General features: G+C 34.4%; 1 protein-coding gene across 1 annotated transcript; it reads right to left on the bottom strand.

Moving 5' to 3' along the window:
• Positions 1 to 55,477: 55,477 nt before the first annotated feature.
• ELO1 (Paxneb protein-like protein) lies at positions 55,478 to 191,047 on the bottom strand. Its single transcript, XM_089818893.1, has 9 exons — positions 190,886 to 191,047; positions 190,385 to 190,560; positions 189,426 to 189,662; positions 189,190 to 189,322; positions 110,985 to 111,141; positions 94,822 to 94,900; positions 56,271 to 56,430; positions 55,993 to 56,084; positions 55,478 to 55,876 (listed from the first exon to the last, which is right to left on the bottom strand). Exons 2-9 carry the CDS (start codon positions 190,505 to 190,507, stop codon positions 55,700 to 55,702), a joined length of 1,158 nt encoding a protein of 385 aa, XP_089675019.1. The 5' UTR covers positions 190,508 to 190,560; positions 190,886 to 191,047; the 3' UTR covers positions 55,478 to 55,699.
• Positions 191,048 to 244,835: the final 53,788 nt, after the last annotated feature.

Raw genomic sequence — 244,835 nt, 5'->3', positions numbered from 1 at the left:
TAGCTTTGGGTTATTTTGAAATATATTCACTCCTACATTTTCTAGTGAATCATCAAAGTGATTAACAAATATTATTCGAAGGGGATTTTCACCAAAGCATTGGAAAAAATCATACTTTCACAATGCAAATGACAAAATTGTTATGCAAAGGATAATATTTTTTTAGTAACATAATATTTACGCCAAATTATAAATTAGTTTTAGTTTATTTGTTTTGTTTGTTTTTGACAAAATGCAACAATGATATAATTGCCCAAAATATAAATGTGAGAGTACACTAAGATTTTAGTATTTACAAGGACACCTAATTGCAATATAGGTAGCACATTGAAAGTGTTCTCTTCTCAAGGTTGAAGTGCAATCTTGATTTTGGAAAGTATTGGCTCTACGCTTGGAAAGGCGGTGGAAATTCCTTTAGACATAAGTGTTGAGTTTGTAGTAAGAGAGATCTTTTACTCTTTAAAGGCGGACCTATTGTTATGCTTCTGAGATAAAAACTTAAGCTTTAGCTTGGTAAAAGTATGATGATTTCTTTAGCAATCAACTATCCCTTGAGTTAGAAGGATTTTGGTTTTATCCTCTTTGTTCTACTATTTTCACCATTAGGGATTTTTCTAGAAGCATTAATGAAATCTCTACATTCAAGACTATAAGGTTTTGTAACTTGAAATTCTATGGTGAATCCTACTCCTATGGCTATTTTGTGATATTTATGATTTGGATACCATTGGAATTATATCACTATAATATTTAGCACTTCTATCAAACATGCATTTGATAATTGAGTCATTGGTCTTCAAAGATGAGATTGTTTAGAGTTTTTAAATGTAATTCTATTTTATTGATGACTTATTTTGGTTATTGAGCAAAAGAGCACCTATCCACAGGACATGAATCTACTAACAATGAGAGGTGTGTGTGTGTGTGTGTGTGTGTGTGTGTGTGTGTGTGTGTGTGTGTGTTTCTTGTTTGTTTATATGGTAAAAGTTTTCCTTCATTGTTGCACTCCAACCCCAATGCAAACCCTCTATCTAACACATTTCTTGCACACAATGCCAACACAAACACCACCACCAAAAACCCAACAAAAGCCCCAATTAGAAGCCAAAACCCTCCATTATGGTGTGTAGAACACATGACCTTCACCAACTTCATCATAACCATTTCTAAACTCAAAGCTTTATTTTTTAGATGACGCAACAAATGAGTATAAAATTATAAACTGAAAGGTAAATCTTACCAATGAAGAAAGGGAGGTTTGAAAATAATTTTAATTTTAAAACTTTTCGATATTAAAATTTAAAAGAAAAACTCTATGAACTCAACATATTAACATTTCAACAAGTTTTAGAATATTTGATTGTATAATAATATTTATGTGTAATATTAATTAAAAATAATATTTAATATGTAATTTAGTGTTTTAAAAATATATTTTATGAAAATTGTAGTAATAATATTATTTAGCTTCTATAAATATACATAAAGTTCATAAAAGAAAATTTTGATATATAAATTTATCAATATGTACTTTTTGTTTAAAATGTTAACAATATTCTTATCATATTTTAGAATCATAATTAGTTAAGAATTAATTGTGTATTGTTGTGTTTAACTATTTTTAATTCTTATAATAAAAAATTAAAAAGACATTTTATCAAATTTAAAAAGATTTTAAATAAAAATACTAAATTAATGAAAAATATTATTACTGATGAGAAAAAAGGAACACATTGCAATATCTAGTCACTATTATCAAGACATAATTTAAACTAACAATAATTTATCTATAAATAATAAATTGACATATTATGATTTAGCTCCTTATATTTGAATTGAAGTGAATATGAATAATCAAATAAAATAAAATTTAATAAAAAGAAGAATTAATAAGTACCAAAAAAATAAAGATTTTAAAATATCCCTAAAATTATATTTTTATATCTTAAAAATAAATTTAATCATGATGTAAATATGATTTGACTTAAAACCAATCATTTAACTATCTTTTAAAAAGAAATTAAGTAGACAGAAAGAATGAGGTAAATTTTTCCTAAATCCATATGTTATCTTTTTTAATTATGAATACATTTGTGTAATGTTTAATACACTATAATGATTATAAAAATTATTTTCCAAACTAAAAATTTAGAAGAATGATTTCATAATTTTAATAATGTTCGAAAATCAATTATTTGTTTATTTATTTAAAAATATTAAAAATTTAAGTACTTTCAATAATGGTTAGAAATAAGATCTAACAAACATTTTTGAAAACTTAAAATTACCTTCTATAATATCTATAAGGCCTCTCCATAGTAAAATTTTCTTCAATCTTTATTTTCTATGTTAGTAAAATTATATATAATTCCAAGATTGAATGAAAATATTTATATTCTAAATTTTTTTATCTTATTTTTTTAATTTATTTTTATCAATAAATGACCGAAGTCTTGTATTATAATTTAATAAAAATAAAAAATTGCATGGATTCTCCGTTCAAATGGGCACTAGTAGGAAAGAACGGAGTAAGAAAACCTCTAGTCTTGCTCGGGACCGAAGTCCTATATAATACAAATTAAAAGGAGCATACCCCAGTTTACATCATCCCATTTAATTTATACGCAAGTATTTTAATCAAAATACTCTCTTGAGAATATAAGAAACAAGGAAACTCTACCCCATGGCTACATTTTTACTTACTAGATTTCAAGATTAGGCTAGAAGCTACATTCAAAACACTACTAATTTCCACATAAGGTTAGAAGTCAGCCTATAAAACTATATAAATAAACAGGTCTATAATTTCTATACTTTATAATGTTTAAAAGTACTCTATACTTCTAAGTATTAAGTGATCTGACATGTCTTTTAAAAATAGTGTTCTCCATTATAATTTACAAGTTCCTATCTTTTGTCAGACTAAGAGTTTGCTTCCTTAATAAAGATGCTTCTACCCATTCTAAGATGATGCATATCAGATATTCTAAATATTTATTATCCATAAGTATTTCTACTCAATAATAATATTATTATTCTAAATATTCTGATGACTATAATAAAAAAATTAAAAATTATACATATAAACAGTTAAATACTATTGATATATTAATTTATTGAAAAAATCATATCCTAGTTCATAAAATATATTGTCAAGGTATGTGGATCATAGAATGGCACGAATGGCCATTCAACCATATCATTCAGGGCAACATCTATGCAGCCGACAAAATTTTCTGCATAAATTATTTTATCTCACTTAATAATTATTTCTAAAATTATTTAACAATGGTTTTTACATTTTCATTTATTATAAAAATTGATAAGAAAGGAGATTTTGTCGGCTAGTTAGCCACTGGCATCATGCAGCGAATACTTTTACAAAATAACCATTTAAATGATTTACCAGGCTAGTAGATTTGCCCTAATCTTAGAATATGTGTGAAAAAAAGGAAATGGAAATAACACTAGAAAGAAACAAAAAATGACACAATTCTCCAACTGATGATGCATTGATTTTGGGTCCTGCAAAATGACACATTATGCACTAAGTCAAGCTGAGTGTGTGCTATTTAAGTCCCATTATGAAAAAGCAATGGGTGAGACATAACAAAACACAAGCAACCAAACATGACAGTAAAAACGGATGGCATCATTGAAAATTCAGACAAACTTGTTTGAATGACGACGATCGATTTTATGGTTGTTGAAGGCCTCTTTGCTAGATTACACTATTGATTGTAAAAATTAGCCCATATTCTTTCATATGGAAATGTCTACAGCATAAAAATAAACTAGCAATCATACCTTAGTGTGCAATAAGTACATCGCAGTTAGGTGTAAATATTTCTCTTACCAAATGCCTCTATAAGTAATAGAAACGAGACATTTTATTTATTATTCACATTTCAATATGTGTTTTTTTGGTATTGTTTGTCCCATTTAATATAACTTATATTTGCTAATGAACAAGCACCTTGACAATTTGATGGGAGAGTTAAAGGAACAACAATTGATGTGCAAGCATGTTCCATGCCAAAGAAGAGCACCATTGTATTTTCAAATCCCGTAAATATGAAAATAAGTTGTTGTAAATTCCTAGTCCATCCTATGGAAAGTTTTCTTTATAGTATTGTAATGTGTGTGGTACTTTTTTTGTGTGTATGTAAGGTCATTTAAACTTGTGTGGATTATAAATTTTTAATTAAAAAAGATTTTATATTAATCAACTTTGAATTGTAATCTTCTAATATGTATTGTATGTATCTAATAAATAATTGAAGCTTACATGTACTGGTTGTTCCAAATTTGGTATTGTTGAAGGAGTTGTATTTGATAATGTTTGAAGGCACATCTCCTCTTCTTTTCGTCATGAAACAAATGGGTTTTTTTTCATTCGTGCATATCTTTGAAATGTGAATGAGGGTTGAATGTGGAGGTCTACAAGTTCACGTGCTCTTGATATAGCTATAAATGTTAGCCCTTGGTGATTAGTGTTGCCAATGTCGATTGTTGTTTTTTGTAGTGTAAGCCCTTGAGACTTGTGTATTGTTAAGGCCCATGCCATTTTCAAAGGTATTTGTCTGTGAATGCTATGACTTATTGATACCATTGTAATATTTTATGGATTTTTATTGTCCCACGATTGCCCAATGTAGCTTTTAAAGTCAACAATTACAAATAAAGGGAGTTGAGGTGGCTTTTCACCATCATTATATTTATTTTTTTTGACTTGTTGAAGTGCACCATTAAGTCCAGTTTCCACCCATAATTTTGCACAGAGCATGACCTTTTGATCAATGCATAAGAGGATCTTTGATTGAAGTTGATCTTTATCTAGATTTGAACATGGTAAACCTTTTAGTTTCTCTGCATCTAATAGGGCAACTGGTTTTGCTAAAGAGTGTAGCATACATTTGTTATGTAGCAATACCATTTCATTTGTGGAGAAAAGATGTATGGATGATAAAAAGAGTGTGCTCTCTTCCGAGCTTATTGTGGAGCCTGATCTTGACATTAGAAGCCTCAAATCTGCAATTGTTGGTGTTGCATATCATAAATTTGATAGGAGTTTATGAAACTAAAATTGAACAATACTGTTTCCACTTTGTTAGAATATTATGTCTAATGTAACAAGTTTGGAAGCTGCCCCATAGTGTGCCAACATAGGAGCTAGATGCATGCATTGGTATTTCTTGGACTAGTGGTAGCTGTCCCAAGTCACCAAATAGAACAATTGAGCATACTCTGAAGGGATTGTGATTCACAGTAGGGAATGCTTGTCGTAACCTCGTGCCAATTTTTTCGGGTAACTTTGGTCCAATAAAACTGATTTCATCTATTTGAACATAGCGAATGAAGTATATGATCTCTTGGAAGGTTGCAAGTGCTTGTCCCAACACGGGTGCCATTTCCTTGATTGGTATTCAAAGAGAAAAATGAATTGTTGATGCTTGAATGTTGAATGTTGTTATGCTTGTAGGTGCTAGTAATAGCATTGGTTGTTGTCCATGTGGCATTGAGATGACCATTATGTAACTAATTCTTTTTAAGAGGTGTGACTTTCATGTGCCTCATGTTCCTTGAACAATAATCTTTAAAGGTAATTGTTGAGTGTTGGAATATAGATGTGCTACAATATCATGTGCCTTCTTTTGCACTATTGATAGTACATTTTGTTTTAAGGGAATAACTATTTGAGGGGCATGAAATGCTAGGAGGTTAGATTGTATGAATATTGTAGCTATTTTTTTTTTGGATAATACTCAATTCTTGATCTTCCTAGTTATTGTTCAAATTAAATTCATGGCTTCCTAGCATGTCTAGGTCATTTAGGTGGATAGGCAAGCTTGGGTACAACACTACCAAGACCTACCACTCATTAGTGATACTATCTGGCATGTTGTTTTCATTATCTTTTGGGCTAGCAGCATCATTTTCTTTTGTTAGTTTATAACTATTTCTGTGTACATGCCAAGGTTTTTATTTTGTTGCATAACTTCCCCAAGTTGTTACGATTTTCTTAGTTGATGCACCTATATATGTTTGAATCTTGTTTAATGGTTTGTATAGCAGTAATCCAGTCCAACAAAAGGATTCATAATTCTTATCTTCCTTTACAAGAATGGCTATGTAGCATGGACTGACATAGACAATAGCATTGGTGGGATGCTCTCTCCACTGTATTTTTGTTTTACTATTCTTGAAGGTCCATTTTTGAGTTACTTCAATAAATGAAGTATTCTCTAGATGTATAGGTCGTGATATCTAAGCTTCAATTTTGTTTGGGTATGTTGGTTTTCTGAGGGGTGCAATTGGTACATGTTGGTGTTGGATACAATTGTTCAATTATGTGTTGTCTTTGATGTCACACAAATGTCATATCAGTCATCGGACAGAGTCTACCGAGCTCAGATGGTCAGCAAGGAAAAGGACAGAGTCTATCGAGCTTAGATGGTCAGCAAGGCAAAGGATAGAGTCTACCGAGCTCAAATGGTCAGCAAGGCAAAGGACAGAGTCTACCGAGCTCAAATGGTCAGCAAGGCAAAAGACAACATCTACCGAGCCTAAAAGGTTAGTAAAGAAAATTTGCAGTATCTACCAAGTAGACAATTGTTATCAAGCTTTCAAGTTTAAACAAAGAAATTTAGTTGTTACCGAGCTCACTCGGTCATCAAAGGGAAATATGGAAGAAATAGTTCTTACCGAGCTCTCACGGACAAAGAAGGAATTTAGTTCTTACCGAGTCAACTCGGTAGCCAAAGGATTTTGTAGAAGTTGTAATGTTAACCAAGTTAAGATGGTTAACTCGGGAAATTTTTGGAAGCAATATTTATTGAGCAGGGTTAGCCAGTGAAGGATTTCATTGATTTTTGAAATAACGTCTATTTGTTTAAAGTAATATTTGTAGCCGACTGATGTATGGATTATTGGTAAATGTAACATGAGAATGAGCCGACTTGATAATCTGAATGGTATAAATAAGAGGTCAAGTTGTGAATTCTAAGTGTGAAAGTAGAATTGATGTGATATGAGGACTGATTATTGTGGAAGCGAATTTGAAGGATGATCGGAGATCATTAAGGAGTAGCAAAGCCATATTTGATCAAGGAGGATCTAATGATGCAGAACAGAGACCTATAATCAGCAAATTCAATTGCATCTTGTTCAGGTCAACTCATTGTTACTTTCTAATCATTGTAGCAGTGATTTCAAATCTCTTAACAGAGTTGGTTTAACAGCCATTTTGTAAATCCTCTAACAAGGTGACAGTTCAGTTGAATTGTTCTAAAGACCTCTAGCAAGGCCACTCCTAACAAAATCCTCTAACAGGGTCACACCTAACAATGTGTATTGTAACCTTTAACAGGGTTGGCTCCTAACAGGGCTCACTTCAGAAGAGTGAAAATTGGTAACTAATTACTTGGTGGTTTTTCCCATATTGGGTTTCCACATTAAATCTGATGTCTCTTGTGTTCATTTTGTTTTCAATTGCATGCATGCTTGCTTGAAGATAAGTAACAATTTAATTTATCGAGTTACAACATTTTTGTTATGTTTACCGAGTATCAGCAGTAACTAGATCTTTAAGACATCTAAGGGATCTAAGGATTAATTTTTGTTAGTAACTGATTCACCCCCCTCTCAGTTACTCTATCTTTAATACCAACAATTGGAGGTTTTGTTGGTTGACATTTAAAGATACCAAAATCCTGCTACATATGGAGAGTGGTAATTTAAGCAAGAGATGGCTAGTTTCTTGGACACCGATATCGCGATCCACAAGGTTTTCCATTAGCATTTTTTGAAAAGCAATTGGGGCTGGTTTTTTCGAGTTTAGTTTGGTTGAGATGCGGGTCAACATAGAGTGATACATTTCTGACTTGTTCTCAACCTTAGCTGCATATATTGCAATGTATTTGAGTATTGTATCAATTCAAAGGATGGGTTGGAAATCTACATTGGCCCTCCAGATGGATAGTATTTGTGGATTGTGTAGGTTTAGACAGTCATCATTACAAGCAGGGTTGTGGGTTGGGTGTCCATTTGTGGCAACATAAAGTTCTAAATTTTCTTGTGTACTCCAAGGGGCTTTATATCGACATGTAGGAATAGAACCTTTCATCCTAAGACATGTTTGGAGGGTACATTTAGTGTGATGTTGCACACAATTTACTAATTCAATGTAGTCTATTATTGGGTTTGCATTATTGATCATTGTTGTATCTAACAAGCAAGGGTCATCAAGAAGAGATTGGTGTATTTTTTGGTTGCACAAATATAGAATTTGTGGGTTCAATGCATATACATATGTATCAATGAAATCAAGTGCATTTTGTATGGATTGGCTATCATTCCATTGTAAGCTACTAATGTTTGGTGCTTGGTGTAGCCAGATGAACCTGTGGATATGTGTAAATCCCTTGTGTTGCTATTCATACTTGATAATTTATAACATTCTGAGGAACTACAAGGGCCTAACAAAATTATTGAAAGTGGAAGTGTAGTAGAGCTATACCTATACCAGTGATTTGTTGGATGGAGAATCTTGTCTAAGACATCCTCACAAAATGTTGTAAATCTATGGTGCATATAGATTGTTGCAAGATGTGGATTTTGAATAATGTTTTGTAGCCTCCACCTTGTTGCTACATTAGGGTCAGTGTGTTAGTTTAGTGGATGGCATGGTCTTGTGCAAGTCTGACCATTTGGTGCTTGTGGCACTAAGATTGAAAAAGAGAGTTGGATAACCTATTTGAATGACCATATCAATAAGCTCCCCTTTTTGTTGACTCTAGAATGGGTGTGTGCCATGAATTGTTGAGATGAATCACATTATTTGGTTTGTAAGCTTGTCATCAAGCAAGGTTGTTAATCTTTGGTGCAGGGCTACAACTAATACTGGCATTGAACCGTTAAGTTGCTTATGAACAAATATTGATGTTGTTGTTTGGCTTCAATGGTGCATAAGGATATTAAGTATGAAGTACCTAAAATGAGGATGCTGACCAAACCTATTTTCATGGTATCAGATGAGGTGGTTAGCATATTCATGTAGCTTGACTTCTTTTATAGGATGTTGTTTGAATGCAGTCTTCCTTGTAGAAATAAATATGGGAATGTTATTCCAAATAATCCTTCAGTTGTGTATTCTTTGATGGGAGATGTAGAAACATTTGGCCATTGTATGGTTGGACTTGATCGTCCTTCTCCTAATTGTAGTAAAGATATGACTTCTTCCATTTCTCTACATGATTTGGTGAATTGTTGTGCATGATTTCCACTATTGGATCTTCTTTTGTTTCTTCACTCTCAATTGTAGATCTTTCATTATGGAGTGGAGTTAGAGTTGTTAAGTATAGAAGGTTTGAAATGTCAATGAATTGAATGAGCAAAGATGCCAATGCGGACCCATATACCTATACATCTTTGTAATATGGATCATTGCATATTTTGTAGTTTAGTGTTGCATAAACATGTACTTACCATGAAATCGTACTATTGCTGGTCAATATTTTATTTGTTCACAATAATTATGTTCAAGTCAACTATCGTCCTTGGCAATAGTGTTGCAAATGTAGAAATATCTTGAGGAAAACATATAGTATGACCATTGTATTTTAGCTACCCACATCTTGCACAAGTAACTTGAAGGATAGGGCTTATTCTTGCTATCAACATTTCCTCAACTTGAGTTAGCATTTGTAAACAATGTGGCTAGTCATCAGGGTTCATATTATTCCATTATGAGAATTGATTGTCATTTCTTTTAGATGTGCATCTATAGAAAGTGGTTGATCCATTCAATTTCTTTATTTTTATCCCTGGGTATCTTTCCATGTAGACCAAGCCTGTAGAAATTTTGGAAAGGTTACCCAATTTGCTATGAAAATTATCTGTAGTTGTGTAATAATTCTTAGAGAAATTGGGCAAGTTTTCTTTCTCGAGTTGATTGAGTTGAGTAGCATTTTGTAACTGATTATTGCATTCTTGTATATGGTATGGCATGGGTTGGGTGTAACTGGGTGTTCCATCAGAAAGCTTGTTGTGACTTCCTCTTATTCTCTTGTTGATTGTGTCCTTAGTTGCTTGGTACCTTAATTCTATGCCACCAGCTCATCATAGTTATCTTCCACGTGCTTTACACAATTTAAGAAAACAAAATAGTTGACTCAGATTTGTCAAATCTTCAATTTAACATTGTTTATGGTTACTCGACAACTATATTGTTCAGTCACTCGGCCAACACTAGTTTACTCGGCAAACACTAAATTTTACTGATGCTCGACACCAACTAAACTTTACTTGACATATACTAACAATCACTTGGCTTGCATTATTTTTCATCTTTTCTCGACACCTCTTATTTTTCACTCGACTTCCATTGATTTCTACTCAGCTTGCATTGACTGCTCGACAAGGCTTGGCAAACACTTTTCTTACTTAACCTTCTTCTAATCTTAACTTGAGTAATCTTTCATTTCAGACTTTAAGTAGATAAGCAACACACTATAGTATCAATGTCTTACTTGGTATTAGTGCTTCTTTTACATACCAAATAACTCAACCTTTCTCTAGGTGCTATTGTTATCTCCTCTTTTCAAATCCTCTTTTTCAATCAATTGAACGATACTTTCAAACCAAAAAGCAATTGTCTCACCTGTAGGTAGCAGGTTTGACATCATTGACAAAATAATAATTGTTCCATTACAAGTTCTTCTCTTCAAAACTGTTTGATTTTAATGATAGGACATAGGTAGTGTTGAGTTTGTTGACTTCATAATAATCTTCTTTTGTTGAGTCTTTCCATTTGAATAATATTGTTGTTCATAGAAGTAAAATTATGCTTGTGAGACTTCCACACACTTTACCCCACTGCTAATCATATCATCATCCAACCTGATGGCCTCTCTTTGTGCATCTTGCAATCTTTTCACTTTTAGACACTTTAACAAGAATCAAATTTTAGTTAACATGGCAGAAATGAAGACATAGAACTGATTCTTCTTGTTTGATTGAAAAGTTCAAGGAATCTTATCAACACATATATTGAACCTATCTAGAAAATTCCTCATAGTTTTATCCTTCTTCATTTGGATTTGAAATCAATTTAATAATAACTTTCCAACATCAACTGCAAGCTTAAATCTTTGAATAAATTTTACCTCAAGATCATTCCAACAAGTGATAAAACCATCTTGCAAATTTTGAAAGACATTCTCTTCTTGCACACCAAGAATACCACAAGCAAGTGCAATTGCTTTGAAGTGGTAATTTGGATAACATATTTTGCCTCCATCAAATTTGGGGATGATTTCTCTTGACCCCTTAGGTAAATATGAACACTAACACAAAGTGAAAGGCCCAATATGAGCCTCCCATGACTATGTTGCAATAGAGCCATAACACACTAGACTTATTTAACCAAATAAAATCAGAGTCTCCAACCTCCATCCTTAGGGAGACAGCTTCATATTTTTGAAAAAAGAAAGCATTGGAGCTTCACTTCCTTTCCCTAGTGGAGTCACCAAAAATATGTTAGTGAACAAATTTGTCCTTTTAAAAATGTTCAAGAACTGATTTAAAATTGTTCAAATACAAGGCACAATATGTGTCTAACAATTGAGTCACTTGTAATGACCATGTGCAAGTGCTCTATGAGTTTTGATATGAAGGCTCAACTCCCTTCTAAAAGATATATAATGAATTAAATGACTGGATATGTCTTTTACTAGAAGACACTAAGGCTTACTAACATCAACCCATAAACATGGAGTGAATGTCGTTATTAGATTTATAAATGGAATAATGAGAGAAAGACCAATAAACAACCACAAGACCACTTATTGAGCCTTTCAGATTACAGAGGAAATGAAAAGAATCAAATGTCTCATTCTAAAAACTATGAGCTTGTGAATTGATAGAATTGTATCTAAAATAGGAAAGAAAAGACCACATGATCAATTTCAACCAGAAAAATAAATATTCAGACCTCAAGATCTAGTACATGCATATATTCTCTTTTATTTCAAAAAGATAACAAGATAACTATTGGAAATTACAATTGGAATAATTGTTATGTTGTCATTGATGTCAAACCTATTAGAGATACATTTACTACTAGTGTAGAGTATCATATTAGTTGATTGATGGAGATGATTTCAAAAGAGAGATAACTAGATGAACTAGTGAAGTAATTGAGTAACGAGGAGCAAGTATGTTGGGATTACAATGGGCACTTGATCAGTTAGTCTTTGACAAGATAATATTTTGTTTAATCATCATATGAAGTGAAGAAGATAGTTGAGTTGATGAGTAGAAGAGAAAACAAGAAGTTGAATAAAATACTAAGCTTGACCGAGTGACAGTTTCACTAGGCCAATGAAGGAGTTGAAGCAGAAGATTAAGGAACTTAAGAGTTGGCCAAGTAAATAGTATTAGTAGTGATTGAGTTTAGTGAAGAATGAGAGAGCCAGTAAAAGCCGAGTGAGACATGTTAGTAGTGACTGAGCTACACAGTGTTGACCAAGCAAAAGAACCCAATGATGACCGAGTGTCAACAACATTATAGTTTGTGAAAGAATCAAGTTTGAGGCTGACATAGTTCAATTTTTGGATTAGTCAAAACACATGGATGATAAGGATTGATGAGTTGGCATATTTAATGCACAAATTGAGTTTGTTATGCAATCAAAGAAAACCATTTAAAGAGAAGTTTCTAGAAGTATCATGAAAGGAGAAGAAGGACAAAATGATAGATAGATTCATTAAATATAACCAAACCCTTAGATCTATGGTGATGTTTAAGCGAAAAAAGATCATAGCTACCTATTTAAAAAGGCATAAGAGATGTTTTCTAAGGTTGGTTTGTCATTGATTGATTTTTTTTAGAACTTGTGAAGAAAAGAGTAGCAAAGAAAAAGTGAGAAGATTGGTGAAGTGTAATTTCTTAAAGGGTTGCCAAGAACATTAGTGAAGGACGTGATAATGAAGTCTAATTAATGAACCAACAAATGAGCTGAATTGAGATCTAAATTTTCAAAGTGAGTTGTGTCTTTACAGATCAAATTTGTCATTACTTTCTAACCATCATGGTAGTCAAAATCTTTTAATCAAGGTCGATCTAACAATCATTTTGTGAATCCTTTAATCAAGGTGAAATTCTAATGAAATGATCCATAGTCCTCTAACCAAGCCACTCCTAATAGGGTGATTAAATCCTTTAATAGGGTCGCACCTAACAGTGTATTTCACAACCTTTAACAAGTTTGGCTCTTAACCGAGCTCAAATCAAAAGAGTGAAAAGTTGTAGCATGTCACTTGGTAGTTTTTCCCAAATTGGGTTCCCATGTTAAATCCTAGTGTCATATATGTGTGATGCATGCTATCTACTATTGTTTATTTATTGTTAGTCAACATATTCTAAACAAAGAGTTAAGTGATGAATGAATATGCTAAGTTGTTGATGAGTTTTTATATGAACTGATTGGCTTTATGAGATTGACTAAGTTGTTTGAAGTTAGTAAAAGTTGAATTGGTACATCCCCCCACCTCTCAATTATTTTGAGTATTCTAACAATTGGTATTAGAGCTTTCATACTTGTAAGGAAAGTTTGAAGAACTTCTAAAGATAAAGATGCACAAGAGATAGGTACTTAAGTTGAACAAGGAGAACTTCCCAACATGGTAATGACTGATGAAACTGCATCTATCTAGAGTTAGAGATTGTGCATTGTATTACCTAGAAAATCAATACATTGAAGTTCCTAGACCTGTGACTTTTAAACAAACAAAGGAGAAGTAGGATCATAATCAAATGATGATAGATCTGACATCTTCCCTGTGTTATGCTGAATTTGATGATGTGAAGGAGTGTAATACTGCAAAGAAAATGTGGGAAAAATTGGCACAAATCCATGGAGGAGACAAAAATGTGTTAAGAGCTAAAGATGATAGCTTGTGAGGCAAATTTGATGACATTAGAATGAAAGAAGGAGAAAATATTGCATGGTATTGTGGTCGAATCAAGGAGGTTGTGAATGCAATTAGAGGAGCTGGAGGTATCATACTTGATGAGACTGTGATAAGTAAGGTATTGATGACTTTACTTCCTATCTATGCAATCAGAGTATTTGCAATTCAAGAACTGATATGTACACTTGGTAACGATTTGACCTTGGAGAGTCTAATTGGTACTCACCGTAGTTGAATTGTCAAATTTTGATAACTATACTCCATCTAGTGTTGAATGTGCTTTCAATTCTCAAATAACCCTTGATATATCGAAGAGAAAGAAGAAGAGAAAACATGTGGATAGTGATAGTGAATTAGATGATGATCTTGATGATGTAGAGGCATTATTGGCAAGAAGGCTACCAAGAGGAAAAAACACATACAAAGGTAAACTTCCTATTATCTATTTTACATGTAACAAAGTTGGTCATATTGCTACAAGATGTCCAGATAGAGATGAGAAAGAAGAAAGAAAGGACAAAAATTACCAAGGAGAGACAATTGAGACAACTAAGGTAACAAAGGCTACAAAGGAAAATGTAAGAAATCCTATTACATTGTTGAAAAAGATGAATCTGATAGTGATATTGATGAAAATAATGAATAAGTTATTTATGTTGCAATCCAAGATGAATCTAACAAAGATGAGAAAAATTTATTGATTTCAAATGTGAATAACAATTGTAAGAATTTGGCTTAGGGCAGAATTCACCCAAGACCAAGGAACTCAAACACAAGCACATTAGTAGACCAAATAGAGAGTATGATTAGAATGTTGATATATTCATTCAATATGTCATATGAAAGTACACTAGGAGTGCCTGTATATAAAGGCCTCTAGGAGCTTCTAGAATGCATAGAAGTCAGCATCATGATAAGTCATACAACCAGGCACATGTCCACCAGACATGGGTTATCCTCCATTAGGCACGGAAGTAAGTGCAATGATGTGAGGATATGCCTACAATGGTTTAACATGCAAATTAGTGTTGTAGACAACATGTGCTAAAAGGGAGTGCAAATAACTGTGTTGTCAACATGACAATTCAGTGAATGATGCAAACTCTAGTGTTGTAGACACCATGTGCTGAAATAGAGTTGTGTACTTCCATGTTGTCAACATGACAACTCATGAGAGTACGCAAACTCCTAAGTGTCTCACCTAAATAAATAATAAAATAATGCATTAACCTAAGTAAACTTAAGTAAGTGTAAATAGTAAATACTTATTTACACCAACACCCCCCCTTAAGTGCAACTTAGGGGAATGCCCGTAAGCTTACAAAATCTAGGATGAAATGCATGATGGGTCCTGGCTACTAGGCTATGTTATGTACCCATGTACATAATGATATACAATCTCTCATAAAGTGGAGAAAGAGGGAAAATATCATGGGAAAAACCCTCCCCCAAAAAGAGAGATGAAAAACACATACGATGTATAAATAGATGGAGTAATCAAGACCCCCCCATTATGACATACATCTAGTATATACATAAGAGAATGATGAGAAGAGGAAGAGAGATAGAATAGGCTCCCCACCCCCCACCCCCCAAAGAAGAATGCCTACCAATGACTGCTCTGATGAAGAAGTTGATCCAAGACTACATAATGGTGTTCCTCCCCTTAGGAAGAAACAAGACCAAAGGTACAAATGAGATGCTTTCAATGTGTGTGGAAAGAATCCCATGGATAAGTGATGTCTCTGAAACCTGCTCGACTGGCTGAAGAACCTATCTCAAAGAACTGTTTGTCTTCTTAGCTAATGAAGAACCCTTCTGCAACTGCTGATCATAAGTATCCACAATTACTTCAACCTATGACGATCGATCATGTAGAGAATGAACAAGAGGGTCAGATGGAGCCCTTATGACAACTAAGGCAGATCAGCAATATTGTCCCCCAAATTTGTCATTGATGATGAACCTGGAAGACTGGATGTACCTTGTTGTGTTGGACCTATCATTGTGGCAATATAAGCATGTGGACTATACTAATATAATGACCTCTTACTGCAACTTTCGATAGAACCCCACGTGTCTGAATCTGTTGAAGCATTATCACTAGTGTCACTATTAGTTTCCACACTGTATGATGTGCGGAGAGGATTAGAGGACAAGCTTGGTGAACTTTCCTCAAAGTGTACATCCTTCTCCACAAAGATCTGATGGGTCTTTGGAGTAAATAGTCTGTATGCCTTCACATTGTCTTCATAACCAATGAAGGTACAAGGCCAAGGTGACTGTGTTTTGCATCCCTTGGAAGATATCTTTGCCCATGTAGGACAACTGAAGACTCTGAAGTTTGTCACAATAGGTTTTCTACTACACCATGCCTCAAAAGGAGTCTTTCCATCTAAGGCTGGATGAGGAGATCAATTAAGAATGTGAGTGGCACTACTAATTGCTTCGACTTCTAATGATGGATCTAGAGACTTGGCTTGTATAATGCAACTTGTCATAGACTTAAGAGTGTGGATCCTCAATGCTGCAACATCTGTCTTATGCGGACTAAGTGCTGGTGGAGTCTGAAGATCAATTCCCTCAAGTTTGCAAAAGTCTTTTAGTCTTCTATTCACATACATGCTTCCATTGTCCATTCTTAGAACTTTGATGGCTTTCCTCAATTTATGTTCTACATGAGTCTTGAAGGCTAGAAACTTGTCCAACACTTCATTCTTACTATGAAGAAAGTAGACCCAAGTGTACCTTGAAAAGTCATCAACAAAAGTAAGCATATAGTGACCGTGGTTGACTGCAAAAGGTCATGCTAATACCATGTGAACCATTTGTAGAATACTTGGTGCTCTTCAAGACTTCCCTTTCTATAACTTCCCCTCTAGATACATATCCACTGAATTTGTTGAACATTCACCATGGGAAAAGTTGATTTGAGGTAGACCTTTGACCATTTTGTTTGTGCAAAGTTGCTGAAGGTGGCGGAAGTCTAGATGACCAAACCGTTAATGCCATAATTGCATTTGAGAATTTGATTGTGATAACAAGGCCTTTGAAGGAGACTTGGGCACAAAATGGGAGAAAGAGTACAACCTTTTGTTATGATTCACTTTCCCCACTGCAACCAATGAGTAATCTTTTAAATTGTGCACCTGTACTATTGTGGAAGGAACTCAACTCTATGTCCATCTCCAAAATGAGTGATTTGGTAGATTGATAGGAGATTTAAACTTAGGTTTGGAACATAGAGAACATCTTCAAACTCTCCATTTTCCATCTTCACATTTCATTTCCCTTCAACTTCCATTTTGGTATCATCTTCAATGAAGATGTGTGGTACCTTTGACTGCTTCATTGAAGAAAAATCCTCCTTCGAAGAACCCATGTGATAGGAGGCACCTGAGTCAAGAATCCATTCCTTTAAAGAATTTGAATTTTCTATGAGTCTTGTCCTTTTCCCTTAGAATGCGAAGAAGATCCTTTCTCCTTGTAAGCATTAGGCAGTGGAACATTATGTTTCTTCATGATGTTGGTCAACTCATCAATCTTCTTAAGATAACACTCATGACCTATTTTATGGCAATAGGCACACTTTTTCTTCTCCTTATTATTGTGCCCCTTCTTGTTCGAATTTGAGGAAGACTTGCCTTGTTGATTAGATTGTGGTGTTGTCTTTTCTACATCCTTTGATTTGTCCTTCTTCCATTTCTTATTCTTACCCTTTCCTTTATTTGAAGACTATCTAGCTGAATTTTGAGAACCCTCTTTGTTGGCCACCAATGCTTTAAACTGAGGTGATTTGAGAATGCTCATTGATTTCAACTTCTTTTCTTCTGTATCCAACAGATCAACATATTTATCAAATGAGACTTTCTTATAGGCAGACCCTAAGGTAGTCTTTGAGGTGTTAAGGGCCCATTTGCTTGCTAGAATACCACAGGAATAGATTTTGAAAATTAGAATACGTTTTTAATTCTTTGTTTGGTTCGCAGAATTGGAATGGAGAATAGGATTACATATTCTCATTATAGCCCAAAATGAGCTTTTATCAAATCCCAAAAATACTTGTAATTGGAATGCCCCTTCCTATTCTCATTCTCACTTAATCAAATTTTATGATTTCGTCAGGTCCAAGGTCTTTGTCTTCCATTTCTCTGCTACTCAGTAATGATTTCCTGCTGGTACTGGTTAATAGCTTTTGTTTTTTTGTTAATGATTTCTGGCTATAAGATTATTTTCATAGATGAAAGACAACACTAAGTTTGGCTATGACGGCTTCAACGAAATCAATGCAAAGAGGATGTAAATGCCTTGCAGCCAAGAAAGCATTTTAGTGAGACACTTTGAACAAGTAAAGCACAACAATCAGATCTCTTAGATGACGCAGACGAAACAGAATTAGTGCTGAAATTGGGTTCATATGGACTTGCTGGGTCTTTTCCAAACAAGAATGGGATTGGTCTTTTCCATTCCCATTCTTCATTTCTATTCCTATTCAAAATTTCCATTATAATTCTCTATTCCTACGCCTGCAACCAAACAGGCCCTAAAAGAAGAAACAAATGTGGAATACTCTGATGGTAGCTTGTTATGTATGAGATAAATCAATCTGTCATCTTTGATAGAGCTCCCACAATTAGTAAGCTTTTTCCTTAGTTCATTCACCTTAATGATGAAATCATGTATAGAATCAAATGACTTAGGATCTAAGGAGACAAGCTCATCTTCAAATTTGAAAATATCCTCTTCAGACACTTTACCATATAGGTTTTTGAGGGTATCCCAAGCTTCCTTGGATGTAGAACACTTCTTAATTTGATAAATGATCTTGTCATCAACCCCCAAACAAATATCACCTAGGGCTTTCCTACCCATTGCTACCCAAGCTAAAATATCACTTGTTGATACTTTATTACCTGCTAATTTAGGAAGAGTACCATCTACATATATAGAAACTCCATTATGCATTAAGTGATACCACATTTTGAGGGACCATGTAGCATAGTTATGTGGAGTTAATTTTGGAAACTTAAAATTTTTCATAATGCAAAAAAAGAAAGAAAAGTGCAAAAAAGAGAGAACACAACACCAATAACATCCCCCCTTTTTCACTAAATCAAGCAACCCCCCCTGCAAATAGATTCTTTTAGCACTTTATAAGTAGTGCGATTACAATGGCCACTTGCCAATTTTGGCCTTCATGGAATTCTAATTTTGCTTGTTACAACCTCTATATGAAATACAAATCTAAAATTTTACAGTGTGATATAATTCTAAAGTAATACAAAGCAAAGAAAGGCTCTATTTTTGAAAGTGACACTTTTTTTCCACACAACCCTATAATCTAATTGCAAATCTGAAAAGTAGACAAAAAATAACGCATTGTAAAAAAAATGGAACCTATTTTTGACTCTAGATGTGCCTGTACGGAGCATTTGAAGTTACAAAATGCAGGATTATGTAGGTACAATTGCCAAAAGATGCAATTTCTGACAAATCTAAGGACCAAAACTAGAAAAGAGCTACACCATTGAAAAATTTAAGAAATTATACCCAATTTCAAAAAAAATTGCAGCTGATTTGGAGTCTGGATGAATGAGATATGGCCTCCCAAAGTCAAACTGCAAAATAAAAAATCAATTTGGAGAGGGGTTGCTTCAACAAAAGACGGGGTTAAATTTGACGATCATACGACCATCGTAGTAGTTCAAATTGGCCTTGTAATGATGGTCAAATAACCATCAAATTTAGGCTACTAAAATGATGATGTTAGTGACTCCAAGCCTTATGATGATGTTAGCATTATATAGATTTGTATGGATGACCACATGTCACGTACGGATTGGGTGAGGTGGCAAGGTACGATGCTGACATGTCTACCAAGTCACATGTATGATTGGCTGATTGTGCAGGATGAGTCAGCAATAACGTGTCTGATGTGGTGCTGAGTCAGCAGCTTACTTGCAATATGATCAATGTTGACTATTCGATTGATTTAGACCCACGTGGGTACAGGCATGGTTGTTGAGTAACTACTGACTCGATGCAGGAATGCCACATGTTGGGCACAAAGTAGTGCATGTGGTTTGGGTGGGTGAGAGGACATGCCCCACATGGCAAGTTTAATGGATGCCGCATGGCGTTGGGTGTTTTGCATGGGTTTTCTTCTTGCCAGAACCTTTTCAAACTCTCATCTGAGAATTTACTGTGTTCTTTACAAACAATGCTGGATTTTCATGGGTGCCGATATTTTAAAAATAGCGCCGAATTTTGGAAACAAAATCCCACATTGGTAGTGGGTAAGTGCTATGCGCTTTTTAAAAGGAACCTTCCGCAGGTAAGAAAATAAAAGGCTCGCTGGAGGGAGCTTGTCTAACCGTCGGTGGTTAGGACAGGCCCAATTTAGGATCGTTGATGGATCTTTGCATGGTCGAAATCATGGAGTACAGTTGGAATTTGTAGAGGCCAAAAAATTATATAATATGCCTGTTGATGATTTCTTGCAAAATTAATTAACATAATATTCCTTTGAAATTCCAGAGCCAAGGTGTGAAATTTTCTTTGCGACTAGCACGACTGGGCAAAATAATTTTCCAAAAATAAAATATGAAAAAGCAGAGAATTAAAATTAAATTCAGATCTAAAAAATAATTAAGTAGATTCGAAAATGACCATACCCAATTTGCAAATTGGTGCCTTCAGGTGCCGGTTTGCATAAACATTTTGACTCATGATCAAGTTTAGCCCAACATAGGAAAATTTATAGTTGATCTTCACCAAATCGACATTTTGGATGCAATGGCGAGGTCAAATCTGGCTCTAGACGCTCCCAATTTCTACAGATTCTTTGGATTTGGGTCAAGGTGTTGAAGCATGAATGGTCTCGAATGGCTATGTGTAGAGAATCTCCCCGAGCTCTGATACCATGTAAGAATTTGGCTTAGGGAAGAATTCACCCAAGACCAAGGAACTCAAACACAAGCACATTAGTAGACCAAAGAGAGAGTATGATTAGAATGGCGATATATTCATTCAATATGGCATATGAAAGTACACAAGGAGTGTTTGTATATAAAGGCCTCTAGAGAGCTTCTAGAATGCATAAAATTCAGCATCATGATAAGTCATACAACCAGACACATATCCACTAGATATGGATTATCCTCCATTAAGCACAGAAGTAAGTGTGATGATGTGAGGATAAGCCTACAATAGTGTAGCACACAAATTAGTGTTGTAGACAACATGTGCTAAAGGGAGTGCGAATAACTGTGTTGTCAACATGACAACTCAATGAATAATGCAAACTCTAGTTTTGTAGACACCATGTGCTAAAATAGAGTTGCGTACTTCTGTGTTGTCAACATGACAACTCATGAGAGTACACAAACTCTTAAGTGTCTCACCTAAATAAATAATAAAATAATGCATTAACCTAAGTAAACTTAAGTGTAAATAGTAAATACTTATTTACACCAACAAGAATGACAGATGGATAATTGATAGTGGTCACTCACATCATATACTAGTGATACAAGTAAGTTTGAAAAGCTAGAACATTATAATGGAAGTAGTTGAATTCCAAAATGGGAAGACAATAATTTATGATGCTACTAGTGAACTAATTAGAAGTGGTGATTAAACAATAGGTAACTTGTTCTATCTAGAACTATTTGAATATACTTGTATATTTGCACAATTTGAAGATGTTTGGTTATGACATAAGAGGCTATGTAATGTTAACTTTGATAATTTGGTAAGCATTAGTAAGATGAAAAGAGTAAGAGGATTACCAAGATTGAGAAAACTTGATAAGGTGATGTGCAAACAATGCCAAATGGGAAAAATGACAAAGTCTAGTTTCAAGAAAAAAAATCTATTGTTTTAATGATATTCTAGAGTTGGTTCATATTGATTTATGTGGTCCTATTGGAGTGCAAAGCTATTACTGTGACAAATACTTTATTCTATTTGTTGATGATTTTTCTAGATTGATGATTGTGATGTTTCTTATAGCAAAATTTGATGCATTTCAAATGTTTAAGTGGTATTTGGCTAGAGTTGAAAAAGAAATAGAAAAGAGTCTGAAGTGTTTGAGATCAGATAGAGGAGGTTAATTTATATCAGATGAGTTCAACATATTCTACAATGTCAAAGAAATCAAGAGACAAATGAGTGCATCAAGGAATCCACCACAAAATGTGATAGCTGAAAGAAGGAATAGATCAATTATGGACTGTGCTAGAACACTAATGATGGAGAATGTTTTTCAAAAAATATTTGGAGAGAATTTGTAACTACTATAGTCTATATTTTGAACCAAGTTTAAGAAAGGTACAAAAAAACACCTTTTGAACTTTGGTATGGCTATGCACCTAATATCAATTATTTCAAAGTTTTTGAAAGAAAGTGTTACATATTGAAAGATGAAAGGAAAGGAAAACTTGATGCAAAGAGTGATGAAGGTATATTCCTAGGATAGGATATTCCACTAAAAACAAAGCATATAAGTGTTTGGATTCTAACACTAACAAAATTGTGAAAAGTGCAAATGTTAGAGTTGATGAATTTACAAAAAATAATGAAGAGGAATACAAGAAAGAACCTATAGATTACAAAATTTTTTGTCTACATCTATGAAGGATAACCTAGTACTTTACCTAAACCAAAGAAAGAGGTGTGTACATAAAATGTATCACACTTCTATAGACTATTATACTCAAGAATACCCATGAAAGAGGGCATCTCAAGAGGTGGCTTATAGCTCCTTATCTATGAAGTGCAAAGTCTGTAAGATGGTGGATCTCAAATGAACCCAAGTATGGAACCCTTGCGAGGTACACCATAGAATGAGAGATTCAAAGAGTAGAGGCAATGAGTGCCAATATCCAAGAATCCTTGAATAGGTATGCAATGCAAATGCAAATATGATCTATATGAACTGCAAGATGCAAAATAACTAGCAAGATGAGAGTATTAAAAATCCTTCCTACTTAAGCTATGTGAGCTAAACTATGAGCACAAAGAAAGACTAAGCTAAAATGCCAAAATGCAAGAATGCTCCAAGTCTTCAAAGATCCAAAAGAACCTAGAAATCCTGCACCATAGTGTTAGCATGATCTAAGATTAGAGAATGAGAGAGAGACCTTCATTTTAAAGAAAAATGGATTGTAAAGATTAATAAGCAAAATAAGCATAATCAAGGGAGGAGAATGGATTTTGAGTGATCCATGTACATAAGCATCTCAACGAATAAGAAACAATGGTTGACTTTTGAGAGAGAAATAAATGTGTGGAGGAGAATTAAAGTTATTTTTAAAATAGAAGATTCCTCTCACATAGAAAATTGTGCATTCATGTGTTGACAAAAATGTCTTTTACTCTTATTTTTAAAATAGGAATAATGCTTTATGTGTGCACACTTAGGATAAGTGAGAAGTGGGGTTTTTTTATTTATTTAAAAGGGAGCAAGTTCTTTAATTAAATATTTGACTTCGAATAAAGTGGTCAAACCATAGGTTATAATCGAATAAATAAATTTTTGAGGATTTGATCAAGAACAAGTGATTAATAAATTAAGAAAAAATGCTAGAAATGAGGCCTAATAGTCTAGATGACCATGTTTGGGTGATTACATTTGCCCCTCTTTGACTAATGTATGATCGATTTGGGAACACATTACATCAAAGAATGAAGAAGCCAAGCAAGCAACAAAGAAATCTGACTTTGAAGAATGAAGTACAAAGAGAGATAGCAAATACTAAATGCACAACCTATTAGTGGTAGTATTGAACATTAGGAGAGAGATAGAGAACATCAATAGTCGAGACAAGAACTAATATGTCAAACCAAGTAGCCAAAGCAAGTAGATAGATCAAGTGCAAATGGAAAGGTCAAACATATTTTTCTGAGAAAAAGATAGCCATAGAAAAAAAAAATTGCAGCAATGATAGAATATTATTGCCCCCTTGGGATCAAAATCAAAATGAGATAAAGGAGATGTATAAATGAGCTAGATTTGATCAAATTGAGATAAATAAAAGTTAGTGATGATGGATAAGCGATTAAAACCAAAGAGTGACCACCAAGCAATGAAGATATGACCCAACACAACTGATTTTAACCAAGAAAGATAAAGCATTAGAATTAGGTCAAAGCAAGAAGAATATTGAAATGAAATAGAATGGAATGAAAGAGAACATTGGAAGAGAGAAGAAATGATGAAGAAAGGGAGAAATGATGAATGCTTCAACTAGATTTAAAGCATAATTTTGACCATCAAGATGAACCTAAATCTTTATTTTGATCTTGAAAATGGATCTAGAGCGTCAAAGTTATATAAGAGGTTCAAAAGGGTAGATAACTGTGATGATAAGATTAACCCTTTTGATGACAAGATAGCTAAGAGGTGAATGAAAGCCAAGAGAAGATAAAAAGATATGATTGAGAAGAAGCGAGAGAAGATGAATGCAATTAGCTGACATGTCCATGAAAGATAAAGAAGACTTTCTCAACATTCAAATGTGAAGCTCAGTTAAAATGAACCCTAAAATGCAAGCTAGTATGCAAAAGGTGCAATTGCAAGAGTTATATAGATAGGTCCTAGTTTTTATCATCAAGCCTTATTAGGGACATTGGAAGATCATACAATCATCACTAGCATAAACTATGAGGATATGAATATGATCTATACCAAATAGAAATGTGGGATCCCAACCTATGCATCAAAGACATAAAGGTCAAGATGACTAGTTTAGTTAGATTCCCTAGGTTTAGTGTAGCAAGATTATGCTTGCATCGAGACACAAAATGTCAAGATGACCATAAGCATGCACTTGAAAAAATAGACAAGGATGATACATTGAAGATCCTAAATGTCAAGTGAGACAAGCAAGATGCTCAAGATACCTAAGGTTGACAAGATATACCCACAAGTAGAAAGAAAAAGAAAACATGCCCATTCCACATCCTCGATAGACTATTTAGAGAGGGAACACCCAACAAAGAAATAATCAAAGACATCACACAAAGAGAAATAAAGCCAACAAGTCTTGGTCAATCTAAGAGTTTAAGTGTGTGTGTGGAATTCATATGACTTTCTCTTTAGGACTCAATTTTGCCAATGACAAGTATCGCGACATCTTAGACTATAGCTAAAGCATTCAATAAGTGTTGAAAAACACTTGATGTCAAGGGGAAGTGTTGAAAAAAATTGTTTGAGAGAGCTGCTAAAGAAACACCAATGCAATAAGGAGACCTAATAAGCTATGCAGTTCATGCTCGCTAGACCTAGAAAAGAGTAAATTCCAATCTTGGCAAGGAAAAGCAAGATGAATGGTGTATGAGCACAAATCAAGATAAATATAGACATAAGTGAAAGGGTCTCAAGTAGTATCTATTTCTAGGTTTTCACCACTTGGCAAATTTTTTTTTTTTTAAATCAGGACTTTTTAATAATTTTTGTGTATTTTTGATATATTTGATTTTTTTGTGATACATCAAAGTGCCTATTGCTAGGTTTTCACCAAGATGATCATTTTTTAGGATAATTTATGCTTTTAAGGATTTTTTCAACATCATATATGATTTTTTAGAATGATTTAGAGATCACTAGTTCTTAAGAAAGATCACATCATTTGTCCCATGTATAGCAACATGCAAGGCATGATGGAGTAGCAAGTTGGTGAATAAGTAGAGATGGATGGGAAACAAATATGAAGCAAGTGAAAATGATCCTCAAGGACTAGCTCCTCAAGAGTACCCAAGATTGGGAAAGAGTAAAATAGTTATATGATGCAGCTTTTGGATAAGCCAAGAAAGGAGATATCATGTAGGATAAGTAGTTAAATCCAATAAGTGAGATAGCATATGGGATAAGAAATAGAAGCCAATAAGAAAGATATCATGAAAAGTCTGTAGTCCAAAAGAGTTGGCATGTCAAGAGACCTATGAGAACCATATTTTTTCTTTATGTGATCAAGACCAAGGGGTTAATTAGATAGGATAAAAATGGAGTAGAAGGATAAGAATGAAGCTTAATATGGAGGCTATGAGTGAGTGAGAAAGACAATGATAGGGAAGTTGATGGATAAGATATCTAATACACAATATTAGCTCAACATTGTCAAGATCAAAGAGAGAAGAGGGTATAGATGGAAGATGGAAGAATTATGCATGATGCTTTTTTTGTAGGTTTTCATCATCATACTTATCCAAGGTGCCACAAGTAGTGTTTTTCACCATAGGACAAATTTATTTCTCTTTACTTTTGCTACCAAAGAGCCTATTCACCAGGTTTTCACCAAAGCACTTTTTTTTTTCTTTTTTTCTTTTTTTAATTCTTTTTTGGATTTTCAGAAATAGGTCAAGATTTTTCAAGTTAGATAGTGCTCCTATAGGAAAGATAGGTCATGATAAGCCAAGACCATAGATAAGCATTCTCAAAGATGTTGATAGGTTGATGGAAGGGAGGTGATAGCAGAAACAATATATGGAGGATAAGAATTCATGCCTTAGAAGGCTAGAAAGAGGATGGATAATATGTGTAAACTTGAAAATATTGCATAAGGGTAGGCGAGAAAATGGTAAAGATCAACATTGACACACAACTTGAAGGGTTGTGGAATGATGAAGGGATTAGGGAGAAAATAGATTGAGGTTTAGATGTTTAGAAGAAGATGAAGTGGAATCCTTTGGAAACTTGAATGTCAACTTTGATTTATGTTCAATATTCAAGTCTTTCAAGAGAGACTTTGGAATCCATATAGCTTTAAATTTTCCTTTGGATACTTTAGAACACATTTCTTCAATAATTGGTTTAGGAACCCATATTTTCTTTGATATAGCTTTTTGCATTAGGGCATGATGGAGGAATCATGGAGGAAATAACTTGAGGTTTAGATGTATGAGGTGTTAGGAGAATTTTAAAAGAAGATGGAGTAGAAGCCTTCAGAAGCTTTTGATGAGAATGTTTGGAAGAAAATGGAGTGGAAGTCTTTGGAAGCTTGAATGTCAACTTAGATTTATGTTCAATATTCAAATCCTTCAAGAGAGACTTGGGGATCATGTAGATTTAGGTTTTCCTTTGGATACTTTAGAACTAATTTCTTCAATAATGGGTTTAGGAACCCATATTTTCTTTGATTTATCTCTTTTGGTAGTGGACCTTTGTGGTCTCTTGAATGATTTTTCTTTATTTGCATTCGCATGTCGATTAGATAGGACATAGCAATCTTCGTCAGTAAATGGATTCTTATGTTTGTTCTTAAGTTGATCATCCAAATCGATTCAAAGACTTGGGATTTGTGGATGAATATGGTTGTACGAATGGTTTATAAGGATAGATAGATGGAAATTTGTCAATGATGAGTATCTTTGTTGATCTTGAGGTAAGATAGGAGCACTAGGGGATGAACTAGGAGTGAAAGTAGGAGATGAAGGAACATATGGTCCCAATACGGATGGAAGGTTGGAAGGCTTTAACTTAGATGGATAATGACCAAGGATAGATTTGAGAGATGCAAATGGATAGTTAGTAGGGATATCAACATCTTTAGAGTGAGCATCATGACCGAGGCCATCAATAGAATCATGAGTAACTTTGATAGGATAAAAAAATTTGATAGGAGCATTTGAAGCCTAAGAACAATTTTGAAGTGGATATGGAGAAGTAGAACAAGAAGGAGTACTTTGATTTTGACAAGTTTATTTAGATAGCAAAGGCATAATGAGTTTTTCTTAATTTTCAGTAAGCTCAAGGGAGATAGTGGAGGTGGTATCTTCATCATACTTAAGAGATGAATAAGACAAAGGATATGTAGGGGTGACATCTTGAAGTAATGAAAGGGTGCTTGATCTTGATCTTTTCTGACATTTATAGCTTTACCTTTTTGAGAGTCCTATTGACATGGAGACACTTCTAAGGACAAGGGAGAATGAAAAGCGAATGAAGTAGTTCTTGGATTAGGCATAGTATCGCATGGAGGTTGAGGATCTTTAGTCTTAGTAGCATGGAAAAGGTTTGCAACCAAGTATAGATCAGTTTGAGTTTCATTTAGAGGTAGCCCTTGAGGATATACATAGTCATTGCGGAAAGCATTAGGCTCTTTATTTGATAGAGGCATTGGCCAGTCAACTTAATACCTTAGTAACAAAGGATTGGATATCCTTTCACAGTGATTCTATGATCATATAACATCATGCGTTCTACTTAAAATAGTATACTGGCTTCATTTAATTTGCCAACCTGGGAGCATAAACTTGAAATGGTGACTGCAAAGTATATGCTCTAATTCTTCTTTAAGTCATTACAAATAAAGCAAAGGCAATGCTAAAGGAAAGCTATGCTAGAAACTGAAATGACAACTTAACTTAAGGATTATGGTAATGATGCAAACAATAAACCTATCTATGCACCTATGCTGCAAGAACAATTCACTGATTCTATTATCAATGGCTACAAGAGCAACATAATTTTACCTTAGAATTACAATCTATTCTAATGGAACAGTTCACTCACCAAGTGGCCCCCCTTGGATGAATGAATAGAAAATACAATCAAGATAAGAGATATGAACTTGAACCATGCATTCTATTCATTCATGGTGAAAGATTACACTTTGAAAAACGGTATCACACTCTATTGTTATGAAAATCAACTTATTCTATTCTTCTTCCAAAATTGTGCTCAAAGCTACACTAGTCATTATTTAAAGGAAACTACAACTAATTCCTAAATCTAAAATCACTCCATTAATGAGGATCAATTACAGACTCATAAATTTTGAAATAGAAACGTCATTAACCACAAATAAATCCTCCAGAAATATAGCAAGTTGTGGAAGCTACATTTGTGTGCTGCAACAACAGAAAGCAATAAATGATTTACTCCACTTGCGAAGATTTAACAATCCGGTTGGCTTTGGCTTCCTTAGCACTAAAATGTTGACCTTTGAATATTAGCAACAAATACCTATAAAACAATCAATGCACACACAACCTCCATATACATATATTTATTTTCATCATCAATATTAGAGAAGAGGTGTAAAGTTCAAATTACCACTCTTGGAAAGCCTATGGCTATAGGAGGAAAACTACCCAAAACATAGCATAGATGGGGAAACATTTATCAACATGTAACATTACTTCATTATAGCATTTATGTCCATAGATTCAAGTAAATATAGCATAATTAAACTATCCATACTTCTACTTCATGTCTTAACATATAAATAACATATACATAAAAACATAAGTTCATCTACTTAAAACCATACAATCATGACTGTTTTTGCAAGATAACTATTTGAAAACAAGATAAAAATATCTTAGAATGATGGCCTTTCGGAGGCCCATCAGGCATGTTATAAAGCTTTGAAGTTCTGGGAAGTTAACGCATGTTGGAAGAAGTGAAGGTGTGAGGAAGACCATTACTAGACATAGGTTCATCAATATGATCTTTCTCAAGAGAAGTGTCCTCATCACATGAGTCATTAGAGGTATCAACAATCCCATCATCAATAAGATCTTGAATTTTATGTTTTAGGTCAATGCAATCTTTGATTTTATGACCTTTGTTTCTATGATAATTACAAGAGTGATCATCTCTCCACCATGGAGGTTTGATTTTAGGTTCATAAGGTCTAGAGTTGACTGGTAATGCGATGAACTCATTATCAAGAAGTATTTACAAGATGGCATCATAAGAATCTTCCAAGCGAGTAAAGGTTCTCTCAAGAGTATGTTTAGGATCTTGTTGTTTTTCATTAAGTGAATAGCATGCATGCATGTCTTCATCATAGTGGTCAAAGATAGGCTTGTCATGAAAGTTTGGCATATGATTCAAGGAGGTTTTACTTGCTATCTTTCTAAAGAGGTCTTTGTATCCAATAGATTGAGACAATTTATGCTTTGGAGTAGAGCATGTAGACCTAGAAGAAGATAACCCATGTGTATATTGGGAGCTTAAAGGAAGCTCATGCGATGATTCCATTCTTTCCTCTAACCTTTTCTCAATTTGTGACTTTATTTCTATCACGTGCCTAGTGAGATGAAGGTAAGCAAGATCATCTATCTCTTCTAGTTGTTTGTAATGCATGTATAGGTCTTGAAACTCTTTAGTGGCATGGAAGAACTCATGATCATATAGACTTGGCTGAGGTTTGGTAGCACAAGGTGTGAAGCCCATAGCAGTAGATAGAAAATCAAGCATTAAAGAGACCAGAAGAAGCTAATAAGGTGAGACAAGATAATTTGATGTCCAAACTAGAGAGGTATAGTGTTCACTTGCCAAAGAGAGGTAGCAATGAGCGAGTGACTTGTCAAGCAAAGTGTCCAAGAAGATTACGAAACTAGTGACTCAAGTCAAGAGCTAGGCAAGAAGACCAAATAGAAAAGTAGATAAAGTATGAGAGATGAAAAGTGAACAATTTTCTCAATCAACAATTGTAGTCAAGAGATCAAGGTAACCATTTCAACAAAAAATTCTTACTATGCTCGCATATACCATGAGGATAGAAAATACCAAGAGCACTAAGACCAAAGAGCCACTTTAAGCATGTTCAAGAACTAGAGACACATAAAATCAAACTTAGTTGATGAAACTACCCATAGAAAGAAACACAAGACAAATGTATAGACTTGATGTTTTGACTTGTTTGACAATAGTTGATAGCATAGCAATTTTGATGTTCAAAATCAAATTTTTTTTCAAGAAAGATAGTGACCCATGGAGTAGTCTTCAAAGATACAAGCAAGGGACAAAGCAACTTTGCATGATACAAGTGTATGTGAGGTCTAAAAAGGAAAGCCCAAGAACTAACTTCATGTGTATGTTAAAAAAAATTTCACAGGTCTAGCACATTCGAGAACACATCAAGCAATAGCTACATAAAGGACATGATTCATTACTTAATACCTTGGCCCAAAACTTGATGCTCCTTTTCCTCACACAAAGTGGTTGCCCATAATAGATATTGGCTTTGTCATAGATGGGTTGCCCACATCTAGATTAACACATATGGTGAGTCAACTATTAGGGTGATCCAGGAAGTCCACTAGGATTGATCCTTGCACCAAGATATTGAGCGAAAATAGGGGTAGCCTCTATCCTAGATTAGTAAGGGCTTCCATTCATAGCACTCCTCTTGCTCCTAATATGGGACACCTTATCATATGATAAGTAACGGACCTCACGATCACAAGAGTATCTTAAGCACTCTTACCTAGTGATTTCCTCATGGTCACAGTTCCACAAGTACTTCCAATAGATTAAGAAATGTACTATGTCTACCAAGGTTTTGTGTCCTTGATATCCTTGAGTTTATAGTGGGTTGGAAGAGCTAAGTTCACTTGTCCCCACTTGAGTCGTTCCTCTTTATCTCTCAAGGGCAGACCTACTAAAGGATTCTAGACTAAATAAAGACAAGTGACACCAAGAACCAAGGTTACAAGGGTTTGCACCAATGCAGTTCAAGTTCCTAATGCTTCCTCAATACACGCCAATCAAGTTCATGTACCCCTTATTCCACCTTGGCATATCAAATGGGTCAAGATTTCTGATTCACCTAAAGGTGAAGAGCATACTCTCCTACCAAGTGACAAGCTTTAGTAAAGAAAGTAATTATGTGCCTATGAAAAAATGAAATCTAGCTTAAACTAGGCAAGCACAATAGACACATGAAAGCTTGAAATGAAAAAAATGAATTTAAAAAAAAAAAAAAATTTAGCCAAGGCAGCCCTACAAACATATTAGTAGCCATTTTCTCTTTGACAAGCATTCTTTTGTTTTGTTTTGGAAAGAAAGTGTGAAACCCATACAAAACAATAAGGTTGAGGTATAAAAAAAAGTAAGACCTACAACACAAAGTGGTTAGTTGCCTCAAAAATCCAAGTTGTCTTCCAATCAAGCATATGCCAAAATGGTACAAACTAATCACAAATGCTCTCTTTTTTACTTTTTGCTTTTGACCTAGTCAACAAGATCTGATTTGTCTGCTATTATTTTGACTCCAAAAATAGAAATGCAAAGAAGAAAACCCTACTAAAAACTAGAGATCTTTTTAAAAATGTAAGAAATTTAGCAATATCTCTTCATTTGTGCCATAAGGACTCATTTTGTCAAAACATACTAATTTTATCAAATTGAGTTACCAATCCCTAATATAACTTCCAAATTAAAAACACAAAGAACCAACCGCCTGTAGAATTTAAATATCTTTCTAAAAATGTATTTTTTTCTAAAAAAATCATTGATTTGCGACAAAAAATGATGTTTTATGAAAAATAAAGAAAAAATCATAACTAATGCAAGTCAACTCAAAATGATCTAAAAATTGAACTGTGACACCTTAGATGAATCCACAACCTACAAAACAAAATTTAGATCCAAACTCCAAGCGGTTGGAAAGATATGGACAAATATTTCAAAATCTAGGGTTTGGCTTCCAAACAAATTTACACAAGAGTTAGCCTTAAAACTAAAGTGAAAAACCTGCAAAACCACTTGATTAGATCCAATAAGTTGCTATAAACAACTAGAAATAATAATGCAACTAAAATTCAAGAAGTAAAATGGAGCTAAAAACTTGGTAAAAGCCCCACAATGGGCGCCAAAAATATGTGCATAAAATGTATCACACTTTTATAAACCATTATACTAAAAAATACCCATAAAAGAGGGCATCTCGAGAGGCAGATTATAGCTCTCTATTTATGAAGTGAAAAGGCTATGAGATGGTGGATCTCAAACTAACCAAGCTATGCAACTCTTGCAAGGTGCACCATAAAATGAGAGATTCAAAGAGTAGAGGCAATGAGTGCCAATATCTAAGAATCCTCAAATAGGTATGCAATGCAAATGCAAATCTAAGCTATATGAAATGCAAGATGAAAACTAAACTAGCAAGATGAGAGTATTACAAATCCTTCCTACTTAAACTATGTGAGCTAAACTATGAGCATAAAGAAAGACTAAGCTAAAATGCCATAATGCAAATAGAATGAGAGCGAAGCTAAAATGCCAAAATACAAGAATGGTCCAAGTCTTAAAAGCTCCAAAAGCACTTAGAAATCTTGCAGCATAATGTTAGCATGAAAATCTAAGATTAAAGAATGAGGAGAGAGCCCTCCCTTTCATATAAAAATGAACAATAGAAATTAAGAGGCAAAAGAGGCAAAATCAAGGGAGGAGAATGCATCTTGAGTGATCCATGTGCACAAGCATCTCAACCAATAGGAAACAATGGTTGACTTTTGAGAGGAAAAGAAATGTGTGGGGGAGAATTAAAGTTATTTAAAAAATAGAAGATTTCTCTCACATAGAAAATTGTGCATTCAAGTATAGACAAAGATGTCTTTTCCTTTTATTTTTAAAATATGAATAATGTTTTATGTGTGCACACTTTGGATAAGTGAAAAATGATTTTTATTTAATTAAAAGGGGGCAAGTTCTTTTAATTAAATAGATGACTTAGGATAAAGTGGTAAAACCATAGGTTATAATCAAATAAATAGATTTTTGAGGATTTGATCAAGAATAAGTGATTAATAAATTAAACAAAAAATCTTGAAAGGGGGCCTATAGTCTAGATGACCATTTTTGGGTGATTACACTAGGCATTGCCGAGTTTTAGTAGAAAAGTTGTGTTGAGCATTACCAGGCTACCGAGAATCAGGCTGTAGGAGTTGAGTCACAAACAAAAGAAGTCTAACATCAGAGAGGGGAAACTAAACACTAGACAGACCATGTCAAGTTGTAGCCAGAGATACTTGATAGAGACGAGAAAGTAGAACTAGGTGAAATTCATGAAGAGGAAAGAAGACATGAACCTATCTTAGCAAAGTATGTAAGGAGGAACCATACATATAACCAAATCATTGGAAGAAAAGATTCAAGAGTCATGAAAAGAAGTAAGTTGAAGAATGCTATATGTTTGTTATGTGAGGTTGAACCTAATTTAGTTAAAGACGATTTGGAGATTGAAGATTGGATAAAGGCAATGGACGAGAAAATTGATCAAATAGAGAAGAATAAGACATGTACATTGGTATCAAGGAAAAAGGACAAGAATATGATTGCAACCAATTGGGTATTCAGAAACAAGCTGAATGAGTAAGGTGAAGTCACAAGGAACAAGGCTAGACTAGTTTGTAAGGGATATGCACAAGAAGAAGGAGTTCATTATGGAGAGAAATTTTCCCTAGTTGCAAGGCTGGAAGGGGTGAGAACTTTGCTTGCATATGCTTCTTACAAAGGATTCAAGATATACCAAATGGATGTCAAATCTGCATTCTTGAATGGAATCTTAGAAGAAGAAGTCTACATTGTTGAACCTAAAGAATTTTTTGACCCTAGCAAGAAGAATATGGTATGAAAATTGCACAAAGCATTATATGGTTTGAAGCAAGCCCCTAGAGCTTGGTATGAAAGGTTACACAATTATATGGTGATTTTTTTTTTCCCAATAGCTAATGACAATAACAACCTCTACTTGAAAAGTGAATTTGAGAACAAGATATTGCTAGCTGAAATTTTTGTTGATGATATCATATTTGGAGGAAATGATTTATTTTGTAAATCATTTGCTAATGAGATGAAGAAAGAAGTTGAGATGTTAATGCTTGAAGAGATTAAGTTCTTTGTTAGTTTGCAAGTTTATTAGATGAAGAAGGGTATTTACATTGCTCAATCAAAGTATATCAATGAGATATTGAAAACCTTTGGAATGGAAGACTCAAGACTAATTGGAACACCTATGGTTATTGCTCATAAAATTTCAAAAAATAATGATTTTGTTAAAAAGAATCAAACATTATACAAGTCTATGATTGGAAAATTACAATATGTTGTAAATAGAAGACCTAGCATTGCATTAGCATTTGGTATGTTGCTATATTTTTTGCTAATTCTAGAGAAAATCACATGATGGCTGTGAAAATGAAATTGAGATATTAGAAAGGAACTAAAGACTATGGATTATGGTACAACAAGAGTGACAAGTTTGAGTTAAAGGTGTACATAGATGTTGATTGGGCATGAAACATTGATGACAAAAGAGTACAAGTTGAGGCACTTTCTTTCTAGGTTAGAGACTAATTTCATGGACAAGAAAGAAGAAAATTTGTATTTTTTAATCCACAATAGAGGCTGAGTATGTTGTTGTAGCAATTAATTGTTCAAATATTGTGTAGATCAAGTAATTGTTGAATGGTGTAAAGGAAGATATCAATGAACCTATTGTGATATGTTGTGATAACACAAGTGCTATACATATATCAAAGAATCATGTGATGCACACAAATACTAAACATATTGCTATCAAGTAACATTACTTGAGAGAGTTCGTACAAGACAAAGAAGTCATATTGGAGTATTTGAACACAAAGGAGCAAATATATGATATATTCACTAAGGCATTACCTAAGGATACATTTGAGTATTTAAGAGGTAAGTTAGGGGTCATTCTCCTATCTGAAGCAAGATGAAAAGAGATATTGCATTGTATCAAATGTTATGATCATAATATCTTACACATTGGTGAAGAAGGTCACACTTTAGGAGTTGCCTAAAGATTGTGAAAAGATGGACTAAAGCATGAGAAGATGAAACTGCAAAGAGTCAAGTCAAACATGAAAGAGAAAGTCATCTTGAAATATCAATCAGATAATGACATAGAGAGGATGTTATGTATGTAAATAGATGATGTCTTTGGCATTGTTGTCAGAGAGGGAGAATATATGCAGTTACCATACAAGTGACGCATAAAGAGGGAGAAGTTGACTCACAAGAAGAGATATGACAGAGGGAGTCAATATAGTTGTCAATACAATTGGTGTTCGCATTGATGAATATAAAATTAGTATCATAGAGGGAGAAGTGTAAGTGAGTGTAAGATGAGAATCATAATGAAACTAAAGATATTAATGAAGACCTACATCAAATCATAGGATTTGTTAATGATAATTCAAGTGAAGTATTTTGCATTTGCATGGTAACTAGGGGCGTTTCCATCAATGCCAAAAAAGGAGATTGTTGGAAACTACAATTGTTATGTTGTCATTGACATCAAACCTACTAGAGAAACATTTACTAACAATTTAGAGTGCCATATCAGTTGATTGATGAAGATGATTTGAAAAAAGAGATAACTAGATGAACTAGTGAAGTTGTTGAGTACCGAGGAGAAACTATGTTGGAATTACAATGGGCACTTGATCAATTAGTCTTTGACAAGATAATATATTGTTTAATCATCATATGAAGTGAAGAAGACAATTGAGTTGATGTGTAGAAGAGAAAACAAGAAGTTGTATAAAATACTAAGCTTGATCGAGTGTCAATTTCACTAGGTCAATGAAGGAGTTGATGCAAAAGATTAAGGAACTTAAGAGTTGGTTGAGTAAAAAATATCAGCCGAGTGTTAGTTATGGTTGAGCAAGATAAAGAAGAAAATGTAGTAGCAATTGAGCATAGTGAAGACCGAGCGAGCCAGTAGTGACTGAGATACACAATGTTGACCGAGAAGAAGACCCCAGTGATGATCGAGTGTCAGCAAAATTATAGTTTGTGAAAGAATCAAGTTTGAGGCCAACATAGTTGAACTTTTGGATTAGTCAAAATGTGTAGATGATAAGGATTGATGAGCTAGCGTATTTAGTGCACAAATTGAGTTTGTTATGCGATCGAAGGTGAGGATTTAAAGAGAAGTTTCTAGAAGTATCAAGAAATGAGTGAAGGACACAATGATGGATAGATTCATTAATTCTCACCAAACCCTAAGATCTATGGTGATGTTTAAGTGGAGAAAAAATAATAGCTACCTATTTAAGGAGGCATAAGAGATGTGTTCTATAATGCCTCGCTTAAAGATCCTTGGAACAAGGATAAATAAAAGCCAAGATATATTTTTTTTAAAGGTATGGATGCACATGACAATCAACATACAAAGATCACAAAGATCGCAATGGAAGACTAAACAAATATCTAGACACCAACAGATCTCCAAACACCACTACTGAACAATAATGACAACTACGAAAGACGAGAACCAAAGACAACAAAAAAACATAAAATCTTTGAACTGTCAAAGCTTGGAAAAAAAAGCAAACCTAAAGGGCACCAAAATGCGTTCCCCGAAAAATAGCAGAGATACCCCCTATTTTTTGTGTGATAAAAGACATCCACAATCTCGTGTGAGTAAGTACACCTTCACATGAGAAAGTGCACCAGGCCGCACGAGGAAACACTAGGGAACAATCAACAATTCTCTCCACTCTACTACTGAGATTCATGTGAGAGAATGCCAACATGTGCATGAGGAAATGCCAAGTCTCATGCGAGAGAGAGTACAATCTCGTGCAAGCTTCCTCTGCACTTCACGTGAAAGAATGTTTTCTGGCACGAGAGATCACATTCTCATGCAAGAAAAAACTTCTTTGATGTGAGGAAGTATTATAGCAATTAGGGAAAATGAAAGATGAACAAGTAGGAAAAAAATTCCTCCACACCGGGGAGTACCAGATCCACAAATCGAGGCTTGGACACTCGAACACAAGAGCAACAAGATGAAATAAGCATAAAACCAACTAAATTATAGTAGTATAGGGATGTAGTAAAAGTAACATCGCAATGTACAAAAACAACTAAACTCTTGTGTGGTTCCTACCAACTATAATAGCATCATGAGACCTTGATGGTCCTACCCATCCCCTGTGCATAACATCCCAAACTACCAATCCGATAGTTGGAGTTGTCTTATGATCGTGTCACTATTAAAATGTAATAAAATCATAAGAACAAAAAAATTTAACATGCTAATCCAGTAAAGCAATAGATACTCCAACTAAGTTAATCACACCATCTAACCACATGCTAAACATCATAACATAGGAATGCATCAAATAAACTAGCATCATCTAAACATGATATCCAAGCATTCCAATGAAAGCATAAATCACATGGAAACATACTTTGGAATCCTAAATATACCAAGTGAAACATCAAGCACCAGTCATACTAGAATAGAAGACCATCTTTGTACATTAGTCCCCAGCAGTGGTAAAGATAGCTATGCCTCCCAACCATGTGGAACCCATAGGTCCACTCCTGTCATGTTGATGGAGATAATGATCCAACCACAAACACACATAAAGTAAATGTCCATGGCCAACACTCAGACCAAACAATAAAGAGGACAGCAACCAAGATCATGAGACAATGCAAGTGGATCAAGTCCTGGTCAGATACTCTATGGGTCACTATATAGGGGCTTGTTGGAGGGTAAATAGCTTGGCATCAGATAGCCCAAGCTAGTGTATTGCGGACTCAACTCTCGAGGAAGGCTCTCACATTGTGTCCTCAGACTAAACCAAGAGCTCACATAACATTTTATTAGGTTACATTTATTACCCAATTCATTTTATTAAATTATCACCTATTTAGAACTTCTTCACACCAACCCTCTGGCAATAGTCACTAGGTTGCGAGAGAGAAGCCTCCTCCATGCTACCCTACATACCCATGCTCATCACATGATGAGTACCCATAGGCATGCATATTCCTAACCCACCCCCGAATGAATGTACTCACTGAAATGCAACCGAGAGTTCAGGCCTCGCAAGTCACCCAACTAATGTATGTGCACATGCTCGTGTATGGCGCACCACCATCACAAAGATCATAAAACAAGGGTTGGATGAGAACACAAGCAAAATAACTCTCAACTCCAATATAAAGGTGCAATAGTGGTTTGATTGACATCCTATGGATAATCCAAGTCCACAACCAACACCATGCCAAGAAAACTCGAGAAAATGGGGCAACACACAAATCGAGGTAAAAACCTCAAAAATAGAAAACTTTGAAATTAAAATCCATTTGGTCTTAGGGCACAAAAGTCACGAAAATCCAATAAAAAATTTCTTCGAACATTGTATGCGAAAATGACTAGCATAATGGTGTGGAATCCTAAACCCTCATCCCAAAAAGCAGGGAAACATTCATACCCTTCCAACTAGGCAGAACTAACAATCAGGAATGGAGGGAAACACTAGTTCTCGGCCTCCTTACATACAACTACCAAAAACAAAAACAACAATGGAGCTAAAGCATAAAAATGAGAGAGCCCTACCTGACAGCCAAAAGGGCTAAACGAGAATCAGCCAGATAAAATAAATATCCCGTGGAAGCTATTGAAAGTCATGGCAAACCAAGGTCTCCCCGAGTTAGATCCAACGAGACTGATCTCGCGAAGATCCCACACCCATAACTCTCATAATGAACAGAAACACAATCGTCCAGAAGAGGATTTTGGAAAAACCTCTCAAATTTCTAATTTCCAAAGGTGAGAAGTGAGGAATAAATTTCCTCTTTGGATACTTATTCACTTTTCGAGTGAATAATCGATTAGGGTAAATAACCTGGTAACCTAGTTAAGCCCTGAATCAACCCAAATGAAAATAGGCTATCCAAGTAATTGGAAGTTATCTATGGCAAAGTTGCCAAAAATTAAAATCAATTAAAATAAAGTCTAAAAACCCCTTAAACCAAAATCATAGAAAACCTTACAAACTTTTGCGACAAATGTGAACCTCTAAATGCACAAACACATTCATAGGTCTAAACACATAATGCAAATGAGTCTAGATTTAATCAAGTCACTAGAAGGTTTACTTTAAACAATCATATAAGATATGTTGACCACACAGGGACACCCTTGGTAAAATATGAATCACTAACTCCATGTGCCACTGCCAAGGATATAAATCTTGCACACTAAAACACATGATCAAGTGCAATTGCATATAATAACATAGCCGACGCAATAAATGCATTATAAATCCTAATTAAACCATTTATTTAATTATACTGAAATAATCCATTTACATCACTCACATTCACATAAAACATAACAAAGTAAGAATGAAGTAAATTACCATAGCATTAAATCCAACATATAACATAATCAAAGATATGTCTAAATATCAGATAACCAGATATCATCATAAAATATATTATCATCTCAAAATGTCACCATCATGCAAATATGATCAACTGAACAACATAGTAATCTAGCATCTATGATACTGGAAAACAAAGTATAACATCTAATCCTCAAGTTATCTCAAATGTATAAATAACATGAGTAACAAGTATCTCTCGGATCAAAATATAATAACAAGGGACAGACTGCAAACATGAGAGGCACTACATTTTCTAAGGTTGGTTCATTGTTGATTGACGATTTTTGAGAACCAATGAAGAAAAGAGTAGTAGAGAAAAAGTGAGAAGATTGGTGAAGTGTGATTGCTTAACGGGTTTCCAAGTAGATCAATGAAGGAGATGATAATGAAGTCTAGTCAATGAACCAACAAATGAGCCAAATAGATATCTAAATTTTCAAAGTGAGTTGTATCTTTACAGATCAAACCTGTCATTACTTTCTAACCATTGTGGTAGCCAAAATCCTTTAATCAAGGTTGACAAAACATTCATTTAGTAAATCCTTTAATCAAGGTGACATTTTAGTGGAATGATCCAAAGTCCACTAACCACACCAGTCCTAATAGGATCACACCTAATAGTGTGTTTGGTAACCTTTAATAGGGTTGGCTCTTAATCGAGCTCACTTCAGAAGAGTGAAAAGTGGTAGCATAATACTTGGTGGTTTTTCCCAAATTGGGTTTCCATGTTAAATAATGGTATCATATATGTGTGATGCATCCTATTTACAATTGTTTATTTACTCATAGTCAACATATATTGAACAAAGAGTTTACAAACCTCATTTTGAATGGAAAAAGATGTAGAGGATAAATACTATTTTATATTAACCACTATTAAAATGCTCTATATTTTCCAATTGTTGGGTTGACTTATTTGCAACACCAAGAGCCTTATTTATGTAATGAAATCAGTTTGTATCTTTTCAAGTATTGATTCACCTAAGGAATCTTTGACTTGTAGGTAATTGTTTAAAGATTTATTCTTGGGATATGTTGACCAACTCTCTTTTAGCGACCCCCCTTTGATGAATCCACTTTATGTATTCCTATCTTTAGGTTTTCCATGGTGAGTTATATGATACACTTTGTTTGCATATTTTCCACAATTGTAATACTCACTCTGTTTGAAATGACTTTTTTGTATCATTGCACGCAAAAATGATTGGGCTATATAACCATCAATGGCTCGACATTTGGTTTAATAGTTTATTGTTTCCCTCTATACTGCAACCTCGTTATTGGGAACTCGTGATATTTGGTATGTAGGAATCCCATCAAACAATCTGTGCTTTTCCTTAATACGCACAACTCATATTGAAAATTCGAAGCTCATTTTGATGAACCATCATTATAAGCTCTGAATTGATAACTTTTTGGAATCACAAATTTTGAGTGATTACTTCAAGGTCTTTCTTGATTCATATAGTGTTTATGTGTCCCAGTAATGGCTTTTCCATGTGAACATGTCTACCCTTACTCTGGTCTCTATGCCTGTATGTCTTTTTAAAAACTCAAGCTTGAGCTCTGCTCTTAGAAGTGTGTCTTGGTTGAGCAAAGTACTTAAGATCTACTATGCAAGCCAAAAATGTCTATATTGGGCTTTGATAAAACATATACACAAGATAATGCTGACCCAATCCCAACCATGAAGTTTTCCTAATGACTTGTCTCAGCCTTTGGACCTCTATACATCAATATTTCGCATACAAACTTGTTTCAACCAATAGGTTTAGGTTTTACCTGTTACTTTGACATCCTATTGTTACAAGAAATTCCAGCACTAAACCAAGATATTGAAACATTAGCTAGACAATTTTGATGTACAATTGATATGAGTAGCACCCATTTATGTTATCACATACCTCATACTAGATCCAAATGTATTATCAAACCAAATCCAAAGAACCACTTTTAAGGCTTCTATTAGTTTTCAGATGAACTTTCCCTGAGCTTGTTATTATTCCATTTGCACATATATTGGTGGCTATGCAACTTGATAAAAATTTAGGATGCCTTTGTATCTTTGATATAGAGAGAGATGAGGCAAGTTCCTAATTTGAACTTTGAACATAGAGCTATGCATTTGCATTTCTAAACTTTGAAAGTGAAAACCTACACTCCCAAATTGATGAATCCACATTTTGAACTTGGTTCTTGAGACTTTAACTCATCCTTTTGAACTTTTCTATAAATCTCAATGTATTGGTTCAATAGTTCAAAAGTTCGCGAAAGCTTTTCTTTTACAACATTCCCTTTTGCAAAATGGTTATTACCAAAGCTGATGTGGATATGAAAAACATTGAGTGGAGTCTCTCTTTGGGCTTTCTTTTGAAATTTTAAAACCTGGGTGCCAAAGGGAAGGCAACAACATGTTACTTTATATGTATGTGATATATTTTCTAGCAAAAATGTTTGTTTTAGCATATCTCTCTTGTTACAAATTACGTTGATTGAAGTTTTGTGTCTATTATATGATAATTATCATTTAAGTTTAATTATATTTTATCTTGCCTTTACATTGGGGAAAGATTGCATGTACATTCATCATCTATTTTGTCGAAGTATCTACTTTCCTTAATATAGTGGCATTTGTTTATCGCGTGAAATTATTTTTATTATAAGGAATTATTGTTTTGATTAGGATTCTAACTTATACAACATGTGTAAATCCTTGATCATTACCTCTTATTTATTTGCAACACTATATTATATAAACATTTTCCCTTACCTTATAATTCAATGTTACCATCCTTCATCAAGAATCCCAATTTGACCTAGCGATAAGGGGCTAAATGGGTGCATTCTTGTTCTCTTCCCCCTCTTTTGTCCTAAAGATATTATCTTTGCTTAGATAATCCTCTTGAAGCTAGATGTCTTATAAACAAGATCTCTTACTTTCAAGGATCTCTTATTACAAGCAACACATCCTTTCACAATTATCTATTTTCTTAGCATATAAAAGTTAACACTCCTAGCTAATATTATGGCATAAATTGGTGTTTTAAGGATATATCCTTGTTGATATAAGTAGGTAGCCTTGATTTTCTTACTTATAATGCGTACTTTGTATCTATCTTAAGGAGAGGGCATATACGTGGTCTCCCTTGTATAGTACTTACACATTTTTTATAATTATTGTAGTTGGTCCCTAATGGGTATAACTGATTGTTATACATCCATGGGATGCATATTTGTATATACTTATCTCTACGGATAATGGACCTTGATCCATCTAAAAAGAGCATAAACATAAGAAAAACCTATGCTCACAAACAAACTGATCCATGGGTGCGCACACAAACATTCTCATTGGTAAAAATATATGATCCCTTCATGAGGAAAACAAATATATGTACTAACAAAGAAGTCATAAAACATGAGTTTTTGATGGAATTGACTAGCATGACACACAAACCTATTGGACCATTCAATTATATCTTTTGTGTGGTTCACATTAAGACACACAAATCTTATTAGGTGAGATAATCACATCCTCTCTCTCTCTCTCTCTCTCTCTCTCTCTCTCTCTCTCTCTCTCTCTCTCTCTCTCTTTAATGTTAGTAGGTGAGATCATGGAAATTATATCATCATTGGTGGTGTCAATATTTCTCCTATGTGATCATTTATGTTCTTATAATAGCTTTCCAAACATGATATTAGTGGATGAGGCATTTTTGGAGGTTTCCTTCACTAGTTGATTTGGAGTTTGTTATAGTACTAACCCCTTTGTGTCTTTTGTCGTAGCTTTTACTTTTACTTTTTTTTTCTTTGTTTGTATGCCCTTGTGCATTAGTATCCTTAGTGTCGGGGCTTATGCCCTTAAACTTAATGTTAAAAAGTAAATTCCACACACAACCAAGTGGGAGTGGGGGGTGAATCAATTGTTACAAATTAAACTTGAATTTGAACTTATCAATCTCAACTCCAACAATTAAAACAATGATTCACAACAAGAGAAAATTATACACCATAACACAGTGATTTGTTTACTATGGAAACTCTTGACTAGAGGGAAATCCCTGGTAGGCATGGTACCCATAAGATATTGTACTAATATATAAGTTCCTTGTGAAAGGATGTGACCTTGTTAGGAGCCAATTATGATTACAAATAGATCCCTATTAGGAGATCTTGAACCCTTGTTAAAGGTTGATTAAGAAACAAATAGACCCATTTCCTAACTATTCCAACAATTGTGAAGAACAATCTTTAGGATAACATATCCAAATCAATGAGTTGAATGATTCACAATTTACTTGCCCAAACAGTTCCTTTGAAGCTCACCACAATCAACCAACTCAATCTTTTCTCTGCTCTGATCATCCAACATACAAGCTCACATTAATTAACCATATGTACAACTCAATATTTTCTCTGCTCTGATCATCCAACATACAAGCTCACATTAACTGACCATATACATTACATACATGATTATTCCCAACCAAGGAAAACATCTTTCCTTTATGCCCTCACAAATAATTAATTAGATTAGCTTGTTAAAGTTTCTCAATACACAATTAATTCCATAGTTCCATGTTAAGGTATACATGCCTTCATAAGAATAGTTACAAATATTATATGTTACAATGATAAAATAAATCTTCCTCAATATTGTCGACTTCCACTAAAAATATATTGTAGGTTACACAACAACCTTTCCAAAATAATCTCTAAGAGTGGCTACCATCAACATAGTTGCATGAAAGAGTCTTCTACCATGATCCAAGCTCATTGTCATTAATTCCACCTTGCCAATAAGATAGAATGAATATGCTACAAACTATCTTTGACATTGTTTCCTATATAGTAATAGTTTTCTATCAGTCTTCACCAAAAATACTATAACTTATCCATAACTAACATAGATCCAACAAACATAGATATGATATTTATACTCGTCCTTCTATACAAATCTAAGCTTTCATAGCTTAGCATGTCATATTCCAACTTCATTATGCCAACAATTACCCTGCCATATACACAATTTATGTATGTCCTGATCACACAAACATATGGTGTCATCAATGAAAAAACATGTCATCAATATAACACAAATATTACATCCAAGTGCCAACCAACCCTCTATTTCTAACAATCTCTGCTTTAGGCATTGATGGAAACATATGATGAAAAACCACCAACCCAAAACTAACCAAGTAACTTGTTTGACATCTAAATATGATTTTCCAAATATCCTCAACAAATACAACATTTGCAAACTCTAGTACAACCTTCTCACTAAACTTTTTCTACCATAGGTTTCCATAGGTTTTTCATTGAATTTATCCCCCTTCCATATCAATGGAAAAGGTGCCAACATGCTAAATATGCTACCAATAAAAAATGCTCCCTCTTTGATGAACATCTCCATCAAAATATTTGTATTAGATCAAGCCAATCTACAAACAAAAATATATCAAGTGCCAACAAACATAGTTATGTCAAAAATATTACACAAGATCTCTATAAATAGATCTGCTCACTACAATCACTCCCATTAAGGAGCAATACCAAGCATCACATCCAGATGAATTAATAATACTCTAAATAGAATGGATCGATGAAAAGGTGTTACTCTACACTAGGTGAGGCCATTACCCCAAGAATACCTTTGGGATACTCAAAGGTGTCTTTGGCCAATGGTTTAGTGAATATATATGCTATTTGTTCTTTAGTACTAACATACTCCAATCTAATTTCCTTCTTTGCAACCTCATCTCTCAAAAAATGATACTCAATTGCAATGTGTTTAGTCTTTGAATGTAAGACATGATTCTTAGACATATTAATCATATTGTATGTGCAACGCATAATGGTAGGCTTAGAAAAAGTAATACCAATATCCCCCTGCATTTGCTTCATTCACATTATCTGATTACAATTGTTTTCTATTGCAACACATTTTACTTCTATTGTAAATTGAGAAATACAATTTTGTTTCTTACTTAACCAATATATTAATCTTCCTCCAAGGAAAAATACTCCTCCACTTGTTCTTTTTCTATCATCTACATTTCCTTCTCAATCGGCATCAGTATATGCATACAAAGTCAAATCATTATATTTGTCATACCATAAGCCAAATTTCATTGTTCCCTTCAAATATTTAAAAATTCTTTTTGTTTCTGCAAAGTGTCTCTTTGGGATTTTCTTGGTAATATCTAGTTTGGTATGAGTCAAATATTGTAAGCCACCAATAATTGATTTGTACCTTATTTGCATAGCCTTAGGCGAATCATCTTTGTTAAACAATTTGCGTCATGTAACCATGGTTGTTCCAACAAGTGCAATTCTCCATGCCAAATCTTACCAACAACTCTTTAAGGTACTTAGTATGAGATATGAAAATGTCATCTTTAGTTTGTGTTATTTGCAATCTCAAAAAGTATTTTATTTCACCAGTCATAGACATTTCAAATTCATCTTTCATCTTATTGGAAAACTTATTACTCGTCTTGAAAAAGTCACCTTCTTGGTGGAAGGGGGTTTTGGATGATCACTACACTGTTCAGACAGCTCCCTTTATTGGGGGTGGGTTGGTTGATTCTTCTCAGGATTCTTTGGAGGCTAAATCTCCTAATGATTTAAATGTTTCCCCATTTGTCCTTCCTTCGAATGATGTTATTTCTGATTCAATTGTTGCTCCTCATATGGCTCTGGCTCCGGGGGAGCTATGGCCCCTCTTTCAAGTGGTGGTGGTACTTCTTCCCTGGCTAAGAGGGCTTTGGGGGATGCTTGTGGCTTGGATGACTTTGCTTGGCAGAAGGCTGCTGGGATGGTGGAGGATGGATGACAAAAGTAAAAGTAAAAAAGGTTAAGCCCTCTTTTCCATCTTTTGATATGTCTTTACGTTCTCAAAAGAAGGGATCTAAAAGTAAATCTTGAGGCTCAGATTTCTTTTCCAGCTACTAGCCTAGTCCTTTTTGAGGTTGTCCCTTATTGTTTTGGTTATCCTAGTCTCTTTGGCCTGTTGTCTTGTAATCTAACATCGTTCGAGATTAAATGTCTTCTTTTGTAACCATGGGGTTTCAAGTTCCTATTTAAAACTTGTTTAGGTGGTAGTAGAGCACTGTGTTATTTGGGAGGCCACCTTGGTCACCTTGTTTTGTCAGGTGACCTGTTTGATCTAAGGTTTGTTGTTTTTAAGTTTGGGCTTCATTGAAAATTATAAGATCTGTAAAGGGTTTCAGGCACCCTTCAAAACCTGTTTTCTTTAATCAAAAACTTATTACTTGTCTCATCATTACCACCAAAAGTGATATCATCAACAAATACTTCAATGATTAACACGCCATCAAAAATAGGTCTCAAATACATATTACTTTTTGCATTACCTTTCTTAAATCCCAAACTCAACAAATTTTTATCCAATCTAGCATACTAGGCTCTAGGTGTTTGCTTTATTCCATATAATGTCTTTTTAGCTTGCATACCATGTCTTTCTCTTCAATCAATAAAGATCCATCAAGTTGTTCAATGTAGACTTCTTCCCCAAGTTTGTCATTTAAGAAAGCTAACCTAACATACACTTTGAATTTTTTGTTAGATGCATAAGAAAAACATTTTTACAACCTCCAATCTTGCTACAAGGGAATTTTTTTTTTTCAAAATCTATGCCTTCCTGTTGTAAATAGCCTTTACATACCAACCTTGCTTTATTTCTTACAACTTCACTTTGCTTATTCATTTTATACCTGAAAACCCATTTAGTACCAATAATATTCTCATCTTTAGGTCTAGGGACCAATTGTCATGTATTATTCTTTTCAATTTCCCCAATCTCTTCTTTCATTGCATTTAGCTAAAATCCATCATTGCATGTTTCATCAGTATTCTTAGGTCCAATCTATGAAATCAAACAAATTCCATCTCTTACCTTACCTCTTGTCATTACTCCTCTTCTTGCATCTCCAATGATCTGATGATCGAGATGGTGTCTTGCAACATATTTAGGTGTTCTTTGATCTTCTCTAGGTTCTTCAATCTGAACCTATATTCTATCATCCATTTCAAAGAATAATTCTTGTTTTGTATTCTAATTTAACATTGGTCTCTAACTTGTATTAACTTCATTTGAATCATCATCAAAGTCATATTCAAATGTTTTTCCTATACCTATTTCATGCCCGAAATTAACTCTATTTATAGTGTATACTATAGTATTAATTGCTTCTATCCAATGTACATGTGATACCCTACCCTCAAAAAACATCATTCTAGTTACTTCACTCGTTGTTTTGTTTCTCCTTTCTGTTATATCATTCTTCTATGGTGCCTTAGGTGTTGAAACTTGCTTGTGAATACCATTATCCTCATAAAATGCATTGAACTTATTAGAAGTAAAATCTCCACCTCTGTTAGACCTCAGACATTTGATTCTTACACCAGATTCATTACCAACTTCTACCTTAAATATCTTAAACTTGTCAAAAGCTTCAAATTTCTCTCTCAAGAAAGCAAACCATATCATTATAGTGAAATCATCAATGAAAAGAATGAAATACCTCTCCCTATAGAAAGTTCTTGTCTTTGTAGGACTACATAGATTTGTATGAAGAATTTCCAACTTTTTTGGAGTAGTAAATGTCTTGTTTGGAAAAGTACTCTTCTTTTGTTTAGCCTTCACACGTTCATTACACATCATGTTAGCAGATTTCACAATTTTAGGTAGATCTCTCACAACATTAGAATTACTCACCTTTACTATATTATCAAAATTTATATGACAAAATCTTCTACTCCATAGCCAACTGTCATCAACTTTTGCAACCAAACAACTAATCTCAGTAGGATTCAACTGAAATACATTACCTCTTGTTCTTGTTCCTATGCCAAGCAATTTTCCATGGTTATCCTTGATTGTAAATGTCTTATTAGAAATTTGTAAGTGATAGCCCTTATCAACTAGTTGTCCAACACTCAACAAGTTATGTTTCAAACCATCAACAAAATATGCATCTTTAATGTTAGTTTTACCATCAAGAGTAATAGGCCTTTTTCCCTTAATAGGACACAGTGCATTATTACCAGCTCTAACTACACCTTCATCATATCTCTTAAGTTCAACAAACTTATCTCGGTCACCTGTCATGTGATGTGAACTTCCATTATCTATAATCCTATCATATAATCCATTATCTCGGTCACCTGTCATGTGATGTGAACTTCAACACTTGAAATAATTGTTTTTTCTTCTTTAACATGATTCTCTTCCTTAATTGCAATAGATCCAATTTCATCTTCATTATCACTATCCAAAAAATTAATATTTAACTTCAATCTTATCATCACTCACATACAAACATTCTTTAGGAATCTTTGATTTGTAAGGTCGAGGTTTCACCTTAGGTTCTCTTTTAGGACATTTGAAAGAAATGTGACCAGTCTACTCGCAATGCCAACGAACAAAAGGGGTTTCATTCTTGAAAATACCCTTACCTTTAGGTTCCATTTTGCAATCACTAATACAAGTTCATCAATCTTGTTTTCTTCTTGAATATATGTCCAATTACTTGCATAATCTTCATAGCTTTCATTGGTGCTTGCAATCTTTGTTAGTAATCTCTTGTCCTTGTGTGCACTAGCTCCAAAGATAGTCTCAACTCTAGGCAAAACATCTTTCAATCTACTAGTCTCAAAAGCTTGCAATTTCCCAATCAACATTTCTCTATTAAATTTTTTAATAAGAGGAATAAATTCTTCAATACCATTTACCTTCTTGTCATAAGTATGAGTCAAGGATCTCAGAATCTTCAAACAAACGTCATCCTCTGTTATAATTTCTTTGGAGCTTCTTATGTCTATAGTAATCTCAGTAATCCTTTATACATATGTTCTAATAGTTTTATCTTCTTGCTTTCTAGCATTTTATAACTTCGCTTTCTAATATTGCAACCTTGCTTTCTTTGTATGTTCATCACCTTCATATAATGTTTCTAACCTGGTCCAAATATAGTAAGCAAGATCAAGACCTTTTACCTTAATGAATTCAACCTTTGATAGTGCCCTAGTATGTGCCTCCCTTGCAATCATGTTACATTGAGAAATCTTATTTTCATCATTTGTGCTCGAAGATAGCTTGATCTTTTCCTTATCCTATACTTGAGTCTTTGTAATAAATCAGAAGTCAATCCTCATGTAGATCAAGTGTGTTCGCATCTTATCCTTCCAATTGTCATAGTTTTCACCATCAAACTTCGAACTTTCCTTCTTGTAAGCCATAGGTCTCCTCATGTCGTTAACATTTCTTCTCAAAGAGGACCTAGTGCTCTGATACCAATTGTTAAAAACTAAAGTCCACAAACAATTGTGGGGGGAGGGGGGGTTGTGAATTAGTTGTGACAAATTAAACTTAAATCCAAACTTATAAATCTCAAGTCCAACAATGAAGACAATGATGCACAACAAGAGAAAATCATACACCATAACATAATGGTTTGTTGACTAGGGAAACCCTTGATCAGAGGGAAAACTCCTGTGGGGATGCTACCCACAAGATAGTTTATTAATTTATAAGTTCCTTGTGAAAGGATGTAACCCTGTTAGGAGCGAATAATAGTGCATTCAATACAATAGTCCTTGTTAAAGGACAAATCCCTGTTAGGATACCTTGAACCCTTGTTAGAAGGTTCTAACCTTGTTAAAGGTTGATAAAGAAATAAATAGACCCACTGCCTAAACATTCCAACAACTGGAAGAACAATCTTTGGGATAATATATCCAAATCAATGAATTGATTGATATGCAACTTACTTGCTAAAACAATTCCTTTGAAACTCACCCAAATCAATCAACTCAATCTCTACATTGCTTTGATCATCCAACATACAAGCTCGCTTCAACTGACCATATACATTACATACATGATAATTCCCAACCAAGGAAACCATCTTTCCTTTATACCCTCACAAATAATTAATTTGGTCATCTTGTTAAAGCTTCCCCAATGCACAATTAATAACATAAGTCCATGCTAAGGTATACACCCCTTCATAAGTATCATTATGAACATTACAATATGGTTCCCACATGTTACAATACAAATATTACATTTTACAATGATAAAATAAATTCTTCCTCATTATTGTTGACTGCTAGCAAAATATATTCCACGTTACACAATAGAGAGCTTCTCAAAATAATTTATAAGCCTTTCTACCATGAGCATAGCTACACAAACAAGTCTTCTACCATGGTCCAAGTTCACTATCATTAATTCCATCTCGCCAATAAGATACACCAGATATGCTATCATCTTTGACATTATTTCATGTACATAGGTTTGCTACTAGTCTTCACCAAACATATTGTAACTTATCTAAAATTCAACATAAGATCCAACAAACATAGATATGATATCTATACTCATCCTTCTATACAAATCTAAGCTTGCAAAGTTTAAGATGTCATATGTCAACTTCGTCGTGTCAAAAATTACCCTGCCATATACATAATCTTTATCTGTCATGATCACACAAACATAGGTTGTCATCAATGACAAAACTTGTTGTGAATACAACACATAAACAAATACATCCAAGTGCCAACCAAACCTCTATTTCTAACACATGGTGATATCCTATCTCTTAGTAATTCATTGCAATCATCTATCTCTTCTTCTTTCTCTTCCTTTACTACAAGTATGAGCCTACCTTATACTCTCACTAAAGTGGGGGCTAAATGCACCATCTTAATATGTAAGATTTGTTTTGTGTGACCATTTAATTACTTAAATTAAATTACTTAATTACATAAATTAAGGTATTTTTTCTTCTTCCAATCTTGGTCAAAAGTTTAAATTAGCTCTAATTTCTATGCATAACTCTCCATTCATCCCTCTAATCACAAAATTCGAGATTCAAATACATTTTTGACTTATTTTCCTCCATATTTCACCATATTTTCCTTGACAACCTCAATATTTCTTGGATTTAGGAACTTTTGTCTTGAGTTTGGCACTTATTGGTATAGGCAAATTATTGCCCTTTTTTTTGTCTGTCATCCTTTTGATTTTAATGCCCGAAATTGGTGTATAAGGAGGCTTACTCGCTTCATTTGATCATCCAAAAGTTCTATACGAAACCCACGCGCTACACAATCTACACGGCTATCCAAACAATCAAGAGCAAGAATTCAAGGAGCTTCAAGGAAGCAAGAAACCAAGGCATTGATTCCGTCATTCAAGCATTCAAGATTTTCTTACTTCATGCATTTTCTTCCATAGATCTAGCTTCTTTCTTCATCAAATATAAAGATATTGGCCATGAAAGGAGGAGGTTTACATTAAACCAAGTCTTCTTCTTTTTCTTCTTTTGTTCATCAAGGAAGATTACAAGCATCTACACACATGAAGTTTTGTCCTACATGATTTCTTTTTGTTTTTGTGTTTAGTTAAGGGTTTCACATTAACATATTTGATCTCATATTAAGCACACTTGCATCAACATTGGTATGATATACTCCATTGCTTAGATCTAATCTCTATTACATGATAACATTCTTTTATTTACATCTATTTCATATCAAAGCTAATTCCTAAACCAAGGCTTGAGCGACAAATGTCCCCTTGTGTGCAAGAGTAGATTTGCAGGCTTTCGGGATCAGAATTAGCAAATCAAGGGTTACAGTTTCCATCTAACATTCATAATTTTTTTAATTTTTTTTGGCAATGCATGTGCACGTCAATCTCAACCTACACCAAGGTCAATCTATAGCTAATAAATTAGCTTATTCTTGAGGCTTACATATTTTCACAGTCGATAGATTCCAATTTGCAAATTTTGGTTCTCGTTCGAATTCAATTTTTGTTATCCTCCAGTGGCCCTCAAGGTGAGGAGTGCGTTCCCCTCCTAGTCATTTCATATAACTTACTTTCATAAAATTAGATTGTACATCATTTACGATTCTTTTTCTTAGGGAAAGGAGGAACAAAACCCATGGGATCGTACATTGAGAAGATCATGCATTAATACTTCCCTTGTGCTAATCGAAATTTCCTTTGTTGTTGAATCTTTGTATTCTTCCTATGCACAATCCAACAAACTGGTGAGTGATCTATACAACTTGATTGCTCACCATTTTATATATTACAACTACAAATAGCAATCTTATGTAAATGCAAGGTTGAGACACATTTCATAACAAACCTAAAGCAAGTTCCAATCACCATAAATATGAGCTCAAACATCCCACACAAGAGAACAATCAAAAGGAGATGATAATCACTCTCTAAATCTTGAAAACAAAGGGGATATCTTCTTAAGTTAATTTGCTAATGAAGAATATAAAACAAACTTAGCTAAGAATGAGTCATTCAATTGGCCACACATTAATATTGTAGTCACATATTTAGCTAGCTCTTATTTTCTTACAATTCTGGGTTGTTCAAGGAAACACAAGGTGTAAACTTCAATTTAGCATTTTGAGAGAGGCTAGAAAGGAGGTTTGGGCTTCAAATGTTGTAAAAGTGGTCATTGATTCAACATGTATTTTCAAGTTGGTTATTTTGATGACAAAAGGTGTTTCCAAGCAAATCCTTTTGGACCCATTATTATGTTCATGCTTTATTCAATACATAATAGGGAAACCATATTAGATGAATCAAAGGTGGCAGAGGTTAGAGATATTCCAATATCATTTGTAAACATTAAATCTCAATCTCTCTCTTTAAGACTTTTTTAAGGCACAAATTCTTCAAACTTGTGGTGACAAGGCATGACAATCACTTCATTTTATTAGAAAGAGTGCTTGAGGTGCATGAAGCTTTACAATTGATGATGGTGAATATAGAGAAGTAAATAGTCATATTCAACCCGCATTATTTTTAAAAAAATCATACAAAAAGATGCTTATATTGATTGGTGGTGCATTAAGAAGACATTGTTGATTTTATAAGCATTAAATTAGTGATTATCGAGTTTAAATTCTGATTTTAATATTTTAGTTTATTGTTTAAACTTCGGAAATTTCTATGTTATAAATTCATTCTTTGAGAATTAATTGCATTTTTCATAAACCTTTACTCTTGAATTTCCTCTATTATAGATGTCTATAAATATATTAATAAAAACACTCCTAATCTTATAGGGATATATGAAACATTTGAAATGGTTTAAAAGGTGAAGGAAGAACAATTTCGGCTTAAGATCCCACTTTGAGATTATATAAGCAACATATTGAGCCCATTGTGATGTGAAACTAGGGAATACAATGAACATTTTGTTTCATATGGCAAACATTTCTCTAAGTCACAAATAGTATGCTGAGCCTAGAAAGTTGACTCATTGTGATAATACATAAGTGGCAAAAGGCTAATGAATGCTTTTAGAAAGATGTATCCAGTCAAGGAGTCTATAGTACTTCAATACAATGATTTACCCTTACAAATCTTCAGGTCCATCATTCAACAAACCAAAGGCAAAAATAGATAGAGCTACATTAGGTCAAAGTGACTTTATTGGATGGTGAACGTAGCATGGGAAAGATATACCACAATTGGAGATGCTTGTGATTCATCTTCTTTCACAAGTTGCTAGTTTATTTGTTACACATAACAGGTCCACATAAGACTTTATCCTCTCCATCAAGAGCAATAAACTTATGTCTAGATGAGTTGAGAAAGCTAAAGGTTGTACATAGTGCAATTTGACTTTATGATCCTCATGCTTTAGTGCAATTTATAATATTGGATATTCATCTTGAAAATGCCCACCCACGTTTATGAGAAAGAAACAAAGACAAGATTAGTTGCAATTCTACTAGATAAAGCAAACCCTCATAATAGAAATGATTCAGAAGAGGGCTCCAGTTCAAATGGAATGTTGAGAGATGCAGATTAACAACAATATACTTTTTTCTGTATTTTTATATTGTATTGAAAGTGATAATTGACAATCTTTGGGCATTTTGTTGCAACTTCTATACAATTTTTTAATATCACATGCATACTAATGATGAACTATAAAAGTAATCTGAATTAACTTTTGACATTTGCTAATTCATTTGATCTCATGTGAACTATTAGCTCAACACAAACCTTATGTATCAATAATCTATATCATATATGTGAATGCTTTATCAATGTTAACATATGAACATCTCTCTCTCTCACTCACACACACACATTTGAACAAATTAAAACAAAAAAACCAGTGCAAACCAGCTAGCAAAGAAAACACAAAACCTACTAGTAGGGAATTAGAGAAATCTGGCCCAGGAACTATATAAAAGTGAAAAGACAACACGGTGGCATAAAAAAAGGAGGCATCATCCTTGTAATGCATGAAATGATACAGTGAGAAGCCCCACAGGCAATTTCACCGACTGTATAGTCCTCACTTAAAAGGGTAGTTTTGTAGAAAATATGTAGCCAGACCTGCAAGCTTCGTATAGATTTTGCATAAAATAGTATAACATGTATATATAAAAGAAACAATGTGACACATTTAAGTTTTCAGCTTTAAGTTATGGCCTGCAAAAAGCTAAAGTAATCAGCACAGGATGGACCAAAATATTTGATATTGACAATAAAGAATCATCTTAGAAAACATTTCCAAGTCAACCCTCATACACATCACTAAGTATATTACAACAGAGAACGGATGTGTATGTGTGCAGAGAAAAGTAAATGAATTAACAATAAAGCAAGATTAGGAACGAATAGTTGCATATAAGAATAAATACCCTCAAAATTGGTGGAAGAAACATTAAATGAATTTTGAGATCAAAAATCAAGTGCAGAACCAGTATTAGACCTAGAGCATAAAGCAGCACTTGGAACAGTTCCATAGGATTCACCACTTGAGGCATCTACTGGAGCTTGATTCAAGCGTTCCAAAACAACTGTTCTCTTCCGTTGAAGCTTCAGAGAATATGTGTTTGCTTCCAAAACGACAGGAACCTGAGTATTGACGAGGTCAAAATTTGAGCATATTAGTAATGACCAAAACACAAAATGACCATGGGGTGTATCATATATTACCAAATGCATAACAAAATTAAATATAAAAGGTGCACCTGAGTATTGATGCATGCCAATTTGTGGATGTGTACAAACCCCAGCATATCTTGATAATCAGTTAACATGGTGGCTAATTCCTTGTCATCATCTGCTAGAAACAAAAAGGCATCCTTAAAAAACACTAAATAGATCAATATTCCCAAATAACATATTCTTAATTAGCCCAAAAATAACAAGGCTTTACTGTTTTCACTGTCAATGATTGACAAATAATGATATCCCAAAATCCAGGAATCACTGCTTCAACTAATTTAGCAAGACCATACAAGCTTACCAGGAATAGCCTTCACAGAGAGCACAATATCGGCAAGATGCTGCCATCTGCTGCAGAATGATGGGGAAAGAAGGCAAGAGGGGAAAGAAATCATAGCTACTCCATTTGAAGCTCGCAGCATTGCCCTCAATGTCTTAAGAAATGAGAGCATCTCCCAGTCCTAGGTTGCACATTAATAGCCACAAGTAAATTAGCCCTTAAAAACTGCACAAAATATAGGCTCCAGATTTCATCTATAATCATATTCATGCATTTGATAATATCACATAACCTTTCATTTGCAACAAGGACATATTCACCAAAGCAACTAGATGATGGCCCTTATATTTCCACAATCAAATGCTTGAAAATCACTTCTCTTTGTGGACTACAGATAACAAAGCCTTTTATAGTCTGAGTGTTCTCTTTCCTTTCATCAAGATGCACTGAATACAGCAGTCTTCCCATTTGATAATCTTGACATCGACAAACAACATTGTAAGACAGAAAAAAGTCTATATTTACGTGACATTTGGCAGTAACACGCCACTATTGTAGCAATGCTGAAGTCCATTTGTTAGAACAGTCAAATTTAATCCTCTCAAGATCAAGGGGTCGAGAACTAATTCCCTCATGTATTAAGGATATTCAAGAAAGCTTTTTCTAGTGCAAGCAATCCTCAACCATTTCAACTTTATCCTTGTCCAGAAAGCAACAATATGCAGACTATCCATTTAAATTTTGAATACATTGTTCTGCCCATTTTACAATATCAGAGTTGACAAAGTATCACTCAAAGCCAAGAAAATACACGTCTACAAGACAGATATTTAAACTAAATACATTATCATACATCTCATATCTCACAGCTCTCTATGGGACATGAAGTAGAGAGAACTTATCTAAATGTACAAAAACACAATCACATTCATGCCATTGAATCTCATGTGAGATAGAATTCATTGCCAAACAAAACAACACAGAAAAATGTCATGGAAAAAAAAATGCATATGATTGTACCTGTAATGTCCCCAATTTTTGCCCCTTCCTTGGTGATAGGCAGATGAGCAGAGGTTGACCTGTCATATGATTCCTGTAGGCAGGCAGAGTGTGGAGGAAACTAATACAAGGGTTTAGGGAGCAATGCAGGAGCTTTTCAGGCAGTTTTGGGCAGTTGATGGCAAACTCCTAAAATTTGGGAGAGATCCTTATTTTTAAGAGATTGACTAGGAGTGGTCTAGGAGGCATCCAGGGGTCTTGGGGATCGTTTTGGTAACTTTGAGTGCCTTTTCTAATTTTTAACAGACACTCATATTGTTTAGGAGGAACTCCAAGTTAACTGGAAGTGGCTCAGGCATCATCCATAGGCAGGTAGCTATCATCAGTTTCCAGTTTCGCGCTCGGAATTCCACGGACATGTTGGTCCAAGTCTTACGAGACACTCGAACCAAAAATGGAAAATATGGAGAAGAGGATAAATGATTTAATCACTTGGGTTAGGTTTCCCAATATCTTCAAGAACCAATGGTTACAACAAACCTTCTTTGATCAGAAGTTATTAGACTTCCAGAACCTCAAAAAAGGGGACCTGACAGTGCATGGGTATTGGGAAAATTTCACTTGACTGTTGAAATACATTCCTGCCTATCAGTAAGATAGGAAACTAAAGGTTAGGAAATTTGTCATGGGGCTGAACAACAGGATTGGGGAAGCAGTAGATGTACTAGCACCTAGAACCATGGAAGAAGCTCTTGAAAGGACCATCCCTCAAGAACAAAAGGTGAAGAAGGATGACTCCACCTAAGATAACAAAAGAAAGGCCAACTAGAACGCCACCATCCCTAAATCAAGGGTTCGCAAAAAAAACTTTTAAGTCTAACAAATTTGATTTCAAAGGGAACAATGATAAAGACTCAAAGGGAAATTCTAGCAATAACAATGGTAACAAGGGAAATGAGAGAAAAGGACCAGCCAAAGATTGTTTTACTTGTGGTGGAGACCACTACGCCAATCAATGTCCCAACGAGGGCACCTCTAACCAGCAAGCACAACTTCCCTTACCTCCTCAACAAGTCGTCTTTCAATAGAAGATTCATGCAGCTTTGGATAACTGCCAAGCAAAAACCAAATGGGCCCCGTAGAAACCCTAGGTAATATTTATGGAAACCCCATTTCTACATTAATTGATACTGGAGCCACGGAATGTTTTATATCCCCTAGATTCTTGAGTAGATTTCCAAAAAGAAATGGATTTATGAAAAACTTTTGGATCGTTGAATATACAAACCAGTCGAAGGCTCGGGTAGAGCAATGTTTGTTTGAGGCTTAGGTAGACTTCCCAAATTTCTCTACTGAGGTTAATTTGTATGTAGCACCTCTAGGGTCCTATGACATTATCAAGGGAATAAATTAGCTTAGCAAGCATAAGGAAAATGTGGATTGTCTTGCAAAGATAGTAGAATGCCTAGATGACCGAGGAAATCCTGTGAACATTCAAAGAATATCGCATGAACTAAAACCATGTCAGATTTCAGCTATGCATTTTAAGAGATGTAGAAGAAAGGTATGTGGAATCTTTGATTTAAAAATAGAAGATCTGAGGGAACCATAGGATAACACGTGTCAAGATGATTACATTTTAGAAGATGGGGAAATTAGGGAAAGGATGAAGGAATCCTTTGAAGAAAGATATCCATATCTTGGGAACTTCAAGACATATTTCTAGAAGAGATGCCTGGCTTACCCCCTCTAGAGTAATTGATTTTACCATTGACTTGGCACCTGGAGCAAAACCTATAACAAGAGCGCCATACAAAATGACTACCTAACTCATGGTATTGCAAGTACAATTACATGAATTATTGGAAAAGAAGTTCATCCGACCTAGTGTTTCGCCTTGGAGAGCCCCAATGCTTTCAATTAAGAAAAAGGATGGTACTATGAGGTTGTGATAGATTATAGAATGCTTAACAAGGCGCCATCAAAAACAAATATCCACTTCCCTGGATAGATGATCTATTTGACCAAATGACAGGAGCAACAGTGTTTTCAAAAATTGATCTTAGATCAAGTTACCACCAACTTCGGATTGAGGAAGACATTCATAAAACTGCTTTTCTAACTTGTTATGGACACTAACTTCACAGTTTTGCCCTTCGGGCTGACTAATTTCCCTACAACTTTTATGAATCTCATGAATAGTATATTCCAAGACTATTTAGACAAGATTGTGTTGGTTTTCTTTGATAATATTCTTACCTACTCTCAAAATAAGGAGCACCAGAAAAACCTCGAGATAGTTTTATAGAGATTGCGTGAGCATAAATTGTATGGAAAGTTATCTAAGTGATCTTTTTATCAAAAAGAAATGTAGCATCTAGGGTATATTATCTCAGCAAAAGGAATTACAGTAGACCCCGCAAAGATCAAGGCAAGCAAAGAGTGGTTGATACCTATGAATGGTCAGAGGTCAGAAGCTTCATGGGTTTAGCCGGGTTTTAAAGTAAATTTGTTAGAGATTTCTCAAGGATAGCACATCCCATTACTACATTGCAAAGGAAGGGGAAGAAGTTTATCTGGTCCGAAAAAAGGCAAACATTTGAGCACTTAAAAGAGAAGTTGACTAGCGCACCAATATTTAAAGAGTACCAGACCCTGAGGGTCATTTTGTGGTCATTACAAATGTGTTGGGAGGAGGAATTAGGGGTGTTCTGATGCAAGAAGATCACGTCATTGCATATGAATTCAAGAAATTGAAGAACTATGAGTAGAATTATGCACCACATGACTAAGAATTGGTAGCCATCGTTCATGCTCTACAAATGTGGAGGCATTACCTAATTGGGAAACAATTTGAACTTAGATCTTACCATCATGGATTAAAGTACATAAACACTCAACCCAATCTTAACACTCACCAACGGAGGTGGTTAGAGTTCTTAGTAGATTATTATTTCAAGATCAGTTATATCAAGGGTATGGAAAATCGAGTAGCGAACGCCTTAAGCAGGCAAAGACACATTTCGACTATTGTAGCCATAAATACTGGGCTTAGGGAGCAAAAACTTCAATTTCTACAAGGAGATGGGTTTTATAAAGAAATACGTCGAGCACTATAGAGGGATGCTCAAGATATTAGATATAAAGGGTATCAACTGGAAAAGGATGGACTATCGAGGTATAAGAGTGGGATGTACATACTTAAGGACTTAGAAATTCGAAAAGTGATTTTGGGAGAAAAATCCATGTCGCTCCTTACTCAAGGCACCTAGGAGTAATTAAAATGCTGGCCCACAAGAAACCATTATATTTTTGGAAAGGCGTGAAGAAGGAAACAACGGAGTATGTGGCAAATTGCCTCGAATGTTAGAGGGTCAAGGTTGAGCACAGATGCCCAGTTGGGTTGTTACACCCAAATGAAGTTCCAGAATGTAAATGGCAAATAATCATTATGGATTTTATCCAAGGGTTGCCTATGACTAGAAATAGGCATAATACCATCCTCGTGGTAGTGGATCGGTTAACAAAGGTAGTGCATTTTATTCTGGGAAGGTTGACTGATGGGGCGCTAGAGATTGCCCATAAGGTCGTAAGAGAAATTTTCAAACTTTGCAAAGTTGTAGAATAGATTATATCAGACAGAGACGCTAGGATAACATCTAGATTTTGGCAAACTCTATTTTTTGCCTTTGGGACAAAACTGAATATCAATTCAGCCTACCACCCTGAAACCGACAACCAGAGAGAAAGAGTGAACCAAGTATGAGAAGATCTCTTGAGAGTATATTGCATGGATCAACAATATTGATGGGAGATGTATCTTTCTTCGATTGAATTTCCTTACAACTCATATTAGTCTACTATTAAGATGACATATTTTGAAACTCTGTATGGGTGCAAATGCAGAACCCCTGTAAATTAGAATAGGATTGAGGATTGAATTATTGTTGGGCCTGAGATGCTTCTAAAGATGGAGGAACAGATAGTTCAAATTCTTCAGAGGTCGAAAGAGGCAAATGACAGACAAAAGAGTTATGCAGATGCAAAGAGGATTGCTAGAGAATTTTCAGCGGGAGAAAAGGTTCTCCTAAAAGTGAAACCCCAGAAAAGTACCATCAAGTTTGGTAGAAACACCAAGTTAGCCCTGAGATATATGGGACCCTTTGAGGTGTTGGAAGTCATAAACCTTGTAGCCTACAGAATTGCCCTACCTCCAACCCTTGCCAGGATGCATAATGTATTTCACGTATCTTATCTTAAAAGGTATAGCCAACCATAAACATGCTATTGATTGGAATCTCTTGCAAATGGGAGATCCAGGGGTGGTGAAAATAGAACCGCTCAGAATACTCGAGGTGTGTAAGCATTTTGCAAAATCAAGATATCCCTTAGTGCAAGGTCTAGTGGGACCAGTATGCCCAAGAGAATGCCACTTGGGAAGATTACGATGAAATCTTCCAGATCCCACATTTTTTTCCAAGAGCTTGAACCATGAATTGAAATGAATAAATAGTGAAACAAATTGTAATGTAATGATTTCATGCTACTATATGTTTATTAGTTACATCATTTATTTCAAATATTGTTTTAGTATTTCAAATTACCAAGTTCATCGGGGACGATGAAACACAAGGGGGTATGTTACATCCTCTATTTTGCTTAATTTTAAAATATTCTATATAGCCGTTGAGACTTCATGCAAAGTTGAATTGATTGGTTAAATTAGTTATCCATTATGGTTTCATGTGATATTGAAGTGTTGGTTATACATTATGATTCATGAGAATTAGAAATGTCGGTTATCGTCAAGGTTGCATGGGGACAGGGGTACTTGGGGTACTTAGGGTACCAGTACGGGTATGGGTACAACTATTTTTCATAAAAGGGGACAGGTGTACTTGGGTATGTCAAACTTTATTTTTTATTATACTTCTATATTTATAGTAAATCTGAAATTATGAGTCATGGCAATGGTTTTTCAAAACAAGAACAATGATAAGTTTGCAAATGTAATGTATTGTTTTCAGTTTCAGATTTGCTATATGTTTGCAAATGATAAACCTCTAACTTGAACTCTGATAAAGTTTATTGTTAATCAATATTGTATCAAAGTTTCAAACTAATTAGGTATTGAATTAAGGTTGATAAACAACAAGCTGATACGCAAACAAAAAACCGAAAAAAAATTCAGGAATCTTAATCAAGGTCTTTACCTATGATGCTCTCTACCGAGTACCTAGTACTTGGGATACATGTACCCAATACCTGGGTATGCAGGTACAAGTACCAGGGGTGTGGGTACGAGTACCCATACAACCTTGGTTATCGTTATGATTTTATAGAAAATGGTTTAGCTAAAATGATTATTTGATTTTGATTAAAAGATTTGGAAATATGTTATTACCATGATAAATTTCTTTTTGTAGGAACACGACGAAGGGGGGAAGCATTGCTAGAGAGGGAATTAGGTAAGGGAGCACCAACCTACCATTGAGCCAACAGGTATGAGTCCTAACCACCACAATCAAGGAAAAGAACTATGCAAGCAAGGGTATACCGAGTGACCACTGTGAGCTAACTGGATCAACACACTTAATAAGATAATATAATGAACGAACTAAGAACAATTATTACCTTCATGATTTGGATCGATATCAAAGCTTCCTTGTTATGTTAGACATGTTGTAGTATAATGATACCTTGGTACTTACATGTACTTGTACATGTACATACATTTATATGCATATATGCGTATATTCAAATGTGAGTACATGAATGCATACATTTACTTAAAATATGATGTATACACAAAAATATGTATATTTAGAATACTACGTATACGTATGTAATAATGTATGTGTACATTCATATACAAATATATGTAGATACAGATGGTGTCATTATACTAGAGCAACAAAAGAAAATTATTATTTCCATCTTATGTCAACGTTTTAATATTATTTCCATCAGCCTTTTATTTGTGGCTCTCGAGTTTGCAATCAATAATGTAACTTATGATCGCCACCTTCTAGTCATCTTGCATGTAACTCCTTCGGGAGACTATTTTGCAACCAAGTGTGCTTGAGGGAGTCAGTAAGCCATTTTCTTTGTTTTGCAATAACTCTCATTCCAAGTATTTGTCTTACAGTAACAACATTTCATACCAAACTCACCTTTTTCTCTCTTTTATACCTGCAAATTACTTTTTGCTACTAAAAAAATTCCAATTCAATTTCTTTGTTATCGACGATCTTAGCCACAATGGAGGATTGTTACATTCAAATAAGGAAGCCAAGCCAGGCCTTACATGAGCTTCTATTCAACGGTTGGGTTGATGTAGCTCTATTTTTACAAGCTAGGTCGTGCGAATTTTTGCGTTGTCTTTTCTTATTTATTTGATTTGAAGCTTTGAGATCAAGCATGTTATATTAACGAATTTATAAACTATATGAATAGTGTCAGTTGAACTAGGGTCCATGATTTTTTTCATATGTTGAAGATATCCAGTATGATCGCTTAAAGTACATGCAATCGGTTTGACTTCATGACTGCTTTCCCTATGATATATTAACTTAAATTCATTTCAGAACTTAGTATAATTTGGAAAAGAAACTAAAACCATGTGTTCTTATTCAAGAGGTATAAACCATATGCCTCTAGGATGAGAAGAGGCACTTTCATAGTGCGTTTACATTATCATCTTGGTTGGATAACCTTGGGATCTTTTCAATATCTACTTTAGGCCCAGGCTAGGCAGGAAAGTCTTGATTGTATTCAATAGAAATTATCCAAAATTTATAGCATTCACACTGTAATTCATCGAGGATGACCAGCAAGGTCAAGATGAAGGGTGTGGGCTGGTAATATTCAATTGTGGGTAGATACCTGCAAGACAAGAGATGAAATCAATAACAAATTAAACAGTAATGAACATAGGCAAACATATTAAACTGAGTTAGCTCATGGTGGTTAATAGGTATAAGTCTTGTTTGTGAAGTTGAGCGGTGGGTGATTGGGTACAAAGTGCCCACGCAAATCCTTGGCCAAGGTGGGTTAGGGGCAATGCTTGCTGCTATGATCACTAGAGGTCAAGGCAGCTTGCAGTTGGATGGATGGTTGATGGGAAGGACTCCATACCCAAGCTGGTTGTATAGCTAACACTCTCCAGGACGCTTAGGAGGCAGGACAAGTGGTGTCCCATGCCTAATCCCACACAAGGTGGGCCTTTTCCAATCGAGAATGTGTGGGAATACTTAGGGTCCGCAGTTGGGAGGATATGCATTTGACAATGCTTCTCCTCTCAACCAAATGCCAAGACTTGCACAAGACAAAGTCAGGATCTACTTCTTAAGCCTTCACAATTATTAGTTATTATTCTTTTGTACTAAATCAAGTTCAGTTAATTGTTGCAAGTATTTCTTCATATTTAAATACTATTGAATGATCTCTATTTCCATCAAATAATGTTTAGTTATGAATACTCTTTCATTTGTTAGTTAAAGATAATTTAGTTATTCCGTTATAGTTGTTAACCCTCTTTCAAATGAATATGTAAAATATTTGTTATAAATATCTTTCATGTGAATATAGAAAGCAACGTATTTTCAATAATAATATAATTGTTAATTATGGTTAGGAAAATAACATGTTACATATGGTATAAGAGCTCTGGGTTCGACATTGAACCTTGTGCTCATCATTGTTTTCAAGGAGACTGTAAATGTAATGTTGAAATGGGACAGGATGAAAACCTAAATCACACCTCGAAAGTAACCTCGCCATCCCATATTCTTGTTTCTAATAAATAACATTCCAAAATTTGATTACTCCTATTGTTCCACACCTAGAGATGATGAGACTCTAGCCCATGCCTTGCTCTGAATTAAGAAGGAAAGAGTCGAGTGGACTCCTGCCAGGAAGGCAAATATGAGAACCCAACTTATCCAAATTTTGAAATGACAAACAAACTAATCCACTCATGATTTATCATGTACCTTGTAAAGGGCAGGATAAGCCCAAGGAAGGAAAAAAAATAGGATACCCAGGAATATGGTGTTTGATTTCCTTAAGAAATTATGTTAGATTATCTCTTTATAACCTTAGAAGAGGGAGAGTTTTTGTAAATAAGTATGGTTGCAATTGTAACAAGCAAAAGAAGGATCTCTATCTTGTTTTTTGAAAATAAAGAGAACTAATGGCATTTTTGTACTTAATCCATTTTTTTTAGCAAACAATTGCTATCGTGTCTTTTGTCCCTTTAGATGATAATAATATGAAAGTAAGCATAAAATTGATAAATGAACCAACTGTATATTTAAGGAAAGCGAAACATACACTATGGCAAACAATGGGAACAATGACCTTGCAGACAATGAGGTATCTAGTGAGGCCAACCCTCGGAATTCCATAGACCTGTTGGTCCAAGTCTTGTGAGACACTCAAACCAAAAATGGAAAATATGGAGAAAAGGATAAATGATTTAGCAGCCCAACTTGGGCAAGGATAGGAAGACACTCACTCCTCACCTCCTCCTAGAATTGAGCAAGAATTATCTGGTCACAATGAACACAAAACCAAACTTCCTTTAGCACCATCCGAAAAGCAAAAGAAATAGGAAATAGTCAATGATTTGTTCGTTGATATTGAGGAGATTTGAATCTGATGAAGCCACTGAGGCTTGGTTAATGGAAATGGAGCAATATTTTGAAATTAGAAGTTTCTCTTAATCCTCCAAGGCTGTTCGGGGAATCTACCATCTTTCTGGGGAAGCAAATACATAATGGGGAAACACCAAAAAAGAATTGAACATTAAGAATACCGGCATCACTTAGGATAGGTTTGTGAGTATCTTCAAAAACCAATGGTTACCACAAACCTTCTTTGATCAAAAGTCATTAGACTTCCAAAACCTCAACCAAGGGGACCTCACAATGCGCGAGTATTGAGAAAAGTTCATGCAACTGTTGAAATATGTTCCTGCCTATCAACAAGATAGGAATCTAAAGGTTATAAAATTTGTCATGGGTCTAAACAACATGATTGGGGGAGCAGTAGATGTACTAGCACCTAGACCCATGGAAGAAGCTCTTGAAAGGGCCATCTGTCAAGAACAAAAGGTGAAGAAGGATGACTCCATCCAAGATAACACAAGAAATACCAACTGGAATGCCACCATCCCTAAATCAGGGGTTCACAAAAAGAACTTTAAGTCTAAGAAATCTGATTTCAAAGGGAACAATGATAAAGACTCAAAGGGAAATTCTAGTGGTAACAATGGTTACACGAGAAAATGAGAGAGGACCAGCCAAAGATTGTTTTACTTGTGGCAGAGACCACTGCACCAATCAATGTCTTAACTGCCCTAACACGGGCACCTTAACCAGCAAGCATGACTTCCCTTGCCTCCTCAGCAAGTCGTCTTCTAGCAAAAGATCCATGTAGCTTTGGATAACCGCCAAGCAGAACAACAATTGGGCCCCATAGGAATCCCAAGTAATATCTATGGAAACCCCATTTCTATATTAATTGATACTAGAGCGACAAAATGTTTTACATCCCCTAAGTGTTGAGTAGATTTCTGAAAAGAACTGGATTAATGGCCAACCCCTCGACTGTTGAAAATGCAAACCAACCAAAGGCTTGGGTAGAGCAGTGTTTGTTTGAAGCTCAGGTAGACTTCCCGAATTTCTCTACTGAGATTAATCTATATGTAGCACCTCTAGGGTCCTATGACATTATCAAGAAAATAAATTGGCTTAGTGAACATAAGGCGAAGGTGGATTGTCTTGCAAAGACAGTAGAATGCCTAGATGACAAAGGAAATCCTGTGAACATTTAAGAAATATTGCATGAGGTAAAATCACATCAAACTTCAGCTATGCAATTTAAAAGATGTAGAAGAAAGGGATGTGAAATCTTTGCTATAAAAATAGAAGATCTGAGGGAACCAAGGATAACACATGTCAAGATGATTACATTTTAGAAGATGGGGAAATTGGGGAAAGAATGAAAGAATCCTTTGAAGAAAGATACCCTTATCTGAGGAACTATTACGATGTATTTCTAGAAGAGCTGCTTGGCTTACCCCCATCTAGAGTAATTGATTTTACCATAGACTTGGTACCTGGAGCAAAACCTATATCAAGAGTGCCATATAGAATGACCACTACCGAACTCATGGAATGGCAAGTACAGTTATAGGAATTATTGGATAAGAAGCTCATTTGACCTAGTATTTCACCTTGGGGAGCCCCAGGAAAAAGGATGGTTATATGAGATGAGGTTGTGCATAGACTATAGAATGCTCAACAAGGTCACCATAAAAAATAAATATCCACTTCCCCGAATAGATCTATTTGATCAAATGAGAGGAGCAACAGTGTTTTCAAATATTGATCTAAGATCGGGTGACCACGAACTTCGGATTAAGGAGGATGACATTCATAAAATTATTTTAGAACCCGTTATGAACGCTATGAGTTCACAATTCTGCCCTTCAAGATGACTAATGCCCCTGCAGCTTTTATGAATCTCATGAATATTATATTCCAAGACTGTTTAGACAAGATTGAGTTGGTTTTCATCGATGATTCTTATCTACTCTCAGAATAAGGAGTACTAGAAACACCTCGAGATAGTTTTACAGAGATTGCATGAGCATAACTTGTATGGGATGTTATCTATGTACTCTTTTTATAAAAAAGAGATCCAATATCTAGAGCATATTATCTCAGCACAAGGAATTGCAGTAGACCCCACGAAGATCAAGGCAACCAAAGAGTGGTCAATACCTAGGAATGTGTTAGAGGTCAGAAGCTTCATGGGTTTAGCCGGTTTTTACAAGAAATTTGTTAAGAGACTTCTCTCGGATAGCACATCCCATCACTACATTGCAAAGGAAAGGGAATAAGTTGATGTGGTCCAAAAAATGTGAAACATCATTGAAGTACTTAAAAGAAAAGCTATCTACTGGAGTACGTGACCCCAAGGGTCACTTTGTGATCATTACAAATGCATTGGGAGAAGGACTTGGGGGGTGTTCTGATGGAAGAAGATCAGGTCATTGCATACAAATCCAGGGGAAATTGAATAAATATGAGCAGAATTATGCACCACGTGACTGAGAATTGGCAGTCATTGTTCATGCTCTACAAATGTGGAGGCATTTCCTAATTGAGAAACCATTTAAACTTAGATCTAACCATCATAGTTTAAAGTACATATTCACTCTACCCAATCTTAACGCTCCCCATAGAAGGTGGTTAAATTTCTTAGCAGATTATGATTTCGAGATCAATTATATCAAGGGTAAGGAAAATTGAGTAGCTGACGCTTTAAGCAAGAGAAGACACATTACGACTACTGTAGCCATAAATATTGGGCTTAGGGAGCAAGTACTTTAGTGTCTACCAAAAGATGGGTTCTATAATGAAGTAAGTCAAGCACTATAGAGGGATCCTCAAGATATTAGATATGAAGGGTGTCAGCTGGAAAAGGATGGACTCCTAACGTAAAAGGGTAGGATGTACATAGCTAAGGACTCTGAAATATGGAAAGTGACTACAGGAGAAGTTCATGCTGCTCCTTACTCAGAGCACAATGGAGTAACTAAAATGTTGGCTGACATGAAAAAATTATATTTTTGGAAAGGCATGAAAAAGGAAACAACGGAGTAGCAGGCAAATTATCTCGAGTGTCAGAGGGCCAAGGCTGAGCATAGATGCCTAGCTGGGCTATTACTCCCAAATGAAGTTCCAACATGGAAATGGCATATAATCACTATGAATTCTATCCAAGGGTTACCTATGACCAGAAATAGGCATAATGCCATCCTTGTGGTAATGGATCAGTTACCAAAGGTAGCGCATTTTATTTCGGGAAAGTTAACTGATGGAGCGCCAAACATTGCCCATAATTTCGTAAGAGAGATTTCAAACTTCATAGAGTTCCAAAAAAGATTATATCAGACAGATATGCTAGGGTAACATCTAGATTTTGGCAAACTCTATTTTCTGTCTTGGGGACAAAACTAATATCAGTTGAGCCTACCACCCTGAAACCGACAGGCAAACAGAAAGAGTAAACCATGGACTAGAAGATCTCTTGAGAGTATATTACATGGATCAACAATATCGATAGGAGATGTATCTTCCTCTAGTCAAACTTGCTTACAACAACTCGTATCAGTCAGCTATTAAGATGACCCCTTTCGAAGCTCTATATGGACGCAAGTGCAGAACCCCTATAAGTTGGAAAGAGATTAAGGATTGAATTATTATTGGGCATGAGATGCTTTTAGAGATGGAGAAACAGGTAGTTCAAATCCGTCAAAGGTTGAAAGAGGCAAATGACCAACAAAAGAGGTATGAAGATGCAAAGAGGATCACTAGAGAATTTTTAGTGGGAGAAAAGGTTCTCCTAAAAGTAAAACCCCAAAAAAGTAACATCAAGCTTGGTAGAAACATCAAGTTAGCCCAAAGATCTGTGGGACCCTTTGAGGTGTTGGGAGTCATAAACCTCGTTGCCTACAAAATTGCCCTACCTCCAGCCATTGCCATGATGCATAATGTGTTTCACGTGTCTTATCTTAAGAAGTATATAGCCAGCCATGAACATGATTGGAATCTCTTGTAGGTATGAGATCTAAGGGTGGTGGAAATAGAACCACTCAGAATACTCCAGGTGTGTAAGTTTTGCTAAGCTTTGCTTGCGAAATCGAGATATCACTCAATGCAAGGTCCAGTGGGACCAATATGCTGAAGAGAATGCCACCTGGAAAGATTATGATGAAATCTTCTAGAAATTCCCACATTGTTTCCAAGTTCTTTAACTATGGATTGAAATTAATAAATTGTGAAACAAATTGGAATGTAAAGATTTCAAGCTACCTTAAGTTTATCAGTTACATCTTTTATTTTGAATATTCTTTTAGTATTTCAAATTACAAAATTCATTGTGGAAAACACAAGGGGGGAGGTATGTTACATCCCCTATTTTCCTTAATTTCAAAATATTATGTTAAAATGCTTAATTAGTATTGAAAAATATTGAATATATATTCACAGGTCTAAATCTAAACTAGTGGTATTCGGTCTCTAAGAGGCAAAACATTTATTGATTTCAATATCTTTCCTCTTACAATTAGTCAATATAAATAGAGTACTCAAGGGGCTTAATAACGAACAAACATGACAGTTTGGTGAAGAGTCTCATTGAAGAGACACGATTTCTAACCTTAACTAATTCAAATGACCCAATTATGATTGGGTGTGATCATACATCAAGTGAACTAGTAAGCCCTATGATTATCGGGCATATTAATGTGCAATAAGATAATCATTTAGCCCCCCAATCTGATGAGTAAATAGGATCATTTGCTCGATCCATATAAATGCATTCAAGATTGAAATAATTAGGAATTTGTAACTTGATTCTAAGAGAAAGATAATCAAATATTCATACTTGGTTCGATCAAATTAGTTTCAAGAAAAAAATCTCAAAGAGTTTCATAACAGAGTAGATCATATCAATGTGTATGAGTGTGAATGTTTATCAGTTCACATGGTGAACTGATATACATGCACACACATACACATATGTTCTATTGATTGATATTTCTTTGAATTCTGACCTACACTATAGTTTCTCAACACTCCCTCTTAGTTAGGGAAGATAAAAAGGTATGAATAGGTTTAGATATCACTTAACATGTGATATCAAGGAAGATACAAAATATCAAATCAGCATGATATTTGTATACCCTAGTTATAGTATGTGCACCAACACCATATCGCATGATGTCTACCAAACATGTCATGGCATGTCCATGGACATTACGTCACATTATCTCATTAAGACCATACTGATACATGACAGATATCAAGTCAACATGATATCTATCAATAAGTCCAAGAGATATTAACTATCATGACATTTCCATTAATATCAAGCCAGCATGATATTCGTCATGATAGTGAACATTGAAAAGTCATCACCTTACAATGTTGAATACAAATGTACATTATCTGAAAGATTGTCACCTTTCAGTAATGTACACAGGAGGGCATAAAGTCATCGGGTCACACATATGACAAAGAAGTTTACACAAAGTCACCAAGGATTTTCTCACATGGTGTTGTCATGGCGTCACACACATGGCATCCACCATAAACCATATTAGAGGATGGATCCATCACAACTACTCCCAAAGAGCTTAACACAGGTTCTGCATCAAGCTTCTCTCTTGCAAAGAAGAATCCAGTAAGGTGTATTTCAAGAAATCGCTGATGCTAAGACTCCCTCTCAGCAATGGATTCATTCTTCACAACTCCATGCTAGTCTCCAAATGCACAAACTTTACTTTGGTAAGAGACTTGGTGAGAATATTACTCGTTTGTTCTTTAGTGGTAATGTACCTTGTCTAAAAAAAACATCTTCATGGTCTACTCCCTCTAAATCACTATGACCAAAGATTCATTTGGCAGATCTTCTAGCAACTCTCTTTGTTCTGATAACAATAGCATTTGTAGGAGTAGTCTCTCATATTCAAACGTTCTTGTCAGATTTCATAGCAACATGAGTCAATGTAATAAACTGTGGATTTATCCCCAGATTTGGCTACATCAGACATTCATGCTAATGTGGCTTCCTTCTGAAGGTCCAAGTACATTCCTCAACCTCTTGTCTTCCTCGTCCAAGGTTGCTTCTGATGTAATGTCAAAATCCCTCAAAATGCTATTTTCCTCTACTTCAAAAATGTTTCAGCCATTAACTTAGTCCCATGATTGTAAGCATTTCAAGTATCCATCCATCCTCAAAGATCAATTGAGTTAGATCCTCTAGCTGCTCCCTCTTGTCATAGAAAGATATCCTTATACATAATTTCAATCATAGAAGATAATTTTCTTTAATAGATTCTTATCTTCTAGCATGACCAACATATGACTAAGATCCAAAAAAACTTTGGAGCTAGTCCTAATTGAGTTCTCTACACTTGGAGCTCTTATAATATGTATAGGAATGAAAATAAGAGATTAATTGCAGCAAGCGAATAAAAGTAGTACTAAAAATAAGAAAATACTTATCTCATTATTCAAAAGAGATTGCTCATCAACATCCAGCATTTTTGAGAGCAAGCCTTCTATATGACGTGTCACACCATGCATTAAGCAAATACAATTTATTCTACAACACAATGCCTCCTGCAAACTTAGAGGCGTACCCATGTGCCTCACACTGCCAGGAAATTGTCTTCTATAGGTGGTTGTTCGTGGCAATACTTGTGTCGCATTCGATAACATCTCTTGAATGTATGTGCACATTTATATTCACTCAAGATATTTTGTCCAATAGTTCATATGTGTGGTCTGTGAGTCCACATTTCATGCACATTATCCGTGCTTCATATATGCCTCCCTACTACCAAAGGAGGGGGAGATGAAAGTTTTTTTAATTTTTTATTTAATTTTTATTTTTTGGAGCTTGGCTTCATCCTTGCCGATTATATTTGTTTAAAGAAACTTTTACTGAATCAGTTTTACATACTGTTTATTCTCAGAAAGTCATTCAGAGGTACGGTAGTCAAACAGTTAATCAATCATTCCATTGCCTATACATCTTGCATGCAATCAGTTCTATACCCAACAATTTCATTTATAGCATGAGCCCACTATAGTCTGTGTATCATAATTTTGAGATGCTCTGACTCATTATACAATCTCTTTGATATGTTATTTGCTATTTGTGGCCCAAATTCTGAATCAATTCCCCAACCAAAATAAATGCATCCACATGAATATATATGTATCGGCAATTATTTTTTAGACTTGCAACAGGTTAACAGCAGATGCTACTTCTCACGCCAAGAATTAGCAGATCAAATATTAAGCGGTAAATTATATTATAGTCATGACTCTTATAAAAGCATTTCAGGGGAGGCTAAACATCACAGGCATTAATGATTCTCAGATGTCTTCTTTCAGCCTGTAACCTTAATCACTAAAATTCTGATTGAGATCTTACTAATTTCCTTAATGTATTCATCGATACTTGCTAATCATTCACTGACTAATTAGATATCTTGTCAGATTAATCTTCAGCATCCAATTGAGTGGCCCATAGGTAGCATCTTCAATTCAGCCCAAGCAATAGCCAACAATCACCCCATTCACATAATTTTGAGCAATATCATTTGGTTTGAGATAATAGTGTATAATCACACCATTCAGTATATTGTAATGCAAAGATATTCACAGGGATGTCAAGGAGGATATTTCCCTTAACCTTCTCATATTGGATATTTCCTACAAACTCACTCTGTATTCTTTTAGTGATAGAAAATACAAATCTAGTCTGAGTTTCCAATGCCGAAAGTATTGATCAATGGTTTCCTCATTATTATATTATTAACAGAAATAGTATTTGAAGATGAGTAATTGCCAAAGGTTTTATATATCGCACATCAAAATGCTTCGAGATAATTAGTCAACGCCTGCTCTAATTTCTTTGCCCCATGCATTTCTTCCATGAAGAATAATGCTTAAGTTCATATTCTGTACTCTTGAAAGGACATATGAATTACTATGAATCATTGTCTGTAATGTCCCCTGCTGGGACTTTACTTAAATATTTCTCTGCTACGCTACTTGCAGACTTCATATAGGTTCTCTGTATTTCCCAAGTTCTGAAAATGATGATCTCTCAATGTTAAAAATCTATATATATATATAGTTTTTTTAATTAAGAGTCGTGTCTTTTCATAAATATTATATTTTTTAATAAATTAATTATATCAATTATATTAATTATACATATTATATTAATAACATAATATATATTATATTAATAATTATATTTCTTATTAATGTATATATATATATATATATATATATATATATTTGGCAAAAGTGGACGAACCACTGTATATATTAATTTTATATAAAATCTGATTCAAAAGAGCTCAATTGGGAAAGAATCAGTAAGAAAACCCAGCATCGTCGCTCATAATAAAGATTATCGATATTTGCAATTGTTTATATCGACAATTAACTGTTCAATATTACAATTTGGAGAATATCTTTCCTCCCATGTTTTTAAAATATGAACAATTAAATCTAACTTCATCAGATTTCATCAATTTTTAAGCATATTTCGAAATTTCAAAAAGCTATTACGAATCCATTATTACTCCTCAATATCTACGTTTTCCTCGCCATGTGAAGCCATTCGAGCTCCTGTCGTACTCTTCCCACACACTGGTGATTGTCAAGACGTTTCCTCCCCAGACCTACAAACCAAATCTGCTGGTACCCTGGTACCTCATGCTTCCGACGATGATTGAGCACACCAGAATGGGGCATTTTCCAATCTGTGCCAACAACCACCTTTCCTGTCAATGTCAAAGCTTCATGAGCATTTTCACCATTATCTTCTTGCAATCATTGCTCCAAACCCCGATTGTTCGTTTGCTTCCAAATAGAGACCCCTGCAGCCACAAACTCACCATATTTTGTTGTATAATCAATGTTGGATATGCTCAACATATCCAATATAGCACAGCCCGTACGCTTCACCCTCTCTTCCAGCTGGTAGCCCATAGCCCTATCCGTAGTTTGAAGAGCCGATTTCATTATGTGAGGATTTTGCATGGCGAACAATTTTTGAAGAGCTTCATACATGACCATGAACTCGTGTTTCCATAATAATTGAGACCTTTGAAACAACCCACCAACTAATGCATGCCCAAACCATAAATCATACTTATGTAGAGCCTTTCTCATCTTGTTATCATTCCAAAACTATGGAAGAACAACCTTTCTCGCTAATACTTCTAATAGGAGAACCGACTATAATAAATCCATGGCATTCGAGAAGAAAATAGATACCACATTTGAAGGAAACAAAAAATGTCGAGCTAAAGGGGATAAAACTTCCTCCCCAATTACCTGTCGAATACATTGGCAAATCGTAGGAGAGTTAATAGAAAACATCATATCCATTACCCTTTCGTCAATTTGCAAAGGCAGAGCAATTTCATCCACATTCGGGGGTATCCAAATTCGATAGTTCTTAGGTAACAGGTTCTTGTGATATTGATTGTAGGATTCACACTTGACGCAAGACTCCACCGGCATTGACATATTCGGAAGAGGGAAACTGCAAACTTAGAAATCTGTTAGACTATGAGAGATGGAATACCGTATACATCTGTTATATTTGTATAAAACGAAGGCTTCATAATACCAAGCATGTATCATAATTACCAAGCACATGTAGTTGCGTGCAAAAAAATTCGAAGCACAAAAACCATGTGACAAAGGAGCATATCCAATCTCCTTGGCGATCTCACACCAGGCTAGGTACACCACGTGGCCAATTTGAAAGATTACCGTATGCAAGTGATGTCCTCCATGTTTCAACTTGACAGCAGAGTATAAAATGATATGAGATTCATTCGCATCTCCCAATATGCTTTGGTGGCAAATATAGATGGGGGTAATAAATTACAGCAAACTTCAGGCAATTGAACGGCTTGCTTGCTCTAGACTTGAGACTCCCATGCTAGCAATTTGGTTTTAAACTGAGTATGGTTTTAAGCTGAGTAGGGTTGACACATGAAAACCACAATTGCTTCAGTCAAAAACCGAGGAAACTGCTCTCAGGAGATAATGGAATACTCCAAATATGAAGGCTCATATCTATTAATCCATTTAGAACGTGACAACACTGCGGTGCAAAGGTGTAATGCCGTTTTGTGTGATATAGTAGCTCAAGACAATGGGTTCAAAGTAGACACAATAACCATAAATACAATATCCTCATTCACAATAAGAGTGTACTCTAATTTCCTATCTCTTTGCAGCTGCTCTATAGTTCTGTTCCATTGAGGCTTCTATGCAAATCCTTTATTTGTTCATATGAATCTCTTTTGCAAACCACGAGCCCACAAAGGAGCTAATGCCTGATGAAAGAGAGTTGCAGCCATACTATATCCACGCTGAAATAGGAATATAAAACGATTGGCATATATATTTTCTGTAAGCTATGCAACAACTTGGAACTCAGAATTTGGAATGGCTTAAGAACTACCATTCGAACATACAAAAACCATTAACTGCAATGAGAGAATGGCTCTAGATTTGAATGTTTAGATTCCATTTCGGCCAACATCAACATACAATAGCACCAGCAAAGAGTTTACAAGCTCCTGTAACCATTATACGAAAGGAAACTTGCTGGCATAATTTCTCTTCAATGAAGACGATAAATATTAAAGAAAATCCTCCTGGGAATTTCAACCTTAGGCTATATTGCCCATGGCAATCAAATTTCATGTACAAACTGTAACATTAGATAAGCCAAATTTGAATGAAATATTTGGATGTTCTAGTTCATGACTCCAATCGTCAAGCAGAGATACTGCCCAATATTTTTGTGATTGAAATACAACACATAAAGAAGAGTTACAGGCCAGTCTCATAATCTCCTCATATAAAAGTTTTGATTTGAAGTGACCTCTTCAAGAAGCGGCCACTCTTAATTTGTTAAACCTTTAAAGCTTAAGAGATTTACATAATACAATCTATGTTTCTCTGAACATGAAGTCATCTCTTTCTTCAAATTGCTAAACTCTCATATCTTACAGGCTGGCAAGAAAACCTGCTCTGATACCATTTGTAATGTCCCCTGCTGGGACTTTGCTTAAATATTTCTCTACTAAGCTACTTGCAGACTTCATATAAATTCTTTGTATTTCCCAAGTTCTGAAATGATGACCTCTCAATGTTAAAACTCTCTCTCTCTCTCTCTCTCTCTCTCTCTCTCTCTCTCTCTCTCTCTCTCTATATATATATATATATATATATATATATATATATATATATAGTTTTTTTAATTAGGAGTCATATCTTTTCATAAATATTATATTCTCTAATAAATTAATTATATCAATTATATTAAACATACATATTATATTATAACATAATATATATTATATTAATATGTATTATTATTAATATTAATATATTATGCAATGAATATAGCAAATTTAACATTATTAATATTTTATTGATATTTTATTATTATTTTATGTATTTAATATTTAATTAAATGGATCTATTTTGACAGGGATATCACATTGACTTCTTGATTTATGTGGGTTTGAAATGAAGGTGACTCCATACGGTGATGACATATCCACGAATGATATAATCAGGAAGTCCGATATCACAGAACTTGACTCCACTACAGATTATAAGATATGATAATTTTAACTTGTTACGCTTATATCACAGATATAAATCTGAAAAATCTCTGTTGAAATTCAAACTGAACTCATATCTCTTTAAACCCTTTGCACATAAAACATTGACAAGCCAAACTCAAGCTGAACATATGGACCACATGAAGATCCCTCATTCCATGTACACGATTGAGTCTGCAAATATGAGCACATTCAGTGGTGACCAACAATCTACAATAATCACCCTGCTCAATATTCACAATCAGAGTTATCTCCAATGCAAAAGTCTCAAAACAGTCTCCAACTTGGATTACGGTTTGATCAGAGATCTGCCCACTCATTAACAATAAATTGCATAGGTGAATTACAATCATCTTCTGAATCGGCCACATAATTTTCTATCCAGCCTAATTCCCCCAAGAAGTGAACATGGCTCTGATATCATGTTAGAATGCTTAATCAGTATTGAAAAATACTGAATATAAATTCACAGGTCTGAGTTTGAACTAGTGGTATTCGATCTCTAAGAGGTACAACATTTTTTGATTTCAATATCTTTCCTCTTACAATCAGTCAATATATATAGTAATCAAAGGGATTAATCACGAACAGACATGACAGTTCAGTGAAGAGTCTCATTGAAGAGACACGATGTCTAACCTTAACTAATTCAATTGACCTGATTATGATCGCGTGTGATCATACATCAAGTGAACTAGTGAGCCCTATGATTATGGAGCATATTAATGTGCAATAAGATCATTATTTAGCTCCCCGATCTGATGAGTTAATAGGCTCATTTGCTCGATCCATATAAATACATTCAAAATCGAAATAATCAGAAATTTGCAACCTGATTCTAAGAGAAAGATAATCAAATATTCATACTCAGTTCAATCAGAATAATTTCAAGAAAAAATTCTCAAAGAGTTCTATAACAGAGTAGATCATATCAATGTGTATGTGTGTGAATGTATATCAGTTCACATGGTCAAATGTATACATGTGCACACATACACATATGTTCTGCTAATTGATATTTCTTTGAATTCTGCCAGGTGCTATAGTTTCTCAACATATTCTATATAGCCATTGAGACTTCATGCGAAGTTGCATTGATTGGTTAAATTAGTTATTCGTTATGGTTTCATGTGAAATTGAAGTGTTGGTTATACATTATGATTCCTGAGAATTAGAAATATTGGTTATAATTATGATGTTATAGAAAATGGTTTGGCTAAAATGATTATTTGATTGTGATTAATTGATTTGGAAATATGTTATTACCATGATAAATTTCTTTTTGCAGGAACGCGACGAAGGGGGGAAGCATTGCTAGAAAGGGAATTGGGTATGGCGGCACCAACCTGCCATTAAGCCAATAGGTATGACTCCTAACCACCATGACCAAGGAAAAGAACTAGGCAAGCAAGGGTATACCGAGTGACCGCCACGAGCTAACTCGGCCAACACACTTAATAAGATAATAAAATAAATGAACTAAGAACAATTATTACCTTTATGATTTGGGTCGGTCTCATAGCTTCCTTGTTATGCTAGACATGTTCTAGTATAATGATACCATTGTACTTATACGTACTTGTACATGTACATACATATATGCATATATTCAAAGGTGACTACATGAATGTATATGTTTACTTAAAATATGATGTATACACAAAAATATGTATATTAAGAATACTACGTATACGCATGTATATGCGTATATACATATACAAATATATGTAGATACAGATGATGTCATTAGACTAAAGCATTAGAAGCAAATTATTATTCCCATTTTATGTCAATGTTTTAATATTATTTCCATTGGTCTTGTAATGTTTTATCCATCGGCCTTTCATTTGTGGCTCTTGAGTTTGTAATCAAGAATGTAACTTATCATCGCCACCTTCTAGAAATCATGCACGCAACTCCTTCAAGAGACTACAGTTTGCGACCAAGCGTGCTTGAGAGAGTCAGTAAGCCATTTTCTTTGTTCTGTGATAACTCTCATACCCTGCGAATCACTTTCTGATAGTAACATAAATCCAATTTAAGTTCTTCGTTATCAGCAACCTTAGCCGCAGCGGAAGATTGGTACATGCAAATAAGGAAACCGAATCAAACCTTATGGGTTAACGTAGCTCTATTTATACAAGCTAGGTCATGCAAATTTCTGCGTTATCTTTTCTTATTTATTTGATTTGAAGCTCTGAGGTCGAGCATGTTATATTAACGAATTTATAAACTATATGAATAGTGTCAGTCGAACTAGGGTCCATGATTGTTTTTCATATGTTGAAGATATCCAGTGTGATCGCTTAAAGCACATGCAATTGGTCTGACTTCATGACTGCTTTACCTGCTATATATTAACTTGAATTCATTTCAGAACTTAGAATAATTTGGAAAAGAAACTAAGTCTATGTTTTCTTATTGAGGGTGTATAAACCATACGCCTCTGGGATGAGAAGAGGCACTTTCACAGTGAGTTTTTATTATTTTGTATAGCCTTGGGATCTTTTCAATATCTATTTTAGGCCCAAGCTGGGCAGAAAAGTCTTGATTGTATTTAATATAAATTAACCAAAATTTATGGTAGTCACACTGTGACTCATCAAGGATGACAAGCAAGGTTGAGATGAAAGGTGTGGGCTGGTAATATTTGATCGTGGGTAGATACCTGCAAGACGAGATGAAATTAGTAACAAATTAAACAGTAATGAACATAAGCAAACATATTAAACTGAGTCAGCTCATGGTGGTCAATAGGTATAAGTCTTGTTTGTCAAGTCGAGTAGTGGGTGATCGGGTACAAAGTGCCCATGCAAATCCTTGGCCAATGTAGGTTAGTGACAATGCTTGCTGATATGATCACTAGAGGTCAAGGTAGCTTGCAATCAGATAGATGGGATGATGGGAAGGACTCCATAGCTAGTCAGTTGTATAGTTGACACTCTAACACCAGGATGCTTAGGAGGCAGGACAAAGTGGGGTCCCATGCCTAATCCTGTGTAGGGAGGGACTTTCTCAGTTGATAGTGTGTGGGGATACTTAGGGTCCGCAGTTGGGAGGTTAAGCCTCTAACAATGCTTCTCCTCTCGACCAAATGCCAGGACTTGCACAAGAAAAAATCAAGATCTACTTCTTAAGCCTTCACAATTATCGGGTATTATTCTTTTATGTACTAAATTAAGTTCAGTTAGTTGTTGCAAGTATTTCTTCATATTTAGATAGTATTGAATGATCTCTCTTTCCATCAAGTAATGGTTAGTTATGAATACTCTTTCATTGGTTAGTTAAAGATAATTCAGTTATTCTATTATAGCCGTTAACCCTCTTTAATATGAATAGTAAAATATTTGTTATAACCATCTTTCATGTGAATATGGAAAGCAAAGTATTTTCAGTAATAATATAATTGTTAATTATGATTAGGAAAATAGCATTTTACAGTACAAATATCCACCTGATCAGTATAATACTTTAGAGATTGCTCCTTTGTCACATGAACACCCAATTTGTGGTAAGGTATGTTGAATGTATGCCCAATTGCTTGTTCATTGAGGACTGTCATTAGTTACTTATCTTGTCCATAGTGAGTTGCCTTGGTTTGTGGATTGTAGTGCATAATAGTACATTCAAGTACTAACTCCATGCATTGCATTGTTGGAGGAAAAACAAAGATTCAATTCCTAACTTGTGACATATTGACTAGCCCAAGGTTGGTATCTCCAATCTTCTTGTTCTTTGAGGTGAAACTAGTCTCTAGTGTCATCTCATTCATGTCATTCTTAACTTGGATTTGCCTATCCTTTTTCAAGCTCCTACTTTTAGCTCTTGACATCCTTGGTTCGACATTCAGCATCATCTATTATAATTCAAAATTCAAAATTTTAATTATAAAGAAAAACTTTACAATCAAGAAATAGGCTTGCACAAGATTTTCAATCAAATCACCATTATACCAAATCAATTTTCTCTCAAGACAAATGGCTTCACCATTTCAATTTTCTAGGATTTTCATCCAAGTAGCTCATAAAACAAGTTACCTTTCTGGTTTATGATTATAATCCAGGCAACTAGCTTTAATTTCAATGTTCTTTAAAATGGTACTTTATAGGGTCTAATTTGTTCTAATTTCTATCCAAATTTCTTCTTTTAGCACACTTTGATTCTATTTTTTCTTTGCCCTTCTAATCAATAATATTGCTGCACTTATTGTGAAATTGCTGCCCTTTATGATGAGATCAAACTGCTCTATGATGAAAAAATGAAGTCAAACTCTTTCCTTATATAGGCCTCTTGGGAGAATGGGTTGTGTCTTTTGGCTGGGCTGACCTTCCCTTTGGAAAATTAATTTGTTTTCAATTTAAAAATTTGAATTCCCTTAAGATTACAATTTGTTCAATTAGTAAAAGTCCCAATTTTATAAATTATCATTTTTGTTATTGGAGCAACTTGTATCAATTCGGCACAATCAGTTTTAAATTCTCAATATTTTGCAAGGGGTGGAAATAATGGAGATGTTGAAATTTCCCCCTCTAATCTTCATCTTTTCCCCTCCAATCCTTATTTTGATTGACTTAGACTTTAAGGTTTCCAATCAAATGGCATTAAGCTTGAGCAAGTTATTAGGATTCTCATGATTTTGCAATATGAAGGATTGCTAAATTCTGAGATTCTCAAGACTGAGAATACTAAGGTTATGAATATCTCCCGAAGCTTCACCAATTCATCTTAAAATTCAATCCTTTTGTCCTTTATTTTGATGTTCCTTCTTTAATCATCAGTTTTCATCATGCCTATCAACTTTTAGAAAAAAAATTGCATTGACTCCTTTCTAGACTTAGGGGTTTTGAATTGTCGAGATTTTGTTTTGATCTTCTTTCCTTGTTTAGATGATGGTTTTCTTTTCTTATTTTGATCTGATCTTTGTATAGATCTGCATTTGTAAAATCAACATATTCACCTTGATACGCTACATTTTCTCCACCCCATCATGTTTTTCATCAATTTTGCATTAGAGTTTTGCCTTTTAACCACTTTGAACTTGTCTGGGCTAAGATAGAAATATGAAAATGTCAAGATTTTTTATTTTCATCAATTTTGTTGGTTCCCAAAACTGCAGATTGGAAATCCAAGAGCCTGCCACTTCTCCGATAGGATTCCGCAATCAGTTCTGGTCAACAAATGAGAATCACCTTGATTCCCCTGCACTTTAGGCTCCGCTACACCTAGGCGGGAAGACCTTCTCCTCAAACCTGATTACTTGGTTCAAAGCTTTTCTAAAGCAAATTTAAACTTTGGAGTTCCTCAGCTGGCAAAGTCCTTGAACTTGATTAAAATGAAACTGAATACTGAGCGTTTGAATTGAAAGAATTGTACAGGTTTTAATAAAGGATCTGATGTTTGTAGAAGGAATATATAGATTTTCTAACTTCAATAATAGAAATACCAGTGCCTCTGCTCATTCGGGCAATAGGGTCAACTTCAGTGAAGATTTTCACGTACAACTTTATAAAGTTCTTATGCACTTATACTGCCACCAATTAAATAATCAAGATGCGACAAATCAAATATTTCTGCAATCTTAAATTAGTCCAGATTGAAATTTAACTCTTTTGGTAGGGAGACAAATTGGACACAAATACGGAAACAATTTGATATTCCACTATATCTGTGATGTTCGAGTTTAAGATGCTAAATAACCGTGTCCACTTATCTGACATTTAAATTGTATACAGAATTTCAAAAAATAATTACAAAGGACGATTCATCTGTAGTTAAATCTCCATGCCATTTAAAAATAAACAAAAGACATTTTATTTTATTATAAGAATAAAATAATTGAATTTATATTACAAAGTCATATTATAGCCCTTATTCCTCCGTACAAGTAGATATAAAATACTCCTTGAGAATATGTTTTTCGAATATATCTTATCTCCCCCTTTAAATTGACTTTGTCCTTCATTTTATATCTTGAATATTGTAAGACATGACTTATCAAATAAAAAGTCACGAATCTTCAGATTATATCTCCTTAAACACAATTCTTAATAATATTAATTCTTTACGGAAGCACCCTTTGAGAATAATCATTGGGTCTTTTAATTATTTACGAAATCTTCACAAACTATAGTTGAATATTAGTCTACCATTAATCCTTTTTGGCTTTCTGGTCTTGTTTGATAAAAAAACTATTGTTGCCTCTTCATTGGGAATCAACGGTGACTTCAATTTGTTCATCATTTTTCTTTTTACAACATATAGAGACCCCTGATGACTTGTTCGTTCTATTTTATGTGACGTGGATGTCGCTTATGGTAGTGTTGTGTGTTCATTACTTTGTTGCGACTGCGATATGTATACACTTTGGATTTATTTATGGATTTAGCTTCTCAAATATCTTCTAACATTACAGGGAACCTTTGTTCAAGGCTGCTCCTGATGCCATAGGAAGATTTATTGATATTCGATGGGTGCAATTTTTGCATTCTGCTGCCTTTGACTCCATCGCATGAACACTCTAGAACATCTGACTCACTGTCAACATGGATGCCTATTGTCTTGACTCATTCATCTTGCATGATGGTCCCTGTTTGCTGTGAACTATCTATTTCAAACATTATTTGAATTTCACACTTCTATACTTGACGACTCTCTGAATGGTGTTGGCAATGACTTTGCTTTTATTCGCTGATGGCTGCTTATTTGTTTATACTTACGGCTTGATTGCTTTGAAGACTGGCAGAGCTCCTTATTCCGTATGACACCATGAATATTCTATCCTCGACTTCAGAGGAATATGTAGCACGAACATCCAATTCTTTAGTGAACGACTCACTAGTACCTTCTTTGTAGGATGCAGTGAATTTCCATCTGTTCTATGCTGTGTAATTGTCTTGTACACCACATATACTCCATTTGATAACTTTGAAAAATTGTTTATAGCCATTATTTTGCCATATAGGAACTATGGTTATTTCAACTGCTACTGGGAAATAGATATGTGACATTGAAGAATGATCAGGCTATTACAGAATATACGCTGGGAATAGTTTTCATTGGGAAGCAAAGATGATTGACATCAAATAGGGGACCTTGTAGTAAAAATTCTTAGGATTTCCTTCTGTATACTAAAACAGATCCTTTTTCTAATATCACAGTAATTATCCAATAATGAAAGCATTGTTTAATGAATGCTCAGGGCTAGTTATGATGTTTTAAAAATGGTCTTTTATACTAAATGAGACAAACTCAACAATTGTGATCAACAAGTCTGCATATCTTCATGTTGTCATTGGTGGCCAGCCCTTACCTTGTAATAGATTGCAGACTCAATGAAATATATGTATTGGTCCATAGTGAAAATGTGCACAAATGGAGGCTCAAAAATTGGGCTCCATCAAATTCAAGTTTCAAGATTGCTTCCAAGGCTTTCAAGATTCTTATCCTTGTTTGATCAACATTTATCAACATTTGACCTTCAAATTTTGATCACTTACCTCCTTCCATCCACATTTTTTTGTTATTCCCCATCAACTTGCAGTCAAGATCTCACCTTGGGCTTCCTCTAGGCTTGGGCATAAATCTCGAATTCTTAGGATTTTGGCCTAAGGAGATGGTGGAAATCTAGAGTTGTCAAGATTTCCCCTCTTTGATTGTTAAAATCTTTGTTTTCCATCTTCCAAACTTGGATTATTCCATAAACTTTCATGCCTTGTTCATAATCTTTGAATTGCGTAATCTCTCCTTTGTTCATTTGTTTCACACCACACCTTTCATGTTCATCACCCTTTGATGGCGCTTCTCATTTTCACCTCAAGATATGACTAGCTCTTGTTCTCATTCACGCTTCCAAGGCTCAACGAATGGATCATACTGCCCAAAATGCAACTCTAGACCAAAGACCTAAACTACAGATAAACCTGAGACCACCCAAGACAACTACTCTACCACCAGTCGAAAAGAGGGGGTCCCCATTGCAATGGGGTGATGGTGTGAAAAGGTCACAACAATTTGCCAACTCAATCCCAAAACTGTAATGCTCCCATGGTTACAATCAAACGATTCAGAAAGTAGATACAATGATCTTTCTGGAGATGCTTGTAATTATAGCTCAATGGAAGTTGCTTTAGATTTGTTTGTCAAATTCCCCTTTATAGTAAATCACTTACTTGGAAACATATTGAAGCTTCAGACTTAGACAATGGCCCATTGACAATTGTTAAAGTTGGAGCTTCAATTGGATTAATTCGATCTGAGATACATTGTTGTTATTGGTAAATCATCATTTCCTATATATATGTATTCATGTAATAATAATATATATAGTATATATTATACGAATTATTATTATTAAATGTATTAATTAAGTGATGATTAAACCTTAGAGGCATGTCTCTTCATGATACATGTCTCCTCTCATATTGATATGAAATCCAAATTTGCATTTGGAATATATCAATTACAATGGCCATGTTAGTACATTTGTAGAAATGACCCATGTTACTTCAACTAGTATCAGAGTCAACTGCAAATGTAAGAAATCCCTACCTAATATATGAGGATTTTCTTAACTATCGAATGGAGTCAATGAACAGAAGATAGTAGGACTAGTGAGATCCAAGGAATGCGAGGTTACGAGCTTCTTGGCCACAAAGGGAATTGCATATAATGCGTTTTTGAAATCCTTCTATGAATTACGTTTGCTAAAGGTTCTTCCCTTGCTTCACCATCTCTGGTTAGCATAATGGGAAATTTATATTAAGGTGATTAGAGCAAATCACTGGTCTAAACAGCGAATACCAATTCCTACAATTGCGCATTGCTTGTGTTACATCCCAAATTTTCCCCTAAATTTTAAGTTGAACATAGCCGTTGTTTTAACGAAACAATATCATGTGAAATTGAGTTAGTTAATTATAGCCATTGTTTATTTCTTCATATCATGTGAAATTGAGTTAGTTAATTATAGTCATTATTTATTTCTTCATATCATGTGAAAATGAGTTAGTTAATTATAGCCATTGATTATTTTCGTGTGAAATTGAGTTAGTTCATTATAGCCGTTGCATTGATTTATTTATCATAGGAAAGTAAGTTACTTATAGCTGTTGTATTAATTTATTCATGATCATGTGAAAGTAAGCTAGTTAATTATAGTTGTTGTATATACGATGAACATGTAGAGTTAGTTACTCTGACATTTATGAAATCCCTAACAGTCACTTGATGATTTTGAATTAGCAATTTTTAAATCTTGAATTGATGTCTTGGCGAGAATGTTGTTTTGAATGATTACAAGAAGAAGATTGAAGAGAGAGGGGAAGCATTGCTAAATAGGGTCATCGGAAGGAGATGGTCGAATAGCTCAGTCATCAGAATTGACAGATTTGACCTAAAACTATCTTGGCAAGGTTACTAGGACTTGGCAACATATTTCATGGTGGAACCACATGAGCTATAAGAAGAACATTTTAAAAAATAAAGTAAAATAAACATAAATTCTTACCTTTAAAAGACTTATCAAATATTATTATTTTACATTCTCAAATACAAACATATGTAAATAATAATAAGATGACACCAGTACATTATAAATAATAATCCAATGATGCCACCTTATCATTACGTACACATAAGCGTAGATGAGAAAATATAATAATAGTAACTTTAAAACCTTTTCATCTTCTTTCTTTCTTTCTTTTCCTCCTCCTTTCTTTTTATTCTTTAAGTCAATTTGAATGGTTTCGAATGGTTTCTTGTAACGGATGGAAGCCGTAGAGTCAAGCTTTTGTTTATTTCTTTGACTCCCTCAATTGTATGATGCATTCGATTATTTCCATTCAGCCTTTCAAACCCATTGCCGCCGAAACCCCAAAGTAGCAGAGTTCAAAATTTGAATTTATATTGCCTAAACTTTTCCTATCATACTTGTCGCAGACCACAGTTCAAAAATTAAGGATTCATCCAAGCGCAAGCCTTTCAAAGTCATTTAGAGGAGTCACGTAAGGCACCTGTCGCATCTTGTTTACTTTCTTTATTTGCCAAGTTCAATGCACAGCAAACCAAGTTTGTTTATATGTTCTACTATCCACCGGTTCTCAGTTTTCTTTTTCATGATGTAACAACAGTAGTAAGGAGAATGCAATACCGATTTCATGTCATGATATCTAATAGTTCCATTCAAATGCAAGGAATGATAGGTATATATATATATATATATATATATATATGTATACATATATATGTATATGTATACATGTGTACATATATATGTATATATGTGTACATATATATGTATATATGTGTACATATACATATATATATATATATATATATATATATATATATATATATATATATATATATATATACACATTTGTAATCAGCTTCATCTAATGGAAACCTTGTTGTGTAGTCTAATAAATATATTTAAATCGAAATACTTCCAATCATATTTCATAATGGTGAATAGAATATCTCAAAAACAGAACACCAATGAATTCACCAGGCGATGATGCCAGAATATGGTGAAGAAGGTGAAATGTTCTGCTGCAATTATAGTATGATAGCACCTGGGAATCACCGGCTTGGAGGCTTGAATAAGGTGAGGAGGTGTAGAGAATGTGTAAAACAAGAATGACATCAAAATAAATAAATAACATGATAAATAATGCATTAGCTCATGCATGTTCCACTCATGAAGAATGTTGTCAAGCCAAGTGGTGGAGATCGGATTTATAGACCCAATTTTGAAATCCTTGGCTAGGGTGGAATTAGGCAGATATGCTGAGCAAGTGATCTCTGTTGACTGTCCAAACGCTTCAGTTATTTTGGCGAATAACTGTTGGGACTTCAACCCACCTGATTACTCTAATGGCTGGACTTATAAACATCCCAAGCCCGACCTCGCAGTAGGGAGGGTCGTTCTATTAAATTAGAATATGGGGGGATAAGTAATGGTCTGTGGTTGGAAGGTTAAGCCTATGTCAATGCTTCTCCTCTCACCAATGTCGAGGCTTGGACAACAAGTAAAAGAAGTTTCTCAAATTATACTATATGTTCTTTAAACCTCCAAATGTTTAGATAATTTCTTTTCAAGATGAAAGTCATTTACTCTACAAATAGCTGTTAATTAGAAGAAGTTAAATATTTGCAATTATCTCAATTTGTAATTAGATAGATATTTCATTTCAAGAACATTTGTTATTTAATTCCAGCTGGATATTTAGAAGTAGTTAAATGATTGCAGTACATAAATATCTCATTTTGTATTTTTAGATATTTCATTTCAAGAATATATGTTACTTACTTTCAGCTGAATATTTAGAAGAAGTTAAAATACATTAATATCTCATTTTGTATTTTCGGAAAACTCGATAGAATATGTATTGTATATTGAATAGAGTTTTGTTTTAGTTATAAAGAGTTGATGGAAATCAATGTCATGTGATATGATTTAGGAAATCAGTTGATTCAAGATTAAAACTTGTTTAGGAAAAATCAGTATGTTACAGCTTGACACATTTTGTTTGCTGGAAATGGGAAATATGCAAAGACAATCAAATATTTACTATTACTAAAGAAAAGTCACTATCCTTTGGAGAGTTTTGCTACACAATGGTCTATTTTGGAAAAAAAAGCGCTATCAACATTTGAAATATCTATTAGATCCGAAAATTTGGTCTTTCGAAAGCCATTATTTTCTTCGGGTTTTAAGTCTAAATGTGGTACATGAAGTAGAGACACACCTAAGAGATTTGGGGTAGGGACACCATGCAAATCTAAATATGTGATTCAAATCTAAACTAGTGATTTGGAGGACTTGAAAGGCCTATCTATGTCTTCCATAGTCAGAGAAGTAAACATTGAAAGGGAACGTCTATGTCAAGAAGAAAAGGTTGATAAGAATTATCTTTCCTGGTGCGAGGGATGTTGAGCAGCTAGGGAAACACATCATCCATTATATTCGGATTGAGTGTGATTTCTACAAAAGAAACCGTTCTCCAACTTGTGACAATAGGGCACTCAATCCTTCTTGACAACGATGCCACATAATTGTGTCGAACTAGAGAGAAGTTTCGTTAATGACGTGGGGCCCAAGACTTTCAACTCACCTTTTAATGCATCTAGGGAGAATGCAAAGGCTCTAAATTGGCTACCTCCGTGCAGCGATGAATATCATCACAACTTTAATTACAAACACTATGACAAGTCGGGCATCAAGAGTAAGACAAATCAACCGTAGGCATAACATATAAGTACATGCATCTAGTATTCACATGGGTGTGAATACGGACATCCAACATGCACATCGGACAGACTAGTGCAGAGTTGGCCCGTACAAGTGTCCATAACAAGGAAACAATGAACAAAATTTGTTGACAATATCTTATGCTATGAAAAATCAAAAGCTTCCATCTGCGCACACCTAGTTTATGTCCTTTCTCGTGAAAATATGGCTGAGGACTATAAACAAGCACCAAAATTGGATGAGCTGCCACGTAGATTGGACATTGGACATTACCAAGAGGGAATGTGACCAATACCAAATAGAGCTATCATATAACTTTAAAGACTTATCGAGGAGTGCTAAGAAATTAAAGCACTAATAGAGTTTGAGGTAAGTATAGGTGATTCATTATTTAATTTTTCATACTATTATGAAATGTATTATTGCTTACAATATCAATATGTTAATAAATACACTAGAACATTTAGAGATAGAAAAGTAAATGAATGATATTTTTTTAATAATGGTATAATGTAAAATTGTTGTGTAGTAAGGCTAATAATCTTCAATAATGATATTTGATAATCTAATATTATTAATCATAAAGGATTTAGTGGGTACATATCGAGATAGTAATATAACCTATTCGTATTATTGTGAGATATTAGTATTGTTATTGGATAGAATGAGCTATGAAATTTATTTATAAAACAAGGAAAAGTATTAGTAATGAATAAGTCATCTGAAGGGCACTATCCTTTGACTACATGAGATAAATATTCTCTTTTGAATATAATTTTCAAGTATTGCATTCTTAATATAATAAATTTTTTATTTTTGCATTTGTATAAAAGTTGTGCCTTGATCTTTTCCTTTGAAAATGTTATTATAGTAAGAGAAAGATTGAAATTCAGAGGGAGGCTGACATTTGAGGCAATTTTAAAAGAGAGGGAGCATATAGAGGATATGATTCAGTCAACCTTTGGTGATATTGATCATATTAATTCAGAGGGAGTAAACCACATTGTGATGGATTCACTAATGATATAAATTTGGAATACATAGATTGTAAGATGTGCGTAATATAGGTTTAATCAAAAGATCAAACAAATACCTTTGCGTGAACAAAGGAAATTTGAGTTGTAAGACATTAATGAAGCTTTTACACTTTCTTTTGAACCATCTACAAGTCTCTCTTTGATGAATGAAACTCGACGTATGAGTTGTAGATTCATTCATGTGGCACAATCATACTCAATCAAGATATTGGCATATTGTGGACGAGTTTGAGAGAATGGAAGGACATGTTCACTTCTACTGTTAAGCTAAATGAATGTTTGGACCTTCAATGGATGAAAAGAGCAAGTTGGAACTTAGAAAGGAGTCATCATATTTGATACAAAATTTTGTTCAACAATATAAGAATGAGTGGGAATTTCACATTGTGGGGGGGGGAAATAGTCAATGTTCCATTCCCACTTCAACCCTCTTTAACTTTAGAAGGGAGATGTTCCATTCTCAAATAATCTAAGAAGGCAATTTCTGAATTTTCATGTACAGATAAGTATTCTTATCTTTTACATTTATCCACTCTTTATAGTCTCTCTCTTATTTGTAATTCTATACATATTATAAGGGTTATTTGCCTTGATCTTTTCCTTTATGTTTGAGGATATTCTTATAGGAAAAGAAGGTTGGTACTTTACATATGCTACCAAATATTGTGCATACTCAATCTAATGATAGTAACTCCAAAGACCCTAATGATCAAGATGGCTAAAGTGAGGCTCTTGAAGAAAACATCTTTAATGATTGAGATTATGAGATTCTTCTACATTAAGAGGGAGTATGACACTTCTTCTAAGGCAATGCAAAAGCTTAGAAGATTGATACTCAAAGGGAGTCTAGAAATACATGTGTGACTGCATGATTTTGATGGGGCTACTCCTATGTATATCATGAAGAAGTGATGACTTATCACTAGAAAATTAGAAAATTGATATCAAATTCAAACTGAGTTTGACAAGAATCCTTGGGGGAAGAGAGCCTCTAAGGGAGTAACTACTGGACATGACTTCCCAAGATCATTGTTCAAAGGGAGAATTTTTCAGGTGTAATCCTTTGCGAATGATATCTTCTCTATGGGGAGAAGTTCTAAGTGAAATTCTTTGTAATGCATTCTTCTCTATGAGAGAGAATTGAGGTGAAAGCCTTCCCACCACCCTCTGACTTGGTTCATGGTGGTTACTATTTCACATATGATATGTAATGAAAGGTGACGATCTTTCACTGACATATATAAATAGAATGTAACCATTGTAAGGTGACGATCTTATAAATGGTAGACCTATTATCATAACAGACTTCATTAAGTTGTCCCAGAGTGTTGGAAGTCATGATAACAAACATATATAAGCAGAAGGTAACCATTGTAAGGTAACGATCTTATAAATGGTAGACCTATTATCATGACAAAATTCATGATAATGAATGTATCATACAGAACATAACCATTGTAAGGTGGCGATCTTATAAATGGTAGACTTGTTATCATGACAAACTTCATTAAGTTGTTGCCCCAGAGTGTTGGAAGTCATGATAACGAACGTGTCATGATTAGAATTCATTGAATTGTCCTTGAGTGTCAGAAATCAAATAACTCATATCCTTCTAGGATATAACATATTATTTTGGTAGGCATCAAAGATTTGATGCCAGTGCACATACCAAAAGAATATACGTATGATGAATATTATATAATTGATATTTCTTGTTGAATCTCACTTCGGATTATATTGAAAGATAACATCTAAGTTAATGGATTTATGTTGATATCCTTAAATTTGTCATTCCAAAATATCATATTGAGATGATATCTCTCCATATTCTTGAGAGCATAATGTGTTCTATAAATCCTCACTAGCTAAGAAGGAGTATTAAAGTTGTAGCTTCAATCGGATAAATTCAATCTAAGATACATTGTTGTTAATGGTAAATCATCATTTCCTATATATATGTATTCATGTAATTACACACACACACACACACATATATATAATACAAATTATTATTATTAAATATATTAATTAAATGATGATTAAACCTTAGAGACATTTCTCTTCATGAGACATGTCTCCTCCAAATCTGCATTTGGAATATATCAATTACAATAGCCATGTTAGTACATTTGCAGAAACGATCCATGTTACTTCAACAATAATTTGGGTGGCAAAGGTACATTTGACTTATTGATAAATAATGCTGGTGTCTAGGACCCTTTTCAAGATGATGAATAGCAACAGACTTTAATATCTTTGTTTATTCATTTGATGAGCAATACTGAAACCAGAATCTTTTTCTCAGATGATGAATGACAACAGGTTTTATGATTTTTAAAAACAGCTACTCTGGGAACAGTGTTAATGTTGTATAGCTTCAGTCGGATAAAATATAAGATGTAATCATAAAGATTAACTCTTTGATTAAACATATATATATATATATATATATATATATATATATATATATATATATATATATAAAATTGTGTGGTTAATATATAATCTTATAATATTCTATATCTATAAATGTTTCATTATGTACATATACATTTATAATCATATGATAAAGTATTATTATCCAAATATTTACTTATAAAGATTAAACTTTTAATTTGATGTCATGTCTATTAGACACCTATGTTTGGGCATTAAGTATGTACCAATGATAAGGGCGATTCTCGTGTATTTGCCTTGGGGTGTCTGCATCGGTTTATTACACTTGACCAATGCTTAAACTGCAGATGATGTTGCACATTGTTCAAGGTAATTACGAGGTGTTGTGTTGACTTCTTATACTAATCGTGGTCAATATTTCTAACCTTGCTCATAACGATTTGTCAGCTGAATGTCGGTTAATCTGTGGGGTTGCATCTCATTAGTTTGGGGACATATTTAATATGCACCAGACCCCCGCTTTGTTATCAGACATATATTATTATCGGTGATTTAGAAGTCAAAGATACATGTTATCATTATTATCTAATAAATATTCAAATGTGTAAGGTGGAATTACACAAGCGTTATAAGTATTGAATATAAATTATATTTAATATATATATTGATCAAAAATATATTTTGAGATCATTTATATATTGACATATGAATATAATTCAAGGACTTAAGAACTCAATTATAAATTAAAGTAAATCTGATCATTGATTTTCAACAAACTGCCAGAATTCGCTCTAATTGTCTACAGCATCACCGTCATTCTTTATAAGTCAAATCTTGGTCAATGGTACAATTTCCAATCAAGATGGTTAAGATAGGAGTGCAGACAATATACTATTTCTCATCTCTGATGCACAAAGACATATTCGTAGGAATAAAATTTGTAGAAATTTCGGCTTCTTTTACTTGTGCCATTTACATAAATGATACACCGCAACATCTATTTTTTGTAATTAATTCTCCAAATAAACTTATTCTATTATTTTCAGTTTCTCTTTTGATTACATTCTCTTATTTTTCACCTGTTTCGAATAATATTTATCAGTATCACTAACTTTATACTTAACTTCAATATAATAAATTATAATATATACACCAAGCAGCCAAGTCCGTGTAACAATAGACAAACCATCTGATTAAAAGATAGATCAATTTTGTAGTCCATACAATAATAGTCAAATTCTCCACATTTCAATACTCTAGTACATACAATAATGGTCATGTCAATTCACACATATATATCTTACGTATGGACCACCAATTCTACAACAATGCCAATTTATCAAATAAAGATTCTCTTCTAAGAGATTCATAAATCAACATTGTCACTGATGTTTTGATGATTTTTATGAACAAAACAGCTCTTTCTTGCACATCAGATTGTGTGAGTATTTTGGCAGTTGGACAATTTGAATTTGAAATAAGTACTAGACATCATTGAAGATGAAGTTCCCACCCATCAAACGATTATCTGCCAAAATCTCATATGGTTCAAAACTCTTCCACTTACTTGTAATGAAACCATGTCTAGAGTACTTTGTATGTGAAAGTCAACAGAAGCTTCCATCTTACCCCATCAGAGTGTCTAAATTGTGGTGCACATAGTGATTGGATGGCCATACGGCCAACATCTGAAACTCCTCCTTGAACTCTGTCAAGCATTTAAGTTAAAATATTTCAGCAATTGCTTTCATGTATACAACTCTCATCTTGAAACTAAATATTTTATTTGAAAAATCAAAACAATATACTGCATGTTCTTTCAATGTGAGTTACATATTTCATTTCTAAAACTCAAAAAAGATAGTTTAAGGACCAGAAAAGCTAACACCTCTAACAACAAATAAGAACCAATCTGTTTTGACTTCAATTACTAACAATATAAATCTCACAAATGTATAGTCAATTGTCGGGATTACGTTACAAACAATTCCCTCTGTGCTAATGTTGTAATATGACTTGCTTTCTGTGCAACTTTATGGACACGATTAAGGCATTAGGCCTATTGACAAAACCAATGGCTTTCCTTGTCAAACAAAACAATAAACTCACCTTCCTCCTATTTCCGAAACTTGTGATGAAGCTAAAATTCAAAATATTAGAATTATTCATAAACAAGAGAGAATTTCACACTAAAATGTGGAAGTTAAAGTCCAAGAACTTTTATATTAATGTATCTACTTTAAATTATTAAACATAAACTTTGGAGATTTCCGAAGGAATCAAATACAAAATATACATGGTACTAGAGACATATTCCATACTAATAATATATTTTGTTTTGTGCATTTGTCCATACTATCCAAGGAGACAAGGGGGCATACACCAAAGCTCTCAGAGCCATTCCAAGATCAAAATATCTGTAAGGTCCTAAGTGTTTGTGCCTCATCCTGTTGATCAGTTTTAGATTTTGACGCTATCCTTGCATTGCTTTCAGGGTGCATGGATCATGTACTTAGGATTCATGGATATTAATTTTTATATTCTTGAGCACATTTTGTGTTTTGATATTGCTAACATGCTAATGTTCTTGTGGACTAACATCAAGATGCATGAATTATGTACCTGGGTGTATATATGTTTATTTCTGTATGCTTGTAAAAAGAAAGTCATTTCAGCTTTATTGTTTTCACTAAGACATGTGATTATATGTATATTCATGGAATTTACATTTTGATTATTTATTTTGCATTTATTAATAAAAAATAATGCTTGAGTTAGACAAGTTCAGTAGCTGTTGTTTTGATATCATGTCAAGGATATTACAACATAGGTTGCTATATGCAAACCTTCAGCTATCTTGTGGTATGCACATGCCCCTGATGTTTCAATCAGTCTGCAAGTGCAGGTTTCACCCAATGATAATTTAAAAGGAAACAATCAACTTGGGTAAAAGGTGCTGCCTTCATATCCATTTCGCTCGAGTTCCAACTATGAAATAGATCTTGTGTGACCTTGTGAGCCTAAATCCAATCAATTGATTCTAGATTCCTAAGTTGTTTGGAACCTGTAAAATGTGTCTGCATGCTTTCCATAGCTTGTTTGAACCTTTCACTTATTTGCATTTAATCATTTTCCATATTTCATTGTGAGCTTCTCAAATGAATTTATGCTAATAATGGTATGCCATAGTTGAAAAACACAAACTCGGCAATAACTCTGCAAGCCCAAAAATATTTAAAGCTCAGGTCACAAAAACTAGGAAAAAATTTAGCAGTTAGTCAGCACCTTTATCAAATATTGAAAATACATTTTTTTTTAAATATTCTAAAACACACAGGTACAGGTATGTTATTATTATGGTAGTTCAACATGTACCCTAAAAATTTGCATATTTATATAAAACTAACATCATTAAATATAGAGTTTTAACTATATTCGAATAAACCTTAGTTACTCATTCATGTGTGGATCTGGATGCGGATGCAAGAATCGGGGTGCCATCCTCATCCCAGAAATGTCTGAGAGACTTGGGGACTTCGACTTTGACTTCTAGAACAACTTAGAATCTGACTCTCCAAGTAACACAAATTTGGCATATAAATTCTGTTGATTCTTATATTTTAAGGTTTTATTATGTATAAGGACATGCTTTATCCATGTTTTAATATACATATTTTAAATTTCTCCAGATGTTTGAATTTTCCCTATTGTTATATAGCCGTCCCCATTTGCCGCCCCCCCCTTGTCCCTCCCGTCCCCAAAATTGGCAAAAACATTTGCCGTCCTAGAAACTCGGGGGAACATAGATTAATACAACACCATTTGAATCATAGAAACATTAGTTTAATAAGTTTTTTTTTTTTAATTAATGATTGTTAGTCTAATATTTATAGTTTATTAAAAAAGGTGGCTTGTCAGTTTTTATTTTTAATTTAAAAAGCCAATTATCAGTTAATGTAATCTTTTCAACATATCATACGATGTTGTGAATGGGTATGGACACTAATCAAAGAATTAAGGGATTGATAAATGGAACAAATGGCATTGTGAATAAATACAAGGGATCGTTGGAAATGGAAGGAGTTGTGCCATGGTCGTGTCCTATCTCTGCCATCATCGTGTCAAAAAATTGGAAGAAATCCCATAAGCTCATCATTGTACACTCCCTTTGCTTCATGTCCAAAAAAACAAAAGGGAACCCTTGCAAAAAGTTGCAAATCAAATTTTTAATGCCAACCAACTTTTTCTCATGATTTAAGGTTTAACTCCCATGATTTTACAAGTTTTTCTCAAAGAAACCACCATGATTATTTTTGTAGACACTTCGAGCCGAATACCCATGAGTACTTGCCAATATTTTAAATATTTCATAAACTTATATTTTCATGTACCTTGCAATAGATTTGATACTGGAGAGTGGAAATAGAGACTAACCTAATCAATAAAGGTAGTATAGTTCGTATCAGTTATATTTGGCTATCACCAATAGGTATGATGGTAGCTTGTCGACTTGAACTAGTTACAAGAAATCATTTTTAGTAGCAAGTCACATTGTAGTTGCTCAGCAACCATCAAGGAGTTTATATTAAACCTTTGCACTCAAGGAAGGTCCATATGCTAGAATTGATACCTTATTCCAGTTTTTATATAAGAGCATCTACGAATAAATAAATTAATTGAGATGCCATATAGAAACTCCATTTAATTACTCTACAACTCTCATATAAATCATTTATGTGTATGTAATAAGATAACTTCGCAGCAAAAAGTTATTTATTTATTCAGCAAGTAAACAATTGGCATTGTTGCCTTTAAGAAGTTAGTAAGTTGGACAAAACAAAACATGGCTATATAAATGAGACAACCAGAAGAAAACTCAATCAGATCCAATCAACTAAGGGAGAATGATCTTCAAAGTATTTCGACTATTTGTAGTACATATACGTGAAAGATTTTAGAATGTCATTGATGTCAAACAAACGTACCTTTCAATATTCCACCATTACATGCAGCGGAGGCAATACATATTAAAGAATAGATCTATATCATACACCTCTGTGATTGTCACGTGTTTGCTCAGATATTATAACTTAACAGCAATTCATGAACAGCAATTTAGAATGAGCAGATGGAGAATTGTATTGATAAAGCTTTCACAGGAATTCAGATTGTATGCTGTTCATTGGGGCTACATGTGACACTTAGAATATTGTTGACACTTCCAGGAATATGAGACTCCAAACATTGGTTTGCTCTTGCCATATTAGCTTTTCCAGTGGAAGTCTGCTATCGAGTTCATTCCAAAAGAATTAGATAGTGACTATTAATTGCAACAGAGAAGAAACATACATGTATTAATAACTTTTGCCAGTTTGAAGTGTTAATGATGATATGTCTATCAAAGCAACATTCAATGCAAGCAACAATCAAAAGAATTTATAGATTGAAGATGTGCGATGACAAACATTCAACTAAAGAAATCTACAGGTTAGCGCTGGTATACAACAAACACAATAGTAATTGGATTGTCATCAAATGTGATTGAGCAACTTGGTCTGCAAAATGTTGATTAGTGCACTCAACGAACTGCATGAATTGTTTTTGATAGAAGACACTACCACTTGAATACAATACTTGGTTTGAAACTTACAAAATCTCATTTATTCATTGTTTGGTTTTCTATGGTTCAAAGTTTGCATATAAGTTGACAGACGACTTATATTCAGACTTGATCATATTTATTTCTTCTTGCAGTGGATGTTTTAAAAGAAAACAATGCTTGAAAGTGTGTTTGGTTATATCATCGAGCATAAAAGATAATTTGGTTGGTATTGTATGCCTGCTGGAAAATAAAACACATTGGAGAGGAAGTTGCGGCGGTTCATAATAAGAAATCGTTATAACGCCTTCAACTTCCTAAACTGGTCAACCCTTTTTGGGTCTTACTCTATAAGTGTTGGCATTCAAAATGTTTGATAGCACGTGTTGAACAGTATTGAAGTGTGTCTTTTAATCTATATAATTTAAGGTGCAAGTGTGTGAAATAAGAGGGTGTTGTGAAGTGCAATTAAATTTTATTGGAAATGTGAATGTGGTGAAACTCGAAATGAAGAACCTATGCTTGAAGAATTGAAGGCGTTACTGAAACAGAGTTTTCTGTTCTGAAGTAAGTCTTAAAGCTTGTTTGCAAACTTTCAGGCATACAGGGCATTGTGTTGAATATTCAGATTGCTGCAACATAGACACCATTATTTGTTTAGATTAGTTAGTATGCTGTGCATCAGAACCCAGTGATATATAGCTTTGAGTCATACAAGAAAATACAAGTTCTACAAGTATACTCAAACATCTTGAATGCTTGCTTAACATCAATATGTCATAGCGAAGATCTTTGGAAAAGTACTGTGATATCTGATTCAGTACAGAGGCCTTGATAACAATATTTGATTCTTGTTCTGTTTGTCTGCTATTTGGTCAGACTTCATTTTGTATCAAATATGTTTTCTGTTTGCAAGAGGTGTTTAAACCCGTTTATTTTTATATTGTTGAGTTAGTGCTCAGAGACAATTGATTTGGTGCTCAGACAACGTGAATTGTAATCAGATTGCACAGGCAGAGAAGTTGTTTATGGCTTGGGTTGGTACCCTAAAAGGTATTGTAATATATTTAGCTGGGAAGCTGGATTAAGGCAGTAGATCCTAGCAGCATTTCTCACCATGTTTTTTCCCATCTAGGGTTTCCACGTCAACTCTTGTGCACTGTCTTTCTTGTGTGGTATTTCCTTTCAGTTTTTAATTTGGTGCTTTCATTTCAGTATTTAGTTAAATGCAATAAATCAAAGGTTCAATTGGTTAAGAATTAAAAGATGTATTTGATAAATTCACCTCTTCCCATAATTAACACCTTTATAACCAAATAAAAGGCAAAAGAAACCACATAGTGGTCAAGGAAAAAAAAACAAGAGATGAGACAATCTCTAAGAATTATAGAACAAAGAGAATAGAGACAGCTAAGAGGAGAAACTAAAGAAAACCCAGCTGTACAGATCTACAATCGAAGTCCATACCAAGTGTGAAACCCTCTCAAAAGCCCTAGACACCTCCAAATTAAAGTTACTATAAAAGTAAATATTTTAATTTTTTTATAGTAAAGGATTCAATTTGAAGTTTACTTAGTGACGTATGCAACTCTCTTTGTAAAGACATCATAGAAATTGCTTTTGTGGTCCTCTCTCCACCAATATTCCTTGAATATGTCGAGTCTGGCCATGCCTAACTCACAAATGTCCAATTCAAATTTGTGTCAACAAACTACAAATGCTTTGCAAAAATGAAGAAGTTTGTTAAACCTTGTGTTGGTACAAACCTTGTGACACCCACTTGAACAAATTATTTTCCCTTGGTATGATCTCTCATCAAACTGAAAACCCAGGGGTGATGATAAATTATTTTGTAATGTTCTTGACATTTTCCACAATGGGTCTCACCTAATCAACTTTCCATGTCTTTCAAAAGAAGGTCAAGGCTGTGGGCAATGCAAGGAGTCCGAAGAGTGACGGATTCCTCTCTTGAAATTCTCCTTGCCACCGCATGGCGTTGCATTGTTCATTACAAATTGCACCAAATTATAATCCCACCATATGAACCAACCAAAAGGTTGATAAGAGTGAATTCTTCTATAAATTCACCGATCTGAAAATGTGTTGCATCCAAACTTTTGCAATTACTTCTTCTGTTCTTCAAAATTGATTTATAACAACATTTCAGAGCAAATGCCCACTTAAATCACATGGAGATGGCATTTTATAGTATTATAAGCTTTTCCTATTAATGGTGAGATAAGTATGGACTCTTCACCACATTGAAGGACAGGTTGTAATCCAAGAAATCCACATGTCTTGTTTATATCATGCAGTTCCCAGACCCACCATATACCTTCCAGCAGAGGTGGTGCCCCAAGTAAGTTTCTAGGTACAAAATACATGATTGGGCTCCCTACTTGTGTTCAACAAGATAAACGTGCTGCATGTAATGTCCCACCGTATTCTGTCCATAAATCTCAGGGTTGTTTTGTGGGATATTATCAAAAATATGACATGTAAACCATGCTATATTTTGATATCTTACTGATCTACTTTTGTGTCAGTGATTGTAAAAAGTTTCTACGAGTCTTTTTCCAATACAATTGCATAAAAACATACAATGATATATGCTACTTGTTTGCCAACAGTATTAAAGACAACCCAACTTCCAACAATTTCATTTGATACTGATAAGAGTTCTAAATGCAGTATAGTTTGGGTCTGATAAAAAACATCAGACTGCTACAAATGTTGTTACAACCTCTCAATCTACAGATTTGAGCAAACAAGATATAAAAGACTGGGAAACAAGTCTTACAAAATCAGAGTTAATGATACCTTGTAAATATCTTCAAAACTTGACAAAGAAGGGCTTCCAAACAGCTATCTTGTAGGTCTGAAAATATGAAGCCAGCCGCCACTTAGAACACAGAAATTTATTTGCAGCACCTTCAAATATGTCCTCTTCAATCTAAAAACTGTCCCAACCAAGTTTGTTGGCCTAGAGGCCAGAAAAAAATAGAGATATTCCTTCAGGAACTAGCACTTTCTCCTTGGAAACCCACTCCCTAGAGGTGAGTTGTATGGCCTCTTCGACTACGAATTGCTGGTAATAAACTCTTATACCCTTGAGAACACTTCCAAGGACCTCCTTTTCCACTATCCGAGGGAAATCTGCAACAGCACCAACTGTCAATGAGAATAGACCCCTCCAAGCTCCCAAATGATGCCAAGATAAGTTAGCCTAGCAAGAAAGTACTACAAAATTTTATTTCTAGCACAAACGAAAATCCTGAAACAGGATTTCTGGTTCCCTTCCACATGCTTGGTAAGTCTTTCACTATGGCAGATGTGATGACCTGTGAAGGTTTCCATCTCCCAAGGTGCTCCAGACCTTCAAGCTTAGCCAAGCTCCTCACAAGAGGCACAGAGAAAATAACATTACACTAAAATGAATTCAAGTTGCCTTAGTACGCCTCCTATTTCTATGCCCTAATTAGGCTTTTCTCCTTTTCCCAACAGCTCTTTAGGGTTTCTAACTTAAATCTAATATAATTCAATTTTTTATTATTTCCAGCTTTAAATGGATTAGCAGTAAAGTGGCTTTTCTTTTTCTATTATAAAGTCACAGTTTTTTATTTCTCCTCAAAGGGCACCCAACTCAGAGCTCCTCTTGGTCTCTCGTATCATAAATGTGCTTTCTTGAGAGAGTATTACTTAGGCTAACGTACTGTTTAACCTTGGCAAAGTTAAAATATCACAAAGTAGTGATTGATACCTCCTATTCTGTTCTGGCAAGTTGTCTGAAGCCAGAGAGAACAAACCAATTCATGGATCATTTATAGTCTATCCATCTTGTTAATCTATAAGACCTAATGATAGACTAACCCTAATTAACTGATGCTGGCTAAGAAAGGGACACTACATTGCACATGTGTGGATCACTGCTAGAACTCAAAAAATCTGTTGTATCGATTTACATTTATGTTGTCAACTTGGCATTTAATGGTCCTTTATATGGCTACATGTGCCCTTATTTCTCTAATTTCTTCCGATCCAAATAAAGCAAGGGTGTCGACATCCCTTGTGTTTCTTTCATGGCAGTGAAACATGCCTTGATGGCACGGAAAATAATGCAAGTGATATGGTACTTGACCCAATTGATGCCTTCAGACATCATCTTGCCAAAGAATCTACAAATAACAGTCCGAAGACTATTCTAGTTGTGGCATGTTTTCAATCAGTGTCCACAAATCCCCTGAGCCTAATACCACTTATGCTAAAATACAACATGTTTAAGCATTCTAAAAACTGTCTTAACCAAGTTTGCTGGCCTAGAGGCCAGAACGGGAGGTATATCTTGGAATATTTTACCAAGAATAATCTCTCTGTCACAGACAGGATCTTGGAGAATCTTATCCCCTGCTGGGAGACCTTGGACTGAGCTAAAGTTACTAATCAGCAGGTTTGTACAATGTTAGAGTGCTTGTGTTTTCCTCAAATTTTCTCCAAATGATCCTCACTATTATGAATGGAGCCTTTGCAGCAGAAGAAATCAATGGGGTCAGATCCAAAAAGCTTATGCTTTCAAGTTCTATAAGCCAAGGGTGCCCACTTGCCCTAGCCCTCTTTGTCATTGCAGCTGACTCCCTATACTATCTGCTAAGGGATGAGACCTTGTCACCTAGAGTCACTGGGGTTACCCTCCCTAACAATGAAGAGATCTCCAATATACTGTTTGCAGATGACACGACTATCATGATCAAGATCGATAAAGACAACATGAGCAATCCGATGAGGAAACTTGATTTATTTTGTGAAGCCTTAGGTAGCAAGGTCTCTCTATCTAAAACAATAGCTCTTGGGATGGGATGAGAGACCACCCCCTTGGTGCAGGAAGTACTCTTTAACCTGGGTGGCAGGGGGAGAGGGAAACACATGCTTAGATATTTGGGAATCCCTTTTGTTGTTGACCCCAACTTGATGGACATGTGGGAATGGGTCAGAGAAAATTGAGAAGAAGATTCATAAGTGGAATAACTGATACCTATCTATGGCTGGCAGAATTCAAGTCTGTCATACAGTGTACTACTCCTCAGCTTGGCTTTTTAATCAGAATCAGATCAGTTACATCCAAAAGATAATATCAGATTCTTCCTTTGGTCAGACGGAAAAGGACAGAAGAAGAAGCGTGTTGTTTCTGGGAGTGGTACACCAAGAGTAAGGAGATGGGGAGGTCTAGGTCTGAAAGATTTGAGAACTCAAGGGATTGCATCGCTGGTGAAGAGGATTCAAAGCAACTTATGGGCATGAACCTTGAAAGGTCTTGATCAAAAACAATATCATTAGGGGTTCCCCTTTTAAAGCCAAAGGGTGGAAAAACCTTCACCTTAATAATCTTGTAATGTCCCCATTTCTGCTAGCATCAGAGTTTGAGGGATTAGCCTATTATTGTGATCCTCGTAGGCAAATAATTGCAGATAGAGGGTCTTCTGAGGCAAAAGCTTCGCTTGGGAGGGTCTTGTCTTCTCCACAATTCAGTAAACTATAAGTTGGCCTTCGTTTGGCTCAGATTGGACTTCGTTTGGGCTTAGTTTTGTGTACTTACTATTTGTGATAAGTTGGGTGTTGATTGAGATGGATCCTTTCTATTTTTGGAAAGTACATTTGGTTATAGAGGGAAATAATAGGAGTGACTCATGTTTCAGATGACACATTTAAAGGATAAGTATTTCGAGAGTTATTATATTTTTAGTAGCCAAATTATTATTAAATTATTAAATGGCTTATTATAAAATTAAAATTTAACTTTATAATTTCACTTAAGTTGAGGATTGAGTCGTCATTGGAAGGGGCCATTTATTTAATTAGTTATAAGCCAAGTATTAAATACAAAAGGGCAAGGAATTGTTATTAATTAAAAGAATCTAATGGAAGCTTCTAATTAATGTCATGTTGGTGAAGCTTCTTGAGTGGAGTTTCGTTTGGGAAACAAGTAGTTTTTGGAGATTATAAATATGGGTTCATTGTGAAAGGAAAGGCATCCGAATATTTTATTTGCTTTTGTTGCTTTGTGCAAAAGTTTCAGAGTTTACTGATTTCTTCGCCCTTGCTGTGGTATAAGGGTTTGAAGCTGACTGTGCAATTCACAGCTGAAGTATTGTGAGTTGACTGGTGATTCAATTTGTATTCCGGTTGAATCTTCCCTACTGTCTTTACCGTTGTTGGGAGGTACTACTGTACTTGTGTGGAGATTTAATTGTATTTCTGTTTATCTGAAAGAGTTCGATCTGCACATCTGGAAGTTATTGGAGTGCTCTACAAATCTGTCCAAACTGTTAATTGAAAATCCGACTGGGAGGTAAATTTAATTGTTTCTTGAAGGGGTTCGAAATCTGCAAATTACAAGATATATACAGCAATTTGGTGGGAAGAATTTTGTTTGCAGATTGGAGGTTGAATGCATTGCTGGTGAGTGTCATTTTCATATGCAAATCAAGCACCTAGGGCCTGCAACTACAGGCCACTTCAAGCTGGCATTTTATATTTGTTTTCTGAGCATTTGGCACTGAAGTTTGGATTTTTCCTCTGATTATTTTGAGGGTGATTGAGGGTCTGATTTACACAGCCAGAAAACCCTACCTTGGCATCATTAGCAGGTTATTTATGCTGCTCACTGAACGCCAGTATTAGCATTAATATTTGTTGCAAATCACTCTCACAAAGGGCATTTTGATTGGACAATTTGGGTGCCTGATCCCACCTGTGATCAGCACGCCTGCCTGTGGATTTCAGCATCACATCTAGGCATTTATGTCAGGCCCTTTCTGCATGTTACCAATGCCAATCATTGGCATTTCACTGGGAGTTTTGCAATTGTGGAGTTTGGAGCTGTAAGTTGGAAATTACTTTGGATTGAGTCACACATTTTCTCTGCATTAGGTGCCTGTGTATATCGTTCGACAAGGTTCATGGTTATTATTTTAGTTAGTTCTGCAAAGACCCTTTTTGCAAGGACAATAAAGTTAGTGGAAATTTCTCTCTGCTATTGTAACTAATTTGGTATTACATTTCAAATTATAATGTGATTGCAAACTGAAGTTGAACAAGGTGTTATTATTTTTTAGTAATTTCACTTCTTGCACAAAATATTGTATTCAAAGTAATTGTTTCCCTAGAAATCTGAGCAACCAAAAATTACACATCCCGAACAAACAAATAGAAGCAAGACTTTTCAACATTATCAGTTAGAGCCAGCTTGGGTTTATTACAAATCTCCTCTCAGAGAAGTCTGAGGATTAGAGTTGAAGGCTCCAATGTTTTCAAATTTATCTGGAAAAGTTGGAATTGGGTTAGGAGCTCAAATTAATAGTAATAGGTTGATTGATCGCAATAACAGAATTTGTGGAGATAGATCTGTGTGCTGGAACTTATCTCATGGTGGTAAATCCTTAGCATTACTCCAAGGGTGCTCTGCAAGAAGATGGGCAGCTAAGGGCAGTTGTAATCTTCAGGATATTACTGAGGATGGAATGTCAATCAGTTGGCAGGACTCGGTGAGGAAATTTGATATCCCCCTAACACAGTTCAGCTTAGCCTTTGGTTAAGGAAGCCTCCAGTTGCCTTATCCTCCCCAGGCTGTACAGTTCTCCAACTGATAGATATTCCTCCTACAGGTGGCCTGATAGTAATCTTTTACCTCACATCAAAGTCAAATACATTTATGGTCTTGTCACCCACAAATTGGATAGCTTTGGGCATCTTAACTCTAAATGGAATTTGGACCTTGATTAGTCCACCTTGAGCAAGCACCTTTTGAACCTTTGGCACTGCCCCATTGATCATCTGCTTTTTCTGGCACCTCCTCCTGTGCAGATTGCCATTTAAAAAACCAAATGGTGAACCTAATATCAGTTCGGTATGCAAGACGTGTGAATCTGGTTCTCATGTTTTCTTTGACTGTTTCTTTGCAGAAGAAATCTGAAAAATTGTTTGGTCTTTTCTTGAATGGCAATTTCAATCTTAATGATGTTATTTCTGGTTCTATCTTGAGCAAAAGAAGATATAGTAATTTGTTTTGCTACTCTGTCGGATTATATTCTTTGGTTCATATTGAAACTTAGGAATGATGACATTTTCAGTGGGAAGGCCAGGCAGCTTACTGAATCTCTGCGGAGACTAATATTTTTAACTGCTACCTCGCAGGTTACAGCCATTCTTAAGCTCAAGGAGGACACGTTCTTACAGCTAATGTGGGATGGGAAAGACAAGGTTCTTAAGAAAGAAGTAGCATATGGATATACCTCAGCTAAGCCCAAGACAGTCAGGGATGAATTTGATATGACATAGAAAGAATTTTTGGACCAGATCAAGGAAAACATGAGCAAGAAAAAGCAACATGGTTTATCTTCTGCTGGCCCCTCTTCAGGTGGTCCTTGACAGGGCTTTCCCCAGATTCGGGACAGAGATCTGCCTGGTCATGGCTTAGCTACTGGCTCCTCCACTGGTGTACCTCCTATGTCTCATACCTCGGTTCATTCTGGTCTCCCCCGCCCTTCCGCAGTGATTTTACTAAGGAAGATCCTGATGCTGGTATCTTCAATGCACCTATTGTTGGTGTACCTCCCATTACTGAGTAAGGATGCTTTTTCAATTTCAAATAGTTCACTTAGCACCCTTTCTGTGCTTCTCTGATATATGATGTATAAGGTAGCCGTCTGATCAGTAAATTTTGTATTGTACTCACTACTTTGGGCAATAAGGCCTGAACTCCTTTGGCAATGTATGTCTTTAAATTATATGCAATAGAAAAAAAAAGGTCACCTCTAAACAAAATATTTTAATGGCTTGTTTCAAGATAATTCTTGTCAAAAGATGAGTCATGGGCCTTGACTAATGCTTCAGAAGCTTCAAAGCTAATGAAACCCAAAGATCATCTCTTGTTGTACTGTGATGAACAATCCATAGTCTAGATCTCGCTTGCTCTTTGCTTTCATGTTTGCTTTAGGAAATAGATTATGGATGGACACCTGTACCACACAATGGAAAAATTGCTACTGAAACTCTTTAAAAGGTAAACCTCTCGTTAAGTTTTAATGCTCTTCTATTCTTTTTTTCTGCATTGCAATATTTGATTGGACGGGAACAACAGAGCTTTAACTAAAGCCATCTAAAGGCAAGATCTGATTCAAATATCCTGCACGCCATGATTGAAAATGTTCGCAAGTCCACTTAAACATATAATCCAGAACCTGAGCATCCTCTCTAAAGCTAAACTCAATTTTATTCAAAGATGGAACCTGCATGATATTTTCAGCTCTCGCATTCCTAGCAGCTCTGCTACCTCCATTAATTATCTGGAACTATTCTTTGATGGTTCTTTAACAGCTAGTCTGAGTTTTGTTGTTTTTGACTCGACTTCACACAAATATATTGACAGATGGTATTATTAGTCCCTGCCTTATATAAGGCAGGGATTAATGTTTTCACTGCACCTTGCCTATTTATTTTTGCTGCGAACCAAGCAACATATTTTTTTGTGTTTCAAAGGTTAGATTTAAAAACTAATTATTGAATACTATTTTCAATTATTTGATTGGCCCAAACCAAATTTGCCGGGGGGTTTAAACATTTTTACAAAACTTAAATTTGAAAAAAATTAAACGAAGCCAGGCGGCCATAATGATGAGGCATTAAATGTAAATGTACAGAACAGAGAAGCATTAAATATGCCACAGAGAGTTATCTGGAGGACGTCCGAAGCATTTAACACTGCACCGACTCTTTTCTTGATCAGTTGAAGGGGGAAGAACGTGAGACAGAAGAGGCTGAGTGTAGTTGTGCAAAATCTAGGCACAGGCAGTATAGTCAGGCAAATTTATTTTTAAATTTAGATTTTACAGTTGTAAAACGTAGACAATTTCTACATTGGCGCTTGGCTGGGGTTCTGGTTTCTCTGTGTTTTTAAAGGTTACTATGGAATATGAAATTGTTATTTCAAAGTCCTTAGACATTAAGGCAGATTTTGTATAACTATACACATTTTTTATTATATTGATCCTTGCACTAATTAAAAAATGCCAACCTTTCCTTTCATTTTTGCATATTCATTTAAAGATAAGAAGACAGGTTTCAATAAGTTTTTTTTGAATAGAATATATTGTAAGTGTACCCCACTAAGATTATGTATTTTCGAAACTTATTTTTAAAGAACGAATATAGAATGTTTAAAATTGTTATTATCTTCAAAACAAAAATACATGTTATTTAAAATCTTACTTTTCAAAATATTATAATTATCTAATTCAATTTAATAATGATGATATGAAATTTATGTTAAAAAAACAACAATCTAAATTTAAATTTTATATGGTATAAGTTTTCATTTCAAAAATTGTGATATTAATTATTTTAAAATATTTTTTCATGTAATTTTTAAATGTTTTTTACAAAAAAATTCTCTAATTTATTTTTACTAATAAACTTTTAAAATTGTCATTTTAATTTAATATTCTTCATCAATATAGATTTAATTTCATGACATAAACCACAATTATATTTTATTTTACATTTCTACATATTTTAAAAATTAAGCTTGTAGAAACTTTAGCTTCTATGATAAGGCATAGATTTTTAAAATGTTGACGATTAAATCATAGATATTGAAATTTTTCCAAATAAAAATGTGTTGCAACATTAATATTGATATTTTAAATTTTTTAACATTCATATTTAAAACTAAATATATTAAATGTATTATTAAAAAAAAAATTTCTAGAGCAAACATATTTTGTAATCGCTTAGATTTTTTTTCTCTTTCCAAATATCAATTTTACTTAAAAAAGGAACTTAGATTATTTTGCAGTAGTAAACAAGAGCAGGTGGAAGCTAAAATAAATTTTCATTTTTCTAAAATAATTTAATCATCACAAGCTTTGTCTCTAATAAATTTTGATTTCTAATAAATTTGTAAAATTATATTAAAACTTGATTTAGTCATTTAAATGCTTTAGATTTTAAATCAGTAAAATTAACCTTGAGAGTTTTAACAAAGCGAGATATGAATTAAAATTAATTAATAAAATTAATAGGATAGAAATTAAAAGAATAAAAAATTAATTTTACTTATAAGTAAATTGAAGTGAATATGACTTTGATTATTGTGAAATTATAACAAAGTTTTCAGAGATAAAATTTGAAACTAAAAATCACAATATAAGATGCAATTCCACCTACTATATAAATCTCCTTTGATTTCGGTAGGAATTATTCACTACATTAGTTAAAAAAATACATAATGATACTGTAAACAATAAAGTAATTAGCAAACTTATAATATGTCTTTACATTTGCACCTTGACGGAGCAATTGCATTCTTAAAAGTCTAATAGCCAAATACTTTTCCAAAAAATATAAAAAAATCTCATTCTAAGTCAAAACGCAGGGACTCCAGCTCACCAAGAGCTCTTGTTTATCATTATAATGTTTTGGCTTTATCATTTATCATTTATGTATCATTGCATAGTTCAATATTAATACTCTGATTAAATTATATTTATATATGCATATTCAATATTAAGTTGTATATAGTTATACTATTTCATTAAATAACATATTAATTCATTAATATTTTGGCATATTATTGTTTATATAAAATATAAATTAAATATTATTAAATATTTATGATTTTTATATGTTTTTTGTATATATGTGCCCAGCCCCCAACACAATATTTGACATACCATTGTACCGTACCCACATACCCATACCCTATTATGATTCAGTAAACTAGTTATTTTTATGGAATTAAAAGTACAAACAGAAAGTCTCCGATTTCTTTATCAATCAAAAATTTAAAATGTTGTCCTTTACCACCAAGGAACTCAGGATTACGGTTTGTATCAGAATAGTCCAAAATGGCCATTTTGTCATCTTAAAATCATATTTCCAGAGTGTGATTTGTGTTTCTGCAATTAAATCCTAGAAGAGCTAATACAAGCAGCATAAGACGTTTCAAGTAATTTATACAGTATTACATTGGCGAAACCCAAACCATCTACATAAATGCAAGAACACATTCAGTTATTAGTAATTACAGAAAAGTTCCATTTGTCTAACTGAAAAATCGATCGCATTCCAAAATCTAAGAACATACTAGTATAAACTGCAGTTGAAATCTGCAAACATATATATGAGCAATGCTAGGGCAAACCTTGGAAACTTGGAAATAAATGAGGAGCATTTTTCCTTAAAAACTGTTAGGTCCGAAATGGCTTGAAGACTAACACACTCCACTTTCGACGCATTCAGCATAGACCTTTCCATAGGTTTTCGCAAGTCAAAATTGCTACAAAAATCATTTGTATTACCTGATAGGAGAAACCAATCCACCTTAACATTCATATAATGGCTAAACGAAAAGATAAACATTGAATGATAAACAACTACAATAGAGACTCTAGAAATCGTTAAACATCAGCAAAAAAGACAATGATTTCAAACGATAACAACACTAGAATGATACAGTTGCAAGATGCTAAAGGGAAAAAGTTGTGAAGAATAAACATCAATTAGGAAATACAAATGCAGTTGCTATCTATTCCAAATGGAATTTTTTCATTACACAGGATTATAAGATGTTACATGGAGAGTTTGGTTTGCATTGCAAATTTGCAACGACTCTATACTACTAGAAAATCTTTTAAAACCTGCCTACTACAATTCCTACCAAAAAAATTCCTTGAAATCTTTTCATGTTTAAATATATCTTTCTATGTTTCCTGACAAAATTACACATACATTCACAAAAGTTCATCTATGTGCAAAACACAAAAACTGACAGGTAACAATCATCCAGCATGTCATCTTTGTTTAAGCACTCCCTTGTTGACATTATCTGATTATCAATATACTATGTTCGCCCTCACATGGTGATTAATGATGATATTATTGGTTCTTCAAGCTTAAGTGTTGTGGCAGACATCTGCCACTGTTTTCTTCCAACCTTGTTCTCCAACAATAATCTTCATCAGATATTTATTCTGTAACATACAAATTTTCCTAACCAATTTTAAACAGTATTTATCTATCAACCAATCCCATTCACATGACAATGATTTCCTTTAACTAATTATAACTGGAAAGAAGTAATTGCTACCTAATCTAATTGCATTTAACTTCAACGATTGTAAAGGAAATAAATAAATGTTTACTTTGATATCATTTAAATCAATCTAACATGTTCAACTGAAAAATAAAGTAGCAACTACCTTTTTAAACATCTAATATATTCGTGCATACTTTCTAAACTATCTATTTATGCTTCCATGATTCCAAAGGTAAAAGTACAAAAGAATATACAGATATGATGGAGAATTCTCTTTGTCTTGTTGTTCAAGCCTCCGCATTGGTGAGAGGAGAAGCATTGACATAGGCTTAACCTCCCAACCATGGACCATACTTATCCCCACACATCCTAACTTAATAGAACGGCCCTCCCTACCTCGGGATCGGGCTTGGGATGTTCTTAAGTCCAGCCATCTAAGTAATCCGGTGGTTTGAGTGTCCCATCAGTTATTTCCCAAATAACTGAAGCATTTGGACAAACAAAAAGATCCTATGATTGACACATCTGCCTATATCTACCTTGGCCAAAGATTTCAAAGTTGAGTTCATAAACTCGATCTCCACCACTCGACTTGACAACTATTTTCTTCATTAGGACAAGCATGAGGTATTATATGTATTTGTTACTTAGTTATCTGATCTCATTCTTGATTTCTGCAGGTTATATACACCTCCTCACCATTTAAGGCAACCATGCCGGTGATTCCTAGGCGCATGAGAGATTATATCCAATCCATTTTGATTTACACCTCTTCACCATTGATGGCATCCTTGCCGGTGAATTCCTCGGTGTTTGGACTTCATGATATTATTAACATTTCAGCATGATGAATAAAAAAAGATTAGAAATAAATTCAGGCAGAATCTTTAATTCGTGACTATCATTATTATTCCATCTTCCATATCCATGGCTGCGAAAATCTTATAGTTAATGAACAGCAGGTGACATGATTATTAGAGACTATGGATTCCGACTAGGAAGCTATGTTTATATATATATATATATATACTCTACTCAAACTGTATATAATAAGGCAACAGTGTTTACTTTAACATGGAAAGATGATTAAAACAGAACACCGATTGGCATATCATTATGGATAAAAGGAAGTAATGGATTCAATATGTTTCAGTTGGTCTTAGCATATCTTACATGACTTGAGATTGGACTGTTCCTTCCTCCCACGGCCGGTAATACTTGACTCCGCACTTCCCTAGCTATAATCTCGCGGATGGATGTTGACGTGAAGATGAAAGGGAACTAGATGATAAGCTTATGAAGCCGATATAAATCTCAGAATACTCTTTCTCAGCTTAAATGCATAAGCAAAACATACAAGCACGTGAACGGAAGTGTTACAAGTTTGCAAACAGGAAAAAGTTATGGCAAATACGATCAATGAGACTCCATTAAAATGGTTACTTGGCTCTTCGGCTACCTTCAGTTATAAAGATGGCCATTCTAATGCCTCTCAAATCGAATTTTTAAAGAAAGAAATAAAGGGAAAGAATAAGAAGTTGAAGAGTTTTAATTTATTATTTTATTATTATTATGCGTTCTTATAAACGTTCATGTATATGTATTGATGAAGTGACATCATTAGATTATAAACTTATAATTTATTGGCGTCACCTCATTTTTATATACATGTGTTCGTATTTGAGGGTGTATAATAATGATTAAATAATAAATTCAAATAATAAATCTTCAAAGGTATGAATTTCGTATTTTTAATTTAGATTATTTAAGTTTTTATTATATTGTTTTTCTAATAGTTCATGCAGTCCCATAGTGCAACATGTTGTCAAGTCTCCATATCCTTTCCAAGGTAGTCTTAGGTCAAACTTGTCGATCCTAATGGTTGGACCAATCGACTATCCCCTTCCAATGATCCCATTTAGCAATGGTTCCCCTCTCTTCAGTCTTCTTCCTACAATCATCCAAACAAAACATTCTCACCAAGCCATTAATTCAAAGATATACTAATTGTTAATTCAAAACAATCGTCGATCATCTAATGACAGTTATAGCTTTCATCAACGTCTATAATAACTAACTCATTTCACATGATCATGAATAAAATAACTCATTATTAGTTGATACAACGTATATAATTAACTAACTCACTTCACATGTTTAGGAAAGAAATAAATTGATACATCGTCTATCATTAACTAAATTGTTTCACATGATCAGGAAAGAAATAAATTGATACAATGTCTATCATTAACTAACTTGTTTCACATGATTAGGAAAGAAATAATTTGTTAAACCAACAGCTATGATCAACTTAAGACTTAGTGCAAAATTTGGGATGTAACATACCCACCCCCTTAGATTTTTCATCATCTTTGATGAACATAATAGCAAACTTAAGTAGTACTTAGTCAATTATACAGATATTCAGTTTTCAGTTTCAGAGAAAAGATAGGGATATCTTTGAAAAATATCATGATAATCCTCCCAGGTGGCATTATCCTCAGCATATTGGTCCGACTGGACCTTGCACTGCGTTGCTTCCTGATTTCATAAGCGTAGCTTACGTACCTCGAGTATTTTGAGCGATCTTACCTCTACCACCCCTGGTTCTTGCACCTACAATAATTTCCAATCAATCATATGTTCATGGTGGGTAACATACTTTTTAAGATATGACACATGGAAGACGTCATGCATCCTAGCAAGGGCTGGTGGTAAAGCAATCCTGTAAGCTACTGAGTTCACAACTTCCAAAACTTCAAGGTCCCACGTATCTCGGGACTAGCTTAGCATTTTTGCCAAACTTGATAGTACTTTTCTGAGGCTTAACCCTTAGTAACACCTTGCCCCCTACTAAGAATTCTCTATGTTAATGTTCGGTAGCTTTTGTAGGATAACTCTATGGATATACATGTAATTATATATCAGACATAATTCTATGTGAGATATAAACTTAACATGGTATCACAGCCAAGTTGAAAAGAGATTTATCATTCCTCATAAATTGATAAATAAAATAGTGTAATCTGGTTCTCCTGCTAGCTTTTGAATTTTCAGGAGTAACAAGAATTTTTGAAGTTTCACGAGTAACAAAAATTTTGAAGTTTCATGAGTAACAAGAATAAAAAAAATGGACAGTTTAAAGGTATTTAAGGACTAAACCATTTTTGGGATGTCCTCTTCTTGTATTATGGGGCCCAATTTGGTGTTATGGTAATCAATAGATATATTGCGTTTGTAAGAGAATTAATTTATGGAGACTGGCTTTAATTACGTCTTACGGAGAACAGATTGATGTTTTTGGAAGTTAGTAATGTTTTTCGAGCCTTCATATGTTTAGAAGCCGACACATTATTGATATTGGTATTCATCTATAGTTTATCTATTGACCAGCTTATAATATGTGCGAGAAATGTAAGTCACATGATGAGCTTGGCAATTAAAGTTTTCCATGAATTAAACATTGTGTGTGGAAGCTTTAGGGAGTCAGAGTCAATATTTGCTTGGAACGTGGGATCAATCTGAAAGAGACCCTCTCTTTATTGTATATGAGCCTTTCTTTCATTGGGGCACGAGTTGGAGGAGTCTTCATATTGTTGTTCATACTATCTTTTATGTTGAGCGATGTTCTTTTATCTACTTGTTGTCTCTATTATGTTCAGGCTATATGACATTTGAAGAAAATTACATATAATATATCTTTCAGTCTTGCATGTGCTGACTTGGCAGCGTATGGGTGAAATGGATTTGCTGGCAGTGTATATCATTGATTATTTTTGACTTGGCAGTTGGCACCATGCGGGTGTTAATAATTGCTGGCAGAGAATATTGTTGATTAATGTCTCTGAAAGTGCTGACGGTTTAATTGTTGGCAGTGAATATTGTTGATTAATGTCTCTCAAAGTGCTGATGGTTATAAATATATTAAGAAAGTAATCATTAAAAGGGTGACATGGAGGTAAGTATTTATCTCTTTATTTCTTATGTGAAAATTCATTACTTAATATGCATGGGTTATTTATTAAATAAATAATAATTTCATAACCTTAGTTATTTATTTAAAATGAAATAATATGTTAAAATATAGATAAAAGTATATATATAGAAGTTTGAATAAATGCATATATATTCAAAATATATTTTGTCTATGTTTTATTGGAATGGTCTTATTATGAAAGATTATTTATTATTCTAAGTATAATAGTAGTCTCCTTCTTATGAGCTATATACCTTGATCTTTTCTTTCAAGAATGTTCTTGCAGGAAAAAGTGGGAGATTGAGATTTAGAGGGAGCCTGACAATTTATTAGAAGCGACCTTGGAAAGAGGGGGAGAAGACTATAAATGCTATTCAATTAAGCCTTCATTATCTTGGTCTTATTGATTGAGACGGAGTAAACCATATTGATATGGATTCCCTTGTGATCTATAAATTATGATAGTCATGAGGATTGTGGTTCATAAATTGTGATCATGTGATTTTCATGGGCCTACCCCTGTGTACATCATGAGGAAGTGACGATTTCCAAATGATCATCACTTGTATTTGGGAGAAGTTGTTGTAAGGTGACAATCTTACAATCAACTTGTATTATGAGATCTAACAAATTGAGTAAATGGTGAATGTCTTGTATCTCAAGATTCTAGGAGGTCATTACTCTTAGAGTACTTGGTGAATATCTTTGATATTCTAGGAGGCCAATACTCTTGATATCAAATGTGATATCTAAACGTTTTGAGTAAGTGGTGAATATCATTGATATTCTGGGAGACCAATACTCTTGATATCAAATGTGATATCTAAAAGTTTTGAGTAAGTGGCAAATATCATTAATATTCTAGGAGGCCAATACTCTTGATATCAAATGTGGTATCTAAATGATTTTGGAGTACTTGGTGAATATCGGATATCGATATTCTGGGAGACCAATACTCTTGATTTTTATCTTGTTTTTGAGTACTTGATGAATATCAGATGTCGATATTCTAGGAGATCAAGACTCTTGATATCAAATGTGATATCTTACCCTAAGTTTGAGTAATTGATGAATATCATATGTTGATATTTTGGAGAGCAATACTCTTGATATTGTATACGATATTAAATTGTGGAAAACTTCTGAGATATCCTTATATTACCAATGGTGTAATATTTGTCTTGTGTTTATCCTCCCTTGCTAAGAGGGAGTGTTATTGTTTGGTAGCTTCTATTGAATAACTCTATGGATATACATGTAATTATATATGAGACATAATTCTATGTGAGATATAAACTTAACACTCTAGGTGTTCTTTTCGCATCAACATAACTCTTCTATCTATCGTTTGCTTCCTTTGACCTTTGATGAATTTGGATTACCTGTTCCTCCATCTCCTAAAGCATTTCAAGCCCAACAATGATTCTATCTTCCAACCGATTCCAACTCACTAGAGTTCTGCATTTACGACCATACAAGGCCTCAAAGGGGGCCATTCTAATGGTGGATTGATAGGAGTTATTATATGCAAATTCTACCAAGGGTAAGTATGTTTCCCATTGGTACTGTCGGTCCATATAGTATACTCTTAGAAGATCCTCTAATACTTGATTTACCTGTTTTGTCTGACCATCTGTCTCAGGATAATAGGCTGAGCTAATGTTCAACTTGGTGCCCAGAGCTGTAAGTAATGTTTGCCAGAATCTAGAAGTTATCCTAGCATCCCTATTTGAAATAATTTTCTCCGGAATTCCGTGCAACCTAAAAATCTCTTTTATGAACTTATGGGCAATCTCGGGTGCTCCATTAGTTAGATTCCCTGGTATAAAATGAGCAACCTTTGTCAATCTGTCAACCAACACCAAAATAGTCTTGTGTCGATTCCTTGTCATAGCCAACCCTTGTACGAAATCCATGGATATTACCTGTCATTTCCATTCGGGTACTTCATTTGGGTGTAATAGGCCTGTAGGGTACCGGTGTTCTTCTTTTACTCTCTGATATTCCAAACATCCTACATCAAACTTGATTATCTCCCTTTTCATCCCTTTCCAGAAATATAGAGGTTTTATATCAGATAACATTTTTGTTACTCTCGGATATCCTAATTATGGGGTTGAGTGAAATTCACATAAAATCAGTCTTCGAAGTTCAGGGTCGTTGGGCACATAGATTCTGTGGTGATATTTTAATAATCCGTCCTCTTCTAAGCTAAAATCTGAACACTTAGGATCATGTAGGTCTATAACATACGAGTTTTCTTAACCAAGTTATACAATCTCCATTTAACTAATCTCATAAGTAACTGATTTCATTTCACATGACATTGATTTCTAACGACCAAATATAACTGAAAATACAAAAAGAGATATCTATGTACTGCTAACAATTTAATTAGTTCTAGATATTCATCTAAAATAAAGTAATAGCTATTTAGATTATTTGTAAACAAAATCCTTATTAACATAAAAGTAAATCTAACTATTCATTCCGAGTTTGAAGAAAAAAAACAATTGAAACTTACAATACAAAATAGAAGAATCTCTTTAATTTGTTGTCCAAGCCTCGGCATTGGTGAGAGGAGAAGCATTGACATAGGCTTAACCTCCCAACCGCAGACCATTACTTATCCCCTCATATTCTAATTTAATAGAACGGCCCTCCCTACCCCAAGGTCGGACTTGGGATGTTCATAAGTCCAGCCATCAAAACAACCCAGTGGGTTGAAGTCCCAACAGTTATTCTCCAAAATAACTAAAGCATCTGGACATTCAACATAGATCACATGTTCAGCACATCTGCTTATAATCTACCTTAGCCAAGGATTTCAAATTGGGTCTACAAACCCAATCTCCACCACTCGACTTGACAACCTTTACATAATTGGAAAATGCATGAGCTATTGCAGTTTTTAACTTATTGTTTATTAAGAATCTGATACAAATCTTGTTTACGCAGGATTCTCTACACCTCCTCACCCTTTTCAAGCTTCCAAGCCGGTGATTCCTGAGTGCTTACAAGTTTATATTCACAGCATTGTTTTACACCTTATCCACCTATGATGGCATCATTGCCTGGTGAATGCATTGGTGTTATGATTTCATGTTATCATTTTGTAATAGAAGAAAAATGTATTTTAATTCTGAGATAAATGGTTATACAGAATTGGTATTCTTTCATGGCAGAGTAAAACATCATTATGCAAATTTCATGATTTCAAATCTATTAATTAGCTCCTTGAATTCGAACCAAAATATATATATAATTGCAACAAAGTTATGGTTCCCATGTATTATTGGCACAAAGGAATACGGCTGTTGTTAAGACACGTAATGAAAACATGGAAGGAAACCTTAAAATAATAAATGGTATTCTGCACGTATTTCTACAGACAACATAAGGAAAAACACAAGGATTTTCGTGGCCTTACGTGTCATCTCTAACACAGTTCGGCTGCTCTGTTGTTGGAAGAAGACTCCTATTCTGAAAACCGCGGCCAGAGATATGAAGGAGATTGACGACGGATGAATGAGCAGTAATATAATTTAATATCGTTCTCAGTTATCTTGAGAACCTTCGATAGCAAGGAGACGGTAATGGAATAAGAATGGTTCGATTATGATTATGAGATTCTAATAAAAAGGAAAGAGCGTGACTATTCGGCTCCCTTCAATTACAAGAACCCATACGAATACCTTTCAAATCGATTAAAAAGAAAAAGAAAAGAAAGAAAATAGAGAGTTAAGGAGTTATTATTGTTTTATTATTATTATATATTCTTATCTACATTCATGTGTACATATTGATAAGGTGCCATCGTTAGATTATAATTAATAATGTATTGGTGTCATCTTATTTTTATATACATATGTTCGTATTAGAGAATGTTCAATAATAACTATATCATAATAATATTGATAATTCTTTTAAAGGTAAGAATTTATGTTTATTTTATATTATTTATTATAATGTTCCTTTTATAGCTCATGCAGTTCCACCATGTAATATGTTGTCAAGTCCTAGTAACCTTGCCAAGATAGTTTTTAGGTCAAACCTGTCGATTCTGATGACTGGACTATTCGACCATCCCCTTCCGATGACCTTTTTTACCAATGTTTCCCCTCTCTTTTCAATCTTCTTACTACAATCAATCAAAACAACATTCTCACCAAGACATCAATTCAAGATATATAAATTGTTAATTCAAAATCATCTAGTGACCATTAGAGATTTCATAACGTCAGAATAACTAACTCTCTTCACATGTTCATGAAAAAATCTCATCATCATACATGTATTTCAACTAACTCATTTCACATGATCGGAAGAATTAACTTGATACAACGACTATAGTTAACTAACTCACTTTCACATGATCAGGAAGAATTAAATTGATACAACGGCTATAATTAACTGACTCACTTTCACATGATCAAGAAGAAATAAATTGATACAATGGCTATAATTAACTAACTCACTTTCACATGATCAGAAAGAAATAAACTGATACAACGGCTATAATTAACTGACTTGCTTCATATGATCCAAAAATAAATTGTTTCAATAGCTATAATAAATTAAAATTTAGGGAAAAAATTTGGGATGTAACAAGGCCTGTAATAAGAGCTAAGTTGATTTCTATATAAAACTCATCATGCTCCAAGTGTCGTAAAATTTGGTCCCTTAACCTGAAGTTTACAGTAGTTATCGCCGAGATGTGTCTACTCCAACTTAGGGCATCTGCCACCTTGTTTTCCTTACCTTTAATATAACTTATGTCAAACTCATAATCTGCTAAGAATTCCAGCCACCTCCTCTGCCTAGCATTAAGATTCAGTTGGGTGAAAATATACTTCAAACTATGATGATTAGATCTAAGCTCAAAAGGTTTTCTAATTAAGTAATGTCTCCACATTTGTAAGGCATGCACAATTGCTGCTAATTCAAGATCATGGGGTGTGTAATTCTGTTCATAATTTTTCAGTTTTCTAGATTCATAAGCAATGACCTGCTTATCCTGCATTAACACACCCCCTAATCCTTCTTCGGATGCATCTGTTGTAACTACGAACTACTTTTGTGGATTAGGTACCCTTAGAATAGGTGTTGTAGTGAATTTTTCTTTAAGAAACTCGAAGGCTGATTGAAACTTCTCTGTCCAAATAAATTCCTTTCCTTTTCTCTAAAGTGAAGTGATCAGATAGGCTATCCTTGAGAAATTTTTGACAAACTTTCTATAGAACCCTACTAAACCCATAAAGCTCTTAACTTCAGATACATTTCTAGGTATGAGCCATTCCTTAATTGCTTTTATCTTTGATGGATCCACTACCATACCCTGAGCTGATATAATGTGCCCTAGATATTGAATTTCCTTTTGGTAAAAAGCACACTTAGATAATTTCCCATAGAGCTTGTGTTCTCTTAATCTTTGCAGAACTATTTCTAAGTGCCTCTGATGTTCTTCTTCATTCTTAGAATATATTAAGATGTCATCTATAAAGACCAATACAATCTTGTCCAAACAATCCTGAAATATGTTGTTCATTAAATTCATGAAAGCTGTTGGGGCATTGGTTAACCCAAAAGGCAACATTGTAAACTCGTAATGTCCATACCTGGTTCTGAATGCGGTTTTATGTATATCCTCATCCTTTATTCGAAACTAATGGTATCCTGACCTTAAGTCAATTTTTGAAAATACTGTCACACCCTTCATTTGATTAAAAAGATCATCTATCCTCCGCAATGGGTACCGGTTTTTGATGGTGACTTTATTAAGCATCCTGTAATCTACCCATAATCTCATGGTTTCATCCTTCTTCCTCACAAACAGCACTAGGGCTCCCCATGGTGAGACACTAAGCCGGATCAACTTCTTATCTACAATATCCTGAAGTTGAATCTATAATTCCATTAATTCTTTAGTTGTCATTCTATATGGGACCTGGGATATGGGTTTTGCTCCTGGTGTTACATCGCAATTTTTGCCCTAAATTTTAAACTGATTTTAGCCGTTGAACCCAATTTATTTTTTCATGTTCATGTGAATTTGAATTAGTTCATTATAGTCATTGTTATAACATGTTAGTTATAGCCGTTACTTATTCTTTCATGTTCATGTGAAATTGAATTAGTTAATTATAACCGTTGTATCGATCTAATTATCATATGAAATTTAGTTAATTCTAGCCGTTGTATTTATTTATTCATGATCATGTGAAATAGAGTTAGTTAACAGTTAACTATAGCCTTTGTACATATATGATGAATAAATCAGTTATTATGATATTGATGAAATTCCTAATGGTTACTTGATGATTTTAATAAACAATTTTTAAATCTTGAATTGATGTTTTGGCAAGAATGTTGTTGTGAATGATTACAAGATGAAGACTGGAGAGAGAGGGGAAGCATTGCGAAACAAGGTCATCGAAAGGGGATGGTCATAAGGTTCAGTGATCAAAAGCGACAGGTTTGACCTAAAACCATCCTGGCAAGGTTATTAGGACTTGGCAACATATTTCATGATGGAACCGCATAAGCTATAAGTAAAAACAATATATTAAAACAATACAAAACAAACATAAGTTCTTACCTTTAAGAAATTATCAAATAATAATATCATTTAAATATTATTTTATTCTCTCAATTATGATCATAGGTAAATAATAATAAAGTGGCACCAATACATTAAAAACATTAATCCAATGATACCACCTTACCATTACGTACCTATAAACTTAACCAAGAAAATAAAACAAATGTAAATAATATTAATTGTTTAAAAACTCGTCATCTTCTTTTCCTTTCAATTTTCCCTCCTTTCTTTTTAGCCAATTTGATTAAAGATTTCGAATATGATCTTGTAACTAATGGAAGCCGTAAGGTTTGGCTCGTGTCTTTAATATGAAACCTTCAAACGTAACTTGGCATTCTTCTTTTTCCTAGCTTTTTGGCGTCTATTTCTCCTCTCGGCTTTCAAGCCATATTACATTCAAACCCTTTCAGCTAGCAATCGAATATTTTGCAGAGGCAACGGCAAGTGAATACTGTGCATACGGCTGAGTGTCTTGCCGCAGGTTGGAGAACTCACCCACTACCCGAGCTACATGGTCACACAGCAGAGTCACGTAAGAATTGAGAAATTCGAGAAGTCAACCTGAGCTTCAATTAGGCATTGGTCTACCTTAGCCCTTGATTGGTTCGCATACTCGACTGTCCATGGTTTTGCCATAAAACTAGATCTTTTCGAAAACCTACTTAACAGTCTAGGTCATATAAACATTCAGATGCTCCAATATCAATTAATATGGACACAAGGTTTCCGTAGATCTTACCCGGAGTTTCAATGGGGCCTATCTGTTGTTTTGTCTATCTATCATCCAGAGCTGCGTGTATCCTTTGCTGAAAGACTTGTTGTTGTTGTGGTAAAAGTGATCGCTGTGTCTGGCTGATGTTGGGTTTACTGGGGCACCGGGTTAAATAATGATTTCCTCCACAGTTAAAACATCCTCCTAGTGATCCTTTCTTTTCATTATTCCTGTTGTTTCTATTCGTATAGTAACTGCTTTTGGCATCCTTAACCCCATTGCTCTTTAACTCTCGTTTGTTATTTTTGTAGTCCTTAATTGTTTTTTCTAAGGCTCGAAATCAGCACCGTCTAAATTCCAGATTGCCTTCCTTTTGTTGTCTCTGATGGATTCATTCTTTCTAATCTTGTGTTTTTGTTAAACAGCCTTCTCTAGGCCCTCTTCCATGGTTCGAGGAGTGAGAACATCAATAGCTCCTCCTATCCTAGTGTTCAACCCCATGATGAATTTTCTCGCCTTCAAATTGGTGTCTTGCTGGTAAGGTGGCACATATTTTAGCAATCGAGTGAACCTCTCTCGGTACTTATGTACTGACATGTCTCCTTATTTTAAGTTTTTGAAATCTAAAAGCTTCAAATCATAAAAGGTTTGTGGCAACTAGCGTTTTTGAAATATGTTCACAAATTTTTCCCAGGTGATCTCAATGGTCCTAATGTTCTGTTCAACCTTGGTATTTCACCACCAAGTTGCAGCTTCTACGGTAAAATGATATATTCCCCAAACTGCCTTTGAGGTTTCAAAGAAATTCCTAATCTCAAACTATTGTTCCATCTCAGTTAACCATGCTTCTACTTCCTCCCCGGACTCAAAATCGGTAAACTTAAGCAGTTTTATTTTCTTAATGTCTGCTGATAAATTAGCCACTATCTCTTTCTTCTTTTGCTTCTCTGATTGTTTGGGAGAGAGAGTTTTGTTATGCTTAGAGACCTTTGCCTCTACTCTACAGCTTCCTCACGGTTCTACCCTATCTAGGCTGCCATTTCACTCATTCTTTTTTCCATAATTTCTAACTTTAGTTGTGTTTCTTGCAAGATCTGGAGTAGCAATTCATTAGAAGATTGAAGGTTCTCACGTATTATATCTTGATTCGCAATGTTCTCATTGCTGTTCATTTTTATGTTTAGGGTTCCCACCTATTAATTTACAATTGTGTCAATTATGTGAAAAGAAGAGACTTTTACAATAAAGAAAAGTCTTACAAACACATGATTTCAAATAACTTAATTTAATTTATTATTTCGTTGCTTCACTTAAGCAACCTCGTTTACAAAATTTCTTCTATTGAGGAGGTTTACATCAACATAACAATTAATCTTGCTTTGCAACACTAAATTTTGGCTCAGACTGGTACATATCTTGCACCATCCAGGATCTATGAAATTGTAAGAGAGGATTGCTCTGCCGAGTGTTCCAGCTTTGAATCAGCTTGTTTCTATATGTTGCTTTGCTAGTAGGAGTCCACTTGACTCTTTCTTTCTTCATCTGCAGGATTGCCTGATTCAGAATTTCATTATCTCGGAGTATAGAACAGCAAGTGTAGTCATATTTAGTCATATTTTTATGAGATAGGGAAAGATGGGGTGTTGAGTCTTCTTGCGTGGTGTTTTACATACTTGCATCTTGTAGTCAGTCCAAAATCTTTCAGGTTTCAAGAAGGTAGGGTGCCCTAGGTTCAGTGTCGAACCCAGCGCTCTGATACCATATGTAACATACGAATTTTCCTAAACAATTTTAAATAGTATTTATCTATCAACTAATTCCATTCCCATGACAATGATTTCCTTTAACTAATTATAACTGGAGAGAAGTAACTGCTACCTAATCTAATTGGATTTAACTTCAACAATTATAAAGGAAATAAATAAAAGTTTCCTTTGATATCATTTAAATCAATCTAACATGTTCAATTGAAAAATAAAGTAGCAACTACCTTTTTAAACATCTAATATATTCGTGCATATTTTCTACACTATCTATTTATGCTTCCATGATTCCAAAGGTAAAAGTTAAAAAAAACATACAAATATGATGGAGAATTCTCTCTGTCTTGTTGTTCAAGCCTCCACATTGGTGAGAGGAGAAGCATTGACATAGGCTTAACCTCCCAACCGCAGAACATACTTATCCCCACACATCCTAACTTAATAGAACAGCCCTCCCTACCTCGGGATCGGGCTTGAAATGTTCTTAAGTCCAGCCATCTGAGTAATCCGGTGGTTTGAGTGTCTCATCAGTTATTTCCCAAATAAATGAAGCATCTGGACAAACAAAAAAGATCTCATGATCGACACATCTGCCTATATCTACCCTGGCCAAGGATTTCAAAGTTGAGTTCGTAAACTCGATCTCCACCACTCAACTTGACAACTATTTTCTTCATTAGGACAAGCATGAGCGATTATATGTATTTGTTACATAGTTATCTGATCTCATTCTTGATTTCTACAGGTTATCTACACCTCCTCACCATTTAAGGCAACCATGCCGATGATTCCTAGGTGCATGAGAGATTATATCCAATCCATTTTGATTTACACCTCTTCACCATTGATGGCATCCTTGCCGGTGAATTCCTCGGTGTTTGGACTTCATGATATTATTAACATTTCAGCATGATGAATAAAAAAAGATTAGAAATAAATTCGGGCAGAATCTTTAATTCATGACTATCATTATTAATCCATCCCCCATATCCATGGCTGTGAAAATCTTATGGTTAACGAACAGCAAGTGACATGATTATCAAACCCTATGGATTTCGACCAGGAAGCTATGTTAATATATATATCTGCATACTCTACTCAGACTGTATATAATAAGGCAACAATGTTTACTTTAACATGGAAAGATGATTAAAACAAAAACACCGACTGGCATATCATTATGGATAAAAGGAAGTAATGGATTCAATACGTTTCAGTTGGTCTTAGCATATCTCACATGACTTGAGATTGGACTATTCCTTCCTCCCGTGGCCGATAATACTTGACTCCGCACTTCCCTAGCTATGATCTCGCAGATGGATGTTGACGTGAAGATTAAAGGGAACCGGATGATAAGCTTATGAAGCCGATATAAATCTCAAAATACTCTTTCTCAACTTAAACGTATAAGAAAAACATACAAGCAGGTGAATGGAAGTGCTATGGGTTTGCAGAGAGGAAAAAGTTATGGCAAATACGATCAATGAGACTATTAAAATGGTTGCTTGGCTCTTCGGCTACCTTCAGTTATAAAGATGGCCATTTGAATGCCTCTCAAATCGAATTTTTGAAGAAAGAAATAAAGAGGGAAAGAATAAGAAGTTGAAGAGTTTTAATTTATTATTTTTTTATTATTATGCATTCTTATAAACGTTCATGTGTATGTATTGATGAAGTGACGTCATTAGATTATAAACTTATAATTTATTGGTGTCACCTCATTTTTATATACATGTGTTCGTATTTGAGGGTGTATAATAATGATTAAATATTAAATTCAAATAATAAATCTTCAAAGGTATGAATTTTATATTATTATTTAAGTTTTTATTATATTGTTTTTCTAATAGCTCATGCAGTCCCATAATGCAACATGTTGTCAAGTCTCCATATCCTTTCCAAGGTAGTCTTAGGTCAAACCTGTCGATCCTAATGACTGGACCAATTGACCATCCCCTTCTGATGATCCCGTTTAGCAATGCTTCCCCTCTCTTTAGTCTTCTTCCTGCAATCATCCAAACAAAACATTCTCGCCAAGACATTAATTCAAAGATATACTAATCGTTAATTCAAAACAATCGTCGATCATCTAATGACAATTATAGCTTTCATCAACATCTATAATAACTAACTCATTTCACATGATCATGAATGAAATAACTCATTATCAGTTGATACAACGTATATAATTAACTAACTCACTTCACATAATCAGGAAAGAAATAAATTGACACAATGTCTATCATTAACTAACTTGTTTCACATGATTAGGAAAGAAATAAATTGATACAACATCTATCATTAACTAACTTGTTTCACATGATCAGGAAAGAAATAATTTGTTAAACCAACGGCTATGATTCAATTTAAGACTTAGGGCAAAATTTGGGATGTAACATGTTCAATGAGGGCTCTCTCACAAAGATAATTTTACTTGTCCATGTACATCAGATGCACCTGACAGGTTTTGACTTTATTGATATCGAACTTTCATAATTAGAATGTATTCATAAAACAGTTCTTGACTGCATATAACAGCCATAACTTTTATTTTATTTTAGAATTATAATACATAACTGCTAGAAATCCTACTGCATTTGATTCTAATGAAACATTTGCAGATTTGGATACTTCCAATGAAGAGCAACATGGTGATTTTCATGTGATTCTTTAATTTGACTACAACCATATTCTAATATTAGAATATACTCTTATAAGCCGTATACTCTTAAACAATATACTATTAATTTGACTATAACCATATTATATAAGAGTATATTAGAATATACTCTTAATGAACTCTATAACCTGCAAGTTCTCTTCAACCCCAACTCTCAAATCTGTGTAACTACCATAGCACCATCGGCACATAATTTTTCACATTTGAAGCTCGGGTGAACGTCCAAGTTCTTCATTACCAAGGGTTTTGTCTTGGTAAAGCTGCGATGTTATTGCAAAAGGAATCATAAATGAAAAAATGTGAAAGAAAATACCCAGAAAACCATCCATGCTGCCTTATGCAGACTCAGCATTCAAAAAACATCACACAACTGTAAAAGCCTAGATTTCAGGCAATTTCACGTGAAGATAAGCTCACACATAATTGGAAAATGCAATTGCCTTCATTAAATAAAATCACCTTAGGGAAAGGTAATAAGCCAAGGGCCCTATCCATGACTGAAAATAGAGACAGCTAAAGTGAAATCTGAAGCATCAAACATTTCCATTTATTTCAATAAAGAGGGAGGAAAGAAGAGGAGAAGATAGGAGTTAAAGAAGGATTAATGAAAGAGGAAAAGAATGAGAAGAAAATAAGAAAGGGACTTTTTCAAAAGGTTGCGATGACAAAAGGATGTGACTCTTTGAAAGGATTATAATTACGAATGGTTGTGACTCTCCGAAAAGGTTGTAATTATGAAGTGTTGTGACTTTTCGAAAGGACATAGATCACAAATAAAACAATATTTATAAATCACCATTGAATAAGAAAAAAAAGGAGAAAATAGAATAACATAACAAAAAAATGTAATTGCATACCTCTTGGCATATATTTAATGATGCAGAGGTAAGGGTGGTGTATGAATGGCCCAACTACAAGTTCAGCAATTTGTGTAAGTTGCCTAGTATTCCCAAGGCCTTAAGTGCTTGAATACCCTCAAAACCTAACAAGATCTACTCCCCAAGGTTCCAAATGCTAGGGTTGATATATTTTGATGGTTTTCAACTCTCCAACACTTCAAATCTCCTAAAATTGCCTTTTAAGCCTAGTTGCCCCAATTAGGCCTCCAGCGATAAAGATGTTTGTTTTACTCCCAACTTTCCCAAAGAACTTAACTCAACTCTATGGCTTTTTGGATACCCATTTGACCATTCTTCAACATATCCAAAGCTTGCCTAGGGTTCTTGTGGACCAAATCTGACTGCCCTTATAAGATGGCTCTAAAATGCATAAAAAGTGAGCAATTTAACAAAGGAACTATAAACTCTCTTCACTTTCCAGTCTCCCCACTTTAGACAGTTTTTTCTTAGGTCTTCAATGTCATAAATCCAAAAGGAATTAGAGTCAAAGTGCCTGCAAAACCAAAAGCCCCAAATTGCTTCCCCCAAACCATTAAAACTAGGGCTTTCTAATTCAATGCTGTCCCCACACTTCTGGGATCAAATAAGGGTGGATTCACCTTGTCCTTGGGATACTAAAACACTTTCAAACATTAAACAATAGCCTCCAATGGCTAAAACTCCTGTTGCTGCCCCATACCTACACTTTCATTCACCATTTACACTTCCTTCTTGGGTGATCACCATCAACAAACTCTTATCTGCATATGTCAGGGGTAGTACATCATTGTACAAGTTAGGGATGAGTCATTCCATGAGAATCAGCAAGTCATTCATGGAATGATCATCTAAACATCAATTTTTTGTCAAAATCAGCAATCAAGAACACTATTCCTAAATGTTGTCCACGCTCAAATGCAAGACCAGAAATCAGCAAATAGCTTTAAAGCATAAGAAGTGGATCCTTATACAATATACAGTATCCTCCAATGTTAGAACAACTTCTGGACACAAAACTAAATGAAGAACATCAAGATTTCATTCCAAAATGGAGTTTTTCATTGATTTCAAGCACAATCCGTACAAAAATGAAGCTCTCTAATTGCTGCCTACTGTACAATGCCTCCAAAGGTTCATAAAACCTTCCTAACAACTACTACAGCTGATTGGAATCGGTTTCCAAGCTTAGTTATGCATAAAACTTCCTAAAACAACTTTCCCTTCAAAAGAGAACTAACCATTGGAATTCAATATTTGAATTTCCAACTTGTCTAGTATGTCCTCTAGACCAAATTAACATTCCAAGCTTAGTTATGCATAAAACTTCCTAAAACAACTTTCCCTTCAAAAGAGAACTAACCATTGGAATTCAATATTTGAATTTCCAACTTGTCTAGTATGTCCTCTAGACCAAATTAACAAACCTAGGACTCCTACAGACTCTATTAGAATCCATATGTCCCTTCTACCCTTAAATCCCCATTTGAGATCCTAAGGTCCTTCACAGGCCCTTTAGGATTCATTACAGCTTTGCCATTTTGAAAACATCCCAAGGCCATGATAGGCTCTAGAACATGCCAATTAACTGGTGCATAGTGTTCTTTGTCATTGATCCACCTTTCATCTTCCATAGAGACCTTTGCTTGTGCTGATGCTCCTGCATCATTTAACGTGAGAAGCAAGGAGACTCTAAAAGGTGGTAGAGGCATTTAGAAAGGTATGTGTGTGAGGTATGTTATATATTCAAAGGTTTTATTTACATTATTATATGATATGTAAATAAATACATGATTGGCTATATAAATAAATTTACATATATGTGTGTGTGCATGTGTGAAAGTTTATATAAAAGCACATATCATAGAAATACATATTTATTCAAATAATGATATTTAGTGATTATTTAAATTTGACATCATGTTCATTAAATGAATATAAAGAAATAATAGATCAAACTCAAATAGTGCCAGTGTAGGGATTGTGCTCAACTCTATATAAATGGTTAAGTGGCAGTATGGGGATTGGGATCATCTCTATATAAATGGATAAGTTGGTATTAATGAAACCCCAAAGTGCCAATGTAGGGATTGTGCTCTACTCTATATAAATGGCTATGTGCCAATGTAGAGATTACAGTCATCTCTATAAAAATGGCTAAGTTGGGATTCATGAAACCCCATAATGATAGTGTAGAGATTGTTCTCAACTCTATATAAATGGTTAAGTGCCAATGTAGGGATTGGGATCATCTCTATATAAATGGCTAAGCTGAGTTAAATGATAGCTCATAATGCCAATGCAAGAGATTAGTACAACCTTCATATAAATGGCTAATATTGCCATTGCAAAAGGTCAATACAACCCTTGTATAAATGGTTAGATGAGAATGATATAATGGCCAAAATATTGTAATGAGTCAAAATATACATATGTGATAAGGCCTTCGATAGAGAATGTCTTTCAAGAACCTTGGTAAGTGCCCTCCAAAGAAGACGGTAAAATAATAGAGGATGGTTCTAGATTCGATATTATATCATTTAGATATCCTAGAAGATCCTCAAGAGGGTTAGGAATCTCAATCTAGAGACATCCTTAAGGTTTGGGGTTAGAATTGAGGTAGCACTTGCACCTAGAATATTATAGTTAAGCTTGTTATTGTTTAAATCTAGCATTTCTTTGCTGGTTCTACTTGTCCAAAGCTAACACTAGTAGAAGGGATATTATAGAGAAAATCTTTGATCTAGCGACCAACTACAGTATTAATTCCATGGATGGCACGAGATAATGGTCCTTTAAAGAAGTTCTATTTAGATCACAGAAATTCACACATAGGTAGATGTCTTCAATCTTCTTATGGACTGGGATAGAATTAGACACCCAGGTACTATCCTTTGTAGAATAGATGATGCAAGAATCAACAAGCTCTATAAACTCCTACGGCATCACAGACTCAATCTTAAGAGTCAAGGGCTTTTGCTTTTGTCAAATAGGTTTCTCTCCTTCCACCAATTCAATAGTGTGTTGGATGATCGATGGATCATAGCCTTTGAGGTCGTCATATGACCAGGCAATCACATCCTTATATTTCTTGTAGACGTGAATTAGTCGGTAATGGTCATGCTAAGGAACATTCTTCCCAACCTTTAACACTTTCCCTTCCCAAACTTGCAGGTAATAGTAGTCCTGCTCATTTATCGTGCACTTCACATTGTTATTACTAGCATCGTCACAGTTGAAGAGATTTTCCAAAGTGATCAGCCCCTTTAGGAAGCTTATTTCGTCTTAGCTGAATAATCTGATCTTCATAGGCTTGAACTATTTTGCGTTAAAATTACTCTGTGAACTCACTAGAATGTTGTATGAACGAGGCAATCTATGCATTACTCTCAAAAATTGCTAGTTTTGATCATTATCAAGGCAGGCCTAACCATTGCACGGACTACATGTTTGTTTCCAACAAATCAAAAGCAAGACTCAAACAGGAACCAATTGTATCTAGGTTAGCCATGACTATATTCAGCTTTCTAGGAATGACTTGAATATTGAAAGTGTCCAAAAAAATTTAAAATCCCATAATTTGTAGTGATATGAGCACATATTTAGTAGCAGCCATATTCGTCACTTGTTGAGTAACCAACTCGAAATCTCCAAGCTCTTTCAATTGCTTAATTCCCATCTATTCTGCAAGACTCAATCCCTGCACAATCCCTTCATACTCCACTTCATTATTGGAACATGGGAATCGAAAGCAGAAAGAACAGAGCCCTAAAGTAGTAGGAACATCTATTACAACTACCTTTTGCAACACAGTTATACTCAGGCAAGCATATAAGGTGAGCGGAAGCTTCCTAATTATGCCTACAATCTGAACTCTGTTGTCATTAAGATACATAACTCCTCTATCTAAGGGTTCATATTCAAGATCAAGGGCCTCGGCTATTTGTTTAGGAATGACTATATTACTGGCTTCAGAATCAAGCATGAGATTATGCAGCAACTTACCATTTACGATCGAAGGTAAATAAAAGGGAGTAGGTTTAAATTGCTCTACTTTGGCACTTGCTAGAGAAACTCCTTGATTAGTGAGGATGATGTGAACACACATTTGACTTCAAACTCCATTTTTTGCTTGATGCCCCTTTATCCTTTTTTTTGTGTTGAGGCGCTTTCCAAAACAGATTGCGACTTTTTCATGTCAAATAGTGCTTCTAGAAACAACCCTTATCCGAAAATGGTGGGGATATCTCAAAGGGACACATCTAGAGAAACTTCCTTTAGCTGCTTAGCTCCATTTATAGTAGTTGGTGTGGCTTGTCTTGGCTCTCCAAACTTGTGAGTTGTCGTCTCCTTAGGTTTTAGTTAAGGAGAAACAACAATGAGTTCAAGCGCAACTTTTCTAGAACTAAGCTTAGATGGATGAATCACCTACTCACCTACAATTTGCCACTTTGAGCAAAGATTGTAGTCAAATTGCACATGCATCGCCTTGGAATTGGATGTGGAAGCATCATTACAGTCAAAAAGATTTCAAGCACTAACTCCTTGTCTTCCATCCATATCGATTGCAATTTATATTTGTCTTTCCAAGAACATGCCTTGCATCTACGTAGTAAATGCAACAGTCACCATGTTAGGAGACATGTACATGCTAGGCTTAGTGAAAATACCTAGGGCTCTCTGCTCTACAACAAGTTGTAAATTTGCCCGCGGGTAAATTTGCAATGGCCGGGGACTTCATTGCAATGGCAAAACCACAAGTTAGTATCATTAGCCAGCTTATTTTGGCCAGGTATCATCTCTCTACTCTGGCTAAGCTGAACAACTTGCAGAGGCATAGGAATGGGAACCAAATAATTATTAGCTTGTGGCTGACCAAATTTTAAGCCTACCTAATTTTGATTCATCTGGCAGTTAGACTTTCGAGAGTGATAGTTTTCATAAGGCGGTTTAGAAGAGGGAGTTTGTTGCCTCTTCAAATTGATGATCTCAATGGAGAAAGTTCACAACAAACTTTTTATATCACTCACTTTGATGCTAGCATGGTAGAAGCAGTTGCGCTATTGGGCTGAGCATTTGGCTAATAGTAGAGAGACTAGGGTGGAGGAGCGACACTATGGTTGGCTTTAATAGGAATAGGTACAAGTGATACCAGAAAGGCAAGCATAATAGGTCTAGGTGGGCGTCGGTCTATATCTATGAGGCTATTTTCCGCCCTAACAACAATACTATAAACATTGATAAGGTATTTACGACCATGGATTGGATCATCACAAATATACTCAGGTTAAAAGCCTTGAGGTAGAACACAAAAGACATATTAGTTGGGGACTGCAAAGCAATCGAGATTCTATACCATGTCTTGTTAAATCTCGTGCTGAAATCCATTATGGGTTCTTGTAGAGCCTCTTAATGGTGACCAATCGTTGGAGCAACGATGATCAATCTCCCTTGTCTGTAAACTGCTCATAGAAAGGGTTCCCCAACTGGTCCTAATTCGCAATGGAGTTGGATGGGAGAGAATGATACCAGTCCTAAACAGGGTAAACTTTAAGAAACCCCCCTCCAGAAAAATATATAAATTATTGGCGAATCTTTCATTATTTTGAAAAACCAAATTATTTTTATTGGCGAATCTCTCATTTTTTTTATTTTAAATATTATTTACATTGGCGATTATTTTGGAATCATAATTTTTTAATATAGAATATTGGCGAATCTCAATAATAATAGGAAGTTCGCTAATCATCATGGAATATTACAAATCAAAATTGAACATGTTTTATCTCATGGAAATTATGAGGATAATTACATTATATTTTAAATCAATAGTGAAAACTAAATATTGGTAATATATCCCTAAAGTATCTAATAGTTATGATAATTATGGTGAATTAATTTTAATTTCTTCGATAATATATAATATTTAGGTGAATCAAATCTAATTGTGTATCCAATATTGTGGTGAATCTTTTAGTTTAAATTTTTTAATAAAATAAATTATTGAGCGATTTTAAATATTTTAGAAATAAATTTAATAAAAATGTGGCGATTTAGGTTGCATTAAATCTTAAATTATTAGCCAAATTACTGCCAATTTTTTTTCTAAAATTTGCAAATTACAAATATTCACCACAAAAAAACACCCTAGTCCTGAACTTTTCCCTTGAAAGAAGTCACCAAAAGCCTCAAAGAAATGTCATGCTCAGTGATATTATAAATTGTGCAAAACTCTGCTACATCTTGCAAATGCTCAATAGGGGTTTTAGAGTCTTCTCAAAAAAAATTAGGAAAAGCTTTGAGAGCCGAAGAGGGTATTTGCCCCCATGTAGCTAGAGGGGTGGGGGGAACCAAAGGACTTTCGTTATTCCAAGCCACAAAATTCCTAAGAGGGTTTTGAGCCATCTGCGGTTGTTGAATGGGTTGTTGGACTTGACCCTATGCACGATGACCTCTATAACTCCTAGAGTATCAAAGACCAATGGAGGGACAAGCAAATGAATTAAAGAAACAGTTTAATATTTAGTACTGGTATGTGGCTCATACACTTGCTCAAACTTCAAACTATATGTTGATGGTCCCACCAAGCATGCCAAAATAGAAATGTTGATGGTTAAATTTAATTTCAGACATACAATCTATGGGAAGCTTAGTAAATGAGGAACCTTATGCAATCTCACCATGCAACCTCCAAGATTTTAGAAGGTGTCTCGCCATTTTTTTTATGAAAAGAAATAAGGGGAAGAAGTGTTGTTAATCTACTAGGAGGCGATATGCTAAGCTTTTAGAACATTCAAAGTAAATGCACAAGTTATCCCAAGGAGTAAGATGTTGTTGCCCCACTTTTCGTTCTCTAACCGATTAGCAAAAGTGAATCCTTGTGTTTAAATGAAAAGAGCAAATTCTTGGTTTTGTTTGAGTCTAGGTCCAAGTCCTTTTAGGTTGGGTGAGTCTCTATCAGACTTTCCATTTTCTCCCTCTCCTCATTCCTAGCCGGGTGGTTTTTCATTTTGTTGAGTAATCTTATGGGTTAGTTAGTACCTAGTCCGATGGAGATTCATGTTACTCATTCAATGATCAACTACAAGTTATATCCGTTTACGGCCTATCACTATTTGAAAAACTAATGCTTATGGAGATTTGGAAATCGTCTTCTCCTCGGCAGGTTTCCCACCCATGAAGATGATTCCCCGCGAAGAACACTAAATGATGCACACAGATCAAAAACATGCAAATAACAAGGCATCTTGCAATGAATCAATGTTTCGTCCGCGATTATGACTTCGGAAAATGGTTCAAATTCGTCATGGCCCTCATAATTGTCCTCGGCAAAAAAATCAAAACTGACTTCTCCTTGGTGGGTTTTCAACCCATGAAGTTGGTTTTTCAAAAAGGCAGTTTGGAATGAAAATGAAAGTTAAGTGGTCCTTGAAAAGGTCTTCGCACCTCATTTAGACATTTTTGACTTCAAGAGGGGCAATTGTCCAAAAGTTTGATTAAGAAAGGAAACATTAATGGAGAAATGGAAACTGTCTTCTCCTCGGCGGGTTTTCAACCCATGAGGACAGTTTCCCGAATTCCAAACAAAATCAAGTTAAAGATCATATTGGATTCGCAAGTTATGTTTAGAATGTCTCAGAATGATAATAAAGAAAACCTAACCATTACGAAAAAGAAATAATAAGCAGGATCTAACTTGGTGGACATTCTCCCACGGAGTACCCTAATGGTAACTTTTCAAAACTTAAAAGGAAAATGGGAAAGTAAGTTATGGAGATATAGAAAGTTACTGTTGAGCCCAACGGAACAATGAAAAGACCTCTAGATGCCCGTTAAACCCCCGCATTTACTATTCAACGGGTATCCCCTTAAATTCATTCGTGTGGCGCGAATTCTGAAGATCAATGGATGAATTGAGGCTCCCATATATATGGAAACATAAACAGTTGAACAAACTACCACTCTTCCTTTGAATTGCTATTTTGTTAATGTGCATAGCTTTTTGAAAAGCCAGTAATTGTTGCATATGCCATTCCATTTCACTTTCTCGATTCAAATCTTGTTCTCAAAGTCATGAAAACCAGGTTTGCAGGTTTTGACAGATTTTCTGGGATCAAATCCCAATTGCAGAATTTCACGAACACCTCTCTTCATTTCTAAACATGGAGGATTTTCAAAAGAGGGTAATGTTTAAGCGGATTCACCCCATTACTGAGAAACTTCGAGGATGCAGGTTGGTCGAAGCCGCTGGTTTTCCAAATGCAGTTCAAGTCCCAAAGATAATCTACGAATGCATACATCATTACAACCCAGAGACAAGGCAGATTGTATTGCCTGATGACACAATGTTGATTTCAATTGACAGGAAAACTGTGGTCAATTTCCTCTGTGTGCCAAAATGGGAAGAATTCTCCGACTTGACCTTTGGGGGAGTTGTTTCAGAGTTCTCCGAAAAGAAGATGATCTAGAGGAAAGAAATCAAGCAGACATGGTTCCAAAAACCACGGAGTGCTAAGAGTAAAGTCCCTAAAACCTTGTTTGGGACCAACCTCAAACCAAAGATTATTGATATTTTGGTTCTCCTACATAGGTTGAAAGGTGAGGTAGAAGCTTTGAATTTCGTTGAGCAGTATTTCTTTTTAGTACAAGTCATTTGCTCTGACAGTCAATACATTGATTGGGCTCATGAGGTAAGCGAAATTCTATTCAATGCTCTCCGTGCAGCCAAATTTTATAATACATTCTATATGTCTTCTTTCCTCATCTATATGTTGGCCTCGTTGCAATTATGGCCAAGCCTCCCAAGAGTAGAGAATTTTCCTAATGATGTGAAATCTTATGAGTTTTATCCATGCTTACAGTTACAAAATAGTTATGCAAAGTATGTGAAGATAAATGATGCATTCACCATGAGGATTTGCAAGGAGCTACAGGGATGTTCAGAAAGGAGATTCAGTCCTGAAGCCATGGCCGCCATCAGCTAGTTTGGGAGTTATTTCATTCAATTCTCATCTTTTTCTCATTTGTGTCTTGCAGCTTTTGATGGCTTCCCCTTGAAGCGACCAAGGTATCCTAGTGACATGCTCATGTTGATCAAGATTGTGCAGCAAGCCATTCAAGTAAACATATTGAGCGGGAGCTTGAAGAAGGCATATGAATTCCCCATGAAGGTGGGGGCTTTCAGCTGCAATACCAGCTCCGATGCTAGGAACATGTTGAAAGTATTTGAGATGAAGTACAAGCTGGACATGTACGAAGTCCTGAGGCCCATGTTCGACCCAAATGGGTATGCTAGAGATGTTCTACAAATAGGAAGTGTAATTAAGCATATCACCACCATTGAGGATTACTAGGCTGACTGCAAGGATGAGTTTGAGAGCCGTAATCAAGCCTTCGCCAGATTAATAGTTGATCAGGTGAAGATGTACAAAGTCAACATTGATGTAGAAGGGGTGGAGGATGATGGCTAAAACATGTATAGCAACACTTACCTGACCAAGCTCAGAGGCACTCCAATAAGCTCGGAGCCTTATGAAGACAATAGGGAAGAGCTAGATATAATGATGGCTCGAATCTACAAGAGGACTGGAAAATGGGTCGAATGGACCATAACTTGGAGGAGTCGGAGCAAAGGCACATCTGCTCAAGCTTCCCCAAAAGTTGCAGAGGCTTCCTCTTCCCAAGGTGGCAACATCTGGTGCAACCTTGTCTATTACTCAAGGGCTAGCACAACCATAAAGTGGAGGTGATCAACGCCCCAACAAAAGCATTCCTCTTGCCAAAACTTGTCAAGACGGTTCTCCTCCAGTGATCAGAACTGCAACAGAAGCTGAGAAGAAGGCGGAGGAATTGAAAGATGGTGCAGTCACAATAGCTCTCTCACCCCATAGCAGTTTGATCCCATCTGTGAGTGTTGCACTACTTCTACCAAGTAGTCCCCAAGTACAAGTGGTGGATCTTGGAGATGGTGGAAGCAATGAAAGTGAGTCTACTGAGTCCAATGAAGTGACAAAGAAGACCACAAGAGCGGAGAAAGGTCCTGAATCTTCAAAGCTCATTTCACAGGTCCCGAAGAATCCTTTCGCTTCAGCTACGATGACATTGACCCCGATCAAAAGAAAGATGTTTAGCATAGACACACTTGGGACTACATCCAAGGTGATTGGCATAGAAACATGGCTAGAGGACACCTTGGATAGAAAAAAGGAAGAGAAAAGAAGAGGGAGTTCCCAATAAAGAAACTTCATCTTTGGCTATCCGCTCTGGATCAGCATTGAGTAAAGCAAGAGGCAAAAGACCCTGTCAATTCTTGGACAAGATCCTGACACAGGACATCTGACTATGGAGATTGCCAAGCCCACCAAAGAAGGGAGAACTGAAGACATGTCCGCGGATGATTTCGCCCTGCATTCTATGGATCTTGGAGAAGTAAGACATGATACTAAGGTGGGCCTGTGGATGTCAACAAATCATGTGATAAAGGGACAACTCGAAAGTCTTAAGCTAGCAAAGGTCAGAATGAAGGCAAAGATTCATGAGCTTAATGGCTTTATCAGGCAATTAGTCACCTCGTTGGTGAGCATCTCGGGAATGTCAATCACCAGTGATCCTACTGCTACTGACATTCAAGCTCTCATCTCCCAGCTACAAGAAGACAAGCACTTCAGGCAGATTGGTACAGAATGGAGTGGGAAACTCAAGTCAGAAGGACTTGCAATTATAAAGCAAATAGGCAATGCAGTACTGAGGCTCGAAACATAGAAGGATAATATCTCAGCCAATCGAGCCAGCCTGGCAGCAAAGAAAGTTAAGAGTGAAGATTGCATTTCTTTACTAAAGATGATTATCCATATGAAGGCTAAGGAAGCTGTGGAGGTAAAGATTCTGCCAAGGGGAGATGAGCCTCTATTTGAATGGCTACAAAGCATGCAATTCAAATCTGAAATAATCCTAGCAGCGGAGCAAAGACTTAAGGAAACGGAAGCTAAAGTGAAAAAGGATAAAGAAAGAGACTGTGAACTATTAGGAGGTCTGCATACAGATTCCCAGGCTAGTGGACAAGGAAAAGGGATCATCGGAGTGGCCATCATGCAAAAGAACTTCTCCAGTTATCTAGATGGCTTGACAGAGATATCTTCCGATCACTAGAACACAGTGTCCGAGCTCCAGAAACTTGGCGACTATGTACACGTGGCTATGGAGGAAATACAAGCGCTGTTGAATGCCGTCAAGTATTTAGCCAAAGAACATTCCAAGTGGCTCTTAAGATACACCAACATCCATGTTCATAGACACAAGAAGTTGATTCCAATCATTGTCGCCGCCAAAACCTATAAGGCAAGGTCAGAAAAAGGAAAGAAGGCTAAGTGATTCATATCTCGCCCTTTCGCAATTTGATGTAATGATTGTAACTGACAAATTGGCTCCTTGCCATTTGTCAATTTTGAGGAGATGAACCTATTTGAGTCCCATTTTGTAACGGTCATCTCGAAATCCTATATGTATTGAATTAAAAGATTAATAAAAGGTCGGCTAATTTTTGGTGTGAAATACTTGATGTTGCAGAGACAATGAGGGTATTTTGTGTCAATCATTTTTTGTTCCATTCGTTCCTATTTTAGTTTTATGTTTTCTCTTTTCGTCTAAATCGAATCAAGGAATGAACAGAGTTTTGTTCCCTTGTTTCGAAACTATGAACTAAAGATAATAGTATTGTTATTGGAAGTTCAAGAGAAATCCCTTTCCATGCTTTCTTTCAAAGTTAAGGCTTTTCCATTCTTAGAACTAAGACCTTGCTGATATCAGTTTAGTTATAGATAGTATACTTTGCTAAATTGTTTAAACTTTTTGGGTTCATAAGATGTGTGAATCCATAAAATTGACTAATCCTAAAATTCAAACTCTTGCCTAAGTTAGTTCCTATTTAGGCCTAACTTTGTTCACCTTTCCTATTCTCGGGTTAAGAACATACCCCTTTTACAGTTAGAGATAAACATAATTCATTGCAAATTACAAACCCATAAGGGAGCTGTAACTAAGAATTTAGAGGGAAGTTAGTCACTTAGTAACAACTTTCCAACTATTGTAATTAGTTGTTGTTCACAAACATTGGGCATCCAAAAGAGTAAAAGGAAAGAACAATATGTTTACCAATAGATTTCAAGGCAACCCTATAACACATATTTATTAGGCACAGTCACAGATATATGAAAACCTTTATAAACATAAGAGATAAAGTGAACCATTCAATGATACTTGCAAAACAAAAAAGCTTAAAGCGGTCTACTTAGCAAAATTCAAAAAAGCATAAACTAAAGTTAGAATTAGCACAAAAACATTCCTGAACAATGAATCTTAAAGAGACCAAAGGGCTAGAAGCACGCTTGATTGTATTTCATTGATTAATTAAACAATACAATTTAAGGCTTGCAAAAAATAACTTTTCAATATCTATCAAAGCCTTGTTTTTATTATAACATTCTGCATTATATAGCTAAGGAATGACCACATTCCAAATAACAAAAAATGGTTGAGAAAATGTATCAAGTGCCTTGCTCCACAAAGCCAAAAGTTATCACTTCCATCATTGACCCTCAAAAATCAACAATTGGCACTTGATCCAATAACAGGATCGGATTCTCCATCATTTCGCTCAACCACCATTCCTCTACAATTATTACAATGGCTTCATGGTAATTGCACCTAAATTGAAAGTTGGAAGCTATGTTTGGACTGAAAGAGAATTGAGCTCATGAGCATAAAATGTGTGGAAACCTTCAATTCAACCAGGAAAGCTACGTGGCAAACAGGCGCAAAACCTATTGCAAAAAGGAAATTGAATTCTCTCAAGAACCCACAAGAGAACCACGTGTAACCCTTTCATATCCCTCAACAATGCTTGAGGCCACTCGCAAAAAGTATTGTGGTTAGCACTTCATTCAGACGTGTGGCACTCAAGCATAAATTTAGAAGAGAGGAGAGAGCCTAACCCAAAATGTGTGCCATGCAGACAAGTCGCAAGCACGCGCAACCCTGGAGGGAGAATATAATGAAGAGGAAATAGAGGCCCGCAGCAAAATGTTTTCCTCTACGAAAGGTGAACTGTACTTCATAGTACTTATGCTTATATATTTTAGTCAATTATATGGACTGTGTGCAATTAATGAATTGATGTTAACCCCTAGACCTTTGCTTGAGGATGTTTGGGATTGATAGATGAGAAGTCCCAACCTTTGTCACCCTGGATAGAGGAATACAACTATAACTCCCTAGCTAGTTGTTTAGGAGAGCAATAGGCCCCTACTATATAAAGCACAAATACACTGATCTAGTTGAGAATGAAAAGTTGCACTCCCCCCCCCTTACCATTATTGTTTGGGCCTTCATTCTAGTAGAGTTTGGCCCCCATCCTAACGAAAAATCTTCTTTCACTCAATCAATGAATAAGGATGAGAGGGAATTAGAAAATGCAATAAGGTCTTCTTTTCCACATCCTTTGCCTCCCCTCCATTGTGAGTTGGGAGTGACAATAACTCCTCTCCATCTGATATGATCCTTATCGAATAGGTAGTAAAGAAAAGGATTCAGAAGAGGAGGTAGTATAGGTCCATGTCTCCCCTTGCTCTCTTTGCAAACAAGGGACAATCTTCAATTGATTTCTCGATTCGACATTGATAAAGACCAATAATAGAAAATAGGGTCCCCTACTAGAATTAATTTGCCCCTTGAAAAAAGAATCGTGTAAAGCCCTCACTAGGTATGTTGCTTCATGATGATGGTTAAGGAGCACATAAGGCTACAAAGGATTAGGCCTTGTTGTTAGATGTTGTGTAGAGGATACTTGGGACACCTCATCATGTCTCCCAATGCAACCCTAGAAGGAAGTGCAAGGAGGGAGAATGGCGAAGGATTCCCACTAAGTATGGCACCTCATAAAGATGTTTGAGGACCATCCACTAAGGACCATAAGTCTAATGACGAATAAGGACCATTGGTTAAGGACCACATTAAGTCCATAGAGGCTAAGAACTTGCCTCGTGTAACATCCCGTTTTTCTGGGTCTAAATTAACAACAAACATACACATAGAAAATCAGTTATTACTTCATTTCGTAGGAAGACAGCTATACCATTCATGTTCATGTGAATAAGATTTACTATTAAAATCAGTTGCACAAAATTTCTTAACTAAAAACTTGAAACACCATCAAATGAAATTACTATAGAAATTGAAAACCACATACCTCAGAACTGAGATCGAAACCAAAACTAGGGATGCTTCTACAACCACCTGGGTTAGTCCACAATACCACTATAACATTATCACAAAACAACTTCCATCTAATATTGCCAATTCAAAATCAAATGACGATTAAATACCGCTATATAAATTAGGGCATCACTTACCACTGTAATCATTAAGGCATCGATTACCATTGGATCTTTTAGGGCTTCTGGTACCGTTATATCACTTAGTGCTTCCAATACCAATGATTCATTTAGGGCTTCCGATACCACGGGTTCAATTAGGGCTTTCGATACCACGGATTCAAATAGGGCTTCTGGTATCATGGATTCAATTAGGGCTCTTGATACCACTGTATCATTTAGGGTTCCAGTTATCACTCAATCAATTAGGGCTTTAGATTTCTTTCCTTTCGATTACTTAACTGTGACAGTAACTCAAGATTAGAAAATATACTTATATTTGATATTCATATAAATGAAAAACAACCCCATAAATCTATCTATTGCATCTATGTGTAACAATGAAATAACTCAAGTAATCTTACCTTCCTGCATATTAATCATAAAAGTGATAATACCTGTTTCCGACAACCAATTGAATGTATGACTTATCTTTATCCGATGCACATCTGGTAACTTATGGAGAGGCGAAACATTGTCAGAGGCTTAACCACCCAACCTCGGACCACAACTTATCCCCACACAATCTCCAACAAGAAAGGCCCTCCCTACCCAGAATAGACAAGGAACATCTTGCCATCCACTGGGCTTCCTAGTATTTATCCACACCACAAGACTTAACGGCAGGACTTACAACAATAGGATCAAGTATGAGCTATTATATATTCATTATTTAAATCTGATTTATTGGTTTTGTTTACAGGATAAATCTTCACCTCTTCACCATTCATTGGCCTCTCTGCCAAGTGAATTCCTCGGTGTCAATATGTTCTAATTTCATGCCCAATAATATGTTTAAGCTTTGCAACATTTGGATACCCTCTAATATACATAATTATCTCAGTTCCAAAGGCTAAATATTTGATGTGACCTTAGGGTATTATTGTCAATTGAAAAGTCATACCTACTTCATATATCAACAGATGGCATAATGGATTATCCCTAATATTTCAGTCTTAACCAACTAAGAGGATTAAATCGTTTTGGATAGAGGAAGAAGAATTAAAAGTATCAGATGAATATGCATGAGAGTAGATAATGATTTACGACAATCAAAATCTCAATCTTCCATAATCAGATTCTTTGATTAATCATTGTAAAACAAGAATATGACTTTGGACTACTTAGTAAATTGAATTCGACTATATTCTCCATTTAATACCTGGCTCAATAACATATATTCAACTAAGAAGCTATATTTAAGAATGCATATTCCATTCAATTATTATATAAATCGGACAGCAATATTAACATTATTTTTGGGTAGTCGAACATGACAGAATGTTGATTTGGTTATAATAATAAGAGAAGAAAGGTAAACAGATCATATACACAATGTTATGGATCTAGTATAACTCACGAGACATGTTGCTAAGATCTCCCTCTTTCTGCGGCCAAGGATGATGCTCTTTCGCATTCTTCTCTGCTCTACGCTCGTTGAGGAATAAGATCGTGAAGGAGAAATTAGACGGAATGCAGACTATGAGACTAACAATATTCAAAACCACTCGGTTTTTCTTTAACATAAAGCAGGTGAATGGTATGGTATCGGGATTTGCAATGAGAGAATGAATATATCAATGGGGACGGGATACTCAAGATTAAAAGACGTAATAGATCTTGGAAGAATGGAGGATATCGCAGAGAAGAGGAGAATGCTCTAAACGATCTCAAAATGGTCTTATAATGGTCCGCCATTAGGCTACCATCGGTTATCAAGAAACTTTTTGATTCCTACATATATTGAATTTCAAGATGACCATTTGAATACATCATAAATTCGAATTCCAAACATTAATTTCAATTTAACAAGCCAAAAGTTATAAAGTAAGAATATTAAAATAAAAAGCATGGAAAGAGAGTTGGAAGATTATAATTTGAAAATTATAATAATTCAAATGTTATTATGATCCGAAAATTATAATCTTATATTTATACATACATGTAAACATTGCTTTATTGAAATATTAAATTATAATGATGCCAAATTATTTTTATATTTAAATGCACGTATTTAAATATTTACTAAAATAATATGATGAAAGATAAATTAAAATCCTTTAAGATATGTTTTATATTTTTAACCCAATTATTTTCTCAAATTATTTATTTAAATAGCTCATGCGGGTCCCACAGATGTATCCTGATTCAAGTCACTAGGTTCTCAACCCATTTACTCAGTGATGGTAATGTTCCTGCCTAATTCTTTTCTGACAATGCTTCCACCCCCTTCGACATGTTTCCTGTAAGGAAATTCCCTGCAGTTAAATTATATTATCATAATGAATTATTTAATCATAATTAATCATAACAGTTAACCATCTTCTCAATTCCATGAATTTGTGATTAACAATCAACTAGCATATTATCTTCACTTGAAATCATAACGACTAACTATCTTACCATTTCGTCAGATTATGACAAATTAAACTGCCAACTGACTTCATGTGAACCTCAATGGCTATATTTCAAATTAGGTCAAAAATTGGGATGTAACACCTTGGGCCTAGGGTTGATGTTGAAGGACACCCTATTGCAACTCCCCTACTAGCCCCACATTGATCAATTGTTGTCAATCATTTAAGGCAAAAGGTTGACATGAGGGAGAATGCAGTCAAGCCCTCACTAGGCATTCCTTCTAATAATGATGATAAAGGACCATGGGATAAGGACCCACATGAGGCTAGAGAGCATAAGGTCCTATTATTGGGTCTAGGGTAGAGGATGCGTGGGACATCTCATCATGTCTTCCAATACAACTCTCATTATGGTTGAGATCCCATGTAATCATTAGTATTTGTTGTGTAGATTCATATATATACTTCCTAACCATAGGATTGGATGTATTTAATGAATTGTATCTACATTATTATCTAATCTGGTTGTAGGATTCCAAAATAGGTTTATCTCATCTTAATTTTGAGGGAGAGGATTATATCTCTATGTCATGTCCTTTGTCTTGATGTCCTCAATTTGAAATACAAACAATAATTGGCTAAAAAAAGAAAATTCAATATACTCTATATCTAATATATTATAAAAATATTTATAAATAATAAGATAATATGTCGATATATTAATATTTTATAAGTAAAGAATTAATAATGATAAAATATAAAAATTCAAATAATTGATATAATCATAATATAACAAAATGATATTATTATTTAAATATATATTATTATCGTATATAGATTTCAAACATATATGACATTTTATAAATAATATTATATCTACATAAAAATATTATAATATATAATAATCATCATAATATGGAATATAGAATAAAATAATTAATAAACAAATTAATTGATTAATCAAAAAACAGATTAATTGATATATTATAAATCTATTATTAATAAAACAATATCATATCTTCTTCCAAAAGGCACGACTCTAGAAAAGGAGAGATGTCTATTGTAATAAATTAGAAGGAAGAATGAACTGGAACATAACTTGTATTTTACCAAAAGAAAAATAAAACATAAAATAAGGACTACCTAATTGGGAATATTACAAATGGTATTAGAGCATAATCTTGCCATCCCAAAGGGAAAAAAAAATCTTAGAATAACAACTGATTAGCCACAGAAAATGAAATGCTACATCAAAGCATCGAAGATTCCAATCTTAATCGAACTCAATGACATTTCACAAATTTGTGATATATTATTATAATCTAAGAAAATGCGAATGATGGTTCAAAGAGTTGTGGAAGTGCAAAGGGATTTGGGGAGCAGTCAACAATCAAAAGAATCACATACTCATCCCCAAGACTTGGTGGACATCCTTTTCCTTCTAGACTCGGCAAAAAGACACATTTTCTATTTCATCGAATGGGAAGAGCTCTTTGGAATGTTTAATATAAGCGCCATATATAAGAATAGGATATAATTATCAAAACATCAAAATGATTACAAACTATTTTCTTCCTATGCTATTTGATCCGACATAGAGATCATGTTTGGGGAAATTGCATGATTTGCATAATTGATCTAAGACTTGGCCAACTCCTATCTACAAATCATGGAGACGCTTAGGCAAACACAGGTGACTAAGTGACAGTTCCAGATTCTCCAATAGCATGATTTACAAAAGATACAAAGCTGACTAATAAAGGAGAGGAGCATTTCATCTCACTATTTCTGCCAAAATATTGGTAGGGGAAGCAATGGGAAACCATTAATATCTTCCAATCTATAAAATTCTGGAAGCATAAAATGGATTGATCCATATTTTCTATAGATGCTCACTCGTCGCCTAGGTTAAAGACCTATTGAGCTAACTTAGGGCAACATAGATCACAACACATAAATTGCTTATGCTTCAAAGGAGCACGGGTAGGCCATCAATTTAGACGAACATCACAATAGTATCTTCAGTGGAATGATTAGAGGAAGAAATCGTTACAGCCGGCCATATTAATATTTATCCACATTAAAGCGGATGAATAGGGAATTGAATACTATAACAGACTAGACAACATGTGTAATAGGTTTCTCCACATCAGCATCTAGACCTATCATTTAGGGTATCAGAAGCATTCAATGGTAAGGAAAAAAGCATTGAATCACCTAGAACAATAGAGAACCTTCAAGAGTCCCATATTGAGTCGAACATGTTAATATTTAGAAACTATAGTCACGCTAAATTCCACATTGCAATTGAATGAGATAGATTTCAGAAAAGAGGAAGGGAAGATCATCAAATCACCAATTTTCCCACGAGTGTTTATCGAAACTTATCAGATCATCAAGATGGTCACCAACCCAGAAGACACAAAATGTTCATATCATTTGTAGACTCGACAATCATTATGGAAGCTTAGTAATGTTTCCATCACTGATGTATTGACGTACAAAGCATGGAACCACAAAAGAATTACAAAACGGATATACAACAGAAACATCGCTGAAAGAAAGTATACAAATTATAAGGCATCAGCATATCTATTGGTATGCGCAGAATATTTTAATGGTTAAGTATCTTAATAAATTTAATAAATATTGATGACAAGCCATCATTATAATCAAATATATATGTACAATGCCCAAGACCTATTATTAATATTAATTCTGAAAGAGAAGTGCAAAGTGTATTCATGGAGAGGCCTATGTAAATCTAGCCAATTGGTCATTTCCCAGATAGGGTAGAGATCAGTGACCCTGAGCACCTTGCGGACAAGTTCCATGAAAGGCTCAAGGGCTTGGATCTGCCATTGAGTTTGGTGTCTAAGCAACGTGTTACATATTAGCATTCTCATAAACTGGAGTAATAATAAGGATAGCATGGATTTCTCAATTTGCATATAGTATATTATTAATTCACATTGAGTTGTTATCTTTATAGCATGGATTAAGTTAATATAATTTAAAGAGTTCAATTCAAGTATATTAAATGTAGGTATTAAGTTAAACTTACATGGGGACATTACAATTGGTATTAAGTTTGCGGAGAGAGAACAGAGGTGTGTTCAGGGAGAGGCTAGTGTAAATCCAACCAATCGGTTATTGTCAAAATAAGGTAGGGATCAGTCACCCTAAGCACCTTGCGGGCAAGTCCCAAGAAAGGCTTAAGGGCTTGGATAAGTAAACTAAGGGAGATCATTGAATTTGATGCCTAAGCAATTTGTTTACATCATAAGTGTTCTTCTCGACTAGAATAATTATAAGAGGAAAACAAAACAAGCATCCCAAATAAATACGAAAGTAAAAGAAGCATCCTACTAAGTAGGCCACCTCGTGTGAATGCTTAACACCTACCAATGAGACCAAGAGGGCCAAAGTTCCACCCTTGGGATAAGTGTGGGATTGGCTTAGAGTAATTTATTGTGACTTAATTTTTTTGAGACTTATATTACTTATGATAACTTGGTGGTTGCAAGGCTCATAATCAAAAGCATAAGGAAGAAGTAAATTTAGTAATTCTTTTCCTAACCCAAGCTCATTGCAAATTATAAAATGGAAGGTTTAATTAAGAATACATGTATTATGTGTTTGCATTGTGTATGCTTAGGTCTACGTGCATGCATATGTCTACATTGTATATGCTTCATACCTTCATGCATTCATATGTTTACTTCGTATATAATTCATAGTTTTCATTAAGATGTATATTGCATGCATACCTAGTGTCTTTTTGCATCCTAGTGTATACTTGAATAATAATTCTACAAGAAAAGTTTTGTATAAATGGTCTTACTTGAGGACAAGCAAAATTTGAGAGGGGACAACTCTCATGCCCCTTGTTTTGTTGTCCCCAATTTGATATACAAACAATAATTGAATAAAAACAAAAGAAAATTCAATATACTTTATTTATAATATATTATTAAAATATTATATAATATGGAAAATATTAATATATTATAAATAAAGAATTAATAATAATGATAAAATACAAAGAGTCACATAATTGATATAATCATAATATAAATAAATGACATTATTATTTTTTATACATAATATTATCACATATATAATATTATTGTTATTTCAAATATAACTATAGTATTTTATGAATAATATTATATATACATAATAAATTATAATATATAATAATAATCATAATATGAAATATAGAATAAAATAATTAACAAATAGATTGATTAATTAATTAACAAAAATATCAATATAAATGTGTTACTAATAAAACAATATCATACCTTCTTCCATAAGGCGCAACTCTAGAGGAGAGAGATAAATTGTAATAAATCACAAAGGAGGAATGATCAGAATATGATTTGTATTTTACCAAACAAAAAAGAAAACATAAAAGCATAAGGAGTACCTAACTAGGGACATTATCTATATTTTGCTACTTATTTCAATTGTATTTGTGAATTCAAGGCAAAGTATAAGGTGTTCCAAGCAAGGGTCATTGCAATCCCATCATTTGAAGCTCCATTTAGTATGAGATCCTGGGGAGATATTACTACCTCTTTAAGGACTCGAGCAACAATCTCTCCACTGAAACCTGAATCAATGATGTTGTCCCTTTATCTTCAAAAAGTCGTCACCCTTCAACAAAAAAACCCTTACATGAGGTCTTTAAAGATTCTAGAGACCCCAAGTTGATCATCTCCTTGTTGAGCCTAACAACTCAAAATGATTTCTAGTTATTTCTATTTTCCTTAAATACATGAATATACCTATGAGACAAAGTCTCTTTCAGCTTTTGCCTCAACATATTCACCCCAACATTGTGGTCATGTTTCTTCCTAATAACACAATCAGTTTCTTTTCAACATTGATCTACTCTCCTATAGCTGTCTCTTCCTAATAACACAATCAGCTTCTTTTCAACATTGATCTACTCCTCTATAGCCACCACACCAGACCACCAAGGTAGATGCATCTTACAAGATTTGTCACTAATACAATTTACTTAAGCCTTGAAACTTAGATGTGATCCTAGGGGAGTATCTTGTTTAATCCTCCTGACCCTTCGCACTCCTCGATAAGTGCTATCAGTCCCTTCACAATGATCAATCATAGTTGTAATAACTTCATTTTCAAACAATAATACTAAATTATCTCCAAGTTTCCTCAACATTTGCTCTTTAAGGTTCTTGCTCCCACTTGTTGGCTATATGTACTAGTTCTTGACCACTTGTGTTGTTGGTCCCTTGTTTTGTATTTCTTTGCTTTTGATCTACCTCTTTGTAAGGCCTTTCTAGGTTTCTCTTCCTAGAACTTTCTATCATAAACTATTGTGCTCAAGTCCCATTAACATATTTGGTTATCCATGGTCATTAAATAATTTTTCTCTCCCAAGCAAATTATAATTTGGATGTGGCTCTCACATGCCTATTAATGATAGTGCAGGGCATCCACTCATGACTGATTCCTTTAACCATTCTACTATCATAGAATAATTGACCCACAACATAATATTTTACAATTATAAAATATAACTATTAAAAGCAAAAAAGATGATTGGGAACTGATATTTTAAGTAATATTGAGAGTTAGTGCTCTGCAACCTACGACAAAGGCATGTGTTCGTATGCAATGCAAACCCTACCCTTTGCATTCGTACATTGAGTGTATAATTATGGCATCCTCTTTGCCAGGAGTTAATTTCCCACCCAAGGATGACCTTCAACAACCCACTCTTGATGTTAGCACTACCAAACCAAGAGGGAAACAATTACTAGTGGATGTCTCGTCTGGTTCAGGAGTTTCGAGAAGCAAGGAGAAACCAACTTCGAGCACGCCCAACCATTGACGAAAAAAGAACAAGCCAGTAAGGAGAACGTCTCCTTCAAACAAGCCCTTCAAGGACCCAATCAAGGACCCCCAATCCTGCCAAAAGGAGCAAAGTTCTTCTGCAAGCCAAGCCTAGTCGCAAACCAAGTAATAGAGGTAAGGAAACAATCTCCTTTGCAATCACTATATGTCCTAATCCCCAATTAATCATAGCCAAAGAGCAGGAGAAAAATAGAATCAAAACTTGTGTTATTTTCTTTGCTACCTTAGATGTCTCAATAGTTCCATCTAGGAAGTATCTTAATGGTTGGCTTCAGAAAACATGGATTCAAAAATTGGGTTATCATTTTTCTTTCTGTATAATGTTGCAAAAAGGTCTTTTTATTATATTCTTCTACAATCCCACTACCCAAGAAGCAATAGTCGACAGGTAGCTTTGGAGAGTGGGTTCTTGTGAATTTAGGGCTATCCCCTGGTTCGCAGAAGCCACTAATTGTGAGGTCCTTGACCTCTCCTATCCAAGGTGGTTAACAATTAGAAACCTTTCCGTCCTAGTCTCTCTTAACTCGGTTGTTGAAATTCAAGAGAAAATCTGCTTTGAATTAGAGTCATCTACCATTTGTTTTCCTATCACCTTCCTTGGAGGAATCAATGCCTACTACTTATGCAGGCGTGGACACAAAAGACAGGATTGCCCTCTTTCGAAAACAAAACCCTCGTAGCTTATACTCCTGGCCCTAAACTCCGGCCTGAAATTGTCCCAGTGGCTAATGGTTCCATTCCTCCCAAAGAGGCTGACCCCGCCTCCCCATCAAAAAAGCCTCCCAGCCCATAAATGTATGGAAAACAATGATGAACTCAAAGCTTCTTTAGACAAGTTGAAAACCTAGTTTATGACCGCCCCTTCACTCCCAGACCCAACAACCCTCAAGGAGTTAGAAATACTCCCTAGTGCACATGAAATTGACTTCGGGTTGGAAATCTCCAAACCCAAATCAAGACACAAGACCCAGAACACTCAACAATTAGCTTTGAAAAGGACCAATAAGAAGGTAAATTTGGTGAAAGAGGTCCCTCAACCCAAGTGGAAGTCTTACCAAATCTCACCCCAAGCTCCAACACAATCCATCTTGATCTCTCCACTCAGCCCACCACCCCTAAAAGAGATGATGGGGGTTAATCTAGCAGGAAGGAAAACTCAAAATGCATTAATAAGAACGCCTTTGTTTTTGAAGAGGGGACGACGTGGTAACTAGTAGAGACAATCTCAGACAGAAAGAGGTCAAACTAAATGGATTCTCTCTAGTAGTTATCCTCGCACTCACCCTATCACCCCTTCCACCTGCCTAATGAATGGGAATATGAACCTAAATACAAGGAATCCAAGAGTTGCCCTATCATCCTTGAGGTGGGTGTTACAAAGGATGGAGGCCTTTTCAATTCCAATGATTAGGTTGCAATTGAGGTGCAAAGATTGAGGCAAGGGGTAGAGGATTGTGAGGGAGAAGCCTTTGTCTTTGTTGCAGAGTTGATCAAGAAACTAAAGAAGGGTGAGTCGGTCCACAAGGAGGATATTGACGAGAGAGAGATTGTTGAGAGGAAGAGAGGGAGAGATCCTCTATTAAGCAGAAACCTTCAAAGGTCCTCGAGAACAAAATCCCAGAATCTTGCAAAATTTCCAGACCCCATGGAAACAGACAGCCAATAGTTTAAAATGGAGTTGAAATGTACATCATAGAATGTCAAAGGATTAGAATCATCTGATAGGAAATTTGTTGTAAGACGGTTTATGAGGAGCTAGATATCCTTATGCTACAAGAGGTCAAATTGGTAGGGTTCTCTCTTGAGATTGTTATGAAATGTATTTGGAAGGATGCTTTGTCCTTCTCCACAAAACACCAAAGGGGTAAGGAGGGAACCAACATCCTCATAGGCCCTAGATGGAGGAAAAACATAAAGGAGTGAGGCTACTCCCCTTGCAATAGAGCAGTATGGATGATTTTAATGGATGACAAGAGAAGGTTTGGAGGGTGCTTTGTTTATGCTCCAAATGACTATAATGAGTGTATTCTACTATGGAAACAGCGTGTTGAACTCTGACATCCCTTGGATCTTTGCGGGGAATTTCAAAATGATTGAAAGTGCATAGGAAAAATGTGGTGGACAAAGCTTTGAGTGGAAGGGTAATGAAATCTTCTTTTGGAAAAGAATGATATGCAAGCTCAACCTATATGATCCATTAGCAAGAGGAAAGGATAATTCCAAGGGGATCTAGTATACATGGTCCAACTATCAAAAAGGGAATAAGAGAATTTATTGCAGACTGGATAGGCTTTATCTTGACAAAAATGCTTTTAGTTGTGTCAAACCCCCTAGTGACAATTGTGTTATGGTGCACCCCTGCACTATCTAACCATCATCCCATCTTTGCCTCCATCTTTGACTTGCAACAAGGAGTTAAAGTTGACAATCCTAAGCAGGGGTTTTCTCTAAATTTGAGTCTTCTACAAGATGCAAGATGTTATGGCTGCCATCAAAATTATTAACTGGCATAATATAGATATTGTGAAACATGAAAATCCGATAGTGAGATGGGAACAAAATATCAACTCTTAGCAAAACCTTCTTAAGGTTGTATTGTGAAACATGAAAACCCGGTAGTGAGATGGGAACAAAATATCAACTCTTAGCAAAACCTTCTTAAGGTTGTATTGTGAAACATGAAAATCCGGTAGTGAGATGGGAACAAAATATCAACTCTTAGCAAAACCTTCTTAAGGTTGTATTGTGAAACATGAAAACCCGGTAGTGAGATGGGAACAAAATACTAACTCTTGACAAAACATTCTTAAGGTTGTAGGTAAGAAGAAAGAAGAAAGCTAAAGACTCTAGGAGAAAAGAGACAACCTTATTTGAATATTTGCAAGCTGCTGGTAGTTCAAGACAATCCGTTAGAACAACAAGTCATTGACGAAGTGTTTATTATTAAAACTCTCTTAAAAGGGTCTAGAACAAGAAGATCCAAGGAGCTAGGATTAGAGAAAGAGCTACTTAGATCAACCTAGAGGACAGATGCTCAAAGTTTTTCTTCCAAGCTCGGAAATTCAAAGATGCTAGAGACAGAATAGATAGTATATATGAAGATGGAGGAGTTATCAATGAAAAGGAAGATATCTTGAAAGCCTTTCATAGTTTCTATAAGAATCTCTTTAGCACTGAAGATGGTGGCCATAATATGCATGAGGCTAGGAGCAAAATCCAAAGTATCATCCCTAAGAGGATAATGCAAGAGGATGCTCATGTCATCAATGAGTATCTAATAGTTGAAGAAATAAAGAATGGCATATCTAATCTTTGTACTAATAAGGCTCCTAGGCCTGATAGACTCACAACACAAATCTACAAGAAGAATGTGGACTAGATTGGGGTGCAGCTTTTAGAAGTGTACTCTATTATAGTCAAGACTAGGTCTCTTAGGAATGACATCAATTTAGGCCTTAAAGATGGGGACAAGACTCTCATTAAGAATTGGCACCCTATTACTTTGCTCAACGTTTCATACAAGATCTTGGCCAAATCTTTAGCTATACGGATTGAAAACATATCCTACCCAAAGTGTTATATCTTGCCCAAAGTGATAAATCCAACTCAAACATGGTCTGCCAAGGGGAAATATATACTTGAGAATCTAACATCCTACTGGGAATCCTTAGATTGGGCAAGAGTATCAAGACAAACATGTACTTGTATGTTTGTTGCATGTTGCTTCCACGTGCTGGTTAAAATGTGAAGTTTTGTGTTTTGCTACCCTTAAAAAATTCTGATGGGTTTTCATAATTTTTCCCTTCAAAAAATATTTCTGATGGGTTTTCATAAATTTTTCCCTTAAAAATTTTTGAATGGGCTTTCATAATTTTTCCCTCGAATAAATTTTTGGTTCTGTAATTCGCAAAGTTGTGTGGGGGATTCCTTTGTGGGTTTTATAATTGTTTTCTCAAAAATTATCCAATGGGTTTTATTGTTTTTCCTCAAAAACAAAGCTTTGTATTCTCTTATTAGTGTCTCAAATTTTGTTTGTTTTTTATCAAATTTTCACCTCAAAATTCATGTGTGGTTTTTTCAATTTTACTCTTTAAAAATAGTGGCTTTTTGCAGTCTATTTGAAGCATCATGCTCACTTGCAAAGTTTGGAGGGTTTGATGATTTTTCCTCAAAATCGTGCTAGTTGTTTTCAATGTTTGTTTGATGATTTTTCCTCAAAATTGTGCCAGGGAAGAGCATTTTCGTTATCCAATATCAAGTTGGATGTTTTGTGATATTTTTTGTCAGATGTTTTGCTGATTCTGGGAGGGTTAGTGGCAGACTCATCTCAATGACAGAGTCAGTGGCAAGCTCTTGTTTTTTGTGGGATGCCCTTCTCTGTTCTTTTATGGACGAATTTTGGCTTCTTGGGCATTAACATTTTGTACATCTAGAGAGGATCTCAGCAGCAGCAAAATGTTTTGAAGAATTTGTGACCAAAAGATGTCAATTAGACAATGACTATTAAGGTAGGGTAATAGAATATTATAATGTTTCTTTAATTGTCATCTTAGTTAGTCTTTAGTTTATTAGATAGTTTCTATTTCCGTCTTTAGTTCACAATTGTTTCTTTTAAAAGCATTGTCTTTGTAAATCTACATAAGGAGTTTTCATCTCCTTTGTTTAATACAACTACAAGAAGATCGATTAACCATGACAATTTGGACTGCATCGGCAACTCAATTTGGGACTGCACTGGCCCTTGAGTTATTTGCAAGGTATCTGAGAACCATTTCTTGAAAAGGTGAATTGTACCGAATTTAAGAATTGAAAATAGCAATCATGTAAAAGGAAACATGTTAATGAACCAAAATACTTGGGCAGAGGGAGCAGCACTTTTATATATATATATATATATATATATATATATAGATATATATATATATATATACATGTATAGTATATACATATATATGCATGTATACATATACATGTATATATATATATATATATACATACATATGTATCTACATATATATATAGATATATATATCTACATATATGTATGTGTACATATATGTATATATATGTACATATCTATATACATATATCTATATGCATGTATATATTTGTATGTACATATACGTATATATGTATATATACATATATATGTACATATCTATATACATATATCTATATATATGTATATGTGTACATACATATAAATGTATATATGTATGTATACCTATACATACATATGTATATATATGTATATATGCATATATATGTACATATGCATATATATGTGTACATACATATAAATGTATATATGTATATATATCTGTACATACATATGTATATATATGTACATATCTATATACATATATATATATATATACATATCTGTATACATATATTGTATGTATATACGTATGTATACATATATGTATGTATATATATGGACATATCTATATATCTAAGTTGCACGGGTACCTCCCCCCCCCCCCTCCGGACCACGTACCGGTTCGTGGTTCTGGTCCGATTCGACCTGGGTTCGACCTGGGTTCGTTTTTGGAGGCCTGGTTCGATCTGGTTCGAACCCAAGAGAACCACATATAAAATTTCGGACCAGGGTTCGAACCCAGGAGAACCACATATAAATTTTCCACATTACAGCATGTTTTAATTTAATTTATGTTGATACATCTTGGGTCTTGGTTGGTAGGCATTACAATGCCACAGTTTTTTAGTGTTGAGTAATCCCTAGCTATAAAACACTTTATATTTGAATCAAAATGCTACTAAATTTGAGACACCCACAAGAGAAGATGCTCAACATGTGGCGACCACCATGACCAATTTCGAGGAATTTCAGGGCCTATTTGAGTAGCAATATGAATTTTTCAAACACTAAACAATAAACAACGTTTTATTGGGAAATGTTGCCCTGCAGAAGAAAGTTACAGTCACATGAATATGGTCAGGTGGGGCAGCTACTTACCACATTGTCTATCACTGTTTGGCTGATTATTTCTCCTCTAGGTATATTAAAAATTGTATTAAAGAATATTGAATCTGGGACGTCAGATTGTGTTATCCAAAGGCCTCCATGAATGGTCTTTTTCCAGTTTACTGTTGTTGATCAGTGCTTGGGAGATTGTGCCCAAAGAGATTGAAGAATATTCAGCTGGTCAAAGGGATTTACCTTCTGCAAGCTAGATCTAATTAGTTTTTAACCACGTTCAATCGATTATGTTAATCATAATAAGAGTTTGGTAAATAAATTTATGAAAAGAAGAAATTTTTATTAAAACTTACTGTTGATCTGCATAAACTAATCAGATACAGTTATGAATTTTTTAAATGAAAGAGAAGAGATCTAGTCGCTAGGGGTTCCAATGATCGTTGTGGTTTGCTACTATATTGTTTATGCTGTTTTAAAGTTTTTTGTTGTTCAAATGTGTTTATGCTACTATGCTACATTCTAATTCTAACTCATGCTTCGTAAAGATGTATATATATAAAAATAAATTTTTTTTTACATGTTTTTGTACTAACAAACCCAAACGAACCCAAACCCCTTTTCAAAATTTTGTCGAACCAGCGAACCAGTTCTCGAACCCGAACCCGGAACCGAACTGTGAACCGGCAACTTAGCTATATATATATATACACATATCCATATATGCATATACATACATATATATCTGCATATACATATATACACATATATACATATATATGTACAGATATACATATATGTATTTATGTATGCATACATATATATGTATATATGTAGATGTATTGTGCACATATGTATGTATATATATGTATATCTATACATATGTATACATACATACATATTATGTATATATGTATGTGTATATGTATATAGATTTACATATATATGTACATGTATACATATATATATATACATATATATGTACATACATATAAATATTCACCTACGATAACCTTGTTACGATTTCTCCTTCCTCTAAATGATAAGGTTCAATGAATTTCTCGCCACATCAATGACAGGAACCACCGTCGTCGCCACGATCCAAACACTTGACCGAATCATTCAATCGTAGAAACGATAGGTGGTGTATATTCACACACACACACACATATACATGCATATACATGTATACATATATATATATATATAGATATGTGTATATATATATATAGATATGTGTATATATATATATATATATATATATATATATATATATATATATATATATATATAGATATGTGTATATATATATATATATATATATATATATATATATATATATATATATATATATATATATATATGCATATAAATGTGTGTGTGTATATATATATATACATGTACATATATATCTACATATATATATATATATACATATACATGTGTATGTATATATATGTACATATATATACATGTGTATATGTATGTATATATGTATATATATACATATAGATGTATATATATAAGTTACGAGCAATCCCTTTCAGTAAATTGACAAGAAAAAAAATCTCCATACACGACTTCCATATGCAGCAATTAACACAATAATATATGGTCTGTGAATTGTATAAACTGAGCCACTTTGTTATTGTGAGATACATCACAAACCAACGTCACTATTATAAGTTTTGCCCTAGCTTAGGTGATACTTCTATACCAGTGATCAATCAGGATGAGTGTAAATAATGTAAAAATAATTCCACTAAAAACATTAATTTTGTATCCGGATGTGCAGCTGCATTGTATATGTAAATATATATATATATGTATATACATATGTCCATATGTATATACATATGTATGCATATATATATTCATATACATATGTAGATACATACACATATATGTACATATGTATATACATATTTAAAATGTAGTACATAAATGTATACATATGTACATGAACATGTACATATGTATACATATGTACAATGTACATATACATGTATACATATGTACATGTACATATACATATGGACATACATATGTATGTACATATGTATATGCATATATATATACATATACATATGTAGATACATATACATATATGTACATATGTATATACATATTTAAAATGTAGTACATAACTGTATACATATGTACATGTACATATACATATGGACATGTATATGCATATGTATATGTACATATGTATGTACATATACATATGTGTAAAAATATATATATATATATAAGTTACAAGCAGTCCCTTTAATTAAATTGACAAGAAAAATATCTCCATACACAACTTCCATATGCGGTGATTAACACAACAATATATGCTCTGTGAATTGTATAAACTGAGGGACTTTGTCACTGTGAGATACATCACAAACCAACATCACTATTATAAATTTTGTCCTAGATTAGGTGATACTTCTATACCAGTGATCGTTGAGGATGAGTGTATTAATGCAAAACTAATTCTACTAAAAATATTAATTTATTATATCCGGATGCGCAGCTACGTTGTGATGAAACTAAAGATCGCTACTAGAAGTAGTGAGAATTGGGAAATATATAATTTGCTTGATCAACTACCAGATATATCCATCTTAGGTACTCAAACACATTCTATGAATTAAGAAACTATGAAGTCAGGAGATGGAATAAGCCAGCTGACAGAAAACAGTTTAAATACATTTGTACATTTGAGCTAGCAATAGAGAACTTTGTATTCTAAAATGCAGATATTATTTCTTTAAGACATTGAGAGGTGTTTGGCTCTTAGTTGAAGAGTTAATATGGAGGAATAGTAATGTTTTCCATATTTATTCATTGACTGGAAACTATTGAATTATTGTTTGCCAAGGTATTAATAAGTTAGCTATTTAGAAGAGTTGTTTTGACGAGGAGACAAGAGAAAATAATTCAGATATTGAGTTTTGATTCCAAGAGGAGATCAAGAATTATAAGATGCAAAGGATGACGCTCAAGAAGAATTGATTCATGACATTACCGTCAGAAGGAACGATGACATCCAAGGCAGCAATAGAAAAGAATACGATGTATATAATCCAACCAAGCAAAAGGAAGAAAGCCCATGATATAATAAGTTCCCCTATCAAAGTCGTTGATTGGTTCCTTTCGAATAAAGGATATTTAAGTGAATAAATAAGCACATACCCGAGTACAAGGAGGAGAGATAGTTTTGTTATATAGGGGCGAGAAATGGAATACCTTACTGCTAATAATACATCTAACAATGGTTGTTAGCCCCAACTGATAATGTTGTTAATGTATGTGAAAGAGTCATATCAGTTGTTATGTTGACATTGGTGTCAAGCGTTAAATGGTTAGACATTATGCTAATCCAATAAAGTGCCATATCATTTGATTGATGAAGAGAATTTGAAGAAAGTATAATGATGATATAAGTGTTGTTAAGTGTATGGTATTCAATGGGCACTTGAATGAGTTAGACTATGACAGTATAATATTTGTTTGATTGCATTATATGATTTGATTAAGTATTGAGATCATGTATAAGCAAGACAGTTTGGTCAATGAATGAAGAACCACAATATTAACCAAGCTACTATAGTTGTCACCAAGCACCCGATGAAGAAGTGAACAATGTGCAGTGTTAACCAAGTATAGTGTTGATCGAGCAAGATGTAATGTTAACCAAGTATGAACATAAAGAACAAGTTTTTTAAAAAATTAATCTGAGGACAATATTTGATGAAAAAAAAGATTGTTCGAGAAATATCAAAGATAAGGATGAAGTTAGTTATGAGATCTATGCCTAGAGAAATTCAAAAAAGATCTGATGAAGGAGATTTAACAATTTGAATTGGAGCACAAAGTTCAAAGTGGAAGTATATTTCCTGAGCGTCTAGATTTAATGAATCTTGATGAAGATCTAACGATAATGATTAAGCGGCAAAACCAGTTAGAGTGGCAAAAAAATTTCATTTACGGAATGAGCATTGTGATTCATTGTTGTTGATCAAGTTGAAGAAGAAAGTCATAGCCAAAAGGAGAACCGAGAAGAACAGCATTGTGAAAATCAAGCAAGGGAAGTGCTAAGTTGGTGTGTGAAGTGTGTGAATAAGCCAAAATGGGATCAAAGAATTGAAAGAGTAAAAAGATTGAGTGAAACAAAGAACTGAACAAGGTAATGCTAAAACATAACATATCATTTCATTGTTAGTTTCTAATCATTGTAGCAGAAAATCTCTTGACCGACTGGACCTAATAGTCTTTTGAAATCCTCTATGGTGACATTTTGTAAAATGTTTTATAAGTCCTTTAGAGCAGGTTGCTATTTAGAAATTTCAAAGAGTAAACAAGCTCTAGATGATCTTTGGTGAAAATCCTATAACAAGGTCACATTAACAATGTGTATGTAACCTTTAACAAGGTTGGCTCCACAAAGAGCTCACTTCAGAGCAGTGAAATTTTTGGGTTGTCGATTCCCAAGTGGTTTTCTTCCTTAACAGGGTTTCCATTTTAAATACTTTATGTCAAAATTGTGTGGATGCTTATTGTGTTGGATGTTTATTTTATGTTTACTATATATTGTTTTAACTCTATATAAGCTGGAAGTTTACTCTGATACTCGGTATAATATTGACAATTTGATGCAAAGCTTATATCGGTTTATATAATGATGTTAGATCTAGTTACCAAGTTAATGATTTGAATGTTTAAATTGTTTGAGTTAGTAAAAAGTGTTTTTAAGGCCTGTAGGATAATTGGTTATAACTGATTCACCCCCCTCTTAGTTATCTAACAATTGGTATCAGATTTGAGTGCTTATGTAACAACCACTTTTTCTAGGTCTTAACTAAGAACTAGCATATCAAAGAAATACAGTTATTACTTCGTATTCATTGGAAGGCAGTTATACAGTTATGTTCATGTGAATAAGATTAATGGTTACAATCAATTAAACGAAAAATTCATAACTAACAATTGAAGACATCATCAATGGATTTAACAAGGAGTTTAAAATCTACATACCGTAGAATTCAAAACCGAAATCTGTCTAGGGATGCTTCTGCAAAACTCAAGTTAGTCCACACATATCGCTTGGGAACAAATAGCTATACCACTTTATCGAAATGACAATTACCATCAAATACCACTATATCATTAAGGGCATCAAATACCACTGTATAATTTAGGGCGTCAAATACCATTGTATCAATTAGGGCATCAAATACCATTGTATGATGTAGGGTATCAAATACCACTGTATCAATTAGGGCATCAAATACCATTGTATCATTTAGGGCATCAAATACCATTGTATCGTCCCTTCTCTTTTCGTTGCTAACTATGGCAATAACATACAGTTAGAAGGTACGCTCATATTCATTATGCACATAAATGAAAGAATGAAATAACAATCCATTAGATAAACCTATCTCTTGCATATAGATATATTTCATGTTCAGTTGGAAGATCAACCGATCTAACTAGTTACCAATTACATTATGAGAAAACTTGTTTTCATTAAAGGAAATAACTAAATCGATGATATAAATCAATCCATCATGTCTTCCACTTAGATAAACATCATAAAGTAAAATACTTGTTACCAAAAAATGTTGAATGCATAACTTATCTTTGTTCGGTGCATGTCTTGACATCTTGTGGAGAGAGGAAACATTGTTAGGGGCTTAACCTCACAACCGCAGACCCTCAAAATATCCCTACATAATCTCATTTGAGAAAGGCCCTCCCTACCTGGAATAGACATGGAACACCTTGTCCAGCCACTGAGCATCCTCGTAGTTAATTCCACCACTCAACTTGACAACAGGGTACATATTGGACAAACATGAGCTTACTTGGATGTGTTATAAAACTTATCTTAATTTCAAGTATTGACGTACTGATTTTTTGTTTCTTTCTTTTGCAAGGACTTCTTCCCCTTCACCCCCTTTTATTGACTACTCCAGCCAAGGTGAGTCCTTGGAGAAAGTAACTCTCATTTGTACATAGTTCATCTGGATTTCTATCCATGCGAGTACTATCTTGAGCAATGATAAGTTCAGTTCTTACAATTTCAAAACTATAGAACAAATTTTTCAACAAATGTAAGACAAAGAAGTACATAGATCACATGCATTTACACATCTAGCAACTTTGCCTTTATTTGAAACAACAATTGATTCAAAGAACTCGAGAATCAGAAAAGTCAGGTGTACTGACTTTGACACATAGTGGTATTTATATGTTATCATAAAAACCGATGCATTTCTGCAGAGTATATCCTCAAGTGCATAGACATAATTCATAACATTGAAATCAGATTGTCGCAGAGCATAAATATAGAACTATAACTAGTGAATAATAAAAATCATATATAAATCAAATGCATTGATAGAAAGTGCACTATTGGGTGCTAAGACACAAAATTCATAATTTGGTCGATGTTTACTAGATAGCTCAGGTGATGCTCCAACCTCACGGCTTGGAACGACTCTTGTTGTGATATGGCAGAGGTACGAAATGAGAAAGAAGCCAACATCTGAATGTAGAATGAAAATATTTTAAGTGGGGGGGCGGGGGGGGGGGGGGGGGGGGTCCTCCCATTCAATTGTGCCATGATGTAAATATATAATATTTCTATGGCTCAATGAGTCACGGCCTTTCCTTGCTTGCTCAAGGTAATAGTTACAAGATCATTGGATTCTTGGTTCACTAATTCAAAAAAAATGAAAAGGGGCGTCAAGTGTACTCGACACCTCACATAGAGAGTTATAAATTTGAAATATTAAAGAGCTCCTTTCAGAAGTTTATTATATATATATATATATATATATATATAAAATTTGCAAAATGATGCCATCATGTTATTATTATGCCCAAGTTTGTATCTATTAAAATACGTATATCTGTATACGTGCGTAATTCAGAAGATTATGATTTATTCTAACCTCGTATGCTCTCGATATATATGCATGTATATATTTATACATATGTTAATAGAGATGAACTAGTAAATTAATATCATGGTGGCATCATACATCTATATACATATATGTGTATGTGTGTGTGTGTGTGTGTGTGTGTGTGTGTGTGTGAAGCAGAAAAATGGAGATGCCATCATAGAACAACAAAGGTAATGGTTATGAACATGAATTTTGATTATGATTAAATATATATATATATATATATATATATATATATATATATATGTTTTATATGTTGTCCAAGTAGCTCATGATATTGTCTAACACACTCTCTTGCCTAGTTGTTTATCCTTAGCCATGGTGATTCAAGATTTGTACCTATTTGCCCAGTGATGGTGGTGCCCCCCATGCCCAATTCTTTTCTGGTAATGCTTCCCCCCTTTGACGTGCTCCTGCAAGGAAATTCTTCACAACTATATCATATTTCAAAATATAATGACAATTACCATAACAAGTTATTAATCATAAACTATCATAATGGCTACCGCCATTTCACTTCCCATGAATACAGAATGAATAACCAACTTTCCAAGATAACATTTCAAATGAAATTATAACGATTAACCATCTTACCATTTCACATGATAGTAACCAATTTTACCTGTCAACTGACTTCACATGAAACCTCAACGGTTATATGAACATTTTCTAATGGAGCCAAAATTGAAATGTAACATAGCCTCCCCCTTGTGATTCATTGTCATTGATGAATTTTGAAATTTTAACGAACACTATAAAGGAGAGTTTAAAATTGGGATGTAACAGCTTAAAGGAAAAAATTTGAAGGGACTTAAGCTAAAGATCCGAAAAATGTATAAGAGAGAGGTACTGAAGCTGAACAAGGAGAATTTCTCTTCATGGCAAAGCAGGATGAGGTTACATCTATTTGGGATTGGAGGCATTGCATTATACTATCTAGACAATCAGTACACCCCTCCAAAACCCCCTATGACAGTAGAGGAGACAAAACAGAAGAAAGAATACAGTCGTCTGATGATTGAGATTGCTTTTGCGTTGAATGATGTTGAATTTGATGATGTCAAGAACTGTAATACTACTAAAGAGATGTAGGACAAGTTGATACTTGAACATGGTGGAGATCAAAATGTATTGAGAGTCAAAGCAGAGAGTCTAAGAGGTAAATATGATGAGATGAGGATGAAAGAAGGTGAAAACATTGATCAATACATTAATCAAATCAAAGAAGTTGTAAGTGTCATCAAAGCTGCTGGAGGAGTCATTAAAAATAAAAAAAGTTGTAGTAAAGTTCTCAAAACCTTATTGCCTATTTAGTATTTACGCTATAATATCTGCTATTCAAGAATTGAGTGCTATGCCTGGTCATGATCTTACTCTTGATGGTTTGGTCAGTAGATTGACTGCATTTGAGTTGAGTAACTTTGATAATAGTGTGCCTAAGATTGAGAATGATTCTAAGACATCACTAACCATTGGAAGTTCAAAGAAAGAAAAGAATAGCAAGGATGAGAGTGATTCAAATTCAGATGACAAAGAGATGGATGAGATCGAAGCACTACTGGCAAGGAGGTTACCAAGAGGTAAAAGAAGATTCAAAGGTAAACAGTCTCTTATATGTTTTAAATGCAATGAAATTTGTCATATTGATGCTGGATGTCCCAACAAGAACAGGAATAACAAGAATGACAAGAAGGAGAACAAATCCAGAAAGAATAAAGATTACAAGGACAAAGGAAAGAAGTCATGCTACATTGTTGAGGTGGAGCACACTGAGTCAAATACTGATGATGAGAATGAAGGTGTGGAAGTGGTATATGTTGTTGTTAAAGAAAACCCAAATAAGGAAAGGTATAAGGAAGGAAAAGCTCTTATTTCTCATGTTAGTAAAAGTGATACATGGATTATTGATAGTTGATGTTCACATCACATGACTAGTGATATTAGTAAGTTTGATAAGCTGGAAGAATGTGATGGAGGAACTGTTAAACTTGGAAATAATGTTCCATGTCCTGTAAAAGGTAGAGGTTCACTGATGTTAAATGATAAAATCTAATGTGATGATGCTACTGGGTTCAAGGACTAAAGTATAATCTGTTGAGTGTTGCACAGTTGAATAATACAAGTCACAAATTGGAATTTAATAACAGGAAGGTAAAGATCTATGATGATGATGATGATGGAAACTTGATTGGTATTGGAAAGCAAACAAGAGGTAATTTATTTTACCTAGATCCTACAATTAGTACATGCCTATTTGCAAAAGTTGAAAATGTGTGGTTGTGGCATAAGAGACTGTCATTGGAACTTTGAGAATATGGTCAAAGTAAATAGAAAGAAGAAAGTGAGAGACTTACCGAATCTACATAAACCTGATAATGCTATTGCAAGCAATATCAACTCAGTAAGATGACTAAGTCTAGTTTTTCAAGTAAGACACATTCATCTAAGGATATTCTAGAATTGGTACATATAGATTTGTGTGGTCCTATGAAAGTTGAGAGCTACTATGGAGATAGATATTTTATTCTATTTGCTGATGATTATTCTAGGATGATGACTTTAATGTTCATGAAGTTCAAGTCCTATGCATTTAATGTGTTCAAATGGTATAAAGCTAGAGTTGAAAAAGAAACTTTTAAACAGCTGAAATGTTTGAGATTTAATAAAGGTGGTGAGTTTATGTATGATGAATTCACTAACTTTTGTGTTGAACGTGGAATTATAAGACAGCTATTTGCACCGAAGACACCACAATAGAATGGGATTGCAGAGAGAAGAAATGGATCTATTGTTGATAGTGCTAGAACACTACTATTGAAAAGGGAGTTGCGCAAATGTTCAGGAGAGAAGCTATAAGCACTGGTGTTTGTTGATGTTTGGTTGCTTTTGTCGGATAAACCTCTATATAATTGGATATGAGATATAAATTTATATATATATATATATATATATAAGTTTATTGTTATATGAGAGAAATTAATATAATATATATATACAACAATGAATAATTTTTTATTATATTAATTATCTAATTAACAAATAGACATGTCCCATTCATGGGACATGTCTTTTCATGGCTTATTCTCAATTTAAATAAGAGGTTGCTGCCATTTGGAAAACACATACCAAATATAATGGCAGTGCTTAGTACCTTTACAGTGGATCCAAGAATACAAACATGGTATTAGAATCAGGTTCAAATGTAAGAAAACAACAAATATAGATACCACAAAACCCTTGTCATCGGTACTTAATCCACAAGAAACATCAGTCCTTGCCATGTCTACAATCTACAATCAAGTTGACAAAGGTGAAAAGAATGGATTAAGGTGTTTAAGCAAGACAAAATAAATATGTGTTGGAAATGCACTTGGGAATGGCATCTACTTCTCTCGTGAAATGAGATGTTCAATCTATTATTCCAATGCTTTGCTTTTGAGAGTTCATGGAATGTTCAACGAATATTTGTAACAAACGAATCTTCTTAACCAATTTTGAACTCCTAATAATCTGTTTAATAAGTAACTGATTCCTTTTCACAAGACGATGACTTCTACTAACCGAATATAACTATGATAAAAGTAACTGTTTCTAGTCTAACTGTATTTCATTTTCAGCTGATATAACGAGAACAAAAGGAAATAATAAATTTATATACATTGCTATCAATTAACCATTTCTAACTGAAAACAAAGTAACGACTAACTTTCTTAACTGAATTATATCAACTGAAATATTTATTCAATGTAAATATCAATATTTACTTTATCTAGAAAACTAAATTGTCTAATTATTCTTCTAAGGGTTAAAAGTAAAGTGTAAAAGAAACATACAATAATAACGGAAAAATCCCTTTATCTTGTTGTTCAAGCATCAGAATTGGTGAGAGGAGAAGGATTGACATAGGCTTAACCTCCCAATCTCGGACCATACTTATCCCCACACATCCTAACTTATTAGAATGGCCCTCCCTACTTTGAAATTGGGCTTGGGATGTTCTTCAGTCCAGCCATCTAAGCTACTAGGTGGTTGAGTGCCCCATCAGTTATACCTATATAACTGACATCTACGAACAAACAAGAGATCTCAAGATTGGCACATATGCCTGGAACTACCTTGGCCAAGGATTTCAATAGAGTTCGTGAACCCACTCTCCATCACTCAACTTGACAACAGATTCCATTACTGAGACATGCATGGGCTATTAATTATTCAATATTCAAATATGATTTCATTATTGATTTTTGCAAGTTAATTCCACCTCTTCACCATTATGTGGCTTCTATGCCCAAGTGAATCCTAGGTGTTTGAAAGATTATGATCACCTTGTTATTATATACGCCTCTTCAACATTCCATGCCTTCTTTGTCGGTGAATTCCTCAGTGTTCGAAAGATTATGAGCATTCTAATATTATCTACACCTCTTCACCAATTCTATGGCATCTTGCTGGTGAATTCCTCAATGTTTCTAGTATTCTAAATTTGTTTGAAAAATTTGTGATAGCATGTGCATTTTTGTTGATTCACACAATCAATCAAGTTTCTTACAGCTATTACGGAAATCATAAATGTTATATTCACAAGGATATTCAATGAAGATCTTCAAGGTTCTCAATGTAATGCAGGGGACCAACATTAAAATACCATAAACTTATCTCAAACGGCTAAGGATGGATACTCAAATCGGATTAGAATGGAGTTATGCCCTTGAAAACATATTCGTTTTAATCTCAACCTACCATTTTATACTGACTGTCAACAGACATTATATTCAATGGAAAACGAACTAAGAAATTCAATGACTATGGTATTTCACTCAACACTGGAAAGAGTAATCCAACTACAATCAGGCTTGTACTTAGCAGAAACAAAAAAAAAATAGAATAAGTCATGTGACCTGTGATTTGAATATGGCTTTCTTGCCCTCGGTCGGAACTCCTGTTCACCTGCTAATTGATAATATAGTCACCAATAGAACTAAAGAAAATTTGGGAAGTCGAGGGTGAGAGAAATACCGAAGGTACCCGTCTGTGAACGTCCAACCCAGCCTAAAATGATTCATAGCAAACAGAGAAAAGGCAAAGGATAGCAGAATGGAAAGAGGGATGATCCTCTAATCGATTCATGGTTTCTTTAATGGTTGGTCGAGACTCCTCGACTACCATCAATTTTCAAGATGACCATTCAAATACAACACAAATTCGAATTTGAAAAGGAGAGAATTAAAGGGGGAAAAGAAATAAGAAGTTGAAGAGTTATAAACTTATTTTATTATTATAATATGCTCTTATACACGTTCACATAAGTATATTGATGAGGTGACATCATCAGAGTATATTATTATAATTTATTGGTGCCATTTCATTTTTATATTTATGTGTTCGTGTTTAAGTGTTTACTATAATGATAAGATAAGAAAATTTAATAATCAATCTCTAAAGGTATGTATTATATTTTAATTTAGATTATTTTATGTTTTTCTTATTATATTGTTTCCCTAATTGCTCATGCGGTCCCATAATGTAACCTATGGACAAGTCTTCGTATCCTTTCCAAGGAAGACTTAGGTCATACCTATCAATCCTGATGACTGAACCAAACGACCACCCCATTCCGATGATCCCGTTTAGCAATGCTTCCCCTCTCTTCAGTCTTCTCTTGCAATCACCCAAGCAAAACATTCTCGCCAAAACATTAATTACATAGTAATTCAAAACAAAACATCTTGATCGTTAATTCAAATCAAACAACTACTAATCATCTAATAACAGTTATAGCTTACTATTCATTTCATCAACATCCATAAATAACTAACTCATTTCACATGATCGTGAAAAGAAATAATTTGTTAACAGTTGGTACAACGTATATAAATAACTCATTTCCCATGATCATGAAAAGAAATAATCCGTTAAACTAACAATTATGATCAAATTAAAAATGAGGGCAAAATTTGGGATGTAACAATATTCTCTAATGGCTCTTTGTGAAATCATGTCGAGAAAAATAATAGATACAATCAGAAGGATCTTCAAACAAGCTTCAAAGCAATATAAAAAATTTGCAAGGATAACTTTAGTGGCCAATACTCGCCAATTGGCTAGTCCCACTCATCGGGGACCCTAGATTTCGCTAATTTTTTTGCACTTTTGGGGTGTCCATGTCGCCTGCACTTTACCAAAATTGGGCACCATGCTTAGGCTAATCGCCAATAATAATATAGAAGTATTTATATTTCAGTGATGACTTTGCCAATGGAATCTATTTTTTCTATGTAGTAATTTAAATATATTCGTCTACAATTTTTAACACTTGTCTTAATTGAGGGTCATATTCACCAATATTTGGTAAAAATTTAAGTTACACTATAAATTATGTAGATTTGACGTGTGTCTCTATTCTGAAGACTTTTCATAAAACTTTTTGTCCTTTCTCACATTGTCGTGATATAGATTTGATTGGGGACACATGTCTTTACTTTGGGAACTTTCTTTAAAACTTGGTATCCTTTTAAATTTTGGCTTGAAACAGGATTTGGGCCATTGATCTGGGATCATCCAATGATTAAAAAATAATAGGGGTGCTTCCCCCAAACCACCATTCAATAATTTGGAGGGAAATTGTAATGATAAAATTGGGCTAAATTTAACCTTAAAATTTGATAACTAATTAGGTTCCATATAATAATAATAATAAAATCATTGTTTCCAAGTATGTGTACTTTTTTCCACAATTTTCATCAATAATGAAAGATTCGCTAGGATTTTATAAATTTTTCATATGATTGAAAAATAATTGCCAATAAAATTTAAAAAATTTCTTCGTAAAAATAAAAGCTCGCCAATAGAAATTGACTTTTCCCCACTGAACTAATGTTTGATTCGCCAAAATTATATACTTTTTTTTCTAAAGGGGAGTTTCTTAAAGTTATCCCTGATTTAAATTTGTGATTCTAGTTATTAGACATTGTGCAATTGGCCAAGGAAGGATTGATTGGAAATAAGAGTGAGTGACTGAAGATAAAATTTGTATGGACTGAACTATTAGTAATAATCTGCAATTTCTATAAGTCTGGGACCGCTGGATCTGCTAGGAACCTTTGTGTGAAGTGTGGAATCTGTTTGGAGGTGTTGTACGGACCTAGGGCAGGCCATACAAACTGAAGAGGATCAAATGCATTCAAAATAACCTCTGTTACATGCCTAAGATTATCCATAACTGAGCCATACCAGACAAAGAGTGATTAAGATGGGCGTTGCTCTCATTTTTAGTAGATATTGTGAGTTGTTGGACTTGACATGTCGTGTCTCAAACTGCGAATTAATAGAAGCAACTTAAATCAACTCATATATCTCTGAATGTGTGTTGGAAGAAAAACGGAGGTCCTATTTGATGAGATGCATGAGGTTTAAGAGATTGATGATGCTCGGGATGCATTAGTGAATAGTATTGAAGCTAGAGTGACGAAATCACTAATTACTTATAATTGTATTTGAAGAATAACAGTCGGCTGGATTGGTTGGTATACTTATAGCTTGAGGTGCTAATGGTGATAATTATTGACACTACCTAACATGGCTCATGGAGATATATTATGGGGAGAATAATATGATTTGGTGCAAGCAGTAAAAGGAAACGGTTATGTGGGAGATGTGTATGTCATTTAATGAACCACATTCCATGTGGGTAAAGGTGGACCCACTATAGCGTAATAAAGGTGGGGTATGGTGATGTTAGCTAGCTAGGCAAGTTAACTTAAACATGAGTAAAATTGAGTATATATTATTATTATTAATTCATTATACTATTATTGAGATGAGGAAATGAAATCTTAGTATTAGCAATATATATTTTCTCTCAATTTATAATTATGAATATTGGGGAATATTAAATATTAGTCTCTCTTATTATTATTTATTTCGATAAAAATTATTTGCCTTGATCTTTTCCGAGGATGTTTCTTGCAAGAAAAGGAAGATTGATATCGGACTCAAAGGAAGATTGAGATTCAGAGGGAGTCTGACACTTTGTTAAAGGCATATTTGGATAAGAAGCTCAGAAGATTGATGTTCAGAGGGAGTCTAACACATTCGTCTAAAGGAGCAGATAGAGGATATGTTTCAGTTGATCCTTGAAGATCTTGATCATATCAGAATTAGGAGTTTTGAATTCATGTAAACATTTGGTATCATGTGTATGACCGGATGATTTAATGGGCCTACCCCCCCTGTGAGTCATAAGGAAGTGATGACTTCCAAATGATCATCACTTGTATTTGCAAAAGTTATTGAAAGGTGACAATCTTACAATAACTTAATTTTCTATTATGATGGATATCTTACGATGTCTATGCAAATCATGATAGATATACTTTGCATGGTAGATCTTTATATAATAAGCATTATGAGAATGTGTGTGCACATACCTTATAAACAAAATTGAGTACATGGTGAATGTAATGCAAATTGATATGCTGAAGGCCATTCATTACACGGAGTACTTGGTGAATATCATGCAACTTGATGTTCAGGAGACCATTACTCACAATACTTGGTCAAGATCTTTCATCTCGACATTCTGGAGGCCATTACTCAAGGAGAATTTAGTGAATATCATATGTTGATATTCTATAGACCAATACTCAAATGTGATATTAAAATGGTGAATATCATATGTTGATATTTTGGAGACCATTACCTTAATGAGTACATGGTGAATATCAAATGTTGATATTTTGGAGGCCATTAGTCAGAGTATTCGGTGAATATCATATGTTGATATTTTGAAAACCAATACTCATGATATCAAATGTGATATCAAAGATATCTTTGAAAATTGTCATTCCTAATATTACCAATGGTGTAATATATGTCTTGTGTTTATCCTCCCTAGCTAAGAGGAAGTGTTGATGTTTGGTATATGTTAGATAAACCTATATATAACTATATATGAGATAAAATTTATATATAAAAGTTTATTGCTATATGAGAGAAATTAATATGAAATATATATATATGTATAAAAATGATTAAATTTTTATTATGTTAATTATCTAATTAACAAATAGACATGTCCCATTCATGGAACATGTCTCCTCATGGCTTATTCTCAATTTAAATAAGAGGTCGTTGTCATTTGGAAAACACATACCATATATAATGGCAGCGCTTAGTACATTTACAGCAGATCCGGGAAAACAAACACTGTTTACACTCTCAACCAAATTCAATTATAAAAAGGAACAAACAAGACTCCTTATGAACTTCGGTATGGTCATACACCAAATGTAAGTTTTTTCCAAATATTTGGAAGGTGTTATATTCGTAAAGATGCAAGGAATGGAAGTTTGATTCAAAAGGTGATGAAGGTATATTCCTAGGTTACTCTACTAGGAGCAAGGCTTACAAATGTTTGAACAAAGTGACTAACGCAATGATTGAAAGTGCAAATGTTAGAATTGATGAGCTTGCAGATAAGAACAATGAGAAGAGCAAGAAGGAACCTAATGACTACAGCAAGTTTGTATATGTATATAAAGATGGACCTGGCATAGTACCTGAGCATGAAACTAAGTAATTACAGTAGTACACCGAGCAACAACCTGCATTACCCAAGCTACAAAGAGAACTACCTGAGCAATGATAATGTTGGAGATCACAGAGTTGCACCTGTCTTAGCAAAGTATGTGAGAAGGAACCGTTCACAAGAGAACATCATTGGAGACGAGTGTTGGAATCATGACAAGAAGTAAGTTGAAGGACAATACATGTTTGATTGTTGAATTTGAGCTAAGAACTATGAAAGTTGCACTTGATAATGATGATTGGATCAATGATATGAATGAATAAATAGATAAAATTGAGAAGAACAATACATGGACACTGGTACTGAAACCCAAAGACAAAAAAGTGATTGGAACTAAGCAAATTTTCAGGAAGAAATTGAATGAGAAAGGAGAAGTTGTAAAGAACAAGGTTAGACTTGTTCGTAACAGTTATTATGCCCAAGAAGAAGGAATTGATTATGGAGAGACCTTGCACCTGTAGCCAGATAGGAAGAAGTCTGAACTCTATTGACTTATGCAAGTTACAAGAGATTTAAATGGATATTAAGTTTGCATTTCTGAATGGAATTATGAAAGAAGAGGTATACATTGAACAAGTTGAAGGATTTGTGAAGCCAAATCAGAAGCACCTGGTATGTAAACTGAACAAACCACTGTATGGATTGAAGCAAGCATCGAGAGCATGGTATAAAAGAGCGCGTTCATATTTGATCAAGATTGGATTTGTTAGAACAAGTGATAACGGCAATCTGTACTTGAAAAGTGAAGTTGAAAACAAGGTCCTGATTGCTGAGATATTTGTTGATGATATAATATTTGGTGGTAATGAATTATTGTGCAAATCATTTGCTAATCAGATGAGCAAGGAATTTGAGATGTCTATGTTTGGTGAAATTAAGTTTTTCATTGGTTTACAAGTTCATCAAACAAAAGGTGGTATATATGTGACTCAAATTAAGTATATTAAGGAGATATTGAAGACATTTGGTATAGATGAGTCAATGGCAGTTGGCACCCCCATGGTCACTGGATGCAAATTATCTAAGGACGACAATACTGGTGAAGTGAATGAGACATAATACAGATCAATGATTGGCAAGTTGTTGTATGTTGTATACAGTAGACCTAATATTAGAGATGCAGTTGGTCTAGTTGCAAGATTTCCATCTAATCCTAAGGAAACACATATGACTGTAGTTAAGAGGATATTCAGATACCTAAAAGGAACAACAAACTATGGACTACTATACAAGCAAGAAGGTGATTTTGATCTTAGAGTTTATACTGATGTTGATTGGGCAGGAGATGTTGATAACAAAAAGAGCACTAGTGGTGGAGCTTTCTTTTTAGGAGAAAGATTGATTACATGGTTGAGCAAGAAATAGAGTCATATGTCACAAACTACAATTGAAGTTGGGTATCTTGTTGTTGTTATTAACTATTCAAATATTGTTTGGATCAAGCAATTGTTGGAAGGTATGCAAGAGGAAGTCAATGAATCTGTTACTGTCTATTGTGACAACACAAGTGCAATTAATATATCAAAGAATCATGTGATGCATGCAAAAAAATGCATATATCTATCAAGTACCACTACTTGAGGGATCAAGTACCACTACTTGAGGGATCAAGTACAAGAGAAACAAGAAAGATTGGAGTATGAGAAGTCTAAGGAGCAAATTGAAGATATATTCACAAAGCCATTGCCTAAGGATGCTTTTGAGTATCTGAGAGGTAAGTTAGGGGTCCTTTCCCTATTCAAGATTCACTGAGCAAGGATGCATGTTGCATCAATTCATGGATGATCAATCATATCTTTATGGAGTTGATTCAAGAGTTCACTCTTTAGGGACTATTTCCTGAAGTTGTGAAAGTCATTGTAATGAAATAGATGTAAACAATACATGCAAGGTACAAGGTATAATTACAAGGTTTTATTAATTTCTCATTGAAACTTATAGTTACCTTTGGCATTGTCGTCAAAGGGGGAGAGAATCTGTAGAGTGAGACATGAAAGGGGGAGAAGACCAAGAAGGTATGAAACAATCAAAGAATGTAAGAGAAGCAAAACATGAAGCAAATGTATGAGCAAAGTCAAAGGGGGAGTTCTACAAGTCGTTGATATGGAGTTGATGCTACTGAATAGAGAAATACACCCAAAGGGAGAGAAAATGTCAAAGTTGCAGACCGAGCTAAAGACCTTGATGTTGAACCTGTTATAGAGAACTTGAATGAAGCTAAAGAGCTAAAGATGTGTTGTCATTTGATGTTTATTGTTTCATAACATAATGTTATGTAATGTAGTGTCTTATGTGTTGCCATCAATGCCAAAGGGGAGATTGTTAGCCTCAACTAATAATGTTGTTAATGTATGTGAAAGAGTCATATCAATTGTTATGTTGTCATTGATGTCAAGCTTTAATTGGTTAGACATTATGCTAATTCAATAGAGGGTCATATCATTTGATTGATGAAGAGGATTTGAAGAAAAAGTAATGATGATGTAAGTGTTGATAAGTGTACGGTATTCAATGGACACTTGAATGAGTTAGACTCTGACAGTATAATGTTGGTTTGACTATTTTACATGATTTATTTAAGTATTGAGATCATGTATAAGCAAGACAGTTTGGTCGATGAATTAAGAACCACAAGTATTAACCATGCTACTACAATTGTCATCGAGCACCTGATGAAGAAGTGAACAATGTGTAGTGTTAACCAAGTCTAGAGTTGACCAAGCAAGATGTAATGTTAACCGAGTATGAACAAGAAGAAGTTTAGAAAAGATTAATCTAAGGTTGACATTTGATGAAAATACAGATCGTTTGAGAAATTTCAAAGATAACGACGAAGTTAGTTATGAGATCTACGGCTGGAGAAATTCAAAGATCTAATAAATGAGATTTAACAATTTGAATTGGAGCACAAAGTTCAAAGTGGAAGTATATTTCCCGAGCGTCTAGATTCAATGGATCTAAACTTGATGACGATCTAACAATTGTGATTAAGCGGCAAAACTTGGAAGATTCTAGAGGAGCGGCAAAAGTTTCTCTATTTAAGGGATGAGCATTGTGACTCATTGTTGCTGATCAAGTTGAAGAAGAAAGTGATAGCGAGAAGGAGAACCGAGCAGAGCAACATTGTGAACATCAAGCAAGGGAAGTGCTAAGTTGATGTGTGAAGTGTGTGAATCAGCCAGAAAGAGATCAAAGGATTGAAAGAGAAAAAAGATTGAGCGAATCAGAGATCTGAACAAGCAAGGTAGTGCTAAAACCTAACAGATCATTTCACTGTTACTTTCTAATCATTATAGCAAAAAATTTCTTAACCGAGTGGACCTAACAATCTTTTGAAATCCTATATGGTGACATTAGTTGAATGTTTTGTAAGTCCTTCGGAGTAGGCCACTTTAGAAATTCCAAGGAGTGAACAAGGTCTAGATGATCTTTGGTGAAAATCCTCTAATAAGGTCACATTAACAATGTGTATGTAACCTTTAACAAGGTTGCCTCCTAGCGGAGCTCATTTTAGAAGAGTGAAATTTTTGGGTTGTTGGTTCCTAGGTGGTTTTTCCCTTAATAGGGTTTCCACGTTAAATATTTGTGTAAAATTTGTGTGGATGCTTATTGTGTTGCATATTTATTTCATATTCGTTGTTTATTGTTGGCAGTTGCACAAATTGTTATAAGCTGGAAGTTTACTCTAATGCTCGATATGATAAGTTGACAGTTTGATGTAAAGCTTATATCAATTTATATTATGATGTTAGATCAGGTTACTAAGTTAATGATCTGAAAATTTAAATTGTTTGAGTTGGTGAAAAGTGGTTTTAAGGCCTATAGGATAATTGGTTATAACTAATTCACCCTCCCTCCCCCTCTCAATTATCTAACAATGGCATCAATAATTTAGATAAAGTCATAAGATGAACACATCAGCAATGACAAGGACAATCAAGGATGTTGATGTACAGATAAGCATTTATTATCCTTAAGTACTACATTTATTTACTCATTGTAGTCTCTCTCTCTCATTTGTATTTCTATACATACTATATGAGCTATTTGCCTTGATCTTTTCCAGAGATGCTCTTGCATGAAAAAGAAGATTGATTGATAAGTAGGAGAAAACTGCATAGTTAAGCGCGCTCAGGCTAGAGTAGTACTAGGATGGGTGACCTCCCAGGAAGTCCCGGTGCTTCACCCTTGTGAGCATCACCTAGATCCAATGAGTGTTAAATGTTCCATTTATTCTCATGAGAGATGGATTCATGTTGAATTACTACTCATGAAACATGGGTCAATGAGTTTGACTCAAAATCACATAGTTAAATCCTGATAGCAATATCACAGAAGATTGATATCAGATTCAGAGGGAGTCTGACACTTCATCAGAGGTAACTTTGGACGAGAAGTTGAAAAGATTGATAGAAAATTCAGAGGGAGTTCATGGCTCTTTACCATCCTCGCCAAGCCTCTTGCAAAAAATGAATGTGGACCAATTATGAGGTAAACTTGGTATGATTATAATTACTGAGAATGAGGTAAACTTGGTATGATTATAATTACTGAGAATGAGTCTCAGCATATTTCATGACTATTTGGGCCTTGTGTAGACCATGAGGAAGTGACGAGTTCCAAATGAATATCACTTGTATTTGTTGAAGTTATTGGAAAGTACGATCTTACAATAACTTAATCTTCTATTATGATGGATATCTTACGATATCTAAGCAAATCATGATAGATTATATCTTGCATGGTGTTTAAATTTCTTTAAACAAACCATGAAAATGATGTTCCTATGGTAAGTATAATTGAGGATACATGTGCGTACCTTATGGACATTTTGAATATTTAGTGAATATTATGTGACTTGATATTCAAGAGGCCATTACTCAGAGTACTTGGTGAATATTATGTGACTTGATATTCAGGAGACCATTACTCAAAGTACTTGGTGAATATCATGTGACTTGATATTCTAAGGCCATTACTCTTGATCTCATGAAATGATATCTAATGGTGAATATCTTCTAATCAAGGATATTCTTAAACATATCATTCTTGATATTACGCTAAGGTAATATTATATCTTGTGTTTATCCTCCCTAGCTAAGAGAGAGTGTTGATGTTTAGTAGCTTTTGTTGGATAAATCCTATGAGACTAAACTATCTAAGATATATATAAATATTATAGATATTTTATTATGTGAGATATAATATATCTATAGATATATATCTAAAATACTATTAGATGAAATTAATATAATAATGATTCAAAGATATTATATGTATGTGTGTGTATATATAATCAATTGTCATTATATTAATCTCATAATAATGAATAGACATGTCCAATGAAGGGACATGTCTCTCCTCACCTCATTCTCAAAATAAATGCAAAAAAGATTGCTACATTTGAAAAACACATTAAAAAAACACAAGCGGTGCTATTTCATTTGCAACAATCCTAAACTAAACATTCTTCATTTCCCTTTTTCCAAATAAACCATAAGGCCTTCACCAAAAATAAAAAAGCTATTAAGTTAGCATAAAAAATATCCACAAATCCAGCAAGAACTTCAATCCAAGAGAAATTAGGAGAATTCCAACTAGTAGGTCTGCCAAAAGAATTAAACCGAATAAAGATAACAAATTTGCACTCAAAGAGATGTGTTCAATAGTCTAAAGAAAATGACAAAGAGAACAACAAGAGGGGGTAATGCCAAGCAAGAGCAAAATATTACCACCAACAAGCTCTTCGAGGAGGATCCATCTGAAATATAGCTTTTTAGATTCACTAGGCTGATGTCACAGAAAATCTAGAAACAAAGTGTCACTTGGAGTCTAGCCTATCAGGGCTCCATTTCTGATTCAATGATTGAAGCATAGAGTCATCATCTTTAATCATATTGTAAATCTTCTTAGTAGAAATATTCATCAGAGATCTACCATCTTTCCATTTAAGAATGTTATTTATATCAAGGCTAGCGACCAATTTACCAGGGGAAAAAGGAACTCATTGCTTCACTGATCAGAGTATATGTTTTCTTGTGAGTAACTGGAATATTATATTTAACAAGCTCATCCCATGTCCCTAGCCTATTATCAAACAATGTCTCCAAAGGTTGAAATGCCTTTATCATTCCATTGTTTAGCAGAGCAACTTTGGGTAAGGACAAGGGGCTTTCCATTTAACTACAGTCTCCGCCAAAGAGATCTATCAATGACAAAGAAGCAGGGGGGCCCGTCAACAGCACCTTTTAAGATTAAGAACCTTCTCACTTGTGTCCATGCCTTCCATAGTGAAGCAAAAACATATGAACCAAAAAATTTGACCTCAAAGTCACCTAGAATCATATTTAAAAAGGATAAGTTCTTTCAGTATTTTTCTTTTTTTATTGCAGATCTTATGTTGTTCCTAATGAGAACCTCCCAAGGTTTATTACCTCTAATGCATTTGAATATCCATTTTGAGGCTAGAGCCATACCATGTGCTTTAAAATCTCTCATCCCAATCTACCCAAATTCTTAGGCATGCAACACCATTCCCATTTAACTACGTGTTTTTTTTTATCACCCTTGTCGTCTAACCAAAGAAAATCTCTCATAATTCTATCAAATTTTCCAATAAAGAAGCTAGTAAAAAGAAAAGAGGAGGCAAAATAGATAGAATAAGAAGTTAGAACTTTCTGCACAATTTGAGCTCTACCAGCTAAGGACAAGAGATGGGTTTGCCATTTAAGATGCTTCTTTTTAATATTAGGGTATACCCATGCCCACATGTCCCTAGTGAAAGGGAAGGCCACAAAAGGAATGCCAAGGTATCTAATGATCATATTGGATCATAACCAAATCCAACCTTTCTCCTTCAACCAAACAAGTTCTGCTTCATAACACCCTAGACTTGTGGATCGGCAACTTTTGCTCAAAAGGCCAAACAGGAAATATTGCAATCTATTCACCTAATTATTGAAATTTGATTCATTTACCTCCAAAAAAAGTGTTGTGTCATCTGCAAACTGAGTATTGTGAAGTTCTTCCTGATTAGGGAGTGTGATACCTTTAACAGGTGGACCCAAGGATGGAGATCTAATGATGTAATAGAGCATCTGCAGCAAAGACACACAGTGTTGGAGCTATATGACAAACTTGCCTTATTGATCTTTGGAGAGCGATTGGTTCTGACATTTCACCATTTATATTTATCATAATGAAGGAGTCTGTAAAAAGAATCTCAATCTAATTACAGAAATAAGGAGGGAATCCGAGTGCCTTAAGCATACCAACCATAAATGACCATTCTATCTGATCATATGCTTTCTTAGAGTCCAAAAGAATGATGGCAGAATTTTGAGCAACTTCCTTTGCCCAATGGAGTGCTTCTCAATTGGTGACTACCTACCCTTCATGAAGCCAGTTTGTGTAACAGAGGCAACCTCATTTAATAGGCTTGTTATTCTTCTAGCAACAAGTTTTGCAATAATCTTATATGACAAGTTTAGGAGGGCTATGGACCTCCAGTTCCTAACCTGAGATTTATCTTCATTCTTAGGAATCAGCTAAATGACTCCTCTATTAATTTGTTGCCCCAACATTCCTTTCTCATGGGCTCCATTATACAATTCCAGGAGATCATAGCATATCTACTCAATATTTTTCTTCTAAAATTCAGTTGGCAAACCATCTATCCCTAGAGACTTATAATTGGCCATGTCCCTTATAGCTGCTTCTATATCCTCAATAGAAATTTTCTTATTCAAAGATTTCTCCCATATCTCAGGCACTTTTTTAGAATTGATCGCATACATTCTTTAAGGACTTATTTATTATGTTCATTATGTTCTGAAGAAAACTGGTTTTGATAATATTTGAACAAAAATACTTTTAATCTCTTCTGTATCCTTGGTGAGTCCCAATTTTACTTGAACCTCTTTAATTAATTCTCTTTTCCGTTTTGATCTGTTCAGATTAAAAAAATATCTTGACCCTTTGTCTCCTTCATGAAGCCAATTCATTTTTGCTCTAATTCTTTGTCCTTGTTAGATTTTCCATAGTTTTGTTTTGGTTAAGGTCATTTCTTCCATCACTTTGATGTCTTTCTTTTGTCTTTGCAAGGTGTTTTCTAACTCGTTGAGTTTAGCCTGCAGAAAGTATTCTTCTTTATTTCTGTCCTTGGCTCTATTTTTAGCAAAAATTTGAAAAAGATTTTTCCAAAAGTTTGTGAGGATATTCCAATGTTATCTATGACTCACACCCTTACTGCAGAATTTGGAGATATGAGTAGCTATTTTAATGGCCTCAGTGGTATCTTGATCCTTAAGCAGAAAGCCATTAAGCATAAAGGCTCTTTTTTGTCTATTCATGGTCTGTATGGCAGCAAAATCTTTGAAAGTAGCAGTAAAACAAATAGGAGAGTGATCTGAAATAGACGTTGGGTTAACCCTTATAGGGGATAAGCCTTCTGAAGAGTGAAAAAATAAACTGAGTCAACACACACTCTATCCAATCTGCAATAAACTCTCTGCTTCCCAATTTGATTGTTTGACCAGGTTAACCAAATCACTGAGAATAAATCTTTCTTTCTACTAATTGGATCAACTAGGTTCAGTCTCCTAAATTGGACCCAGAAGAAAAGTTAATTTCCTTCCAAAAACTTTTGATTCCTCCACATTTATCCTCTCCTACTTCCACCATGTTAAAATTCCTAGCAATAATCTGATGGGCCTTTGGGAGAGTCATAGCAAGCCAATCCCATAGTATTGCTCTCTCTCTCTATAGTCATTAGGAGCATATACATTACATATGCCACATAATTTGTTTTGCCACTTAAGGGTGATCCACACAACTCTATTACAGGGAGAAATACCTCTGTCCACAATTTGATCTTCCTTTCTCATAAGAAGATATAAAGTGCTTAGCCTGGTTTCAAATGAATTTCATTATAGTGAAAGAGTGATAACCTGTTACTTTAATTTCTTGCAAAAAAGACAAAGTCTATGTTTTGCAGTTTATTTCTCCAATCTCTAACAATATATTTTCTAACCGGCATCTCAAGGCCTCTCACATTCCAACTAGCAAAATTCATCATAAGCAAAATTAGGAGGGTTTTGTAGTCTATACAGCCTGTTGAAACAGTCAGGCACTCCTGATCTCTTAGCTTAGTTATTTAAGCTATTGCTTGTGGAATTTCTATCTAGCATCTTTCTAGTTTTTTTGCCAACCACTTCGGTAAATCCATCTCCTTTAGAGATATTTGCAGGCTTGTTATCAGTTTCAGTCCTATCATCATTTTTACCTTCTTTTATTTCAACTATCAATGCAAGATCTTCTTTATAATTCTCAGCACACTTATTATCAATTTCAATTTGGCCTGCCTTATCACCATCCTTCACTTCAACTGTTAATCCAAGGGTAAGGTCTTTATGCTCCAAAGATGTTGTTTTAGAGTTTTTAATCTTTTCATCTCTGTGATTAATAGTCTCTAAGGCTAACTGCTGGGTATTCTTTCCAACAGGGGCATTTGGGTCATTATTAGGTATATTATATTGATCTAATTTTGTAGTCATGGGATGAGCCATAAGGGTTTCAGAGTTAGGAATAATTTTGTAGTCTTCCTCAAAGAGAGGATCACAAATAGAAATAAAGATGCTCTTGTTATTAGATTCAACAAAAGAATCAATGTTTGCAAGATTAGATCTTGCACCTTCATCAATTTCATTCACTTGAATGTTCTGCTTCTGTCCAGGCGCCTCATTATTATTAGTCTTCGTAGTCTTGCTAGTATTTTTGTTAATCTTGGCAGGGTATTGGCTATGAAGTGTATTACAAACCCTGTTGACCTGTATTGAAACCAGGGCAATTTTTTTCTGTTATGGGCATTGTTTTTACAATGAAAGCAGGCATTTACATTGCCCAGCAGAAATAATTCCCATTCATACAGAGAAGTTAGAACCCTTTAGGTCCATCGAAATCTTATCAGGAATACAAACTTTAGGGGCAAGAGCAATAAGAACCCTTGCATTCAAGTATGGTAAGGTTATCTTGAACTCTTGTATTTGTAGAACAGAGCCCAAGGGTTTCAACATTTGAGGCAGAAAGGGCCAGAATTCAGGCTGGAGATTAACAAGTTCAACCCAATTTGGCAAAGAACGGGCCATAACCTGTTCAATATTGCCCTTTGCAGACCATGGAAAAAGCCCTAAACATAGACTTGCCAACATTTCAGAATGATTTTTTCGAAACCCATTCTTGCATAGCATGATTCTTTAATAAGATAACAAAAAAATACTTTTTGTAACATTCTGCAAAAATTCACATAAATGCCCAATTTTTTACCCCATATATTATTCAACCAATCATCAAAAAAATTCCTTGATGGTAAGATCTCAGAGTACATTGCTACAAAGAAAATTGCAATGTTTTTAAGCCTTGAACTTTTATTTTTAATGGCTGTTCTCATGTTATCATTTCGAGGAAGGGTAAGAGTCTTATAGAAATCCTTGGAGAACTTCCCATTTCCTCCTTGTCCAGGGTTTGTAGGGTTGACTCTACTACTGTTTCCACCTCCATTGGAACCAAACCCCAAAACCCCTCCTTCCTCCACTGTTGACACCACGAACTTTCCATCGAAATATGCAGAAGATGGGTAGGTGTTCTCAAAATCTTCTGTAAGAACAAACTTACAGGAGGGTTTTGCAAGATTGTCTTCTCTAGATTTCTCCAAATGCAAATGTTTTTCTTCACCATTTTGATCATTGGAACTGTTTTCCCCAGATTTATTGTTAGGATTAAACCACGGATAGAAATAACAATTACATGCAAATATAACCAATAACAGAAAATAATAGATCACACAGAAAAGAACACAAGGCACCAAGATTTAACGTGGTTCACCCAATCCCTGGGCTACGTCCACCAAACAGCAAGTCCTATCTTATTACAATCCAGTGATTACAACCTAATTACAATCCATAATCCCTTACAGCTCAATACAGCCGCAAGAACCAATTTCACATCACAACTTCATGAAAAATACCTAACCCTAAGCCCTTTTATACAAGTATTTTATTCTGCTTTAGGGTTACAACATGTTGGCCATACGTCAGCCATATGTCGGCCAAAACAGTACTTTCCTGATCAATCATCACAAACTAACAATCTAAGAACACAAAATCAAAAGGAAAGTCAAAGGGGAAGAGGTCTCCATCGAGAGGACCGAACGACTGCTGGTACTGTGGGAAACCAAGTCATAAAAAGAAAGATTGTTGGAATCGAAAGTAAAATAAAGGAGATAAATCAGATGGAGACAAGGAGGCAAATGTGGTAAGTAACAAATCTGAAGAGGATGCTTTGCTTCTATCTTTAGAAAGTGTTGATGATTCATGGGTTTTAGATTCTGGTGCTTCATTTCATGCTACACCTCATAGAGGTTATTTCATTGATTATGTCCAAGGGGATTTTGGGCTTGTTTATTTGGGGGATAATGAACCCTGTCAGATTGTTGGAAAGGGCAAAATTAAGATTAAGTTGCAGAATGGGAATCATTGGCTACTACATGAGGTAAGACATGTTTCAAAGCTGAGTAGGAACTTAATCTCGGCAGGACAACTCGGTGATGAGGGTTGTGTAGTTACTTTTAATGATAAAAATTGGAAGGTTTCAAAAGGTTCTCTTGTAGTAGCAAAAAGTGTGAAAGTAAGCACCTTATATCTTTGTATAGGTCATATTGTTCCTTCTACTTTAATTGTTTCGAATAAAAATGAATGTTCAGGAACAATTGTTGCAGTTGAGCAGGGAGAACATATAGTTGCTATAGATTCTGATACAGCGTTGTGGCACAAATACAATAGACTTGGGCACATGAGTGAGAAAGACAAGAGTCGAGCGGGAGAAGGCTTGGCAGGTTAGCCAAGGGAGCATTTGTGAAAGTTGGAAGCATGGCATGGGATGTGTGGATTCATGCTTGTTCACATAGTTTGCTCGGTTGTGGCTATGGCTATGAAGGCTTCCATGGTTGTATTGCAATGGTATTTTTGCTGAATAATACATGGTGATAGATACTTTTGAAGGCTGGGTTTTTCCCCTCAAATGAGGGTTTCCCAAGGTATATCTTGTGTCACAATTTTGTGGGTATGTTGTCTATTCTCTTGCATGTGAATTTTAATTCCGTGTTTATTTCAAATCTATTATGGGTTATGTGGAAACGATTATATTATTTATTGCAAGTTTCTTTACATTTATTATCCCCTTCTACGGTTCATACCTCCTCATTAACTTCCATTACATTACTCAATCAAAAAAATCAAAGCAAGGTTCCAAGAGCCAAAGCCCAAGAGTCACTTTTAAGACCACACATGTGGAGGTTGTGGAAAAGCTGAGAACAAAAGATAAAGCCACAAAACAAAGAAGGAAAAAAATAAACAACAATAGTCACAAAACAAGAAAAGACAAAATATAAAATAATAGGATAGTGCAGAGCTCGAGAATGTAGAATGCTAGTTGTAGGTGGTATGGAGCCCCAAGCTGTCATCTCAAGGTCGCACTAGGTTGCGGACAAATTTCTCCTTTTTTCTCTATATCTTAAGGAACTTTTGAAATTTTCTAGGACAAAAATAATGAAAAACTAGTTGGAAATGGTGTGCACTCTTCAAACAGTAAAAAAAAACTCCTTGAATGGATTCTCTCAAAGCAATAGGACTGTTTGCCCTTATTTGCTACAGAAATAATGGACATCAAACTAACAAAGAAAATTAGGCTTGACCAACAACAAGAGTTATACAAAATGGATGCTTGGTCAACAAATATCTTTACAGTGTCACTCAGATTGAATTTGTGCTCTTTGGTTCATTAAAATATTACGTATTAAAATTTAAGATACTTCCAACAAACCCCTAAATGTTTTGGACCAAACAAGCACAATTATCAAACTTGTGCATGATACATATTCCTCATTCATGTTGAGATAAGAGTCGAGTCACAAATGAAAACCTGAAACCAATCAAACTTGCCTTTATAATTAGAAAAACAGCTTAGCATGAACTTCAAACTTGTTGTGCATGCTATTTTACATGATTCAACAACCAAACCCAATCAAACTCGCCTTTCTATTTAGGAAAACAGGTATAGCATGAACTTCAAACTCATTATGCATGCTCTTTTTCATGATTCATCAGAAGTCCTTCCACTATTGCTGACAAAATCTATTAAAAATATTAATAATGTGCATTTGTCACGTAGCTTTGTGAATTTGATCTGTATGGTTCTTAATATTAATTGCATACTTTTCTCTATGGCAAGGTAAACTCTTCTAGCATAGCTCCATATTATTTGGTGCACGATGTATCTATTTTTCATGTTCTAAGTCTAACAGATTTTAAGCTCCATTTTATACTTTGTGTATAATCTGAGGGAATCTTTAAAACTCAATTGCCTTTGCGTTAAAGGAACTTTTGAATAAGCCCAACTGATATCTTTCACAATCCCCTCTCCATAATGTTGGTGTGCACAAACAAATTCAAGGAAATGCTAATGGTACTGAACTTGCTGATAGGGATGGAAACATTTTGTGCTTGATAAAAAAAAATCTTAAACTTAGGCTCAAAATAGAGTGGAAGCAGAATGCAGAAGGAAGTTGGAAGTATTACAAACATGATTAATCAGCCTCAACAACCCTAGTTTTAGAATTGCATGGAGTCCTAAATCTAACAGGACTCACTAGAATTTGGTGGATATCCTATAGCTGAAGCACAGTTTTACAAACTTGACAAGTACACAGTAAGTTGCAGTCAGGGTTTACCTTTAAAACAAAAAAATTACATCTTCATAATTAAAATTAAGTATTGGATGTTACATTCCAGTTTCAAATATAAATCAAAACTAGAATGATAGAATCAAAGTTTTGCCATTAGACTAATCAAGGACATTTCAATCAAAATTTTAGCCTCTAGCTCTTCTTCATTGGTAGGGTTGAAGAAGCTTCCTCTTCCTCTGTTTTTGGTATCACCTCTCTTAATCATCAATTTGCCTGACCACCAAAAACTCATCCTGGAGTTAAAACCCTACACCTTTCACATAGTAAGTTGCTGCTTGCCCTTCACCCTCTTGTATAGGGCCACCCAAATCTGAAGCCTCATAAATCATCAGTAAAAAACTGTACTGACTGATTCCCTTGTTTTTAATTCTGGCATTCTTTTAAAAACATTGCCAGTAATCATAACGCAAGAATCAAGTTCTCAGATATTTCAGCATCATAGGCCAAAATCTATTTTTTTCTTTTCCTTGTCTTCTTCTCGAACTCTACACATTATCCCCCCATAAGGCTGCATGCAACTCCAACTTAGCTGCAGCAATTTTCACTAGTTTTTATCTTCAACAATGTCTTCCATCTCTAAGTATTTTTTTCTGTCTTCCATCTCTAAGTATTTTTTTCTGATACCTGGACCCAGTCTAGGAACAGATCAGGGTTGGGCTCTTAAAATTAGAAATATCAACCTTTGTCTTGGAAACCGGGCTTGTCAAGTCCTCAAGAAGCCTCTCCATAGGGTCTAAAATATGTAAAATAGATAAAAGATCACAGATTTAAACTTCTAAACCGGCTATAAACTCTACACACACCCATTTACACCAGCAACCACGGTCCACAGAAAGTTGTCTAATAAAACATCAAAAATGCTAACCCCAACAGTCAATGCCGTGACCATAATTGGATTCTTAAAGTTTCCAAGCAGTGGCAGTTAGGTAACATTTAATTTGCATATTGAATTACAACAGCCGCCTTCCATATTAATGGTACAGTCTCAGCGTGTACTTTACCAGAGTACTCATGTTGAACCAATTCTAGTATAACTCTTCGTGGTACAATCTGCTGGTCTTTATTCTAGGGCATATCCCACAAACTAGTATTTCCCGACTTCTGCTCAAGTATGCAATCAAAGAATTATTCATAGCTCAAGTATTTCCTATAAAAATATCCTACATACAAGAGATACAATATGCATGATATAGCATGCCTGTATATTATATATAACAGGGCTACCACACTAAAACATCAATTTTGAAACATGTAGGATCAGAATAAAGAAACCGTGTCATCCAGAGAAACCTGTACCTCAACACTGTATCTTTAAGGAGTTTCTGTTTCTTCTACAATCCTGTTCAGATATTATATTTTACTTCAAGTTGTTTACTTTTTAACTGTACTGTAACGGAACTATTTGTAAAGATAATCTCATCCATAATATATATTAACTGAGCCAGCTCAAAATTCATTTGCCTGATTATAAAGACAATTGTAAAGATATTGAAAATGCTTTGAAGAAATTCGCAGTGTGCAGGCCCACTATATAGAAGTTTAAGATGTTTCTTCATACAGTGAAAAGGCTATTAGCAGACATGAAACAATCCATGACAGTTGAAAAAATTATCTTGCCATGCACAGTGACTAGCACTATTAAATAACACTGAAGGATCTGAAGATATAAACTTATAGTTGAACGTGTAAAAGCATGCTCTGGATTGACCAAAAGAAACATGAAATCAACTAACCTGCCAAGACTGGACTAGATTTAGCAGTCCCAGAAAATGAAGTCAGTTCAGACTGTTGAAATCTGTGACTCTCAACTGGCTGGTTTTCATTAAAGTACTTCCGATACTGCCATGCAATCCTCAAGCTTTCTCCCTGTCACAGAACAAGCTATCATTTCCACTTGAACAAGATTTTTTTCAGGCATAGTCCTTGAACACAGCCTTTCAAACACTAATAAGATATAAGCTCCACCTACCTCTGTATGTTTTGGAGATCTTTCTGATTCAAGTTTGCTGTCCTTTATTTGAGCAACATTCGGCAAGGTGCCTAAAAATGCTTGAGGTGATGCAAAAGGACTGGCATAGAGAAGTGGATGCTTATGGACTAATGCTTGAGCCATAAAGTAACGTAGCAATAAAAGATGGTGAGGAGCTTCAATGTCCTCCATGATCATAACAATTCCTCCAATCGGTATCCCCCCTCCTATCACCCTTACAATGCTGTCAAGGTTTAATATTTTTGAGCAAGCAACATGCACTACTCTAAACTAAGGTTTAGTTACTAAAAAATAATGCATCTTTGTAGTGTAAGTAATCCAAGAAACAGCAGAGCACGGTAACATTTTCTTAAGACGAGGTAGCCAAACATCAAAATGCCCGGAAGCATGAAAGGTACAAACTCTTTGGAAAACGAAATTGCGCTATTATATTTATATCAATTTTTCTCTACCATCTGTACCTTTTTTCAGTTTCCAGAGCATGTATATGATAGAAGATTATTCAGGGTACCAACATTACCAAAGAGGCTAATACGGACAAGTGAGATGCACGACTCGTAGAACCATCAAGGTTCAATTGCCCAAAAGTAGCAACCAAGGTGGGCCAGGTGCAAGTGAGATGGAAGATCCCTCAGTTTCTGGAGATGTATTAAATTGCATACAGAATCTCAGGGATGCAAACTGCTGATATAAAGCCTCTGGCGCCAAAAGTAGATGCTAGACAAAACTAAGTGTAATAAATGGTTTCACTAGAAACTTAGGAAGTGATAGTAATGCGACCTTCACAAGCAACAAATTATAAAAATATGAATGATTCATTTTGCCAAATTGAAAACAGTATTCAAGCTTCAAAAGCTTCTAAACATGAACAAAGTAGAATCAAAAAGTGAGTGGAAAAAATACGGGGAGAAAATCGACATATAATAGAGCAGGATATTATCGAGGTCTGCAAATCCAGTAGACGTTAGCGGAACTCCATTGGCGTTCAACTTCGTGCCAGCTACATATGTCTGCCCAGCCGGTGCAGAATTTCGTACAAAGCTTCTGCTTTTGACGGCCATTTCTTGAAGTAATAGAATGGCATGCACATTATCAAGTACTCATATAAACAAACCTGCAGAAAAGACCAAAAATCCCCTCAGAATTCCTCATAACACAAATATTCAGTTATTGAAAAACCAGGGGAGAAAACTTTACAGCATGCAGCTTAATATTTTAAGCTTTCACAAATCTAAATATTGTTGATTAACCATGATTTCTTCGTCTCTAAAATATATAAGGTGACCTCTTCCATGTGAAGGGCAAAACTTTTTTCAATGTTGTGAGCTACGGCTTTATGAGTATAAGGCAGCTCTCAGCAATTGTAAATGATTTTGAAAAATCCATGCTTAAAATGAGGTTGCGGACATTAGTACTTCAACAAAATACATGCGAATTACTTGGTAATACTCCGATAGATTTTCGCGTCCTCCTCGTGTCTGTGAGTGAATGTTTCCTGGTTTCGTTATTCGGAGTTCATACGATCTCGTTCCCCCGATTTTATTATTAAAGCGTTTTAAAGTAGCAACATGAAAATGGAAAACCCCGAGTAATGTAAAGTAGAAAATGTAAGTCGCCCTAAGTTAGACATTAAAAAGTACAAAAAAGGATTGGAGGTCTTTGATGGCTCGGAAACCTTTTTTTAAGGAAATTCATGCATCTTTATGTAGAGTTGTTGGTTTCTTACTTTTTTATTAAAAAATAGAAAAGGATTGGAGGTCTTTGATGGTTTCAAAACCTTTCTTTAAGAAAATTCATACGTATTTATGTAGAGATGTTGGTTTCTTACTTTTTTATAAATTAAATCTTATATCAATAATTTGATGGGTTGTCAAATGAACATTATCACATTCTTCCTCTGTCATTCATATGGGTGAAGTTCATTTACTATAGGTGCATTCACAATAAGAGTTCTTATTAAGCTAGAGTATCTGTCTTATGTGAGGGATAAGAAGAAAATGAGACAAGTCCAGTATTTATTTTGAGTATATGTTCAAAGGTACAAAAAGTTATCCCCAAAAGAGACCAGATCAGACTTATTCAAAATTTTAAATTTTAAATTTAGGTAAATAGACATTTGTCGTCCCGACGCAAAAGCCTTCCACAAGACACCAATCCCTATATGGAACATATTCCACATCTAGGGGAATTGGCTAGAATAAGAGGGAACCCCACTATTATAAGGGCCCTACTGGCAACAAGAATAATATAATAGTAGGGCCAAACTATATAAAGAAGAGCTGGTTTCTAGGCATCATCACTTCACCTCGAGAAGGCAGTAAAAGAGATCGGCTCAAATGTGCCTACTCTTTTTGAAGGGAAAGGGCCTAAAGAAACAATAGGGCCATGAAACCCCCACGATGTCTGAACCCAATCGCAAACCACTAGGACTTATGGGAAATGATAGCAATAGGGCATGGAGAAAAAACTATAGGCCCTTATGGGTAGCAGGAAGGATCCCCCGCCAACAATAGAATAGAGGGCCAGTCCAGTGAAACGGATTAGAATGGAAATAATCAATTAGAGGGACGAAGCAAACTTACTCAAGCTACTTGGACTACCTGAATGCATTATACATTAGATAGGGTACACATTAACAGATCGATTCACCATTTACACTAAGATTCACAATTCAATAATTCTAATTCTAATAATGTCAGACAAGGTTGGTAGGGAGAGGATCCAATCAGAGATTGGAACCAATCACCTCACAGCTTACCAAGAGTGCACATAGAAGCAAACATAGAATTGCAGCAAAGAGACAATAGAATTCATAGATTTGTTGATGATAAAATATGCCATCAACTAGCAACCAACATGCCCGACTATAAGGCCTTCCGGGTTGCAACCATACAATGAATTTATAACATCAGAGTTTGAAACTTGCAATCTTTAGACTTCCTACTATCTACCTTCTATCATACTAGCGATATGCTCCCTTCCTACAAAAAAAATCAAGTTCTTATATAGCCAGCTAGACCACAAGTTGGCTAGTCAGGCATTAATTACAATATAGGTCCTGCTTTGGAGGTGTAAACCATAACTCAAGCAATGGGCATCAATTGTTCATGTACTCTTAAAGGTATGTCCAAACACGATCAAGGAGTTGGCTCCCAACCATGCAAGATGCCATGTTATCATAGGAAACCATGCCAAAAGAAATAACAAGCCACGTTGGATGAAATCACAAGAAACAACGATTGGAGAAAACAATCCATAACTCAAAGCATAGGGCACATGACCTTGTGCGCTCATAAGATGAGGATATAAAATAGATCCTCGACACTATGTCAACCATGCTCAACTTGAAACTAAAAGCAACAATGGCTATTTCATAAATAGCTGACAGGTATAGAAAACAAAGCAATATTTTTTATTAATGCAAGATTGCTCATTGACCCAAGATGCTCATTCATCAGACACCTCGGATAAGTAAAGAACTAATTGCCGCATCAAGAAACTTTCTACTATCTACCTTTTATCTGTAGTGCCTGCCCCTAGATCGCATTTCTGTTATCATTGTCAAATTCTTTTAGGTTGATTTTATGCATTGATTAGTTTAGAGATATTGGATTTACAATATTATGATATTATTTCATGTTTTGGATTACATATATACTTGTTGATTTCATTTCACATGACGTTAGTGATGTCTTTAATGATGATTATGTTGTATTGATAGAGATGCATTATTATGTGTACGAATTTGATGTTAGACTTGTGATTTTTACGATACTTACCCCATACTTGCATGTGTATGGTGTGCGTGTTTATTTTATCTTTCTGTCTGACGTGTTTGATGTGGTTAAGGGAGGGAGTCGTAGTCACCTGCTAGTCGGGATCTACACGATGAACCACTCCCCACCATTGTCTGTTTAGTTTAGATATATTATATACATGTACATGCTCGTCTTTTATGCATGATGTAGGTACCGGGCATCGACTTCCCTGAATTGCCAGGATGAGCGTGCCCTATTAGAAATACTCAAATGGTGAGAATGGGAAGATAATGATCAGGTCCAATCCTAGCCATAAGCCTATAATACTTGTCCTACAAGGAGGACTCGTAACAGACTGTCTACCCTTTTTAAAATTCGTGAGTCTTTTGTGCGTATGTTGTTTTGTGAATCTTTGATGAATTTCTATTAATTAAGTCTAATTAATAGATTAAATTAATAATTTAATTTAATGGAGAATTATTATGACTTTTTGAATATTTAATTATATTTAATTAATTTGAGAAATTAATTAAATATAAAGAATTGAATTGGAAGATAAAAGTTTTAAGAATAAATTTAGAACGAGATAATATTTATTTAATTTAATAATAATATATTTAGAGTTCATTTTTAAATAAAATGCTAAATATTATTGTTATTTAAGTTAATAAATATTTATCAAATTAAAATATTCAAAAATAAATTAAAAAGTGAAAAGATATTAAATTATGAAAATGATTTAAGTTTGCATGAATGAGTTTTAAATATAAATAAAAAATTAATTAAAAGATAAAAAACATGTGAACTTGATTAAGATATTTTATTATAGTGTGCATGAGATTAAAGTTATAAATTTATTAAAGTAAAGTAAAGTGGAAAGTTAAATAAAGTAATTTAACAATTCACTTAAAGTGCGTGAAGGAATAATAAAAGAATATTTTAATTTAAAAAGGAAATTAATTGTGCATGAATGAATTAATTAAATGAGAGAGAATTAAATATTGGAGATAAAAGTTAAAGTTTAAATTTAGAACGTGATTATATTTATTTAATTTAATAATAATATATTTAGAGTGCATTTTTAAATAAATGCTAAATATTATTGTTATTTAAGTTAATAAATATTTTATCAATTAAGTTTCTAAAAATGAAATTAAAAGTGAAAAGATATTTAATTATCATAAAGATTATAGTTCGCATGATTTATGCATGAGTTGAAAATAAAAGATATTAATTGAAAAGATTAAACATGTGAAATTAATAAAGATATTTAATCGCATTAAGTGCGCATGAGATTTATAAGTTATAAATTGATTAAAATAGAAGTTGAGTGAAAATTAAATAAAGAGATTTAATAATCCATTTAACATGCATGAAAATATGAAAGATAAGATAAATAAAGGTTGATTTTAGAGTTAACAAAATTGATCAAGAGACCTCTCGGGTAAACGCACAATTAGTGCCCTGATTGTAGGAAAAGAACTCCTTATCAAAATTTGAGGGTTCATTTTTCAAGGGAGATTTTTGGAGACAAGTTTGAGAACACACACAGGTTTATGGAGAGCAATTCGAAGGGTTTGAAAAAAAACAAATTTTGGTAGCTTGAAGGATTTCGCTGGTAGCAAGAATTCTCATCTCGCTGTCAGAGGTTTGCATCAGATCCAGGAATTGTTCATAGCTTGAAGGATATTGTTGCAGTAGAAATCTTCATCCAGCTGTTAGAGTTTTAGCATCAGTATGAGGTAGGGTTTTGAAATCCTGTGAATACAATTTTAATTGGAAATATCTGTCTGCTTCGTGATTGTTGGATGATTGAAATTACGTTTGTCATCTTGATTGTTTTCCCGATCTGACTGATTGATAATTAGTCTCCTAAAATTTTGTTTATCATTTCGATTATTTTCAAGATCTGATTGGTTTAAATTAGTTTCTCATTGTTTATACAGAAGAATCATCGAGGAAATTAATTAAATCACGTAGGGTTTGAAGGAAAAGAAAGATTTAAAATTAGAAATTTGAATGGTTTGTTGTGTCTTCTCTACCAGACTATATTTGCTGATGATATTTAATAAAAAAAATTAAATTAAATTAAATTATGAGAAGTAAAAGAAGTTTTATTTTATATATATATATATATATTTTTTTTTATCATTTTTAAAAAGAAATATATTTAAAAATAATATTAGTATAATTTAATGTATTTGGATTGTTTTATATCTTTTATTTAAAAGTAAAACAAAATACATTACTAAAAACACATTTTATGTGTTATGTATTATAAAAAAAAATACAAATTTTAAATTTTAAAAAAAAATTGTTTTTGGGAGTACCCCCCCTTGTTCTGCTGTCACGCAGAGTACTACGGTAAGCAGGTACCTGCAGATCACAGGTACCTACGGATCGCAGGTACCAGCGGTGCTTTTTCTTAATAAAGCCTGCGGCAGAGTTTTAAGGCTGCCGCACGGCTTAAATATAATACTGCGATTTTGTTTATAATTTGTTTTATATGTTTGTTTTTTTTAACAGTTATATATATATATATATATATATTGATTTCGATTTATAAAGTTTTCAATTATTATTAGTTAATTTAATAATACTTGATCATAGTTATTTTTATATGTATTAATTATTATATTAATCAATAATTATTATTATCAGGTTTGATATTTATGGTAATTTTATTAATAATATTATTAATAGATTTTTTTTAATATTATTTAAGAATGTTTTATTTATAATTAAATAAATTATTAATTAATTGAATTAGATTTGATCTGATTAGAGAATTATTAATAATGAAAGTTATTTGACTAAGACGGAAATCTATTTATTTAATCCATGATATTGATAAATTGTAATTGTTAATTGTCACTTTTATAACCTAAATGAATGGATGATTATTCTTAGTCTGTTGGGGTAATTTTAATATGAGTCAATAAATGAATGGATTATTGGGTAGGATTAACGGAGGATCTTATACACTTGAAATGTTCATTGAAATGTAAACTGTATTTTCACTTTTAATCCTGTTGTGTCTTTTCAATCCAAACACAAACTATGAATTGGACTGTTTTACTTGTACTTCTTATGCTTTGGATTTTGGTGTTGTTTAGACGTCGACCAGTCTAGGGAGTACACCAGAGGTTGTGAGAATTCTTTTATACCAATTATGTGGCTAGATGTTATGATGATTCTTGTGATTCAAATTGGAGTTTATACTTATGAAATTTGTTTTGTGAGCATTTATGTGTATTTGGATTTAGTTTGATCCATCTTATTATCAGGTTGCCTGTCAAGGAACCGAGATTGATCTTTATGGGTGTTGTGGTATGGGACACAACTATGTGTTTATGTGCTTAGGAGAGGTTGTCTAGGTACGTGACTTGGGAGTGGCTTGCATAGGGGTCTGGGACCCAAAGTGGTCAGTACCAGGGTAACCTAATGCAAGTTATGTAATAAGTGATAATCTAGTAATTAAAATTTATGGGGGGAAAACACACTAAAAAGATAAGTTAGAGATTTTTGATCTACCCATGCCTTTAGTGCTTGTATAGACTAAGGATGGGAATGAGATGAGTGCCTCGTCTTCTTGAGAGGGCTTTCTAGTTTTCCATATGTGTGATGTTGAGGGTCCGGGGTTCAGAGTAACCAGTCCTGGGTAACTCAACACTTGAGGGTCCAGGGTCTATTAAGAGATCAGTCCAGGGTAACTCAAGCAACCATGTGATGACACTCCCTAGTATGTAGTCTGAGTCTCCTCTGTAGATTTTGTGTATCTCTGGTGGTGTACTTATTGTTGGTGGTGTATCTATTGTCGGATGTGTTTATTATGGTTATTTACTTTCATTGATGATGATTGGTGATTCATGGATGATGTACTTTTGACATGTGGCTTTTGACTTGAGGTGATTGTCTTTTGTTGACTTTATCTTATGATCTTGGTATTTGGTTTATACTTGGTTTGTGTATGATGTTTGGTTATGTGGTGTCAATATTGGATTGAGTGTTCTTACTTTTGGATTATTTCATCTTCTTGAGTAGCATGTGTTACCTTTGAGGTAGTTTTGGCTATTAGGGGTACCTTGCCTAGGAATGTTTTATGTTTGATTAGCTGTATGTGGATCGTTCATTATCTTCCCTGCATGGTGGGAGTGGAAGCCTGACTAGGTAACCACGCGGTCAGGAGGTAGTGTCTTCTTATCATTTGGGTCCCCCTTCACATTTCCAGCTATTGGATGTTCGTTGCAGAAGATGTACCTTTATCATTCTTATTTCTTATCTTAGAGACTTCTTTTCAGATGATGTATATATGTTATCATGTATTCTGATTTATTGTATCTATTTTCATATACCCTACGACATGTGCAGTGGATGTTATTGATTGGATGTAATTTTATTGTATTGTTTATACATATGCATTTGCTTATGTGATTATGTATCTGTCATTTCCTTATGATCACGAGACATTGTACTTGGAACTTAAACTAATTAATTTAAAATTATTAAATGTGACTCAACGTAAAGGAACCTTTGAGGAATTGAAACTATATCTGTAATTGCAAATGTGTATTTGTTGTGTATGTTCATATTGCTTCCGCATTAATGTTATCTTGATGTTGTTTAAACTTTAAAAAAAAATAGTTCAGTAAACATTGTAACATGTTAGGTTTATTTCTCTTGGGTTCCCGAGCGGGGCGTTACATTATCATACTAATGTTTGTTGGAATTACAAGGGGAAATATTAGTGTAAGTAATTATTATTTACACTTTACTTAAGTTTACTTAGGATAAATGCATTATTTTATTATTTCTTAGGTTAGACACCTAGGAGTTTGCATACTCATATGAGTTGTCTTGTTGACAACACAGGAGTAAGCAACTCCAATTTAGCACATGGTGTCTACAGCACTAGAGTTTGTATAAACAACTAAATCGTCATGCAGACAACATAGTTGTTCACACTCTTAATTAAGCACATGGTGTCTACAACATAATTGTACGTGACACACCTTTGCAGACTTATCCTGTCATCATCACACTAACTCCTATGCTTAATGGAGGATAACCCATTCCTAGTGGACATGTGCTTAGTTGTGAAGCTTATCATATTGCTAACTCCTTGACATTTCAGATGCATCATAGAGGCCTTTATATACAAGCACCTCTAGTGTACTATACAATGAATTGAATATCATATTGTTATTCTAATCATACTTTGTTGGTCTATTTAAGCTAGTTATTGTGCTTCTTGGTCTTGGGTGAATTTTGCCCTAAGGAAAATTCTTACATGGTATCAGAGCCATAGAGGCGTCATTACATAGCCATTGGAGACTGTTCTTGTTTCACCTCTCTGAGGACACCTCGACTCAAATCTAGAGTATCTGCAAATATTCGGAGCATCTAAAGCTAAAGTGGACCTCACCATTACGTCGGGAGCATTGATTCAATGAATTTTGACTATAAATTCACCTATGTTGGGCAATAGTCAAATTTGAGGCAAATTTTTTTTGCAAATCGGCACCTGAAGGCCCAATTTGCAAGTATGGTATGATCATTTTCATATTTGCTTAATTTATTTTTGGATCTATTAATTTTATTTTCTCTGCATTTTCGGAGTATTTATTCAAAAAAAAAATTTAGGCCTACTGGGCCTGCAGAGAAATTTTTTTTCAGGAATCAGGTGGTGAAATCTCGGCCCCCATAGGGAATATTCTATTACAATATGGCATATTCCATTTTTAATCAGTAGCAAATTCCTGCAAGTTCCAATTGAAATTCCTTACAGCACCAGTTGGACACTTTACATCACCAGCAATCACAAATCCCGGCAATCTCTTCACAATTTCAATGGTTACTATCACAGCCAACAACAACATCCAAATTCAATGGATCTCCAAAAATTGGTTGCTTGTTCATTGGTTATTGGTTTGGTGCCAATGCTTTTAAATAAGCTATTCTCCTCCTCTGCGATGCATGTAGGATAAACCCACACACCGCTGGCGCCTTTTTTAACATTTCAGGGATGAGATCATAGTCCTCTCTGACAACTGCAAAAAACTCACTGGTCGTTCTACCCTCCGCTGGTAATAAAAATTTGGCACTGGTCCGTGACAATAGTCGATGCCATTCTGCCCTCTCGAAAAATTAAAACCTCCTGCCGGTGACCAGAGACCAATGACCTACCACATCAATAAATTCCACATCTGTAAGGTCGTACAAGCCACATGTTATGCCACATCAGATTTGACATAATCTACATGTTAGCTTCGTACTATCAGCTCAATTGTTTGTACATCCGTATAATTGCTAACGTCACTATCATGTCACCCATGGAGGAGATTTTCGCTGACGTTAGCCATTCACTATATTAAAATTGACGGTCATCTGACCATCATTTCCAAGCCAAATTGAACTACTATGATGACCATTTGTACATCAAATTTAACCTCATGTTTTGCCAATCAGACCCCTCTCCAGATTCATTTTTGATTTGACAGCCCAATTTTGGGAGGCTATATCTTAGTCATCCAGGCTCCAAATCAAGTGCAATTTTTTTATTTTGGCTATAATTTCCTAAAAAATTTAGTGGTGCTATTATTTTATGATTTTGTTGCATGGATTTGTCAGAAATTGCAGTTTTTGGTGACTGTACTTGTTCAATCCTGCATTTTGCAACTTCAATTGCTCCATACGGTCTCATCTAGACTCCAAATCAAGTTCCATTTTTTTTGAAAGTAAATAATTTTTTGTCTACTTTCCATATTTGTAATCAAATTATAGGATTGTATGGAAAAAATACCACTCTCAAAATTAGGTCCTTTCTTTGCATTATCTTGCTTCAACATTGTTGTACATTGCTTAGTTTCAAATTTGGACTCCAAAAGGAGCTTGCAAATAGAAAATTAGAAGACCACTAAGGCCAAAATTAGCAAGTGGCTATTGTAATCGCACTAAGTATAAAGTGCCAAAATCTTTCTTTTCGGGGGGTTTCTTGATTGAGTGAATAGGGGGGGTGTCTCTTGGTGTTGTGTTCCTCTTTTTCTATTGTTATCTTTCATTTTTTGCATCATGGGAAATCTTAAGTTTCCAAAATTAACACCACATAACTATGCTACATGGTCTATTAAAGTGTGGTGTCAATTAATGCATAACGAAGTTTCTCAATATGTAGATGGTACCCTTCCTAAACCAACAGGTGATAAAGTATCTAAAGGTGATATTACTGCTTGGGAATAGGCAAATAGGAAAGCCCTAAGTGATATTTGGATGGGGGTTGAAGACAAGATCTTCTATCAAATCATGAAGTATAATACATCCAAGGAAACTTGGGATGCCCTTAAAAACCTATATGGTAAAGTGTCTGAGGAGGATGCTTACAAAATTGAAGATGAGCTTGTCTCCCTTGATCCTAAGACATTTGATTCTATACAGGATTTTATCATTAAGGTGAATGAATTAAGAACAAAGCTTGATGATTGTGGTAGTCCTATTAAAGATGATAGGTCAATCTATCTCATTCATAATAAGTTGCCATTTGAGTACTCCACATTTGTTTCTTCTTACAACACCACAAAGACTACATTAGGGGTTGCCTATAAGAAAATCACTTTTGATGATTATGCTCAACTATCAAAAGATGAACAAGCTAAGTTGCAAACAATGGGGATTCTCAAGTTGTTCAAGTCTAAGGCATTGGTGGCTAATAATGAGGGTTCTCAAAATTCAGCTGGTCAAAGTTCAAACAAAGGAAAGGGCAAGAAGAAGAAGTGGAAGAACAACAAACAAGAGGATACATAAAAGACAACACCAACATCAAATCAATAAGGCAAGTATTCCTCAAATACAAACAAGAAAGGGGACACTAATCTGGAGAAGAAAAAATGTGCCTATTGTAAGAAGATGGGTCATGATGAACATCAATGTTTGCATAAACAGATTGATGTGTTAAAGAACATCATGAAGAAGCACAATGTTCCACTGCCTAATGCTTATAAAGAGAAAGGATCTTCATCCTTAGATTCTAAGGGCAAAGGGCATGCTTTACTCACAAACATTGTTAGTCAGGGAGAATGGATCATTGATTCAGGTGCCACACATCATATGGGTGTGTCAAATCAAGATTTTTCTTCCATGACACATTCAAAGGTACCACACATCTTTGTAGGTAATGATACTAAGGTGTAAGTTGAAAGTAAAGGAGAAGTTGAGATGAACAATGGAGCATCCAAGAATGTTCTATATGTTCCTAACCTTACGTCTAATCTTCTTTCAATCTACCAAATGACTCAATGTGGAGGTGGAAATAAAGTGAAATTTCTTCTAGATTCAGTGGCAGTGAAAAGAATTAAGGATGACTCAATGATCGCAATATATAAGCCAATCATGATTCAAGGCTTTACACTTTCTCCTCCTTTGTGACAAAATCAAAAGCACAAGCCTTGTTATTACATTCAAATGCATAAAGTAAATGGTGGCATGAGAGATTTGGACATCTCAACTACAAATATCTTTAGCAGCTTAGCAACAAGAAAATGGTCAATGGTCTACCTCAAATTCAGTTTTCAGATTGTGTTTGTTCAGGTTGTTCAATTGGAAAACATATCAAAAATTTGTATGAAAAGGGGAAGTCTTGGAGAGCACAATGTGTTCTTGAATTAGTTCATAGTCATGTGGCGAGACCATTTCTACTGCTATGCCCTCACCTTCATAGATGACTACTCTCGCTTTTCTTGGGTTTTCTTCATGGATAGTAAGAGTGAAGTGTTTGAAAAAATTCCCAGCTTCAAGGATTAAGTGGAAAAGCAGTTAGGGAAATCCATCAAAGTTCTTCGAACTAATAATGGGGGGGAGTATGTGAACACAAGATTAATAGACTTTTGCACTCAAGAGGGAATTGACCTTCAACATTCACTACCATATATGCCCCAACAGAATGGCGTTGCTAAAAGGAAAAACAAAACTCTCAAAGAGATGACCACTTGCATGCTACTAAACAAGTCTCTTGATCAAGTCGAAACAATGAATCGTGCTAACTATATACAGAATAGGAGTCCTCACAAAGCTTTGGATGGTATAACTCCTTTTGAAGCATGGACTGGTAAGAAACCTATGGTTAAGCACTTCAAAGTCTTTGGTTGTCTAGCATGGCCCATAATTCCTTCACAGAAATGCAAGGCATTAGAAGCTTAAAGAAAACCTTGCATCTTTGTTGGATATGCAGACTCGCACAAAGCCTACAAGTTGATGGATCTAGAGACACATGATATATTCTATGAGAGGAGTGTACATTTTGAAGAAAGTTGTCCAAACTTCTCTTCTTCAACTCCTCCTCCTTCCTCCTTCGTTGAAGAGAGTGATAGTGATAACAGTGACTTAGAAGATGTTTGTCCCCAACCAACACAGAGGCATCAGCCAGTTGAGATTGAGGATACTCCTGCTACATCTTCTTCCACTAGACCTAGATGTGTTAAGTAGACATTGGATGCAACAAGACCATTGGTAGGAAATCCTTCTGATAATAGGAGGATGAGATCACAACACAACTCACTACCACATGCTTATATTGCAGTTGCTTCAAATCTACAATCATTTAAAGAAGCATCAAGTATTCTAGAATGGGATAGAGCAATGGAGAAAGAATATAACTCTCTTATGAGAAATGATACATGGGACTTAGTTTGTCTTCTTAAGGGAATAAAATTGGTTTGGTGTATGGGGATCTATCAGACCAAATTTGCAGCGGATGGAAGTGTTGATAAACATAAAGCTCAACTTGTTACAAAAGGTCTTTCTCAAGTACCCAGCATTGATTACACTGAAACCTTTGCACCAATGGCAAAGATAAATTCCATTCACTTGACAATAGCTATAACAACAACTCAGAGATGGGATGTTCATCAAATGGATGTGAAGAGCACTTTTTTGAATGGGGATCTTCATGAGGAGATATATACGGAGCAGCCACAGGGGTTCATACAAGTTCTTCCTTAGTTTGCAAATTGAAGAAGTTTATCTATGGACTTAAACAAGCTCCAAGAACTTGGTATGCCAAGATGGATTCTTTCCTTCTCTCTAAAGGGTTCACCAGATGTCATTTCGATCCGAATGTCTACATTCTTCATAAGGAAGATTCACATTTTCTCCTCATACTTTATGTGGATGACTTGATCATTATAGGAAGTATTGCATCCATCATCAATAATGTCAAGGCTACTTTGCAAGACAGGTTTTTGATGACAGACTTGGGTCGACTACACTATTTCCTTGGTATCGAGATACATCAATCTTCATCAGGGATAACATTATCACAACCCAAGTATGCTCTTGATCTTCTTGCTCGATTTCGCATGAGTGACTGCAAAGCTACATCTACCCCATTCCTTTATGGTGTTAAGTTAGGAATAAAGTGTTCCACTCCACTTGTTGATGCAACTTTGTATAGACAGTTGGTTGGAAGCCTTGTCTACTTGACACATACACGCCCTGACATCTCATTTGTAGTTGGCATGGTTTCTCGCTTCATGCAAGAGCCACATGAACTTCATTGGAAGGCAGCCAAGCAAATCTTGCACTATATCTAGGGTACACATACACATGGGATACATTATGCAGTTGATACAAGACTTTAGTTAGTGGCGTATGCAGACATAGACTATGTAGGGGACCTTGATTCTCGCAAGTCTACTTCAGGATATATGTTTCATCTTGGTTCAGACCTCATTCATTGGCAAAGTAAAAAGAAAACACCATTGCTCTTTCATCAACTAAGATTGAGTATCAAGGAGTTGTAAATGCAACAACAAAGGCTATTTGGCTACAGCATATCCTAAAGGAGTTTGGTTTTGATCTACCTTGATCCATAGTCATCCATTGTGATAACCAGAGTGCTACTAAGATCTCAAAACATCCAGTGCAACATTAACACACCAAACATATTGAGGTTCATATGCACTACATTAGAGAGTTGATTCATGAGTAGGTCATCGCATTGCAGTATTATCCTATAGAACAGCTGGTAGCCGACATCTTCACCAAGCCCTTTATAGAGGTCAAGTATATTCATTTGCAAGATCTCTTGGGGGTGAGAGATTTTTCGCTAGGGGGGGGGTCACATGATCCTTCTCTTCTCTATTGTACATATATATCTTTTTGGAGGAGGGTTTTTCCCATGAGGTTTTCCCTTTTTCTCCATTTGCAGAGAGATTTCATTGCCTTGTACTTGGATACCTAACATGGCCTTGTAATCAGGACCCATTATGCATTTCATCATAGCTTTTGTGAGCTTAAGTGCATTCCCCTAAGTTGTACTTAAGGGGGCATGTTAGTGTAAATCATTATTATTTACACTTTACTTAAGTTTAATTAGGATAAATACATTATTTTATTATTTCTTAGGTTAGACACCTAAGAGTTTGCATACTCATATGAGTTGTCTTATTGACAACACAGGAGTAAGCAACTCCAATTTAGCACATGGTGTCTACAACACTAGAATTTGCATAAACAATGGAGTTGTCATGTAGACAACACAGTTGTTCACACTCTTAATTAAGCACATGGTGTCTACAACATAATTGTACATGACACATCTTTGTAGGCTTATCCTGTCATCATCGCACTAATTCATGTGCTTAATGGAGGATAACCCATTCCTGGTGGACATGTGCTTAGTTGTGAGGCTTATCATATTGCTAACTCCTAGACATTCTAGATGCATCATAGAGGCCTTTATATACAAGCACCTCTAGTGTACTATACAATGAATTCAATATCGTATTGTTATTTCGATCATACTTTGTTGGTCTATATGTGCTAGTTATTGTGCTTCTTGGTCTTGGGTGAATTTTTCCCTAAGGAAAATTCTTATAGAGTAAACTTTAAGGAGGGGGGGGGGGGGGGGGGGGGGCTTGGACCCATAAAAGTTTCACCATTCATTCATCACATGCATGCAATAAGTAAACTGAAATAACATGTAAATCATATGCATTTAAATCATATAACTATGTAAGCATTCACACACATAACACCATATATGATTACCCAGAAACCCTCCAAGAGAGAAGGTGAAACTGGGGTGGGGATGACACCCACAAATCTTCACTACTGCAGTAATAAAGTGTATCTAATGAAGGTTACAATGAGTTGACCGTGAAACATGATCTACCCTGTGAAAGGTCTACCCTGTTAAAGGCTTACAAAGACTGTTAGGTCTCACCTTGTTAGAGGATTTCAACACTCTATTAAAAGTGTGTCTTGTTAGAAGATTTCAACTTACAACTAAGTAAGCACCCTATTAAAGGATGTCATACAACATGTTAGGACTACTCTGCTTAAGAGATTTAACTAAAATCACCTGTTAAAATGTCTCAGCATAGATCCTGCAGTTGGCACTTGCTTGCCTGATAACATATCACCTCTAAACAATGTCTTATTGATCATTCTTGATCAAATTTTTCAATGTTGTATCTCCTTCTCTATCCTCTATTCTTCTCTAACTAATTCTACAATTCACTCTTACATCATAACTTCTAAGTTACCCTGAATGCTCTACATGCAAACTATCTTGTTCGCTCCTTCGATTCCTTAAACATTCCATAATCTCTCTGTAAATAGTTTAGGGCTTCGTCCCCCTTAAGAAGACTTTGTTGGCTCAGGGTTAAGTATGAATCTACGGCTGAGATTCATCCATTTTTCTACTTAATTCCTCCCATTTTCTGATTGGTTGCATGTAATTGTGTATGGAATCCAAATAGAGATTCCTCCTTATCTCCAAAATACCAAAATATAATCTTAAGTTGGCTCAAAAATGGTTTATGTAGTTATTTGTGCCATTATAAACAAATATGTCAAAATTGTGTCAGTTGGCATATGAAGTCTCTAATGCTTGACATGCACTATTCTATATATTGTGACTCAGCACCTACATTATTCAACATTCACTATTTACTCTGCTCCTGAATCACTTGGCACATGGTCTATTTGCTTGGCACTTGAGTGACTTGGCACCTGAGTGACTCAACACCTGAGTGACTCGACACCTTAGTGACTCAACACTCATTGCAACTCAACATGGTCTAATATTTAAATGTTGTGCTCGACATTTATTAGTAGTTTGGCATGAACTGAGTAAATGGCTTAAGTGTGTTGACACTCACTTGTCAAAACCAATATAAGATCAACAATCTCCCCTTTTGACATGAGTATCAAAAACACTTGAATATACAATATTTTCCTTAATCACTCAAGCATAACATATCCATGACTCGGCTGATATACAAAGTTTCAAAAATTCAAAATTTTGCACTAACTTGTATACCTCAAAATTCAATAACTCCCCCTGAGTTAATATGTTTATTTTGTAACCAAAATTTGTGCTCCTTTTTGAGTAAATGTGTCTTTACTGATACACTTTGACTTCAATGTGTTGTATTACTGATACTCTTTCATCTGATGTGCTCTCTCTTAGCTAATATTTGTCCCTTTTTGTTCTTTTGCTCCCAAAAATGTATATCACCCCAATGATATATCTCTGCTACTATGCTCCCCCTTTCTTATTTCTCTCATTTCCTTGGAATCACTCCTAAGTGTCTTGGGTCGATCTAGGGTTGGGTAGCTAATAACCCTATGAATTATTCTCTTAGTTATTTTGATTGTTCCTCCTTCTAGCCACAAGCGATACTCTTTCATCTGATGCGCTCTCTCCATTGAAGACTTTGTAAATAGTTTAGGGCTTCGTCCCCCTTAAGAAGACTTTGTTGGCTCAAGGTTAGGTATGAATCTATGGCTGAGATTCATCCATTTTTCTACTTAATTCCTCCCATTTTCTGATTGGGTGCATGTAATTGCGTACAGAATCAAAATAGAGATTAACTAGTCATTATGGTTTCAAAATTTTCTCCTAGTTGCTCAATGTACTCTCCAATTTGTGTTGCAGCTGATCTACTAGTCTTCCATCCTACTGTTCCAAATGAGGGAAATGTGTTCTATACATAAAAGAGTATGCAAACTAGTATAGAACCAAACTTGCATTGTGCACTCTTGGTTTTTCTTATTGCTCCAAGGTTCACCATAAGTTATTGTAATTGAAGTTTTACTAGATCATATGTATGATCTTTCTTAACAATCTTATAACCAACATCCACAGCTATGCAATGTACACTGTTCAATCTACTGGATTGATAGAATTTATGTGAGATTACCCTTACAATAAAGTTTAGCAATGGATCAGTGATGGTGTCTATAGTCATACCTCTCTTATTCAGACTACTCCAGTGTTCTTCTCAATCACTTCCTTGGAATCACTCCTAAGTGTCTTCAGTCAATCTAGGGTTGGGTAGCTAATAACCCTATGAATTATTCTCTTAGTTATTTTGATTGCTCCTCCTTCCAGTCACTCACGATAATCTTTCATCTAATGTGCTCTCTCTTAGCTGATATCTGTCCCTTTTTGTTCTTTTGCTCCCAAAAATGTATATCACCCCAATGATATATCTCTGCTACTATGCTCCCCCTTTCTTATTTCTCTCACTTTTGGTCATACTCCTCCATGTTATATTTCTCCCCCATATTATAATTCTCCCCCTTTTTGACACATATGTCAAATGGACTATAAACCTATGGTGCTTTTTCCTTCCTCTTCTTTGACTCGGCAGGAGTAGGTGCTTCCTCAACTTCTTCTCCCTTGGCACCTGCAGTCTCCTCCTCTTCTTTGTCTTCTCCCATACCTTGAGTTAAAGCTAGAGGCTCTTGAACTTTTGTTTATTCTTCCTCTTCATCCTCTTCTTCTTCTTCTTCCTCCTCAACACCCTTTCCAAATCTTGCTTTCAATTTCTTTACCAATTTTTCCTTCTTATTGATTATAGAGGCAGTTTCCAATTCCATGGCAATCTTTGATTTCACCATCTCAAAATTTCCAAAAACTTTTGCAATCTTGTCTACTTCTTCTACAAGTAGAGTTGTTATTGCTGATGAGGATTCATCTACATTGACCTCAAAACCTAAGGGTCTTAACCATCTTACCATTGGTGTAGCAGCTTGCACAAATGTATAGTCAACATCTACAAGAAATCATACATCATTATAGTGTTTCTCAATGTAGTGCCTGCCCCTAGTTCACATTCTATTATCATTGTCAAATTCTTTTAAGCTAATTTTATGCATTGATTAGTTTTAGAGATACTAGATTTACATTATTATGATATTATTTCATGACTTTGATTACAAATGCATCGGTTATTATTGCTTAGTTGATTTCATTCATGTGTTGTTAATGGTATTTTGATGATCCTAGTTAGTAAATGTGGTTTCTTTCATAAAAATGTTAACATGATGTCTTTAATGATGATTATGTTGTATTGATAGAGATGCATTATTATATGTACGCATTTGATATTAGACTTATGATTTTTACGATACTTACCCCATACTTGCATGTGTATGGTGCGCGTGTTTATTTTATCTTTCTGTCTGATGTGTTTGATGTGGTTAAGGGAGGGAGTCGTAGTCACCTGCTAGTCGGGATCTACACGATGAACCACTCCCCGCCATTGTCTGTTTAGTTTAGATATATTATATACATGTACATGCTCGTCTTTTATGCATGATGCAAGTACCGGGCATCGACTTCCCTGAATTGCCAGGATGAGCGTGCCCTATTACAAATACTCAAATGGTGAGAATGGGAAGATAATGATCAGGTCCAATCCTAGCCATAAGCCTATAATACTTGTCCTGCAAGGAGGACTCGTAATAGACTGTCTACCCTTTTTAAAACCCGTGAGTATTTTTGTGTGTATGTTGTTTTGTGAGTGTTTGATGTATTTTCTATTAATTAAGTCTAATTAATAGATTAAATTAATAATTTAATTTAATGGAAAATTATTATGATATTATGAATATTTAATTATATTTAATTAATTGAGAAATTAATTAAATATAAAGAATTAATTTGAAGATAAAAGTTTTAAGATTAAATTTAGAACGTAATAATATTTATTAATTTAATAATAATATATTTAGAGTTCATTTTTAAATAAATGCTAAATATTATTGTTATTTAAGTTAATAAATATTTATCAAATTAAAATGTTCAAAAATATATTAAAAAGGAAAAAAAGATATTAATTTATGGAAAAGATTTAAGTTCGCATGAATGAGTTTTAAATATAAGAGATTAATTTAAAAGATAAAAACATGTGAACTTGAATAAAGGTATTTTAATAAAGTACGCATGAGATTAAAATTATAAATTAACTTTAAAAGCAAAGTCAAAGTGGAAAGTTAAATAAAGTAATTTAACAATTCACTTAAAGTGCATGAAGGATTAATAAAAGAATATCTTAATTAAAAAGAAAATTAATTGTGCATGAATGAATTAATTAAATAAGAGAGAATTAAATATTGGAGATAAAAGTTAAAGTTTAAATTTAGAACGCGATTATATTTATTTAATTTAATAATAATATATTTAGAGTACATTTTTAAATAAATGCTAAATATTATTGTTATTTAAGTTAATAAATATTTTATCAATTAAGTTTCTAAAAATGAAATTAAAAGTGAAAAGATATTTAATTATCATAAAGATTATAGTTCGCATGAATTTTGCATGAGTTAAAAATAAAATTAATTAAAAAATAAAAATGTGAACTTGAATAAAGATATTTTAATAATGTGCACATGAGATTTAAAAAGTTATAAATTTATTAAAGTAAAGTGGAAAGTTAAATAAAGTAATTTAACAATTCACTTAACGTGCATGAAAGGAATAATAAAATAATAATTTTAATTAAAAGGGAAATTAATTGTGCATGAATGAATTAATTAAATAAAGTAATTATTATTTTAGAGTTGTGGGGACAGAAGCCCTAAAAGGTAATTAGATTCTATATTAGAGGGTTTTGGGTCATTATTGCACACACAGGTTTTCAGAGAACACACTTTTGGAAAGGGGAGCAAAGAAATCTTTGGAAGCTTGGAAGGGTTCGGATTAGCAAGGGTTTCACTAGATTGTTAGCATCAGATCAAGGTAGGGTTTGTGAACCATTCTAGAAACACTTTCGGATCTTTGTCTTCTTCGTGCTTGTTGGAAATTGCTTTCTCAAATTTTATTGAATGAATCTTGCTACTTTTCTTCTGAATCTTTTGCAATTTGATTTCTTCTGGGAATCGGGATTTTAAAAAAAACTATTTAGAAAACCTTGTTTTACTTCTGAAAGAAATTTAGTATTAAATTGAAATTTGGGTTTTGAATTAAAATGGAATTAAGAAATTTAAATTTGGAAGGGGTTTGTTTTTGGAAATGAAAATCTTAGGATTGAAAATTCAAAGGGTTCAATTTATTTTTCCTATCAGTTTAATATCGTAAATGTTATTAAAATATGTATATATTAAAATAATATTGTTATGAAGTTCGTTGAGAAAAATATTATAAAATAAAGAATATAGAATTATAATACAATTCTTAAAATTTTCATATATAATAATTTATCTAAATTTATTAGAAGGGTTGTTCTTCTAATAAACAAAATTATTGAAATTTGACTTAGTTAAAAATAATAATAATAATAATAATTTTAAAATAATAATAATAATAATAATAATAATAATAATAATAAAATAAAATAAATTTAAAAATAAAAATAAAAAATTAATTTTTTTTTTTTAAAAAAATTTTTAAAAAAAAAAAAAAAAAAAACAAAATTTTTTATAACCCCTGCCGGCGCCGTACGCTGCTGACGCAGGCTACGACAGCAGTGGTATGGTTAATAATATTTACTATTTAACCATTTGAATTATTAATGGAATTGGGAAATATTTCTATTTAGTAATCGAATAATTTAATAAATGATTAATATTACTTCTAAGTCTTGATATGTTATTATATGAACAAGAATAAGTTTAATTGCAAGGGTTAATTATGAAGGTTAACTGAAAAACTTACTTACTTGAAAACATGTATTAAACTGGAAATTTAAAACCTTAATTCAAACAAGTACACGGGTGTATGGTATGAGTAATACTGAGAATCGTATACACTTGAACATACATTGAAACGCAAATTGAAACTTATATTGAAAACGAAAATTGAAACCTTACATTAATTCAACAATATATTATCAATCAAATCCAACTGTGAGACTATGATGTTTTCTATGTACTGTCTATATTTCTTTTTGGATTTTGGTGTTGTTTAGATGTCGACCAGTCTAGGATGTACACCAGAGGTTTTGTGAGATTTCTTGGATACTATTATGTGGCTAGATGTTATGATGATTCTTGTGATTCAAATTGGAGTTTATACTTATGAGATTTGTTTTGTGAGCATTTATGTGTATTTGGATTTAGTTTGATCCATCTTGTTATCAGGTTGCCTGTTAAGGAACCAAGTTTGATCTTTATGGGTGTTGTGGTATGGGACACAACTGTGTTTTTATGTGCTTAGGAGAGGTTGTCTAGGTATGTGACTTGGGAGTGGCTTGCATAGGGGTCTGGGACCCAAAGTGGTCAGTACCAGGGTAACCTAATGCAAGTTATGTAATAAGTGATAACCTAGTAATTAAAATTTATGGGGGGGAAAACACACTAAAAAGATAAGTTAGAGATTTTTGATTTACCCATGCCTTGAGTGCTTGTATAGACTAAGGATGGGAATGAGATGAGTGCCTCGTCTTCTTGAGAGGGCTTTCTAGTTTCCATATGTGTGATGTTGAGGGTCCGGGGTTTAGAGTAACCAGTCCAGGGTAACTCAACGCTTGAGGGTCCGGGGTCTATTAAGAGATCAGTCCAGGGTAACTCAAGCAGCCATGTGATGACACTCCCTAGTATGTAGCCTAAGTCTCCTCTGTAGTTTTTGTGTATCTCTGGTGGTGTACTTATTATTGGTGGTGTATCTATTGTTGGATGTGTTTATTGTGGTTACTTACTTTCATTGATGATGATTGGTGTTTCATTATGTTGTACTTTTGACATGTGGTTTTTGACTTGAGGAGGATTATCTTTTGTTGACTTTATCTTGTGATCTTGGTATTTGGTTTATACTTGGTTTGTGTATGATGTTTGGTTATGTGATGTCAGTATTGGATTGAGTGTTCTTTCTTTCTGGTTTATTTTATCTTCTTGAGTAGTATGTGTTACCTTTGAGATAGTTTTGGCTAGTAGGTATTCCATGCCTAGGAGTGTTTTATGTTTGATAGCCATTTGTGGATCGTTCATTATCTTCCCTGCACGGTGGGAGTGGAAGCCTGACTAGGTAACCACGCGGTCGGGAGGTAGTGCCTTCTTACCATTTGGGTTCCCCTTCACATTGTCAGCTATTGGATGTTCGTTGTAGAAGATGTACCTTTATCATTCTTATTTCTTATCTTAGAGACTTCTTTTCAGATGATGTATATATGTTATCATGTATTCTGATTTATTGTATCTATTTTCACATACCCTGCGACATGTGCAGTGGATGTTATTTAGTGGATGTACTTTCATTGTATTGTTTATACTTATGCTTTGCTTATGCGATTATGTATCTGTTATTTCTTTATGATCATGAGACATTGTACTCAAAACTTAAACTAATTAATTTAAAATCATTAAATGTGACTCAACGTAAAGGAACTCTTGAGGAATTGAAACTATATCTGTAATTGATTATGTGTATTTGATATGTATGTTCTTATTGCTTCCGCATTAATGTTATCTTGATGTTGTTTAAACTTCAAAAAATAAAAAGTTCAGTAAACATTGTAACATGTTAGGTTTATTTCTCTTGGGTTCCCGAGCGGGGCGTTACACTCAACTAAGGAAACTGGTATTTTGAGTCTTTGCTTCATTGACTTTTTGAAGTCTTCAAAGTAACTAGTCGTCATGGTTTCAAAATTTTCTCCTAGTTGTTCAATGTACTCTCCAATTTGTGTTGCAATTGATCTACTAGTCTTCCATCCTACTGTTCAAAATGAGGGAAATGTGTTTTATACATAAAAGAGTATGCAAACTAGTATAGAACCAAACTGGCATTCTGCACTCTTGGTTTTTCTTATTGCTTCAAGGTTCACCATAAGTTTTTGTAATTGAAGTTCTGCTAGATCATATGTATGATCTTTCTTAACAATCTTATAACCAACATCCACAGCTATGCAGGGTACACTATTCAATCTACTGGATTGATATAATTTGTGTGAGATTACCCTTATAGCAAAGTTTAGCAATGGATCAGTGATGGTGTCTATAGTCATACCTCTGTTATTCCAGACTGCTCCAATGTTCTTTTCAATCACTTCCTTCGAATCACTCCTGAGTGTCTTGGCCTGATCTAGGGTTGGGTAGCCAATAACCCTATGAATTATTCTCTTAGTTATTTTGATTTCTCCTCCTTCCAGCCACAAGGAACCGTCATGAATTCGGCTCAGTACAATTTGTGTCCACTCAGTTTTAAATACATTTATAAAATCTAGGGCTTGTGCTAAACCTTTTTTCTAGACAATTTTGTATTCTTCCTTTAGAACAATATTTTCACACAACCTATTGTATGCACCTCTTATTTCCATGTCACCAATGCTTCCTATCTTGCAATTGTAGCATTTCCTCACATCTTGCACCATTATCACATTTGGTAGGATCATAGACAATGCGCCTGAAGGATCTTATTTGCAAGCTATGTCAGGAATGGCTTTAAATATAGGTTTTTTAACTTCATTACTGACGAGTTGAACATTTAAAACTTCCTTTCCTTCAACATTTTTCAAACTTGATGCCATTGTGACAAGCCAGGGTCTATGAAAATTTAAATTGCATAACTTTTATCTCGATAAATACTTTGTGAGATCAGACGAAATGATGATGAATTGCTACACAAATATTCTACAATCGCTTCTTTAGGTCACTTCTAGCTCTTCTCACTCTTTCTTGATTTTGAAATGATAAGAAATGAGTTGAAATCAATCATATACCCTTTAAAAACCTTGCATTTAATGTTAAGTGCTTATACAGTTGTAAGCTCGATAATAACCAATTTCGGGCTCACTTGGCATCCATTGATGTTTCCACCATTCGGTAGCTACTACAAGCTTGGCATCAACTACCTAGTCTGATAGCTCAGCTTCAACTAACATTCCGCTCAGCACATATAGGAAACTTTTCATACTCAGAAACAACATGAAAAACTTAAAGATTTGTCTTAAGTTTCTAATAACATCTTGCATCTTTATTCATGCTAATGTATTATTTTTAGTACTATCTCCTTTTAGAACTGATGCATGTTATAACCTTTAAATATCAGTCCCACATACCTCTTGTTTGCCTAGTTTCATGAGGTGTGATCACTTGACCCATTATGTGAAGTGATCCCTTCTCCATTTGATTTGTTGCAACCATTTTTCCTTTTCCATGTCTTGTTCATCTCATCTTTGATGTGTTCAACATCTGCCCTACTTTTCCCTCTATCAAATTCACAACTTGGTGCCTTTAACCTAGTTGGACAATATTTACTGATGTGACCAATCTTCAAATAGCTAAAACCTGTAGTTTGACTTAACCATCTTTTGTAATTGCCATTGAAGTGTGTCCTAATATAATTCTCAAGAACATGCCCATATTCTTGACAACAATGATAGCTATATCTTTTGTTATAATCTCAATTGTAAGAGTTTCCATTGTTTTTTACCTTTGTTGGCTTGTTTGATGACCATATGGATTTGGATCTACATTCAAAAGCTCTATGTCCATACTTTTGACAATTGTAGCATTATCCTTCAAATCTTTGTGTATGCATGATCATGGTTTTGCATTCATGTGTCTGATGACCTTGCTTGTTGCACTTATAACAATGAGTCATGTCCTTAGGCTCGACATTTTGATTTGTATTCTTTCTCCTGCACACATTAGCAGTATATCCTTTCTTACCACAATTATGACAAGTAGGTTTGGAGTTCTTACCTTTGATGTTCCTTTCTTTTGCTACTTTGGATGATTCTCCTTCTTCAATCCTTGTGTAGCCCAATCCTAATGTATCATTGTTGGATCTAGGGGATCTCAATAATTGCTCAAAGTATTTGATGGCTTCATTTGGCTTGTTGAAACTTTTAGCAATTTTTTTTTCTCTCTTTAGGTCACTTTGAAATTGTTCATTCTACAACTTTAATGTAGTTATCTCAATGTCCTTGACATTCAATTCATAGTTGGCACTCATCATTTGACTTGGAGTATCCAATTGCATGTTGGAAGTCTTGGTTAGCCTTGTTGACTTCTCTTCCAATCTGTTGGCCATAATTCTTTTGTCTTCTTCAATCATGGCTTTGTCTTCTATAGCTTTCTTCTTTTGTTCAGTCACCTCACATAGCAGTATAGCTTGTGATTCTTGCTCTAACTTGAGATTTCTGATTTCCTCAGTTTGGAATCTATTATTTTCCATTAGATCTACAATTGTTGCATCAAATTCATTAGAGTCGCCATTTGCAAATAGCTTGGTAGTGTCTATCTCTCTGTATAGTGTGTCATTCTTTGCAATAGCAATCTCTTTCCTTCTCTTTAAAGATTTCTTTAGTTCATCTCTTGCCTCATTCAGTTGATGTAGTATGAGATGTATTTCAATCTCTTGATTTTCAATAGTTTTTCCCAACTTGTAGACTTCCATTTCAAGATCTTTCCTCAAAGCTACAAAGCTTCTCTTTCAAAGAACAAGGCTCTGATACCAATTGTTGGAATTACCAGGGGAAAGAGTAAACTTCTGCAGGGGGTGGGTGAATCAGTAGTTTAACCTTGGACCCATAAAACTTTCACCATTCATTCATCACATACATGAAATAAGTAAACTAAACAACATGTAAAGCATATACATCTAAATCACATAACCATATAAGCATTCACACATAACACCATATATGATTACCCAAAAACCCTCCAAGTGAGAAGGTAAAACTGGGGTGGGGATGACACCCACAAATCTTCACTACTATAGTAATAAAGTGTATCCAATGAAGGTTTCAATGATTTGACTGTGAAACATGATCTACCCTGTGAAAGGTCTGCCATGTTAAAAGCTTACAAGGATTGTTAGGTTTCACCTTGTTAGATGGTTTCAACACCCTGTTAGAAGTGTGCCTTGTTAGAGGACTTCAACTTACAACTAAGTAAGCACCCTATTAAAGGATTTCATACAACTTGTTAGGACTACTCTGCTTAAAATATTTAACTAAAATTATCTGTTAAAATGTCTCAGCATAAATCTTGTAGTTGGCACTTGCTTGCCTGATAACAAATCACCTCTAAATAATGTCTTATTGATCCTTCTCGATCCAAATGTCTCAATGTTTTATCTCCTTCTCTATCCTCTATTCTTCTCTAACTAATTTTGCAATTCACTCATTCATCATAACTTCTAAGTCACCTTGAATGCTCTACATGAAAACTATCTTGTTCGCTCAAATATTTTTGATTGATGCAAGATTGCTCATTGAGCCAAGATGCTCATGCATTAGACACCTTGGAGAAGTAAAGAACTGGTTTCTGTGTGCTAAAATGTTGTCACACTTCTATGAATCATTACATGTAAGAAAACTCAAGAATGAGCCCTCACAAATCGATCCATAGCTCTCTACTCATAAAGTGCAAGGGTTTGCAATGGAGGCCCTCAGTTTGACCTATTTTTGTGCCCATGCAAGTACACCATGAGATGAGAGATTCAAAGAGAAAAAGCAAGAATGCTAGTCTCCATGATCTTCAAATATGCATGAAAATAAGATCTAATATATGAAAGCAAAATCTAATCTATAAATGCAAGATCTAAGCTAAAAGCCCATGATGGGTGCAAGAGAGAAAAAGACAAAAAAATAGAAGTTCTCCACAAAAAGCTTTTGTATTCAAACTCCTTCAAAAATTGGTCTTCAAACCTGCAGCATAATGATAGCATAATCATGGGTGTCTAACATGAGGAGAGGGCTCTCCCTTATAAAGGAAATTATGGAGGTGAGAGGCTTCTGACAACCAATATGGGATAATAGAGCTTGATCCATCTGAGACAAAATTCCACCAATGAGAAAAGAGGAGTGGTTGAGAAGAAAGTGGTGATCCATGTGAGACAAGATTCCACCAATTAGAAAAGAGGAGTGGTTGAGGAGAAAGTGGAAAGATAAATCCCACTTAGATCACATTTTTAAGTGTAGAGAAATTAAATAAAAAGAATTTATTTTATTTCCTTTTTTCATCAAAAGAGATATTTAAGTGAGATTTTTATTTAATTAAAAGGGAGCAAGTTCTTTTTAATTAAATAGAAGATATTTAATTAAATTAAAAGAGAGGTTTTTCTCTTAATTAATTAAATGTGGATGAACTGTTTAATTAAAAGAGAGGTTTTCTTTTAATTAAATGGAGATTTTATTTTATTTTATTAAAGGAGAAGATTTTCTTTTAATTAAATAAGACTTGGAATAAAATGATCAATCTTAGAAATGAAATAAATCAAATTTGATCAAGGAAATTGATTTAAATTGATTTAATAAAATATTACAAACCAGTGATTCAAAAAATTTGATAAATTGATAAATTGAATAATGGGGGCCCATAGTCTAGGCAACCATTTTTGGGTGCATACATTTGCCCCTCTTTGACTAATGTGTGATCGATTCTGGAACACATGTAGTCAAAGAAAGAAATTGAAGTGTGAGGTCAATTTGGGATCACAAAACAACCTAGATGTGTGGTTGACTCAGGAACACATCAGGACAAAGAATACAAATAAATTTTAACTTGAAAAAGTCAAGGATAAAATTGATAAAACTGAATCAAGGATTGAAATTGATAATTACTGCCCCTCGTGATCGAAATCGAAATGAGATAGAGGAGAAACAACAAATTGATAAATTTGATCAAATCGAACAAAAGATAAGGTTCTTGATGTAAGATGAAAGACATAAGAATCATAGAACCAAGGTAGATCATCAAGCATGAAATATTATGCCCCAAAGGTGATTTAGAAGAAAAGAAGCGGGGAAAAAGAAAATGGAAGATAGAAGTTTGAAAGATATGGAAAGAAATAGAAATAAGAAAAGAAAATGCTCCAAAAATCAATCAACTGTTTAAGATAGAAATTTTGATTGAGATCACGAAAGAAAATAAGGAAATGAAGATCAAAATGTGACTACAATTGATTAAATGTCCACAATAAAGATGAAAGGAGAACCCTCTCAAACTCATAATGCAGCCTAAAAATGCAAACTAACATGAAGTCTAATAATGCAAGCTACATGAAATGCAATGGTGTACTTGCAAAAGAGCAACTATAACATAGGATTTTGTGTTCATCATTCATTAGAGAATGTAAAAGAACTTATTTTCATCATTGGGCCATTATTAACGGACACCGAAAAATCACACAATCATCACTAGTTACAAATGCAACTATGAAGATATGAATGCGATTTATATTGGATTGAAATGTGGAAAGATTCTAACATAAGCATCAAAGACATAAAGGTCAAGATGACTTCGATGTTAGCTTACCCAATTTAATATAGAAAAACTATGCTCGCATCAAGGCATAGATGCCAAGATGACTATAAGAATGGTTGTGCAAAAACAATCAAGGATGATGTCTCAAATCTCCTAAGTGTTTCAAGGGGACAACAAAAGACACTCTAGAGTTCAAGACCACACCCACAAGCAATAAATAAATAAATAAATAAATAAAAACATGTCTCATGCCCCAAGTCTTCTAACGATGCATCATGGAGAGACTTATCACACAAAGACACTCAACAAAAATCAATAACAGTTAGTACACAAAGAAAAAAAATCATGACATAAGTCAAGCATTAAGTGTTGTATTTAAAAATTTAAGTGTGTTAACTGATACTGAGTTCTGAGGACAAGGATCAAATGCTTGCAGGAAGGTAAGATCACATGATGATACTGGGTAAGACCAAACCAATAAGTGTTGAAAAACACTCGATGTCAATGGGTGTTGAAAAACACCATTTGCGAGGTGTCCTAAAGACTCACACATCTAAGAAACCAAAGCTAACATAGTTATGCCCCCTAGACAAAGACCAATTCCAAACCAATGCAACAAGGACAAGGCATGGTGGAGAAAGGCTAAGTGTCGAGGACATGCGCTAAAAAATAAGGGTGCAAAGGCCTCAAGTAGTGCCCATTTCGAGGTTTTCAGCACTTGGATTCTCTTTTGTTTTTTTTTTTTCAGGACTTTTTATAATTTTTTTTTTTTGTATTTTTGCTACCAAGGCGCCTGTTTCCAGGTTTTCACCAAGGCACTTTTTCTATTTTTTTGAATTTTTGAATCTTTTATTTTTTTTGTATTTTTGGAATATATAATTTTTTTGGAGATACATCAAAGTGCCTATAGTTTGTCACTAAGAAGATCATTTTTTCAAGACATTTTTCAATTTTTAGAATTTTTTACAATATACCATTTTTTTGGATTTTTGAAATATATCAATTTTTTTGAATTTTTTTCAGGATCAATAAATATGTACAAAGACACCCCTAGACAAAATGGGCATTAAACTCTTAAGCAAGATCACATCGTGCAGTCCCAATGTCTAACAAGGTGGAGGACATGATGAAACAATAAGCTAATGGATATGATGGATAAGTAAGGAGTGTATGAAGCAAGTGAAAGTGATCTGCAAAGGTTGACTCCGCAAGAGTACCCAAGCTAGGGAAAATTTGTCATGTAAAGAACATTTGGACAAGAAATGAAAGGCCAGTATAGGATAATTCAAGAAAGCATAATGTGAAAGTGGGAAAGATGCAATCCAAAGAAGTAGACATGTCAAGAGACTTTATAGCATCATATTTTACTCTATTTTATTAGATCAAGACCAAAGGGGTAAATGGGAAAAGGGTAGCGAAGACTAGAATGAATGGAGGAAAATAGATATGAAGGCTAAACATGAAAGGAATGAAAACAAGATCATCATAAGATATCTCACAAGATAGCCAAATGATTTTCTATAGGTTAACATTGTCAAGATCAAAGAGAGAAGACGAAATGAATGAAAGATGTAGAAGAACTACGCATGATGCCTATTTGTTAGGTTTTCATCATGGTACTTATCCAAGGCACCACAAGGGAGTGGTTTTCACCATAGGATGAATTTATTTCTCTTTAGTTTTGCTACCAAGGTGCCTGATTACCAGGTTTTCACCAAGGCACATTTTCAAATTTTTCATTTTTTTTCCTTTTTTTTTTTTTTTTTTCAATCTTTTTCAATTTTTTTTGGAAGAAGTCAAGCTTTTGAGATAATGCTCTTTGAATGTTTAAACCATGATATACAAAGGAATTCAAATGATATGCTCAAAGATGCTAATAGGGAAAGGAAGATGGGAGACAAAAATGGAGGATATGGCTTTATGCGAAGTGAGTGAGATTGAAAAATGGAAATGAAGGAAAGATCAACGTCAACACACACCTTGAAGGGTGGTGAAAGGATGGAGAAAATGTGAATGAAGGAATATGTGAAGGAATATGGTGAGTGGATAGAAAAGGTTGCAGTTTAGGCACATGGAATGGAAGAATGCTTTTGGAAGAAGATGAAGTGGAATTCTTTGGAAGCTTAAATGTCAAATTTAATTGTTGTTCAACATTAGACTCTCTCAAGAGAGATTTTAGAATCCATATAGCCTTAGGCTTCTTTTCATTTCTTTTTGATGATTTAGAGATAATATCTTCAATGATGGATTTTGGAACCCATACTTGTCTTGTAATTTTTTTCTTAGATATCTCTTTTGACTTAATGCCCCCATGTCGATTAGAAGAGACATGGTGGTCTTCTTTTTTACATGGATTCTTGAATTGCTTCTTTTTCTTGTATTGAACATTCAAGTTACTTCCAAAAGACTTGGGACTTGTGGAAGAAGAAGGATGATGTGACTGGTTTAGGTGAGTGGGTGGATGAAAAGGATTCAAGGATATGCATCTATGTTGATCTTGAGGAAAGATAGGAGAGTGAGGGACATAAGGACCCAAAATGGATGAAGAACTGGGAGAATTGGGAGGGGAAAGTGAAGGGACATAAGGACCCAAGATGGAAGGAAAATGTGAAGGATTTAGTATTGGTGGGGGAGGTCCAAGGATGGATGCGGAAGATGCAAAAGGATAATCAATAAGTTCATTAACACCTATATGACAATCAAGGACATTAGCATCTTTAGAGTGAGCATTAGGATTTTCAATAGGAACATAAACATCTTTAGAGTGAGCATTAGGATTTTCAATAGGAACATAAACATCTTTAATAGGAGCAACTTCATTGATAGGAGAACTTATAGCTTGAGAAGACTTAGGAAGAGTAGAAAGTGGAAGGGAACATGGAGTGGTAGAACAAGAAGATGGAAGACTTTGATCTTGAAAAGGATCTTTGGATAACATAAGCATAGAATTGTTCTCTTGATTTTCAATAGGCTCAACATTGGAAGTAATAGCATCATTTTTAATAACCTTAATGGAAGTGTCATCTTTGGAAGGAGAAAGTTTACTAAGGCCATTTTTATTGTCAATAGGCTCAGTGGTGCAAGCAGTATCTTGATCTTGCTTAGGAGAAGGCTTAAGACATGGTGGAATGAATGAGAAAGGGTGTAAGGGATCAAAAGAACCATGAAATGTATCAGAAACATTGTGAAAAGGATTGGATGATATGGAAGGTTCTTGATCTTGATCTTTTTTTTAATTCTTTTCTTTATCATTTTTAGAGTCCTCTTGACATGAAGCCACTCCTAAGGAGAAGGAAGCATGTTGGAATTGTATGGAAGACTTTGGAATAGATGATGAAGGACTAGCTGAAGTAGGCATTATAGCACATGAAGGCTTAGGATCTTTAGATTTAGCATTATCAAAAGTATTTGCAACCAAGTGAAGGTTAGCTTGAGTTTCTTTAAGAGGTAGCCCTTGAGGATAACTATAGGGAACTGCATGAAAAGCTTTAGGATCTTTGTTGGATGAAGGATTGGTAAGAGATTTGAAAGACTCTGAATCTTTAAGAGATGTATGGATAGTGGAGGAAGTAGAAGATGGAAGGGGAGCATTAGAAGACAAAGGTTCAACATTAACATGATCTTGCTCAAGAGTGTAATCTTTATTTTCAGCATGAGGGTTCTTAGAAGAGGAACTCTTATCCCATTGATGCTGTATTTCAGCACAAAAAAATGCTTTCTCTTCATCAAAAAATGCAGATTTATCATTTAGGTATTGTTCACAAAATTTATCAATGTTGTTTTCAAGATTTGATTAATGTGAAATACCATCAATATCTTTTCGTGACTCATCCCCTTTAAGCACAAGCATAGGACTAGGAGGACTTTTAGGAACTGTTGGAATGTAATAATCATCCCCATCATAATCATTGTCACTAGAAGAATTATAGATCGACATATCACAAGACTTTTCATGTTGTTCATTATCATATGTCTTAATAAGAGGAATAAGACTCTTGGTAGAAGTAGAAGAAGAATGATATCGTGAGGAAGAGGTAGGTGAAGACCTACATGAATAATATTTAGAAGAATCATCATAAGACTTAGAATATGAATAATGAGAATGATATTTAGAAGAATCATGATAAGACTTAGAAGATGAAGAATTTGAATGATATTTAGAAGAATCATGATAAGACTTACAAGATGAAGAATGTGAATGATATTTAGAAGAATCGTGATAAGACTTAGAAGATGAAGAATCTGAACAATATTTAGAAGAATCATGATAAGACTTTGAAGATGAAGAATTTGAATGATATTTAGAAGAATCATCATAAGACTTGGAGGATGAAGTTTGTAAATGATATTTAGAAGAATCATGATAAGACTTATAAGATGGGAAATATTTGGAAGAAGGATATTGTGATTTAATCTTGCACATGATCCTAGCAAAGGTGTCTGATTTATCCATTTTTTTAATCATTTTTGTTGCAATGTTAGCATCCATGTATCTATTGGAGCGACAACACTTTTCAAATTCAAGACGGAGGTGGATTTCATCTGAGCTCAAATGAGGATCCTTAAAAAGATATCCAAGATCCATGGTTCTAGAAGAAGAAGAATCAAGCATGAAAGAAGAGAAAGAATGAATAGAAGAAGGTAGACTATATGATAATAGGAGGAAAAGAATCAAAAAGACATGAAGAAAAGAAAGAATAGAAATGGGAGATTAGAAAGACATGAAAGATGAAGAAGAAAGAAGACCAAGAGTCATTTTGGGAAATTTGATACCATTTGAGATCATTTGAATGTTGAGCAACATGTAATAGCACTTGTAATCAACATGAAAGAAAATGTACTAGTTGATAGGATAACCCTAAGAAACATTGGTATCAAACTAGGATAGTAAAAGCACTAACTTGTCCAAAAGAGATGTGATGAGATAGAATTTTGCAATAGGCATAAACCAACACTGCCACAGAGGTGCTCACAACTTTGGGTGAATACCCTAGCACATATGGACTAGGAGGATGATTTACCCAAATTATAAATAATTAAAATTGTTTTTTTTTTTTTTTTTTGAAAGTGTGGACAAGAAATTACTAAAACTCTCCAAGTGTAATATCAAAGGATCCAAGTGTATATCTTTCTCAATAAGGACAATTTCTATCTTACGAACTCCAAACAAGGTCTCTTGTGAAATCAATGACTACTAATTCAAGAGGTCAAATCACAATAACCTAAGGTGCAAAAAAAGCTTCTAACAATGGGTTAAGTAGCCTAATCCAAATAGGATCAACCTAGGGAGACTCGAAATAATGGGACAACAAAGTTATTTGATCGTGAAGTCTCAACTCAGGAACCCATATTTGTTTTAAAAGATCAAGTAAGCACATCAATAGGTTTTCATCATTGAATAGGCACATAAGACAGCAATCAAGGAGTTCAAGCAAGCAGTCTTCCAACAATGAGCAAGGGATAAAGCAACCTTGCACATGAGCAATCAAGTGACTTAGTTTATGCTAATCCCTAGGAGAGCTAATTGTGTATGTTCTCAAAGAGTTTCACAATCATTGCATACATCCCTAGAAAATAAAAGTTGGCCTCTCTAAGGTTTTTAGTAATGGTTTGACTCTGCAACTTTTATGATTCACAAGGGTGACCTCCAATCCCGGCGCACCGAGGTTTTGACACAGTCTGAGAACTTAATCTTCAAGAGCTGCTAAGGAGATCTAACAACCCACAATGAACCATACCCAATGAAGATTTCTTCCACGAGGACATTTATATAGCGATTGTTGCAACCACGGCAGAAGTGGCTATTACTGCTTGAGGTTCCGTCCGCAGTTTGCCCTGTATAGGGATTGTTTGCTATGGTTAACCCTCTCTAAAGGTGATCGACTCACAATAGTGGACCAAAAGGGGACTTAGCTTTCAGATCCAAGGTTTTGACACCTTTTCACTTTTAGCCCAATCAAAGCAAGCAGATTAATCTGACAAGCTAACTCAGATTATCTCAAGATCTATGATATCAACCCCTAGTGATCTATCAACCTCTCCGGAGAAAGGATGCCTCAATCACCAAGTTGAAGATCCATCTATCTAAGAGATTCTCAAAGTATCCTCCCCACCTACAAGGAATCCGTCTTTGAGAGGAGTTTCACTAGGAACTCACTCCCTCAAGATCCACGAATAGTATTCATGGGGCCTAATTACTATGTGTGTACAGATGTTAATTCCCCAAAAGCAAATCTATCCAAGAATAATCAAAAAGCACAAGGTGGTACACTTAACTCTTTAACTAATGCAAGGTGAGTCCAAAGATGTGGAACACTTAACCCCTCACATAAGCCAAAACGAGTCCACAACTCAAAGATTAGTGAGTTCTAGAAAGCACAAGAGGGTTGCCAAGTGGAGCACTTAACGCTTCTATCCTGTAGACCCCTCCCCTTTAATGTGGCACTGATCTTGCAACCACGAGGTGGAATGAGGGGCCGGCGGATTCAACGAGTCCAATAACCCAATATAGCTATCTAAATCTATCACTAATAATCAAGCTTGCTAAATAAAAATCAGTAGAGATTACAACCTAGTAGAAATTATGCATGTGTTTGAAAAATAAAAGCATAAGAAAAACACACAAGCTAGACACATGAGAGGTTCATTTTAAGGTTCCAAATCAAAGTGTTATCAGCCAAAGAAGAATACCTGAAGTCCTCGCAACGCGCTTAGTAGATCTTACCTATTTTTAACAAGTTTAGCACATTTTTCCAATGAAATCACAACTTGTTGCTATGTTGTTCCAAAAAAAATCAGAAAATACAGAAAAACCCAAAACAATGAACAGTTAGCAGAAAAAACCAGAAAAACACGAAAATCCCTGCAAAAAAAATATGAATAACCTAGTCAACATGATTAGACCTTTTTTTTGCTATGATTTCGGACCCAAAAATAGAAATGAAAAGAAGAGACCCCTGCTAAAAACTAAAGATCTTTCCAAAAATGTAAGAAATTCAAAAAAATCTCTTCATTTGTGCCCTAGGGACCCAATTTTTCAAAATAGGCTAGATTCATCAAATCGAGTTTTTGATCCTTAATACGGCCTCAAAATTCAAAACAAAAAAAAAGAACCCCCCTTAGAATTCAAAAAAAATTCTGAAAATGTAAATTTTTCCGAAAAATAAGTTGATTTGCGATCAAAAATGACTTTTTATGAAAAATAAAGAGAAATTCATAACTCACACAAATCATCTCAAAATACTCTAAAAATCGAACTGGGACATGTTGGGCACATACCAAACCCACAAAAAAAAATTTAGAACCAAACTCTAAGTGGTTTAAAAGATACGATTGAATCTTTAAACCAACTAGATTTTTTGCCTGCAAACCAATCTATATATGGGTTGGCCTTAAAACCAAAGTGAAAAATTTACAAAAGCACTTGATTAGATCCAATATGCTGCTGTAAAAAACCAGAGATGAAAAATAAAAGCAAATGGAGCTAGAAACTTGATTCAAGCCCCACGGTGGGCGCCAAAAATGTGTGCTAAAATGTTGTCACACTTCTATGAATCATTACATGTAAGAAAACTCAAGAATGAGCCCTCACAAATTGATCCATAGCTCTCTACTCATAGAGTGCAAGGGTTTGCAATGGAGGCCCTCAGTTTGACCTATTTTTGTGCCCATGCAAGTACACCATGAGATGAGAGATTCAAAGAGGAAAAGCAAGAATGTTAGTCTCCATGATCTTCAAATATGCATGAAAATAAGATCTAATCTATGAAAGCAAAATTTAATCTATAAATGTAAGATCTAAGCTAAAAGCCCATGATGGGTGCAAGAGAGAAAAAGACAAGAAAATAGAAGTTCTCCACAAAAAGCTTTTGTATTCAAACTCCTTCAAAAATTGGTCTTCAAACCTGCAGCATAACGATAGCATAATCATGGGTGTCTAACATGAGGAGAGGGCTCTCCCTTATAAAGAAAATTATGGAGGTGAGAGGCTTTTGACAACCAATATGGGATAATAGAGCTTGATCCATGTGAGACAAAATTCCACCAATGAGAAAAGAGAAGTGGTTGAAAAGAAAGTGGTGATCCATGTGAGACAAGATTCCACCAATTAGAAAAGAGGAGTGGTTGAGGAGAAAGTGGAAAGATAAATCCCACTTAGATCACATTTTTAAGTGTAGAGAAATTAAATAAAAAGAATTTATTTTATTTCCTTTTTTCATCAAAAAAGATATTTAAGTGGGATTTTTATTTAATTAAAAGGGAGCAAGTTCTTTTTAATTAAATAGAAGATATTTAATTAAATTAAAAGAGAGGTTTTTCTCTTAATTAATTAAATGTGGATGAACTGTTTAATTAAAAGAGAGGTTTTCTTTTAATTAAATGGAGATTTTATTTTATTTAATTAAAAGAGAAGATTTTCTTTTAATTAAATAAGACTTGGAATAAAATGATCAATCTTAGAAATGAAATAAATCGAATTTGATCAAGGAAATTGATTTAAATTGATTTAATAAAATATTACAAACCATTGATTCAGAAAATTTGATAAATTGATAAATTGAATAATGGGGGCCCATAGTCTAGGCGACCATTTTTGGGTGCATACAGTTTCCACATCAAGAAACCTTGATATTCTTATCAATCATAAAGATCCAACTCAGCTTGTGTTATGAATTGTCTTCAACTAGTTTATCCTTCCTCTGAGTTAAATACTCCATGTAGTCTTTTCCTCTGGTACTCTTACTCACTTTGTTCTCTAAAACCTTCTCAATGTTGTTTGTCTTCCTTTTGGGATAATCTAGGTTATCTTTTAATTTCTCATCTAAATCAAAATACTAAAAGATGTTTGCAATAGTGAATGTTGGTGAAATATCCATGTCTTCTAGTAATTCAACTTCAAAAGTATTTCCACTATTATAATTCCTTAGGATTTTACAATGACCAAATTTCTTCATCTTCAGCTTATTGTAGGTACATACTATAAATTTGTTCTTCTTCAAATGAACCATAACTTCATCACCAACCTCAAAAGATTTATGTCTTCTTCATTTACCTACCCTCTTCTTATACTCTATATTACTATATTCCATATTCTTCTTTACTTTCTCATGTAAAGTCTTCATGAAATCTACAAATTCTTCCCCTTCAACATTTCTCTTCATTTCCATATTCAAATTTCTTAACTTAGTAGATCCTTTAGGATTCAATCCATTGACAATCTTAAAAGGTGTTTTCTCAGTACTTCTATTCACAGAATTTTTATATGCGAACTCTGTTTGTGCCAAAATTAAATCCGAACTAGCAAGCTTATCTCCAACTAAACATCTTAGCAAGTTACCTAAACTTCTATTGACAACTTCAGTTTGTCCATATGTTTGTGGATGAAATGTAGAACTAAACTTTAGCTTTGTATTCAATTTCTTCCAAAGTGTCCTCCAAATTATGTATCCTAATTTGTTTAATTTTGAAACACTCAACAAACTATAGTTAAGTCCTTCCACCTAATAAACATTGTCACACTTGATTTTTTTAGTCAATTGAATTGTACCTTTACCTTTCACACTACATGGAATATCATTACCAAAATTTTAAAAACCACCTTTGTATGGTCCAATTTCTTCAAATTTATTTCTATCACAAATCATATGATCAAAGCATCCACTATCAATTATCCATCTATCACTTTTGTTCACATATAAAATTAAAGTAGTTTTCTCATCTTCATCAAAATCTAAACAACTTCATCATCATTACTTTCAAATTCAGTATCAGTTTCTTCTTCAAAAATATAACAAGATTTATCTTTATCATCCTTATTCTTCTTGTAGTCTTGGTCGTCTCTCCTTTCTTTGTACTTGCCCTCTTTTCTCTCATCCTTGTCTTCTCTATTAGGACACCTTGCAGCTATATGACCAACTTTGTTGCATGGAAAACAAATAATTGGTAATTCCCCTTTTTATTTACCTCTATCTCTTCTAATCTTTTTGCAATAAGTGCTTCAAGTTCATCAAGCTCATCATTAGAAGTGTAACTATCACTCTTCACATGTTTGCGTTTTATTTTGCTAAGAATCAATTGTGGCTTAAAAGCATATTCAATAGTAGTAGGTGTGTAGTTATCAAAATTAGACATCTCAAAAGCAATAAGTCTAGCAATTACACCTTCCAAAGTCAAAGTGTTACCTGGAGTACATCTCAACTCTTGTATTGCATAAACCCTAATGACATATATAGGAAGTAGAGTTCTCATTTCTTTGTTTATTACTATTTCATCTTTAATTTATCCATTTGCACCTTGAATAACATTGACAACTTCCTTGATTCTTATACAATACTACACTATGTTCTCACCTTCCATCATTCTGATTTCATCTCAGACACCCTAATTTGGCTCTTAAAACATTGTCATCTCCTCCATATATTGTCTTCAATTTGTCCCACATCTATTTTGCACTATCACATTCTCTTATATCATCAAACTTCACATAGCTTAGGTTGAAGCAATCTCCAACATTGCCTTATTGTGTTCTTGCTTTTCTTTTAGTTGTTGAGCAATCAGAGGAACAATTGTTATCTTCACATATTCATTGTCCACAAAGTTTATTGTTGCATCACTAATACTGGATATATGTAGCCTCATCAATGTTTTCCATGCAGGAAAGTTCTCCTTGTTCATCTTTGGCACCTCCTTTTTTTGAGTCATGATCTTTAGCTTTGAGTACCCTCAAACTTCTTATAAGCACCTTGGCTCTAATACCAATTGTTAGAATGTTTAGAATAACTAAGACGGGCGAGGGGAGGAGGGGTGAATCAGTTACTCAAGGTCCATAAATACCATTTGAAAAATCAAACATTAAACAATATCCATTATACTTATCCTATGTTAACTCGATCTCTACTGTAAACTCAGTAACAAAATTAACTGTAGTCCACTACCTAAGATAACAAACATTGTTGAATGTAAACATGTAAATGTAAAATACCATAAAAAATTCAACACAAGTTTGACACTAGGATTTAATGTGGAAACCCAATTTGGGAAAAACCACCAGCAACATATTACCACTTTTCACTCTTTTGAAGTGAGCTTTGTTAGGAGGAAACCCTGTTAAAGGTTACAATACACACTATTAAATGTGATATGGTTAGAGGATTTAATCACCTTGTTGGGAGTGACCTTGTTAGAGGAATTTGATCATTCTATTAGAATGTCACCTCGCTAAAGGATTTACATAGACTGTCAAGTCCTTTAATGATTGTTAGGTCAACCTTTGATTAAAAAGATCTCAATACAAACTGTTTACAATGATTAGAAAGAAAATAGTAGGGTTTGATCTCCATGATTACTTCATATCTATGTTCAGTTCATGTGTTGATTCCTTGAAAATTCTTCCTTGTCACCTCTATCCTTGACTTTTTTGGCAAACCTTCAAGCATTCACATTTCTCTTCACAATGAACTTAAGTCTTCTTCTTAGATTCACTTATCAACCTCAGCAACTTTGTTCCATCTCACTAGAAACACACGCAAATTCTTTATTTTGTTATCTTCTTCGCATATCTCATTCATGCTCATACTACCATCTTCATGTGCATATTATAAAGCTCTGCTCTACACCTCCTTAAATAGGTAATTTTGGTCCTTTGTCACTTTCATAATCACCATAGATCTTAGGGTTCATGATATGATTCATCCAGTTCATTGTATCTGTCCATCGTCCTTCTTTTATAGAAACTTGTCATCAAATTCGTTCATTAGATATCTTACCTAATCCTCTCCTAAAATTAAATGATCCAACTCATCAATCCTTATCTGTTGGAAATACAAATGGGAAATATATATTTCAGAGGGAGGGGGAGGGGGGGGGGGGGGTGGTGGTGAATCAAAAGTACTATTCTTTAACCAATAAAGCTATTTAACTTAAAATTATACATGCATTAACATATCAAAATAACATGTAAAGTAAATGCATCCACATAAACACTTGACGTCAGCTATGATTACCCATAAACCCTCAAATGAGAAGGTAAAATTGGGGTGGGATGACACCCACAATTCTTCACTACTGCAGTAATAAAGTGTCATCTGTTAAGGTTACATATTTTGACCATTTTCATGATCTGCCCTATGAAAGGCCTACCTTGTTGAAGGCTTACGAAGGATTGTTAGATCCTACCCTATTAAAGGATTTTAACACCTTGTTAGAAGTGTGCCTAGCTAAAGAACTTTAAAATACTCACTTAGAATGTCACCCTGTTAAAGGATTTTACAATGATTGTTAAATCAACCTTAGTCTAAAGGATTTCACCCAACTGGTACAGTTGTTAGAAAGTAATAGTAGAATTTTTTTTTTAATAAATTAAAACTTTGCCTTGTTGATTTCATATCATAGTTCTATCCATCTTGATCCTCTTGATCTATTATAATAGTGTTCTATAGCTTCTCCTCTATTCTGCAAACTATTCTTGCAATTATTTTACACTTCTAAGTTACCTTGAATGTTTTATGATCAATTCACCCCTTTCACTTCCTTCAATTCTTTGTCTGCATCACTTCCTCATATACACATAGATACATACATACTGAATTATGGTGTTTCAACTCCCTTTAAAAAGACTTTGGTGGCTTAGGGTTAGGTATGAATCTATGACTAAGATTCATTCATTTTCCTGCTTAATTCCTTCCATTTTTTTAATTGGTTGCATGTTGATCATATAGGAAATCCAAAAATATCCAATATTATCTTCAAAGCTTCAAGATCTATCCATAAGTTAGCATAAAAATGAGTTACATAGTTGTTTGCGCCATCACAAACAACTAGGTTCATTATGTGTTACTCGACACTTGATAATACTGATGCTCAACACTTACTGTAATTCTGTCTTGCTCAATGCTTGAACTTGCTCGGCATCAATTGTTCACTCAGCATTTGAATTACTCAACATATGAGTGACTTGGCACTCATTGCAACTTGGCATCTATACATATTATACTTGGCATGTGTTACAAGCTTGGCATGAACTTAGTAGATATCTTAAGTGTGTTGACATTCAATTGTCAAAACCAAACTAAGATCAACAATCTCCCCCTTTGGCATGAGTGTCAAAAACACTTAACTGTACATAATAAATATAATTTCTTTGAGTATAATATATACATAGTTCGACATATATATACAAGACTTCAAATTTTTCAAAACTTTGTAATAGACTCATATACCTCAAAATTTTGTAACTCCCCCTGAGTTAATGTGCTATACCTGTTCCAAAATTTCTTCTTTTCTTTGAGTAGATTTGCTTCATGCTAATACTCTTCGTCTTCAAAAGTACTGATACTTTGTTTTTGTCTGATATACTATGCATGTTCTTTGGTTGGTTGCTCCCCCTTTGCCTACTCTCCCCCTTTTTGGGTTATCTTTATTATCTCCCACTTTCATATTTGTATTCCCCTTTATTTGGTGGCAATATCTCCCCCTTTTTTGACATTGATGTCAAAGGGTCTAAACACTAATTGTGTATTTGTCCATAAAGTTCTTGTGGACTTCCATTATAATCTTCAAAGCAGCGTCCCAGTTGTCTAATGTAACATCTAAGGACTTGATCTGAATGATTGTCTTGACTACAAGATGAAATAGTTTGTCCAGTGTTGGAAGATTGGGATCTTTCTTTAATACTATTTATGCATATGCTAATTCATTTTGGAGTATTTCCATATGAGGGGGAAGGGAGGCTTGTATATTAATCAACTTAGATCTTATGTTAGCCTCTTCTGTTATTAGCACAATTAGTTGATTTTGTGTATGAAGCATTGAATTAAAGTGCTTCTCACTTTGAGCTAGATTTTAGGGCAGTTGCATACTTGAGATCTTCAAGTTCCTTTCCATACTCACAATTTTGTGGCTCATTTCTTATGTGAAGAATGTGGGATCATACAATTTTGTGTAAAATGAGAATATGTTCTCAAGTAATTTCTTCACTTTCTCAATTTTGTTAGCCAATTCAACTTGTAATAGTGCTATCTCACCAGATATTTTCTCATTGACTTTCCCTTGAAATTTCTTTTTAGACCATTCCATGAGTTTAACATTAGTATCCTAGTCTTCATTAATCACTTGTTCAACAATTTATAATAGTTATTCTAATATAGGTTCAGATTCATCAGGTGTTTGCAAGCTAAAAGCATCTACAAAGATGCCTTTGATCTCCTGAAGTGCTTGCCTTTGTTTGTACTCTTTTCTGAGTAATTCTTGATTCTTCTTTCTCTCTAATGCTTCTTGCATGATATTGATTTGTTCTAATGTCATTGTTGCATAATCATATTTGGGTATCACTATTTTTCATCTAAAAGTGCATCACCATAGTGAAATACCTTAGCAACTTTTGTTGAGCTAGAGCTTGGTGCTAAAATATGAAATGGTATTGCATTAGTGCTCGGCCTTTGAAGGAATTTAGTAGGAGTGCCAGATGTTGGTAAGTTTACTAATGTCTATATGGCTTCTTGCTCCTTCTCATTGGGTATGTCCTTTTCTTCATCAAATCTGCCTTGATCAATTATAATCAATTGAGGTGCACCTTATGTCTATGCATTAGGTATAGAAACATCTATTTGTCCTGCTTGTTCTTTCATGGCTCCTTTACTTCTGTAGTTTGAGTTGCATTAACTACATCAACTTTCACAGTAGTGTCAACCTTTGTAGATTTTTCCTCTAATTGTATTATTTGTTGAGCACTGGCAGCTGCAGGGATGGCAAAAGGTGGCTCTTGTGTGTTCACCTTTTCCCTTGTTATGTCACCTACTATTTTTTTAAGTTCATCCATGTTGACCAAAACAGGATTTTCACATAACCTTGCTTGTAATGTGGATTGTTCAAGTATCTTTTTCAAATCCTCTATCCTGCTTGTTCTTTCGTGGCTCCTTTACTTCTATAGTCTGAGTTGCATTAACTACATCAACTTTCATAGTAGTGTCAACCTTTGTAGATTTATCCTTTGATTGTATTATTTGTTGAGCACTGGTAGCTGCAGGGATGGCAAAAGGTGGTTCTTGTGTGTTCTCCTTTTCCCTTGTTATGTCAACTACTATTTTTTGAATTCATCCACACTGACCAATACATGATTTTCACATAACCTGGCTTGTAATGTGGATTGGTCAAGTATCTTTTTCAAATCCTCTACAATTAATGGATTAATGTTCTGAGGTGATTTATCAAGAACATCTTTCACTGTTATGGTCTTTGCAAGTGTGTTTGTGTCATGTGGAAGGCTCATCGCTAGCAATGGTGAGTCTTCCATACTCTGTTTTACTTGTTGCTCATCCATTGTTGCCATCTCATCTTTCTCTTGTTCTGTCTCCTCCACAGTGGTGTCTTCCTTTTCTTTTTTTGTTTCTTTCTCCTTGTCCTCACCTTCTTCTTCATTGTTTCTTCCCTCAAAGGGATCTGCTTCTCCTTCTTTGATAGTTGCCAATCCATATATTAACCTCCACATTTGTGTGGATTTCTTCACAACATCTTCAATTTTGTTCTGCAAAATGTTAAATGCCCTGTACTTTGGTGCAAATTTGCTACCATATTTCTTATTTGCCTTAGTTATTTGTCCTTTTGACAACTCTGGCATCACTTGTGCTAATGTTAATTCTCTTTTTTTTTTCCCATGTTTAGGCAATATTGCCACTTATTCTCAGCAATTGTATACAATTCTTTAGGTATTGTGTTATCGAATTCAAGAGGAGTGTTCTTGAATTTTACCATCATGGTATATACAGAATCTTCTATCATGTTTTGGTCTTCTCTACCAAGTTTTCCAAATTCAATGTTTTTCAAACCTGTCAAATCTACATTATCCCTAACATTATCATAAATGTTTTCAAGCTCATATTTGGGAGCAAGACTTACCATTCTAAATTGACTTGCGTCCTCAGACTCTATCTTCTCATCATTTGTCTCTGGTTGTGCTACATATTTTCTTCTTGGCTTCTTCTACATAAGACCAGTCTACTCGGTAGTCTTAGTTTTCTCTTTTGCTTGCTCCTTGGCTTTTTGAGTAGTTTCCCTTGTAGTGGCTCTTGTTGCTAGAGTTGCAGGCTTTGTTCCACTAGGTTTTATAGTCTTCTTTGCCTTTAGTTGTGCAACAGGTTGTGTCTTGGCTTTTCTTTTCTTTGGTTGGGGCTTTGGTGGTACTTCCTTGACATCTTCTTCCTTGACACCTTCTTCCTGATCTTCACCCATGCCTTGGGTCAAAACAAGAGGTTGACCTTGTACTTCTTCTTCCTCTTCTTCTTCTTCTTCTTCATCTTCTCCATCGTTATCTCTTGCACCTTCCCCAAAATTAGCTTTTAGTTTCTTCACAATTTTATCCTTCTCTTTCAAAGTTGAGGTTGTTTTCAATTCCATCTCAACCGTTGACTTTACAACATCATAATTACCAAAAAATTTGGTAGTCTTATCAACTTCTTCAGCAAGAAGTGCAGTGATAGTAGTTGAGGCTTCATCAATATTTATTTCATATCCTAGAGGCCTTAACCATCTAACTCTAAGTACAACACCCTGGATGAAAGTGTAGTCAATGTCTACAAGAAAACAAATATCATTGTAATGTTGCTCTACTAGGGGAACAATAATTCTTAACCTCTGTTTCGTGGACTTCTTGAAATCTTCAAAATAGCTAGTGGTTACTAACTCAAAAATTTCTCCCACTTGCTCAATATACTCATTGATTTGTACAACAATTGACCTATTGGTCTTCCATCCTACTCTACCAAAAGATGGTAACTCATTTTGCACATAGAAAAATATACATATTAGTATTGAACCAAACTTACATTGAGCACTCTTTGACTTCCTTATTGCTCCTAGGTTTTCTATTATCTGCTACAACTGGATTTCTGTAAGATCATAGGTATGATCTTTCTTGACTATCTTATAGCCTACATCAACTGTTATACAAGGAACACTATTCAATTCTACTTGACTAATAGAATTTATGTGATATGACTCTAATGGAAAAGTCAAGAAGTGGATCTATGATAGTGTCAATAGTCATTCCACACTTGTTCCACTTAGCTCCTATATTTATTGATAGCAACTAAGCTTCATCAATATTTATTTCATATCCTAGAGGCCTTAACCATCTAACTCTAGGTACAACAGCCTAGATGAAAGTGTAGTCAATGTCTACAAGAAAGAAAATATCATTGTAATGTTTCTCTACTAGGGAAACAAGAATTCTTAACCTCTATTTCATGACTTCTTGAAATCTTCAAAATAGCTAGTCGTTACTGACTCAAAAATTTCTCCCATTTGCTCAATATACTCATTGATTTGTATAGCAACTGACCTCTTGGTCTTCCATCCTACTCTACCAAAAGATGGGAACTCATTTTGCACATTGAAAAATATACATATCAGTATTGAACCAAACTTACATTCAACAATCTTTGACTTCCTTATTGCTCCTAGGTTTTCCAATTATTTGTTACAACTAGAGTTCTACAATATCATAGGTATGATCTTTCTTGACTATCTTATAGCCTACATCAACTGCTATACAAGAACACTATTCAATCTACTTGACTAACAGAATTTATGTGATATGACTCTAATGGAAAAGTCAAGAAGTGGATCTATAATAGTGTCAATAGTCATTCCACGCTTGTTCCACTTAGCTCTTATATTTCGCTCAATTACCTCTTTAGAATCACTTCTCAATGTCTTGGGTCGATCTAGGGTTAGGTATCCAATAAACCTATGTATAATTCTCTTTGAAAAATTGATAGGTCCTCCTTCTTTCCATAGAAATTCATCATGTATTCTATTTAGAATAATTTTGATCCATTTAGTTTTGAAAACTATTGAGAAATCTAGGGCATGGGTTAAGCCCTTCCTCTCTACAATTTTAAATTCCTCTTTCAACACTTCGTTTTGGTATAGTTTGTCATATGCTTGTCTGATTTCCATGTCTCCAATGCCTCCTACCTTGCAATTATAACACTTCCTCACATCTTGGACCATTACAACCTTAGGCAGACCAACAGATAACTCGCCTGATGGGTCATCTTTATATGTAACTTTTGGTATGGCCTTGAAATTTGGTTGTTTGACCTCATTGCTGACTAATTGAACTTTGAACATTTCTTTCTCCTTTACATTCTTTGAACTTAAGGCCATTATGCAAGCTAGGGTTTTAACAAATATGAAACTGCATAGCTTGGTAGGTGAAGAATATCTTTTGAAATTGATGAACTGACACTCGATCTTCACTATGATTCATGCAAATGCTTCGATCTTGCTTGTCAATTGCTTCTTTGCTCTGCTTGCTCTTGCTTTGTGTTCGTAATGACAAAAAAAAGTGAAATTCAACCTTATACCCTTTCAAAATATAGCATTTATTGAATGGTACATGTACAAATTTAAACTCAACTTCAATGCAATTTTTGTTTTGCTCAGCATTCATTGATTTTACCATCACTCGGCAGTTATAAGAATTACCCTTACTTGACACCTATAGAAATTTCCCTCACTTGGCAGCTATTACTGACTCGGCTTCAACTGATAGCTCGGCACATATTAGTACTTTACTCGGCAATTGATGAGGACTTTTCACACTTGGCAGTAATGTGAAAATTTGACCTTGGAATTTACTTATTATCTTGCATCTTTCTTCATGCTAATATATCTTTTTTAGTACTAACTTCTTTTGTAATCGATGTATGGTAAAACATTTTAAATTTCAGTCCCACATACCTCCTTTTGCTTAATTTGATGAGGCATCACCACTTGACCTATCAGGTGAAGTGATCCCTTCATTTGATGTGTTGCATCCATCTTTCTTCCTCCGCATTTTATTCATTTCTCCTCTGGTGTGTTCAACATCTACCTTGCCTTTTCCTTTGTTGAACTCTGAGTTGGGTGCCTTTGTCCTCGTTGGAGTGTGCTTGCTGATATGACCAATCTTCAAACACTAAAGCATGTAGTCTACCTCAACCATCTGTTGTAGTTACCACTGAAATGTGTTCTTATGCAATTCTTAGGGATGTGTCCATACTCTTAACAATAATGATAGCTATGTCTTGTATTGTAATCCTAGTTATAGGATTTTTCATAGCTTCTTCCCTTTGTTGGCTCATTTGATGACCATGTGGACTTGGATCTGCATTCAAAGGCTCTGTGTCCAAACTTCTGACAATTGTAGTAGTGTCCTTCAAATTTTGGTGCATGCATGGTTCTGGTTCTGCATTCACGTGCCTAATGATCTTGTTTGTTGCACTTGTGACAATGAGTCATGTTCTTTGGCTTGACATTCTGACTAGTATTCTTACTCCTGCAAACATTAGTTGTATGTCCTTTCTTACTGCAATGATGACAAGTAGGTTTAGAATTCTTACCTTTATTATTTCTTTCCTCAATAGCTTTAGATGATTCTCCTTCTTTAGTGCTTATGTAGCCCAATCCTACTGTGTATTTACTAGATCTAGGGGATTTTAGTAGTTTCTCACAGTTCTTAATGGCTTCATTTGGCTTGTTGAAACTTTCAACAAAATCCTTTTCTCTTTTCAGGTCATTCTACAGTTGTTCATTCTGCATCTTCAATGTAGTTATTTCAATTTCCTTGACATTCAACTCATGATGAGCATTCATCATTTGGCTTAGGGTGTCCAATTGCATGTTTGAGATCCTGGATAGCTCTGTTGTTTTTTCTTCCAATCTATTTGCCAAAATTCTTTTGTCTTCTTCAATCATGGCCTTGTCTTCTATAGCTTTCTTCTTTTGTTTAGTCACCTCACTTAACAGTATAATTTGTGATTCTTGTTCCAGCTTGAGCTTTCTGATTTCTTCAGCTTGTGCTCTATTCTTTTCCATGAGATATGCAATTGCTGCACCTAATTCATAGGAATTTCCATCTACAAATAACTTTTTCATATCAATCTCTTTGTATTGTGTGTCATTTTCTGCCATAGCAATCTCTTTCCTTCTCTTCAGTGAAGTTCTCAAGGCATCTCTAGCTTCATTCAATTGTTGTAGCATGAGATGTATCTCGATCTCCTAGTTTTCAATGGTCTTTCCCAACTTGTAAACTATCATTTCAAGATCTTTTCTCCAAGTTGTAAGGCTTCTCCTGATGAGAATTCAACTCTGATACTAATTATTGGAAATACAAATGGGAAATATATACTTCTAAGAGAAGGGGGTGAATCAAAAGTACTAGTCTTTAACCAATAAAACTTTTTAACTTAAAACAATACATGCTATAACATATTAAAATAACATTTGATGATGATAATACCACTGGTATCACTTTTTCTACTCTGGACCAGGAAGAACACAAGACTCACCAGCAAGAGGCTGAGGAGAACCAGATGGCCCAAGAGGCTGCTTAGGTCATGCAGGAGCTGGATAAAAAGATCGAGGATTAGTTCCTGTCTTTTTCCTTTTTGGCTAGCTTTTTGTTTTGGCTTTTGATTGTTTCGTTTGTCTCGTCTTTTTTCTTTGGCCTTTTCTTTGGCCTTTATTTATTTGGTTGGGCCTAGTGCTTGTTATTAGCTTTTAGACTTGTTACTTTTGTGGCTGGGCTTCTAACGCTTATTTTCAGCCTGTTATGTTTTAACTCTCGAGTTTTAGGATCCCTGTAAAACCTGTTTATCTAATCAAAAACATATTAAAATAACATTTAAGGTAAATGCATCCACATAAATGATTGACACCAGATATGATTACCCAGAAACCCTTTAATGAGAAGGTAAAATTGGGGTGGGGATGACACCCACAATTCTTCACTACTACAGCAATAAAGTGTCACCTGTTAAGGTTACATATTTTGACCATTTTCATGATCTGCCTTGTGAAAGGCCTACCCCGTTAAAGGCTTAAAAAGGATTGTAGATCCTACCCTGTTAAATGATTTTAACACCCTATTAGAAGTGTGCTTGGCTAAAGGACTTTAAAACACTCACTTGGAATGTCACCTTGCTAAAGGATTTTACAATGATTGTTAAATAAACATTAGTCCAAAGGATTTCACCTTGCTGATTTAATTGTTAGAAAGTAACAATAGAATGTTTGATCTAATAACTTACAACTTTGCCTTGCTAATTTCATATCACAATTTTATCCATCTTGATCCTCTTGATCTATTATAACAATGTTGTATAGCTTCTCCTCTATTCTGCAAACTAATTTTGCAATTCTTTCACACTTCTAAGTCACCTTGATTGTTTTCTAATCAATTCACCCCTTTCATTCCTTCAATTCTTTGCTCACATCACTTCCTTGCATACACATACATACATATTGAATTGTGAGGTTTCATCTCCCTTTAAAAAGACTTTGGTGGCTCAGGATTAGGTATGAATCTACAACTAAGATTCATTCATTTTCTTGCTTAATTCCTTCCATTTTTTCTGATTGGTTGCATGTTGATCATATAGGAAATCCAAATATATTTGATCTTTTCTTCAAAGCTTCGAGCTCTATCCATAAGTTAGCATAAAAATGGTCTACATAGTTTTTTGTGCCATCACAAACAACTAGGTCCATTCTGTGTTACTTGACACTTGATAATACTGATGCTCGACACTTGTTGTAATTCTGTCTTGTTCAACACTTGAACTTGCTTGGCATCAACTATTCACTCGACATTTTAATTACTTGGCACATGAGTGACTCGGCACTCATTGCAACTCGACATCTATACATATTATACTCAACATGTGTTATAAGCTCGGCATGAACTTATTAAATAAGTGTGTTGAAACTCAACTGTCAAAACCAAATTAAGATCAACATTATCTTCAACACACTTTCCATATCCCAAGAAATCAATCGAGTCAGCTGGAAATCATGATTTCAAATACACATTTAGAATATTGTCACTTGGCCATTACTAAGTTCTGACACTCGGTCATCATTGAATTGCTTGGTCGCTATAGAACTTGTAGCTTGGCATCAACTTGTTTACTCAGTCGATACTGATGCTCAATCAACATTGATTTTTGTCAGCACTTACTATGGCTCAGTTGAGACTAGCATCACTCGGCATGAACTTCAAGGTTCCTTGATATTTTACTCTATTGCTCAGTCAAGCTTTACATAAGTGATATAACTTAACTTGTACTATAAAAACTTGAACATAAACATGATTTAAACAATCACATTGTTTTGTCAAATTGTAACTAATCAAATGTCCATTGTATCTTCCTTTTCATAATTAAACCTTTCTCGAAGGTGCTTTTGTTATGAGAAACTTCTCAAATCCTCTTCATGAATAAAATATATATGAAATTTAGATTAGATATAAACATGTCTCATCAGTAGATTTGACATCAATGATAATACAAAAATTGTTCAATTGTAGTTTCCAACAACTACTACTATCTAATGAAGTTTATTTTTCACGAACATATCATTTTCCTCCATTAACTCGTTGTTTCTTGGTTCAATATTGATGTTCATACATAGATCTATTATTTACATCTTACAATCCACATTTTCTTAAAAATTTGACATTTTATTTATGGCATTTTAAATTTATCATTATAACTCACTATCGTTTTCTTATATTTTCTCTTATCACCAATAAACCTCTACTCTTCTATGTTCAAAATGTCATTCTCAATAGTGGATCTACTATTATCTCCATGAGGGCCACCATGATTTATAATATGTAACACAAGAAACTAGGGCTTCTTGTATTCAATGTTATTTTTTAACCATGACCCATTTTTAGTTTAGTTTTTTAACTTAAGGTTGGTTGAAAAAATGTAACCATCTTATCAAAATGCATAAAACTAAAGAATTATTTTGACTTAATCAGTGTTGCTTGAAGACATACTTTCTTTCAAAACATTGGGATTCAAAAAATAGAAAAATGCACATCTTAACCTTTTATTTAATTTTTTAGTATAGCTCAAAAACCTTATAAAAAAACCAAGGGAATGTTGTGATCATTTTTTTAACCTGAAAGGTAACATTTTGGAAACCTCCTAGGGACATTTTCTTGTTGAACAATACAAGGCTTATATCCTTAATGGAATCCACTAGACATAAGAGACTCAAAAAGACTAGAAACAAATTGAGATGAACCTCTTCTACTAGTTTAAAGCATACACCAACATGTCATTTGATACAAGTTTTCTACACAACTCAGAGAAATGAAAAATAGGCTCAAATAGGATTAGAAATTTAAGACTTGACCCTACAAATTGAAGCTACAACAACTTATTAAATATAAATATACTCAAATATGTAAATAGCCTTAATAATAGAGCTTGGGGTAGATCACATTGATTGGGATAAGCAACTCATGTCCATCCAACTTAGATAGCTAGAAGGCATTGTGTTTCTTGTAGCTTGTGATTATGTACAATCCATCCCATTTTGCATAAAAGTTAGTATTCTTTCTAGGCTTTCTTTTTATCTCATCCCACTTGAAAACAAAATATCCTTCCTTAAATTTTTTGGAGTTGTCCTTTTGTTAAATGTCCTCTTCACTTAAGTATAATGTACCTCCAAGTTTATCATTTCCTTCTTCCTTATTTCTTCCAACTCCATTAGCTTAAGAAATATGATTTGTAGGGTTCTTCTTCCATTTCCTATGTTTATTTGACCAAGCTCCATGTAAGTAGCTTAATTAAAATTAGAAGCCATGTTTCCTTGCCATAAACTAACACATATAGAGAATTATCAATTAACCTATTGGGGGTGATATTATCAACCCACAAAGCATGTTTTAGTTTTCCAACTTCTTTGACTATCTTTTATTTCACTTTTAATGATCCTTATCATTTTTTATTAGTAGACTAATCCCACGTGTAATAATTAAAAGAAGTATTCAAATAAATGCCATTGCTTATAACCTTATAAAAGACATATCATTATCAATGATAATAGAATATGGAACATGAAACCTTGCTACCTTTATAGTCCCATAAACCAAGCAACTTTAAATAGGTGCTCATTTTAGCCCCAATTTAGTATGTATCAGTTTACATGCATTGATTTCACACTCTCTTAACTCTTGTCGAACCTTGAAATTAACATTACAAGTCTCGTTTTGATTTAATATCATAAAAATTTGATTTTGGCCATTATTTATAAGTAATATCCTTTGTTTTTCATCCAAACAAATAATTTATTTCGTAAGGTAGGACCTATATCCTTTTTCTTGGGCTTCATGACTTGGTCCAACATTGGATTGAACTATAATAAAAAAATCCAACATCTACCCATTTCTCAAGGTGGGGGACCAAACCAAAATTTAGCCCATTCTCGAAGGTAAATATCACTAAGAGCTACATGTCCCTGGGTTAATGACCCTAGGTTTCACTTAGAGCTTGATGTTGGAGTGTTGGAGGGCATATCTAGATTTTTGGTTGACCTACTTAATATTTAATCATACAAATGATGTGAGATGTATATATACCTCATATCTATGCTCATTTTGATAACCATGATATATATTAACAAGTGGAAACATTCACGATTAAGACTCAATCAAGCAATCAAATTTTGAGAGCATTATCAAGGTCTTAAAGAATCCAAACCTTTAATCCTCCAAATTATTCTTCTTCTTCATTAAGGATTCTGGAAAACTACATCCATCATCTAAGACTTAGATTTTATGATTTTCTATTGGATATTTATGGACTCAAGCTATTGCATTAAAATTTGTGGTCACATATAAAGAATCACTGTATCATCAAGGAATGAGATAATTCAAATCCAATTTCTATTTCATCTTTCCTCTTGCAATTTCATTTTATTTCAAAGATAATTCCTAAATAGGAGTTTGACTGAGGTAAACACCATGAGCCAACCTCATTCCCCATTTTGTGTGTGTGGAAAAATAGGTCATGGAGTCATAAGATAAAACCTAGACAAAAAAAGTACAATTATAGGATCTATGAGAGTTTTCCAAAAAAATTAGGAACATGTCAGTGAACTCACCATGTCCCTACCATTTTGAGCTGAATTTTTTATCATTGAATTTCATTTTGTCTTTTGATTCCATCTCTATGAATTTAAGGGCATTCACTATTCATGTTAGTTTGTTTTTATTATATATTTATTGACATTTTTAATATATTAATTACATCACTTAACCATTTCCATCATTAACATATTTATTGAAGCACGAACCTCATCACCATTTAGAGCTTGAGTCACTTCTTAAGCCTAGTGGGGATATTCTTCCTTCCAAATGAGCAAATTATGGAATGGGAAGCAATTATATATCCATCTATTATATTTCTTCCTATTTCCTATTGTGCACTACCAAATCATGATAAAATTTAAGAATAATACTTTCATGGGCCTCTTTCTTAAATTTAGTGAAGAGATATGTATAATAACAACACAATTTATAGAGAAGTAGATATCTTAATTAGTTATAAAAGTGACCTCAAAAACCCTAATTCTTCTATGAACATTAACGTAAAACTTAAAGGAAAAAGCTTCATCTTTTGTAGATAAAATTATTTTCAATTAACATTTTTTTATGCCCCTTCCATGTAGACTTCAACAAACCAATTACCAAGAGTATTAATAACTAAATCAAGGTAATGTATTACATGGAAAAAGGCCAACTAGGGCATACTCAAGGCTAGAGTCGACCTAGGAAATAATAAGTTAATACAAAAAATTATTTTAAGAGGATAATTATGATTAGAAAATATCAAATAGTGATTTACTTCTAATTTGGGCTGATTGAGGTTAATATGGAAGAGGGGTATTGTGTCCAATATTGAGGCAAAAGTTATCAACTAATATGAGGGCTAATTAAAAGGCAATACCTCGTTGAAATAATTATTCAAATATTTTAGTAACATATGCAAAGCCGAAGTGACATATGGGACCCCCTAACATAGCACACACTTTACAATAAGGAGCCAAAACATTAAATAATTTGAAACTTCTTCTTTAAATCTACTCTTTGATAGTGAATTTTGATTCTTAGGTTTTCTACATGTCTATTTGTGTTTCTTTAGATAAGGTACTTAAATTAGATGCTTCTAAAATATCCACATAGCTAGAGTGAATGTCATTGTACGTAGGACACTCCATGATAAAATGTCACTCTGTCTCGACCACTCTCATATTGCAAAATAGAAATATTCTTTCTCCTCGTTCTTCCTTACGTATCATCCATTTACATATTTCACAACTCAAATAGTGACTAGTCCTCATTTGCACTATAAGCATTTTT

The sequence above is a fragment of the Cupressus sempervirens genome, chromosome 3, assembly GCF_028749045.1.
Source record: "Cupressus sempervirens isolate cs-2001-9-10 chromosome 3, ASM2874904v1, whole genome shotgun sequence".
Taxonomy (NCBI): Eukaryota; Viridiplantae; Streptophyta; class Pinopsida; order Cupressales; family Cupressaceae; genus Cupressus; species Cupressus sempervirens.
This window is presented reverse-complemented; position numbering and strand designations above follow the sequence as displayed.

Excerpts from the sequence above, each read along its gene's own strand:
- ELO1 (XM_089818893.1), bottom strand. The coding sequence starts at position 190,507 with ATGGCCGTCAAAAGCAGAAGCTTTGTACGAAATTCTGCACCGGCTGGG. Across the intron at positions 94,901-110,984 it reads TTTATTTCCAAGTTTCCAAG|AGTTCAAGGAGGAGTTTCAG; the intron begins GTTTGCCCTAGC and ends AATGCTTGACAG. Across the intron at positions 56,431-94,821 it reads AATTTAGACACTCTGATGGG|GACTGGGAGATGCTCTCATT; the intron begins GTAAGATGGAAG and ends TGTGCAACCTAG.